The sequence below is a fragment of the Ochotona curzoniae genome, unplaced genomic scaffold (genome assembly GCF_017591425.1).
Source record: "Ochotona curzoniae isolate NIBS_2020 unplaced genomic scaffold, NIBS_Ocur_1.0 contig_430, whole genome shotgun sequence".
Classification (NCBI taxonomy): Eukaryota; Metazoa; Chordata; class Mammalia; order Lagomorpha; family Ochotonidae; genus Ochotona; species Ochotona curzoniae.
In genome coordinates, this window is record NW_024466219.1 from 10,513,827 (window position 1) to 10,802,184 (window position 288,358).

Below are 288,358 nucleotides of genomic sequence, written 5' to 3' on the forward strand. Positions count from 1 at the left end.
CTAAACTACACACAAATGTAGTTGAGTGTCTAAGGTTAAAAATAATTGTGAAGTTCAACAATGCATCTATTTAAACAGGTCCAAGGCATTTCATAAGATTGTGGGGTGATGTTTAGGATTTCATTGAAAATGGATTTCTACAAAGACCTTGTTCAGTTTTGCAAGGTTTAGCTTTTTTTTTTTCATTTTTTTTTTTGGTAATTTTTCAAAAAGATTTAATCACAGAGTCTTATTAACTTACTTTCCTATCATCAGATAGTTATTTTGCAAGAGTTGGATATTTGATAGTGAGTTATCTATTCTGGACCTCTTTCTTTATATGGGGAAATGCATTTTGTATCAAGAGCAAATGGGACACAAATTGCAAGAATATGTTGACTTGGCATGAGACTTCTGGCTCTGAAGTTATAAACAATTTACAATGGTAGTCAAATGCATTCCTACTCTTCATTCTCTCTGCATTAAGTAAGAATTTACACTCACTAACAACTGAAATAAATTCTAGAATAATGAGAAAGTAACAGCAGGGTTGATTCGTTGAGCTACATACAGAAGAACTTCCTCCTTGCTCTAGAACAAGAGGGCAAGAGGAAAGCAGAATCCCCTGGGACTCTTGGGAGCCTGGACAGGCCACGCCATGGACATGGACGCTGGGTGTTCTGGGTGCAAAGCTGTTGGTAGTGGGAGAGTTCATCTTCCCGGGATTTTAAACACAAATGAGAAAGGCGGAGGAAGAGATGGAGGGATATAAGGACACTGTAGGTTCTTGAGAAGTCATGAAGAAAAAAAATGAGGAAAACAATCTGAAATTATTTTTATAAACAAATGTCCATATGTGTAAAGGCACTTAAAACTCTATAGCAAATGAAATTCTAGATAATGCATTTGGTGCAAAAGTTGTTTTGAAAGGCATGGATAGCTGCCGTAGTATGTATTCCATGAACTCCTTGAAGATCTTTTGTGTACATGTTACACATGATCCTAGTAATGCAGTAAATCTAGTAAACAAAAGGTAGGTTACAACAGATGCTGTTTTTTTTTTTTTAAAGAATCTAGTGGTGCCTTCCAAGTAAGCAGTAGCAACCAGATATGTGGGCTGTTTTTTACTTGTTTCCCTGGCACTTTAGCAAGGAGATGGATAAGTGCAGCAGATAGTTCTGTAATGCTGTGGCAATTGCGGTGTAAAATCTCCTTTTGTCAAGGGAATTCAAAACTGCCTTATCTCTTCTGATCCCGTGTTAAGTCAGTATATATATATGTGTATATATATATATATATTTTCTTTTCTGAGATTTTCAGACAGTGAAAATAAGTACTTAAACTCAGAAATAGGCTCTAAAACACATCCAAAAAACTCAGTGAGCACGTGGGGCAGTCCACGTCATTTATTACTTCCTGCCTGGGTACTTGGTTGTGCCTGCTCCTATTCCCTTTTTGTTAGCAAACAGATCAATTTGAGGTGTCTGCTTTATTTCTCACGCACATATGTAAGCATTTATTTATGGGTTTTCTCTTAACGCATTCCACATTAGAAAAGGCCAAGGGTGCAGCATTTCTTCAAAAATTTAAATTTCTGGAGAAGCAGGAAGGTGGTGAGGAGGAGGGAGTGTTAACTCGGCAGACTGTGTTTAAAATATTTTGCAAAGGGGATCCCCCTAAGGAGCCGTCCCTTAGACTCCCACCACTTTGCTGTGAGAAGTGGAGTGCTTACTCTGGCTTTGAATTTATGTAATTCTTAAATGTCCTCCCAGGTTGAAGAAAAAAGGAACTGTTCGAACGTATACTTGACTATCCATGAATGTATTGTGTGTGTTAATTATGGAAAAAAGTGCTCCCTGCTTCAGTTTCAGGCTTGCTTTTATTTTTCATATGATAATCACAGTAGTAATTTAGTTCACCTTAGATATACACCCCCAACTTTTTTTTTTTTGTCTCTCTCGTCTGCATTTGCCTCATTTTGAAGTGGTATTCATGGTGGCAAGCAAGCAGTTGCGTCTGAAAAAATACAAAATAAAGTCTGTTCACTGAGTGGATAATTGCTCAAGGTCATCCATTCGTTGTCACTGTCTTGATTGTTTGAATTAGTAGTTAATAACGGTGTTGAAATGTGCATGAATTATTAGCAGTGGGGCATATTTTGGGGAGTGTCAGGAAATATTACAGGGCAATTAAGATTATCCAATGGCAAAGCTGTGTTCGCAGCAGATGTCTTATAATTACTGTGTTTAAAGAGTGTAAGGCTTAAACTAAGATTATAGCTTTTATATTGTCTGTCTTTGGAAGTCATATTTGGAATTTATTCAGTTTATTCTCCTGCCCTTTCCCTTTTGTTCTCGTTCTGTCACTTACATTTTGATTTAAACACAGTCTTTTTATGAATTAAAATAAGCTTCAGCCAGATGGCATACAGTATAAATGTTTATAAAATATGAAAACGGTTATAGAGATATTTAAAAGGACTATTGATAATTCATATTGATACTATTTATTTGTTAGTCAGCTTTTAATTTCTGTAATTCAAATGCTTTTAAATCTCACATAGTTCACAATCTGGTATTTATGAAACTGTTGGTTCCTATTTATTCATAATTCATAGCATGGTAAAAATTATTTAGGAAATGCTGAGTTACATATAGTTTAGAAGCTCCTAATTTTTACCAGCAGCACTCATAGCACATTTAACTCCTCCAGTCAACATTTTCAGTGTTGGCTCTGTTTCCTTGCATTTTTGCAAGGTTTTAACATGAGTGGATCCACCTCTGCCCTCTGCTTACTGTACATATTTTTAATTTTGCAGACAATGCTGCTAGAAGTAACCCTGCATGCATTGGTTGCATCTGCTGCGAGTTGACTTGACAGAACCCGAGCAGAGAAGCACTTTAAACTTGCACTGGGTTCCCTCCTGTTCACATGTTCAACCTTACAATGCCAGTCAGACTGTACGGAAAAAAGGACTCAGGATAGGTGTTTGGCTGTGTCCCACGGGTGGGGCACCCACTCTGGGTCCTGGAAATGAAAACCCTCAGGGCCCTGCCCCTTATGTGGGACACCTGCATTGGGATCCTTGCCCTGGCTTGGGCTGCAGGAGGCAACAAGTAGATGTGTACTTTCTCTGACTCACTCTCTCAGATAAACAAACAATGCTCATATTTAAACCTAATGGTTACTTTGTTGACCAAATGGTAAATTATCATGAACAAAGAGTAAATGGAAAGAGGAGAAGCTAGCAAGATTTTCCTACTGATAGACCATTATCATTCTAAACAATACGGAAAGCTTAACAGAGCTAAAAAGAAATAGTAACTCAGTAAGCAATGACAGCTGAGAAAATCTGAAGATCGCCAGCTGTCATCATCTAGTACGACTGTTCCCTTTATTGTTCTGCCTAGAATTTCAGAGTATTTTGCTAATGAAAAGGTACTACCAATAACCATGACACCAACCAGATCTTGTATTTTTCATATTATATTTAATTTCTTATTACAACATATTTGGGGAATTATGATTATCAATTTCCCAAATAAATTACTTTAAACATTTTTTTCTAAACTTTTGCACTGATATTATGGGTAATTTAAAGCCATAAGTGATCAAGCTCTGTGTCTTTACTTTTTCCTGACAAATGACAAAGTATCAAAAGCTTTTGCAGCTGCTATCTTTGCTAAATATATCAGTTTATATATATATATATATATTTTCATTTCCATTTCAAAGCTGGAAGACAGAGATATTCCACCTGCTTGCTCACTCCCCAAAAGTCCTCAGCAGCTAAGTCTTGACTAGATGAAAAGCAGGAGCCTGGACCTCAGTCCAGGTGACCCACACAGCTGGCAGACGCCGAGTGCAACGGCACCATTCAGGGTTCAAAAGGAAGCTGGGCTGGAGACTGAACCCAACATGTCCACCGTGAGAGGCAGACATCCCCAGAAGTAGCTTAACTTTTGTGCCCAAACCTGCCCTTCATCACAAATGTGAACCATGACTAAGAGTATGTTATTTCTACCATCTTAAAAAAAGCCTTTATTTAAAGTCAATAAGAAAATTCTTCAGTGTGTGCTGTGGATGCACTGAGATGCAAGTTCACATAATTACATTTCTAGGTAAGAGATGGCTTCTCCACTCAAGAGAAAAAAAGAATGTTTCCCACGGACCAAATAGCGAGGTAACACATACAGCGATCCAAAGGAGAGCATTGCTAATGAAGTGGTATGGTACAGACTCCATGCATGACATGAACATAAAAACAAAATTATAATATGACAATGTTTAGGTGACTGCATGGCTTTCATTTGTGGAAAAACAAGTATCAGGCTGAGGACGACAGAGTGCAAGGATGGCGTTCTGGAGCGAGAAGCTTGTGGGGAAATCAATGAAAGTATGCAATGGCAGCTTCAAGTTTGGGTCACCGATTATAAAACTAAACCTGAGAAGTTAGGTTGGCATTAGACAAGGGCCTGCGATGTCACACAGAGAAGCTCACTGGGGTCACTCAGGAGTTGTTTGGGGCTTTTCAGCATGAGGATGAATGACCAGATCTGCGATTAGGAGATCATTTTGGAAGCTTTGTGAAAGATGGGATTACAGGGAAAGATTGGTGATAGAGACATCAACAGCAACCTTATTGCAATAGTACAGCTGAGTGACAAAGGAATTCTGGAAACCAGTAATTGCGCACTGCACCCTTTCTTTATATTTGTGCCTGTCTTCTCTGCTGGAAAACCCCGTCCCCGTCAGCCCTGCTGCTTGTACTCAAAAAAGAAACTTCAAGATTTTTAATCCCTAAACAAAGTTAACGTGTGTGTGTGTTAAAAATCAATGAATATCTCAAGCTTATAAGCAAACCATTCGTTCTCAGACGCAAAGAAACATGGAACAACACTGAGAGATAATCTGAGGTAGAGTTTTATTGAGAGGAGGAATGGAGCAGAGAAGGGCATTGGCTGGAAGATACACAAGTACTCAAGCTACTCAACAGCAGTCATGGATAGCAACAGCACATTGAATGATAATAAAGGTGAAGAAGGATATCATAGAAATATTTTTTTCTATTTTATTTGAAGAGACTGTTAACTTTCTTCAGCACCCCCTGATATTTAATCCTCAAATACCAGACTACAATAAGCCTCCAATTTCCAAAACCCTTAGCGTTTTGCCGTGTATCAGCAGAAGTCAATGACATCCTATGACAATAAAATCAGTAATTTTGTACCGGAACATCAAATGTTTACATCCTTCTTTGCCTCCTCTCAAAAAAATTATATCAGAATTGTCATTTAAATCATGTATACACTCTCCCTCTCTTCAAAGAGCTTCTATTATCCATTAATTGGCAAAGTATTTTCCTAAGGCATGTATTCTTACCTGGCACTTTATCTTTCAGAAGCTAACAATTTTAGGTTTGTTGGTGTTGTTTCTTGTTGTTGTTGTCTTTATTTTGTTTTATATCTCAAACGTGTCAACACCTGTAAATACAAGTATGTTTATATTTATGTATGGCCAACTCCACTGAGATGTTTATTCTTAGTATACTCACTGTGGATGATTTTACACGGTCCGGAAGCTGCCAAAAAATCCCCTCACTACTGACAGTTCTTTTCATCCCTTTCCTCTGCTGGAACCATTTTATTATTATTTATTTATTTCACTATTTTGTTAAAGTATATTTTTCCAAGGACGGATGTATAATGAATATGTATTTGGAGATCTAGCAATCTTGAAACTGACCTGATTTTTCCTCTGATATTTTAAAATGGAGTATGAAGGTTTTGGTTGGATTTGATTTTCTTTCAGGATATCTGGTCCTGCTATATCTAGACTATTTTGAATATCAAATTTTCATATTTAGTATTACAAACATTTAAAACAGCATGCCTTTGAGTATTTTTTCATTTAATATGTTTGCTCTTTAGCGTGTAGTTTAATTTTTTTAAAAAAATAATTATTTTTAATTTGCTTTAAGTGTGCATTTATGTGTGTATTGGGGGAGGGGTAGAGAGAGATTGACTTGCACTGGTTCACGGCCCAAATGCCTCAGCAGTCAGAGTTGGGCCAGCCTGAAACCTGAAGCCCCAAACCGAGTCCATGTCTCCCACGTGAGTGCAAGCACTTGGGCCAAAGTCTTCGCCTTCAGAGCATGAATGATCAAGGAACTAGGTCAGTGGTGGAGGAAGTAGAACTCCAGCCAGCCACTCAAAACTGGAGTGCATGCTAAGTGACTTCTCAAAAATGGAATCAAATGTCCTGCCGTATATTTTCATTTATATGCCAAAGAAACATTTCTGAGTGTTGTCAATAGACTAAGTTAAATTAATGATTCGTATTTCTAAAAGATGAAGACTACTTTGAAAGCAATGCTAAGTATCTTTTTCAGAAGTCAACAAGAAATGGCAGTTGAGACAATAAGCCTCTTTTTTATTTTTCTGTTCAGTCACAGAACAGAACTCACTCTTCAGTGGCTTATTCTGAACCCGGGCCCTACATTCCGTGGCAACCAGCGGCTCCGACTGCTTCCTTCGTTCAGTTGTGGGTGTCCTGTGACCCAATGGGCAGTGCCTGCAGGTGTGGTCACTAGGTTCTGGAGAGTTCTGTCTGCTCACCTGGAAAGTGTTCAGTTTTCCAACCATCTTGTTGTAGTTAGATGTTTCTGGTAGATTTTCCCGGAGAGATGATGTATAGGTCCAGGTGCTTGGTGTTGTGGGTAGGTCCGCACAGAGGAATCCCAGATTCCATGTTGCGTGGAGCGCCTGACCTTGAAATCCAGCTGTCCTCCCCAGTCGAGCCTCTTACTAAAGTGCTCCTGAGGAGGCACGCAGGAGATGAGGGCTTCAGTTCTTCAGCCTCTGCCACCTGCATGAGACGCTCAGAGTGGTGCTGGCATCCACATGAGCACTGGCTTGAGTCCCAGCTGCTTCACTTTGATCCACTGCCTGCTTCTTGCCTGGGAAAGCACAGAGGATTGGCTAAGTCCTTGGGACCTTGCACCCACATGGGAAACCCAGAAGAAGCTCCTGGCTCCCTGCTTCAGACCAGCCCCGTTCAGGCTGTTGCAGCCATTTAGGGAGAGAACCAGCCTAAGGAAGATCTCTTTCCCTCTGCCTCTATCCCTGCAACACTGACTTTCAAATCAATCAATAAATGAATAACTTTTTTAAAAGCCCACCAATTATAAATACATATAAAAAGTAGCTCCTAAATTGTATTAACCTCAGCTATCTCTAGATATACCATCATCATTTTCTCTACCTATTCCAACTCTGTACATAGTAAATGTATTACTCTGTGATAAGAAAAAAAAATTCATTCCCCTGTAGGCATAAAGAATCACCTGCAGTTACCTTTCATTACTCAATATGATTTAGACTCTTTTTTATCAGGTTGAAACACTTTGTAATAAATGTAGAGATAAATAATCACCAGAAAACATGGACTTTGTTCTGTTTCTAACATAGATTCCCGATCCAAAATTAATTTGTTGATGCTTTAATGTTCATGAACCATAATGACGAGCTATGTTCAGAAATGAGGTAGATGTGCAGTAGAAATGCTAAGTTTCCATCTTTATCATTATATAGAATAAAACGGAGCTTTTCTGTATCAAAGCTTAGTTGGTTTCAACATTTAGTATTGGCTTTTAACTTTTGTGCAAGGTCTTAAATCCTACTGACATCCCGAATCTGAGTTTTTGCTGGCATATTGTAAGAATCCAAAAATGGTACTGATCAGGAATAATCTAAACTGGAAAAGGGCCATAATTTTAAAATTTGGTTCTTATTATTGTTATTTGTTTCAGTGCACTGGTTGCAGGAATTCTAAAATAAAAAACCCTCTTGTTTCAAAAGAGCGTCTTGGGAAAGGTGGGTGGTTGCACTAAATGATAGTGGACAACACGGAGCGAAACCAAAGTAATTCTCTTCAAGGTTAGCTCAGAACATAAAGTAGTTTTAAAAAATGGCAGCTTTCCTCCTCTCAGAAAATACACTACTTTCACCTTTAACCTGATTCTAAATTGACTGGTCATGGTTGTGTCTGTTTAATAAAATCTTGTTCAGCTGTATTTTTTATACCCCATCATTTCACTGTTGCAAAAACTTACTGCATACCACATTCTATATTTCCCCTTGCAATAACACTGAAAATGACATTATACACATTCAATGTGTTTCATTACTTCTTAAATGCATCTCACAAAATTTTTAAGTCCAAGGCTGTTACATTAACTATTCAGCTGACCTTTCATAATTTAACCTGACATTTTTGCCCCTTAAAAAAATATTTCGTAGATTTTCATCAGTATGCTTGATGGCAGTATAACAAACGTTGTAAAGATGTGCTCCAGAACAAGACACAATGATTTGTTCCAAGAAATCAAAGTTTCAAAGAAAATTGAAATAATAGAAAATGGGCAAGTGGTCAAATCAATTTTGCCAATATGTCACAATGTAACATTATGTATTGAAAATGTAGATTTCATGTATAAAACTCCCTGGAAATCCCGTTTTCATAATGACTCATGGTCAACATCAGTTGTCCTTGACAGTTTTGCAAATCAGATTGGAACCACTGTCACAAAGATTACATTTTTGATAGGAACAGATTCCCCCTCAATTTTGTTAGTAACTTTTTATTTTCTATTTTCTGCTGTCAGGAAATAACTAATTTGTTCTAGAAAGTTGGCACATTTTTTCTATGTTTCAACCTCAATATGCTCATCTTTCACTATTGCATAAATATAGAAAAATAGCATCTTGTCCAATGTGTTATCATAATAGAAAAGATAGTTTTATATACAATTTTGGTTACTGTCTAGTTTTCTTTGTCAAATTTAGAACCACTTGAACGTTGTGGCTTCTAAATTTAGTGAAACTCTTTGAGCTTTGAGTTCCGTTTGGCACTGGCTGAACATGAACTGCTGCTTAAAAAAAAAAAAAAAAGAGAGAGAGAAAGAAAGAAATCCCCTGCCATGATCAGAATCTAGATATGTGCACACCCCAGACATCCTCTTATTTAAAAGAAATACACTCACTTTTATTTGGAAGGTGAGTGCTCCAGCAGGATAAATAATAAGTTATGAAACTTTCAAGAAGTGGTTCATATTTTAAGAGTTCTCAAATAGAATTAGACCTTTGGGTTATTCTCTCTCTCCCCCCCCACTTCTCTCATAAAGATAAAAACACAAATTACTTATTTTAAAAATACACTAATTTTCCCTTTGCTAAAAAAGTTAAAGCAAAGTTGATCCATTATACTGCCAGTTGCCTGATTTGACCAAGAAGGACCTTGCTGAACTGTTCTTTTCTATAAGATTAAATTCCTCTCCAACCCATAATATTCAAGTGCACATCCTCAAATTTAGACTTAAGTTTTTACACTTTTGCTATAAATAATAAGCCATAAAAATGACGTTTACGTAGGAAGTACATCAAACAACGCCCTAAGCTATTTGCATAGATTCATTTCATGCAACTGTTCTCCAGGACAAGTGCAGGGGAGGAGACTGAGGTGCCCAATGGTGATCTGACTTTCTAATGGTCACACAGCTGGTGAGCAGTAGAGCCGGCCAGAGCCAGAGCTGTCTTTCTCCACGGTCTGCTTGCGCAACGTCTCAGAGGGCAGACTGAATCAAAAAACCACAGGGTCCAGGGATCTGAGTTTCCCCACAGTCTGTCCACATCAGGGAAATTTGCCTATGTTTATGTAGAAGATTATTTTCCCGTCTTGTACACTCATTCTTTAGATACTTGTGCTGGGAACTTAGGTAAAACTCCTGACACCTAATGTTCAAAGGATAAAGAAGCACCAGGTTTCCCAAATGTGAAACTAAATATTCAGATATTTGGAACTGTCTTCACAGGAACACACACATGCATACATGCTTTATTTATTTATTTTTTTTGCATTTCTGCTCTCAACCATCCTCTCACTTCCTTGACCACTCATATTTTGGTTGAGTGTTCCTACTTTACATATTCATCCTTCTGACAACCTTTATATAATTTCCCAATATATCTTGTTGTCTTTTTCTGTAGGCCTTGTGCAGAGGTAATCTCAAGAAATTTTAAGTAAATGTGTGAATGGATAACAGAACTGCTGTAACGCAGAGAGCTGTGTTGCACCATTCCCAATATGCTACAACTGATATCCCATCGGGCAGCAGGGTCCCAGGTACCTGAGCTGTCGTCTGATACCTCCCTGGATGCCTATTGGCCGGAAGCTGGATTGGAGGTAGAACAGTCAGGTCACAAACAGTTCACCTTGGGTTGCATGGGATTTAACTGTCTGACGTGATGAATTAACCTCTACACAAAATGCCTACATCTTGTCACCCTCCTGGAGGCAGATTAACTCTTTCTTTGGCCTGAAAATGACTGAAAACTTGAGAGCAGGGGAAGGCAGGGTTTTCCTCTATGCTTTCTGGCTCCTTGCAAGAAAAATGTGTATGGCCTCCTTGAAGAATGCAAGGATAGAATGCCTGGGAGAACCCTTTGGAAACACTCTGAATAGAATCCCCACCTGTTATCAACAAACCTCCTCAGTGGCAGCAAATAGAACATTTTGATATATTGGTTTCATCAGGGGCCTTATGAGTAAAAGTTCCTAAAGAGCATTTTCCTTCCTGATTTCAGTCATAGATCAATATCCCTATGTTTTTCTTCTTTTATTAATATGATGGAAAGCTAAGAGATTTGTAAGCTCTATGGAAGGAAATGTCTCAACACCCCCAGTCCTGTCCTGCAAAGGGTCATCACTTCCCAGTCTTCTATTTATAGTTCTTACCAGACCTTCCTGTGGTGTAGCTGTAATACTAGATGCCAAGTGAATGCTTGTTAAGTTTACTTGGCTTGAATATTTAAACACTTACCTTTAATGTCCTTGGAACCTCTTTCTCATGGTAACAAACCTTATGAAAAGTACACAGATTGGCTCCATTTTATGTTGGGTTAGAATAACATTTCTAGGAAGTAACAGACATAGAAAATTGTGAGGACAACAACTTGTTGAATGTAAAAGAGAAATATCAGCAAAGCAATGTGCTCCGGGTACATCTACTGCTTAACTCTAGATAGTTTAATTCTATTTTGTTCTATACTATTGTAAATAGTATTGACCAACACCATGGCTCATCATATTTCTTTACAGTGGAAAGGACAGAGTTACCCATATACCTTATGTAGTTTCCCGTAGAAGGGAAGCATTCCCCTCCCCCAATGAAAACACGAAGTTTTGAATAAGACTAAGGAATGGAAGGGTTTAACATGAGTGTATTTTGCCTTCATGTACTCTAATGTGCAGACCCCACACTTTGCAAGGAGACCATTGGTAGAGACTGTAAAGAATTAGAAATCTGTCTAACAGCCCCAATGCCGGTGTCTGAGAAGAATAAAACTAAAAAGCTAGTACATAACTATAGTTAGGAAATCAAGAAGTCTGTCTATTCATCCTCAAATCAGCTCAAATTCCCTCCCCCTCCTTTTTTTATTTCCTTTTCTGAACTCTAATGTTCCTTTTAAAAAAAATTGAAACCAGGAACAAATTAGTTTTTCCAAAGTATTTATGACTAGTTCAGTTTTAGAGGTTTTGTTTGTTCCTGAAAACATAGGTTTTCATGGAAGTTGCTTGTGTGAGTCAATAGAGTTTAGAACAACATCTTTCTCAATGTAGGTACTCAAAACTTCACCCTCTCTTCAACATCAAAATTAGTCCATGATGTTCCTAAAGTACTTCAATCTCTCCTTAGTAATAAGGAAAACTGTAACTCGGAGAATGTATTGAATTTTATAATAATTGGTATAATAAATACAAAGCTATATAGCATCTACGCGGAGGGTGATACCTGCTGTAGGAGTTTGGGCAGACTTCATTTCTTTCAGTAGATTCAAGATTAATATCCGTTTTATTTGCTCTTATAAACAGGTACATGCTCAAGAAATACTTGCTGGCTAAATGATAATTTATTCATTTTTCTTTTGTATGAATTTCCACAAAAAGCAAACATTATTTTTCTAATAAGAAAATCAGATTAAAAAAATAGAAAAGCCCATGACGCCATATGGCATCCTGTCAGACCTCCACAAATATTTGTTGGGTGACTGAACCTAAGCACAGAGCATAAAATTAGTCATGTAAACTGTGAAACATGAGTCACTGCTCATTGGAAGTATGAAAACCACACGTTTTCTCATCAAGATAAAATTGAAAACCAAATGGGAGCATGCCCAGGTGATATGCGACATGGCCTTCCCAAGGCTCTCTGTGATTCTGTTGGTGCTCAAGAGACCAGGTTCACAGAGTTCACTCATCGCAGTTCTGTTCTACTTCAAATACCGCCCCCCCCTTTGTGCCTCTCCCCCTCTCAATCTAATTACTGATTCACTGCTTAGATGGCTTCAAAGGTCAGACTGGGCCTGTTCAAACCCAGGAACCAGGAACTTCTTTGGGTCTCTCATAGGGTGCAAGGACCCAAAGACTTGACTCATCCTCCATCACTCTCCTATGCCATTAGTAAGGAGCTGGATCAGAACTGGAGTCACCAGGACTCAAACTGACACCCATATGGGATATTCGTGCTGCAGGTGGAGGCTTAACCTGATAAGCCACGCTGCCCACCCCTCAAATACATCTTCTTTTAAATCAAAATATTCACTTGTTTTTCTCTACAAATTTAAAGGAAATGGCTAATTTTCTTTCTCAAAAGCTAATGCCTTCATCTAAGTCCCTGATTCTAAACACCTTTCTTACTCCAAGGCCAAATTCTTTCTTCTTTTAAAAACTATTTTCTAACTTACTTTTTATTTGAAAGTGGAAATGTAGAGATTGAAAGGTAGACAGACAGACTGGCAGACATATTGATCTAACAGCCTCTAGTTCATTCTGCACACACCCACAACACGCGGGCAGAGCCGAACTGAAGCCAGGAGCCTGGAACTAAAGCCATCTCTCTCATGTGCATGCCAGGAACCCAACCCAACTAGTTGAGGCATAACTGTTGCTTCCCATTTCAGAACTGGAATCAGACACAGATCAAGGACTCATGTCTGGATTCTTTAATATGGGATGCCTGCACCTCGGGCTCCATTTTATCTACTGCCCCTTTTATTTCTGGAGTACATCTCAGCAGGGCTGCTGCCATTTGGCTCACAATTATGCATGACTAGTGTCTTCTAAAAATGAAGACCCAAGTACCTAGCACCTGATGGCTGATGAACCTCTTTTTGTAACCCCTGTTCCATCTTCCAAAGGCAATTCCTTCCCTTAAACCGTGTGCCATCTCCAAAGCCTCTGGGCAGTCTTGGCAAGGTGTGGAAGGGAAGGCTGCCTGGAAGTATCCCACAAGCCAGCAAAATGCACTCCAAAAGGCATGGCTGGAGCCGTGTTCCCTAGGTCTCTGCTGCCCATGGCTGCACTTGGCACCTGAGTCTCCTGTTCCTCTCTGACTCGGTTACTGGATATCTAGCCACCCCATTCTGCTGACCAGCTATAGCTTTCCCACAGATTTCAACACAACTGAGATATGTTCTCCAAGCCTTATAGTTTCTAAATCTTAGAAGGTTTTATTTATTTATTTTTTCATTTTTGTTTGTTTCCTAATTTCTCCACTTTCCCTTTAAATTTTATACTTTGGTTTCGGGCTCCACCACTTAATGAACCATCCCTCTCAAATGTTACTGATAACCTCTTATTTGCAAAATCAATGGTTTTCTTTGACTTCCTCTTTGTCCTTTCTGAATCACTTGCTATTATAGACTAGAGATAAACTGGCTTCCTGTGGACAGGACCAAGATTACAATTGTATTTTCTATTTAGAGGTTGGTTTTTAAAATTTTCTTCACTTTAAGATTAATGACTCTATATGGTGTGCATGCATTTCCTTTCGGGTTTTCCCACCTTTACCATGTACTTTGGATGTGGCTGGCTCCGATGATTTTTGCTGCACCACTCAAGGATTTGATTTTATAAACACGGCTTACCTTGTGCTCTCATTTCAGGTGTTACCTGTTTTGAGAACCAGTCTTCACATTTGTAAACCGTCTTCAAGGCCCCTCGTTGTGTTCTTCTCTTCCAACTTCTTTCCATTCTACTTCCTTCTCTACTGCACAGGGCCCTGTTTCTAATACTCTTTAAAGGTCTTTGCTCTCTGCTTACACTAATATTCTAAATATGTGTATTTCTCTCAAACACAAATACTTCATACAGATACATAAGCATCCCATGTGTCATTGCTCACTAGATTTATTTCCTTGGCCATTGCGATACTTGTCAAGATCACCTTTTCCTGGTGACTCCTAGAAGTCTCCTGGTGACTCCTAAGATTCCTGTGGAGTCAATTGCTAAAGTTTTTTAAGTGTCCAGTGTCTATCTCCAACGAGAGTTCTGAGAATCTGTACCAATAGACCTTTTCCAACATGATATGTAGTTCAGGCTATTTTTAAACTTTTAAAAATAAGTTCTTTTTTATTGGAAAGGCAGATTTAACAGAGAGGAGAGACAGAGAGAAAGATCCTTTGTCCACTGCCTCACTCCCCAAGTGGCTTCAAAGGCCAGAGCTGAGCTGATCTGAAACCAGTTACCTGGAGCTTCTTCAAGGTCTCCTAAAAGGGTACAGGATCCCAAGGCTTTGGGTCATCCTCTAACTCCTGCCCAGGCCACAAACAGGAGCCAGACAGGAAGTGCTATGCATGGGACATGAACTGGCACCCACATGGATTCCTGGCAGTTGCAAGGCAAGGACTTTAGCCACTAGACTACTGCACTGGGCCCCACCTCTAATATTCTGAGCACTCAGGACAAATTATTGTTTATTATTATTTGTGACATGCCTTTATTGTCAAGTTCTATCAAATTTTATTTATAATCCTTTCCATCTGCTACTCAACTTTATTCTGATTCCTTGTTCCTTTATATCATGCTCATTACATCACTCTTTCCTTAACTTGATGGTGCTATCTGTTCATGACTACAGGATGAATAATACATCCACAAAAAAATACACAGTAGTCTGTACTTTTCTAGTACAATTACTGTTACTCTTTTAAAGTTCAGAACATTTCAGAAGCCAACTTGTGTTTGCAGTGTCCATCTTCCTTGCCCTTGTTGAGCGTGGCAAGGTTTTCTCTTCCACCCCTTCATGGCTCACATCCCTGCTCATTCTACAAAGAACATCTCACCATGTGTTGACATATAAAGGAAAGTAACTGATTTCAATGTATTAAGGAACTAATGAATCATTTTTTGCAGTTAGTTCAAAAAACAAAAATTGTATCTGAAGTTCTGAATCTGTGGTCATATTTTCCACAATATTCAACTCATTCTTTCAACAAGTTAATAAATTATTCCGTTTTACCCAAAGCCAGTTATTTTTTTCCCCTTATCCATTTTGTAAGCCATTTCCAGGTTAAAATCGCTGAAGCCTTCTCTCTAAAGTTTCCACTGATAGCTAAAATATTCATAATGCTTTCTTTTTGTACATAAAATGGTGTTCTACTCCCGAGTGCTCAGCTTCCTCCATGATCTAAATCGAAACTTCTTTCCTAATCTGCTGGTACTGACTGATATGCAATCTTCCATCCAGGTAACCACAAACTTCGCACATTCTAGGGAGCACCCTTATTAACGCCATCTCCTGGTGTTCCCGGCCATGTCTAGCATTGCACTCGGTAGCATGAGATGACTGGTGACTTGGCTCAGCATACAGCAAATGCCGTCAGAGGTGCAGGATTCAACCTCCCTGTGATTATATATGGGAGATTGTGGAACGCGCTTGTGTATATTTTCCCTGGCTGGTTTGAAACACTGCCCTGTCATGCCATCGGTTGTCTGATGCAAGACTCAGGTGTCCAGAAACTGCCGATGGTCTCCAGGAGATGAGGGTGGTCTCCAGCTGAATTTCACTGAAATCCTCAATGCTTCAACCACAATGAACTGAATTCTCACAAGGAATTGAGTTCTCTCCTCCCTGAGTCGCAAAGGAGGATGGTCCCAGCCGAACTCTCGCTGGATTTCGTGAGACCCTAAAGAGAGGATTCAGTTAAACCAGACTCACAAAACTATTAATGAAAAACTGTTCATTACTTAAACGTGAAGATTAGTGGCAACTTATTACTCAGCAATAGAAAACTAACACGCATACTTTACCTTATGTCTGGAAATCTTTATCTGATCAAGAACTTAAATTTTATCTTTTCGTATGATGCATTTATTGATCTGAAAGGCAGAATGGCAGAGGAGGATAGATGCAGATTTTGCACTTCTTAATTTCTAAATGATCACAGCAATCGAGACTGGCTCGATGCAAGGCGTATTAACAGGTTGCAGGTGCCTGGTCCATCACCCACTGTCTCTGGGGCACACTGACTGAAGGTGGAGTAGAAACAGAGAACTAAGGCCTTAATCAGGTATGTGGAAACAGAACATCAACATCCCAGTGGCAGTGGGACCCCAATGCCCACCCCTCCAGCACATCTTGTAAGTCAGTGTTACTTCGAGTAAAAAAATCCCTTCCTCCCTGAGAAGTAATGTTTGGTTCCCCCATCTCCAACAACACCATCTGCTCCACCCCTTAGATTGTCTTTCTTTAACATTTTTGTTGTAGGTGCTTATCTTCTCTCAACTTTAGTATTATGAGGTCTAGCACATAGCCCTCTATGGGTTTCCTGCAAGTTTTGCGTGTCTTCCTGGGCCCTTCCACCTTTCATCCTATTGAAAACGAACTTTGGCCTGCTCAGCTCCTCTAACAGTTCTGTGTATTAACAGGAAACATACACAGGAGCACAGATGGGTGATTTAACATTTTTTAATTATTAAAAACTGCAAGGCATTTTCCATTAGCATGAAATCAGTCTAGGTCTATGTGTTTACGGTTTAGGTAACATCCACCTAATAAACTATGTTTTCATAAGTCTTGCTAAACATTAAGGAGAATTATAATATTTAATATAATGTATAGTAATCTTTGATGTTAAAGCAATTCAGAAGTGTATTTGGCTAGGAATAAGTCATTGCGTGTTAATTTTGCCTGTATTGAAGTCATGATTATCATATTTATATTCCATATTTATTTCCTAAATAGTAGTGAGTCCTAGCTTATCCTAAAATATGAAATCATTCTGCAAACTATTTAGGTCTAATTGCTATTCAGATCACTCCACCGAATGTTCATTGATTCAAAAATTATTCATTTGCAGTTATGTGATTTAACAAAATACTTTCAGATCTGCAATACACAAACCAGGAAAATTGGTCCAGCAGCAAATGTATTTTACATACAACTCTCCAATGATTTGAAAATTGAATAAAATGATCTTTTATGATCAGCGCTTTAAAAGGTGATCTCTATCTCAAAATCACCGAAAAAAAAAAAAAAGAATAAAAATCAGATGACAAATTGCTGCTTTCATCCCTGCCATACTTTCTTCCGGAATAAGGGATCCCAGTGGCAACCAGAAACTGTCAGCAAATCTGTCTACATCAAAAGCGTGTTATTTGCCTAGAATTTGCATTTGGTTTTGAAATATTAAAGGATTAGTCATACAGCATGTGAAGTGCTATTGTCAAAAAAGTCATACCTTGTTTGAATGAACGCATTAAATTCTACTCTACTATAAATATTAGAATGCTGCTTGCTCAGTGTAGTAAACTACCCAAAAGTTTATTCTCAGCTGTTTTTCAAGGAATGGAAAAATTTTAAAGCATATACTCTAGCTCTGTGCTTTTGTAAAACAGGGCGATAAGTTGAAAAGTATCACTAGAATGATACATTTATTAAAAATATAAGTGATTTAAATTAAAAAATACAAGTAGCTTAAATCCTATCATTTCTCTGATCCTAGACATATGTATCTAACTATAGTTCTTATCAATACAGGTTTTATCTGCTTTTTTTTTTCACTTCATTTTCTTGCATAACAGCTACAACGATGCATTTTAACAAAACCCGCACAAGGTCATTTTGCTGCTTGAAATACTCCAGCAAGGCCCTCATGACACTTATGATAAAGACGGGGTGACTAGTTCGTCACAGTATGTGACTGTTCTCTGCCTGGATACCTCCCATCACTCTCCCTGATGGAGGGTTGCAGAGTTCCTGGTCAAGGTCCCACCTCTACATGATGGCAACAGTCACTCCCCTTATCTTCTTACGATTATTTCCTTCTTGACACGTGTATTTTGGTGTAAACATCACCTCCTCAAATAAAGAGTTACCAGCCCAAAGGAACTGTTGCCATCTCTCCATTGTCCATAATATTAACTTTCCTAATTTCCCCTTTATCTATCACTACGTATGTGTACAGATGTATGTACATTCCCACACAGCACAGAGTACATAGCCAACAGTAGCTTTTCTGAAACAGTGAGTGGAATGTTAAAATAAGCAAGGCTGCTGTGGCCTAATATCCAACTTGTATATGTTGGTTATCTTTTTTATTTCCTATATAACCTTAGGCAACTATCAAACTACCTAAGTGCCTGCTCATCAGCAGCAATGAAATCCCAGCATTTATTTTGTCAAAATTCCTAGAGTAATGAATGAGATGCTGCATACTTGATGTTTAACCTGTTGATTGAGATGTGGAATTTACAAGGGTAGTTTTTAATTGCTATCTATAATATGCATGTGCAAATTAGTATATTATGTATAACATGCACAAACATGTATAAATCAAAGAGAGGTTTGTTAGTGCAAACGTATTTGAAATCATGTGTAATCATTTGAAAATGTAAAGTTTAATGAACTTTTGGAAGGAAACTCATATGCATGAGTTCCAAATATTTCATCGAAACGAGTGTGTTTTAATTCCGTTTGCAGCATTCTTGTGTTTGTGTGCATGAAGAGTGCTCATGAGAGCAGCACTGCTCCCCCGGATGATCCATCCTGCCAGAGCATGCCATAAATCAGCCAGCATGAGCAAGCACTGATTTTTTTAAATCATAAGCGTTGAATATTGCAAGAGATTTTTAGAATAATTTTATCAGCTCAGTTTGTAGTCATTTCCACCTGAAATGTATTACAAGTGAAAAAAAGTAACGTGAAAACTTGTAGAGTTTGAAACTATCTCATTACCAGTTGCGAAGTTTAACAGTTTCCTTTCACACTATGTGTTTTATGTTTTATCAAAGCAAAGAATTCATGTCCAATTGCTTCTGTCATATTCTGTCATAGAGTATTGCAAATTAACACACTTAACAATTATATCAGTGCACAGACAGTAAATGCTATTGAGAAAAATTACTGTATTTTAATACAAAATATTAACTCATGAGAATTTGAACTTTATAAAAATATATTAGATTTCATTTCTCCAGAAAATCTAATTAGTTAACATTATAAGCTGCTATGCTTTCCTAAAATCTTCTGTTTTGCACTGTTCTTGAACATTCTCTTTAAATTTTTATTTAAAAGACCTGTTTTTAAAATGAAAACTGCTTAAAAACTTTGGTTTTCAAAAAATTTCTGAGATTGCTAGAGGAAGAAAATTTGTTAAAATGAATCAATTTACAATGTTCTGAGATAAGGAATGAAAAATTGCCTTCAGCAAGGCACAAACTTCACTCACGTGTGTGGGTCAGTGTGTACACACTGACTTAGGACAGAGACAGAAATAAAGGAAGTTTTGTAGACCAAAAAGTCACATGACTTACCTGACCTGTAAGAGGAGATGGGTGGGGTTCATGCTTACATTCAAATAACAAAGTCATCACAATTTTAGCCAAGCATAAATGGCTTTCTTAGTGAAAATGCATCTTTATCCTAAACGAAAATTTAGACATACAGGCAACTATAAAAAGAAAAGCTCACTACCAATTAACTCAGTTTATTTTTTAATATACATCTCATGCACTTGCTACATTTCTTATTTCAGGAAACTTTGTTTTAGACTCAATAGGGAATCTGCATGGGTGTTTTGCATTTTTTCCTGCTTCTCAAATGAATCCTAAAAGTTTTTACTGGAAGGAAGATCAAATGATGAACAAATAACATTTGTTACATTTTTTGCTAATAACCGAATAGTTCCTTTTCCTATCAGAAAGTTTAAAAGCAAGTGTAAGTCACTCCCTAACTTTGGACTACTGTGACATTTTAAAAATCCACTGAAACAACTGTAGGGAACTCAGCTGCGAAAAAATTGAATTTATACTTTAAAACATCTACCCCATCCATTCTATGCTACAACATCCATTTACAGAATAGACATAAAGAGAGTACTTACTCAATGCCAGGCCAGCTGGTAGTTGCTGGAACATGGAGCTGGTTAAAAGAAAGACCTGCCATTATTACCTTCTCCCGTTTATAACTTGTTCCTTCTATGCCCAGCTGTGAATGTGAGTTTCAAGGAAGCTGCCACCAGAACTTCATCTCTCACATATCAATAAGGGTCTCTACGAGAAGTCTCCACATGTTCACGGAAAAAGCGTATTATGAAAATAGTATGCCTGGATTTCAAAAATCTTCACACCAACATAGACTCATCTTCTAAGTCCACTTGCATGGACATTTTGAAATGTCCTTGTGAAATGCGATTGAGTTTCATTTAACGATAAGTACATTCCTTTTCACTCTCACATGTGCCATGGGCAGAGAGGAAGGAAGTGTGAGTGCCCTTGGTGCCAGCTCACAGCCTGGTGGCATGCCCTGTTGTCTGCTGTCGGTGCACACTGATCGCCTCTTGCACTCGGCTGGCCTTTGCAGGTCAGAGATCATGATATCTACCGTCTGTGTCATGAGCGGAATAAGTTAGCCGGCACTTGTGTGATACTTAGGCTATATCTTGTATCAGGCATGTTCAATGAATATCAATCATTATCATTGCTTAGGTCAAAAGGACAAAGCTATAGCACCAAATTCTTACAGTTACGACATAGGGGAAAGACCTGAAATTAGTAATGCATATTGTGTACATTAATACCTAGAAGATCAGGTGTAAATGAATGACAAATGAAATGATTTTATTTTTATTGTTCATTCTATTATCCTCAAGCAGGTTCAATCAAAGGGAAGAACTGTATGCCTCATAAAGTTTCCACAATCATTTTTCACCTAACTGAAATGTTAAAAATCACAATTCAAGTTTCTAAGAAGAGGCATAATTATAGATATATAATTTCACTCACCAAATCCTAACTCCATTATGAGCTTACTCTTAAGGTAATAATTGGAAAGCACCTTTCTTTGGGCTCTCTTTCTCATTCTAGATCATTCTCTTTACTATTCCTCAGGGATGGAAAGGTATTGCTGATTTACAGCAAATGGTTTTTGGTCCACCTTGCAAACAGATTTGTATAGCTTTATAGCTAGCCTGAGAAATATTTTTGGAGCTTTTTTTTTTTAATGACAGGCTATTGTTCCATTATGGATATGATCATGGCTAAAGAAGTTCTTGACTTACACACTGGTAACACCCGCAATAATTAAAGACTGCCAAAATGTCTTCACACAGCTGCAATACACATAATTACTTCAGGTCTAAGAAGAACTCTAGGCTTCTTCTAATCCAACTCCATCATTTCAGAGTTGAAGAGAAGGAGACTTGGTTTGGTGTACCTGTTCACCTGCAGCTTTGCCTTTCAGCAGAGTTTGCCTGCCCTCACCTCGGAGCCTCTGGGGATGGAGTCAATGACAGACATTGTTGGTAATTTTTTTTTGGCCATGACTTCCCTTTTATTTCATCTACAAATGATACCTAAGAAGAATTATATTGAAAGCATAAACACTGGCAATCTCAACTATTCTTATTTTCGTTGCATGTATGCCAAGACTCCCGGCGAGACAGTTTCTATCTACTCATTCACTCCCCGGATGGCCCCAACAGCTGAGATCTTCCAGGTGGCTGGTAGCGGCCCAAGAACTGGAATCATCATTTGCTGATTTCCTAGTTGCAACCATAGGGAGCCAGACAGAAAGTGGAACTGCTGAGATTTGAACTGGCACCGTCTGAGATGCAGGTACAGGTGCTACCGGCGGAAACTGAACTCTGTACACAAAACACACCTCCACCCAACTTGCAATAATTCTAATCCTCCAAAAATGCGTTGCTCAAAGCACTTGTTACAACAGACGACAATTCAATATTCATAAAACATGTATGGCAATACAATATGTACTGTCCTGTGTTGTGCTGTTTATATCACTTCAAATTTGTAAAGTTAATTTTTTTGTTAAAATCATTTGGGTACTAGTACAACCACTACTTCCAGTTATTCCTCTTAGGAATCTGTCCACTGGAGATATAGCTTAATCTGATTTTAAAATTAACACACAGTCATTTAACCTAATATGTTGTTTTACAGGCTAATTAAAATCCACCCAGCCAATCTGCCAGCCTGCCAGCCATTCCTATTTACCTCAAGTAACTTAGGTTGTCCAAACAAATCATTTTTATTTTCTTCATTGTTGAGTTTTCAGCCATAAGAATAAATGTCTATTCCATATCATACATCAAGAAATTAAACAAATCAGCAGAAATGGTTTTATTTTAGACAAATATACTCTAAACCAGAAAATGAGAATCAACGCTGACTTAGCAGTTTGAATACAATATGTGGGTAAAAATGCGACTGCGGTTGTATTAAATCATTATTTGTAAGAAGTAAGACAAATTAGTGCTACAAATCATGACTCAGTTAATCAGCTTCTTTCCCCTCCAAGTTTTTCAGTAAGTAGAGTTAAGACAGAATTGGCTTCAGTTCAGAATTCAGAAAGTTCTCAGTTGGCCTTTTGAGGAGGTGGTTGGTAGGCATCGGAAGGGAGGCAGGGATAACTAATTCAGAGAAAGCCAAAGTGACAGAAAAAATATACAAATTTGCCAGTTTTACTATTTTGCCTGAAGCTGGCTCTTAGCATGAGTGAATGAACGGTCCCTCTTAGGTTTTTATGACACATTTTCTTTGGGCATGCTTCAACCAGACATGCGTAGGTAAGATTTGTCTAACATGTTTTCATTCCTTGGTTGTATGCAACCCCTGAGCACACTAGTTAAAATAACCTACTTGCAGTCTTGAAACATCTCATCAGCTCAGCTGGGGCTTCCATTCCATCAAGAAAGGGAGTTGGCTCTGTCCATGCCCAGGGCCTGCCATGTCAGGTGTTACTCATTGCTTTTTCATGCTGCTACATGATTTGAGGTTCATTGTTTGACGGAAGTTAAAATGATTCTTCAACTGTAGCTTGCTTTTTAATATCAATCCTTACTTTGTATTTCTTCTAGCCTCAACTGACATTGCCTGCAATGTTGGCAAGTTTATTCTTTTTTGGTTGTTTTTTAAGGACTATTTTGTTCAGTCATTCACTCCTTCTTAACTTTTTGATATGCATTCTGATAAACACTACACATACTGATAAACACTACATGTTTACTCAACATGAAAATATAATAAAACATATTTTAAAAATAGTAAAAAAATAGTAAAACAATTCTGCTCACTTTAGAGAACATAGTATTACATAATTATTACTCAAACATTTCTTCAGTGTTTTCAGAATATATGTGCTGGCTACATGAGACTGGCTAATCTTCTGTACAAAGTTGTGACCCATAGCCTAGAGTCTACAGCTGAGGTCTCAGGGCATTCAAGTTGTAGTAGTCCATTGTTACATAGAAGGATCCAGCTGACTTTAGGTAAATGGTGAATTGAGGAAGCTGGCTTGCAGACTGTCTTCCTTGGGCTCCTTTACAGTGACATTAATTGCTACTGTTTTCCAGGACCAGCAATTTTTAAGATTTAATGTCTTAACTGCAGGATGAAAGGGTGATTACCCAAGTTCCCATTTGGAATTTTTCTTTCAATAGCTCCTATTTGACAAGCAAAGGAACCGATGGGGGATTATTTCTAACTACAAGATGTGTCTATTCTAATTACATTCTCGGGACTAAGAAGACAGCTGTTCATGGGGCCCAGCAAGCTCACTGTGCTGCACCTGGGCCAGCACTTACTGTTGGGCTTCCTTTGTCACCTCTCGAACTCAGGGGACAGCATATTTAACCAGCGACATTATGTACATTTTTCTTTGTCACTTCAGGGCCTACATCTAATGGTCTTTAAAATGTGTGAGTGTTCTCTTGTGAATGATGACCAGGGAAAATGGAGACAGAATCTTTTGATAAAGAATGCATAATTCTTGTCTATATGCTTGCCAGGTCAGGGTGGGATTCTTCTTCAGGATTTAGACTGAAAGCTAGACGTCCTGACCTGTACAGAGAGGGAAAGAGATCAAGTAATTTTTTCAGTGGTGTAGAACAGGGCTGCGAGTAAAAATTTTTGCTCCTGTATATTTTTTGGTCTATATATTACCCTGTGAAACCACGATTTAGTACAACCTAGCATGGAGAAAAAACGTAGCTGACAACTTCTTTTAAGATTATCTTCCAGAGATATGAAAGTACTCATTGAACTCAGTTCTCAGAATATATTTTGGTTTCTAAAAGGCATTGAATCAGTTTTTTTTTTTATAATATTCAGTAGCATTACTGGATGTTCAGTGAAGTTTAGCAAAGTCATCCTGGTGAGTTGGCCTTGACCACACCTAAGAGTTCCATCCTGTGACTCACCCTCAGCCTGGAGTTAAGTTTGTTATGACATGCACTGGACACTCCTGTTCAACACTTAAATCGATGACTTGCATTGAAACAAAATGTATGCTTACAAGATACAGGCAAATAAAAAAAGAAAAAAAGGAATCTTAATACTAAGAAAATTAATTTTAGGTCACCATGCAAAACTAACAGGATGGAATATAGACAAGGCTGTGTCAAAATTGCAGCACAGATAGAAGACCACACAGCTCTAACTACTGTTTAGTGGATGAAAAACCCAGTGCTCAGAGTCCATTCTTCTGGGTCACTTGGCCTACGTCTAACAGAGCCGGCCTTGAACTCTAGCTTGTTCTTGACAGTGCTGTGTGACTATGCTTTGATTTGTTTTTACTCAGTAATATCATTAGGTATCTTCAGTATTATTCCTCAAAATTGATTTTTTACAACATTCTGAATGAATATTAAAAAGCTATGCTTTTCAATGGGGAATTCTATTTTGGTCTGAAAGAAGCAAATAAAAAGCACTTCTATTTGTGCAGGCTGGATACCAGTCATGTGTAAAAGCTAACACTGTGGGGTTTTATTTGTAATAATTAGTCTCTTATTTGCGATTTGACTTCATACAAAGCAAAGCCAGTGTTACAGTGCTTTTTTTAGAGGGAGGGCACTCAGTTTGAGCTTAGGTGTGTGCGGCACTGTTTCCTGTAATGATCAGGCAACTTTTTAAGATTTATTTATTTTTATTAGAAAGTCAGATATGCAGAGAGAAGAAAGATCTTCCATCCACCAATTCACTCTCCAGGTGGCCACAACACCCAGAGCTGAGCTGATCCCGAAGCCAGGAGCTTCTTTCAGGTCTCCCACGCGGGTGCAGGGTCCCAAGGCTTTGGGCCATCCTTGACTGCCTTCTCAGGCCACAAGCAGGGAGCTGGATGGGAAGTGCTGCTGGGATTAGAACCGGCGCCCATATGAGATCCTGGGCACGTGCAAGTTGAGGGATTCAGCTGGGCTCTACCAGTGATAAGCAGAATCTGAAACAATTATATGAGGGAAGATCTGGGAATGTAGACCGAAGTATAGGATCATTAATTCTCTGTGATTTTATTCATCTATGACCCAGGGCCTTTTTACCTACTCAGGTATCTGCCCCCAGTAGAAACCACAAACAGTTGTAATTTTCTGTCGTTGTTGTTTAGAACTTGGATATGTTTCCCACTGAGCCAAAAGACATAAACCTTAGAAGCATTTTGGTTCTCCTGGCTGCCAAGCTATAAGGCAACTGTAGTAAAAATTTTATTGCAAGTTTCTTTGCTAATCACGCCTGGATGGCTGTAAACGTATGAGCTACCCTAATCTAGTCACGGTCTTGCTTTAAATCTCTAAAAGGGTTATGCTTCAAAACATAATTTACTTTACTAATAAGTCAAATCTATTTCCACGTGACATTGGTAAATATCTCAAAAACAAAAAGCTGAAAAATCAAGTGGGCATTTTATCTTGTTCTCTTGAACACTAAAGCCTTTAAGGAAAATATAAGCTAAAAATATTAGTTAAACCATTCAGACACTGAATGAGTTGATATAAAGCAAAGCGTTCGCCTTTCCCAACATGGAAAACTGAAAACATTGTGATGGACCATCCAGGAAGCCATTATGTCTGATGTTAGAAGATTTAAAATATTAAATGTGATAAATCACACAGTCAGTGAACTGCCAGGATAGAAAAATATATATATATATATTATATATATATATATCCTTTTTAAAGTAAAACAAGGCATCAGCCTTGTGCATGGATGCAGAGTTGAAGGGATTGAACTGGAGTCTATGTGGGAGGTGGCTTTGCAGGCAGTGGCTTTGCCCGCTATGCCACAACGATGGCCCCGAGGAAGAACACTTCTTTGCTTGCTCAGAACTAGCAAGGTGCTTGGCACAAAGCAAGCACCGACTACATCAAGGCTGGCTTCATGCCTGAGGAGCCCCACTGCATTACGAGACTCAAAGTGCTCTCATGGTTTGGGTGTGCTTTCCCAGAGCTCCGGAGGAGACTGAAAAATCAAAACAGGACTGAAGCCTCGCTGTTTTAAATGAAGGGCAGGCTGGCTGCTAGATGGTGTTATAGAAATGCTAGCAAGCATCCGGAGCTCATTGGAAGGTGAAATTCTGACAAACATCAGTATGTAACTGCTGTGTGAACGACTAGAGATTACTACTCCGTGTGCCATATTGCCGAATGGAAATGTGAACTGGTCCATGGCGGCCAAGCGTTGCCCTCCTCAGAGCCGCGGCAAGAGCGGCCTTCACCTCCGGCTTCATGAAAATCACCTTTCATTGGGCTCCATGTCATCCAAATTCTTCATCCAAATATGTGAAGCCTGCAGAGCTGAGGCCAATGTGCGCACTGGCCCTCGAGTGCTCTCTAAGTGCTAAATTACCAAGTTTGTAAAGCAAATTAACAGCACATGTAATGATTTGCAAATAGGAGCTATTCAGCAGCGTATGTTGTGGATTTTGCTTTGTCTGTGGAAAGGCTAACACACAGTGATGCTGTAATTGTTGCCTGGAGTTAGGCATCAAGCACCTGCCAACACAGGCAGCAAAGAATTTCTCCCAGTTACAAAATATGAACTATGAAACAAATTGATCAGCTTGATTTTTTTTCCCCAGAAATTGAAGACAGATCTATACATGAGTGCACTGAAGTTTTGGTTTCACATTCAGCTAGAGATATAGAAAAACAAGAATTGAAATTTATTATGAACTGATTTGATCATTGCTTATTCCCTTTTTGGGTAGATTTCAACAGAAGATAGTATGCATACATTTCTTTTGTTTTTCTTATAATGTGCCTGATTCAGAATCCTGGGCAGCAATTTTCTTTAAAAGCCGGAAGGAAGACACGGCTCGACACGGTAGTCTAGTCGCTCAGGTCCTCATCTTGAATGTGCTGGGATCCCATGTGCGTGCCATTCTATCCTAATCCCAGCAGCTCCGCTTCCCATCCAGCTCCCTGCTTGTGGCCTGGGAAAGCAGTCGAGGACGGCCCAAGGCCCTGGGACCCTGCACCCACGTGGGAGACCCAGAAGAAGCTCTTGGCTCCACAGCTCTGGCCATTGCGGCTGCTTAGGGAGTGAATCAGCGGATGGAAGATCTTCCTCTCTGGCTCTTTTCCTCTCTGCATATCTGACTTTCCAATAAAATTAAAGTGCGTATTTTTTAAAAAGCTGGAAAAAATCTCTATTTGGGTTTCTGTTTTGGAAATCAGTACTACTAGGAGTTTATTTGGAAGCAGTATCATCTAGAGATATAAATAAGAAAAAAATTTAGCATGAAAAAAGAAGGCCATTTGATATAAAGTGATTTTGGCCTCCAGAGGCTTTTTTTGGTTATTATCTTTTTCTTTAAACAAGTAACTAGCTGTTTTATAGCAGGGTAGTATAACTGGATCCCATTCCAAAACAAAATGAAGCAAAACTTGGTGTTATCATATGGAGAGGAATTCCACAGAACTCGGATGGAATAAATGGCTTAGTTGTCAATGGGCACACGCCCCTTTGATTGTTTTGGAAGAATCAGGTGTTTTCCAAGCCTTCATTTGGGGTGGCTCTGGGGCTCTGGATGCGTGCAGCAGCTACCACTGGTAGTGACTCATTGTCATCACTCCCCATGCCAAATTATCTGCATCTTTGAAATTTTTAAATTAATTTTTATTTTACATAAAAAATCTCATCCTAGTTTTTGATTTACTGGTCTATCACTGTTCTTGTGCTTGCTTGTCCCAGGAATAAGGTACAGGAATTCGATGATATTTAATTGTTTACAGTTGGCACTCAAGCCTATTAGAACTGTTATAGAGACACAATATTTTCATATGCACTGTTTTCCTTGGATGATACAGAACTTATTTTAGATCCCTGAAGATTACTTATTTTTTTAATTAAATTAGGAATCCATTTTAACCATATTGTTCCCTAGTTTTACCTTCTAATTATTGATCATTCCCAAACCCCTTCAAGACAGCAATAGTTGCAACTATATAAATGAAAAATAAAGGAGTAACATAAAACACGTGGCTCAAGTGTAGGTGAAGGAAAATATGAATTTTGGATAGTGATCCTGACCATTCTTTAGAGAAATGAGCCAAATTACTATTAGAACTCTAATGGCTACCGTTTCCCATTATCCAGTTGTGACCACTAGACCACGTATTCTTCTCTTCACGTTCCTTGATGATCAACTGTTAAAATCAGTAAGTCAGATAATAATAAGTTTGCGGAAAACTTATTCACAAGGTAAGCTCATTTTGCACAAAAATTTTCAAATTATACAGAGTGTTTCTCATACTACATGTTTGCCACAAACTTGTTAAAGGGCCTGTGTATAGATGGATTTGAAAATTTTTGCAACGAATAGACATATCTTTAAACAGCATTTTTCATAGCTCTTTGAAATACTCCCGCAGTGTTAGTAAAATGAAGAAAGGAATCCTGCCTCGTTCTGAGCAAGGGTCTCCCCTAGTTAAAGAACTGAAAACAAATGAGACAGTATGTGATTACAACCTCGCAGTTTTTTGCTTTTAGAACTTAAACTATCATGAAATAAAATGCTTTAAAACATAAAATACCCTTTGCAATCAAAAGAAGAATTTTTACACAACATAGATATGTACATTTCAATAAAGGTACAAGAGGATAAAATAATAAAAGCTGTTTTAGGGGTTTTCATGGTGCAGTAGGTTAAACCACTCTCTTCATTACCAGCATTCCATATGATAGTATCTTTGAGTCTGACCAGCTCTATTGTTGATCTAGCCCTATTAAAGAATGACCAAGGAATTTGGGCCTATTTTACCTACATGGGGGGTGAGCACACACGTCCTAGATCTTGCCTTCAGCCTAGCCCAGCCCCAAATGTTTCAGTCATTTGGGAAGAAAAGCCGTAGGCAGATGATATCCAATCATTCATTCATTCTGTCTCTCTCACCCTCTTCCTCTCTTTCCCTCTTCCTCCCTGTCCTTCTCCCATTCCCTCTCCCTGTAATCTTTTATACATAAATAGATCTTTGGAAAAACTCACAGCTGTTAGCAGGCGTTTAGCAGGTGTTCTTTTGGAGCAATGAGTGAAGCATCTTCTCATTTTGGTCACTGAGGGCTTCACTGTAGCAATCAACTCTTACCATGAAACGGCCTTGCACAGATTGAACTTACCAAGAAGTCTCCTCTCTCCAACAGTATTTCCTCTAATCTAAAGCATGCTGTAGTTTAGACAGACAAATGAGGCAACTGCACAAAAATGCACGGTTGACCTGAGAAAGTTTGCATGGCTTTCATGGAGCTATAGATGAGGGAATGCCTGTATCGGAGGTTGGAAGGATTGGATAATTCTATGTTACAGATTTCACTTAAATTAAAACCAAGGGACATGCCGGATTTCAGAAATGAGAGGCTGAGCATGCTCCAGACACTGGGCTAAGGTAGCCAAAAGATCAAATACACTTCTGACTTGCTTGTTATCAGTTCCTCAGGCCATGAAATGATGTCATATGAAAAAAAATGCACGGTTGTCTGGGATCGCATTATCTATGTCTTTAAACACCAGATTACACTTTTAAAACTCTACTGTGCACTGTTCATAGAGGCAATAGTCAAACATTCAGAGAAATTTTTGAGTTAAATAGATTTGTGCTGGGAATATGAATATGATTAAACTCTTGGGATAAAAAAATCCAAGTTTGGGTGATGACATTGAGAAAGGAAAGGAGGTGATATATTGTGAAAGAAAAAAAAATACAATTTGAGATTATTTAATTCTATGCAAATCTAAATCCACTTAATTTTTGATTATAATTTGCTGATAGTTTTGTATTTTAATAGAGCCAAAAGGATATGTCATAATTTTAGGATGTGCTTCCAAGATTCTGTGTCGCATCCTGCCCTGGGATGCTAGAGTTGTGTGTTGTAACAAATCAAAGTCCAGATGAATACCTGTGTCAAAGAAATTTACTTAATTTCATTTCAAGAAGAAGTAGAAATTGGTGTTATATAGGTTCCTATAGAATCTCTATTAATATTCTAAAAAGATAACATTCTTTAGTACACACTGTTTGACACTAAAAGCAGCAATTAACATTAACTTGCAATTCTGATTTTTATTGTAGCATACCTGTATTTGATACTCATTTGTATTATACAGGATTCATTGCTTGACAGTATTTGCAATATTATGGCACCAGGCAACTTGAAACAATATATTTTTGAAGCATCTCATATTTTAGCTAAGTAAAATTCCTCAGTATAGGACATCACTCTGTTGAGATTCTTTTTTAAAAAATATTGGAAGCAGAATGAAAACAGTAAAAGCAATGATTCTAAAACAGGCATAAAATGCCACAGGGAAATTATAATATGTACATTACTTTAGAGTTTTTATTATTACTTCACCAATGAGAGTAATTTAACAACACTTAGTGTTTGAAACATAAACAAATAAAGCAAAGCTATGATTTCTCAAGACTATATTGAAATATTCTTTCATTTTAATATGTGTATACATACATGTAACACCTGGTACTTGGTTTTCCCTGTAACAATTAACATGGAGAATATTTATTTTAGATGAAAAATTTGAGCATATAAATTGTCCTGATATTACTTATTTTATCAGAAAAGAAAGGCACCATCATGTTCTCATTTCTTGTAAAAAAGCAAAGTCACATCACCATATTTGTCAAGCTTATTTGAGTTTCTATTCTTGGATTTACAGTTGCAGCTATATTGAAAACTTCTAAGAATTACCAAAACAGGCAAATAATAGTGTCTTCCCTGTGGGTTTTTATCAAAATGTCAAGAATTCTATTCTCCGAAACATCAAAACAAACCAACTGTCTTGTTTTGACTTTGAGACACAAAGGGACTTGTTTTGGGTGTTATCTGCTGGTGTTTGGCAGTTGCGTTTTTGTTTCAAATGAGAATTGTGCATCATACTTTAGGTCCCAAGAGATGGTATCAGTCTGAACAGCCCAGTGAACAAATATTTGTGAACCCCCTTCCAAATGCAACGTTTTGTAGAAAGGTGGAAGTGGTGAGAAACCGTTAAAACGGTGGTTAAGAAGGTAGGTCTTTGTGGGTACTGAGGGGAAATAGTCGTTAGGGGAAAGCTGCTTCGCCACACAGGAAGCAGAAAAGCTCTTGAAAGCATCTTGTCCAGCTGGGGCAGAAGAACCGACACAGATAACACGGAAAGCCCGAGTCTGCACTCGATGAGAGGCAAAGGGCTGCAAGGATGGAGCAGAGGAAGGCTGCTTAGTTCCAATACTGATTGTGCAATTTGAAAATCACGCGGCACTGCCTCACTTTCCCCCAAAACATACCTAAAATAGGAACCTACACTTCAATGTATTGAAAATCAAGGCAAAAGAAAGTTAATCAAATCCGAACCCATTTAGCTCCATTTGTAATTTAGCAAGATTTCAGAATACCTTAAAGTGGATACTTTTTTTCTGTTTCAGAGATTTATTACATTTGCCACATTTATTTGAGAAGCTGAGAGACAATGCAAACAGACACACACACACACACACACACACACACAAGCACATGGCCATTCAAATACACACAGCCTTGGGAGCTAAGCCAGGGAAAAGCCAGGTACCTGCAGTCCTGTCTGGTTTTGCCACGTGGGTGCCAGAGACTCGCCGGTTGAGCCTTACTGGTGCTCCCTGAGGGATTTGGAGCAGAAAACCAGAACTGGAAGGAGAGCTGGTATCAGAACCCAAGTGCGTTGATGGGGGACACATGCATTTCTTTGCTTTCTTTCATTGCTGTGGCTGTTTTTTAAAAGATTTATTTATTTATTTATTTATTTATTTATTTATTTATTTATTTATTTATCCATGATGCAGATTTATAAGCACGGGGGATAAGACCTCTTCCTCCTACCTCCCCAGAGTTCCCTCTCCCATCGTTTGTCTCCAAACTGTTTACAGCAGCATAGCATTTATTTCACTGTGACAAGATTAATTTGTATATATAAGAAATCAAAGAAATAAGCGGACTGTGAGTTTTAAGGTACATCAAATGTCTGAAGCTATTTTCTAGGTATAGATATTGACAATTATGATAAAATAATTATTTATAATAAATATATAAATATAATAACAGCCACAAATGTTGCTCCATATTCTTAATAGGAACTGATTTGCTTTCCTGATTTCATCCAATTCCTCTGACGAGTCTATAACTCAGAGCTGACTTCTACATATTACGCATGAACTACTACAAACTCATGGTTAAGGTCACAGCACAAGGCGTGCTGAATTCTAAAGCTTGTTCATATAACTACCGCTTTCACTGTCGTATGTGGGACCGCGGTCACTGCTGACAACCAGTTCTTGTCCATTTCTCTCTTTTGAAAAACTCTAGTCTTCTTCAACCACTTCTTACGTATCCTTCATAGGTTTTATCCTTGGAGAAAACTTTGCAAATGCGCTCTTAAGGAACTCACTGTGGCTTCTGGCTTAACTCAAGGTCACTGCTAACTATTCATTAATATTGCTTTCCATATTGGGACATTTCTCTTGAAACACTTTGAAATTAAGAATGTTCAACCACAGCTGTCACTTAACACCTGTAAAAGCCATCACACAAACTTTCACCACATAAAGTACCTGTGTTTTTTGTTATAATCCATATGCAGTAAGAAAAAATATGAAAAGATAAAAAATTTGAGATACCGGTTTGATATAGTAGTCTTTCATGATATTCTATTTATATGATGTATCTACAATAGTTTAGTTATGTTGCTGGTCACCTTAACAGAACAGCCACTATACCTTGGGGGAAAACCTCAGAATCGAACACCTGATCATCAGTCAGTACCTCATACAGGTACCCGGTATACACACCAGTTCCATCATGTTTTGGAAGTCTCCTCTTTCTAAGTGCTCTGATCTAGCTGGAGACTCAGCTCAGTTAACTTTTCATCCTGTAGCCGAAATCTAAGTGACAACCCTGCACACGTTTGTTTTCTAGCTCTTCTGCATGGCGTAAGCACTTGAGGGGGTAGCTCAGCCTCAGGAAATACAACCGTTTGCCTTCCTTACCTGTCGCCCCAGTGTTCACTTGCACAGTGCCAAGTTTGCCCCTTCTTCAGGTCCTATCACTCCCCAATTTCTTCTTGAATATAATAAATTCAATGTGTAGAAACCTTAGCGCTTTCAACAGTGTCCAGCATATTTTCATGTCATGTTTTGCTTAAATTTGCAACAGTATTGAATATTATTAAATATCATATTTTATCACTGATTTTCTATTTCCTATACATACTGTTTTTTAAAATAATCTAGCTTTCTGTGTTTTATATGCATGAGTAACCTGTATCATAGCCCCATTTGGGTTATCCTCAGCACATATTCTCCAGGGGATGTTGGCCATTTTACATTGGAGAAAGGTTGTAATTGTAAAAGCTAAGCTTGTCAAAAAGCCTCTGTAGGATCCATACACAAATCGTCATGTTTTCCTGATGCAGCTCTTTGGGATACTGAATCTTGTAGGATCCCAGAGCTAACAGGTTTAGAGCAGGAAGGACTACTTGCAGGAATGAAGTCTAATGTCCCTCTTCATAAAGCTGATGAGGGAGGGACCCAGATCAGTGAGTGCTTGAAGGTGTGATGAAGGGTCCAGTTGCTTTCTAGTGCCCAGTGCTGTGCGCACAGTTTATTATTATCACTAGATTGGTTCATTCAGTACGTTATCAAGGTCATGGGCCAAGGCAAGATTAAAAAGAAATGACTAACATAGAATGGATGCTTTTCACATGCTCATTTGTTCGTATTTTAGTGGAAGATGTGGTATCAGGGAATTCTTCAGGTCAAGGATGCAGTATTGGATCATTCTCTTGACCACTGACTCACACTATCAGAGTTTGAAGGTAGAACTCCTTAGACATTTGAAGATGAACATAACTCTTTTGATCCGTTTGAATGCTCACAGTGTTTTGTTCTGAAGTGAATCTTATTAAATCACTAGGAGGAGAGAACCAAGCATATATGATCACGAATGAGTAAATACAGATTCTATGACCAATGAGTTTCAGGACCTGGCATGCGACCTCAGTGGCAGCATTTCACGACTCCTTGTAACAGAATCATTTCTCATGCCGTATCCTAGCTGGGGTTTTTTGGTCTAGAAGAGTGGGCAAAGAGCCCTTCATCCTGCATTTCAAACCGCTCAAGGATCTGTAATGATGTGCATGCAGATTGGATTCAGTCTTTCAACTCTCAATGCTGTCTGCTCTCTAACCCTTGCCCCACAGTGCTTTTTTTTTCTTGCTATGCCTTTTGTTAAATTCATTTAAAAAAAAAGACCCTCAAAACTTACAAGTGGGATGGTACCGGCTATAATTGTAAAGAAAGCTCATTTTGCCACTTGTATTTTCACATCATTTTTCTGCATGCTTATATCGCAGATAAATGGTCTGCCTTTCTTTTTTTTCGAACTATTTTATTTTTATTTTTGATGATGTTTACTTAGTTGATCAGGATGTGAAGAATCAAGGGTTAGGGAAGAGTAGGTGTCATCAATGTTCCTAAATTTTCTATTTTTTTAAAGAAAAGATTTATTTATTTTAATTGGAAAGTCAGATCCACAGAAGAGAGAGACAGAGTAGAAGATCTTCCATCAGCTGATTCACTATCCAAGTGGTCACAATGGCTGGAGCTGAGATGATTCAAAGCCGGTAGCCAGGAGCCTCCTCTGGGTCTCCCATGGGGCTGCAGGGTCTCAAGGCCTTGTGTAATCCTCAACTGCTTTCTCAGGCCACGTGCAGGGAGCTGGATGGGAAGTTGGACTTCAGGAATTAGAACTGGTGCCCATATGGGATTCTGGCATATCATGCTGAGGACTTCAGTCTCTAGGCTAACGTTCCAGGCCCAGATTTTCAATTTTTTCTTCCTGTATTGGGGGAATGGGTACTATAAGGGAATAAGTCATACAGAGCCTTCCAACAGCCCCAGTACCCAGTGTTGGGGAATGGCAACTCAGTATCAATCCAGGGTGCCTGATATGGCACGTGCTCCAAGGGTTCTGCCCAAGTAGTTTCACAAGTCTTGAAATGCTGTTGATCTCCTCAATCCAAGGGGCGAAGCCCTTTACAATGGCCATTGGTTGACATAGTAGAACTTAGAGTCTCCATTTGTCCAGATATTTGTTGTCATGTTTTGGCTGGGGTAGTTGTCCTGTTTGTATTTTCCTCCTTCCTCTGCTATGATACCAGATGTCCTCTGCAGGCCCCAGTGGGCTGCCATATCTTCTGGGCCAACTGTACACTGCTGTCTTTCCTACTGAGGAGGCCCAGCTCTGACACATGAACTCCACTGTCAGATCATGAACCCTGGAGGTGAAAAACCAGGCCTCACGTTCCCCCAGCTGTGCCATTGCCAGATCCCTGCAAGTCCACACTTCAAACCTCCACAAGTGTGCCCTTGGGCAGCCAGTGAGCTTCCCCAGACACATTGGTGCCCCAGGTCACCTGACCAGAGCACCCAAAGGACCCCCCACATGAGGGGTCATGAACCTGGCGCCCACTGCACAAGCAGGTCCAAGGACTCAATCCAGATGACCTGACCTCACCAGATTCCACCCTCCGACCTCTGACCCTGGGGCTCACAGACCCAGGACCCACCTACAGATGAGCACAAGGACCTAGGTCATGTGACCCTGGACCCCACTGGACTCCAGTTCCTGGCGCTCACCGACTTGGAACCCACCACACCGGTGTGTGTAAGGACCTGGTCCTGCCGGACCTGATGGGTTACTTTTATTTAGCTGTACCTTGATAACCTCTGAACAAGTGGCCTTCCCATAAAAATTTCAAAGAATTTCTTGCACTTCAAACACAAATAGAACATAAAAATCTGTGATCATTGGTTGTATTCAATATCGATTCGAATCCTACATGCAAGTAATAATATTTTACTATATATTTTAAGATATACATAGTAAATATCCTGTAAGATATACATAATAAAGATTCTGTACAATTGATGCACACATATATGTATTATATATATATATACAATTTTGTATATATATATATATATACAATTTTGTATATATATATATAATTAAAAACTGTGTATTTTGGAATTATACCCTGAATTTGCAATTGCTTTTTATTTAGACACCTTGACTGAGATCAAGGACGCTGGAGTGAAAAGCTGAAATAAGATGGAAATGGGTAGTTCTTCTCAAATAGCAGAAGATGGAGAGAATTTTATTAGGTATTTTTTAAGAAAGTTTTCAAACTTGGAAAACAAATTGAGTATGTTAGAAAATATAAGAGGAACTGTTTGACAATTTGAGGAAGCACTAAAAATAAGAGGCAGAAATGCTAAAAAAAAAAAAGTGCAAATTAGTAGGCAAAATCCAAAACTACAGAAAAAAATGTGGACAGTTTTTGAGGCACAAAAAAACTTTATTTATCTGTACATTGATATCAATAAAACAGAAGAAAGACCCAAGCCTGAAATATTACACTTAGAAATGATTGTTGCTGCTTTACCTTGCCTGTAATAAACATTGCCAAAGGTAGTTCCTGTATCATTCTTACTTTAATAAAATACTTATATCGCATTAGTGTTCAACTGACTTTGATATAAGGCTAGTCATTAGCGTCGGTCCTGCTAAGATTTTAAACTTTTGGTTAAGACTAAACTTTGGAAATCAAGCTTCTGTTTTGGAAAACTTTTGCCCCTGAATTCTAGTCTGGACTAAAGAGTCTGAAATCCATCAAGTTGTCTCAAAGAAGGATATCCTCTGTAACCAGGTTTTACTTTCTAATTGTTATTTTCTATGAGCATTTTTTGGACGGACTGTTCTATATGCCAAGTGAGCCACAAGATTTGTTCTCAAAAGGATTATTGAGCTTCCTATCAAATGGACATTTCGCAATTTGAATACGAAATTTGACTTTAAAAAGCGAAGTTTAACAATCGTTCAGTTGTTTGATTTTAACTTTTATCACTGAGAAAGGTTAGTGGAAACATCGTAGTCTTCAGCTTTCAGAAACAGTATTACTGAGATTCTGCATTTCGAATTTTGAAAGAACCTGCTTTAAAATATTGCAGCCAGCTGAATATATGTGTTTTTAATATATAATATATAACATGTTTAATATATGATATATAATATATGGTATATAATATATTATATTTACACAACAGCCATTACAATCCTGTGATCTTTGCTATAATTAGAAAACAAAAATTTGTTTGTCTGATATTATTTGACTTAGTCTGATAAAAATTTACTCAATATTGATTTATTTTTAAAATACTGTTTTTAAATTTTAAATCTTTCCCATTTTTAGATTGAGTTAGCTTTGCTTACTACTTTAAGGACTTAAAAATTTACATTTCGAATGACGACAAGTATAAACATGAGGTAGCACATTCATTACAAAAAGAAAACTTGCAATATTTGTCCAAAGTATTTTTTATAAAGCTGCTATTTTAAGGAAGAATCCTTCTACTTCGTAGTTTGAGTTGGATTGAGTCATGACAGCTTTCAGCTTGCTCTGAGATTAATGAACTTTCACGACTGAAAGAGATAAGGAGACACAAACATAATTTCGTGAGGAAATAAGCCATATGGCACGCGATTGCATTAACTGATTTTGAATCTATTTTATCACAGATAAAGGAAATAACGGTAAGCACATCTATATCAAAAATCCATACATTTTAATTCCGACTGACTCAAAGTACAACATGAAATATGTGACTGAATGTACTTAGGCAGCTTTGTGCAGACTGCAGTCAAGCCACTGGTGGTTTCCATGATTATAGTGATGATATTATTCAAATATTCCAGACTGTTAAATTACAGGAGCGAGGAGAAATACATGATGAGCTTTCTTGAAAGAGCTAGTCCGTTTGTTGGTCTAAGAATTTCACATTTAAAAGTTTTGGTAGCACAGGATGAGTGTACAAAAGCAAAAGAAAACCATTGCTTAGAGAGAGTTTACTTACAGAAAGTGTGCCACTGGAAGTCTGTAAGTAGAAAAGAGAATTCACGGGGCATCTCCCCAGTTGAAGTCATTGTTACGAGGAAGTCCTGTGGATTTTGCTAAATTCACTGGCATACATCACTGTGATTAAAAGCATTGATACTTGAGAAAAATCATACCAGCATTTTTGATATGGACAGCGTAACGTTTGATATTCTGGTGACATAGAAAAAGATGAAAGCGGAGATAGAGAAAACAATGACTTTTGAGAAGACACTCGAGTGCTAATATACTTTAAAATGAATTACACGCAATTATGACCCACTTTTTCAGAATACCAAATCACAGCATGTGGAATGTTTTCCGAATGCTCAATTCCACACTTGACAAACACATGGGAAGGGGTCCATCACTCCTGGGATAGGATTCAGGCTCACTAGAGGAACATGAGAGGTAAGACCGTGCCCTACTTCATCCTGTGGCCAACTGCTGACTGCCCAGCTGTCGCTGCAGCCAGTTCCCATGGAGTGTGGTCAGCATGCCTCGAGCTACCGCAACAAGCGCAGCATGCACAGAAAACAAAAGAACACAAGCGCTTCACAATTTTCCTTTTAAGTAATAGCCATTGGAATAATTTGAGTAACTCCTAGACTTAGCCATTTATTACTTTTAATGACATTTTAATCAATTTGCAATGACCAAAAAAAAAAATGTATGAAGGAGTATTAAACTCACCACAATTAAATCACTCAGTTCAGTGTCTGGTGAATGCTCCATCTTTTCCAATCAGTTTTCCTACAGAGCTGGCCCAGGAGCTTACTGATGTCTAAAAGACTCTTGAAGGTTACTTTCAATTCTCACTGTTGAAGGAAACTGCTTTTCGTAATGAGAGATTTGCTACAGATAAAGAGCAAAAAGCAGTCGGGAGATTCAACAATGCTCCATGGCAGTAATCACACATAATACTGAGCATCTGTGTGCCAGGAAATTGCAAAAAAAATCACAGAAAATATAATTAAAAATAAAAATATTTTAATTCAAAAACATAGAAACCTATGCCTATAATGGTTCTTCAAGTGATTCTTGAAAAAGTACATTCAGGACAATCTGTGCAAAGATATCAAACATTTTGCAACAGAATATGTTTAATTCCATGTTTCTATGAACTTCTTGAAGTCCCCTTATATTTATGGAGACATATTGTCAAAGGTTAGGATTGCCATTGCATAAATATGCCTAATTCAATATTTTCCATAGTTGGCTTTATTGCTGCGTACATTCTATACTATTTGATGTAGGGAATAGTATAAACTGCCTCAGATTATTTTGCAGAGACAAAAGAAAGCCATTCAAATCAATTAAATTATAAACACTATACTCAAAGTTCATACTGTGATTTTTCTGTATATTTATATCAACAAATATATGTATACAAACATGCATATATGTTAAAGGAAAACACCCAAATATGTTTATGTCTTAGCCAGAATTCCCATCAAAGTTTTTTTGAATAAGTATTCTGAACTTATACTGTTCAAAATAAAAATTTGTACTAAGAATTGATTGTTTTAGAAGGTTAAAACAAGGCATTTAAATCCTCCTGTTAGAAAAGTATAGCAAGGGCTGTTGCTCTGGCTTACTGGGTCAAGTGCCCGTGGAGTCAGCATCTCATGCGGAAGCCAGTGCTGCACCTCCAGCCCAGTTCCCTGCCTATGTGCCTGGGAATACAGCAGACCTACGATTTGAACCCAGACACTCTAAAGTGTGTCATGGCAACCCGAGCAGGACTTGGTGGAGTCCTCTACATGTGACTGGCTGTGTAGTAAAAGAGGGTTTCTCTGTGTTACTCAAACTGTTGGCCCAGAGCTCCACTTGTCTACTAAACTCTTACAATTGAATCCCATATAGCTGGTAGGGACTTTCACATTCTCAGTTGCAATTGCAACATGCTACAGTAGAAGCATGCATTCGGGAGCAAGCGCCATGGTGCAGTGGTTGGTAACCATGTGGGTGCCAATGGAGTCCCAGTTACTCCACTTTCAGTCCAGTTCTTCACTAACACAACTGGGAAAGCAACTGAAGATGGCCCAAGTGCTTCGGCCATGCAACTCACATGAGAGATCTGGAAGAAGTCCCTGAGTCCTAGATTGGGGTGCATTCTGCTCCAGCCATTACAACCAGTGGATGGTTCTATCTCTCCCTCCTATTCCCCTGCTCTTTATATAACTCTGCTTTTCAAACAAATAAAGTCTGTAAGAGAAACTTTAAAAAGAGTATGCATTCAGTATCGTCACCAAACCTCAGGGGTTTGTTTTTATATGCATTTGTCACTATCAAGTTTAGAAAGAGAAGCTTCAGTAGATAAATTGGTAAAAACTATTTATTGGTAAAGCATTGCTGAATTTTCTCTGGGCTTATACAATAAGCATTGACCCTATGTCTTTAGGAAACAAATAGAAGCTAAATATATACATTTTTGCAGGAAAGCTCAACATTAAAGTAGCCCTGAAAATGCACGAATATTTCTCTGGGTGGACAGATTTGTGTATGAACATGCACACAGACCTGGGGCTTCCAAATGTTCATAGTGAAATATGAAATTTAAAATAATGCAAAATTCACACAAACATTTGGAAAGCCCCACTCATGTGCACATGTATCTGTTCTTCTCTGGAGCTGCATACTTCTAAAACTCTAAAAGCATAACGGGCTTTATTTTTTTCCCAGGTTACAAAGCATCAGTTAGAATGAGAGCTTCAATTCCCACTGAAACAGTTCCTTATTCCCTTGCATTCTGGCACAAACCCTCCCCCAAAGTCTAACATTTCTCTTTGAATTCCTTTTCCCTCTCTTCTGTGGAAGGAGAGCTGTGCCCTGGAGGCTTTCTCACAGGGTTAGAGTAACAGCCAGAATTTCTCACCACTGCCTTCAGTAGGCTCCCAAAACCTCAAAGGCCAACAAAGTCAATAGCGAGGTTTTGTTGCTTGTGGTTCAGTGATCTCCTCCTTGCCTGGGACAGACCAGGATGATGTGATGGCTTTTAAAAGAGCAGGTCGTGTTGAAAGGTTCCTAGGCATCCGGACAGCCACGTGAGAATTCAGTGACTGGCCACCTGTGAGTGAATCAACTGAACACGTGTCTAATACACTCCTCTCTTTCTCAAAGCTCTCTTACACCTTGCACAGCTTCGTTCTAAAATGGCATAGATCATTTGCAGAAATTTTATCTGATAGCTTAACATTTTCATTCTGTACAAGATTCCCAGAATTTTCATTTATTAGAAGTTGACTGCTAAAAGCAATGAAACATTTTAATATCAAAAGATGATTCAGTCATTTAATTTGAAATGTTTAAGAATTATTTGTTTCAGCTACACCAAATTGCAACATTTAAGCAGACTACACTAACAAATGTTCATCTGTACAAGGATGTTCAGACAGTTGAAGTTAAGAAAGGCTATTCTCACTTCATACTGGGTACTTTCATAGCACCTCCAGACACCTCAGTCACATGAGGGCAATAGTGTTCAATTATTAATGCAAACTTATCTTGATATAAAATGTGACAGAAAATTACAGATACATATTACATATATTATAAAAACTTAAAATTTATAAATATATTCATTGAAATGAAAGTAGCCTATTTGGGCTGGTATGGTGACTCAACAATCTAATCCACATTCTATTTGAATGTCCCAGCTAGTCCACTTTTTGATTGAGCTCCGTGGTAACAGTCTGTGAAAGCAGTGGAGGAAGGAATTTCTTGGAATCCTGCACCCACGGGGAGACCTCGAGGAAGCACCTGGTTCTCAGCTTTGGAATGGCTCAACTCTGAACGTGGCAGCAAATGGGGGAGTGCATCAGTGAATGGAAGGCTTTGTCTTTCTCTCCTTCTCTCTCTGTAAAATAGCCCTTGCAAATAAAAGAAAGTCTTAAAAAAAAAAAAAGAAAATAGTCTATTATACAACACATGAAGACGAATGTATAGTTTAATATAGAACAAATACAGGTTATTTATTAGATTTTCTAAAGAAACCAGTTTATCATCTTCTTTTTAAAGTTTGGGTAATTTTTTTGTATATAATATTAAATGTAATAACTTAAAGAGCTGTTATGCATTCATCAAATTAACCAATTTACGAAATATTTATTACTAGATTGTTGCATAGCAAGAACCATATAGTTGTAGCTTGGAGAACAGCATGTTAAGGATTATAATTTACTATACTTGAGCTCTTCAAGTTTAGAAAATGTTCATGTGCGGTATCTTATGTAAGTCTCAAAACAAATAAAGCCCTAAAACATCAAAGGCCACGATTAAGATTTTTTTCTTTGGTAAATTACGTTGTGCTCTATGGAAAACATTTAAACTTTTTTAAGATTTTATTTTAATTGGAAAGTCAGATATACAGAGAAGAGAGGCAGAGAAGAAGATCTTTCATACATGGATTCACTCCCCAAGAGGCCACAACTGCCAGAGCTGCACCAATCCAAAGCCAGAAGCCCAGAGCCTCTTCTGAGTCTCCCACGCAGGTGCAGGGTCCCAAGGCTTTAGGCCATCCTTGACTGCTTTCCCAGGCCACAGGCAGGGAGCTGAATGGGTAGTGGAGCTGCCAGGATTAGAACCTGTGCCCATGTGGGATCACGGTATATGTAAGCAGAGGACTTTATACACTAGGTCACCATACTGGGCCCAACATTTAAAATCTTAAAATATTTCACACAAGCAATATACTAAATCGACATTACTTAGGCCATACAATATCTTTCTTTGATTTTTCTAAAGAAGTTTTATACATTTGAGAAAGGATGGGGATAAATATCACCCTGAGCTGGTAGGTTTCACTTAATTCCAAAGATTTTTTCTATCATTTTCTATGCATCATCAGATGAACAAATGACTTCAGATTGCTTACTGCCCAACACACAAGGTTTCAATGGTAGGAAGAACACTGGATGTAAAATCAGGGAGCCTTCTACGCATCCCAGCCAGAACACCAGGCAGAGTTTGCACTTGTGTGGGAAGTCTTCCCTGTTGCTAATGATAATGTGGGTGACAGTGATGACAGGTTGATAATTTTTGAAAATTTCCTGTCTGAAGATATTCATCTTTAATATATATATACCATCTAATGAACATGGGAGGGAAAGAGTAGTTCAGATTCAAAAAATAGGGAAAGATGCAAAAAGTGGGGTGTACAATATATGTGGATTTTTTGTTACTGCTTCATAATTTTTGTTTCACAATTCTAGAACTATTCTGACCTAAAAGGTTAAAGATCCCTACTTTACAGTGATTTTGTGGGCTATATGGTATATCCATAAATGAATGTTTTGTGACATGCCTATGTGCATCTGCAACCCAGTGTTAGTGGTGCTAAAGGTATAGTAGATAAAAAAATATGTTCAGTTTCTATGGAAAGATTAAGACCAAGCAATGCCAGAACACCATCAAGACAGAACAAAATGGAAGGACGGATTCTGTTCAAGACTTCCATTGGAATCATGGTAGTACGGTCTTGGTGTTAGGAGAGATTAATAGATAAACAGGACAGAGTGGAAAATCAGGAAATACAAACAATGAGCAAAATCAACACTACCGAGCAAAAATAGTCTTTTCTGGAATGCCCACTGCAAAAGCACATGGATTTGAACAAAAATGTTACACACAAGAATGAACTTAGAGACCTAAAAGTAAAACTCAAAACGACAAGACTACTACAAGAAAATATCCAGATGACCTTAAATATAATAACTTTTACATACAACATCTAGGGACTAATCTCTGTAAAAAAAAAAAAAAGAAGTGTAACCTGAGCATCAATAACATTAGGAATTATTCTGCAAAAGACACTGTCCACAAAATGAGAGACTGGCTTACTGATGAGAAAAACAACTCAAATTACCTGCCCCAAAGAAATACTGACTCCAAAGTATAGAAAGAACTCTGAAAATTCAGTAAGAATGTAGGAAACATGTTTAAAGCATGGGCAGATGGGTTGAACAGAACTTAACCAAACACACATACAAATGGCACTAAAATATAGCAAAAGGCGCTCACTATCGTATGTCCTCAGGAATTACAAAATAAAAAAATAATCAGAGATCATACGCATCTGTAAGAATTAGAGTGGCAATTTTTTAATGTACTGATGACACAGAACATCAATGAAGATATGCAAGGCATATTAGGTACTCTCTGTCATTGATTGCTTGGTATGAGTGCAAAATAGTTCAAATACAACTGGAGATAGTTTGACAGTACCCTTCAAAAGTAAATGCATTTTAATGATCAAGCAATCACACTCCTTGGTATTTAATGTTTTGAAAACATAGGATGACATAAACCTATAATTGGGTGTTAAAGAAGTTTTATCCTAATTTTGCAGTATAGAATGCAAAAACTTGGAAGCCATTGAAGCATTCTTCAGTAGGCGAATGGGTAAGTGAGCTGTGGTACATGCATGCAGTGGGATAGTATCCAGTGTGCAAAAAAATGAGCTATCACGCCAGAAGAAAACACGAAGGGACCTTTCCAAGTCACTAAGTGGCAAAGCTCCGCCTGGAAATGGCTACATCCTGTGTGATTCCAACTATATACCAATGCAAAACAACAATTACTACAGAGAGCATCAGAAAGATCCATGGTTGTCAGAGGTTACGGGTGTCCTGTCAAGAGAGACAGTTCTGGTACTGACACTCATGTTATAAGCATGAACACAACAGGGAGAAAGATGTGGTAAGAGGCATTTTTGGAAAAGAAGGACTCCTTGCAGATTACATGTAGGTGGTATGAAAAGGAATTCATCAAAGATGTCTGTCTTTGATGCTGCCAGTTACCTGTCACAAGGGCAGCCAGTTCGAGCACAAGGTTGTCAGCACATGGATGTGTGGCTCACTGCAAGTGTATTGCCATCGCAGAGTGTTTGGACATTTTATGTGGGGGTTCTTGGATGTAGCAGTGATTGACGGGAGTTGCTAACATTTATCTGTCAGTATCTGGGAAAATTAAATGATCTGTTGTGATGTATTACAGTTTGGAAAGGCAAACCACATTCCCATATCTTGCACAATTCTCCAAATTTCTTTCACGTGATCACCCTTTAAAGATGAATCACTAATAATTAAATACTTGTTAATTTTGGATATTGCTGTAAGCAGTACTAAGGAAAGCTCTGTAACTCATGAGAGGTTGTTAGGATGAAGAAAAGCTAAAATAAACATTTTGTCCAAAAATCATGGCATGCCCTTGCTCTGTTTAACTGGTCTACCCTTGTGTGATTGTGTCTTCAGCCACATAGAGCTGAGAGTCCCCGTGCTGTAACAGAGCCGTGTAGAACCAGTGAGACCCAGTTACACCTATGCTGAGAGATGGAAATCAAGACAGACTTAGAACTGAATATTCTTCAAGGTAGGACAGTTAAGGAATTTCATCAATAAGTCTTTAAAAAAGATATAGTATTGCCAAAACAAGACAGCTACCTGAGAGATATTTCCTGTGGAAATGTTCTATTTTTAGGATGGGAGTGTATAAGGGTTATCTTTTTGTTTGTCACTTTTGCTCTACTTCTGTGCCTAGATATCTGACATACAATTTCTCTGCATTTAAATTACTGCTTCTTTTTGTAATCTACACTGTAATCCAGGTTGCCTGTTGAAGTAGAGTCCCGGATCTTTTGAAGAAATAAAGTTTATAATTGCATGCCTCAGTTAGTGAAGAAATTTAAGCTAGGAAACATATTGAGATACAGTGCCATTCCCTGATACCACCTCATAACAGGAATTATTCTGATAATGTACCTTAGACAAGCCCCACATCCTTTATAAAATATGATAGTTTGCTATTTTTTCTCTATTTAAGCAAATTTTATTTGGTGGCAAATTTTATTTCTTCAACTGGGACTATCATCCCCCTGGATCATATATAAATGAATTACACTCTTCGAAGCTAACTTTTTACATTCTTACAGTGTTGGGCCTTTATTTTCTCCCCATCTGTACTGAACTCTAATTCCGTCATTCCTCACATCTCCAAATGCATTTGCTACAAATAAGCACAGACACAACCCATGTTACATAGCAGATAAAGGCATTGCTAAATATTTATGGGATAAGTCATATTTTCTACCATAAATAACTTTCCCTTAAATTCCTTTATCCCTAAGTTAGAGTGCCACTTTTTCCCTTCCCTAATCATGCTTGTAGGTCGGTTAGAGTAGCTGTAAATTTTATTTGTGAATGATAGAGAAGGTCCAGTGAAGATGAGACCACTGATATAAATGCAACTTTTACCAAATTACTAGTTAGTATATTCAAAGAAATGACATAACCCGAGGGAAAAAGGGCCTGCGAATAAGAGATTCAGCAAAAATGATGAGGAAAAGTTGGTGATGTGGTGGTGAGAAAACAGAATTCTGCTTCCCGGGAAAACAGGATCTTAGAAAGTACTGATTTGTTCTGCTGGGGATACAGAGAAGATGGAGCCGGGGAAGCCTCTGCATTTGGCCAAAATACCAAAGTGATTTAAGAATAAGTGCTCAGAATATATTTTTAAAATAAATAATTAGGCTATTTGTAAAAGTTCCTGGACTACTTTTCCCTAGAAAGGAGTGTAGCTAAAAAGAAACAAATAAAGAAATCTTGTCCATGACAGATGAGAGAAGACTTTTTTTTGGTGAAATTATATTCATCTTTACCACTTAAGTAAAAAGAAAGTTATTCCCCTTTTTTCTTGATAGAACAAGTACACACTTGATAGCTATTTAGTTAATAATAAAAAAATAAATACTATTATAGCTTAAATATTAAATATTACACAGATAAGGATCTATCTAAAACTCAAAGAAAAATATCCAGTGACATTTATTTTGTTTGGAAAAACTCCACAAACATGTTATGTAAAATATTTAAAGTTCATGTCATAATAATATAAAGTACAGAATTTTAGCGCTGCGTGATTTTCTCTTTGGGCAGGATGAGTCAATAGATAATAATGAAATGTCTTTCCAGGTAAAGCTGTCTGTTGATTGTTAGTTATGGTGCATCTTCAGGGAGGATGGCATTTGGAGACGGGTTCTGGGAGTCATTTTAAAATGTGAAATCAGATGGGCTTGGAGCAAAGTGTAGAGGTGGGGGTTTCTCCAGCAGCTTTTGTCCTATTTTAGGGGACCACAGTCCCAACGTGGTATAGTAGAGATAAACAGTTTAGTCCATGAGAACAAAGGTTGGGTGATGGATGTGTTTCTGAATGATAATTCACAAGTCACTTTTCACAAGAAAGAAGTAGTCAGGTCACACTGAGTCAGTTATGTCTTCTCTCAATTTGTGTCACGCCTGAATTCATCACAGTCATCACTGGCCCATGGTCAACAAGGAGAGGAGTTGATGAGCATTGGAGCTGAGAACTGAATAGGATTCAGGACGCTGGTGAAATGGTTGAACTTTCTCATTAGAAGTATGTCAGCATGTATTGCATTAAGAGTCTTTCAGTTAAAATGATACAATCTGTTTACTGTTTGTCATGCACCTTCTGGAATTCCATGAAAATCACCTGTTCTTTTTTTTTCAGTGAAAAATTTGACTTAGCCTGAATTTGTACAACTCTAATAAACATGCTAAAAATGATTATTTTTGTAGGAAAAAAAACTAAATTAAAAAGAGTAAAATTATTTCTTCAAATAAAGAATTAAATATTCATTGGCATAAAAGTAATACTTGTAGTTTTATGATGTGATATTCTATACTAATTTACTCTTACTTTTTGCTTATCTTGCTTCATTTGCAAGTGTTCTTTAGGGCCTGGCACAAACTCAGTTGCAAGTACTGGGATCCTGTATGGGCACTAGTTCATGTCCCAGCTGTTCCACTTCCCACACAATTCCCTGCTTGTGGCCTGGGAAAGCAGTAGAGGATGGCCGAAAGCCTTGGGACCCTGCACCTGTGTGGATGCCTGGAAGAAGTTCCTAACTTCTGTCTTTGAATCGGCACAGCTCCAGCCATGCAGCCATGTCGGGAGTGAACTAATGAATGGAAGATCTTTCTCTGTCTCTCCTTTCTGTGAAATTTTCTAATAAAAATAAATAAACCTCTAACACAAAGAAGGTGTTCTTTAAAATATATGCTGTTCATCCTAACACCAGCATTTCAGATCTTTTCCCCCATTGCTAGGATAACAGACGTGTCATCCATCATCACGCCATTATTACAGACACTGTTCTGCACTGGGATTCGAACGGCTGATCATTTCATGAGGGAGCATGATGATCCAACGTGTAATACGGCATAACTGAAAAGATGTGCATCGCTTAAAGCAAACTGTATCCCTTCCTCTTTCAGGAATTATAAGACTCGGTTTTTGTTTCAGTTCAGGTCTGTTTATATAGTGATAGCCATATTTACAAACACTCTGGAGCGTATGATACATTATATTTAAAAAGTTAAATTATTTATAGTTCTACTCTGCTGAGTATATTGATTTTCTCTGTAAATAATCCATTTTTTTTCTGGCATGGAAAGCATTACCCCCGTTCGTTATGCTGTTGTATGCCGTTTTGCTTTAGATGTTCACGTTTAGCTCTCAGGAGTTATTTTGGGGTTTGTCATGCATGAAAAGTTGGTGATTTTATTTCATTCCTATCAGCATCTCCTCCCACGTACTCTTCTTAATACTTCTACCTCCCCATGTAGACGCCGTAAACTGAAATCAAATAATCATCAATATGATTTTTCCAAGAAAGTCCTGCCTTTAAGTAAAATATCACTCCTATACAGTTTGTGAAATAGTTCTACATAATATGGAGAAAGATTTAGAAACCATTGGTTCAATCTCTCCCATGGGTAAGTGAAAAAAAAATCAAGACTCTGACAGGTAAAATGATTTCTTCAAGAAAATAAGACTGGTTCATTCAGTATTTCTCAAAATTAATTTCCCAAAAGTTTGTTTCCTCACCTGAAGAAAATTCTAAGCATTTATTAATTGTGTAAATTTAATCAAACCAGGTCATTTCCTTGGAGATGCGTAAACCATTTAGAGTAGCATTATTATTTGAAACATATATAAATGATACATATTTTTGAAGTAATATGTATTATATACATATATAATTGCTAAATTTTGTTATATAGATGTACATATATATAAGGCTTTGAAATCAAATAAATTCCAATTAGTTTATTCATTTCCTTCTAAGTTTTCACAGGAGCCATGGGCCAGCTCTCCTCTTAAATGTGCCTTGGGTACCTCAGCAACACATCATGACATAACCACCCCTACATTAACATTCCTACTCAGTCTGGATCAGTAAGATGCTCTTTGTGCATCAAATCAACGCGACATATCACAATACATTGCTGATGTGTCTAGACGAAATTTACCACAGCACTTAAATGCATGCTCCTCTGGCTATGAAAAAAGTAGTCTTGAATTAAAATATGTTTCTTGTCTTACTGTGAACCCAAAGAAAAAAAATCGTGTTTGAGTGCTCACTGATTATCTGTTCTGAAAAAGAATAAAGTTTCAGGCACGGTCTGTGTGATAAATTCCTGTTGCCGCCTCTTTATTTTTGTTGCAACTTGTAAATCATTTTGTCTGGTGGCTGAAATAGCTGCTTTAGTGCATAAATATTTTAAGTCATGCTTGAGTATTTCAGAAATTCTCTCGCATGTAGAATTTCATAGAACACTAACAAAGCTGTGATTTAATCTTCAGTAATGGTGTGACATAAATTTAATTTCTCTGGTTGCTGCGTGGCTCAAATGCATGCTTATATAGTCTTAGTGTTTCACGAGAGGCAATGTGAATTTTATTAAGCAAATGATCTGTGGGATACAGAGTGATCTCCAAAACGGATGCAGCATAAGTCTGGTAGCTGCGTGGAACAAGGGCAGAATCAGCAACGGAAAGCGTGTATTAAGCACTGAATTACTTTTTGAAATTAAATGCTACAGGTTTTCAGATTTATTCATGACTCAGAATCTTTAATACAATATGTTCAACAAATAGTGAATGCAGTAATGGAACAAATATGTTTTTGGCTGTCAACAGTTTGAAAGAAAAACAAGAAAGTCTAATTCTGCTCTATATTTATAATGTCATTTTTTTTTTGCATTTTTAAAATTTTATTTTGGATGGTGTTTGCATAGTTGAGAAGGATGTATGCCAATGTGAACCACTGATTAGGGTGGGAGTGACCAAAGCATAGGGGAAAGTGTATAAGAGCATTGTTTCCAATTTTAATCTTCTTCTTCCTGTATCCGGGAGACGTGGGGAGAGTGGTAAGAAGCTGTACCAAAATTCCTAAGCGCATCAGTACTCAGGGATGGGAAATGAACACCTGATTTCATCCCAGAGTCCTCAATGTGGAGCATATTACAAGGAAACTGCTCCAGTGGTTTTGAAAGTTCTGAAATGCTATTGATTATGTTGATCCAATGAAGAAGAAATTCTTCCAAGGTCCATTGGCTGACATTGTCCATAAGAGAGTCTCTACTGGCCCAGATACTTGCTGTCAATGCTTGGCTGGCAGAGCTGTACAATTTGCTAAGATACTAGATGTCCTTTACAGGCGCCAGTGGAATGCCATATCCTCCATGTGCATCTGGGCATGCTGTCCACTTCATTGTCTTCAACCAATTAGGAGGCCCAGTTCTGGCACATGCACCCCACAGTCAGACCATAGATTCTGTGATTTCCCCCGTGGTTGTAGTTCTGAGTCCAGTGATTCAGTTGGAAGGGGCTCCAAAGAAATTTCATATGAGGTGACCCTAGACCTGACCCTCTGTGTTGTGGCCAGGACAGGGTCTACTAGTCCATCACCCAAATTAGCCTATGCACACCAGGGTGGTGGCAGTTGCTGAGTCAGTTCTGTCTCCAAGCCCCATCTCTTACACACACCAGTGGATGCTGTGGCTCAGCCCAACCCTGCCCATCACATATTCGACTCTTATGTATACTAGTAGGAACTTCTGCCAAGTCAGAGTGATTCCCAATAACCCCAACCAGGCCTGCCCCCAAGCACACCAGTAAGTGTAGCAGACTGGTGCAGTCTATGCTGCATCCCATTCGGCTTTTGTGCACATCAATGGGTGCTGCCACCCAGCTCAGCCCAACATACCCCACTCTCCAGCGCACTCTTATGCTGGTGGGTGCTACCACCTGCCCAACCATGTCCACCCCCAACCCTGGTTCTCATGTTCACTGGTGGCAACTATAGCCCATAAGAGAGGTGCCAAGATTTTCCCTACTAGGCCCACTCACAGATGGGAATCTTGCACATTCCAGGTGAATCTATGATCTAGCTTGACAGGACTTGCTCCTGTTCCCAGCACTTTGCCATCTGCTGCTGCGGCAAAGCATGCCCCGCTTGCACCAGTGGATATGGTAGCATAGCCAGCCTGGCTCTCCCCTTAACTCAGCTCCCAAGCAGGCCAACAAGTGTGTAGCCCTGCTAGTCTGGTCTAACCTGTTGCCATACAGGAACAGTGTCTTAACAGGGGAGTCCTGCCTGGTAGCTTCCCTGCTACCACGCCCACCTCTTATTGCAAGCCAGATCTTACAATGCGCTGGTGGGTGCTGCAGCCCAGTCTGGAATGGCCTGCCTCACCTTGGCATTTGCCAAGAGGTACTGTGTCTAGCCCAGCCTGCTCCCAGTTCCAGATCATGCTGCTTGGTGCTACAGCCTAGTCCAGCCCAGCAAGCCTCCAGGCCTGGTCCTAACGTGAACTGGTCTGGACTTGTGGCCCAGTCTGGCTTATACAGCACCCTATCCTGGTTCTCAACTCTGCCAGTGGGTATTATGAACTGGCCCAACTGGCCTACCCCCAGGCCTGACCCACTGTAAACTGGTCTGGTCTTGGCTGCTCCCAATCTTAATGCTTTCACTCACCTTCAGCGAATGTGCCATGACAGAGGTGTTCCCCAAGCTCCTCTTCAAGTCTTCTCCCAGTGGCAGGTCTCATGCATACTGGTGGGTTCTTGGTTGGCCAAGCCTGTTTTGGCTCACCTTCTGTGCCAACAGGCACAGTGGCTTCAATTGGCCCATCCCAATTCCAGCTCGTACTGTTTGGTACTAGAGCCCAATCATGCTTGGTGCACCCCCAGACCCAGTTCACACATGGTTCACCAGTTACCCAGACCTAGCCCAGTCCATCCTACAACCACTCTTGCTCTTGCAAGCACTAGCGAGTGCTGGAACCCAGCCCACCCTGGTATACAACAGACCCAGTCCACACCTATGCCAAGGTGTACTGCAGCCATGTCAAACCCTGTTTGCCACCCATATTCCAGCTCCCGATAGGAACCACAATCCAGCTGTAGCATCCCCTTAGTTCCCCGACTCAGCTGCTCCCAGCCACCGATCCTGCACATGCTGCTGAGTGCTCTGATCCAGACCAGCATAGCCCATCCCCTACCTTGACTTTTGAATTCAGATGTTGCACTCTGGCCTGGCCCAAACTGCTCCCAGTCTCAACTCTTGCTGGTGAGTGCTACAGCTTAGCCATGCCCCGTCTGCCTCCATTCCTAGCTTTCACTGGGGGCCTAACATCACCCCCCCACACCTGGCTGCCCACACCCCCACAACCCAAACACGTGGAGGTGCTCTGAAGCCCACTCAGTTGTGCTGACCCCCAGCTTGAGTCCATACTGCCCACAAGGCTGCCTAGGTGCAGTGCCTTGACAGAAGGATGACCTTGATATGTCATCTTTAAGTTTAAATTTTTTAAAATTTATTTTAGAAAGAGAGGAAAAGAAAAGGAGAAAGAGAGAGAATTAAACACCCATCCAAGTCATTTTCCCATAATTAAGGAATATGGCTGCTTCTTTAATGAAGAGCCTGATGAAAAGTTGCATTTCTAAATTAAAACCCTTGCTCCTACAACATTTGAATTCTCAGTGTGACAAACTACAATGTGATCCTCACATCACCTAATGGCATAATGGCAAATGTCTTTCATGTAACTCATTCAAGGGAATACACTGAAAACATTTACAAGATCATTCAACTTATGTATGTATTTATATCTTTAAATATGTTTCTTTCTTTGCATCCATTTGAAAGGAAGAGAGAAAGAAAAGGGAACAGAAAGAAGAAAAATGTCAGCAAGACAGATCAGTCTTCCATGTGCTATTTGGTTTCCTAAATGCCCGAGATGGCCAAGGCTCAGTTACCCACAGCCAGGAACATGGGACTCCATGTGGGTCTCCCATTCAGGTAACAAGGCCCCAGTCACTTAGACTGTCATGTGCTTTTCCGCCACGATGTGCTCTGGATTGCACACAGAGAAACAGGCTTCCAATCAGCCCTCTGATATGGATGCAGTGAAAACCCACAAGGTCAGAAAACCTACCCCCTTTGAGGCTTTTTAAAGTTTATTTTTCCATCAAGCAAATAAATGTAAATATTATCAAATGTGACACTTCGGAAAGGCATCACTGCAACAATGCACTCCACATTTAGGACAAGTCAAAATGCATTCATGTGCAGGTGGGACCTCTTCGATTCGCTGAGACAGCTACATCTCTCAACCATAAACTTACCCTCCTTTATTTCATCCAAATCTTGAACAATCACACATTTTAACTCCTATTGCTCCTCCAAGTACCCACCAAAATATCATATCATCATTAACAGTACATCTACAGTTAAAATTTCTTTAAAACATGTGCTTATTTATTTATTTTAAATGTGGTTGAGAGTGATGAAGGGAAAGAGGGAGAGAGAAACAGAGAGAGAGATAGATGGAGATTTTAAAAAATTATTTATTTTTATTGGGGAGGCAGATTTACAAGAGAAGGATAAAAAGAAAAAAGATCTTACATCCACTGGTTCATTCTCCAAGTAGTTGCAATGGCCAGAGCTGGGCTGACCCAAAGCCTTGAGCCAGAAACCTTTTCCAGGTCTCCCAAAAAGGGTGCAGGGTCCCAAGGCCTTGGACCATCCTCTACTGCTTTCCCAGTCCACAACCAATGAACTGGATGGGAAGCAGGGCCGCCGGAATTAGAACCGGCACCTATATGGGATCCTAGAGCACACAAGGCAAGGACTTTAGCTACTAATCTTCCACAGTGGGTCCAATGGCGAGAGATCTTAACATCCACTAATTAACTTCCTGAATGCCCACAACAGATAGGGATGGACTAGACCAAAGCCAGGAACCCAGAATATAATCTGGGTCTCCTGCATGGGTTTTTAGAACCTACTGAACTCAATCATTCCCTCCTGCATTTCAGGGTACTCATTAGCAAGAATCTGAAATCAAAGGTGGAGCCAAGTCTGAGGCACAGACACTCCTAGAAGGGATGCTGGCACCTGTGGGGTCTTCATGGCCGTGCCTAATGCCTGCTGCTACCTACCTTATACAATGATTGCTTTCATTAGCTATTGAGCATTTTCCACAGCACCTAATGATTTTGCCTTCTATGCTGTCTTTGCTAAAACTGATGTTAACTAGTAAACATATACACTAAGTATTTTACTAAGAAGTGATAATGGGGAATGAAATATAATCTGTCACATATTCCCTCTAAAAATCTGACAATATAAAATGAAAGGGATTTTTAAAATAGAAACTTGCAAGAAAATTTGAGTAGAGAAAATTGGAAGACAGAATTTAGACAGAGAGTAACTTCTTTAGCAATCTGCAAAAATTAAATATCCATGGCAGAAACCTCAAGAAACAAACTGATTCCTACTACAAAATTGCTTTTAAGGTTATAAATGCATAGTTCCAGTTTGATGCTGGAAATAACAGCAAAGCAGACCAAAAATATATTTATTTGAAAATATTAGGTAATGTTAAAACTACATTCTCATTAGAGGATCTAAAATTAGAAATACAGATAATAACAAGGATGTGGCAAAACCAAGACACAAGAACTTAATTTCTTAGGAGAGTGAGCAAATACCTAGGTATTTATGCACAAATAAGTAATTTTAAATTCATTATGCCAAAAAAACAAGGTATCAAATAACATACACGATGCCCATGTATGTAAATTGCCAAGTTACGTGTAATGACAGGCTGAGTAAGGCCTGAAGGAAAAACCAACTACAAAAGGAATCGTTCGTGTGCAAAAGACGTCTTTTCCTCAGTTAATGACAAAGTGTACAGTGAAGATCACACGTACAGATGCAGAGAAAGAATCGTGTAGGATCTGGTGACTAAAAAGCCAACATGTAACTAACAATGCATGAAGCAGAAATGTTGCACAGAAAGCACAGCATCTTTCAGTTGCAATACCCTGGCGCTCCTCAGGACGCTGGCTCTGGATCCCTCGCAATCAGGAGGAAGGAAGGCAGTGACCGACGACAGCTCTTTTTGTATGAGATTGGGTAAATGTAGGAGGCAGCACAGACTAAGAGAATATGATGTGAAAATGATCTGATTGATTTCACCAGCTTGTTTTTAAATATACCAAAATGTGAATTAAATGAAAAACTGGAAAGGAATTCAGGAAGAAAAAAATTGGTCTTGGCTATTATTCTGTGGGGCCAGCTGTTGAAGCAAGTGGCAGAAACAAATGGAGGGAATGGGATTTTACAGAGTTAGTTTTCTATTGCTGTGCAAAAGGTTGCCACAAATTCTGCAGTTACAAATAATCCTCATCTGTTAGCTCACTGTTTTGTGGGGCGGCAGTCTGTCATGAAGCAATGAGGCTCTCAGCTCAGGGTGCACAAAGCAGAAATCAAACTTTCAGCTAGATTGGTTACTCATCTTCAGAGCCTAGGGAACATGAGTGTGAAACTCATTTTTCAGTATGGGACAAATTCAGCCACTTCTGGATGAGGGTCTCTTTTCCTTGCGAATTGTATTCCAGGAACTGCTCCAAGTAAAAGGCCACTACATTCCTGGCCATCTTTAAATGAAGAAGCATCAGTGATTTGGAAGTCTGACTTCTTTTGCCATCATTTAGGGGAGACGTTTGACTCTTACAGCAGTCATGCGATTAGTTCAGACCTACATGGATAATTTTCTTATCTTTAGCTTAACTAATTAAAAATGGCTACCCTTAAATGAACCAGCAAAAACACCCTTCAGGGGTGAGTACCAGGAGTGGTTTTTATCAAGAATTGGAGGAATGGCATGCACTGCAGCATTTTCTTGGCTAAAAATGGAGAGGAGTGGGTACTGTTGTAGAAAGGGTTAAGCCCACGGTTGGGACGCCCACATCCCTCATCCCATTTTGGAGTCCTGCTCCACTTTCTATCCAGCTGCCTGCTAATGCCCCTGGGGTCATTAGGTACATTTTACATTCAATTGGCAGAAGCTATCATAACGGATTGAAAATAAAATCACTAAGACACAAACATATCCTGTTGGAATCCCATTTTAACTATCAATAATTGTGTGGAGGTAAAGAACATAATGTATGAATTGCTAGTACTAATTTTAAGACATGTGAGGTCCTTACTTTAATGCCCACCCAATAAGACGTTATATTGAGGAACAAAATATGACCAAGGAGAAATAATTATACACATTGCACATCAGGAAACAATCAAGCTAATGAGCAGATATAATCATCTTGAAGGTATATGTAAACAGTGGCCTCAAAACAATCACAGGAAAAAATGGCAAATCTGAAAGAGAAACATCATTGGGGTTTTAAACTGTGCCCTTTTCTGATATTCGTATAACTAGGAAAAAAGAGAGCAAATATAATGAAGATATCTACATTATCATCAGCTGGACCTGAAATTTATGTAACACTCTGCCTACAGTGAGTAGAACACGCATGTTTTCAAGTACATGTTGAAGGAAAACCAATATGAATCATATTCAGACCCACAAAACAAATGTAAAAGATTTGAATTCATACATGATGTGATCCTTGGTCACAAAATTTAAGAATTAGAAGAAGGAATTTCTAAATCTCTTGTTTAAAAAAAACACAAAAAATTAAAAGGCATTTGGTACTGAATAAACATGTAAAACTTACAGGCAACTTAAATGTCATATATCAAAAAATTACAAAAATTTAAAAAATGCTAGCAAGAACTTAGAGCAACTATATTGGAAATATTCTTGACAGTTTATTGCCAATTAAAACATTCGCTGACCTAAATGGTTCTAATCCCAGATGTTTACCAGAACCACGATCACACAAACAGCAGTGCCACTTCTGAGATATATAACGCCAACAGAAACACAGTGATTCAATTCCTAGTGACTTATCAAGACAATTTTACATTTAACAAAGTGAAACAGAAATATACGCCTGAACAAAAAATCTGCAAACAAATCTTTGCAGCAACTTCATTTGTATTATCCTCAAACTGGAAACACGAATGTGCCCCAGTCAGCAAATACACAAATGTTGGTGCATTCATATCACAGAGCACCAGTCAGCGATAAGGTATGAACTGCAGTTGCATGTAACAACGTGGGTGGGTCTCAGAAGCTTTATAGGAGGTAAAAAGAGCCTAAGTTATCAGGACAATAAGGTGCTGGACTCAATGCTGGGTATGTGCTTGCAATGAAGGAATCTCAACTGAACTTGAACTGTGGTTACACACCATGGGGGGAGGGTTGTGGGAGGAGCGGGGGAAATCCAAGCACCTATAAAATTGTATCACATAATACAATGTTATTAACAATAATAAAAAAAAGAGCCTAATCTAAATCACTAAGCAACTTGATTCAATCTCTGTGGTTTTCTGGGAAAGCCTGATGGGAAAGTCTGAAAACAGAGAAAGAGTGTGAAGAGGTGGATAGATGGAGCCTTTGGCTACAAAGGAATATGAAATGTTGCGAATAATATAAATGTTCCATAGTTGGACTGAACTCACCAGCGTCTTGACAATTGCTTTTCAAAACAATGGATCGGATTATATGCAGATTACCTCTCAGTAAGCTTAACTTTGAAAATTGAGACATTTGGGACATACAGTATACTTGTGTAGACTAAATTCTTGTGACAATATCAGAATATTACTGTCCTTTGTATAAGTATTTTCCTAAAATTTCATTCTGGGATATGATTCCTGTGTTTAGCCCTTGTTATACTCCTATGCAATTGGAGTCATCCTATCTTTTACTTGTTCAAAGTTAACATTCCTGGTGAATTAAGTGCTTAAATATAGAGGAGATTAAAAATCTGTCAGCAAACACTAATGCAGAGTAGAGATGGAGAGTAAAGTTGGGAAGCTGGGATGGGATGGGATGCCAGAAAGTGACAGAAAAGGGCTTGTCTCTTTGGAAATGTATCTATGGAATGTATAAAATTCATTCTCTTTATATTCAAAACTGTTTAGAAAATAAAATTAAATGCAGAAATTTGAAAAACAATCAGAAAATGTTTTCTCTTCTCTGAAGAGTGTTAACAATGCTTGTTAATGCTGTTACATGCTAGCATTATCACTAATCTTGGACAAGGCGTCACATGAACCTGATTTTTGTTCTTAGATTTCTGTTTTCTTACATGATAGTTTGGGACCTCAAGTATGTAGGATGCTTCAGTTTTTTCTTTTTCCAAAGTGAAGCTGATATTTCTATGACTAACTCAGTTCAACTTCCAAATCTGGAAGAATCTCACTCTATTTGGAGAATCTGAGTTTTTTACTATGAAGATGGAAGCGACAGGGTTAAAGCAGAGAAGATGGATGTGAAATCATTCCATTGGGGTATGAGTGCTGGTAACCCCAAAGAATGACACAGGACCTTAGTTTTACATAAGCAGATAAGAACCACCTATCTTCCTCTTGTTCCCCATCCCCAAAAAGAAGAGCAAATTCAAATTTTAGCTCCATGGTATCCTATAGCCAAAAATATAAAATATTTAGTGATTTTTCAAGGTTTATTTATTTTTATTGCAAAGTCAGATATATAGAGAGAGGAGGAAAGTCAGAGAGGAAGATCTTCCATTGGATGATTCACTCTCCAAGTGAGCGCAACAGCTGGAGCTGCAACGATCCAAAGCCAGGAATCAGGACCCTCCTCCAGGTCTCCCACATGGGTGCAGGGTCCCAAGGCTTTGGGCTGTCCTCGACTGCTTTCCCAGGCCACAAGCAGGGAGCTGGATGGGGATTAGTGCCACAGGGATTAGAACTGGCACCCATATGGAATCAAGGCTTGTGGAAGACAAGAACTTTAGCTACTAGACCACCGTGCCAGGCCCTGTTCAGTGATTTTGAAAGACCAATTTCTCATCTAAAAATATGTCTAGGAACACTGCATGTTCACTTGATATTACTAATGTTGATCACACAGCGGAGTCTTTTAAAACTAATTGTTAATAAAACAAGACTCAGTCATCTCACTTAAATTATAACTTAAGCCACATACTCTTGGACATATAACCATGTCACAATTTCAGAGTACTTTAAAACTGTGTTTCACTTACTGATTTTATTCTACTTCAGTCAGATATTTCAACAACAACAAAAAAAAAGATTCTAGCTTTATTTGATTTAGGTAGTCTGATTGAAAAATTCTAATTTTTAACAGGCATTTCCAATGATCTAGTGATACATTTTGTATATATAGTGTTAACCATTCTGGTTTTAAAAATCATTGTTAGCTAGACAGGATGGCCTACAGATAAAAGACATTTCACATTCTTTACTTTCAAAATAAGTAAAACTAAAAAAAAACATTCTTATAAACAATATTTCCATTAGTGTTTTCCTTTCAAATTTCCATCTAGTTTCCAATACAATTGAATTCTTGTCTTGTTCAAACCATTGGTATACGCAAAGGCCTCATTATTTTCTCTTTAATAGTAGTCATACATTTTCTCCATTGCATTGCTGAAATCTGAAAATAACGTGATCCCTGCATGTTGCCAAAGTTTTCAGACCAATTGCCTCCTAGCTTTGAATATTCAGCTTATGGCTAAAGTGCTGCATTTCAACAGCTCGTGCAGATGGCCATTTCATCAACATTTAAAAACCCCAGGGGCCTGACTTTCATATCACTCTCCATCACTTCACTGCAAGTGAATACTTGGGTGTATGCAAACCTGCAGTATTAACTTCAAGCACTACACCATGAAGGTTTAAACACCATGTTTATCTAAAGTACAGTAAAAAGATCAATTAAAGATGTCTTTTCTTTCCTCGGAGCAACAGAACACAGCATCCTCCTGCTTCTTTATAATGTCCATATTTTTGTTCTCCAGATTGGGTAGATTTGAATTCTTCTGAAGATCCTTGAGAGTGAAGAGTGGTTCTGAACTGGCATGCCTACTCTTAGTGGTTACTTGTTCCTTCAAATTAAAATGGCCCGGAATCTCCAAATCCTGTGTAGTCTCTACAGGTGGTGCCATTCTTCTGTCCAACTCTATTGCCCTCATTTCCAAATGTGGGATATTGCTGGAATAGATCAGATGTTGTCTTCTACATACCAAATAAGGTTTGGCACACTTTGCCATCAGATTGGCATTAAAGCAAATGGACAAGCAATTAAAGAACCCAAGGCATGAATGGGCATTAATTAAAGGAGTCAAGACAGGTTCAGAATGTCCACATACCATATTATAAAGCTGGTTCAATAACAGGTTGGACTCCTTCTTTTGGCTTCTTTCCAATATGCACAATTGGAAGTAGCAGATGACGGCTCAAAAGCCAAAGCCTTGAAATATCCATGGGAGATCCGCACTGAGTTCCCAGCTCCTGCACTCACCTCTCTCATTGTGAATATTCAGACAGCAAACCTTTAGAAGGGAGCTCTCTTTTTGGATCTCACACAAATCAGTAATGTTTTAAGAAATGACTGCAAGGCAGCTTAAATCAGTGGTAGCTTTTTTGTCTATTGCAACCATTACATTGTGTCTAGTTTTCCTTTTCCTTGCGTTCATTTTAAGTTTATTCTCAGTAGATATTTTCTAGGATATCTCTGAGAATAAGTTGCTTTTTAAAATCACTGTCGGCATATGTAGAATCACAATTCGTAACACTTTCTAAAATGAAGCTATAAATTTGCTGGGGATTTTAAATCTTTATGAATATAACATCTTATTTCACAGGCTTTAAGTTTTATAATCTGATTTTTTTGAAATAGTCTCTAATTTTGACTTTGCATATCACACTGAAATATAGTTCACTATTCCCTTTTAAAATAAATCATTCTTACCCTCTCCTCCAGGTTTGCAGGTTTTTTTTTTAAAAAAAATGCATTGATAATATAACTACGGAGCAAGCAATGTGTAGTCTACATATAATTTTAAGAAGCATCAGACTAATTTGAAAGTAAAGTGTACACAATAAAAGGATGGGAAAGTATGGGACAATTTTATGGTGGCAAAATGACTGTGTTGACCAGTGCTAGACGGGGCTGCTGAATTCTTGCTGTAGCTGTTGCTTCCTCAACCTTACTGAAACTTTGAAAATTTAAATTGACTCAGACTTTGATTTTCTTTTTTAAAAAAGTAATTCTATGCAATTTATGCAAAATAGCTACATTTTGGTAAAGAAACAGCCACATGACTGAAACTGCCTCTTTTAATTGAGATTCGTAAGTCTCCCATCTCAGAGGGAAAATATGGATATAACGCATACCTTTTCCACCGGCCACATGTCTATAATAAAAGCCCAGGCCAATTAGTGGCGCCAAATTAGTAGGAGGGATAACCAGAGAGGAGTCTGCAAGGCATACCTAACAATTTTATATTCATTCCTAAACTATTTTTAGAACGTTTACTAGTAATTAAGCTCCTAGTTTCACCACAACTTTTTCAACAAAACTAAGGACTAAATGTCTCAATTTCCATTTACAGCAAGTATTAACAGATAACGGTAATTTTGTTAAAGTATAAAATTTCTCCCACATTATTTAATAAAGGTCCTGGATAATTTAACTTCAAAATAACCATCATTTTGAGTCCATCTCATGCTTTAAGGGATACCATATGTGGCATCCATATATGCAGGGCTGGGGAGTGGACTTTGCTGAGGGCATAATTAGTTACATTTTCCTTCTTTCTCTTTTTTTAATTGCTTGAAATGAGACAAAAGACAGTGAGAGGAGAAGGGGACCGGACAGAAGGGAGAGGACTAGGGAGAGGGGATAGAAACTGCCCATCCATTGATCTGTTCTCCCCAAGGGCTCATGAGGTTAGAGTGTTAGGCCAGGGCAAAGTCAGGAGACAAGAATTCAACTCTGGGCTTCGGTGTGGGTGGCGGGCATTGAACTACGTGAGCTATGACATGCTGCCTCACAAGGTGTACACTTAGTAGGAAGCTGGAGCGCGGAGCAGACACCAACCCAGACACTCCGGGTTGGGATGTGGTGTCCCAAGAACAAACTCAGGCACTAGGCATGACACCGGCCCCAGTCACTTCTGAACAATACTGGTGAGGATTTCTAAAGAATCTTTGCTTGTGCTTGTAAGGGGGTCAAATTGGAGTTTTGACTTTTGAAATTCAAACCTCTTAGGAAATTTACGCTACTCTTCTCTCAGCCATAATTCGAGGTGTCTTTAATAATCTCCGTATCAGTTCTAACATCACTGATTTTCAAATACAATTGAAATGCATTGAAGCTGGCTTTTTCATTTATTAAACGAGACGTTGTACTTTATATGTTTCATAGTTATGTATGTGCTTATGATTGTAGGAAAATTATTTAATTGTTTCAGGTTTCTTTTTTCATTTGCTGAAAAATTAGTAATAGCTATCATTATGCATGATGAAGACTAATGGATTCGTGTACTAAAAAGAAAAGCAAAAATCGGGAAATTTTATGTTGCAAGTCAGGCCACACTTTCTTGGTTTCTTTGTTGTTTTCTTGCTTTCTTTTAGTTTTGTTTGTTTTGTTTTGTGTGTTTTTTGTCAATTAAGATATCTTGTTTTGTTGTACATAATTAAAGTTTACATTTTTCATTGTCAAAATATCATTTTTATTTATGTTTTTCCTATTTTTATATGTTTGTATGATCCTATTGTTTCCCCTCTAACCAACAGAAATTGGAGCAGATCATTTAAAAGCTATTTAAAATAGGTCTGGTCATGGCCGGGGCTGGTTAGGGCCCACACTCAGCTCCACCTGTTCCAGAAGGTCTTCAGGAGAGCTGGGGGAAGGAGTACGTGGGGTGAGATCTGTACGCAGGGCACATCATGGTCAATAGCATTTTCCATGGTGCTCCTCTCTGTAACTTTGATTGCCAAGTCATCCCACAAAGCCTAACCCCTCTTCCTCCCTCAGCAAAACTTATCTAGCTACCAATTACGATTTCAGATGTCCTGGTAGAAACTGTGATCCCTGTCTTAAATCTCTGATGGACACCAATCACACTTTGGTTGTGCAGTATCCATGGCTTTTACTTTTGTACAAAATAACAGATCAAATGGTGTGTTCATATAACTCTGAGGTATCCGAACATTCCTTGTACATAGATGAGAATGAAAGCTGAAGTATTGTTTCACACTCTAAAGAGACATCATTCTGTTCCAAAAGAAGATATTTAGTTTCATAGATGACATCTAAAAATACGGACACTTGCAAAAACATAGAGCTTACAAGTGTTTATCCTGTAAAACGATGGAGAGCTGGTGACACTGAAGTGGTACTGTGTGCAGCGTTTTGCAGGGTGCCTGTTTATTTTACGTTGCACGCAGCTTTTGAGCAGTTTGAACAGTAGCCGTCTGTGATGTAGCAGCCACTCCTTCCAACAATGCTAAGACCCGGTCTTTGTCCACAGACATGGAACGCAGTGCCCACTCTGTTCCAGCACACACTGGCGCTGCTGCTGTTTTCAGCTGGGTTGGTGACTGCATTCTGGATTCACAAAAACCAAACACGGCTGTTAGGGGACAAACTCTGGGTTTTCCTCTCCGCTGACACTAAAAATAACCAACCAAATTTGTGGTGTTCATGATAATTTTGACTTTGGCTTTTGTAAATGATGGCATGTTTCTGGATTATGTCTTCTTGTTTTAAAGGTTGTGTCTGAACATACCTTCTCTTAGCTTAGACAAAATACATTCACATTCAATTTTTTTGGTGTAGTAGCTATGTGGAAAAAAAAACATAAGCACAAATCTTTTGAAATCGGTTCTAAGTTTGTGTTAGGAGGAATTCATTTAATTAAAAAATAATGTCTATAGAGATAGAGTACTTAAGTGTTAAACCATTTAATGCAATAGTTTTTATTAACAGTTACTTTCTTTAGAATTCAGAAGGAAATGAAGCAAAGCTAAAGTGCAACTTCCGACATTTTTAGGGTCTGCCAAGTCTTCAAGCGTTCAGTCTTGTGGGGGGTGATGGTTACACGCACAGAAGCGTGGAAAATGCAAATATTATTATGTCACCCTCAGTATGCTGTGACAACCAGGGAAACTGATTTTCAGTCTTCCTGTGACCTCCACAACGGCATGATAACACATCATTGTGTAACTTTTCTGTGAGAAGCAGGATACGGCTGATGCAACTGTAAACGGTGTCTGTCTGTTTTGTGACTAGTCTACACAGAGATGTCCCCCCAGGTCATGTATTTAGATTCTGTGGTCATATATTTAGACTGTGTTATTAGAACTGCCAGGCAAAGAAGTCAGGGCTAGACAGTGACGGTCTCTCATTCAGATTCTTACAAAAAGAACATTCCAGCTCTAGTCTGTCTGTGGTTTATCCAGAACCTTTCAAGCTATAATTTAATATAATAGACCCTTGGCATGACCTTATACAGGAAGGTCAAACTACATACAACTGATTTTGGAATTTCAAGTTGGTAAGATTTCATCATGCAATACACAATGAATGTTGTGCTCTGACAAATAAATTACTGTTTTTAGAAAAATTTTCAGCAAAATTTTCAACTTTCATAACTGTTGTCTCCTTTAGCTGATATAAAAGGATCTTTCACCATTTTCAAAGACTTAAGCAATACTATCGTTATTAATATGTGGTGGGAAAATATACAGTTATTAGCCTGTTTGTTATTGGGATTATTTTCCAAGTCACACAGTAATACATAAAAGCAACCAGGAGAAGGGGCTGAAAGCCCAAATCAGCAACACACCCCCTCACGAAGTCAATTAGAACAGCTCACTAATAAGATGTGAAAGGGAAGTGGGGGCAAGAGGGAGACTAGAAAAGGAAATAATAACACATGCAATGTGGAAAGGCCCTTGCAGTAGAAATTCCGCTGCATAGACTGATTTATATTTATTGAAGTACTCACTTCACCTTTCACTGACTCCTGGAAAAAACAGCACACTTGGTAAGACTCTGCTGCTTTTGTAAGATGACAAGAAAGACATTTTTATCCTGCTCTTACATACTGTATGTTTTAAGGTTAATGAGCAGTATAAACTTACTCGTGTTGAGAGAAAGAGCATCCCTCAGACTCCTGGGGACCAAGCAAGATGCTCAGGAGAAAGGCAGCAGGTGTCTTAGCACCAGCGGCAGACACTTCAACGCAACAATTGTACAGCAGATAGCCAATGGATGAAACAGAAGGGTGCCTCTCTCCAAAGGCCTTCATAAGCCCTAAGATAAAATGCTGTTGCCAATTTAACACAAAATTTCTGAAATTAAAACAAAAAAAACAGGCAATCTTAGGGCATATGCAGACGCTTCAAGCAGGTTCATGTGTGTTCCCTCAGTTCTTTCTCTAACACTATGGAATGAACACATACAAACAACACCCAGCCGAGGGGAGTCTGAGCTGGCATAGGACAGGTTTTCTGCTTTAAAAGGAGAGACATGGGAGTAAGAAGAAAGGAAAGTGAGTAAAGAAAGGTAATGAGTAACCAGAAATTTAAAAAGTCAATATATACCATCTCTTCTATTAAAAAAAATGATGGGGACAAGGGACTTTCAACTCTTTCATATTTTTCTTGAATTGATATTTCTCCAATGAATATGGCCCAGTATGATAGAAAAGTCCATTTGGTAGATCCTTTTAAAAAACAAAAGATATTTATTTGACACAGAGAGATGGTACAGAGACAGAAATAGACCTTTCACCTGCTGGTTGACTCAACCACATCACAGTCAGAGCTGCTTCTGGTCTTCCATGTGGATGCAGGCTGCTAATTATTTGGAGGCAGAGCAAGGGTTCATGCTTCGCTCTTTCTGGAGTCAAGAAAGGGTGATATGCTACCCTGAATGACTTTCAGAATTGGAACTCTGGCTGCTTCACTTCCAAACCCACTTCCTGTTAATGCTTCCTAGAGGTCATCAGTAGAGCTTAGGTCCCGACCACTCACGTGGGAGACCTGGAAGAAGGTCTTGGCTTCTGGATTGAAACTGAACCAGTCAGATTCATATGGGCTTCTCTTTCTCCCACTCTTTCTTCTTCTCCCTGCTTTTCTCCCTCTTCCCACATCTCTTTCCACCCGAGAGAAAAAAAAAAATTTTAATGAGTGGATTATGCTGAGAATCAATGCTAAGTATGAACTAGTCTCTCTTAAAAATCTTAGTCAACTTGTAAGAGATGTAAGATTTACAAATAAGAAAATATTCATAAAGCAAGATTTCACTAGAATGAGATCATTTTAGGCACTGGCCTCGACAGAATCTATGAATCTTCTCTGAACCTCAATGTCTTTTCCCAATTCCTTCCCCATATGTCACTTACAACAGAATGGAAACATCATTTCTTTGATGCCATTTGTTTCCCCAAAAGCAAGATCGTTCCCATTTCATATGTCAATCTCAAAACTTTGTAGTGGAACCATTACGACAAGATCTCTTTATTTATTTTTTTCTTTTTTATTTTTCATGCTACAATTCCATAGGCTCCGGGATTTCCCTTCCGCCCTCTGCAAACCCTCTCACCCTCCAACTCTTTCCCCCCATATTACTATGATAGTATAGTTCCTCAGCAATAACCACAATCCCAGCATTCAACTATTTAACTGTATGATGATATTATAGACACAGACACTGGTAGAAAGTCCAGCATTCTATTGTCAAGATATATTTCACACGATCTCTTGTTTCAGAAATTTTCTGAGGCAGGGCTGAAACCTTGTTATCTTTTAAAGTTATTTGTTTTGCTTAGACATTCATAATTTTATTAACAATAATGTGGATGAGCTATTATAGGAGCATAGGGCTGCTAAAGGGAAAATACCAAGAGATTTTAATGTATTACCAGAGAAAATCTGGTTTTAACAGAAAGGAAGAGAGAGACATAAATTAGCAGAAATGAAGAGGGAGTATATTTGGGAATGGAAGGGTAGGAGTGCAGTTAAATGAAGCAGAAACAGGGAGGTTCAACGTGGGAATACAGATACTGTGTGAAGAGCTGTGCCAGAAGAAAGTTGCAACCTGAAACTCTGGGAACTGAGTTAGCGGGACAGTTGTTCATCCTGCATGAAGTTGAAAAACTTAATGGAAAAATATTGATATGTACACATGATTGATTTGAAATGAAAGGGTCAATTCTAATGCACCTAGAAAAACATTGATGAAAATGGCAAGGCAATAGAAACAGATATAAGAACCAAAAATGTGTAGCATTTTCACTCGGATTCTGTCCAGAGCGATCTTAGTGTATATGCCTGTGGTTGGAGAAAGGGGGTTGCAGCATCTGCTTTCCATAATGGCAGACAGTTATCAGTAATCTTAAGTCATGGATAAAGACATTGCCCTTGTTCTCGATGCACTTACAACAGACCAACGCAATACTAGAAAGGATGAAGGGCAGGGGATGAGTGGCAGTCAGATTGTCTGTGTTGTTCCCGGCTGCAGAAAGGCGCTGTAGTTGAAATCGTAGAATGCCCTGAAAACCACATGATATTCCCTCACGACAAGCACCAGACAGCCCCAAATGTCAACAGTGACATGGTCGAAAATCAAAGATTTTTGTTTTAAAAAAATTCTTCTAAAATATATACCTTTGCTACAAGCATTACCTATTAGGAGTAAAAAAAAAATTCAGCTCATACTTTTCAGGTGATATTCATTTGTTGCTTTATGTCATCACCTAGAGAGATCAATAAATTTAATGAAATTTTTCTATCATAAGAAACAATCACCATTTAAATATCCAAAATCCTGGGACACTCTACTACAAAGAATCAGTTTCCTTAACATACAGAACTTCAAGCAGAACTTCAAGCAGCATAGAAACTGTAAAATTTATGGAGTAGAAGTGACTGAGGAAATGTATCAACTAATTTGATGTGTAAATCTAAACTCTAATTTGATAAAAGCCTTAAAATATAGTGAGATAATCACTAGTGAAATACGAAGCAGAAATGCTACAATGTTAAAGAATTATCAGCTTTTGATTCTGATAACATTATCACAATTGCATGAAAGATGGACTAAATCACAAATAGATAAAATTCCACCTGGAATTTGGAGAAAGAGCTGAATTCTTGCATAAGAAAAATGTAAGGGAATGAACAAATAGTTCTCAAAACCTGATGGCATGTAAAATGATTTTATTGCTCTACTTTACTTATTCTAGATACATATTTTATATATTTATTAAATGTTTTTGAAAGCATTTTAGGGTCCTGCACAGTAGCCTAGCAACTAAAGTCCTCTCCTAGCACATGCCAGGATCCCATATGGGCACTAGTTCATGCCCCAGTGACACTTCCCATCCAGCTCCCTGTTTGTGCCCTGGGAAAGCAGTCGAGGATGGCCCAAGACACTGGGACCCTGCACATACATGGAAAACCCAGAAAAAGTAGCTCCTGGCCGCTGCCTTCAGATCAGCTCAGCTCCAGCCATTGCAGCTACTTGGGAAGTGAATCAGCAGTCGGAAGATCTTCCTCTCTGTCGCTCCTCCTCTCTGTATATCTAACAAAAATAGATACATTTTTTTAAAAAAGCACTTTGACTCAGATTTAATGTCAAACTAATCTATATGCAATAGAGTGGGCATCACAGGATCATCCAGCAGTTGGGGCCGCATCAGTCATCTGAGGAATAAAAGTGTCTAAATTTCAACCCAGAACACAAAAATATCTAAATTTCATTCAATCTAAGTGTGAAAATTAAAAATATAAATGGCTTTAGATAAAAGGTGATCACCTCCATGACTGGAACGATTCAAAAATTTTCCAAAAGAAGCACAAATGCTTTCAAAGTAAAACACAAAGTCATTGTTTGTGCTCTTGAAATTTGGAAATTATTAGAATTACAAGGAAGACGCGTGTAGGATATTTGCTCTGCAATTGGCAACACCAAAAGCCACCCAATCGCAGATGTTGGTGGAGAGTTTGACCAGCAGGAGTCTTGTGCTGGACGGCCTGCCTCTGAACCAGACCGGCCTTGTACAGTGTCCCCTGCAGCTAAATATACACGTTGTTTAGGTCTTGGCAAAGGAAACTCCAAGGAGGGACCAGCAGAACTACTCATGCACATAATGCTACTGAAATCTTCAATATCAGAGTGAACTCATACAACTTACTTACAAAAATAGTTACGAATTTCCAGATTTGAAGAGGAATTTAAAGACAATTAATAACTCAATGTTTATAGAGTGCCAAAAAGGAAACAAGCAAACCTAAAGTATTTCACAAGTTTAGACGGTGTCAACCTTAGTATGAGGGTGGTCATGTGAAGGAGCTTAAGTGGAGGTTTTATAATTCATAATGAACCCTGTTTCTTGCTTGTAATAATCATTAGACACATGTGCTTGGTTTTCTGAAAATTGCATAGCACTTTAAGCACATATTTTAGTTTGTGTAACTATCTTAGAACTCAATTATAAAACTTTCATCTTAAAAATACTAACAGGACCTGTGCCATGCATATTGGGCTACGTCACCATCTGTGGTGTACTGGTATCCCATGTGGATTGGTTCACGCCCCAGCTGCTCCAATCTTGATCCAGCTCCCCACTTTTGACCTGGGCGGGTAGTGGAGGATGACCCACATCCATGGGCTGCTGCACTCATGTGGGTGACCCAGAGGAGGCTTGAGGCTCTTCGCTGCTGGCTTCAGATCTACCCAGCTGCAGCCTTTGCAGCCATTTGGATAGTGAGCAGTAAGTGAAGATGTGTGTGTGTGTGTGTGTGTGTGTGTGTGTGTGTGTGTATGCGTGTGCCCTTCTCTCTGTGACTCTGTCTTTCCAATAAGAATAACATAAATCATTAAAAATATGACTAACTATGTAATACAATAACTGTGTTAACATGCAGAGCTTGCTATAGAGGAATCAAATAACAAGATCAGACAGTGACATTTTAAATGACGCTTCTTGACAACTTGATATGACAGAATAAATATGTCACTAGAAAAAGAAAACTAAACCACGATAAAAATTGATTACTGCAACAAATTGATGACAAAGATTGGTCTTGATAAAATAGTAAAGAAAGCAGAGTGAGATTGATTAATGTATTTTCATAATTTTAGAAAAATCTTTGAAAAGGAATGAATCACTGAAGATATACTAATACGTGCTTCAATTCAACCGTGTAATTTCCTATGTAACTTAAGATAGTAGAACTAGGAATACCCTGTATCAATTCCATCTAAAAACACATGCAGAATGTATAATAATTAAAGTAACATCTTCCATAAACGCCCCACTATTTATCAACCATGAATCGCTTGTTTGGAGGAATTAATGATCTGGTATTTATTGGTTGCCCCTCAATTAGCATGAGCTGTCATGGTGAGAAAAGAGAGAGGTGTCTTAGAAATCCATCATCAAGAAACAATTTCTCTCTGGAGAAAGACTGACCCTGACAGAGCTTTGTAAGAGACATTATTTGAGCAATGGAACAGAGAAGTTTAAAACATATTGAGTGCTTATACTATAGATTTAACTCTTGCTCCAATCATAAAATAATCCAGTGATTTTTGATAACATTGTCTACTTTGGGGGCAGAGAAACTCAGTAAGTTGTCCAAATTTACAAAGTTAGTAAATGATTGGAATTTTAATTAGCAATTGTGTCATGATGGAGGAGTGATTAGTGTGGAACAGGATAAACTAAGATAGTTTCAAAGCTCAAAATTCTGAACTGAATCTTATAGCAGTTCTGGATAAAACTTCAGAATACAAATAAGAGTCATAATATTTATATAAGCCTTATTTGCCACACTTTTGTGGTTTATGACAAGGTAAACATGGTTCCCCCCAAACAACCCAGTCTTAGTCTTCAGGACTTGTAAATGTTACTTTGCTTGGACAAAAGGTCTATGCAGATATGTTTAAAATAGAGTTTGTGAAGAGCAGGTGATCTTTGCTAATGGGGGTATGCTCTACATGTGATAACAAATATCCTCCTAAGAAGGGGACAGAGGAAGGTTACACAGGAAACAGGAGATGGCCATTAGATCAAAGACATGGCCTTATGTCGAGGAATGCTCCGGTCACCAGTAACTGTGCAGGCAGGCCATGTGTGCTGTGCTAGACACTGCCTTGCCAGCATGGATCCCAGCTAAATGATTTTGAAATTTTGGCTATAAGAGGACAAATTTTCATTGTTGTACATCAGCCTCAAGATTTTGCTTAGGTTATACTGAACAGCATTTTTGCAATTTTCACATGGTTTGTAACATCAAGTTCAAAGAAGGGTTTGGTGGAAGTTTTCCTATATTAAGATGGTATCAAAGAAGCCACACACTTCTTTAATAAACCAAAACTCCAATCATAGTTAACACCTAGAAATGGTTTCCTTATTTTCTCTCAAAAATCACTTGTGTTAGGCAGTTCTGAGCGCAGTTCAGCTGAGCAAGCAGTACACACACACACCAGATGACAAGTCACCATCACGTGACACTCTTCCAGCCTGACTGTGGGTGCAGAAGGAGGTGCGGCAGAAGACTTTTGCAACGGATGGTAAAGATGTACACCCTGGTTCACACCCACACAGCTCACCGACCCTCAGGCCTCTGGGCATTCAAAGACGGGCAAATGTTCAGCCAGTTCATCTTCCACAATGATCTTTCTGAGATCTCAAAGTCTCTGCATGTCCACGCAATTCACCTAGATTTTCATGTTGGAGTGAAAGACAACTTATTAAGAGGTCATGGAGAAAATGATTAAAGTTTGCTATGTTCACACATACTCAGTGGACAGATCTCCCCAAATTATTAGTCTTTTATGCCTCACTTGATGTACACCACACTGAGTTTAAAAAGTTAACAAAGTTAAATAAATCAAAGTTCATAAGACAAGGGGAAAAAATGAGAAGGGCTACCATATGCTTCCTGAAGTCCTTCTGCTCTCTGTTAAGCAAAATCCTAAGTGCATTAAATGCAGTATCTTACTGAATATTCACTAGATCCAAAAAGGTAGACATTTTCCTCCAAGCCTCAGGTGAAGAAATTGCCATAAAGCAACTTTGAAACTGCAATGTTATAGAGAAAGTATTGAACTCCACATCTACTTAATTTCAAATATGGCATTTCTGCTGAACTAGAACGTGCAGTACAATGCTGATACCGGTTGTCGATGGCTGCACTGACTGGGTTCATAGGAAGCCAATATCAGGCTAGAAAACTCTAACTGGGGAAGAGTTTGCTTCGTGGTCCTGACAAATACAAGTGAAGCGTCGCCAACTATTTCCCTGACTGTAAAAAGGGAAACAACTTTAGTCAGAAAGTTAAAAATCTCATGCTCCCTTTTAAAAGTGTGTATATTTATTTAAAAGGCAGAATTATATAAAGGGGAAGCAGAGCGAGAGAGAGAGAGAGAGGCAGAGAGAGGAAAGATAGTCACTTATCTGCTGGTTCACTCCTCAAATGGCAACAAGGGCTGGGCCAAGCCAAAGCCAGCAGCAGGAAGTTTCTTCTAGGTCCAAGCATCTAGATGATCCTCTGCTGCTTCCCAATGGACATTAATAAGAAACTGGGTTGGACCACGAAACAGCACCAACGTGAGTTAGCCCCTTCATGCTCCTTGCGGAGGTTCTGGTGCTGCTAAAATGTAACTCCATGATTTAGTTCACAGATAAATGAGGTAGCTTACGCTGCTGCTCCAGCTGCAGAAATCTGACAGAATTTGAGTGACGCATTCTGGATAAATCACCCCTCCCCTCCTGCATCGATGCAAATGAGGAGCATCCTGTGTGCTGTTTCCAAGCCTGTGGTCCTTGTTGAGTTGGATGTCACTTACGTGCAGCAAAGCTGGGCTCCAGCTTTTCTCGACTCCCACATGGGTGATGTTCAAAGCAGCAGGCAGTGAAGTCCTTGGAGGAACCACACCATATGAACTACACAAGTTACTTTCCATGTGGACACAAAATGCACAAAACTGCCTGAGTGTTTTTTCTCACAGTATTGGGAGCAATGGGAATTCTAAGAGGGGAGAGATTTCTTACAACAGAGGGACTGCACTGCAAAGGAAGTAAAGTCTTCTAGAAATGCTATGAGATACTCATCTATTTTTATGATCCAACAACATTGCAACAAATGCGCCTAAGATAGCTCAGTGTGGAATAAATCTACCAGACGGGATCAGCAGATAATTTTACTGCCTTGTTTTTGCCACTTCTTAGTTGGATGATTTTGAGCAAATAGCTTCTGTTTTCTGAGTTTTAATCTTAATCAGACAATTAATAAAATGCTACCTATTTCCTGTAACCATTTCCTGTAATCACCAACAATGCTCAGACACGTTGTATTCTTCAGTGATGATGTGGCTGTCAGATGGAGATGCCACCTCATTCTGCAGAAGGCTGCTTTGATAATTCCCAATGTGTGCGAAGAAAAAAGTGAACGTGACAGGATGACGGAAAAGACAAATCTGAGATGCCTCAGAGGAATGTGGGTTCTGCAGGGTGTGATCACACCTGGGGTGATTACAAGTTGGCCCGCTAACTACCAAATTCTGTTGACAGCAGTCACGGCCAAGGCTGGTTTCCTTTCTCCACAGTTACACTGCATTTTTTAAAAAGAGGAAAGGAAGGAGAATGGTTTAACACAGGAAATTGTTTATGTGCATATTAGAGAGTCCAGAGAGAATCAAGGGGATGTTGAGGTTACTCAAATATTAATAACCACAGGAAGAAACGAGGGCCTCCAGGACTGGGGAGAAAGAAGGGAAGGGCGGGTTTGCCAGAACAAACGCTCTCAGAGGATGGATTCTGTAGAAGCAGTGGGTGGAGCTACCAGGAGAGGCTCGGTGCAGGGTACCATGTGTTTGACATTCAGATCTCTGAAGATGAGGCAACCTCTACTACAAAACCAACGGCCGAAGCTATGCTCGTGCTGACACAAGGGCTGTTGAAGCACCTGTCAAAAAAACTCCCAAAAGTATATGGGCAACTGGATCCAGAGGCAGCTGCTTTGATGAGGGACACTATAAGCCAATGTGGAAGGGTGCCTCTGGCTCCTTTATCTGGCTTCTAACTGTTCTCTCTGACTTCCATGGACAGACATGAAAGTAGCTGACAAAGCCATTTAGGAAACAGACTCCAGAATTCTCAATCCAACATCTCTTCACAAAACATTCACAGCTAAAATTGAAAACTGGGCACAGAGTAGATGGTCGACTCAGTGAAAGAAAAATGAAGAAGATTCAGAGGTACCTAAGGACAAAATGGAAAGACAGAACATGTCTATAGAACATCGCTGTCGTAGTCAACAACCATGCAAAGGTATGGTTCAGAGCACTCACACTGTCGCTACGCCTCCAAATCCGATCAATGTCCTCAGACATAGTTTCTAATATATAATTTTTTGAAAAATTAGCTGGCTAGGTTTGCTTATTGTTAGAAAGATAGTCCACGCTTCAATGGACAGAGCTAGGATAATTGTAACAAATAAGCCCTATATATATGTTTTTACTGTGGTTGAAAAGGCAGGGCAGCAGGGTGGCCAGGGTTTTGCTACCTGTTGGCATTTGGTACTCGGTTCTGGTCCACACTGCAGTTATTTGCTAATGCAGAGACATTAGGAGGCAGTGGTGACGGATCAAATGAATTGGGTGCTTCCCACTCATGTCAGAAAACTGCATGGAGTTTCCGGTTGCCAGGCTTGGCCTAGCCTCATCCCAGCCGCTGCAGGCATTTGTGCTTCAACTAGGGATGGGAGCTCACCCACTCTTTTGCTCTTTCTTCTCTCTTTTCCCTCTCTCTTCTTCCTTTTTTTTTTCCTTCCAACTTTTCCCTATCTTTGCTAACAATCTTGTGACTTCTCATTTTTGACAGGGGCCATCCTAGCAGCTGTGCTATCATATTTCATTGCATAGTCATGTTGAGCATATTTTTATCTGTTTTGTTTGGCCACTTTTATGTCTTCTTCAGAGGAAATCTATTCATGTTCCTTGCTTATTTTTAAAATCGCATTGTTCTGTGCTTTAAGCTACAACAAGTACATATCATAGAGAACTAAATTCTTCAGATACACAGTTTATACTATGTTCTAGTGTTTCATGCATTTGCTTTTCACTCTGTTGAGCATCTCTAGCCACTGGAAGTGTGACCCCATTCCACTCACCTGGTGTTGCCTTTGGAGCCAGTGCTTTCAGCATCATACGTAAGAAACCTTCACCAAGACTAACGGCATCATCTCCTGCATGTTTTCTTTGAGGGGCTTTATGCATTTGGATCTTAAGTCTTCACTTGTTATCTGTTCGATATAAGCTAAAGGTCAAATTTCACTCTTTAGTATATGGACATCCAGCTTTCTCAGCACTATGATTGAATAGACAATCTTTTTTTTCTAATGTGTGACCTTGGTACCCTTGTTGAAAGTACTGACCCTCTGTGTATGTGTGTGTGTATGTGTGTGTGTGTGTGTGTGTGTGTGTGTGTGTGTGTGTGTGTGTATGAGAGAGACAGTGATCGTTTGGGGAGGCACTAACATGTTCCACTGGTTTATGTGTCTTTCAATAGGCCAGTGCTGTACATTTTATTACTGTATTCATGTAACATTTTGAGATCATTTCCACTTCTGTAAAAAAAATGACACACTGACATCAGCCTCAAGGAGTCCTCCCTAAAGCTGCACTGCAGGATGCATGTTCTCCTTCCCCTCTCCCCTTTTTTCATGCATCATCACCTCCCTGCGTCTTTTTCCTCCTCTTACCCTCTCTGTATCACATTCTGAGTATTGAGGGGAATCAAAAGCAAGCTGCTTGGCTGCGCTGATAAAAAGGAGGAAGTTTGAGGTTTATTCCATTTGTCTTTTTCCCAACTTGGGGATAAATCTCAGAGCGAGCCTCATCTCCTGGTCGAGCAAAGCCGTGACAGTAGCTGCGCTAAACCCTGAGCTGCATTCCATTGTTCTCTGCTGCTCCAGACCTCCAAGTGACCAGTGAGCGGTACCACAAACAAGTCCCTTAGAAGCTCCTAGAAAAGCTAGGAACTTGTAATCACGCTCCCGTTTTCTACCCACTTCCCAGGAGAGAAATCTCAGACTGAGTACCTTCTCCCAATTATACCAGGCTGTACTAGCCACTCTAAGTTGCAAAGGAGGCTCTCCCACTTGTAGCTGCTCCCAGGCCTCCAATCTGTATCAATATGTGCTGGTGCTCTGAGTGGAGATTGAGTGAAGTGGAAATTAATCCCTGGTGTGGAATTCCATTGCAGTCATTCTGTGGATATATGCTGTACATTGACTTCAGAAAAGAAGTTCACAGGTTGGAACTTTCTCTGCTGGGAAAGAACTAACCCAGGTATGGTGAAACTATTTTTCCTGCGTCTTTAAATGCAGCCATCTCCAGCTTTGTGCTTACCTGGGGTACTACAATTTCTTAACTGGCTTCCAGAAAATGTATGAAAGTATTTTTTCATTATATCATTGCTAATTCAGTAATTCCTTGGAGGAATGAGAGCTGAGACTTCCTATATTGTTGACATATTTCCCAATACCACTTTTTAAACTAGCAATTGCTACATCTTTGCAAGATTTTCCTCCCATATGTTATAACATCTGAAACTGTTTGGATACAGATGATTCTTACCCAAACTCCTGTGGAAATTTAATTGCAACTTTAATAGTATTGAGAAGTGATGGGATCTCTAAGAGGTAATTAAACCATGGGGCCTCAACCCTCATAAAAGAATGGATGCAGTTTCTGAGAGTGGGATAATTGCCGTGAGAGTGCTTGTCCTAAAATGAACCCGGAGCCTCCCTTTCTCGCAAGTGTGCCCTGCTCTGCCCCTGTACGCAGAACCTTCCACCTTTCAATGCCAACTGGAGTTGTATGAAGCCAGGCAGGTGACATTGTCATGCTCTAAGTCCTTCAGAGCTCTGAACTAAACCAACAGCATTTTCTTTATTAATGACCTGGTCTGCGGCATTCTGTTATAGTAACAGAACTTGGACTAAGACCAACTCAGTGCTAGATTATTAAACTTCAAGGCTATGTAGCCTAATAAATTTTGCTGTTCCTACTATGCGCTTATTGCTGTGCTGAGCACAACGTACAATATTATGCCACAGTTACTAAGAAACAAGTTTAAAGAAGCAGCGTAGTAAGAGGGAAATAGCCTAAGTTTTTAAATCAGAACAAAATCTGAGTTTAAGTATGCTTCTCTACTGCAGGTAAAATTTATAGTTCCCAAAAGTTTTTCATTAGAAAAATGGGATAATACTGTTATCTAACTGTTATTATTAGAGTGAGGACTAAGCAAGGCAATGCGTGACACCTTGTTGGTTAAGTGTATGCCATAGATATAGTTAAATTTCCATTTGATTTTGGATATTATTTTCAGGGTTAACACATTTTTCAAGGAAAAGCAGAATGGGCATGCAAGACAGGAAAGGTTTCTACAAGTAGCGTCAATGAATCACACCTTCTTGCATTTATTCCGATTTTATTTTAAACTATTGCTTAATTATTTTTATCACCTGCCTCATGTTGTCTTTCAGAATACACAGGATCCAAATAAGTCTCATTAAGGAAAATACAAGGGACGGTTATCAAAGAATTGGCTAACTGTGGGTACAAGCATATTCACATTCATCTTGTAAAAAAAATGCTTATCTTGTGATTCAGAAGTAATTAATTACTAGTGTTAAATGGATCACTTTAAAAAAATATATAGACCTACCTTTTCTTCACTGGTTCTCTCCTCAAAAACCTTTAACGGCTGGGAGTAAAGTGGGCTGAAGCTAAAGGCCAGGAATTAAATTCAAGTCTCTACATGATTCTATTAATAGGAACCCAATTGCTTGAGCCCTCACTCCTAGGATCAGCATTAGCTGATGTAAGATGAATACAATTACTGAACCCAAGTTTTCCAAAGTGGAATGCAGGCATCTTAACGGGCAGTTTAACAGCTAAACTAAATGTTTGCCTCACATTTTTGATCCTATTAACAAAGTCATCAACATTTCTGACAGATGAGCAATATACAGACAGATAAATTTGTAGCTAAATGTCAGTTTATGCAAGTGGGTGATGATGATAATTTCGCATGTTTGTTTTATTAATATTGTCCATTCTTCCATATCCTGTGCATATTTTCTTAATGCACCCTTTTCTGATATTCAGGACAGTATAAAAACACCAGTAGGACCCTGGACACATGTTAGCTTTCAGTTAAACTAGTATTTTTGAGCTCCCAATATATAGAGAAGCTCTTATATAGGAAAAAAGAGGTGGTAACAAGTTACTTGTTGTCACTTAAATTCGACAAGACTCCTTGTCAAAAAAACTGCCTTTTAAATGTCAAATTTTCAGAATTTTATTACTAAAGAGTTATTAACTAGAATTTCTGGGGTGAGTACTGTAAAGATGAAGCAAAACACAGGAAGTGTTGAGAAATACTATTTAAAGTTTGTTATTAAAAATGGAAGCTGGGGTAGAGGAAATAAACGCCGTCCAGTTTGTGGTCACTGCCCTTACCCTTGTCCATCTCTGCTCTGGAAAAGCAATGATTGGAGACAAGAATCACGCTTTGCTCCTCATGCCAGCCACAGCTCTTAGTACTCAGGATCAAACAAAACACTGTTAGATGAGAGTTTAATATTTACGAGGAATCTGTTATATGCAAGTACAGTACTCTGCATTTTTCAGGATGTCATCTTCTCTACATTTATCAATAGTTGAGGTAGTGGCCACTGTCATTTTTCCCATTTTATAGGTAAGAAATTGAACATACTAGATATCTTGCCTAGAGTCACATAACTGAAAAATGAAGGAGATAAAAATTTAACCCTGTTCCTTCCCGGGAGGTTCTTTGCCTGGACCAGGAAAGGACACAGCCCCCAGAATCACTATCAGAACCTGAAAATTGTGGAAAATGCTCAAAATCTATTCATATTGTGGTTTAAGTCATTCTTTTTCACTCCATGGCTACTTGCTTTAAAAATTCATGTAACTGAATAAATAAAAACTTTCCCTTTCTCATTATTAGTTAAATGCACATGCAACAATAATTTTGATGGCAAAGAAGAAAGGGAAAATGTGAGGAATAGGTTACCATACTGAATGTACTATGTATGAATTTATTCTATCACTACCAAAACTGTAAGTGATGAAAATAATTCTTATCTTTTAGTTGACACACAAAGAAGCACAAGCTTGAAGATATTATGGAACTTTTGTAATTATGTAATAAGAAATTTGGCCTTCCAAAAATAAGTAAGTAAATAAAAGGCCACATCCTTGGAATTCCCCAAGACACAGGAATGCCTTGTTTACTCATAATGGATTTCCAAACACAACTACAATAAATTATGCAAATGTGACCACTGACAATGCAAAGATGTGATTGAACTCTATGTGCAATTATAACATTAACGTCTGTCCAGTGAAGCCCCAATAGGAACTCTGAAAATAGTGATACAGCTGTGCATACCACCACACATTGATATTAGCAATTGTTCTTTTTTTAATTTTGAATCGTATGGTACAAATATGTAGGGTCTGGAATTCCCCCCCAAAATTCCTTACCCCAGTCTGATTTTTCCCATTTTGTTGCAATAGTATAGTTCTTCATAACAAGTTATAATTCCATCAGTCTGTTACTAAAGTGTGCCACAACATTGCTGGAACAGACAATGTCAGACAGTCCAGCATCCCATTGTCTAGACATGTCCAACAGTTTCACTGGGAGTCCATTTGTGATTTGGAAGTAGGGATGCATACTGCATTTCACACCTGCGTATGGTATTCTCTATTACTCCATCACTATACATTCCCTTAAATGAGAAGCCACCAAATAAGGTCAACAATAGATATGAAATTAAATCAAAGATAAAATACAAAAAGAAAAAACATACATCATCATAGAGTAGAAAAAATGCACCACTAAATGGTCAATACATGGGAGACAAAAAGAAAACCCAAAAGCCTAATTTGCATGATGGTTTCCTTATAGTGGAGAGAATATATGGTATTGTCATTTTTGGTTTGGCTTATTTCACTAGTTGCAAGCAGTATAATCATGGTGCAGATGTACCACAGTTTCTTTAATCCTCTTTGATCGGGCATCTGGATCATTTCCATGCCTTGGCTGTTGTAGATTATGCTGCTATAAATATAGGATTACAGATACCTTTCTCATTCGCAGTTTTTATTTCCTTTGGGTATATTCCTAGGAGTGGAATCGCTGGGTCATATGGCAGGTTTGTTTGCAATTCTTTAAGTATTCTCCATACTAATTTCCATAGTGGCTGTACTAGCCTGCACACCCATCAGCAGTGAAGGAGGGTACCTTTTTCCAGACATCCATGCCAGCAGGTGTTGTTAGTAGAGTTCTGAATGAAACCCAGTCACACTGGAGTCAGGTGGTACCTCACTGTGGTTTTCATTTGTATGTCCTTGGCAGCCATGGAGCCTGAGCATCTTTCCATAGATCTGTTAGCTATTTGGATCTCTTCTTTTGAAAAATGTCTGTTTATTTCCTTTGCCCTTTTTTTTCCCACAGGTTTTTTTGTTTGTTTTGTTTTGTTTTGTTTGTGTGGGCGTGTGTAGGTTTTCTGTCCCTGGGTTTCTGAAGCTCTTTGTAAATCCTGGATACTAGTGCAGAAATTTTCTCCCATTCTGTTGGCTACTTTTTCACTGTGTTAATTGTTTGCTTTGCAGTACAGAAGCTTTTTAGTTTGATGTAGCCCCACTTGCTTATTTTCTCTTTAACTACCTGTGTTTCGGGGGTCTTTTCCAAGAAGTCTTTCCCTGTTCCTATTTCTTGGAGAGCACTTCTTATATTTTTCCCTTAAAAGTTGATTGTTTCTTGGTGTAGATTTAGGTCCTTGACCATTTAGAGCTAATTTTCATATAATGTCATAGGTGCGGGTTTTGCTTCTTAAATCTGCAAGCTGTTATCCAGTTGTCCCAACAGCATCTGTAGAATAGACCAGACTTTTTCCCTGGATTGTTTTCCATTGCCTTGTCTAAGATTAATTGGCTATACGTGTGTGGGTTCCCTTGTGACATTTCTATTCTGTTCCATTGATCTTCCCTGTTTGTGACCCAGTACCAAACTCTGTTGATGACCACTGCTCTGTAGAATGTCTTGAGGTGTGGAATTGTGATTCGCCCAGCTTGATTTTTATTCTTCAGGATAGCTTTGGCTGTTCGTGATCTCTTGTGTTTCTAGTTGAACTCTTTTAACTTCTCTATCTCTGAGAAGAATGTTGTAGGAATTTTGATTGGGATTGAATTGAATCTGTATGTTGCTTTTGATAATATGGACATTTTGATGATGTTGAGCTTGCCAATCCAGGAACATGGCAAGTTTCTCCATTTTTCAATGTCTTCTTCTATTTCCTTTGTTAATGTTTTATAGTTTTCATCATAGAGGTCTTTCACATATTTAGTGAGCTTAATTTCTAGGTATTTAAGATTTCTGCTATTTTTAAGAGGTCTGTACTTACAATTGCATTCTCAGCCATGGAATCATTTGTGTACACTGTGTTAACATTGAGTGTGTATCCTGCTACCCTGCCAAATTCTCTCATAAGATCCAGTCATCTCTTGACTGAGTCTTTTGATTCTCCTATATAGAAAATCATGTCGTCTGCAATAGAGATTCTTTCAGTTCCTCATTTCCAATTTGGATTACTTTGATTCATTTTTTCTTGCTGAATATCTCTGGCAAGGATTTCCAATACTATCTTGAAGAGTAGTGTTGAGAGTGGACATCCCTGTCCAGTTCCACATTTTAGTGGAAAGGCTTCCAATTTTTCCTCATCAAGAGTGACGCTGGGGCCAGGCGGCGTGGCCTAGTGGCTAAAGTCCTTGCCTTGAATGCGCCGGGATCTCATATGGGCTTTGGTTCTAATCCCAGCAGCTCCACTTCTCATCCAGCTCCCTACTTGTGACCTGGGAAAGCAGTTGAGGACGGCCTAAAGCTTTGGGACCCTGCACCCATGTGGGAGACCCAGAAGAAGTTCCTGGCTCCTGGCTTTGGATTGGCATAGCATCGGCTGTTGCGCTTACTTGGGGAGTGAATCATTGAATGGAAGATCTTCCTCTCTGTCTCTCCTCCTCTCTGTATACCGCACTTTCCAATAAATAAATAAATCTTAAAAAAAATGAGTGATGCTGGAATTGGGTTTTTCATAAATTCCTTTGATTGTGTTGTAGAATGAAGTGGTGTTGGATTTTATCAAATGCTCTCTCTGCATCTATTGAGATGATCACATGGTTTTTATTTTTCGTTGTGTTGATGTGATGTTCTCATTTACTGATTTGCAAATGTTGAACCATCCCTGCATACCTGGGATGAATCCCACCTGGTTTGGGTAAATGATCTGTCTGGTGTGAAATTAGATCCTGTTAGCTATTATTTTGTTGAGGATCTTTGCATCTGTGTTCATCAAGGATATCGGTCTGTTGTTCTCTTTTTCTTTTGTTTATCTGACTTTGGTATAAGGTGATATTGGCTTCATAGAAAGAGCTTGGAAGAATTGCCTTTTTATTGTTTGGAAAAGCTTGTGAAGAATTGGAGCAAGTTCCTCTTGTAAAGTTTAGTACAGTTCAGCAGTGAAGCCATCTGGTCCAGGACTTTTCTTGGTTGGGAGGACTTTTAAGTATGAATTCAATCTCAGTCCATGTTATAGATATATCTAGGTTGTTGATTGCTTCTTGATTTAGATTTAGGGGATTGCATGTGTCCAAAAATCTGTCCATCTCTTCTAGGTCTTCTGATTTGTTTGTGTACAATTGCTTGTAATAATTCCTACTGCATTACAGTCTGTCTAGTGAAGCCCAAATAAAAGTTTTGAAATAGTGATGCAACCATGTGTACCATCGCACATTAATATCAGGAATTGTTCTTTAAGCTTGTCTTTTAAATAATAACATTCCAATAGGAATCACCCTAGAATACAATCTATGTGTCTTTCATGATCTAGCTATAATTTACATCTGCCACTTATTGCAAAAACCAACGTGAATATAACTGTCTTCAATGATGCCTGTGAAGGTTTTGAGCGTTCTTGCCTTATAATTGGCCGCAGGTTTGAATACTCCAAATGACTTATACCTTTCTCAGCTTATGCTGTTGTAATAGAACATCGCAGACTGGGTAGCTTAAACAACACATACTCTTTTTGTGCCTTTTACCATGACAAACAGCTTACCAGCATGCCAAGAGCCTCATACTCAACACTCAGAACCTGAAAGCAGTGATAAAGCCACCGGTCATCCTCTGCAAAATGGAACCAGATTTCTCACAAACATATCGGTCTATCCTGGAGAGGAAGATCACCACTATTGACAGGGCCATCTGGAATCACCAGGAGTTTAATAAAAACCCAAAGGGTAAAAACAGTCATAAACATACAGGAAGCTTAAGCAAGAGAGCAGGGCAGGGCTAGCACTGCAGTGTAGGGGTGAGGCTGCCACTTTGAGGCCAGCATTCCATGTTGGAGTTCTGATTCAAGATCCAGCTCTTCAACTTCCCATATGGATTCCTGAAAATGTGCCTGGAGGGCAGTAGAATCTGGGCTCCTGTCACACATGGGGGAGACTCAGAGGGTACTTGGGATCCTGGATTTGGATTGACCCAAACTCACATTACAGCCATTTGTTCAGTGAACCAGAGAATGAAAGATCTATTTCTTTCTCTCACTTTTCCCTCCCTTCTTCCATCTTCGCCTTTTTTCTCTTTTCTCCTTCCCTCTCCTCTCTCCTTCCCTCCTCTCCTTTCTCACTCTCCCTTTCTCTCTAACTCTGTTACTGTGCCTTTCAAATAAATACTCTCAAAAATAGAAAATATAGAATGAAAAAATGTATTAAAAGAATATTAAAATACTCCTTCCAATGCAACCGCATACCTTAGCTGTGATCTCATTATTTGGTCTGGGTGGTTTAACTAGTTTCTAATTGAAGTATTAAATCCATCCACTAAGCCATTATTTCAACCAAACCACAAATGTTGAACTTCATGATATAAACCCAAACCACTGAGCTTCATAACGTAAACCCATAATGCAAGAACCTTGTCAGATCACCCCTCACCAACTAAACCAACAACTGAATAAAGGACCTATAATCATTGGCCAAATTACAGGGCCTTCCTATAGAGTAATGCTGAAGAACCAAATTTAGATACATGCTTTAATAAGCAAATAGTTTTGCCTTATTAGACCATATCGAAAACCTAATCCTAAACGTCCCTCGCATCACTTGTCTGAGACCTTAAACTACTGGGAATGTTTGGAGTTGCCCAGCCATAAAGAGTTCTATCAATGTTTTCTATTAGCAACACCTAATGTGAGTTGTGTACACACAAGCCTCTTTTATTCCAAGTTACTTGCAAGTCAAACTCCCAGGCCCAGTGTTCTCTGAAAATGACTCTAAAGGTTCAGCCTCAAAAACCACAGAGTCCCATACAATAAAGGAATCAAATTACCCCAAATGGTTACCCACTGTAAAAGGATTCTCAGTCACACATTGCAGATGACATCACCCCAGGCCAAGATTTTGCTACCAGAGTCAAATTATCCACCCCCCCCCCCAGCAAAAGAGATAACTTTATCCAAGTCCCTAAAACATATCCTTAGACCCTGAAGAACTGAACACAGGACATTTTGTGTTTTCCTTCCTGTGGCATTAGGAATTCTACTTTGGTCCCGAGGTATCTTTGTAGCCCGTGATCCTGATATACCCAATTCTCCATGCTGAACGTGTGGAGTATTTAGGCAGGTGAACTTTGTTATTTTTATTAAGTGCTCAGAGCTCTTTCACAAGCATTATTAGTTCATAAATCATAAAGCAACATGACAAGAAAACAAGGCTGAGTTCTGTTACTGCTAAAGGTGCACATTTCTCAGCTATTACAGATATACTGGTTTTTAAAACCAGTAACTTGATAGCATGTATTTTCTTTAAGACTGTAATCAAGTTTTATTTGATCAGATACTCAGCTAGATTTTTAAAATATTCAAACACATAAGTAGGGATAAGAAAAAATGTAGTAATCAACCCAAGATAGCCAAGGCGTGTAGACTACAATTGGCATCTCCGCATGGGTAACTATAAAAGCTAAGAATCTAATAGCCGGCTCATTAATTTGCCTCTTTGAATGAGCTATCACATATATCTCACACAAATTAAGGCTAAATCAAGTGCCTTTTTAAAATTCTTCTGAAGCAACATGATTTAGGCATGAAGTTACAGGTTACTTCGAAGATTACTTTATACAGCTCCTAAAATGAGAGTTTCATGCCTCCCATCAAGCCATGTACCTTTTCCATGCGTTACTGCCAATCGTAGGAGCATTTCCAGTCTACAAATGTTCTCAGAGAAGAAAGAGTGTTCTCCAATTCTACCTAAGCTTATCAAGTTTCTTATAAATCATACATGTGGAATCTTTACATGGATTATTTGCATACAAAAATGAATGTGGATTTTTCCTTTGTTTAAACAAGTCATATAGCTTTATAACCGTAGATGATCAAAGGCAATATGCTACTAATATTGACGTGGAAAGGAATTAAATCATGGGTTCTAAGTGCAGGAAATTAGAGGGGCAGGCACAGCTTTGCAGGTTAATTGGTACCTAAGTTGTGTGGACTTTTAATGATGATGTTGCTAAAATTTTGCAAATGAGTTCCAAATTTAAGATGTTGAAATGAAACTGTATGAATTCCATTCCTAAATTGCCTGCTCCAGCTCTCAATACAGAAGCTAATAAAAGTTAAGTGGGACATCTGATACCTAGTGGGACACCTATACCTGCTCATTTTTCTTTTCCTTTTTCCCTCAATTTTTTCTTTTGTCCTAAATCTATTCAACATAAGATCAGAACAAAACATCCATTTCACTCAACATTAAAATAGTATGAATATTAGTTTTTAAGCACTTCCATAGTTCAAATGTTAAAAGATGCTACAAAGCAGTAACTGTGATGAAATACAGTTGAAGGGTACAATTGTTCCCCATAATGTCATACAGTATTCAAAGCTGTTACTGTTTAATCTGTTAAATGATCTTGTTAGTAACATTTAACAGAAATCTACAGTAAAGCACCAACCTGTTAGTAAAATCTTAGCACAGTATAGCTGCAAATTGGCCCTCACAGATAAATTATTCATGTTGATAGTTTGAAATTAGTGTTTCTATACTTTCACGTGGATTTTATGATTAACAATGATATTGACATAGCAGATGAACAATTCCAAAAAGTCCTTAAGAATCAAAATGCATATGAGCAAATCTTATATTTCAAATTGAAAACTACTTTTTTTTTTGCCGTTTATTTCTATTGCTATTTGAAAGACAAAGTTACAGGGAGAAGGCATGCAAAGGATCAACTAGTTCATTTCCCAAGTAGTTGCAATGGCCAGCGCTGAGTCAAGCCAGAGCCCATATCCAGAAGTTTCATCCATGTGCCCTAGCTGGGCTGAAGGAGCCCGAACCCGTGGGCCATCTTCCATTGTTTTCAAAGGCTATTAGCAAGGAGCTCCATCGGGAGCAGAACAGCTGGGACCTAAACTAGCACCCAAATGGGATAATGACATGGTGGGTGTGGCCTTAATTGCTATGCCACAACCCAGACCCCTTTCAATTTCACATTTTCAATTAAACATTAGATTAGAATGTTATTTTATGATTCATTTTCTTTAATGTTTATGACTTTTTCTAGCACATATTTGACAAGATGAATCTGCCCATTAACAGTGATAACTATGGGCAAGCAGTAACCTCAGAAAAGTTTGAAGTAAATTTAATAAATAATTGTACTTTGTTTACAGTGTGTCACTTAGTTGCTTTTACTTCTACTTCTTAAAACTTGATTTTTAATCTGTGTTAGGTCCAAGTGATTTTGAGAGAGCAAACATAATGCTTGGAAAATCAGCCAACCGCTTAAGTTGCCATGTTCTCAAATGACCAGCAGTCTTCGTTCTCTGCAGAACCTTGAAGCCAAGCTTAAATGATAGGAGTTACTTTTAACTCAGTGTTCCTAAAAGAATGTTTAAGCAAACCCTCCATATGAAAATCCAGAAGAGGGCCTGACACAGTAGCCTAGCTACTGAAGTCCTCATTTTGAACACGCTTAGGATTATACATGGGCACCAGTTCTAATTCAATGGCCCTGCTTCCTACCCAGCTCCCTGCTTGTGTCCTGGGAGAACAGTTGAGGATGGTCCAAAGCCTTGGGACCCTGTACCCAAGTGGAAGATCCAGAAGAGGATCCTGGCTCCTGGCTTCAGATCAGTGCAGCTCCGACTGTTGTGGCCACTAGGGGAGTGAATCAGTAGGTGGAAGATCTTCATCTTTGTCTCTCCTCCTCTCTGTATAACTGACTTTTCAATAAAAAATAAATCTTAGGGCCCAGCTCGGTGGCCTAGTGGCTAAAGTCCTCGCTTGGAACGTGCAGGGATCCCATATGGGTGCCAGTTCTAATCCTAGCAGCTCCATTCCCATCCAGCTCCCTGCCTGTGGCCTGGGAAATGAGTCAAGGACAGCCTTGGGACCCTGCACCCATGTGGGAGACCCCAAAGAAGTTCCTGGCTTCTGGTTCCAGATTGACACAGCAGTGGCCATTGTGTTCACTTGGGGAGTGAATCATCGGACAGAAGATCTTCCTCTCTGTCTCTTCTTCTCTCTGTATATCCGACTTTATGATAAAAATAAATACATTTTTAAAAAGTCTTTAAAAATAAAATAAAATAAATAATACAAAATATAAGATAAAACAAAAATAAAGCAAAACATGATTTTAGATTTTCAGAAAAACTGTGTGTGCAGTCCCATATACTCCATTTCTCCTTCTTGCCCGGTTTCCTCGACGACATTTGGTTAAAGATCTCAGTGAAGCTGTAAGATTCAGAGACTGAGGGAGTGATTCTCATCCCAGTGCTGCCGGGCCTGTGTGCAACAGTGACAGACTATTCCCTAAGTCCCAACATGCTTTTGGTGTGTGTGTGTGTGTCACTAAACCTCATTTCTTCATATGTCCATCTCCAAGTTTATCACTCTGGCCAGTGAAATGTCACAGGTAGATGGGTGCGTTCCATGTTCCATGCTGGATTCTCTGTCGATTGGCCATTATGGAAACTACAGATGAGAGGAGAGTTTTTCCAGCTGGAGGCCAGGCTAGGGCGATGCTGATGTGTGATGACAGATGTCCAAGACATATGACTAAGTTTATATTAAAAACAGTCAATGATATGCTTCTGTCGCAGAAGTTATCAATTCAATTGTACACACTAAGACCTCCGGTAAGTTCTACATCTACGAAGCTTTAGTTCATTTTCCAAATTTGTTTGGCCACAGAATAAACTCACTAACTAGTATTTATCCATATCCCTTGGACTAGCATTCTATATAACATTGATTGGGAATGTCGTAAAGACCCAGTCCAGCATTTAGACAAAACAAATACATAAACAGGTAAAAAAAAAAAATAAAGCCATTGTTTCATGATTCTTGTCGTACTTACATTCTCTGATTTACACATATCTGCTTTACATTAGTATTTTGCCAGAAACCTTAGTTAAAACACAATATTTTTAACACTGAGAAATAAAACATCTGATAGAAAGAGGCATTTCAAGTTTATACAAAGAGTCTTTTCTTCTGTTAGCATTTGCAAATCTTTATATTTGACATAACTTTGTGGGCTGGCTAGATAGTTCCGGATTCTGTCAGACAGGCTTGGGCTGGCGAGATGGCGTCCTCAGGATCCAGGTAGCCTGGCTGGTCCACAATCTCTTCTCTTCATTCCCTGCAGCCTCTGCGGCCCAAGGAGACAGGCCAGGGCCTGGTAACGCTGTTCCATGCGTCAACTGTAGAGTTAGGGCAGACTCCACTGTGAACACTTTGAAACTTCTGTTTTCTGTCACTTTCGTCTATTTTCCAGTTGCTAAAGAAAGAAAAATGACCAACTCCATTTCTGTATGGAAGAAACCACAGTGGTGCAGTTAAGTGTGTGCAGAGCCTATATACAAAACCTGGAAAAACCAGTGACCGTTAATAGAGCTAGTCACAAAATTCTGATTATTTTCTTCCCAAATCATGGATTTATTGACATAATGGGTTAACTGCTTAAATGAGTTGCAACATGATACCATACATTAAATGTATGTGTGCATGGAAAATGACAAAAAAATGCTCACTGATTTCTCTGAATATTTAGGTCATGCTGAGCGATCAGACCTGTTCAGCAGACCACAGGCTGTAACCTGAGATGCATGCTTGCACGAAAGTTTCATTGGAATGTATGAGTGGCAGAGCACCTGTAAGAAGCAAAGAAAGCAAAATGAAACTTTGTTCATTCCATCTTGATCCCAAAGCTCTAATAAGCATTCTGGAAATAAGGTAAAGGGATGCTGGCTTACACCATCATTCCCTCAACCACACACACCCCAGTGAAACATTCATTGGATGAGGGCATGCCCTGGAGAAGACAAGCATGCGTAAAGAAATCTCTTCAGCTGTGAGGAATTTCCAGGGAAAGATTCAGCTGCGGGCCACCAGCAGCCAACACTAAGCACAGTACCTGAATTAATTTTAGCTAAAGAACTTTAAGGAGACTTATTACAACTTGATTTAAAGAAAACAGTTTTTAATGGCAGTGTTCCCCCACTTTGGAGAAATGTAAACGTGTATTACACAAGACTTTATTTTATAGGATCAAATGATATGACTTTTGAGTAGCAGATCTTAAGTATAATTCCCTAGTTCTCAGATTTTGCTGACTTCTTATTTTCTAAAATGTGAGGTTAAGAATAATATCAGAACCATGTTTTTTTAAAAAAATTTTTGCCTTGTCTTGTCCCAATCAACTTTGATTGCTTGTCAATGAGACAATCAAGTAATATATGGACATCCAAACTTTTACTCTGAATAAAAATTTTAAAAACAATCACAACACATACTCAAATAGTTGGTTTATAATTTAATAATAAAAGCAAATCAAATAAAATTTATGTGATAACAATGAGCCAAGTTTCTATTTCATATTCTGGGGACATCTTACATCTCATTTTTTGAACATGAACACAGAAAAAAACAAAACCAAAAAGTCCTCCGTTAGCTGAGTTCGTGCTGAAGGAGACCAGGAGCAATTTTGATGCAGTGACATTGACGACTCATTTCCACGTTACCCAAAGGCTCACCTTGGGCCAGGCTCTGTTTTACCAAAACCACAGCCCTTTCAATGCGACCCCAGACTTTGGGGCAATTTTGTCCAATGCCAATCAGGGATTATCCTGTTGGCGCTGCTCTAATAAACTAGCATCTACTAGGTTTTTAGATGGACATCAGTACTAACTACAGTGTACTGATTCTGCAAACCGTAAAACATTTTCTTGATTAATAATAAACATTTATGCTTTGGGCCCGGTGTGGTGGCCTAGCAGCTAAAGCCCTTGCCTTGAGTGCAGCAGGATCACATATAGATGCTGGTTCTAATCCCGGCAGCTCCACTTCCCACCCAGCTCCCTGCTTGTGGCTTGGGAAATGAGTCGAGGACAGCCCAAAGCCTTGGAGCCCTGCACCTGTGTGGGAGATCCAGAAGAACTCCAGGCTCCTGGCTTCAGCCTGACTCAGCTCTGGTTGTTGTGGCCACTTGAGGAGTAAATCATCGGATGGAAGAGAGATCTTCCTCTCTGTCTCTCCTCCAATCTCTATATATCAAACTTTGCAATAAAAACAAGTAAATCTTTAAACAATAATAATAATAATTCATGTTCTTCCTGATCAATGGCTTGACATGCCAAATAAGCAAAAAACTACAATACAAACAACTGGACTTTTGCTTTCTTCTTTTAATAACTAAATTGTAAGAAAACAAAAGCAATTGAATCCCATAATACTTATTTTCTCACTCTTTTCAAATGTATAATTAAAATAATGTATATTTTTAATATTTACAGACCATGTTCCATCAAATTATTGATTTGACTAATAATATCGAATCTTTTGTTACTCTGGAAATATGAAAGCAGTCACGTATTTTGATAGCACAGATTATTAAACCCAATAAAACATGATCATTCAATTCTGAGAAGTCTTTTATTTAAAATGATCTGTTTTGCACATTTTTTCCTTCTTAAGTTGATTTTTACGCAGAGAACTACAATAACTAGGCTTTTCTCACTGCTGTGTGTTTACAAACGGTCGTTGTGGAGGGCGGCAGGTTCAGTCTATCGTAGCCAAGCGCTGATTCCGAGCCCTGTCATTGCTAAGTGCTTAGCTATCAATACAGAGTTGAAGAGTTCACCTTACAGTGTGTCTTAATGACCAAAATGTCTCTGACCAATTCAATTAGACTATTCATAATCAATTGTCCTAGTCATTGATCCGTAAATGGCATCCAGAAAATCACATAAACCCAGTTTCAGGCTTTTTAGAATATGATTCAAATATGGTTTATGCCTCTGATTCATACTGGACCACTGCAGGTATGGCTCTCCTTTGGAAATAATATAATAAAAAAGGAACATTATGATTTGAATGTGAAGATTGAAAGTAAAATTGAAAGCAGCTTTATGTTTTGCTTATTTGTTCACCTTTAACTGGTTATAAAAATCTGAACCAAACATTTATGAGCAGAAAATGTTTTTTTGGGGGTTTGGCTAGGAAATTCAAAATTAATTTCAAAATTGATTGATTTCCTGTATCCTTGCCTATGTGCAGCTTGTGGCATTTCAGGTATCCAGCTACATTTATTCACCTATTTAAAAATATCCAGCATGTTAGACTAAATAAGATCAAATTTTTTCTTAAGGATTTGTTTATTTTTATTGGAAAGTCACATATGTAGAGACGAGGAGAGACAAAGATCTTTCATCCGATGATTCACTCCTCAAGTGACTGCAACAGCCAGAGCTGAGCCAATCCGAAGCCAGGAGCCTGGAGTTCTTCTGGGTCTCCCACACAGGTGCAGGGTCCCAAGGCTTTGGGCCGTCCTCAACTCATTTCCCAGGCCACAAGCAGGGAGCTGGATGGGAAGTGGAGCTGCCGGGATTAGAACTGGCACCCATGTGGGATCCCAGTGCATTCAAGGCGAGGACTTTAACCTGTAGGCCACTGCAGCAGGCCCAAGATCAAATTTTATGTTTATATTTAATAAATTAAATTTTGTCTATATCGGGAAGAAACATATCTTAAGGATATGGAAGACTGCAAAAACAACAAGGCTAAAAAGTCCATACATTAGTTTTGTTACATAAAAATAAAATTTCCTTAAAAAAAATCCTTCCCTCCTGCCTAAAGAAGTAAATTGAAACTCCTTGGCTAGTGCTGCAATAAATGCATTCTCTGTGTTAAAACAGAGACGGACATAAGCTCTCTGGATATATACACACTAAAGTTTTCTAAGAATAAGACTGAAATTTCTTTATGTATTACCTGCATTTTTTTTATTCTTTTGCAGCAAACAGGAACCGATATAAACTATCAAGGTATGAGTAAGAATTGGATGATGATACTTTTGAACACATATTTACATCTTTGTAAGAGTCGCTTGCATTCTTTTCGTAAGATCACTTGATATTTTCCTTTGCAATATTCTCCTACACTGGGAAACCGAGTGTAAATATTACTAGTACCCTTTAATTTGTCCAGACACAGGTCTATTAGTTCTTTATTGGGAGTAGGACTTTGATTCAGCAAATCAGGTTAGAATAAAGTATTCAGGATTTAAACTCTGCACGTACATTATATTAAAATGACACTAACAGCAGCCGTAGCTTAGTGAGTTCAATGCCTTCATTCACGTCATCTCTATTTTAATGTAGTATTTGTTTGTTTTCCTTTTTGGTGACTTGAGGAAATTCAATTTTAAAAAAATGGAAAGGTATTTGAGAATCCATTAAACCCTGGCATACCAAATCCACATAGCTGAAGCATTGGGAAGACCTACTTCGACGTGCTTTCACTCTTGCTTCTGTTTACAACTTCCAGAATGCTGTACCTTTAAGGCCACATAATTCACTTAATACAATCTGGATTACTTTTTGAGAAAGTATAATTAGTACGACATTAAAAATTTCTATAGTGCCTAAGAGAAAATTCCATCACCATTTTGATGTATTGGCAGCAGTAGACGATATTCAATAGTTTAAATGATATTTATTTTAATTTAATTTACAGAACACAAGAATGGTACCACATACTAACTTCTATATTCCATGTCTTAGCAGATATAATGCTCTACCATTATCCTAATTGATTAAGCCTCCCAGTCTTATGCTGGGATCGCTGTTTTTAATAATTCTTAAATTTATTATGATCAAGACTCAAAATATCATGGAAAAATAATTATTTTAACTTATTCTAAGCTGAGATCACATTTCTAGCTGTTTATGTATTTTTTATGAATACAAGTATAGAATTTGTGATCAACTGAAATGTTTTCCAGAAATAACTAGGCTATCAATCTATCCACAGTACTATGTTTCCAGAAATTAACATACTGTTATGAGAACAGAAACATCACAAACATAACTCATTTTGTTCCCAATGATTTATATTCACTACATGCATTAAATACTACTTCATAACTGGAATACATGCACTAAACTCCTAATTTTTCACACAACACAACTAATGAAGGAGAATCGAATGAGTTTGTGCTAAGTCTTGTCGTAATACTTGTGGTGTATGGGTGTGAGGACATGTTTGACATACCAGCATTTTTCAACAAGAAAAAATTCTGCATAAGAATTACTAGGAAACTTATTAAATTACAAAATGTTATGCATCAGCTTAAAATAATTGAATAAGTCTATGGGCATGAGCTCCAGAAAATTCTAGTTGAAAGAATCACTCCACTGATGCTTATACCAGCACTGACACATGTGTCTAACTATCATAGTCCATAGTTTCCCTAAAGTCATAATAAAAACACAGCTCTCAATAGATAATATTATTTCTGAGAATTTTCTCACTTGGAAAGGCAGAGAGAGAGAGAGAGAGAGAGACAGAAATCTTCCATCCACCAGTTCACTTAATGTATGGACGATATAGTTGAGGACAGGCCAGGAAGAAGCCATGAGCGTAGAATCCCATTAGTTCTCTGATGAGGATGGCAGCAGCCCAAGTACTTGTGTCATCTTTTGATGATTTCTCGGGCACATTAGCAGAGAGCTGGATTGAAAGTGGAGTATCCCAAACTCTTAATAGAATTCCAATATGAGATGGTGATACTGCAGGTGGTAGATTAACCTGACCTCTCAATTTCTTTCTTAACAAAGGGTATCAAGCATTTTCCAGTAAAAGAAACACTGGAATTTTATCAATGACTGGATAAAGACATAGACAGCACACTGATCAGGCCATCGCTGCCTTAAGCTGTGAGAGGTGATCAAGGCACAAAATGAAAGTTAGTTACAAAACCAAAATATTCCAGACACGAATAATCAAGCATCAGGGAAATGCAAAGAATTAAATTCTATGTAGCTTAACGAAAGACTAAAAGCAGACCACAATTGAGGAACAGAAAAATAAATAAATAAAGAGGATGGAGGAGTCCTCATGCATAAACAAAGAATGTAAACAGATCTACGTATTGGGGCCAGAACCAGGGGAAAATGGGTAAAGCCACTGCCTGTGATGTCCACATTTCATATAAATGTCATTTCATGTCTGTCTGCTCCAGTTCTGATCCAGCTGCCTGATAATGGCCTGGGAAAAGCAGAAGATGATCCTTGCCATCCAGATGGGACACCAGGACTCAGCTCCTTGCTTTTGACTTCAGCCTGGCCCACCCTAGTCTGTTGCAGCCATCAGCTTAGTGAGCCTGTGGGTAGAAGGACTCTGTCTCTCCTTTTCTAGCTCTTACTTTGAAATAAATCAAGCACAAGTCCAATATCCTGCTATGCAAGTGTAACATGACATATAGACATATAGGAATAGATAATGGAAGAAAGACTAGCCTCCTATCACCAATATATATTTAACAGTTTCATTGGGAGTCCTTGTTTTTATTCAGAAGTAGAGATGTGTTTCTACAATGGACCCCTACAGTGTATCTTCACTACTCAGTACACGTGCCTCCATTATACAATTTCTCTTGATAAATAAACCTGTATACATTTTACACATGTATTTATTGATCTTGTGTTTTGCATGAAGTTTGCCTTACGTCAGAGAGAACACATGGTATTTGTCCTTTTGTGATTGGCTTATTTAACTGAGCATAATGGTCTCTAGTTGTGACCATTTTGTTACAAATTGTAGAATTTCATTCTTCTTAATCATTGTGTTTGAAGGATTACATTATTGTTACAATGTAGGGCAAAACAATGGGGGAGGTGTTATGAGAGGATACAAAGGGAAATTCCTGAGCCTGTGGAACTGTATTATGAAAAATAAAAATTAAAAAATGAAATCAATCACTGTTAAGTAGATGTAAGACCTCTCTCTATCTGTCTCTCTCTCTCTCTCTCTCTGAAATAAAGCAATCGAGGTTCAAAAGAAAAATCCCACTATTCTTTTCCTCACCAATACAGAAATGGCAATGTGCTCTTTCAGACAGTTCTGCTGCCACAGTTGCATGGTGGCATTGAAAGATTGTGTTATAAGCTGAGAAGATTGCCCCCGCAAGTCAGGAATGCGCTCCTGTGTCATGTGAGGAAGAGCTGAAGAAAGGGCGTTTATAATCTGAGGAAGAGAGATTGGAGATTATCAAAGAGGACTTCAGAGAAGATCATCGAAAACAGAATGAAAAGATCATTTGGTGCTGATGCAAAGTTTAAATCCAGGCAGGGTTTTTCACGGTATGCACTTTGTCTGAAGTCCTTGAAGAACCCCCATATGCTGACTAACATTAGATTGCAGAAGGAGCCCTACATAAAAGGTATAAATTTATTATAGCTGGCAACAGAGTTTGGATTCATAACAAGGACATCAGCAGTTATGGGATGTCAATTAAAGGAAGCAATGTCTTTGAATAATTAAGAAAGAAATTTTTAAATAACATAAACAATGGTATCAGCGTATGCCTATTTATTTACAGTATTGTAGAGTGTTTGCCAAGCCTCCAACAGAAACTTTTTCCCTCTGTCAAGGTCCTGATTTTCCTTATTTTCATTGTCATTTTATCTCCAGTATTTGAGACAGTTATCGCTGATGAAACATTTATCAAGGAATCAATTCACAAAACTTCATGATCCTGAATTTTACATATCTGTAATTCACCTATTCATTTTAACTTTAGAATGCAATTCATTTTCCTGCCTGATTGTGTGAAATTCTCATCCACTTCTATCCAAATACAGATAAAAATCTGCTTGTTTCGATGACTGAGGCAGACAATGGAGAATTTGCTTCTATCATGAGCAATCCATCACCTAGAAATCTTGAGTGGTGATGATTTTATCGTACAAACCACACTTTAACAGTCCAAGTCAGCTGTCCCTTGACTAAGTATCACTAATTTACTGTTGAGCACAATGTAAGGGAAAGTAACATCTCAAAAGGAGCAAAAATTATGTGATTGCAAATAACTTCGACAGAATTGTGATAAGAAAATTGAGATACTGTAAAGTCATCTGTGAGTCCCATTCAAGGCCCCTGGAAAATGAAGCACATGTGGAAAAATCAATATTTCTCAGCCAGTGGTGTGTAAAGTCCTTTTATTAGAGTTCAGTTTTCTTTAATCACTGGTGTTATTCTTTTTGATCCATTTTAACATTTGGAGCAGAATAAAGTTCATGATTTCAATCTATATAAAATATCTACCTTATTTTTAGAATTCTCACTGCCTTAAGTCAAAACAAAGTAAAAGATGATTTAAATCAGCAGTATTGTAACACCTCTCCAATAAACACGCGTTCAGTCTAACCAACAGATAATGATTTGGGAACACATACTATTGATTCAGTTAAGTATTTATTCACTTTTTAATTAGATACCATGTTTTTAATTTTTTTATGATACAGTTTAATAGGCTCAGGGATTTCCACTCCCACCTTCCCATTCTCCTCTCCTCTCCTACACTGATTTTCCCTATTTTATTACAATAACAATCCTTCAACAACAGTCCCAACTACAACATTCTGCTATCTATTGTATCCTGACATTGAATGCTGTGATTTTCTCCACCATTGGTATACACTGCTTGAAGATACAGAAACATTGAAGTAATTGTTAACAATTAGACCTAGCTCTTCCCCTGCCTGCCTCTCTTATCTTAAAACAAATCACAGATTAGCATTTTTCTAAAACATGTCTCAGTTTTCTCCCATATTTATGCTTGGCTTAACTTTTCTCGAGCATAGGGCAGTATAATCACACACAAAATACCCTGCATGTTTTATTCTGGTGATGTACTTCCTGTAATATGGCTCTAGTTGAAAAGTAATAATGGAACCTAGATAGCAGACTGTAAATCTCCTATGAACATGTACACATCATAACTCACAAGACATTTCCAAATACAATATACACCGAGCACAGGTAAATTATCCAAAAATAATTTGATATTCACTTATAAAGAAAAGCTTATTACAATGGCTTTATAATGCAAAATTTGTCATTTGTTAAAAAATATTTAATACCTATTGCATTTTTATTTAAATACTGGAGAAAATAGAGAAATAAACATTTCATCTTTGGATACATTTCATCTTGAGACTTTACCTTCAATATTAACAATATATTTCCTATATCACAAAAATGGTACATAACTCTAATGTATATGGGTACATTATTTGGTCAGTCTATGCGTGATTAGTTGGTTTCACAATTTAAATATTCGTACTGCCTGACTCCAATGGCATGCAACTGAGGCTCGTAGAGATACTCTGTGCTGGGTCCCATGCAGTATGAGAACTTAGGAAAATGAAGTGAAGACTCTAGACTCAAGTACTTGGAAGAGTTCCTTAGTTTAATTGCATCAACCTTCTCACTAGAACTGGATGTACAATCTCAGGAAGCGTCCCGCCATTGCATGTGTATGCACACACACACACACACACACACACACACACACACACACACACACACCACACACACACCACACACCACACACCACGCCACAACACACACACACACACACCACACACACACACACACACACCACACCACTCACCACACACACACCACACACACACACACCTCACACCACCCACACACCACACACACCACACACCACACACACCACACACACCACACTCACACACACACACACCACACACCCACCACACACCACACCACACCACACACACACCCCCACACCCCACACACCACACACACACACACACACACACACACACACACCACACACCCACACACACTCCACCCCACACACACACCACACACACACCACACACACCACCACACACCACACACACCCACACACACCCACACACACACCCACACACACACCACACACACCACACACACCACACACACCACACACACACCACCACACACACACACACACACCACACACACCACCACACACACACACTCACACACACCACACACACCACACACCACACACATACACTCACACATAGATAGTTAAGCAGCTATGACATCAGATTCAAAACCCAGTGTTTTGACTGCACATCAACCTACAAACATTGATGGCACACACACATGGGGACAGAATAAGACTATGGGATAGACAGATGAAGGGACTTACCTGGTGGGGTCAATGTGAAATGACAGGAATGTAACCAGAGCATTATCACACGGCATATGGGGCAAGTTGACACAGCTTGGTGAATAACTGCGTGCGGGAGGTTACAGCCCATTCTTTCCAACTTAAACTACGCTTTTCCTGATTGTTCTCTAATATTTTTGTCCATTTTTAATATATTCATTTTCGTTGTAATGCTATCCTTGTCCTTCCAATACTGATAGATTTCATGGAATTTTCCCCTCAGTCTGTTTTACTCACTAGTGAATTCATTATTTTTTTCGTTAAGTCATTTTTCATTGTTACTGAATATATCCAGCGTAGTTTCCAAGATACTTGCACTGTAAGAGTTCCAATTGTTAGCCTATGCCCGAAAAAGAAGTATCGGGTGAAAAAACATCAAGCAAGCATTAGTTATTTGATAAACGTGACCTTGCAATCTAGATACATCTGTGTCCGCGCTTCTCCTGAGAGAACCTGTGCTGAGAACAAGGCTTACATATTGTTATCTTTTGCAGACTAAACATTATGTCTCAGAATAAAAGGTAACTTTTCTGTTAAATTCTTTATCATTTAAAATTCTTGTCTAACTGAATATCTAATTTTAATTTCTCATCTCAAATAGTCTATGAGTTACCAGTAAAGAGAAAGTCTCTTTTAAAAATATATTTATTCATTTTTTAATTTAATTGGAAAGTCAGATTTACAGAGAGGAGGATAGATAGAGAGGAAGATCTTTCATCCTCTGATTCATCCCCAAGTGAGCGCAACGGCCGGAGCTGAGGCAATCCAAAACCAGGAGCCTGGGGCTTCTTCCGAGTCTCCCACATGGGTGCATGGTCCCAAGTCTTTGGGCTGTCCTTGAGTGCTGTCCCAGGCCACAGGAAGTGAGCTGGATCGGAAACAGGAGTAGAACCAGACCCCACATGGGATCCTGGCACCCGTATGGTGAGGACTTTAGCCACTGGGTTACCATGCTGGACCCAGGAAAGTAATCTTCTCTAACGTTCATGTTTCCTAGGCTTCTTTATCAATACCACTATGACAAAAAATACAATATATTTTTGAACATCCTAATGTTAAAATATGGATTGTTATTGTTTTGTACTTTCAAGTAAAATAACAATTCTTGTAGTTACTAGTGGAGTAATTTACATGATCTGTCACTACATCATCTTGAGTTTGTTTTTCTTAAAATAGTCACTTGATTTACTGAAGATGTTCAAAGAGTCTGTTGAATCATTATGCGTCCAACTTGCCTATTGCCTTCTGATTCGTTGGTGCTCAATGCATTAAAATTTTAAAAAAGGATCCTTTACTGTATGATTGATGATTGATATACTTTTTAAATGGCTTTCCTTATTATTAAGAGATTAAACACGAACACCAATGAGCAATGTTCTTTGTCAAAGGTACAAGGAATTATAATGTCTGAAAAAGGAAAAATTTCTTTTAACAACTATCATGACTGATACATTGTGTTGGCTATTTCAAATTTCTTTCAAAACACAGATGCAAATTTGTCTTTTAAAACACATTGAGGACACAGCAAAATGGTGCAATGCCTAAGTCATTACCTGCAACCACTAGCATCCCATATAGGAACTGGTTCATGTCCCAAGTGCTGCACTTCCATTCTAGCTCCCTGCCTGTGACCTGGGAAGGCAGAAGAGGACGACCCAAAGCCTTAGGACCCTACCCCTATGCGGAAGACCTGGTAGATGCTCCCGGCTCCTGGCTTTGGATCAGTAAGACAACAGGCGTTAGGTCTTTATGTTTTTCCTTCTCTCTGTAAATCTGATCTGACTTTCCACTAAAAATGAATAGTTTTAAGAAAAAACCCACATATGCAAAGAAGAAATAGAATTGCCACTTGCTCCTCTACAGCAAATGGTGGAGATGAAATGGTTGAAAGCAGCAACAACAATATAGACATTAGTGCTCCAAAGCCTAGATTTATTTATGAAAAAGAATATTTCAGAAATTTCAAAAGCTAAAACAATGTTACCAAGATCAGATCAGAGGTGACCCAACAAGAGTGCCAAGTTAGGCAGATGGGAAATGATCAGAAGCTGATAATTACAGAGAAGATATATATGTGCATAATGCATGCATATACAGTTACCGGCTTTTTGCTAGGTAACAGACACTGTGAAAACTTCTTTCACCACTCATCTCAATTTTTATAAATCTTTGAAACACCGCTGCCCGATACTGACAAGCTGTCCTGACACGGAGTCCTTTCGGTGTCATCCAGTGGCATGAGGGCCTAAGGTGAAGAATCCACTGGGAATGGTACCTATCACCGCCTTCTTCCTCCTCAGAGCTCCTAATTCACCGTTCCCTGACCTGTCCCTGGGCACTAGAGGAAAGGGCTGGCGTTAAAAAAAAGTAACGCAGAAACAAATAGTTATGGTGGAATAAGAGATCTCACACAGCAGAACAATAAATATAATAAATAAAAATCAATATGTATATATTTATACATAATATACAAAGAAGGAATAAGGAGGGCATTGCTTCTTGCTTGTGTTTCATGAAAGCTCTGATAAAGGAGTCCAATAAAAGTGACCATTTGAAAATGATCATTTGAGCATCTGTACTTGCCTCCTAGCAGACAGCTCCTTCAAGCCTTGGAATCCTCAAAGTTCTCCTTGGTATGCTCATGCATTGGCTGGTGGTTGGTAACTCAGATGAGTTCAGGATGGGATTTGATCAGCAGAAAGTCCAACGTGTGATTAGAGGAATGAGATTTTCAGCCCATCGCCTAATTTCTGGAGAAAAGAGAGGAGCTGAGCAATAAGTGAATCACCCATAGCCAATGAACTGGTCAGCCACATCTATTTAACAAAGCCTTCATACTAGGCTAAGAATCAAAGATTTGGAGAAGCTTCAGAGTCAGGTGCAGGCTTCTCTGGAAGACAGGATGCGTGTTGATGCTGCAGGAATCCTGTCCCCTTTCTCACGTGCTTTTGCGTCTTTTGTAAAACCCTTCATCATGTGAAAAGGAACATTGTGGTGAATACAGCACTGGGAGAGCTTTGCAAAACGCAGTTCAGAGACTTTTAGGAAGCAAAACTTACACACGTCTCCACCTGGCTGCTTGAAATGTAAACTAATGGCCAAACACATTGTGTTCAGAGACCCAAGATGCAAATCAGAGCTCATAAAACATCGTTCTAGGATGCTTTCTTTTTCTATACTGTTTCTGTATTCTTTCATCAGTCTCAGAGTCCTCTTTCTTCCCATTGTCCAACTGTTCATATAAACTCCCACTTTTTACTGTCTTCCTCAGAACACTGACTCAACTCTTTCACCTGCTTCTTCTGAATTCAAAATTAACTGGTTTGAAGTTATAAACAGCAATAAACCAGTAAATTCTGTTTCCTTGAGAAGAACTCATATACAAGTATCTTAACATGCTAACATTATGTAGAGACATAATCTTAAATATCTTGAGATTTCTGTGGCATATTATAGCCTCAACATTGATTTTCATCTTGTTCTAAGGCCTTTCCTTAACCTTGAAAACCTCTAAGACTAATAATAAGTCTATTTTTCTTAGAAGCCTTGAAGTCCTGACTCTTCTCTATTTAAAAGTACTTATCGGGGACAGCACTGCGGGGAAGTGGGTCAAGCCAGTACCCACGATGTCAGGACACACACTGGAATGCTGGCTCTGCCTGCCATGCTGCCGCCTTCTATGCACCAGGGGAGGCAGCGGAGGTTAGCCCAGGTACTTATGCCCTGTCACCCCCACTGGAGATGTGGATGCAATTCCAGGCTCCAAATTTGGGTTCTCCCACCCCTCACGGCTGTAAGCATGTATGGAGTAAACCAGCTTCCTAACATTCTGCCTTTCAAATGCATAAATAAATATGGTTTTTCCTTTAGCTTACCTTTATTTTCTTCCACATTTTACTCCAAGCAGCAAGACAAGCTAAGGTGGCAGCTTACGTATGCCACTTCAAAATCTCCCTGACTGAAGCAGTCGCTGCATGCAGTTTAGTGTTCACTTTGTTTTAGCAAATGTGCTTCTAAACTTTTCATTGTTTTGTGAGAAAGATTCTCTTCCCCTCTGCTTCCAACGACACTTTTCTACATTCCTGCAAGACCTCACTAGCACTTCCTTTGATCAGACATTGCATAGCACTTATCCTTAGCTGCTTTCTGTTCTTAAAGCGATATTTCAGGTTAGGTTCCGTAATGGCAGAATCTTTTACCTGATTAAAAAAAAAAAACACCCAGGAACTATCACTGACTCACAAATCACCACAAAATTCGGTAGCATAATTCAACCTTATTGCCCAATCCTGGCTTGGCTGGGTCTGGATTTCAGAAAGGGAAACACACAGGAAAGCCTCATCTCTCCCCCACCTGGCTTAGCTAGAGCTATTCAACGTTTAGGACGCAGGCGCATATCAGGCAAGTGACAGGATAATTCAAATAGCTAGATGCTAAGACAGCTGGACTACCAAGGAATTTTTGTTGATCTGTCTTCTTAGTGTAAGGTCATCAGCCCAATGGCTTCAAGGTATTCAAGCTTATATGTTGGCTCAGTGATCCTAAAACAGCAGTCCTGACAAAGGGAAAAAGGTGCAGTTGTTTTTCTGACCTCGCCCCAGAGGTCACACAGCAGTACTTCCACTGCATTCAACAAACAACATGTAAGTTACTGCGACTGGACTTCATTCACAGGAAGGAGAATTAAACCCCTAGGTTGCAGGAGACTGGCAAAGAATAGACAGATGTGCTTAATCGCACAAGGATGTAATATATAAAGAAAGACAAAAGAAGGGAAGACAAGGAGAGTGAAAGAAGGAAACATCATTGTAGGCATGGCTAGAAAAAAATCACTGCCCGTTGTTGCAGGTTATGGTATTATGGTGTGTCTGCACTGAGCATGCGCATATAATGGGAGATGTGGTCATAAATGCTGGTGGGAGCTGTGATGCCTCTCATTCTAACGTTTCCATCCCTCATCCCTCAACACTTGATATATTTATCTATCTGTCTATCTATCTATCTATCATCTATTTGTTTTATGTACATAGGCTCTTTCCTATTTTTTTTCCAAACGTCAAATCTAACTTATGGAAGGAAGCACATAGCTTGTAGTCTCATTATGTAACTTGTCCTATTGTTTTATTTTTGAGTCAAAAACAGTTGAGCAAAGTCCCCAGCCCTTAGCTGAGAGTCAGTTCTTAGTCATTAACACCTAAGTTTATTTCTCCTTCATTATTTTCTGGTATAGGCCTCATTCTGAATTATCCCACCTGTTTGCATGCTGCATCCTCAAATCAGACCCCTTTTGTCCAGAGAGCAAATGTTTATACTTCAGTATAATAAGAGTATGTTATTTGGTTCTATACATGTATGTGCCCCACAGCTGCAGTGCAGAAGGATTGTTGTTCAAGGCTGTAACCGAGATATATAACACCCTGTTTACTGCCACCTAGTTGAGGAAACCTAGGCATGCATTATTGGATAAATATAGTTTTAATAAGGTATATGCCATAAGCAGCAGCTTAACCCACTGTTCCGTGGGCACCTTACAAATAGGATTTTTTGTTTGAGACTATTAGAACTCTAACATGGGACATATTCTTGCACTGTTGGTTCATACCCATCAGCCCGCTTGATGTTAGCACCTGACACATCCCTAGTAGCTCTTCCAGAACCACGATCTTCACCACGAAGACCAAACAAACTTTCAGAGAGATAGCAACTTCAACGGATGACACAGGAAGAAGTGCAACTAATGTTTGTGGAATTTGATCTGTGAAGCAGGCACTCTATTAGCTCTCACTCAGTAGGTCTCCCAACGTAATCTGACAGATATACTGAGTCTTTCCCTGAGTAAATCTTGACAACATTGAGATACTAAAGAGGCAAGCTGCATTAACAGCAAAGAAGTCAGCACCTGTAATGGATCACAGGAAAAGCTGTAACGAGTAGAGGTGCAGTCACAAACACCGGATGTCAGTGGGACATGTGTGGCATTGTGCATGTATGTACAAAGGAGGGAGGAGTGAATGCGTGTGTGAGTATGCACACTCAGGTCTGCATACAGAGATGCAGCTTACTAAACTTTGGATACCATAAACACTTCTGGGCTGAAATCACATCCCTAATGCCTACCTATTCCCTCAATCAATGTTTGCTGACCTGGAAAAAAAATAATTGAATTATCAGACATATGGATGCCAATTCAGAGAAAGAAAGAAAGAAAGAAAGAAAGAAAGAAAGAAAGAAAGAAAGAAAGAAAGAAAGAAAGAAAGAAAGAAAGAAAGAAAGAGAGAAAGAAAGAGAAAGAAAGAAAGGAAGAAAGAAAAAGAAAGGAAGGAAGAAAGAAAGAAAGAGGGGGGATGGAGGGAGAAAGGGAAGAAGGGAAGGTGAGAGGGAGGAAGGGAGGGAGGAAGAAGGAAGGAAGGAAATCTATAGGATAGCCAAACATGGGACAACGCTGCACCATAAATCTTCATTGCTAGAAGAATCAGCCCCTTCTGTACTGTTAGGGTTGCTTCTGCTTTAGAAAGATGCGGGATTGTGGTTTTCATTTCCTTGGCTTCAATTCCTGTAGAACAGTAGGCAGTGAACTGCTTCAGGAGAAGTCAAACTCCCCATACTTTTCTTATTATTGTCCTTGAAAGTTTTCTGAGATGCTGAGATCCGTTCTGTAGAGAAACAGGTGGATCTCCGTAGAGCAGACCTCTCACACATTCCTCTTTCTGACCTCCTGCTGTCAATGATGTGGCTCAAAGTTGAGATCCCTTTGCAAGTCAGTGGGATTGCTTTATTCCACTGTGGATGTGGCCTGCAATTAGATATTGCAGGCATTGTTAAGCACATGAAAAGGCCTCAGCTTTTTTCCAAGTTTTAAAAATTGAAACAAAAAAGTGTTCTTTTGGAAGCATAACGCAAAAGACAAAGGAGCAGTCATATTACAGCAATGCAGCACAAATGGCCAACTTCAACAGCAGTTTCCTTTCTCCAGAACACCTGGCTGGGTTCCATTCCGCAGCCTCCCTGTACACTACACCCATGTGACTAAGCCTCGTCAACAGAATGCGAACTGTGTTTTCTAGTAACCCCCTGGCAGCCTGATGTTGTCCGACTTAGTGGCAGTGGAAAGTCAGTGTTCAGACAACAGCCAGGCCACAAGTGAAGGGCAACTCAGCGTTCGGATGGTCATTTGGGGGACAGATTGAAAGGACTCTAATCTCTGCTTGTGATCTTCCTTTTGTTATATGAAGCACCTGAGATTTGGGGTACATGTTTCTCATCAATTTCTCTAGCATTACACGTTAAAAGTATCCTTGGATTAGTAAAGATAAACACATACATTGCTTACTTTGGCATTTCAATATATTCTTGAAGCACAATCATGACTATTTTGCAATAGTACATCAAATATGTTCAAACATTAAATCCATGTGAGTGTTGTTGAGAACTACTATTTTAAGTTTAATAGTTACTTATAGAGATAGGATATTCCTGTATTTTGAAAAACTGGGCATTTTATAGAATAGAAGAAGCATGAGCATTTTATGATATGACTCTAATGGGAAGAGATGTGTGGCTCCAAGCAGATCAGGCTGATTATTGTAACATGTGCAAAAAAGATTAGAGATTATTTGTGCATAAAGGTGTGTTGAGAACAGACTTTAGTCATAACTCAACACAAAACAAAATGGACATCATTTACCCTACATGCCATAAAGAACTGTTTCAGGATAAAATTTAAATAATGAAAGTAACATTGTGAAAAAGGCAAACACGGGATAGGTGATGTTTGAAATAGCAGTGAAGAAACATTGAAAAATTTTAACGAGGGACGGTAGGGTGTGAGCAACATGGTGCCAGTAAGAACAAATGCACAGGACACTTCTCCTTTATTCTGGCACGGGGTGACCTGTGTAAGACAAATCTCCATAACCAAGTATAAAAATGGGGTTGGGGGAGGAGGACATGGGAGGCTAATACTTTGGGCAGAATCTAACCAACAGGGTCAAAGTTCCTCCAGCAAGAGACACTCACGCTGCGGGATTGCTAACACACTCCGCTCGGAGGTGTTTCACCAACTAGGACACAGCCGACTGGAATCTGAGCAGAGGACAGTGGTACAGCCAAGGCACCATAGACAGAAACCTGAGAATGGAGTTTCCAATGTTGATGGAAATTGGACACATGAGAGAACAGATGAGGCAGCTGAGAGGAGGATAGGACTAAGAAGTTTGTACAAAATTTCTTTATTAAAAAACTACCACCATTAGTTCAAGAAAACAGTTTTAAAACTCTGAATGTTTTTCAATTCATAGATAAGGAAATACGACTCGTTATCAATAATTCCCAAAGAAATAATCACAGGTCCAGATGACAGAAATGATGAATCATACCAACACTGCATTCCAAACACTGGCTGTCCATCAGCTTTCCCAGATGCCTGACACCAGCAGATGCTTTCAGAATAATTTAGGACTGGGCATAATCATCACAACAAAACTAAGGCAATAATCTTATGAAAACTGAAGAATCATTCCCATCCAGAACATAGATTTTTTTATCAAGACCGTCAATAAAATTTAGTAAAACAAAAAAATATAGCAACATAGAAACTGATAACCAAGGAAGGTATATGAAAAAATACCACATAGGGTCAAGATTTGGAAATCAATATAATTCACACTAAGACCAAAAAATCCATGTAGGTCAATAAAAAAAAGTCCCAAGAAAACCTACACAATAGATAGTCAATCAACCTTCAGCAAGTTTCAATGCATTCAACACCAAAGACATATTTTCAATAGCAATGATGGCACAATTAAATATTCTTATGAAAAATGAACTTTGACACCCATCTTCCAACATATGAGAAATTAATTTGAAATGAATCATATAGCATACTTGAAAAGTAAAAACGATGCTTCCAGGAGTAGATACAGTAAGCAAGCGTTGATCCAGGAGTCCAGAAATATCTCCCTGATAACAAATACATGAATAAAATGTGATTATGTAAAGCAGTCCCACCTGCCAGCCGTGGGTCAAGGGCAGAGTTGTGGCAGTGACTGCCCTGGAATTTGGAGGGTGCTTTATTTCTAGAGAATCTACAAAAAGAAAGAACTATTTATCCCTTTTTATCACTGTGTATTCATAACTCTAATAAGTATATGTGAGGACATGAGGACATGCTCATCCTTTATGATTTACCCAACTCTCACAATTACCTTGAACTTTAACAAAACATGCAAGCCTCATATTAGCCATTGTAATTGTGCATTGTTAACAAACACTGTATTGTACACAGAAATTAACTCCTGTGCCTCACAGTTATCCAGTCAACTCCAACAAATGCAGAGTCTGTTGTCTATTTTCATCTCAGGAATAAGTTAGTTTCAGAACTATTGAAGATAGTTTTGGGCAACCTTCAACTCTTTTGAAACTGCATATTCTTACACTGAAGCAGTGGCTTTGAACTTTAAACATGGTAGCCAAATTATTGTAAGGCCAAGAAGTAATCTGGCCTTAGGTAATTCTGACATTATAGGAACATCTGGATTTTTGTGATTAAAATTTATATCAGTAAAATATGGTGTGAGCTGTGGAGTATAATGTTTTTGCTCTAAGCCAAAATTTTCACAAGTAAGATATATATTCAGAATTTGAAAAATCAAACATTTGAAAATGCTCTTACTTTATTTAACAACTATTTGTATTAAAAAGAAAAAGAATCTCTTTAAGAGTTACCTTTGCTGTGGTTTACATACATTATCCTACACTCCACCCTTTTTACCTAATGGAATTCAAGTTCAGAAGAAAGTTGTTATTCAAATTAACAATAAAGGGTTTTCAGAAGGCCTAAAACTCATGGTTACAAGACCACATCTGAATATTCCATAAAGTTTTAAAACTTTGTTAAAACAAATGCATTAAAATATTTGTTCTGGTGGCCAGTGTTCTGACAGTGTAGGTGGGCCATGGGCTGCGATGCCAGCACTCAGTTCGCTTTGGCCTCCTGCTGTCATGACTTGAAAGGCAGTGGAATTGGGCCCGAGGTCTTGGGTCCCTGAAGCCCAGCTTTGCAGGGTCCAGCCTGAGTCCGAGTGGACATTCTGGGAGTGAACCATCACCTTCTCTCTATTCCTTCCTCTTTCCCTTTCTCTCTCCCACCCCGCCCTCTTTCTGTCTGCCTCTTCCCCCCTCTCTGTAACAGTTTCTTTAAAAAAGGAAATGAATATTTTTAAAATTTATCCTTGATTCTTCATATCCAAAAGTATGTCAAACATGTCTCAGTGACAACAAGCTGTGCGTATCAGCCTTCTGATGGCTCTTCACACATCTTCACTATAGAAATGGAGTATATAAACACGAGCCAGACTTTGGAGGCAGGCCCTGGTAACTCTGCTACGATGCATTTGTTATGTAGCTGCTCAGAAGAGTTCCAACAGGAACTGGACACCAATTGTGTAGACAGTGAACTATCGCACAACATTAAAGAAGGCATACTCCCATTGATTCTCACCCTGTCTCTGTTCCCGGCGCTTTTTTCTTGCTGCTCTGGTTACAAAAGTAAATAAAATAAATAAATAGCCCACTTGCACAGTTCTTACATCAGGCTTCACCTGTTTGGAATACTCAAACCAAAAAGTGGTATTTGTTTGTTTCTTTATATTTTTGTCTCTCCTCCTGGCTACTAAGTTTGCCTTTTGTGTGTGCAAATATGTGCATGCCTGCTGCTGCTGCTGCTGCAAAAAAAATTGCGTTTGTTACACTAGCATTAAAGTCCCTGTATATTTTGGTTCCGTTTCCCTGTCCAGATGTTTAGTGTTTATTAAATATGGCATTTTATTATTTATAGAACAAGAAGAATGCTTCACAAATAAGTAGGAATTTTCCTTGGAGGCAAAGAATAAAGAGAATAAAAATATTATAGGCAGAGAATTTGCTTACTTAAGGGCACAAATGAAAGGCATACTCAAAAGAATTTCAATTTCGTTAACGTATTTAAGGAATAAGGACTCAAGAATGTCTATGGAGATACATTTAAATATTTTTACTGTAACCTGTAGCAAGAAATACATTATACGTTGCAACTAAATATGAGGGTAAACTTAACTTGAGATCTGTGCTCGGGCATCAACAAATGGGAGAGGGACGGTGACAGATGTCTGGGGAGAAACCAGCATAAATGAGGCTTGTGTACCCCAACAAGTGCGTGTGTAAACGCGCTCAGCCTCCCAGGGGCGGATTCCCTCCGAAAAGTCTTATTCTGTTGTGACCCATTTTGTTGATGTAGCAATCATTAAGGAGAAGAAAATACTGTCCCAGCAGGAGACAAATATGATCTGAAGGCCCCTTATGTAGCTTTTCATCATCCAAGGTTTTGCTTTCACTTACTCATGCTCAAAAAAATGTCACATGTAATAAGACAATTCTGAGAGAAAGACCACATTCATATCATTGTTCATTTTTACTATAAATTGCATGTGTATTATATATTATACATATTATATATCATTAGCATCCTACTTTATTGTTCATTACTGTGGTTAATGTCTTACAATACCTTATGGAGAAACTAAATTTCATCAAAGGTACACGTGGAAAGACATGTGGAATGCGAGGGTCAGTCTTATCTGTAGTTTGAGTTATAAAGTGAAGGTTTTGGGATGTATCGGCTGCAACTAAAGGGGGGCCACTGGACCGCTCTTCCCTACCAAAGCCTGCACAGGTGAATGTGGGAGACGGTTTAAGCAGAGGATGGCACGACTTTCTAAATTAGAAATGATGTTCTCAGAAGGAGGTAGTGGTACCTAAGTTAACCAGGGATGTCGGTGAAAACCATCTTCCCACTTAATTCTCTCTCCAATCAGGCAACCAAGAAAGCACTGCAGGAGGAATATTCACCTGACTCATCACAGGCAAATGAGACTTTTACATAAACATAACATTGTGTAATAAATAAAAACTTTCAATAAAAGAAAATGGATTTCTCGTGTTTAACCGAAGTCTCTAAAATATCTGTATAAACAGTCTATTTTCTTCATTCGGTCGTAAATGGAATACACATTCTTGGTTTCTCAAGATGCCTCAAGTGCAACATTCCTGTACTTCCCTGTTTGGCATTCTTTCTTTAGCTTCCAAACCCAATTTAACCTTGTGGAACAAGTCTCAACAGTGTCTGACATGAGCAAACCCGGGAATCAGCAAGATTCTTCAAACTGTATTCTCTGCGTTCCCAACAACAACGACAAATTTCATTTGAAAGACTTTGAAACCTTATTTGTACATCTAACACAACAGCAAATAAAATGCAGTGCAGTCTATAATAACGTTCTCAGTTGTGTGACCCACTGTGAGACTTCTACGGGATGAACTAAACAGCCAAAGTGCTCCACTGCATTTTAATGAACTTTTGTGATTGTAATTACAGGAGTCTAACCCTTACAGAGCAGGAATTGGATACAATGGTGTTAAACTTACAGTGGCTCATGGTCAGAGTGGAGAAGACTTTTTCAAAACAAACAAAAAAGTCATGGAGGAAATGACTGATCTTTTCTGACAACGTGCACCATCCGCTTTAGTGCACAGGACAGCGCTTATGCTCTTCATTTCGTGTTGAAAGGGCAGGCCTTTGGACCATGCACCTGCTGTGCGAACAGAGCGTGCCTTATAACACCAGCAACTCCACGCTCTGCTTTTGCTTGCGTGCTTTAACATGGAGGATGTCTCCAAAAGCACACTTCTTCCCACCTTTGCAGAGGACAAATTTCCACGATTACTCTAGGTCAAACCTGCTAGACTACAACAAGGGCCATTAGCATCTGATTTTCTCTTTTCCTATATGCATTAGGTTGCAAAATGTTACTCTACGCTGGTATTCAATTTGAGTCCAATCGCACCTAATTGAGATGGCTGCATCTGTCGCCCTAGGACACACCTGGATAATGGCGGATCAGATCTGTGATATCAGCATTGCTTCTCAAGGCGCTGCAGTGCAGTGTGCTAAGCCACCAGCACACACCAGTGTGAGATTGAGTCCTGCCTCTGCCTCCGATCCAGGTTCTGCAGATATATTCCAGAAAGCAGGAGGTGCCAGTTCCAGTAACTAGATCCCTAATATCCATGTGGGAGACTAGATGGAATTCCAGACCCCTGACTTTGAATGGCCCAATCCCGGTGATCATGGGCATTGGAGGAGTGGACGGTTGACTGAACTTCCCTGTGTGTGTGTGTGTGTGTTTGCGCGCCTGTTCGTGGGTGTATGGGTAAGTGTCCCTTTCAAATAGCTGTGAATAAATAGAGATTTTTAAGTAATCACATTTTTTCCCCTAAAAACAAAGTAATTTTGTCTTTTGTTAACTGTGGCAACTATTTACAGAATTTCAGACAGGGCATTTTAAAGAAAAGACTCCAAAAGCCATCTGTTAGGAGAGAGTTCATTATTTTAACTCCGAAAATCAAAGTCAGCTTCCCTCTCCCGTGGCCCCACTCTAGTTTTAAGGCCATGCAGCATGCTGTGATCATTCCTCCAGTATTTTTCTCTCAGACGTCGATGCTTCCTCCTTCAAATCCATTGCTCAGACGAGCCCTCTCCTTTGAATGTTACAATGACAGACACTGAGGTTGGCCAGTGCTCCCACCATCCTTTCTTGTTAAGAACCCTGCCTTCCTGGTCGCCGGCTTTATACATGATTCAAATGTTGCTTTTCAGAGAAGTAACTTTTAACCTACAATGAAAACACCCTCATTATCAGAGGGATGAGAATAAATGACAGCGTGATATGGCTCTCTTCTGAACTGCGCTCTTATTGACCTATTTACCAACCATAGCTTCCTCATTTGGACATTGTGCACGATGGATATTCATCAAGCACAGGGGAGAACTCTTTGGAAAGCACAGTGCATATTAGTATGAAATGGAGGTTACTTTTTTTTTCCTATAAAATTATCTAAAGGGTAAGCATTAAAAACACAGATATGAACATCTGAGCTTTCAGGTCACTAACCCATAAACATCCCGAGAATACTATGGATGTGGTTCACTTGGTAAACTAGCATTTCAACAAGCACCTGATGTGTATTTACAACGTTAATATTGTAGAAGAATGCCACCGTTGTAAAGTGTGCTTTTTCCCCAAAGGCAAATGGAACAGAACTCCCAAACCGTCAGATTCATTTCTGACCTGGTTCGAAGGGCCATTTACCACAGCACACACGCGCTTAGCAATATGAGTAATAAGAAAATCATGTAAATCTAGTCACATTTTTGCCATTTCAAATAGGACAGGCACAAATAGTCACGCATGCATTTGCGTGTATAATGTGCGTGTGACAAGATGGAGTCAAAGCACTTTGGTCAATTAGGTTTGCAGGATTCAGCAGATGTTCTCAAGAAAGATTACAAAGAAAACCCCGTAACTCTGAAAATTTAAGACTGCATTCATTGTAGCCAAACATATCTCAACTTTCCAACGTAAAACGCTACTAAAACTTAAAACTAGGGTAGGATTTGTGAAATATTTTGGAGATATTTGACTGATAAAATTCTCTTCACTTTAGCTCCTTTCAGCGGTACAGACTGAATTGAAATAACTTGTGAAATATACAAGAAAATGCACATCATTTTAAATTCCACTTTTCCATTAAACTTTTGCAGCAATTCCATGTGTCCCAACAATTAGAAATATGGACAAGTCATTATTTGATTATGGATATATGACACTCCAATAAAAGCATGATAAATGATGACTAGATTGTTAATATCTCAGGCAAGAAAAGAAAAGAAAACAGCCCTAGGAAAAAAATAAATGTTTGAATTCTGCTGGGGAACGTTAGTAGTCATTGAAAAAGTAGGTCGGTGTAATTCCTGGATTACTGAATGTAATCAGAACTGACAGGCCGACTGGTAGACCCCCAAAGGCTAGAGATTTTCAGTGTGTTTTTGTAAATCTGGGATTTATGAAGAGACAGATGAAAATGAATGAGATTATGTTAATTAAAAGCATACATTAAAATAATTTATAGGAATAATACCATAGAAATCGTACTATTCCTGATAAAGAGTGAAAAGCAATCATTCTAACTGTGTTTGCCGGCTGTACTTTTCAAGATTAGAAATTCTCCAAAATTCAGATACATTAAGGCAGCCGTTATCAAGTGTAAATATAACTGGGATAACTGGGGTGAATTTTTCAGAATGCTTAACCTCAAAATGGTGGAACTATTGTAACGACATTACGTCTTAACTTTCTACAATAGGAATGATTTGAGTGATACAAGTAATATGTTTAAACAAGTGTAATTTTCACATTTCTTTAGTTAACCCTATGAAGGTGAAGATTTTATGCTTTATAAATTTAACACATTAATAGAAAGCTAGAAATTTAAAGATAGAATGGGCTTTTATGCAATCCAAGTGTTTAAATCCTGTGTCTTCTGAAATGGCTTGCTGCGCCCCTGGACGTGCTACGAGATGACGTGTGCTCTGCATCGCAAACCGACGGTAGATGTTTTCACCCCCAGTTGAAGATTCCATGCCCAAAACGCAGTCCGCAAGGAAACCCTTCACTCTGAAGCATATTTTAAATCTATTAGGAAAGGCACTCTCCACCCTGGTGATTTGCATAGGACACAGTGAAGCAAAGCAGCATGCAATGCCTTCCAGCAAGATGCTAACAAGGACACAGAGTGGAAACAAAAATAAAAAAATGTTATTTGACATTTGTCTGCATAACTCCTCATGCCTCTCTCTAAAATAGGCTGAGGATCCTCTCATGCTCATACAGCAAATATTTAGGATACTTTCCAATAAAATAGAGTTGCATCAAGTTTAAGGCCGATTATTGCGTGTTGCTCCTCACTGATGTGTTTTTAGGTGCCAAGAGCAGTGGGGTATGTCAGAAAGGGCTGCTTCATGAATTATTCATGTGTCCTTTCTCTTCTTGGCTATATTCCCTTTATTTTATACATCCTTGAAACCCTGAAAATAGCAGGTTTTGAGCTGAAATATTCACGCTTTCCTGGCCGCAAGATGGACTAGTTATATCTTTCTACTAGCCATTAGAGAATCCCATTCTAGAACATTCTTCTTCAGAAAGTCTACTATATAACAGTAACAATAATAACGTTTTTTTTTTTTTAATTTCACTGAAGGTGTTGGGCTTTTTGAGTTGCTTTTTGTTTACTTCACAGTTACCACAATCATTCTCACTTTCCTAAAGTTAGAGTTAAGGGTTCCTAGGTTATTGACTTAAAATAAAATGGTTGAATTAGATGAGACAGCACACGCTTTGTGACCGACTGGCTTACTGCTTTACCAGAATATGATAGTAAACCGGCTGCACAAATACTACCAATCCTGTTCATTGGGTTTTTCTAGCTACAAAATTATAAACTCCATGCACACGATTCTTCCAGAGAGCTTGGAGTAACAAAAATAATTGTGCTAACATCTGTGACTAATACTCCAGAAATAAGAGCGCTCCGCCAGCCCTGAGCTGAATATTGAACATACCAGTATCGATCTGTTGCTAATTCTCACAAGAACATTGACTTCAGATGTGAACAGGAGGGTCTTCCTTCCCGAGAGCCGCTCTCCTCCGTGCCCCGGCTCCCTTTTGTCTTCATCTAATTCCATCCTCTCACATGCCAAAGACCCCCCTTCACAATGCTTGGCGGTGATTTGTCATGCGTGACCTTCTGCGTTTCGCCTGTTGCTTTCTTTGCCCATGAAAAGCCGCGGGGGCAGGAGGAGGGGAAGGCAAGACCGGGATGGCTGTTACTGCCTTCCCTCAAAACTGTTCCTGCTCCTGGCTCTCCCTGAAGCAGCTCAGGGAAGGTGAAACGTCTTCGCCACGGACTGTTTCCTTAACCTTGGACGTCCCCATGGTACTTCAGTCGTACAACAAATGCAGTTTTCACCTTTTAACCACGATTCCAAACCACAACAACTAAAATGGGTGAGGTTTGTGTACATCTACTGTGTAGCATTTTTAAGGAAGCTACGATAAAGTTAATGTGGTAGCAAGGCTTTTTTCAATTGCTCTATTAAAGATAACTTACTTAAAATAGGCGACACATAAAGAACTATACTTAGTAATGATACAGGGGAATTGGGGGGGGGTGGAAATTGGGGAGGGGATAAGGGAAATCCCAGGAGCCTATGGAACTGTATCATGAAATGATAATAATAAAAATAAATTTAAAAAATAATAAAATAGGCGATATTAGACACGATTTTTCCTAATAAAAATAGGCTACTTAAAATCAAATACTTCTTGTAAATGACATTTTTCCTGTCAAAAGTCATTTAATTTTAAATATACATGCATTATGGTTCCAAAGGTGTTATTTTTGGAAATGATTTCCCATAAAGGTAAAATTGGTATTACATGTTTATCTCAGTTCAAAATGCAAGAACTTTAGCAATTTCTGGTGACATTAAAATACAGCAATAGCATGCCAAAGTACATACTGAAAGTGAGCAAAATTAAATGATATAAAAAATGTACCCAGGCTGTAGAAAAGGAAGTTAACAAATCCATGCACTTCTATACTCTGGAATTTATCATTAGAGAAGATAGAACAGCATGTCCGCTGACTACTATGCATTACATTCAGAATGTATCTCGAATTTCTCGCTGTCCCCCTTCCCTACACAGCTCTTTGAAACTCTCCACCTGTTTGCCTTCCTAAAAGATAAACCATGTCCAGGCTGTTTCCCAGACTCCACGGGCCGGTGATTCGCTCAAGCTTTGTGCTTCCTTTATTTGGTTGAGACCAGTGTTCACAGCCGCTACTCAACTTGAAAGTGTTTCTGTTAGCCCCAGTGTGTTCTTAGGATGGCAAGATCTAACCTTCAAGTGCTCATAGGAAACCAAAGATAAAGTTCATTTTGGCATAAAATTTTCAAAATCCGTACATAGTGTTTTTTTAAAGATTTATTTATTTATTTTTATGGCAACATCAGATATGCAGAGAGGAGGAGAGACAGAAATATATTCCATCCGATGATTCACTCCCCAAGTGGCCACAGCGCCAGAGCTGAGCCAATCTGAAGCCAGGAGCCAGGAACTTCCTCCAGGTCTCCCACTCAGGTCTAGAATCCCAAGGTTTTGGGCCATCCTCAACTGCTTCCCCAGGTCTCAAGCAGGGAGCTGGATAGGAAGAGGGGGCTTCCAGGGTTAGGATAGGTGCCCATACAGGACTATTGGCTAAAGCCAGACACTGCACAGGCCCCATACATAGCATTTTAATCTCATGAGGTTCCCATAAATTTTTTTTAAGAACTCTTGTACTTGATAAAGTTAGATGATGTTTACGTAAGATTCATTGTCCAGTGCATATTATGAAATATGTATCCAATTGACACATATTGCAACGGGATTTCAACCTTTCACAAGATAAAGTATGAGAGATGCTATACCAGCAGTGTTATTAGTGTTAAATATTCATATCTATAGGTAAGCATTTTTCAAATTATTATGTTGATTATATTACTCCTAAATATTTTGTTTTTTAAGGCTTTATTTTTTATTCTGTAACTTTACGGAGTTGGTTGATCAGTTCTAAAACTATTTAGACTTTTTCAAAATAAATTTGAAAGTACACATTATTATTTGATTTGACACATCTTGTCCGTAAAAGGATAAAAACACATTTGCTTCATTACATTACTAAGAATTCTTTAGTTACTGATAATATGTACCTCCTTTTCTATCCTTCCTGCTGCCAAAATGAAACAACTCAGAAAAAGAAAGTGAGCAGAGAGCTACAAAAATGCATCCTTAACAAAAAGTCAGTGTAACTAGAGAAAGCATGATTTTCAAGCAGTTTGGTGTTTTTCCATGTCTTACCTATCACTATGACGGAGGTTTTACAGGATGTATACACGATCGAGGGAAACGAGCTTGCAGGATCATTTCCCATAAGAACACTGAGAATCCTATTTCTATTTACTTTTTTTGTAGGATTTATTTTTTTTTATTGGAAAGGCAGATGTACAGAGAGGAGGAGAGACAGAGAGGAAAAATCTTCCTTCCGATGATTCACACCCCAAGCAGCTGCAACGGCTGGTGCTGCGCCAATCTGAAGCCAGGAGCCAGGAACTTCCTCAGGTCTCCCACACAGGTGCAGGGTCCCAAGGCTTTGGGCCGTCCTCCTTGACTGCTTTCCCAGGCCTCAAGCAGGGAGCTGGATGGGAAGTGGAGCTGCTGGGATTAGAACCGGCACCCATCTGGGATCGTGTCGCATTCAAGGTGAGGACCTCAACCACTACACTATTACGCTCGGCCCTCCATTTACTTTTAATTACATGATTTTTTAACATGAATCTTCAATTATGAGGTGACATTTTCTGGATACACTCTGCAAGGTTATAGTTTCTTTACGCTATCTTATACAATCAAGCCTTGCATACTGCACATCTTACTGTGGTTTCTATTAGAGAAAAATAAAGTTGAGAGTTATGCCACAATGTTGCTTAAGAGGGTATTCAGATTGTTATTTAAAGTCTACGAAGAAAGTGGAACAGACTCTAAGATTGAAAGCTAATTCTCTGTTATTTTTATCATTATTTATAATACAGAGAAATTGTGCATGTATAAATAAGAACCTATAAACTATCTAAAAGCAAAAGATCAACTATAAGGTTGAATTCCTCAATCTGTTCCCACTAAACAATTAAAGAAACAGCACCAAACAGGTTAAACAAATGATGGAATTATCAGTTAGGTATTCAAGTGACTAATTTCTACATCAAAGGTCTTCAACAATGGTAGCAATGGTCATGACCACAATGCTTTAACCAAAAGGAAACAAGAAAAGAATGATTTCTACAAAGTATCCAGAGTATACCAACAAAAAACCAAAACAATTAACAAAGAAACTGCAGAGCTAATCCATATTGTTGGCCAATCGTATCTAACTGATATCTGCAGATAGGCATATTTCATTCACTAGTGCAATGAACACTTCTTCTGATACACCTTATTGCAGAATATGGAGAATACGACACAACTCCCAAGAAAATTAAAAATGAAAATGTGGCATGCATCTTTTCAGATCACACTGGAAATAAGCTAGAAATTAGCAACATAAACTCTAGAAAATACATAACCAAAAGAACACTGAGCAGTTACTCACAGAAAAATTAAAAGGGAAATAAAAAAGTTTCTTTGGACAAAAGTCCTCAGACAAAGTTTCTTTGGAGATCTCCCCGATCAAAATGCTGGACTCAGAACCCTAACCAAGAAAAGAGAGAAGACAGAACAGGTCAACCAACCATCTCAGCTATATCTTGGCAGCGAAATACGGGGCAAATGGAGACTCTATGATGGACTATATCAACCAGTGGATTCTTCAAAGACCTCAGACTGCTTGGAGTCGCAAGATTGGCAGCGATTCATAACTGTTGAAATATTAAAACCACTTGAGCAAGAACCTCGGAGCATACCCTACATGCGGGACCTGGGGTGGGTGGGAAATTGGATGGGCCTTCTCCCTTAATACCCCCCTTTAAACATGAAGGAAACAATATGGAAAAAATAATAGTCTTCCCCACTTTCCTGTAGCCCTTGAGCCTTTTTACCGTGATTGACTATGTAAAGATTATCAAAATATAATAATAATAATAATAATAACGTAGTAGGTATCAACAGAAAAAAAAAGTTCCTAGAAACAAATGAATATGACAACACAGCAAAACTTAGGGGATAAAATAAAAGCATGTGAGACGTATGTAGCAATTATTGACTGTTTCAAGAAATTGGAAAGGCACCAAATAAATTCCCTAACAATAAGATTTTTTTTAAATATAGAGAAATACACAAAATTGAAATTAAGGAAACTATACCAAATGTCAGCAGAAAAAGGATGGATTTAAAAAAAAATATTATTGATCAACCACTGGTACTATTAACCAAAAATTGGGGATATCCAATTTATATAATCAGAGATGAAAAAAGTGATGTTAAAACGATACTACATTAGAAAAAGAATCAGCAGGAATTACCACATTCCTACAAAGAGCTATAAAATAACAAACTGGAAATTCTAGAAGAAATGGATAGCTATGCAGACACAATCTACTGAAACTCAGTCACAGAGACACAGAATTAGAACTAACCCGATCATCAAGATGGAGGCTGATGATGATTATGATCCTCCCAATAGTGGAAAGCCTGGGACCAGGTGCTCAGTGCTGAATTCTACCAAATTTTAAAGAAGAAATTATTCCCAATTCTTCTCAAACTATTCAAAGAAATAAATGGAGGAAATAAGTTCCTCCCAGGTCCCTTCCATGAGACCAGCATCAGTTTAATTTCAACACCAAGAGCAGCACAGCAATGAAAGTGTGCTATGCATCAATCTCTCCGATTCAGGAAGATGCAGAAATCCTCAACAAAATCATAGCAAATCAAATCCAACAACACATCAAAAACATCCAGCAGAACAAAGTGGGAATTCTCCCTGGGATGCAGGGATAGCTCAACATGTTTAGATCAGTATTTGCGATACTTCCAATGAACAAATGTAACAATAAAAACTAGATGATTATGTAAGTGGATGATGAGAAAACAATTGCTAGAATACAATGCTCTTTCATGACAAAAAAAAAAAAAACTTAAGCAAACTGGGTGTAAAAGCAACATACATCAACATAAACAAGGCAATATATGACAAAGCCACAGCCAGTACCATTTAAATAGGGAAAACCTGGAAACATTTCCACTGAGATCCTGAATCCACCAAGGATGCAAGGATGCCTGCTCTCCCTAGTATTATTAGTGGAAGTTTCAACCAGGGCTATCGGGGGAAAAAAATCAAAAGGATACAGAATGGACAGGAAGAAATCAAGCCATCCTTGATTGTAAAGAATAATCCTATAATCATGAGGAACCGAAAGACCCTGCTAACAGATTATTGTGACTCATACGAGTTTGACAAATTTAAATGACATAAAACATGAAAATATTTGCAAATTATGTATCTGGTAGAGGATTAACATCCAGATTGCATAAGTAGTTCAAGGAACAAAACAATGTAATTGAGAAATGAGTTGAGAATACAAACAGGATTTTTTAATGGATGAAATACAAATAGCCGGTACACTTGTTGAGGCTCATTTGCCATCAGAGAAAAACAATAAAAATCAGAATGCAATTTCCCCCTACCCCAATTAGAATTATTACCATCCAAAAATTAAAATAACAATTGATGGTGAGGATATAGAGAAAAAAAGTTACTCTAATCCAATGTTCATACAAACTAGTACGACCATGATGGAAGATAGTACACATATTCCTCACAATTGTGAAACTAGCTATTCTCTATGGTCCAGCCATCCTACTCCTGGGAACTCACCCTGTTAATTAAATCACCTTCTGAAAGGGTGATCTGTATCTTCGTGTTCATAGATACCTTCAATTCATGGCAGCTCAAATACAGAATCTACCAAGATGATTCATCAACTAAGGAATGAATCTATACACCAATGGCCATGAACAAAATGCAATCCGGTCATTTCTAACAAAGTGGATGCAATCATCAACCGTTAAACTCAGTGAGATAAGCAAACTTCCAAAAGACAAATACCGCATTTTCTCTGAATTTTGGTGTCTAATACAGAGATTACTGGAAAAGTAACCTATATGGGTGAGATTGATTGATTTGATGTGATTTTTAAAGCCTTTTTCCAAGTACCTAAGGAACGCTGGCGTTCCTACTTGCAACTTGATTGTGACTTTAAAGTAAAATGCAAAAATTAAAAAATGGGACTGGAAGGAGGCAGGGGTAAGGTGATATCCCTATGTTCTTAAATCTAAATACAAGAATTACGATCCTTTTATATAAATAAAATAATGCAAATGGTATGTTTTCTGTGATTTTTTTCCAGTTTCCACATTCCAAGTCAATCACCCCCTCTTCTGATCATACACAGCCATTTGTATGCAGGTGCCCTCAAATAACTGCTGGATTATAACAGAAAGAGGCAGAAATCAGTGTTCTGTGTTCTTGAGCCTGTAGCACGGCAGTTCTCACAAATGCACACCATGTAGGGCCAATTTAAAAACCGTTATTTAATGTGGCCATTAATTTTATATAATACTTTAGACCACAGCGTGCCTAGTGTCTTCGATCAAGCACTATTCTAGGTAGATCTCTCTATGAGAATATTCTGGATAAGATTAAATTTTGAATAAACTTAACAAAACATACAGCTGTCTCCTTTATTGTGGTTCCCTGCAATCAACTGAAGACTCAAATAGAATAAAATGCTGACGAAGAAAGCAGTCATTTCTTCTTCCTGAACTCCCACCAGGAAGTTCAATGTTATCCTGTCTGTGTACTTCAGCTCAGATTGTAACTTATGTCATGGTTCTCCTGCTTATCATAGCCTTACCCTCTCTCTCTCTCTCTCTCTCTCTCTCTCTCTCTCTCTCCCTTTCTCTCTCTCACTCTCTCTCTCTTTCCCTTTCTCTCTCTTTCCCTCCCCCTCCTTAACACACATACACACACACAAGAGAACTACATTAAGTTTGCAAAAGTCAGTAGAAAATAAAATTAAAAGCAGTTTAGGGTTGGTTATTTGACAACCGTAAAGAAAGCATCTCATGTCCGAGCAGCTGGCTTGCCTCTCCCGATTCTGTCTCCAGTCTACGTGCACCAAGGGAGTTAGCAGCAGGTGAGTGCTTAGACACGTGGGGTCTTGCCACCTGGGTTGAGTTTCAGGGATCCTGGCTTTTGCCTAGTCCACTTCTATTTGTTTGGGGGAAGTAAACTGGTTGATAAGGTATTTATCTCCTGCAGTCTCTTTTATTTTCAAATAAAAATACAAGTTTATTTTTTGGTGCAAAATAATTTAAAAGAAACTCATGCAGGTATTCAGATTGTGCATTTGCCATGAACTTTGTGAAAAGTATCTAAGTGTGTGTATGTGTTTGTATGTGTGTGCATGTATGTGTATGTGTGTATGTGTATTGTGTATTGTGTACATGTGTGTATATGTGTATGTGTGTGTTTGTATGTGTGTATATGTAAGTGTGTGTGTGTCTAATTTTCAGTTCTTCTGGAGAACACAAATCAAGCGTTATTAATCATGCATTTTAGCAGGGAAAATGTATTATTGAATTCTGTAGAAAGTCTTGCATTAAAATTAATGTTTTCTTCACATTAAGAACCTACAATTAAGCATTATTTTTAAAAAGGAAATGAGGACTGCAGTAGCAATAATTTAATTATTGCAAATTCTTTTAGTTAGGAAAGCATTAGCATTCAAATTTAATTTTCAGACTATAAGAAAAATTTAGTTTGTCTACACTGTGGTACCATTTTATGTAAGGATAACTTAGAGGTACCGAGAGGAGCTGTTGTCAAAACATTCTACATCAAAGTGGTAAGATTACCCTTTCACTTGTATGCCAATGTCCTGGGTGTTCTTAAACAGAGAGTAAGAACACAGTTATCTCTATGTCTCATTCATTTGTGTCATTTAAAGCATTAAGTTGTTTTTAGCTAGGCTCTTTTGTTACTATGCAAAAACACTTCTCACAGTTCTTTCTCTGTGGACAATTTAGACTACTTGTAAATCCTCAACACTAAGGAAGTTTCAAATATGAAATGAGGAAATGTCTGAGAGAATGGCAAGACAAGATGCAGTAAGCCCGCTGGTTCTTACCAAAGAACATGCATGTAAGTATAGATTATAGAATCCCTGCCAGTTCAAACATGCACATTTTGAAAAGCATCTCTCCCTAAAGCCTCTCCTTTTTTGTCTTCCACAAATCCAACAACATATTATTGTTACTCGCTGGTAGGACAGAGAAGAAGGACAGGTATCTGCTTTCTGCCATGACTTAGGGTGTTCATGATGTATCCATCACAATGAATCCGTCACTCTGGTGGGATGTTTGCGGTAGGGGAAGCTATGCATGTCCCTAGGCAGGAGTTACACAGGGACTCTGTTTTTTGCTCCATCTTCCTGTGAACCTAAATGTGCTCTAAAATATAAAGGGTATGCTGTATTTTACAAGCAGGAGCAATAACCTAAGCATGAGATATTGAGGGAGAATCAGCGTGCATTGTTGTCAGCTGCATCCATCTGCTATCCCTAACCAGGTGCGCTCCGAGGCGTCAGGGCCACATACAGGACAAGCTGATGTTCCTCAGAGAGACACGTCATGAATTATGGGCAAAAGACATACACAACTGAACTTCTGGACTCATGCAGAACCTCTCATCAGAGTATCACCTTTATGTCCTTTAATATTTTTCTTTGCATGCTTCTCTCAAATTTTGCAACACAGAAAGGAAGACGATAAGGGCCCAAAAGTGCAAAAGGGAGAGAGGGAGAGAGCTATTAAAAACGATGATGGATGAAGCCGGAATGTGGAGTGCTGTTAATTTTTAACTCTCTCTCCTAATTATAGCCCTCCTGACACTTTCTGTTTCTGAGCTTCATCAATGTATAGTGGAAATGACCTCAATGCATTTTGTTAACTAAATCTCTGGTTTCTTTTCCTCCGTCTTGAGTCACTTAGAGACATCTCTTAAACCTAACTGCTGGGTAAAAGGTGAGGGCTCTGTCCTGGAGAAGAAAAGTTCTCTGGGGGCTTGAGGATCCTACCCTGTGCTTAGTCCAGCACCTGCCAAGTTGCAGCTCTGGCTCAGGTCTCCTGGCTCGGTGCCCTGGGCTGTGAAGACAGTGGCTAAACACAGAAGGTGGTTACACATTTTACCCTGTACCACTTTCCCCTGCCACTTAGCTGTTTGAGAAAGCTGTAAACTGCCACTGCTGTTATTCAAATGTAAGCATAAAATCCTAGATCAGATTCATAACTAAGAAGTGATTCCAACATGAGATGATGGCTCTTTCATTTTCTGCACCTTAGAAACAACAGATCAGCTGAAAGAAATAAGGGAAAGAAAGACTGTTCCTGGTAAAGGAGTGCATTTGTTTTGCTTTCATTTTAGTTACAAGAGAGCATTGATCCTAAAACCTTTATGTTTATCCAATAACAGAACAATCCATTGAGAGAATAATATGATACATGCTTCACAAATTATCAAAATTAGCTGTGGTAAGACTGCAATTAATTGGCTGCTTGTTTTGTGTTGTGGCTGGAGCTTGGCTGTACTTTTGCTGTATTTCTCTCAGTAAATCCACTGTAATATTCTCTTCTGGACAACTGAAAAACTGTATATATGAAAAGTGAACCCAAGTTTACATAGTTGGTAAATAACAAAACTGGGATGTGAATTCAGGTGCTGTTTCTTATTACTGCTTTGTTTACGGGAAAAAATGTAACATGACAGAATTTGAAACCAAAATCTTTTGTCTCTGGGTCTATTGTCTTCAACTCTGATTCACAATTTCCTTTTAGTGTCTGAGAGGTTTCTCCTAGAGTCAGGACCAAAATGAAAATGAAAAGCAAAAAAACAAGAAAAATTAAAATAAATAGAAGAAAAACCCAGGGAACTAGGACTTGAGTATAAGACTTAATAAGCCATTTGATAAGTGTCTGTCTTCATGCACTCCAATTCTTTAATTCCATCTTTTGTATGTCACATAAACCAATTTTGCACATTTTTACACTCTTAAAAAGTAACATCTGGTAGCAGATACTGACAGGCAGAGAGCTCCTGGCCTGCAGTTCACTCCTCAAGCAGCAGTGGGGCTGGCCTGGGTTGAACCTTGGAGCCAGGAATTCAAATCCAGGTCTTCCCCTTCAGTGACAGGATCTTCATCAGTTGAACCACTACTTGATTATTCCCAGGTATGCGTTAGTAAGAAGCTGGAATGCAGAGATGAGAATTGAACACACAAACTCTGACATGAGATGTTTCTTCATTGATGCTTTAACTACTAAGTCGAATACGTCCTTATTCATTTTGCATTTTAATATGTTTTAAAAATTGATCACACATAGCATTTTGAAAAGTATTAGATGATGATGTGAAATAATTAGACTTGTGGGCTGATTATAATGGGTTTTCTGAAGGTACATTCATTCTTTCACTCATTCGTTTAAAAGAAAGATTATAGAGAAAAGGAAAGAGACGCAGAAATAAATAGATTTTCCTTAGGTTAGTTCATTCCTTAAGTGGCACGCAGGTCAGAGCTGGGCTAGGCCAAAGGCAGGAGGATGAAGCGCCAACCAGATACCTCATATGGGTGGCAATAGCGAAACCAGAATGTGAGCCATCAGCAACTGCTTCCCAGGGTCATTAGCAGGCAGATCGAGCAGAAATGGAAAAGCTGGGACATCACTCACGTGGGCTCTGCTGTGCCGCAATTTCAACGATTTAAAACAGTTAAATTTGTTTCCTCCTTGATTTCGTTCTCTATTTTTCATGTACTCGACTCTGTTCAATGACAAGGGAGAACAAAAGTTGTAACAGTTTTGTCCATTGTTCAAATTAATTAACTTTATCTCTTCGCTACATGAAACTATACTCTCACACATCATTCCTCCTGAAAAAATGAGAAAAGTTCTAGATACTGAGAACTTGTCCTCACACCAGTTATTCAATAAACAAACTTTCTATGTGTATGTTCCTAGCGCAGGCTCAAGTGTCCCAGGTTCTGTGCACCAAAGACCAATGGCAGGGACACAGAAACAAAGGGAATAAGAAAACGACATATGATAAAAAAAAAAGGCATATGAAGTAAGGAATCATATTGATGAATGTCCTTTTCCAAAATCAAACCCTGCAGAAGAGACACAAATATACAAAACCAAAAATATCTCAATGCCCTGATCAGTTGCATAGTGCTTATCCACCAACACACCACATGCACTCCACTTGTATGTTGACCGGATGCCAAATATGACAAAAGTTAAAAGAGAAAAACTACTTCTTAGAATGATCTACTCTCAGGCTACTCATGCTCAAACATAGCAGTTATATCAACAGGAAATAAAGTCTGAAGCAGGAACTGTTAACATCAGTTTCCTTTCCTGCTTAGGAGAATTGTGCAAGATTTCTTCCAGTTGTCCTTTAGAATAAGTCTACAGACATAACGTGCTGGAGCATGGCATGCAGTAGGAACTCAGGAAGATTCCGCTACCATTTGTGTTACATCCCAACTGTATTCTATCAACCTTAAGTATTATAAATTAAATCAATCATCTATAATCCATGAATTATACATACAGTGTGTAAGAATTTTACATTTGTACATGTGAACAAACAAGTGGATACAGGTATATATGTGTGAGGAAGTTAAAATACTTTACAGGAAATGAATCCATCAGCTCATGAAAACACTATGAGAGTGTTAAGGCTGTAGGTGTTTCCATGTCTTTGTTTTTAATGAAAGTTTAGTAATTTTCTAGACTATGTGCTAAAAAGTGGTATCTAGGCCTGAAATTGTGATCTTTTTGGTTATTTGTTAATTATTTAAATCATATTTGGCTGTTTTTGATGACTTGTACTTTAACTTGCTATTCTATGACAGTTGCTCTATTGGACTGAAAATTGATACGATTTTGGAATATAATTATTTAAATGATGAAAGAACAATCTATTTTTTAATTCACTCAATAGCGAATAACTTTAATATATAGCGGATGTTTGTTCACACACAGAAGAAGTAAATTGATACCATAGTCCTATGGAAGCCTTGTGATTTTGAACAAATCATTTTGGCTTTCACTTGACTGAGACAAAATCTGAAAATAGTACCATTTAAACTGCTATATACACCATTGGCTTAGAGCATTACTGAATAAGTCAGTATTTTAGATTATCAAATTGGTGTTATGGGGAAACTTTTTATGAGGTTTTTTCCTATGTAAATACCTCATTAAGTTTTAGAATAAATGTTCCCATGTTTGAATGTTTTTGCATCTGATTATTTATCAACCATACTGAAATCACTGAAAGAAATTGACACAGTAGTAAAATGTGGTTATGTTTACAGAAGTCAGAGAAGTTTCCATGACTCTAGATTCCTCCAAACTTTCATTAATATTTCATCCATTTGACCTTTGGTCCTCAGACTGTGGAGCTTGGAGCAGAGTGTGATGAGAGGGGGCAGGGAGGATGAAGGAAAATGATGAATAAGGTTTAATTTTAGCAATTAAATATCCAGTATCATGTTTGTATGTGAGCCAGGTTTGTAGACTTATTTATATCAGGAAGCAAATACATACTTTTAGAGTCAGTGCCAATAGAAAATTCTTTTTAAAAAATGTGAAAAAGAAATATATCCAAAGGGTAGGAAATTTTTCACATTTGCTCCAGAAGACCACAGTTCCATTGGGGATTTACTGAAGTCTTCAAATACTATTTTTATTTGCATTTCTTTTAACTACAGCTGTATATTGTCAGTATTTTTTATTCTGTTTTAAAAAACAAAAAACTTTCAAAATTTGGAATCACTTTGCGTCTCTTCCCATCTTAAAAAAAAATTACAAAAAGGATTTGCTTAAAAGCAAATATTCTAAAAGTTTACGGCAAAGAAAGAACAAAAGTAATAGATGCCACTTCATTTGGCTACTGTCTTTTATCTCAGGTATCCATTTTTAATTTTGCGGTCAGCTCAAAAGATCACAGACTCTCTTTAAGGCATCAACAGTCTTTTGTTGTTTCACATTGACTCATCGAATTCTGGGTGGAGAAAAGATCTGAATCGGACAGGACTCCTCCTGTCACTGAGGCACTTGGTGCCCTGAAAAAAGGGAAACATTCGCTCAGAGGAAAGAACCTGTACGTCAGACTCAGCACTTTGCCCACCAGTGTGGGAGGTGACGGCCTAACACAGCTGAAAGAATTTCCTGTCCAGAGCACCATGCCTTACCTTGTGTGCTTGCCTTAAGTTTCCATCAGAAAAAGTTTCATTTCTGCAAAAATTGAGATGAAACTGTAGGGCTCATCCTCCCCTCCCCCAACACCACCCCCCAACCTCACCCGAGAAGAAAACGACTCGAGTTCAACAAAGCTTAAATAACTTGGACCAGATTACGTCATTAATCAACCAGCACGTGTTTGTTGATCACATAGTTTGGCCATGTGCTTGATGGTCATTTGTTCCCTCTCTGAGGTCTTACTGAAAGTTTCCAAGATGGACTGACCATTTCCTTCTCTGGGCTATCACTGTGGTACCACATACTTATGCAATCCCATAAGAATATTATTTTATTATTGCCAAGCTCTCTCTGCTCACAACAGGATTACAAACTTCATACACGAGCTGGGACTGGTAGGTATCGTTCACAATATATCAGAGAATCGGCACATAGTTAGCATTCAATGCATGCTTAGACTGAATTAGATATTAATAGTATTCTTAGGATTCTTGACAACCAGGAAGGGAATTCACACTTAACCATGGAACAGATTTATTGAGAGATTCGTTGCTTTAAGTTTATCATGTGGAGTAGTGAGTTAGAGAGAAGATACAGAATAAGTGAGATCAATAAGCTACCAAATGAATGAATATTTCCCTCTCAATTTCACCATATCAGTTTTATATTCAGGTTATAAAGCAGCAAACTAGCCATCACGCTGCCTTCAGATGTTTGGGAGCAATTATTTTGTGTTACTCATTTTTTTTCTTTGAATAGACTTGAATTTAAATTATTTACTTGGAACACATCAAAAGGAGTGAATTGTTGAAGAAATATCGCATCCATTTCCAGTTTTTCTGAAAGTGCAGCTTGAATTTATATTTAAAATTAGAAATGAGTTGAAATGAGTTACAATTTCTGGTCTTTCTGAAAAACGCTGTTGCTTTTAATGATAATCTTTGAATCAAAGACTGACAAATTCAATCCTGTCTCCGCAATTTAATGTACTGGAGGTCTTAGAACACAATGCTTAATCTCATTCAACTTCAGTCATCTTGTCCAAAACCTGGAGGCAACAATGCCAACCCTGTTTATCTGTTTCAACTGCAATATGCAGAAAATGCTACGTACACCATGAGATGCTGTGTGGGTACAAGAAGTGTTAATATTATTGCGATTACAATTATCCCAGTAATCATGGCATGACTAACCTGGAGCTGAAGGTCTTTGTGCATACGAGACAATCTCTTCCTTGCAGAATAGTTCTGACACTCCCATCTGTAAGCAGTATCAGGCAAGTCCTAAAGTTCATCCAAGTATACAATGATGGTACCTAAAGAATCCCTGACACATAGTGAAAATCCCTGAAATTTTCTAACCTGGATTCTCTAAAATTAGATTCTTTTTTAAAAAAAGATTTACTTATTTTTATTGGAAAGGCAGATTTACAGAGAGAAGGAGAGACAGAAAGATCTTGCATGTGCTGATCATTCCCCAAATGGCTGCAACAGCCAGAGCTGAGCTGATCTAAAGCCAGGAGCCAGGAGCTTCCTCTGGGTCTCCGTGGGTGCAGGGTTCCAAGGCTTTCAGCCATCCCCCACTACTTTCCTAGGCCACAAGCAGGGAGCTGGATGGGAAGCAGAACAGCATGGACATGAATCACATACGGGATCTTGGCACATGCAAGGCAAGGATTTAGTCAGGCCCGAAAGTTGGATTATTGATGAAAGGTACATTGAAGACTTGCCACATTTCTCTGTAGGTAAATCTATTTACTTCAACAAACATGAATTGAATGCCTGCAATAGTTTAGGAATTGGCTCAGGTAATGGCAAGGAGATGCCACTAGTCCCTGTCCTCAAAGAATGGGCAGTTAGTGAGCAGATTCACATATGCAATTAGATGTCTATGCAATGGAACAAGGACCTTTGGCAATTATTACATAAATTACAAGGACATAACAAGAGGTAGGCTAAAGTACAATCTGGTTCTTTTGAGTGAGAAGTTTGTCTGAGATGTTTTAAAAAACAAATAGAGACACAAAAGCCAAGTAGATGTGAAGTGAGGATAATTCAAGTGAGGAGGACAAAGGAGCTGAAATGAGGAAAACATCAGTTATGGCACTTCTAGGAACATATTCAAAGGAAATGGCATCTGCACATGAGAAAGGAGTGTGTGCTTCCATATTCACAACAGCACAATCTGCAATAGCAAAAACATGGAAACACCCCAGACACCAGTCTAAAGAGGATTGTATAAAAAACCATGGTACATCTAATCAATGGAATATTGCTCAGCCATGAAAAAGAATGAGATTCTACCATTTGCAGTAAAATGGTCCCAACTAGAGACCACTATGCTTAGTGAAACAAGTCAGTCCCAAGGACTAATATCATATATTCTCTCTGATATAAGGTAAACTTCATGCAGACACAAGGTTCATAGCCCTTTCAATATTTATGCTACATCTCAAGGGTTTTGATATTTTGCTTTTATTTTCATTTATTCAAAAACTTTTTGTTTGTTTTTCTTATTAATTTTGTCACTAACTCCTAGGTCACACAACAGCTTTGCTTGCTTCAGGAAGATCTTTGATTTTCTTTTTCATTTCCTCAGTGACACATTGGTCATTCAGCAGCACGTTATTTAACTTCAAGTTGTTGCTAATTTTCTAGTTTTTCTTCCTGTTGGTGACTTCATTTTATGGCTTTTCATGTAAACGGATGTATAGTAACTATGTAATAGAGGCCATCATATTCAGAGGTGAAGATGTAATGCAATGTGCATATCTACTTCCAAACCAAAGATGGACTCCCAATGAAACTGTTGAATGTATCTTGAGAGTAAGGTGTTGGACTCTTTGCCATTGTTTCATAATAATGGATTTATGACTGCTTATAAAGGACTGCAGTATTGTAATGATATACAGGAAATCAATGAAGGGGTGGGTTTGTGGAGGGGTAAAAAAAAATCCCAGAGCCAATTAATTATATCATCAAATAATAAAGTATTTTTTATAAGAAGATATATTGGGCCCAGCATTGTAGACCAGTGGCTAAATTCTCATCTTGGAAGCACTGGGATCCCATATAGGTACCGGTTCCTGTGTCCTGGCTACTTTACGTCCCATCTAATTGACTGCTTATGACCTTGGAAAGCAGGGAAGGATAGTACAAAGTCTTCGGACCCTGCACCTGCATGGAAGATCTGGAAGAAGCTCCAGGTTCCTGGCTTTGGATCCAGCCATTGTGGCCATTTGGGGAATGAACCAGTGGATGGAAGATATTCTATTTCTCCATCTCTCTGTAAATGTGCCTTTCCAGAAAATAAATAAATATTCAAAACATTAAACTTAAAAATAAGATAAATTAAAATATTTATGTACATAGCCATTTAATATTATTGAAGAAAGTGAAATGAAGAATTTAGAGAGATAAGTCTGATGAAGAGTGACAAAGAACAGCTCAGTCCATGGAGGGCTTGGGTCATTCCCCTGATTCTGTGGCCAAAAGGAATTACAGAATGAAGTGAAGTGGGGAAATGACATTGTAAAATAAGGCTTGTAAATAGAACACATTGGGACCTAAGGTCATCGTTTTGCATGTGTCAGGATTCCACATATGCATGTTCACTCGTTCTAATCCCAGCAGCTCCACTTCCCATCCAGCTCCCTGCTGGTGGCCTGGAAAAGCAGTCGAGGACGGCCCAAGGCCTGGGACCCTGCACCCACGTGGGAGACCCAGAAGGAGCTCTTCGCTCCTGGCTTTGGATCAGCTCAGCTCTGGCAGTTGCAGCCACTTGGGGAGTGAATCAGTGGACGGAAGATTTTCCTCTCTGTCTCTCCTTCTTTGTGTATTTCTGAGTTTAATAAAAAAGAAGAAAACAATAGAACGCCTGGTGCGGAGTATTGACTAAAGGAAAGCCTGGAAGCAAAAATCATGGGGGGTGGGGATTAGTGTAATTCAGAGAAATGAATCAAGTAAAAAATAAAAACAAACAAACAAACAAAAATGCATTGGGGAGAGAGCTGGTAGAGACAGCAATGACATGAGACCTGAGGTTTCAGTTGCCTCCTCTCTACCTGAGTTTCCTCAGGAAAGCACAGGCAGAGATAACTGCTTTGCCCTGGTTCCAGACACAGGAAACAATAGCTCATGAACATTTTTAAAGACCCCTTCATAGGCAGATATAGTCCAGAAGTAAACTAAATAAAATAACAGGTTGTGACAGGAATCCATTTGCCTGGAGATTACTAAGAAAGACCTAAATATTAACATGTGAAGAACAGAATCTATCACTCGTGCAGTGGTATAGTGGGAATGGCCTCTGCCTGTACTGCCAGCATCCCATCTGGGCACCAGCTTGTGTCCTGGCTACTCTGCTTCAGATTCAGTGATCTGCTTATTGCCTGGGAAAGTATCAAAGGATGGCTCAAGATAAGCTCACCAGAAAAAGAAGACAGGAAAAATTAGGCAAGAATTCATTGATAGAATTTTAAGGGAAACTAACATTTGATCCAGTTATCCAACAAGTACTTCAATCTAATGCGCAATAAACAGATGAGAAGAGAGTAAAGGTGACAAAAAGAAGAATATTAAAAGAAGAAACCATGAAACCAGATGGGGAGAGATGTTCTGAAGTGTTAGGCACGCCCTAACCCCTGTTCTATGTCTCCAGCATAGCCAAGGCTTAGGTAAGGCTGGCGGTGCTAAAGAGCAAATGGGACTAGGCACAATAACTTAAGAAAAATGATGCTCTTCTTTAAATTGGTTATAAGGCATGTCACTGGATACAGGCAGAATGCTACAGACTTGGCCCAATTTTCATTAGAAAGAAAGAAAACTTGAGTAAGCACTTGATGGAAAATGGGAGAAAAGCATAACGCCGAATCAGTTCACATCTCAGCAGTTCTTGGTTCCCTCTGTGAGGATACACTCTAATCTCAGGTGGCACTCAAACTCCCACTCAGAACTTGAGTACTATGGCCTTCCACAACTCTCCAGTCCAGCTTTATGTTTCCTGTTTGTTTTTGCTGCCATTCAAGCCCTTCAATGCAAAATTCAAAGACCTAAGTTTTCTTCATACCTCGCTGCAACGCAGGAGAACTCACAGAAACTTGGTCTCTCCTGTTGGAGAGACAAGTTGTCTCAACCAATCTTCTTCTGCTAATGGTGGAACACCTGAGATTAGGCACTTTAGGGAGAACAGAAATGTACTGCCTCATTGTACCGGAGGCTGGGACACTCAGGATCAAGCCTCTGACATTTGGGAAGGCCTTCTTGCTGCGTCCTTACCTGGTGAAAGGCAGCAGGGCACGAGAGACCAGTCTCCTATGGCAGAAGACTGGCATAGTAGGAAAGGCTACTCCCAGAACCTAAATGCCTCTCATCAGACTGAACCTCAAATTCTGTTGGCTGGGAAATGTAGTTTAGAACATATTTAGTTCCAGGGCACACATTCAGCCCACGGGTCACTGAAGTGCTCAGAACAAAAATTCTTTTTTTTAGTATGAATCATGGATTGGAGTAAAATACACAGTAAGAAGAAGGATTCGGAGCATGTAAGTTTTTATTGACTGTGTTTTCCACATGAGGCAACATATTAGGATCAGGATAAACAAGATAATAACAAAATGACAAGGACCTAGCTGAGGCTTAATTGACATTACCTGGAAGGTTGTTAGGTCCAGGACACAGGAGAATCACATTAGTCACAGAGACAAGGGTCACAGCATTCATGCAAACACAAAATTAGGGCAGCACGCATGTTTGATTTTTGTTTTGGAAGTACAGAACAGAAAATCAAAGGGAGAGCCAGCAGGCGCTGCACATCAGGCCTTGCCCTTGAGAGCAAGGTCAAGACTCGAGATACGCGTTTGGTAATTATTCCTGGGGCAGTGGCGCTGGAAGCTGTGGAAGCAGATTTGGTCACCAAGGCAAGAAATGGTTGAAAGAGAAGCCAACATAAGAACATTTAGGAGTCCCTGCACTGTAGGTGACTCAGAGATAACAGAGTGCAAATGGGGCAGCAGTAGAAAGGCTGAATCAGAACGGGAGATTGACTAGCACCCCCCCATACCCCAGGAGCCCTTCTCCTACCCTGTACAAGTCAGAGCCCATTCTGCAATCCAATTTCTAGATCATTCAAATTCTATGAGCCTCCATTGGAACACCTTGTTATTATTAAACAATGTATCTACCACATTGAATACAACATCTTTACTTAGGGTCTTTCTACAAATACATATATTTTTCTAATTTTTATTGGAAAGGCACATATACAGAGAGAAAGATATATTCACTCCCCCAAGTGACCGCAACACCAGGAGCTGAGCCGATCCGAAACCAGGAGCCAGGAGTTTCTTCTGGCTCTCCCACGTGGGTGCAGGTTCTCAAGGCTTTAAGCATCCTTGGATGATTTCCCAGGCCACAACTATGGAGCTGGATGCTCAGTGGAGCAGCCGGGATACAAACCAGCACCCATATGGGATCCCGGCCTGTACAAGGCAAGGGCCTTAGCTGCTAGGCTACCATGCTGGGTTCTCAACACTTTTCTTATTGTGTATTTTCCTCTTCTTTTCCTAGGAATATGCAACCTACTCATTTCACTGGTAAACGTGAGAAAGCAAGAAAGCATTTTAAATTTTCTGTATAAAAATTTTTGATACTCTGTACTAGATTATAGTTCTACTATATATTCTAGCTATCCTAGACACTGTAGAAAGGCAATCTAATAACTAAAATGGTTCAAATATGAACTAACTTTAAACAGGTTAATGAACTCTTAACCCTCTGTGTCTATACTTATACATAATAATCAAAATAAATATCAAGGAATAGAACTTAAATTGTTATATTTAGAGCAGTCTTACCACTAATTTTTCTCAGTCATTGAGTAAAATATTAGAAGATATTAGAAAAATTGAAAAAAGAAAAAATGGGGCCCTGTACCATGGCCCAGTGACTAAGTCCTCTCCTTACATGTGCCAGGATCCCATATGGGTGCTGGTTTGTGTCCCAGTTGCTCTGCTTCCCATCCTGGTCCCTGCCTGTGGCCTAGACAATCAATGCAGTATGGTTCAAAACCTTGGGACACTGTACCCAAGTCAGACACCTGGCAGAAGCTCCTGGCTCCTGGCTCCTGGCTTCTAGTTTTGGATCACATAAGCTCCAGGCATTGTGGTCACTTGGAATGTGAACCAGTAGTTGGAGAATCTTTCTCTCTGTAAATCTACCTTTCCTATAAATACATACAAATGTATTTATTGAAATGATCAAGAAATTTAAAAATACAAATTTGAACAAAACCGCTATGTATATTTAAGAGCCATAACAGAAGATCTTAAAACTTTTTACTTTCATTAAATAAAATAATCATTGCACATATTTAAAAATTGTGCTTTTTAGACTTTGCTGTAGGAGTCAGATTGTAATAGTTAGGCAGTGGTGGGGCTCAAAGTGCAGGCAGATTGGCCAGACATTTATTTTATTAGGTAAAATATTGTAGGAAAGAAATACCTAGGGATTTTAACTTAATGAGGTGACAAGTATTGTCGTAAGTTTTGAAATATTCTTGATTGTTGTATTGAATTGATCGAACCAGCAATTATGTGATGAGACAATCGTGTCCGAGAGAAATGTCATGCACTCCTATTTCTCCTAGTTTCCAGTGAGGCTGTGTTCTGCCCCCGAACCCAGTTCAATGAAATACAGGTGGAAATGGTCTACTTCAGTTCAGAAGTGCACTCCTCATCCCTCTTCTCTGTGGAGTCTCTTTTTGAAAAGTTTCTTACTGCTATGAATATATCACAAAAGGAAGAGTTCCATTGTCCCCGAGCTTCCAGTATATTAGCTATTACTGCAAAACAAATTATTGCAAAGCAAATACTTATCATCTCACAGTTTCCATGCATGAAAATCCCATCATAGCTCAGCTGGGATCCCTGGCTCAAGTTCTCACTTAGTCTAATGCTGAACTGTTCGCCGAAGCCATGCCTCCGCTAAAGGCTCGACAGTGCTGGAGAGGATCCTGTTCCGATCTTACCTACACCTGTGGCTAGCCCTCCAGCCTTCGCTCATATGCATCTCCACAACTTTCCCTAAAGTAATTCAAGAGAAAATCGGAGAGAGTTGCCAAGATAAAAAACTACAGTCATTTCATCATTTAACCTTAAAAGTGACGCTCTATTATATCTGCAGTATTTATTCAGTATTAGTGAGCCAGCAAATGCAGTGTAAACACAGGAATAATGTATAATCCAAGAAGGGGGATACCCAGTCTGCCACACCCATGCCACATGAAGGAAGATGATTGTTAACACACCCATTTGCAAGAGTAAGAAGGTAAAGCCACATTTCATGCTGGTTGGACTTCTAAAGCTATTATTTCAGTACCTGTGGCCTCCGATGCCACAATTGATAAAAAAATATATCTAGCGTGATAGCTTAGTTTTAAGTTATTTTTAGGACTTGTATTTTAATTAAGCTATTCAAAGGTAAACTATGCGTGTGAATGGCAATCAGAAGGTATGGTAACATTATAAACACAGGACACTCCATAGAATGAACTTGGTACACAACTTCAGATATGACAAAGTGCTGTGTACTTCAGTGCTTCTCAACTGTGTGGTGCGGTAGAAGCCCGGGGACCATCTCCGGCTGCCTGTATGTTCGACTGCTAGAACACATCCAGAGACTTGACAAACCAGATGGTGCCTGTGGCTTCCTACAGAATGTCAGCAGGAACGTACACGTTACAGCTTGCTGGGATTCTATACCTCTTTTTCTCCTTTTAGCTACTAACATTGATTTTAATTTTTTTCTCACACCTCAAGTTTTGATCCTCTAAAGTAGGTCATTCTGCAGCATCTAAAGCACCCACAGTAGCTCCGTTCAGAGGGTGTGAAGTCAGACACTTTTAAAGCATCCGAAGTGAAAGCCAGCACTGGAAAAGAAACATAAAATGTGTTCAAGAGGTTTTCTAACAAAACAAGATCCAACACCACTCCCTTAGTATAGTAGAACATCAAAGTCCTCAATGTATTTCCGCATGACTTAACATTAGGTTTAGTCACCGTAAAAACTCTTAGCACGGTGCTCTTCCTGGGTATCTGAGGCTCGGATTCTGTCATATTTCCAGATGTTTGCACTTGAGCTCAAGTTCCAAAAGACACAAAAAAGAGGCATCATAAGCTGAACAACACCCCCGGATCATTTCTACCTACTTGATAATTCCTGTGAAATTCGCCACTATTTAGAAATAGTCTCTGAGAACAATGTGATCAGGTTGTAAGATCATGTTGGGTTAGGATGCCCAAATTCCGATATAATTGGAATCCTGTCAGAAGAGAAAAATTTGGACATAGACATACAGAACAAGCGAAAGGACCTGTCTGAAGGAACAGATGAGAGTGATAATACCCCTAGGCTAACAGATGGTAAGGAATGTAAGGAGAGAGGGATGGAGCAGATGTTCCCTTAGAAACTTCAGGATGAATCACCTGCTAAAACTTTCACTCTGGACTTTTTAGGCTACAGTCTATGAAAGAACACATTGAAGTTATTTTAATCCACCTGTTTGGTGGCAGGTAATATGAGACGTCCCAGGAGAGCTTGGCCACCATCGCAACACGCAGGACTAAACTGACCTCCGCCCCAGCCCTGGCCTCAGTCTCCCATAACTCACATCCTAGCTCCATTTTCCCTCTCTAGCCTAGCTCTGTATCCAACTTGGCTCCTGGATTCAAATGCCAGGCAACAAGGACAGAGAGAGCCAAGCTACAGGCCACTCCCTCCACTCTAACAGCTCCTGGGACTTTGAAGGTGAGTTGGTTTTTCCCATTAGTGAAAAAGCTTGAAATATCCTAAGGAAAACGACTTCCCTCCTTTCATCTATAGTGTTATTATCTATTCCCTTTTGCTTGTTTGTTTTTTTTTTCTTTCCTCTCCATTCAAATAATTCCCTTTTTTAAATTCCATCTTTTATTTTAAAGTAAAAATCAACAAACTGAAACTCTTAGAAGAAAACATAACTGCAAATGTTTGTGGTTGTGGAGAAGACAACAGTTTGTTAAATAGAACACCAAAAGTACAACTGACAAAAAGCAAATAAATGAAGCATGATAAAAATGAAACACTTCTGTTCTGTAAACTATATCAAGAAGGCCGTCTACCTACTTGAATAGATACATTTAATGTGATAAAAAAAAAAACAGAATTTTTCAACTGAAAATAATCTTTATAATTACCTTTGCTTAGTTTGCACTTTGGGTCAAACTTTCCTTTGTACTTCTCTGTGGGGCGTAATTTATCTAATTGCCAGTTTGTAAACCAGCAGATTTCTGCACAAGAAACTTCTCAGTTTCATAGTCACCTGCATGTGAAAGCTGTGGTCCTGGTTTTACCATTCTTGCCATTCTTTGTTTGGGAAGAACTCATGTCGAACAGCACTGGGACAGCAGCAACTTTGTCACATGAGTCAATAACATTTCATTTCAGGGATGCCATATTTTTGCAGGGACTTCTGCAATTTTATGCTTTATAACGGGGATCTGGAAATTGGAGAGACCTCTGCCACATTTCCAGTTTTTCTTTAATATATTCTAATGTAATACAACTTTATTTCAGTATATTAGCATATCTGATTTATCTAAAGGATTTGTACATTTGTCAAGTTCTGTAACATGCCCCTCAAATTTAAAATACTTTTGGCCTGTAGTTAGTGAAATCTCGCAAATAGGTAAAGGTGAATTGAGAAACATTATTTTTTATGAAAACAAAGACCGTCCATTGTGTTGTGTGACTTTTACATGGATGGATAGCTAACAGTGCCCAGAGAGCTACATTCGTGCACTATGACACGGGCCATAGAGAGTTTTGCCATGGTGGAGGGAGGCAGAGAATATTTTTCATGCAATGAAATGAGAAAAGAACAAACTAACGTTGCCTTTAATAAAGATAGAAAAAGAGATGACCGTTACTGGCATTATGAACTCTCAAATTTACTAAAAACAAAAACAACAAAAACAAAATGCTTTTCCTTTCCCTGTGAACCATTTCCCCCTCAGTGCTTTTAAAGCACTGTTGTGGAATTTTCCTTTTGAGGATTAAATGTCTGAGTTTACCAGCAAGAGAATCCCTTTGAAGTCACTCCGAAACAGTGTCAAAGTGCATGGCAAACAGCAAAAAATATTAAAAAGTCCTTCTGTAGAAGGTGCAGAAGAACCTCTCTTAAAAACAATGGGTTGCAGGTAGGAAGGGATCTAAGCTGTAATATTATTTAGTTGTTTTGTTTTGTTTTGTTTTGTTTTGTTTTGTTTTGTTTTGTTTTGGAGAGCAGGAAAAGCTTGCAACCTGAACCTCTGTTCTTCTTAGCTAAGACCAAAGTACTTCATCCAGCTTTGCTCCATTTTTTACACAAGTTTTGGTTTTTTTCAAGGTTTACTTGTTATATGCTTCTTATTTCAGAGCTTTTGTTCTAAAGACAGATGACAAAAGGCATTTAATTTTTATTCACATTTATATATTTCATAGTTGATTCCACAATGTTTTTATATACTATGCCTCCAGATAGCATAGAAACTTAAAAGAGAACAACAAAGATTAAGTATCTGTCAAACTTAACTACAGGCTATATGTAGTCTATCGGTATATGAAGAATAACCTGAGTTGGCTGAGAACAGGTGCCTGGGATTTGGTGATGATCACACACTGTGTGGCGTATGAGGAAAAGCTTCCCTTATACATTGCTATAACAATCTCCAGGTGATTATTTTGAACGCAATCATTCTGTAATTCTTGTTTTCTAGATTGGAGAGAACTGAACGAAACATGCAGAAGACTACAGACAGCTCTATAAATTATATTACCACAGGCATTTAGAAGCCCTGCTGAACTTTCCAGCTCTGTATATCACTGGTAACTAAAATCCAATATATCCCAAAGCTACTTTTATAAATGTTATTTGCTTCTTATCTCAGCCTATAATCTCTCCATTTTAGTCATACACATATATATATAACTTTTTATATATTTAGATATATGTAATTTATATATATATATATATCCTTCATATATGTGTGTAAGGAAATATATATACTTCTTTGCACACATCTATGCATTCCTGCTGCCATAATTACATCCCTCTCAATGTTTCCCCAGTCTCTCTTTAGCAAATTCATCACTGACATCTGTTTTGTTTCCAAATATGTCAAAAGAGTCCTGTTTGAAAAAAAAAAAACTCAAACATTGTTTAATTTGGAAAATTGTACCTTCTCAATCTGGGCCGGCTGTATTATTCTACCTTTATATTGATTTAAATTCTATCATATTCTCTGCTTTCACTTCTGAATTCAGGCTGCTTTGAGGCAACTGAGGATTCCATTTCTGGTCAACTACCCATGGTGGTTTCTGAGCCTAAAAATACTTGCCTCAAAGTGCTGCCATACTTTGACATTCATGTTAGATAACAGGTTTTCATTTTCAAATGACGGAATATCAACTACACATGGGTTAAAACTAGGAACATCCACGACCTAGATGTTAAGAAGTGTGGCAGAAGAGTAATTTCAGAAGTTGGTCAATGATGTAACCCAAAGTGCTGAAATATTCAATTAGCTCTCATTGTCACATCTCAGCACAATCATTTGTAAAAGACGGGAAACACCATGCTGCCAGCTCATGCCCCTTTTCCTCTATTAGCTCACCGAAGAAGGTTGCATCATATAGACTGCCTAAGGAAAGGGAAATATCCCCCAAAGGGTCATAACTGGTAATTGAGTAATTGTGGGAATGGAAAATTCTTAGTCTTTCTACGTTTGGAAAATTGCATGCACTATAAAATGATATACAGTGTTTATGATATTAAGTTTTTATTTGGGGAGATAGGAATAAAACAACTATCTGGAAAGGATCCTGAGGGGAAAGAAAAGGAGAAAAGTGTTTATTGAGTTCTTATCTAAATTAATCAGAACTGGGCCAGGACTTCTCAAGTGCCTGGTACCCTAACACTGCCAATAGTAAGTATGTCACTAAGAAACAGAACTCAACGATGACTGGCAACCGTTGCCACAGCACCCGGCTGCAATGGCACATCCTTTAGAAAGGCCTTGTTTGCATCTACGATATTCTATCATGGAACCTGTTGTGGATCCCTGATACAATCTCATGCTGTTCTGTGTAGTGGGTACTGTACAAGACTGCCAGACTGTATAACAGTCTTACACATTCACCGCACGTATGCCTCAAATGAATAGTAAGCTTCTTAATCATTCTTAGATCTCCAGATCCTTAGAATTGTAAGAGGCATTCAAATGCTTAGGAAATTGAAGTAGCATTACTCCACGCAGTTATGAACTGCATGTTTGTGTCATCCCGCCCCCTCCCCCATTCTTAGGCTGAAGCCTTTCAAAGATGATGGAACTTAGATCAGGCATTGAGTGTGGGTGCCCCATGATGGAACTCATGGCTTTTTAATTTTTTTTTATTTTTATTTATTTCATTTTATGACACGGTTTCATAGACTCTGAGATTCCCCTGACCGCTCCCCATGTCCTCCCCTCATGGTGGATTCCTCCACATTGTTGCAGTATTATAGTTCATATCCAGTCATGATTCCTTCATTGCGGGCATGGAGCATGCAGAGAGTCCAGCCTCTTATTGTCCAGATAAATTCAACAGTTTCCTTGGGAGACCATCCCTGGTATAAAAGTAGAGCTGGCAGAATATCATCCCATCCAACGTAAGCCACAACACAACATCAACAACAATTTACAACATTATGGAATTAATTGACATGGTATTGAGTGACCAGTGTGTTAGAAAATGCAAGTTCTTAACCACATCCTGTGACTACTTCATTGACATTTCGGTTTTAGTTTATACGCAACCGGCTGCTATCCACCTTAAAATGGTTATAGGGTTCTATTCAGCTGTCTCGTGTCTATTTTCATTTTTATATTTAGCAGTTTATAGTATTGAAGCATGTTTTTTACTGAACCTTTCAAATTTTAGGTTGTCCAAGCCAATAAGGAAAGTTTAGGACAGGAGACAGTCAGCTTGGACTCACATATACCTTACTAGGTAGGACACAAAGACTGATGGCTTTTTAAGAAACCAACCCTTTAACCAAGGAAAATGTTAAGGCACAGAGTTTGCAAGCCAGGAAGTGAGGCTGTCACTAAAAACCAAATCAGCCAACATGTCGACCTTGTACACTTCAGTCTGTGAAAACGTGAGAAACAAATTTGTGTTGTTTAAATCGCCTACACTGCGGCATTGTATTCTGATAACCTGAGCGGACTGAAACATACACACCTGTGTACATCTATTGATAATAATGTATATGGCTACATTCCGTGATAAACGTATTAATTTATATCATAATGCAATTATTTAAAATAAGCACGATGGGTCTGACATTGTAGCATTCCGTAGTTTTGTTATTTCTACAATCCTCCAATGCTGAAGTAATTATAGCCAAGGTACAGGGTGTCATGTCAGCGACAGCATATGCTTACCTCTTATCACTTGTTGCTTCACTTACCAGGTGCTCACAAAAGATCTGACAGAGTAAAAGCATTCACACTAAAAAATTATGATGCTGATTTTTGAAGGTATATGGTAAATGAGACTTTTGTTTAACAAGATAAGGTGCTGAACAAACCTTAAAAGAAAGCATTACCTGAATTTTAAATCATCCATTGATACCCTAAATAATTTGTTTTCTTTATATCTTCTTAAAAATACTTTATTATGGTGATTTTCAAAAATAAAAAGAAAAGTAAAATAAGCAAAAACAATAATATTTGCTAATAATTTGCCAGTTATTTTTATTATGATCATATATCTTTATTAAACAACTCATTAAAAATTATCTAATATTGGGTCCAGTGCGACGGCGCAGTGGTTAAGGTCCTCGCCTTACATGCCCGGGATCCCATATGGGCGCCACTTCTAATCCCAGCAGCCCCGCTTCCCATCCTGCTCCCGCCAATGGCCTGGGAAAGCAGTCGAGGACGGCCCAAAGCTTTGGGACCCTGCACCCGTGTGGGAGACCCGGAAGAGGCTCCTGGCTTCGGATCGGCATAGTATCGGTCCCATTGCGCTCACTTGGGGAGTGAATCATCGGACGGAAGATCTTCCTCTCTGTCTCTCCTCTCTGTATATCCGCCTTTCCAATGAAAAAATAATAAAAATAAATCTTAAAAAAAAATAAAAAAACAAACAAAAAAATTATCTGATATTTTGATTCCAAATAATGACTGGATGAGTCTCAGTTTGTGAAGCTCGTACTTGAAGTGATGACTAAAAGGTTTTATTTTCTTCATTTTTGTCACATCTTTATGTTCTCCCTCTTTTTAATAACTTGACTCCTGTCAATACAGACATCTGCATATTTATCATTTGTCAATACAAACAGTTGTGCATTTGTAATCTGTATATGGAGTCACAGGGGCTCATTTTTTGCATGAAGGTATCCTATTGTGCAAACAGGTTAGCGGTACTGTTCTAGAACACAGTTGGTCCATATAAAATACCCTCTTTGCCCGTGTCATAATGCAAGCAAACATAATGTTAAGGTGCAAGTTCCCCAAGTAGGTGGACAAAATTCAACTTATACTTCAAAAATTAAGATTTGAAACATTAATGCTAAAGAACAGGAAATCCAAAATATTGCTTCAAGTATTAAACCCGGCACGTGAATTGACCTGCTGCTTTTAATTCTAAAAAGTTTTATATGCCTTGCTTATAAATAATATTCAACATATAGGGTCTTTTTTTTTCTTTTAACCTACAAAGTAAAGAATATTTGAAAATGTATGGAAAAAATGGGAACGTTTCAATGACTATAGAGTAGTAGCAAAGAAAAAGAGGAAAAATTAGCTTGGGGAATTTATTTAATTCAAGTGTGCAATTGGGGAGTACATTGCCCAAGATCTCAGTTGTCAGGAGAGAACCTACTGTGAACTTTGTAAGTTAGGTTACAGTGAGAGTAAGTGGATGAGAAAGCAAAATCTTTTTCCTCTCACTTACCTGTTACTAAAGAACTATTTGGAAGAAATTGAGAAATTCTATCAGGTATTTTGTTGCCTATTTATTTTAATACTACAGATAGAAAAAAAAAAGAATTTTTTGGAAGGATTTACCAAATTGATTCTTGATCAAGGGCTTTTCTGAATACAATTTGTGAGAAGCAGAAAATGCCAGCAATCTAGCAGCTTCCAAGATTGAATGTTCTTCGGGATCTGACCAAACCAACCAAACATAGGAAACTTGAACCTGTAAAGAAAACAAGAAGGGGCCATTGTTGACCTGTATGAGAAAGTGCTCTTATTGATAGTCAAATGATAAGGTAGATTAAACAGATGACAGAGAAGCACAGATTTTGCAGAATGCACATCTGTTTTGCTGGAAATGAGGTCAGAGTTTCAGAGGAGATTTGGCTTTGAGTGCCTGATCACGCTTCAGCTGTCTGTCATAAGCCTGCAGGAGAGCTCTCCTGTAACGAGTTCATAAGTCTCATCAGTACGGTTTATCTCACAACAAACTATGTAAATGAGCACATAAATATCTTCTTAGAAAGCAAAAAACAATACCATGGCCTTACTAGAATCTAAAACTAACCTTGTGAATGGCGATGGTGGCCTAACCGGACATGCTCATTGGTGTTTTCAGATGAATATAACATCGTTGCAACGCTTGAGGAGGAATCTGCTTAATCTTACCACAGAACACAGCATTCTTTCAGGAATGTTCTCCAAAATGCCTTTAGACTGAATAAGAGAATAAATAACTACCAAATATATATTTTCCTAACTAAACCAAAATAATTCAGTGGCTAACTTTACCTCCTTAACTGGGTATTAAAATGTAAACCTAGTTTATTTACCTATTTTAGCCATATTTGGAAAACTGGAAGACTACATCTCACTGTTACCATAAACAAAGCACACATTTAGAAGAAATTATATGTATACATATTTTATATTACTCAGTAAAACCCATGGTCTACTCTAAAAGAATCCACTGACAGCCGTTGGTTATAACACAGGAAATCATATGGATATTTTTAATTTTAAGCTTTGCTTTTCAAAAATGATTTAAATAAATTACCAGTGCTTCCTATACTCTCCAAACCAATAAAAAGGAATTTATAGAAAAAATCTCCCACAAAAAGCCAAAACACATTATATTTTTAAAAAAATCAAAATCATAAAGGTAATATAGCCATTTTTTCCTATTCTGATTCATATTTTACCATTCCTATAATCCTGGATTTCTGAAATGAAACACTTTGTGCTTCTCCATTTTAATTATCATTCAGTAATATTTACATAGTGTACGGATTTGTGTGTCTTTGGGTTCGTGCTTATTGTTACAGGTATGTGTTGTGTGTACGTAACTATTTACTCAAATATACTACACAAGAAACCAAATTCTAAGGATTCAGAGAGGAGCTATGACACCAGACCGGAACAACTAAGACAGTGGGAAGAGAATATTTTTTTTAAATGCTCAGAATTTTAAAGACAATTCAGCAGCTGCCATACACAATAAAATTGCAAACAGTGCGCCTAATGCAGAGAACGAAGCTGCTTCCGGTGCCATGAACAGATGCTATTACGGCATTCCCCACCCCAGATCTAAAAAGAGATTCTATTTATCACCATAGCTTCTGTCCCACCTGAACCTTAAAATAGCTAGATTCTGACTTGGAAACACTTTTTCTTTGTTAAGATGCAACTGAGGAAAAAAAAAAATCTTAAGCGCCTCTGAGTGCTAAGTTATTTCCAGTAGGGATCGGTATGGATATTTAAGAAGTTTGAAATATTGTAGGGATCAGAACCAAAGATTTCTTAGCAGGAACAAATTGTCTCAACTTTGTCCAAAGATAAACTCTGCTATGTCATACTTCTATCTGCAAACACAACACTTCCTGTGTGTCACGTGTTAAGTAAGACCACCCTGGAAGAACATGAATTAAGCTCATCCTTAAACTAAGACAAGAGAACCAGTTCCTCATTTCTCATTTAACTAACTTGCTTAGGAATGTTTCCTGTAAAACACGCACCAGTACCTCTTCCACATTCCAAAATATGAGCTTAAAGGCATTTACTATCAGGAGTCCTTACTGCGGTGAAAACAGCCAAAAGAACCTCTCCAAGAATCCTTGTCTAGAGTAATGCAATTGGAGTGATTGTGACATTTCCAATGACTTCTCTTTCTCTTAGTTTTTACCATAATAATTTTGAAAATCCACAATATAGGGTTGTTGAGAAAAATCAAATGAAGTGATACATAAAGTAAATTTATAATACTTCTCACCTCATACTAAGGTCCCCATCATTAGCTCACATTCATGCACTGCAATTGAGGTCACATGGGTTTAAACTTGAAGGACCAGAAGCTGACAAAATCAGAGAGACACTTTACAAAGAAACGCTAGAAAGGACTCCAGCAAACATTTGAGTTACAATTACATTTGTGGGGGAGAAAAAAAATCCTTAAATGACTTTTAGGTGACAATGAAATGGCTAGAATCAGAATTAAACTGAACAGCAAGCGTGCTTCTCTCTTACTTCTGATTGTCCTCCTCCAGATTGGAGGCAGGATTCCAAGGAACAGGCCCGCGTGCTGCTTCTCACATCAAGGAATGAGACTCCAGTGTCTTCCAAGAAAATAAGGGAAAAGGCAGGAATGATTTCACAGGCTCAGGTAACATTAAACAGCTGAATTATTTTCACTCTCCTTTTCACCAGTTACCTGCATGCAAGTGAAAAATGAGTTTAAATTTAGGTGTGTCCCATTTCATTCTTTTTGTGTCAGAATGCTAGGAAGCAATGCAAGAACCAAGCTAGTCTTAAAACGCTAAGGCGTTATTTCTGCAACTGAGCACAAATAATTTGGAATGAACCACATGTGTTGCTTTATTATGCTTATTTATTTTTTATTTGCACTACTAAAGTTCAAAAACACATGAAGACCTATTTTTGGTACCAGTAACAGGATACACTCAGATACTATGTGTTTTCTAGAATGTTATGAAACAAAACTACCAATATTTAAATCAGCCATATTTCTGCAACATGGATATTTATGCAGCTTTGTGCTGTGTTCTTTTAGGAAAAGGAATTGAAAGTTCAAAATAAGCTAGAGCTGTAAGTGTGTAAGCTACTTAGGACAAAAAAAAATCTTCATGGTGTACTTGCTCTTTGTTTTACTTTTTGAGGAAAATGCATATTTTCACAACATCGCATTTCAGTTCCATAAAGAGAAACAGAGTACTCTATGGTGAAATATTTAAAAGAGAACATTGAACATTAGCCCAAAAAATGTCCTTAAGCTCTCTTGAAACAACTCAGTTTCAACATTTTATTTGCTCAATAGGCTTCTTAGGAACTCAGGCCAACTTCCATAAAGTAGGGGCAATTCCTTCCCAGGTTATGACTCCAATGCTTTGTGGACCTATTTTAAAACAAAAGGGAGAGTTACAGGAGAAGCTCATCATTTCGAAGCTGACTCTAGAAAAACAGGAAACCAAGAAAACTAAGCAAGAGTGTCGTCAGGACCTTAAATAAAACATACTGAATAAAGGAATTTCCCTTTTATAATACAGTAAATTAAAAATAAACAGAAACTCTCTTCATGATCATGGCGGATCTGATACTTCAGAATTAGGACAGAAACAGTCAACTTCCTGACCTTGGCTACCATGAATCTTGACCAGCCCTTAAGATCCACGTGCTGTTCCATGAACACAAATGAACTTGATAATCACTCTGAAATGAAGAAGATGCTATAGGCTAAATGCAGTGTTAAGACTTTGTTCTCCGGCCTGGCAGCGTGGTCTAGTGGCTAAAGTCCTCGCCTTGAGTGCGCAGGAATCCCATATGGGTGCCGGTTCTTATTCTGGCAGCCCCATTCCCATCCAGCTCCCTGCTTGTGGCCTGGGAAAGCAGTCAATTATGGCCCATGTGGGAGACCTGGAGGAAGTTCCTGGCTCCTGGCTTCAGATCGGCGCAGCACCAGCTGTTGCGCTCACTTGGGGAGTGAATCATCGGACGGAAGATCTTCCTCTCTATCTCTCCTCCTCTCTGTATGTCCGACTTTGTAATAAAAATAAATAAATCTTTAAAAAAAAAAAAAGGCTTTGTTCTCTGTTGATCCCAAGCCCAAACTCTATCCACTCAGATCATTCTTCAAGGCTAACTCAAACGTTGCTTCTCACAAGAACATTTTACTTTTCTCCCTACAAATCATTGTCCTATGAAGCATTCCATGTGCTTTTATGCAGTGTAGGTGCTTCAGTAATTTTAGCGATCTGGGCCTATTGTTTCACATTTTGTCGTCCTCTGCCTACCAAAATTCCAACACAATAACATAAATAATGTAAGTGCACAGCAAGTTTTGATATACTCAAGTCAACAGAACTCATCATAAATTCAAAATAGAACAGAATGTCACATGATGAAAGATTTGAATGGAAGTTCCATGAAGACAAAAGCCTCTTTCTGTGTCTTCAATTTTGCCTCTTCAGTTGTCAAAACTATGCACAGCCTATATGTTCTGTCCATGTTATTAATGACATAAATATTTACTCTTCTTGTATGTAGTTGAAACTTAGTCTGCAGTCAGACTCTGTAGAAAAGGACCATGACACTTAGTGTGAGACCTTTAAAAGCCATCCAAAAAGGTGATCCCTCACAAACACACACACAAATATGTTGTTAAAAAAAAAAAAGAATGAACATGGGTAAGACAGATTATAAATAATGGGAATCAAGTGGCAAAGCAATTGTCATGAATAGGAACAGTGGGTGCTGGAGAAAAGAAAATGAAGGGAATCTTACTATCCCTTAACAATCCACCCAAAACTTAAAAAGAAAGATAAAATTGAATGAGAGAAAGAAATAAAGTATGAGAAATCAATGTTCCCATACCTACAGACAAACTACCTAGAAGAACAAGGGGAAGCAGGACGCACGGAGAACCTGCGTCTTCGTCAAGTCAGCACGGTACTTTGATGGAAACGCAGAAGTAGCTTTGTGTTGCATAACTTAAAGACTAAGGCAAAGATAAAAGCAACATCTAAGAATGATTAGTTCAAAGGTCTTGCAGAAGTGGACTCTAAAAACAATCAAAATGACACCTTTGGAGAGAATATGCTAATCATTTCTTCATGATCAGTGCTAAAATTAATGAAAGACCGGGTCATCTCTCTAGAGAAACAGAAACAAACAAACAAAAAACACCACTGACAACAGGACAAACTCTGAAAGAAAATAGAGAATGAAACCGTCAGCGAGGAAAGCACGCATGCGTACTGAATACATCCTTTGCCAGTTGCACAAATAAGGATGGCAACACTGGAATGCCTGCCCAGTAACAAAAGTAAATTGAAACCAACTGAAAGTATCAAATCAACACGGTGATAAGGACACAGATTTGTAGGTGAGCAACACTCTCTAGGTGATGAATAGAAATCCGTTATAAAAATTTTCCTTGTGAATAACAGACCAAAGCTCCTAAACTTTTCTAGAGGAAAAGAGCAAATTCAGAAAGGTCATCTTCCAAGGATCAAAGATCTACTGGAATGAGCTTCTTAACCAACAGGATGACAAGCAAAACAACAGCAAACAGACAACAAACACTATGAAGAGTAATAAATGGGTGAGCAGTTGTGAGTATAATAACATTTAGACTAATGGCTAAAGTCCTCCCTTTGCATGCGCTGGGATCTCATATGGGCACTGGTTCAAAATCCCAGCAGCCCCGCTTCCCATCCAGCTCTCTGCTTGTGGCCTAGGAAAGCAGTCCAGAATGGCCCAAAGCCTTGGGACCCTGCACCCACGTGGGAGACCCGGAGAATTCTGGCTCCTGGCTTCGGATCAGCGCAGGACCGGCTGTTGCAGTCACTTGGGGAGTGGATGATCGGACGGAAGATCTTCATCTGTCCCTCCTCCTTTCTGTATATATGATTTTGCAATCAAAATAAATATTTTAAAAAATGAAAAAGAAAAAGGAACAGGTACTCTAGAAAATAGGGAAAATAACCAAGATTCTGAATAAATTTAGCATAGGGAGGAAAGCATAGCAAAATGGAACATCAGGAAGGAAGCACTCAAAAACCCAAGAGGGCAAGAAAAACAACCAGCAAGAAACCAAACTGTGGAACTAACTGGAAGAAGAAAATGCAATCCCTTGTGCTAGACACTAGGAAAATAATCTTCCAACTGGTGGAGAATGGTGACGTTAGATAGACAAGGCATTTTATTATCACAGTATCTGACTTAGAGCAATATTGTGTTCTAAGCAGCTAGGTGCTCACTCTATTTATACACATAAAAGCATATTATAATAGGGTACATGTTTCCAATTAAACAGACATAATGAAAGACAATTTTATTTAAGTGTTTCAGTTTACCTTCTAGAATTAGCACATAACTGCAAATTGAAAAGTCTGTGTGGCTTCAGAACAAAATAAATCATGTGGGAACTTTTGTAGCTATCTAAAAACAGAAAGTGGAAGGCAGCCTGACCAACAGACTCCATAATGACATAGCCATGATTTAATTGCCAGAACCTCATGATAGTAGCCAAAAGGTATAATGATCAAAGATCCCAAAAGGAGAAGTCTGTCCTGGGTTGTAGGTTGGGCCCTAAATCTTTCCCTTGCAAGAGAGAGGCAGAGCATCAAAGAGAGAGGAAGAAGATCGTGAGGCAGAGACTACATTAGGCCAATGGGAACACATCCAGTGGGAGCAGAGGGACGACTCGCGTTCCCTGGATTGACATGTCAGTGTAATCAAATGCCAGTCAAAATTGGAACTGTTCATAGGACTTCAAAACTTTATCCCCGAGTTCATCTGGACGGTGTGACATAATTACATGAAAAAAATAAAGAACTTGTCTCACTGTGTCTATCAAAATATGCAAAACATAGTAATTAGAACAGAATGATTCCGGAATTAATAAAGTATGCAGATATGCATCGTTTTCTATAAAAGTAAATAAGCTTAGGCTAATAGTACTTTACATCAGTGGAAAAAGATAAAATAGTCATTAGATAATGTTGATGGGTGGCTATCTTCATAAAAATAGTAAAGTTTTTCTGCATGTTATATAAATTCAAAGAATGAAAATATGAAATTTATAAATTACTGGAGTGAAAGTTAAGGGAATTTTTTTTTTGTAAGGAGAATAAAAGTTTCTGTTTGTGGAGAAATGTAATTCAAACAAATAAGGATGAACTTTTAAATGAGTGAAAGTACTCAAGATCCTTTTGATGACCTGTTACCTGATATCATTTCATCCAGGAAAAAAAAAAAAGCAACTATGCGTCTCTTGTTTCCAAGCATTCCTCCTTAGGAGGCTGTCAAGCCATTGTGCGAAAACACCGAGGCACGCAGAAGGATAACATGCGCCAGAAAGTTCATTTCAGCCTTGCTTTTACCATTGTAAAACTGACTCAGTGTGGGGGTACTCTAACAAGTACTGGTTCATTCATACTGCGGGACAGTCGGAGGCATTAGACGTATCCGTTGATGGTGTCATCACTCTCATGGGGCTGTATGTTGTGACTTCCCTCCAATAATAAAGGATGGAGAAGTGCAGCTTTCCAGTGAAGAAACGTAACATAGATCCTGGATATTTTTCTTCAAATAATTCCCTGCTAATGAGCCAAAGAAAGCAGCAAAAGATGACACGAGGGCCCGGCACTGTGGCGCAGTGGTTAAGGTCCTCGCCTTGCATGCCCGGGATCCCATATGGGAGCTGGTTCTATCCCAGCAGCCCCACTTCCCTTCCAGCTCCCTGCCTGTGGCCCGGGAAGGCAGTCGTGGACGGCCCAAAGCTTTGGGACCCTGCACCCGCGTGGGAAACCCGGAAGAGGCTCCTGGCTTCGGATCGGCATAGCATCGGCCGTTGCGCTCACTTGGGGAGTGAATCATGGGACGGAAGATCTTCCTCTCTGTCTCTCCTCTCTGTATATCCGCCTTTCCAATAAAATAATAATAATAATAATAATTTAAAAAAATGACCCAAATACCTGGGCCCTTGTTGCCCTGTGGGAAATCTGCATGGAGTTCAGGGCTGCTCACTTCAGCCTGGCTCAGCCATGGACGTTGCTACAATTTGGGGAGTAAGACAGTGAATAGAAGACGTCTCCATCTTCTTTCTCTTAGTAACTCCACATTTCAAGTAAATAAAATCAACCTTACACAAAGTAACGTGACCAAAAAGGTCCTCAGGGTTAACACGGTCTGTGACAGGTCACATGCACAGCGTGTGCTAACAGGAATGAGAATGGCAGTGGTTCAGTTCAGAGCAGTCTTTGAAAAGCCTCTCGCTGCAGGCAAAGCACCAGCAGGACCACCGAAGGGCACGCCACAGCACTAAACACACTCTGCACACGACAGGAATTTAGCAAAGTGCTACAACATAAGGGATATTAGAGAGACCAGGTAAGTGAATGTCCTGTTGTATTCCAGTCAGGACCTTGGAAAAAAGAAAAGGCCATGAATCAAAGGCTAAGAAAATCCATGCAAAGTGTGGGATTAACAATGTCACTATTAGTTATTAGCTGTGATAACGGCATCATTGTATTATAATACATTCACAACGAAATAACCTGGAAATAGGATACACCAGAGTTGTTTTGTACTATTCTCACTGTTTTCTGCTTCATTAAATCATTCTATATTAAGTATAGTTTATAACACATAACAAATACACAGGTTTATATGTATTTGAAAAATCAGTTCACAGAAACCCATACAATAAGGTTGATTTATGGAAAAACAGTAAAACAGATACTATTATTATGAATATTTGTGATGCCCAAATAAAGTTAAATATGCACATGAGAAAGAGATCTGTACCCCTGTATTCACAGCGGCACAATCTATAATAGCGCAGACATGGAAAGTGCCCAAATGACAGTAAAATGGTGATGGATAAAGAAACTCCATGGAATACTATGCAGCCATTAAAAGAATGAAATTCTGCCATTTGCAACAAAATGGTTCCAACTGGAGTCCATTATGCTCAGCGACAAGTCAATCCTAAAACAAATATCATATCTTCTCTCTATTATTGGGCAAACTTCATGCAAAAGACAAGGTCAACAGATATATAGATAAATACGTATATACATACATTCACGTGGAGGAAGTGTACAATGGAGACGAGCATATCAAGGAATGAAGTGTTTGCACGAAGGTTGCCTTAGAGACAACATACGATATTAGTCTTTGGGACTGACTTTTCACTGAGCATAGTGGTCTCTAGTTGGGACCATTTTGTTGGAAATGGTGGAATCTCATTTTTTAATGGCTGAGTAATATTCCATTGAATAGATGTACCACATTTTTTTATTTGCTCTTCTTTTGACGGGCATCTGGGTTGCTTCCAACTTCAAAATTCACCTAGAAACACAAGAAATTGTGACTAGTCAAAGCTATCCTGAGGAATAAAAATCATGCAGGAGGAATCATAACTCCAGACTTACTGCAGAGCACTGGTTGTCAAAACAGTCTGGTGTTGGCACAAAAACAGAGAAGATCAATGGCACAGGGCAGAAACGCCAGAAGGGAGCCCGCACATGGAAAGCCAAGCAATCTTTGACAAGAAAACTGAAGACAATCCAAGGGAAAAGTCCGCTCTCTGCAACAGATGCTGTTGAGACAACTGGATAGCAGCCTGCAGAGAGAAGCAGTAAGACCCCCAACTGTCACCTTATATAAAATCTAAATGGGTCGTGAACCTAAATCCACACCCAAAAATCGTCAAACTACTGGAGGAAAGCAAAGAAGCACTCTCCGAGATACAGGAATTGGGAAAGACTTCTTAGAAAAGTCACCAAAGTACTGCCAGTCAAAGTCAAAATAAACAAATATGACTACATCAAACTAAAAAGCTTCTGCACAGCAAAGGAAACAATTAACAAAGTGAAAAAGCAACCGAAAGAATGGGAGAAAATTTTTGCACACTATGCAGATGACTGGGGACTAAGGTTCAGGATTTACAAAGAGCTTCAGAAACCCAGGGACAGCAAATCAACAATCCTGTGAAGAAATCAGTGAAGGAAATAAACAGACATTTGTTTTTTCAAAAGAATAAGTTCAAATGACTAATAGACACATGAAAAAAATGCTCAGGTTCCCTAGTTGTCAGAGAAATACAAATTAAAACCACAATGAGGTTCCACCTAACTCTAGTAAGATTGGCCTGCATACAGATCTTGACCAGCAACACCTGCTGGCATGAATGCGGAGAGAAGGGCCCCGTCCCGCACTGAAGGGACTGTAGGTTAGCACAACCACTGTGGAAATCAGTGTGGAGAGTGGTAAAAGAACTGAAAACTGACCTAGCGTATGACCCAGCTATCCCACTTCTGGTAATATATCCAAAAGAAATGAAATCTGCATATGAAAAAGGGATCTGTAATCCTATATTTACAGCAGCACAATCTATAATAGTTCATACAACTTGTCAGAACAAGTATTAATGCCAGATCTTCATTTATTGCTTTAAACGTGACTACAAAACAAAATCATCATTTAGAGGAACAATATATGAGACTCAGTGTTTATTTCCAAAAATCTTCCTTTCAAAAATGTACCCATTGACTGAAATGACAATGCTGCTGAAACCACAGTAACGAGATATAAAGTATTAAGAAGTGGATTAAGGATTCATTATTTTCTAGAACTCAGGATGTTTTCTAAAGTCTTACATGTAACACATAAAAGTTATTTTCCATTCTTTAATGATTTATTTATTTTTATTGGAAAGCCATTTATGGAGGAGAAAAGACAGAGAGAAAGATCTTCCGTATGCAGATGCACTCCCCAAGTGGCTACAATGGTGAGTGCTGAGCCATTCTGAACTCAGGAGCCAGGAGCTTCTTCTGGGTCTCCTGCACAGGTGTAGGTTCCCAAAGCTTTGGGCCATCTGTGACTGATTTCCCAGGCCACAAGCAGGGAGCTGGATGGCAGGTGGGCCAGCTGTGATGTGAGCTGGCGCCTGCATGGGATCCCAGCATGTGTAAGGCGAGGACATCAGTGACTAGGCTTCCGTACTAGACCCTGTTTCCTATGTTTTTGATTGATCAATAGTTTGGGTGGTAGTGCTTTATTTTGATTAATAATACTCAAGAAGTTCATATCTTACATATATATCATGGTCAAAAATGTTTACTATTATCATTGTTACTATTGCTATCGACATAGGTAACTCCAAAAGCAGAGTACACAGAACATCCACTGAGAACGCAGCTGCTCGAACCCTGGAGACAGCGTAATTACAATGAATCTTCATATGAATTTGTTCACTTTAGTTTACGTTGCTCCACAGTTGATCAGGCTATTTTCCACAAAACCCTCGCAGATCACTACAATCAATGGGTAACCTGATTTTAAATCTTCCCAATGGTGACCTATTTAGCGTCACTTCAGCTTTCTCTTACGCTGATGTGAATCTCGGCGACCATCCACGTCTTTATCACCTACGTTTCTCAGATCTCCAATGCTAAACCTCTAGGAGGCAAATTTCTCTGTAAGCCATGCTCAGTGATTCCTTCGATTTGCATGAACAAACTCGCGTTTGCAGTTCTAATCGTCTTGACATCTCTGGATACTGCTAATAGCAGGATTCTCATAATAAAACTGTTAGGAAACACAGGGCGGATATCAGGAGAACTTTCACTAATCACTTGTCAAAGCATGGAAAAGAGGCCATCGTGGTTAAGCTGCTTCAGGTGAAGCCACTGCCTGCAGTGTGTGCATACAATCCCCGTGTGGATTCGAGGTCCTGCTGCACCATTTTCTGCACAGCTCCCTACCTAGGGTCTGGGAAAGCCGCACAAGCACTTAAAGCCCCTTCGTCTACACGGGAAACCTGGCTGAAGCTCCCAGTTGGTTCCTGGTCAGAATGGTCAGCCCTGGTTGTTGCAGCCACTTGAGGATTGAACCAGCACAGAAAATAACTCTTTCTCTCTGTGTTTCTCTCTCTCCTTCTCTCTCTCTGCAACTTTGCCTTTCAAATCAATAAAGCTTATTTGAAAGTATATAAAATATATTGTGAAAAATGCAGTGAATAGGAAAAATATTACAAATATGAAGAGTAGCAAATTGGGAACTTTGCATTTCAACATATCACTAAAGACTCGGGTACAATAAAGCACTATTTAAAAGATAACATTTATTCATAATCCCCCATGTACATCAGAATTTAAATGTAGTACAGAAACTATGAAAAAAGTAAAAACAGATTGTATGTTACACCTAATTTAGATCAGTAGCGATAATTAGCTCTCCAAAGTGCATAGAATAAAACAAAAGTATCATGGATTTCAATTTGAACAAAATTAGATCCTTGGGATCTTTCTGAACTTACCTACACAGGAAGCTCTCACTCTCCAGGGGAGCAGGGTAGGCTGCCTGCATCTTATTGCCAAATGTAATACAGCGGGTGAAGAGGAAGCATTTGTGGGTCAGTGTTTTCCTACCAGGTGGGAAAAGAGACTCCTCTGAAATGGCCTCAAATGGAAGTTTTGATTTTTAAATATGGTTCTATTGCTGTTTAAATTAGCTTCAACTAGATTAACACACCAAATTGTAGTTGGCTGGAAAAGTCACCGGGACTTTGAAGACCGATATGCAGGGTTTTCAAAATGCATAGCTTGGAGAAAGAAATAACTTATTGCAACTCAGTTTTTTCACAAGGCTTTTCGAGTACCCTGCTAAGTGTACCCTGAGGGTCTGCAGACACAATCCCAGTGGCCTCTCCCATGACTAGAGACGTCTTTCCTGTAGCGAACTCGGGCAGGAGGAGACTCAACAGACTCTCTGCAGAGTGCATATTCAGGAAAATAGTGAAACATGGCACGCATTCCTGGGGGGCCGACATGCATTTACACACCAAATGAGTTTCAGAAATGCCAACTTTCAAGGAGCAAAAATCATCTACTTTGTATCTGAAGAAATAAAAGGACATTTAAAATAAAGCAAAACTTGAACATTTTTCAGACTTTGCAAGAGAAGAGGTCCCACTCTAGGGTGTGTTTAATTAAAGATAAGAAAGTCTTATGAAGGCTTTAAAAGTTAAGTTCTCAGGAAATATAAATGTTTCTTTGCTGCTTCTCTAAACTCCTGTGAACTTGTTACTTGATATCATTTTAAAATGTTGAAAGAAGAAATTATGTATTCCTTCTAGAAAGTTCTAGACTTTAGTTAAGACTCACAAATTTTAAAAATAGAATTGGACCAAGAATCTGTGGTTAAATCTAAGTAGCATAGTATCTTAAAGAATCCACCCAATTTTACACAACGGAGACACTGTTAACTGCCCCCAGCAAGCTGCGAAGATGCTTCTACCGGATTCCATAGTGGGTCAAGGTAACAGGAAGTTCAATGTGAATGAAACCCCACAGCAAATACAATGAGGTCTGAGTCATCTCAGCATCTAGGAAACAGTCTGTTCCTTCAATCTAAGGATCTGCCGAGATTCTCCATTTTCTCCAAAGACACAATGTGTGCCATTCTGCCAGGCAAGGACATTGCAATACTCACGTTTTTAACCTCACTGTTTTAGTAAAGTATTCATTCTATAGAAAATCACTAGGGTATATATGAAAAAAATCTAAATATACTTGAAAAAATGTTCTGCGAAACAAAGTTCAGCAGGTTTATTTTATCATAGAACTTTCAAACCTCTGAATAAACTAACTTATACCAGTTTACATCTTTGATGACTCACAGTGCACAGAGCTGGATTTGCAGCTATTTGTCTATGGAATCCAACTTCAGAGTCTCGCCAAAGAAACATGTCTTATAGTTGCCTTGTTAGCACACAGCAGATACTAAGGGACAACTGCTGGCTACTTAAATCATTTTTAGACTATAAGCTATTTACTGTACTATAGGGTTTTTCTACCAAAACAACACTCCGTGGTGGTTCAGCTGGAAGTCACAGATACTGTTTCTGTGGACGAAGGGGCATCTGACAAATCACACCACTTGTCCATATCTCCATTTTCCTATTGTGAAGCAGAGAATAATCACCTTAGTGGCACTTGGGCATAGTTTTGAAGTACTCTGTTTAGCTGAAGCACAAATTAAACATCTATGGTTATTGACTGAGACCATTATCAAAAATAACAGTGTGCCTTGGTATGCAGAAAAAGACCAGGTCTGTGTCATTTTGTCAGAGATATAATCAGTGTTTTTAGCCATAGTGAATGAGCCTCTCATTTTGGTTTAGTGGTAGTTCTTATATAGAGCAAATCATGTGTTTGTTAAAAAAAAAAAAATCTTTCGTACTCTAAGCTGTCTGCCATAACTAATTCCTTCAAATCTCTGGGGGAAAAAAAAGACATTTTCTGACTTTGGTTTCTGGCTCAAGATCTCTCTAAGTTCCCTGAATATATTTAATTAAACCCTTCATATAAAAATCACACAAGACAGATTTCTGAAGGGCAGTAATCTGTGCTATTTGTAGGAGCTGTCACCTTGCTATAGACAGACATCTCTTGAAAAAAAACGGCCCTCTGACCCAGTCCTCAGGAGAAGGTCACTTAGCAGTGTCCCCAGGCCTGGCTTTGCAGCAATTCTCAGCACACTGCAGGTGGTTCCCATACTTTTATTTTAGTCATTAGACTCAACTTGAAAAGTTTTTCAAACAAGAAAAGACAAACCATTCCCTTGAATGTTTTCATATTTACCAATCTTTTACAAATGAAAAGCATATTTCTCACGAGAAAAATTAGAACAAGTAGGACTACTTCCTACAGAGGGAACTTGTTGGCAAGTGTCTGAGGCCGGGATGCTTCAATTCTCCACCTGAGTCTAAGCTTCCAAACTGTTTATACGGCATCATGACTTTTGCTGTTTGTATTTCCTGGAAAATGGTTTCTATGGAGAATAATTGTTACAGTACAATAACGCAGTTCCACTGTACTCAGTGAACTTGAAGGAAACACATGTGAAACAACACATTCCAGCAATATTTATGAAGCGAACTATTTTTACATTTGGTTCAAATGATTCATTCAGCAAGTATTTACTGTGGGCTTTTTTTTTTTTCTTTTACTCTTATTTTTCCTTTTACAATTTTGCAGGCATAGGATCTCCTGTCTCGGCTCTTCCCTAAACCCTTTCTCAAATATAGCAATAGTACCATGCAATTTCTGCCATGATGAATCATGTATTACATTTGTGTAGCTTCAACAAAACAGGCATTTTGGAAGATGGTTCATTGGCTCAACTGGTCAATCCTCCACTTCCAAGTGAAGGCATCCCACATGGGTGCTGGTTAATGCCCCAGCTGCTGTACTTCCCATCCAGTTCCCGGCTTGTGCTGTGGGAAAGCAGCAGATGTTCAAGGCTTTTGGACCCTGTATCCACATGGGAGTCCTCGAAGAAGCTCATGGCCCCAGGTTTCAGATCTGCTCAGCTACAGTCGCTGAGGCTATCTGGGGAGTGAACCAACAAATGGAAGATACTTATTTATTTATTTATTTATTTATTTATTTATTTATTTATTTATTCTGGTCTCTCCTCTCCCAGTAAATTTGCCTTTGCAATGAAAGTAAATAAATTTCAACAACAGCAATAGCAAGAAGGAACAACAAACTCCTTCTCTAGGTTTGCAAGCATTCCTTTGTATCATTGTAGTTACTTTCCCCTTAGTACAGTTCTTCAATTTTCTGAGCATTTTGGGCAACTTTGAAGTAGTAATAAAAATGATAAACACACAACATGCAATTGAGCAGACTCAGGTAATAATTAATGAGGCTAAATAAAATTATTTCATTTTCATTTACTCGGCACAAAGTTGACATGTGCATACAGTAAACTCATATGTCCAACCACAATGATTAAAGATACTTTATCTTCAGTTTTCCTACACACCTAACTATTTCTTTAACAAATCACCCTTAGTCATATTCTTTAAAGCTGTATGATGCTTGGATTATCTAATCTCTGTTTTTTTTAAAAAAAGATTTATTTTACTTATTTTTTACGTAAAAGTCAGACATACAGAGAGGAGGAGAGACAGAGAGGAAAAGCTTTCGTCTGTTGATTCACTCCTCAAGCAGCCATGAGGGCCGGAGCTAAACCAATCTGAAGCCAGGAGCCCAGAGCCTCCTCTGGGTCTCCCACAGGGGTGCAGGGTCCCAATGCCTTGGGCATCCTGGAGTGCTTTCCTGGGCCACAAGCAGGGAACTGCATGAGAAGCAGGATATGAACTGCCAGGATATGAACCAGCTCCCAAATTGGATTCTGGTGCATGCAAAGTGAGGCCTTTAGTTGCTAGGCTACAGTGCTGGGCCAAATTTATCTAATCTCTTATGTACAACATTCTGAACAAGATTGGGCATTCAAAGTATACAAGTTCCCCTCAAACAAATACAGCAAACTCTGGCTCTGAACCTTGCCACCCAATGATACAAATGGGAGTCAGAACTTTGGAACAGTAAGAGACAGCAGGGACCTCTGTTGTCTGGTTCAGTTCTCTGCTCACACATGAGCAAGTTGGATTCGTTTTACTCTGAAGTACTCTCTGTGAAAAAGAACAATGTCACTAAAAAATACAAATACTTAGCTTTTCTGAAAATATTCTCAGCATATCATTATGATAAACCACTGAATCACCTGTATTTATAAAAGTAGTGATTTGAGCATATAGTTTTTGAAAAATATATGGAAGTTTTAATTACACAGAAAGATGATAAAGTTAATTTCCCCTCATATCTGTACCTGTTCAGATTCTTAAAATTATATTCTAGGACTGGATGGAAGCTTTTCATTTTCTTCTTGTTTTTTTTTTTTTGAGACCCTCTTCTCGATTTAATTTTTTTCCAAATCCTCTGTTTCTCTCCAATCTCATTGTACAGTTTAATTTGCTTTTCTGTCAAAGTTGCTTTCTAACCTCCCTCTCTAATCCCAGATGATCTAACCCTTTCATTTTCCATTTCTTAATAATGATAACTAAAAGCTACATTATATCTCTTCCTATATTTGGTAGGAATGTGCCCATACTTCCATTAAAAAGCAGGAGGGCATGTTCTGGTTGTAAGAAAAAGTTACAACGAGGTAAAGGATGTAGGGATGTTCCATAGTGTCTGATCAGTAAAGTACTGGATTGATGACAAGGGTGTGTGTGTGTGTGTGTGTGTGTGTGTGTGTGTGTGTTAGTGGTATGAAATTTTAGCACATTACAAATTACACAGACATTCAATTACACATTGTTGAGAAGGTGAACAGACTTGGTAGATCTATGACAAAAGATTGTCAATAAGTTCATAGAAAGCAAATATGCAAAAAAAAAAAAACTGTGCATGGATTTCAAGGAACTTTTGCACCAACATAAGATTATCTATTTATGTCATGTTTTAATCCAAAAATTGCATGAAGTACTCTTCTAAATGTGCCCCTTAACCCTACTGACAACAGCTCAGCACTGTAGATTTTCTTCTCAGAGCTATCTCTAAACAAAGACAGCTGTGATAGAAGTTTCTAAATTTGGGATTGAGTTTGTGCCAGCGGAAATACGGATGTGAGGTTTCCAATGTTGATTATCCCTTCCTGTCATCTCTTACGGTGGTTCAGATATCACAGGTTGGACTCTGTGGAAATAGATGCTGACGTCGTTAGCAGAGAAGTAGAGGCTCATGATAAACACAGCCAGCTGACTAAGCCCTAAAGCAGGCTCCTGAAAGCCTTTCCAAACACAGAGGGCGCTCTGGGGCAAGTTCTGGGCTTTATGGCTTCCTCTTCGCAGTGCCCTCAATCATCCCCAGGAAGGGCGTGGCCCTTGAGGAGGGCAGTCCTGTGCAGCAGGGGCAGGCTTCGAAAGAACAGCCAAGCAGAGTCTGTCTGCTGGCCAGAACTGGGCAGCAAGTCGTTTGCTGAGGGAAAGCCGGAATGGTGCAGCACCATGGTTTCTACAACAGTTAAGAAAAACTGAGGATAAATCTAGACTTTACACAAGAATAATTTCAAATCAAGAATGCATCTCTACCCTCCTGAACACAACAGGATGCAGGGATCACTTCCTAATTACGGTCTCCTGTCCTACAGAGTGAGCCAAACGGGCTGTGAGATCAGTCACATGCTAGGACCGGAGGCATGGGGCATCTGCCCTGATTATCTCCAACACTTGAGGCTCTTTGACTGATGTTTGCATCTGTCTTGATGCGGAAGCACAATAGTCACTTTGTTTCAAAACAAATTTGAAGCTCATGGGTTTTTTTTTTTTTAACATTGTGGGTTTTCCAGATATTTGAAGAATTGACAAATGGATTTCATCCATTTATGTAATCATTTATCTTTTCATTTTTTTAAAATTTATAATTTGGTCTTTCTTTTGCTTTACCTCAAGAATGTATCTGAGAAATCTGGAATTAGGGAATTTTTCTGAGAAAGTTACTTTCTTATCTTATAGATGCCATAGCTAAAACTCATAAACAATTATTCCTGAGTTTATATTTAATCATAGTAATTCAAATTACTAACAGACGTCTTTGTGTTCTGACCCTTAATCCATTGTTACCACAGAGAATTCTTGCCAGAGTCCAAACACTGTTAAGCTATAATAACCCAAATTGAGGATGTTATCTAAGTCTATTTATTATTGTTTTCCAAAAATTCTATGATAAACATGGATTTGAACCCAAGCTAAAATTAAGCTCCGTATTGAAATATTCACTAGGATGTAGCAAATATTTAGCATATACACACACATAGAGGTTTGCTCAGTGTCTATCATGTATAATTGTTATGTGTGTTATTAAATTATTTCCTCAAATACACTGCAGTGAAATACCTACTTCAAACATTTTGATTCTCCACACAGACTGCCATAGTTGGTTCTTGGGCAGTGCCCTGCAGGAGCATGAATCGTACCAACCTGATTGTGTTGGCTGTTTATCAATATTTTCCCTTTTGGCATAAAAAGCTCCATGTATAGGAGGAAGATTATATTGGTGATACTGTAGAAGATGTACTGAATATGGAGGAGACAGGAAATTAAAACAGATCGGAAATATGGGGCTGGGTGTCAGAAACGTGTAGCTAGTTCTCTTATGTGAGTTGGCAGATAAGGATGTAAGTTTTCTCTCTCTCACAGATACACTGGCTTATCTAAGTATTAATCTTCAGACATGTAAATTATTATTGCTTCTATTATTGGCTGTCAGGCAGGGATATTTTGCAAAACATGGAGAAATTCTATTTTCTTATGTCAAAAGCTACTACTGATATCTAGTGGATAGATTCAAGAAAACACTAAAAACACTAAATATCATGCAATTAACAGGACAATTCCCAACAAGAAAGAATTATCAGTTTCAAAATCTCAGTATTTTTGACAGGTGGAAAACTGTGCCATAGAAGGGAACGCCTTCACAGCTGACCTTTAGAGTTCAATCATTCTCCTGTGCTTTTTATCCCCCAAAAGGTTACTCTTATAGCAGAAGCCTAAATCCATCTTGCTCATTGGTGAAAATGTATTTTATGATAAATACTCATGGAGAAGCATTCTTTCACACATATTTATAAGGAATTAGTGATACGAGGAAAGACTTTTTTTGTATGATCCCCTTCTTAAAATGTACATTTCTTATACTAAAACATCTCGTTGATCTTACGCATGAAAAAAGGCAACTCAGAACAAAATGCAGGCAGGGCTGGGGTAGGGAGGGAACCACAGCAATGTTCAATTCTGGAGGAAACTCATCCATCCTCTCTTACAACGCTCTTCAGAGCCATTTCCAACGTCTCCAGGAGTTCCCCCCTTGACGTTACCTCAAGGCTTGACTAGACAACCCACACATGATGAGCACAGGAAAGGTCTTCAGTCCAAGCTGAAGCAAAATGACACTGAAACAAATTTTGATTTCCCTCAGGTCCATCCGAATCCCCAGCACTGCTCTGTTGTCGCATCTTCTCTTGCCACTTTGCAACAAACATTTCCCAGGCAAAGTTCAGGGAAGAACTTGGGAAATACCCATTCTGGTGCAGGCACAGGAGGACCTAGATTCTAAATTCTGAAATTTTTTGCTACATTAAGAAAACTAAGAACCGCTAAATGAGCCCAATGCAAAAATAATACTCCAATGAACACAAAAAACAACTCCACTGTATATGCAAATTATGTAATACTATTCACAGGTTTACAAACCATCGATTTTACATGTGTTACTTCAGATGAATGATATTATAATAGGATGCCAGAATCCATGTTTAAAATTGTGTTTTCAACTTGCCGCCACTGTGCCATAGTAACTTAAAGTGATGTCTGAAATTCAGAAATTCTACTCTGGCTCGAGTCCATTGGTTTCTAAAACACCCGAGAAAGCCCTGGAAGACTGTCCAGTTACTAGGACCCCTGCCTGACTCACATGAGAGACTCAGATGGAATCCCTGACTTGGTCCTGACATGAGTCCTGGTTGCTGTGGCCATCTGTGCAGTGAACTAGGAGATCTCTTCTCTCTGTGTGTCTGTGTCTCTCTCTGTGTAACTTTACTTTTCAAATTAAATATATATGTGTAGATATATTTAAAAACAGCAAAGTTGTACCATGAACATGTACCATTTATTCTTCCAACCTGATGGTGGGTCTTTGGAATGTAGATGGAGACATGGAGATAATGCCAAAATGACACTGAGACTGAAGTCCTCCTGGGGTCTGAAGGAAAGAAGAAAGGAGAACTGACAAACGGCAAGCGTGGAGAATGGTCTGGTGCTTCTACTCTAGACCTGTAGCATGTACTGAATGTACAAGCTAATGCTGAAACAAGGTGGGCGTTTTCATTCACTTGAGTGCAGAAGGTTTGATGGCACAGGAAAGCAAAATCCCCATGGAAAAAAGAATGTATTCTCAGGGGTTCATTCCCCGGCAGTTCCCCGAAACCACCAAGGAGGTGAGGAGATGGCAGTGTTCCTCAGTGAGAACCACCACTGGAAACAGTCTGGTTGAGCTCGTCTGTTTATTATAATGCAAGCACAAACTTATATAGACTAAGAAAGGGGAAGTCCGGGGTGCATTTCCTGGCACTCCTCCCACCCAACAATGGAATTGTAATGGACTTGAAGGCAAGTCTATCTCTCTAGATCCTACAATCATGTCACAGGTCAAGTACAACACTCACAGCTGGCAGGTAGGCTGTGGCTCACATATACCAACCAGGTAGGCTGGCAGGAGGCATAGACTGCACCTGACTTCTCAGAGTTGCTTGTCAAGGAAGTCCCAGCAGGACAGAGAGGAGACACTGGGGTGCAAATCACTGCCTTCACCTGTATGACCAGTGAACAGGTCATGTGGAGGTCTCCGTTAGCCGAGACCATTGTCAGGGGGTTGCCCTGGGGACACCGTGTTCCCTTTTGGTCTCCCACACAGGCCAAGCAGGCAGAGATCCAGGGACCATCTCCCATAATATGTTAGATTAAAAAGTAATCTCATTCTTTTATCTATTTAAATTATTTTAATTTCTTGAATTACTGTTTATAATAGTTTTGTGAGTTTTCACATACTTGTTGTCTTACTAATGCTGCAAAGACCAACTTCCTATCCTGGGCACCTGGACCATACAGGAAAATTTATATTGGTACTGGAAGAGCTTCTTCACAGCAATTTCTATTTGCAGTGTGGCTCCATTAACCCTCAAATGCAACTAACTCTAATTTAAACAAGCTGGACTACTCCCCGCCCACAAATAGAGCACCTGACAAAAACTGCACATCCACTGCTTTCACCCAAGTTTTCAGTTAATGATGGATTGGTTGATTCACTTGTTAGTCAGTACTGAAAAGAAAACAAGTATTCATTAATCCCTTGCTTTATGTATCAGGCAATAAACTGCCATGATACAAAAATAAATAAATTATACTCCCTACATACCAAAATGTTACTCTTGTGAGTGTAGACCTGAGCAGGCATGAGTGGTATCAGTAGGCCTCCACACATCAGCTTTCAGTCTTGCTCATCTGTACTTCACTTTCAAAGGACCACAGCAAAGAGCAGCGAGCTTCTCATAAGACTCTGCTTATTAAAGTGAAAACAAGAAGGGTCTTTGATCTGAGATCGTGCCCACTGTTTCTCTTGGAGACTTCAATTTATTCCTTTTTTGAAACTAAATAATGGTAGCAAAAGAGATGATAGCACTTGGGGGTTGGTTTTAAGTTTGGAAAATTTATACTTATCAAAATAGAAGTTGACATTTCCTGTTGAATGACTTTTTCTTTTTAGTTGAGTGGACCATGAAATCTCTTGTCCTGAAAGCACTGATTTACGCCTTGAGGTCAGGCCCTGAGACTCACACCAACTCTGGGGTCTCGTCCTGTATACACAGTTAATAAAGACCCACCCGAGTGTCGGCACACTATGCCCAGTCCACTAGACGGCTTGGGTCTCCCTCATTCTCACAAAGTTAGCCCAACTTTGTCATTTTAATTTAATTTCTACATCTCTATGCCTAATCCTGCGGCTAGAGTCTATGATTCTATTTATCAAGCACCCTAATCAGGAAAATTTCCTGTTATTTATCATGTGGGAAGCTGTTATGCATTTAGAATTAGCTAGTTAAAAGTAAAACACAAGACATTAAGTTCCTGCAGTGCCCAATCGAGCTACAGAGCCAACAGACATTCACTACAGTAAGAGTCAGATAATTAAATAATTGTCCTGGGATTTGGGATCTAATCACTGGAAATTTCTTTAAGAACTTGAATACTATAGCTATTTTTTCTTCGCACCTGGTCAGGTAGGAAGCCCAGGAACTGACTTGGATGATCTTCCTGGCCCACCTGCCTTACTCTGCCCTGTGGTCACTCACCCCATACAAGAGCCTCAAGCTGTAGAGTGTCTCTCCCGTTTGCCACCGGACGTGTCCATAGATCCTTTCTCCAACTATCTCTCAGATAACTGTGAACACATCACTTGCCTGTTCAAAGGTTTTAAAGCACTTTTCACTATTACCCACACACTGCTTAATCGCCAGTGCGCCTCATTTAAAGTCACCATCAAGCTAACCCTAAACACATTTCTGATTTCATATTAAAATAAATAAATCTTTAAAAAAAATTTTCTAGATGTACACTAAAAATAAAGTCGTCTTATTTGAAAAAACACAGAAAGGAACGTAATAACTGCTGACTGTGCACTGTGTCCTGTCGATCAGTAGGGCCTTTCTAATAAATGGCCAAAAACTGGGTGGCTTAAACTACCCCACTCACTTCTCACAGCTTTAGTGGCTGGAGAGTCCCACACTCCAGAAGACAGCTCCGGCATCTGGAGAGAATTGAACTGCTGGCTTGCAGTCGATGGACTTGTCTTTCTATCCTCACATGCTCAATGGAAATTATTTTTATCACTTCTCCTATTATAAAGGTACTAACCTCAGTCATGAGGTCCACATCTCATTACTTAGCTCTTTCCCCATAGTCCCACTGTCTAATAGTAGCCCAACAGAATTTTAACATGTGAATTCTCAAGAAACGCAAGCATTTAGTCCATACCAGCACTGACTACTTGCCATGCCCTGCCACATTTATGCCTTACCAGAAGTCCGCGAGATGGCTTTTAATGTTACTGCTTCATGTCTGAGGAAGCTGGGCCTCAGGGGAACTCACAGGAACATAGGAAAGTTTGTAAAAAGAATGAATACTGGAGCTGAGATTCAGACTTATCCACTCCTCAAAATTCTGCACTTTCTACTATGTAACACTTTTCCTTCAATTTCAGGAATGACATCTTTGTTCAAACCCAAAGTAATTCCCAGTACCAGCTGATGGACAGGAACTAATCATACAACGTCTCAGAAGCTTCCCCTGCAGCCACTACAATGATGTCAAATAGGAGACAGCAGCTCAGAAACGCAATCCCTTGATGGGGATTTCTTCCCACGAGGCTGAGATCCACATGACCTGGGTTGTCAGAATTTCTCAGTTGTGTCACCCCAGCATTTCATTATCGGAGGAAGCAAACTCACTGATCACACTTTCAGCTTCTGGAATTCAGAACTCAAGACAGGGGAAGCAGAGGCACCTGCTTACATAACTTCATCTAGCAGAGGAAATCAGTGGGAAGCAGCCAGGTCAACGGAAGCTTACTAAAATCACACACGTAGGAAGGGGCAGGCATGGAACTCAAAAGGTCGGCAACATCAGTACATATGATGATCTACAATTACTTGCTACATGATAGAGCAGAAAAATCACAACCCAATGGATTGTTCTATACAGAAAGGACATAAGCATATTTTAAAATCCATCATTCTTTCAACAAAGTGTTAAAAATATTGTGTTGATAAAGATCAAAGACTGTCGTACTGAAAAATTAATTAAATATATTTGAAAACTCAAGGATGGGACCTTATCAAGATATCGTAGAAGTACACAACAGGTTTCTGAAAGAACCCGTGTGTGATCTGTCTCTCATTTGTCCGTAGTGACAGCTCTAACTAGGACCTGTTTGTACTGATGAAGCAGCTTCTGAACTTTCCTCAACACAGCACTGCATGCACCCATTAAGGAGAGAAACGATTCGAGTTGCCAAACGACGGAATTCACTTCCATCCCTACATTGCCAGTGAGAGAAAAGTTGCCAACAGGACATTAACAAGGGCATACGGGAGCCATTCTGGAAGGTGTAAATAAATACCTCGCTTTCATACAGTTCACTAACAATATGGCATGAAATTAACAAAAAGGGAGGCTTTGTCAAAAACCTTCATAGAGCTTTCCCCTTCAGTAATGTAATCTCCATATTCCAACTCACCTCTCTCGCAGTACAGGGACAAATCTTGAGAAATATGTCAACGCCTTGGCCATTTCCCTCTTCAGAGAAGAGTTGATTTCAGTTCTCCTTCCCTTGCTCGCTTGGAGGCAATGACTTGAACACGTGCTGAGCAAGCTGCACATCTCTCTGAATCCCTCACAAATTGAAGCACAATTTCACATCAATGTATTCCTCAGTGTCGGCACATGTGCAAATGTGTGAAAACAAATGAAGGGCTCCTTTTTTAAGAAAAAGAAAACAAAGCAATAAAAGGCATATTCAGCAACCTCACGTTTCTATGCTTCATACATTCTTGGGACACCGATAGTGCCCGAATGGAAGTAGTCTGTGAAAGCTGAAGAGGTTGAGTAACTGCAAATCGCCCTATCCACGGCGCAGAGCTTAGGTACTTCATGAACTGGAGGGCCCTCTCAATTACGAAGCACTTTAATAATTTTAAATTGGAGTGTGTGCATCTAGATTTAATTTCTCATTTGCATTTTGACTTAGAATCACTCCACGTGGGTCAACTGAAAAATACAGTCTTCATTCTGAGACATATTTAGAAACTCACTTTCATTTCTGTAGGTATTTTAGTGTCTTTTTCTTTTCTATTTGGATTAAATCAACATAGCAGAAACATCACAGATTAAAGAGTTGTGTTTGCACAATAAACAACTTAACCTTGACTGCGTTTGCTTAAATTTGAAAATATCACTATAACCATGACGCCTGCTCTAGAAAGCTGAAGTGATATCACCATTAAATCTGACATTTGTCTGTTGCACTATAAACATCACAACTGGCAAGACTGGATAATCACAAATATAGATATATACATATATGCACATGTATATATATATATAAATGGTTTTCTTCAGCTACACCAGCCGATACAATCAGAGATGGAGAGTGGAACAACTCAGAGTATGAGACTAAACAATTGTTCATCTTCAAGTTGCAAATGATTGAATGTAGAGTAAGAAGGAGCTTTAAAATGACCCATCAATTCTACAGTTGCCCTACGGGGCTACATAAGTAAATAAAATCTCTGTACATTATACTTTGGAATGCACCAAATTAGCTGACTTCCCACACCCACGCAGTCCCCAAAGTAAAGATGTTTAAACTAGAAGCAAAAGAGTCTGCCATCCAATCTCACAGAATAACTCCATGGGAATTCTCCGCATGGAAGATTCCAGGATATGACCTGCAGGATACAGCGCCCTACACAGTCATAAATTAAATTTACTGTAACAACCATACTAACCGAGCAGAAAGGATCACAAAGCTAAACAATAAAAGCAAGACTACAATTAAGGGTATTGATAATTGGTCTCTAAAGTGAGGGCACAAAACCAGAAAGTGATTAATCATATGATTATAAGAAAAGCTCACTCAGGCCCTTATATTTCTAACAGAACATTGGCATTGTTTTCAATGTTCCACCAACTGTAATTTTTAATTACGTCTGCCGAGTGATCTGTCTCTTCTAATTGCTGAAGCCTAGTCTAACATAATTTTGAATTCAACATAAGAATTTACTTGAAATAAGTAAATGTTTAAGTTCCATGTGCACTGAAGGGAAAAAGCTACAATTCATCCACTTTCACATTTTTTTTTTTGGTTCCAATATTCCTTTTATGAAATTCCTAGCCAATCTAGTGGAGTGTTTCCTAAGCAAACACAATTAAATCAAGCCTAGACTGTAGCCTCCAAACTGGGAAAATTGGAAAATGTCCTTTCCCACCGTGAGCCTTCAGATGAACAGCTATGGGTGCTTTAGTGCAGCTGGGACAGGAGGGGGAGAGATACATGGAAAATATACCTCTGTTTTAAAATAAAAGTAGCAACTTGATTTTGAAGTAGAGGTTAGGGTCAGGCCAGGTCAGACATTCGATTCCCTGGGTCAGGTCTCTTCAGTCTGTGACCTACCAAGAAAAGCCTCATGTTCTAACTCTTCTCTGACAAAAGCAGCAAAAACAAAGCATTTTAATACAAGCTGGACTAATTAGGCTTCCAAGTTAGAAAAAAAGGACATGGGGGAAAAAAGACAGAGCCTTTCTTTACTTAATGGCAAAATTAAAAAGTGCCTTGTGATGAAATTACAGCATATGCAAAAAGTGCCATGTAGCAAATTATCCTGTTTTCCAAATTTCAGGAAAATCATTTTTTTTTTTCCAAACTAATAGGATTATCTATCACAAAGAGTGTTTGAAACTGCTATTTTATATGCCAACAAATCCAACCATGGAGAAAAAAAAAAAAGGAATTGAACAGCCTCAAGAAAGAAGCCTAATGGAAAAGGCTCCTGGGGGAGCGTATTTGGCCCATTATTTACAAGTGAAAAATTCCTTTGTAAGCTGTGTGCCTTGAGCAGACTTTATAGCAGAACCCGACTGACCAGTCTCCCCACCAAACTAAATACTCCTATATTTGTAGAAATCTGCCTGGGTACATTGGGCAGGTCTTGGTCTCAAGACTCACTTGTTGTAAACAGGAAAGCTTTCATGGACATTGTGAATAAGAATTACACATAATTGACTATCCAATGAGCATTCTGTTGTAACATTCATGGATCCCAATTACTTTTCATTTGGAAATTTGAGAATTTCATGCTGTGGAATCTGTTGTGGCTTTGAGGCATATTTAGGACATATAACTTCAATAAATATGTTTTCTTTCTACAGTAAAATTCCTATTATGCCAATTCCCTGATTTTTAGTAAATGAAATTAGCCATAGTATCATGTAATAATATAATATGAGGAAACAAACACTTGAGAAGATACAAAAGCATTGAAAGAATTATTTACGTCTTACATCTATATGCAGGTTAGTACGTGATACTATTGCAACTGCTTTCAAGAAGCATCAAAAAGAAAGGCGAATAGCATCTTCTGTTTGCAGGTCATTACTTTTCCGCATTCAAGAACACAATAGAAAATAATTGGTTGCTTTACTTCTCCTGCCTGAGCTGAACTGCAAATTTAGTTAAACTTCCCGCAAAAACCCGGAGCCTTACTCGATATGTTAGAGTGTCCAACAAAAGTGTCAGAGTGCCAAGTTGTCATATTTACCCATCACATGGTTCCATTAACAATTCAGAACTAACACAGACCTTCCCTATGCCCCGCACAATACAGAACTGTTTGTAAACAGAATTGACACCACAGAGAGGACCACACAGCAGTGGTTCCCTTTCTGTAAACCGTGTATCCGCTCACACATGTCTATGACAGACATAGACAAGGGCATTGCCAGTCAGTGTAGAAAAGGAAAGACGGTAAAGAAACACGTGCAAGTCCAAAAGATAAGTCATGTGAGAAACAGAAAATGAATTCTAAATTTGAAGCGCAGAAGGTTGACATTAAAACAACACAAAATATTGCAAGCGTACTCTGACGTGTAAGCAGCAAATACAAAGCGTTAGGCACATGTGTGGGCTTATGTAAGATGCACATGGGTGGGCTTTATTTTTAAGATGGAGAAATTGAGGCACCTTTGAAAACCAAGAAGCAAGAGCTGCGTAAGACCATGCAAAAATCTAAAGCGATGTCGATACACACAACGATCAAGGCGCACGTCCACACAGCGGTGCTTTGGAATAGGTGAGCCACTGAGTTCTAACACCGGTCTGTGTCAGTCGTAAGGGAGAAGGGCTTCCGCGAGGAGACAGGCAAATACGTGACATATTTTTGGAGAGCTTCTCTAGTGAAATTTCCTCAGGGTCATCCTTGGGGCCCACCTGTATTGTCATAGTATGCTCAGTAAAATATTAGCGTGACACAAACTGCTCCTTGTGCAGTCCTTTTTGAGAAGTCATGCAAGCATCAGGTTAAGAAGAAACGTTTTTAACATTTCCGAGACAATGTGCAGGTCAGTTTTCATCTTACTACAAATGAGATGAAGATCACTGAGTCTGTTACATGCTATGGTTAGCAGGGAAAAACCTTCCAACTTGAATACCATTGACTCATTGGTGCTGTAGAAATTCATAGTTTAAAATTTCAGCTTAGCAAATTTTGACAGATTAACATTTTTATTAGCATATATATGTGCATTAGCATTTTAACGTAACTAAGCCTACAGAGTCCATTTCAAACTCATCATGTGGAGGCTTACCTAACGGTACTAATATCTTGAAATTATTAGGCTGCCATTTTAATGCTATTAATTCAGAATATTTTCCACATATTAAGACCATTAATTATATTTTCATATGCACAATCGATGGCAAAATGATATGCCGTCATGTCAATTATTTCAGTGGCTCAGGGATAAAGAATGGGCCACAGGAAGGGACAATGCAGTATGTTTTTTTTCCCTCAGACATTGAACATATTGCAGTATTCTACACCTCCTCCTTCAGCTCTTAAAAATATTTCTCTCAAAAGATCTAAAGCTTGAAACAATCAATCTACTTCAAATGGCAATTTCGATTAGATTAAAATATACCTAAATGCATCTCTAGAAATATAAATGCATTAAAACATCAGTAACCAGTATTTAAATTAGTTTATTAGATTACTTAGGTAATTATGTGAATTCCAGAAAGATCAATCCAGTTTTGCACATGTGAAGCAGACTAGGCCTAGCTCAGGACAAGAATTGCTTCAGAGCCCAAACTGCATGAAGGACAAAGAATCGCTCTTCTATTAGAAGAGAATTGTTCCAAAATTAAAAAAAAAATGGAAGTGGAACAAGCGAAGCATCTGAGCAGACCTCATTCTGCTACTCTATTGTTGCATAATAAAGCACTCCAAAACACAGTGACTTACATCAACCACACTCATTTTTTCATGCCCTGCATTACCTAGGCTCAAAAGTTCGGGACGGATTGGGTACTATGCTGTGGCTTACTGTTTTCGTGGGACTAGCCAGGCAGCATATAGAACAGAACAATGGAAGCTGCACATCCAAATGACAGACTCCTGTGACCATTAACTCAATTCATTGTCTCCCGGGTGACAGGGGAGACGATCAATAGTAGACACCATCCCCATAAATACGAACCAGAGTAAAGAACTGTTGAGCCATGGAAGGGGTGACTCAAGGACACTGGGGTGCTAGTTCCTGGAGCAGGTCTGTAACAGAGGAAGGTGAGATGGGCCGCTTTGAGCATTGTTTGCAGCCTTGCATGCCATCTGCCTAATGAGGGGGGAGCTATCCAAAGGACGTCTAGAAAACAGCCCTTCAAGTCAAGGACCTCGGCTGGCTAAATCCACATTAACACAATGGTATTGGTCTTCCACCTCCATTCTTGCACTCCTCTGATGCTTCGTTACACTCCATCTATGACACAGATGAAGCACCACGACATAAGGACAGTCAGAATGACCACCTAGATAATCATTTAAAATGACAACACAAATTAACAATAAATACAACCACCAACATATTTTAAGACTGTTAGCACATAAAGTATCAGGATACTTCTAAAAGTAAAATGAAAAGCAAATGTTAATTTTGCTGCAAAGAAAATTGAAATCTCCATTTTTTTAATAATATGCTCTTCTGTGGAGTTTTTGATCACTCACATATTTCTGAAATAAGCAACAGAAAGGGAGTAGTGCTATAGTTCCAAAATCCCCACGACTGGAAATTAAATTGCACATTCTTTCCAAAGCAATGAGTAAAGAGGCTATCAACGTGAAAATCAGAAAATATTTGACCCGAATAATAAGAAAATCATGCCTAACAAGACACGGAAGAGGCCCCTGAGTCCTCACAGGGCCCTTCTCTGTGTTGCTGCATACTCAGAAAAAGATTGCCAGTCATTTCAAGAAGGTGGAGCAGCAACAGCACAAACACAGAGGAAAGGAAACAAGGCTGGTAAGATGCATACCTGGAAAATCCATGAGCTTCTAGAAGGCTAGACACTTCCTTGGCAAAAGCTATGAAATATTACTGAAGTGTTAAAATACCCACATAAACAGATAACTATGCCCACGAGTGGGAAAAGGTAGTGTTATTGAAATTCAAGTTTCCTGCAGTCGTCTTGATGGGTGTGGGAGGTGGGCACAGGGGATGCGGTGCGGTTAAGCTGCACATTGGTGTCTTATGCCTTCTGTAGTTATCGCCCTGTGAGTGGCTTGACAACAGAATTTCTTCTCACAGTCCAAACCCATAAATGGCCAGCCTTCTTTTGAGTTTTCTGATCTTTAATGACTGATTTTTAGTTGGTGTCCACAGGACTTCTTGGCTTGCCGCCCATTACTCCCATTTCTGCCTCTCTCCTCACACAGCTTCTCCTATCTACACTGACTCTCTTAGGAAGATATCTGTTGTGTTTAAGGCTCTTTAGGATGATCTAAGATGTTAGTTTCCTCTCAACGTTAAATAACTCAGTCACATCCTCAAAGAACTTTCTCTCAAATACGGTAACATTTACAAGTCTAAGGATTTATATATAGATCATGCACCACAAACTTCAATAGGATATTTTCTTGAAAATTAATAACCTGATTCTAAAATTATATAGATATAGCCAGAACAGCAAAGTCAATCTTGAAGAAGAAAAGCAAATTTGGAAGGCTTACACTCTGGCAGCCTTGGCAATGGAAATGGCAACAGCCAAGCTTGGCCTTCCAAAAGATTCTGACATGTCCGTAACTTGACCCTTGCCGTGACCTCAAGTTTTAGGGGAGTCCTTTACAAGGGCGAGAGTGTGTATGTCAAAAAAATGGGATCTTAACTTTTCTTACTCTGAAGCTCACATCCTATTTGACACAGGCCTGGTGTGGGGGAAAAAGGGAGAGGTCACAGAGACACAGTAACATAATTAACACATTCTTATTGTTTCTCCTAGTGATGCCTGGCACTTGGGTATCAGATGGTTGGCCTTCCCCTTATGTTCAAATTAGAACTCAGCTACAAAGTTACCCGGGACAGCCCAGGCCAAAACATGCTGTCTTTTCTTGCATTTATCAGAGCCAGAGTGGCCAGTTCAGAGCTTGGGTGTTCCCATGCATCCAGAGGATTCCAGGAGTAATTATGGCAAGGAAGAGTGCCCATGCCCGACCTTGAGGAAACAGGAATTACCAACAGTTCCCCTTTCATTACATTGTTTCAGTGTTAGCCTAGTTGATTGGATAGCCGTTTGTGCCCATGCCAATGTTAACTTAGTTGATTTGACAGTTTTTCATGCCAGTGTGAGCTTTATAACCCCTGAGAGCAGCCATCGGAGGTTGCTTCCCTCTTCTACGTGCAGTGGTTTGGTCTGCTCCTCTGTGAACAAAGATTCCCGAGTTTCAAAGACTCAGCCTTTAATCCATTTTTGGGATAGAATCAGATACTGTGATCACGACCTTGTAAAGCTTTAGTAGCTAAGATAGCAAATGGTACAAACATAGGAAAAAGATTTGTGACGTTTCTGACCATTTCTGGAGTCCAGCAGCTTGGCATTCTACATGCCGGAAGTGATGGCTATCACTACTGTTTCAGGAAAAGGGACAACTTCCTGATGAGTCTGCACGATTAGCAGCTCACACTCAGAGCAGCTTAAGACAGGTGGCTTAACACCACAAGGTTTGCTAAGCGGACAGTAATGTGCATTACAAGACAAGCAATGCAAGTCAAGCAAGAAAACTTGTATAACAAAGCTCACAAAAGTATCTTTAGGAACTTGAAGTTACAAGAGCCAATTATAAGAGAATAAGTTGTTAATCATACTGTGTTAAGATTAAGGACTGAAACAGATAGCCTCAATAATCCATGCGTATAGCAATAATCTATAGTCAGAATACATTAAAGACTTCAAATTTAAAGACAATCAACTTAAAAATGAATACAGTGTTTGAGTTAACAAATTGCCTGTCAATGTAGGAAAAGCTGCTCAATGTAACTGCTCAAAGTAATCAAATATTGAAATCACTTTAATTATCCACTGACCAAATGACTCAGCATCGGCAAGGATACAGGGTAGATAAACACACTGAAATCTGGCAACATGCGATAAGTTTTCAATTGCATAAAAACTGAACATTTCCACTTATGGGAATTTAGCTTCAGAGGTTAATATGTAACTATGGGGCAATACAAATAATGTATATTGCAGCGTTAAAAATTCAATATTCCTAAGAACTGGTTAATAAAATCTACAAAACAGAATATTATGCCTTTACATAGAACATACTATATGGAAATTGCATCTATGAATATATACGAATTATATAAGAAAATACAAAACACATTTTTTACATAAAAGTGTGCCAGTGTTTCAAAAAAATAGGGAAATCTGAAAAGTTTTCATGAGACAGAACGATTGATATTGTTAGGTAGTGAAATTTGAAATGTTTTTCACTTTCTTCATATTTTTATGTTACTTAATAATGCTATATTGAATTTTCCTATCCAGGAAAACAACTTAAAAACAATATCAATTTCTTGTTCAATATAACACTGCCGAAGACAAACAGTATCTTCACCATGTAAAGGGAGTGTGTGCATAAACTAAAAATAATGTACAATATAAGATGGTTCTGAGTAAATGCATTCATCTTCAAAACACCACTTGAAGATATCATCTCATTAGTAAGCGTACAAATATGGGACACTGAAATCAGTAAGGCCTGAAAGAACCAGTAACTGCTAAAATCTAGTTAGAAAGGAGAATTTGAGAGTGAGCTATTAATAAAAAGACTCGGGCTATATTACTAAAGACCAATGTACCCATAAGCAACAGAGAAAATTAAAGTGTGTGATACATCTAGTTTCATGCAAAGTGACCACAAGGACATACATGGCATTAAGATTTTAGATAAGGGCCTCTGTGCGGGCATACAGCTGTGCTTTGCAACTGTGGCTTTGCAAAAGTGGCTTATTACTCTTAAGAGTTTTCCTTTGGTTGTGTGAAAATTCTGCTGCTGTCCAGGTCTCACATGACAATGGCCTAGTGTCAATCCATCTTTCCCTTCTCACTGCTGCGGGCCTTTCAGGCGTCCTGCTACCAGTGTCCATGAGGACTCTGACACAGGACAGCGCCAGGAGAGAGCGCAGGTGCAGAGCAAGATGCGAGTGTCTCCTGCAGGATGGACACGGCCCCCTCCGTCCTCTGGGTGTCCTCCTCTCTCAGCTTCCCACCCAGTGCCTTCCTTGGGGAAGCCAACAGCTGTGTGCTGTGCAGGTGTCTGCTGGCCTTGCCTGGTTTTCCTGAGCCAACCCACATCTCCACCCACATGCCTTCTACTGATGACTTCTCATATTAATCATCTGGGGTAAAAATCGTTTTTCCTACTGAAATCCTAATGAATTAAACATACAAAACGAGGATCGTTGTGAGGTTTACATCACAGGATTTAGATAAAGTACTGATAATACAGGGCTTTGCACAGGAAACAATTCAAAACGTTAATTTTAAATATTTTCATTAACTCAAAAAACATCTCAATGCTTTAAGATGGGGAAAACCTCTTATATTGGTTTTTAAAAGCACTGCTGTTATATATTATTTTGATAGCATTATGCCATTTTATTGCTATAAATATCTTTATCCTAATTCTATATTCATGAAGAACTCACCTTGGGGTTGTCGTTTACACCTATTAATATAAAATGTTACGAAAGCAAATATGTCATTATGGTCTCTTCTCTTTGGTGGCTATTGTTTCACTGCAGATTAGCAAGCTAACATCATTACTCTACCTTGATTCCTAAGCTAACCTGATTAGTGGAAACAAAAATATTAATAATAATGTTCCAAATATTCTGCTCCCCTTTATAATGTTATTATGTTAAATAATTAAATTGTCAATTATACATAAATTTATGAAGTCTGGTATTTGTACTTATAACTAAAAATTATTTAATACTACGTACTTTCACAGTTCTATGACCCAGGGATATGCCAACACATTAAAACAGATGAGTATCTATGCACAGGAATATTTTGAACAGGAAAATCAATGTGAACAGATGCTTAATGGGTAAAAAAATATGTCCTGATGACAATAATAAGTGCATAGAAAATTAAAACATGGTGACCTAAAAAATAATAAGTGGCTAACACAAGATTTTTAAGAACGTCGTCACTGGGAATATTACCTTAACAGTGGTCCCAGATACAAAGACAAAAGAGCACAAACAAGATTAGGAGAAAGAACAAGCAGGTGGAATAACTAAGCGTGAATACTCTAAGGTGGGAATGAGCTAGCAGATCCAAAGCAGAGGAACAGGACAAATTACAGTGTGGCATAGGCAATGATGGAGAAAACGAGTTAACCCGAGGTAGAACAGGTAGGTTGTTTCTCATTACGTTAGTGAATACCTGAGGCAACTAACTTTATCAATACAAAAGGGTTATTGAATACACAGCTTTAGAGTTTCAAATCATCGATCAGGGAGCAACATTAGTTTGGCCTCTGTGGGCATAGCAGATGTCACTGGAAGAACACCTGCAAAGCACAGATTACCTGATGAACAAGGAAGGAGAGAGGAGAGAGAAGGGAGAAGAAGAGAGAGAGGAAGAGAGAAGAAAAGAGTAAGAGAGGGAGAGGAATAGAGGGAGAGAAATAGAGGGAAAGAGGAAGAGGGAAAGAAAGAGAGGGTGAGAGGGAGAGAAAGTGGGGGGAGAGAGATAGAGAGAGGAAGAGAGGGACGGAGATGGGGAGTGAGAGAGAATGGGTCCAAAAGCAGTCTCTCATAGCTATTATCTCTTATCAGCTACCTTCCCCTGCACCCAGCGACCTAAAAAGCTCATCTTCTAGATTCCACCGCTTTCCAGTAGTGTCATTCTGGAGACAAAGCTTTTAACACATGGGCATTAGAATAATATTCAAAATATAAACTAGCATGAAGTCATACAAGTAAATGATGACAACTTTATAGGACTGGATAGACCAGAATTTTTCTGAAATGAATGGCTTTATGGTACAATCTGATTTATGTTTTAAAAATTATTCAACTTATTGGAAAATAGGTTATAGAAGTTTAAGGGGCATAAGGAGACCAGAAAGGACACTTTTCCAAGTAAGAAATAATGTAGAGGGTCTAATACTATAGCATAGTGTGTTAGGCTGCTGCCTGTGATGTTGGCATCCCATGTGGGCAGCAGTGCTGCTCCACTTCTGATCCAGCTTCATGATAATGGCCTGGGAAAAGCAGCAAAGGTTGGTGTTTGGGCCTCAGCCACCCACACTGTATCTGCGAATAAGTTCTTGCCTTCTGGTTTTGGTCCAGCCCAGCCAGCCCTGGTCATTGCATCCATCTTGGGAGTAAATAAACAGAAGAAGATCTCATTCTCTCTCTCTTCTCACCTTTGCATAATTCTAAATTCCAACTAAGTAAGCTAATATTCAGGGAAAAAAAAGAAATGCTGTGCTGTAGGAGATGATAGAGAGTGGTATTGAATGCTTTGATCATATATTCAGTAGGATTGGAGAATGCAGTGGATCTAGGAAGAAAGAAATCAAGGAGGAATCAAGGAAGACTCCTAGATTCTTTCCTTCACTTGGGTGGGTGGTAGTTTCATTCATGAAGACAAGGCAAAGCAGAGAGGCGCATTTCTGATACAATGGTGAGCAAAAAGGAGGATGCTCCTTGGGGTGTTGGATTTTAAATGATTAGTACATGTTAAAAATAGACATTTCAAATTAATAGCCAAATAACTGGAATTTCCCAGAGGCCCAATTTCAAAAATACATCACAGAAACCTAAAAGCTGCAGGGCAGGTTGTGACTGAGGCTGCACCATTTGCTCCTTGGGACAGGGAAGCTGGAGGTGTCTTTGCGCAGATTATTTGGCAATTATGAGTTAGAAAAATAATAGAGTTTCTAACTTTTCAGTTACTTAGTCACGTCAAAGCCTGGGTCTCAGCTACTTGCATAAATCAAGATCAGAGAGCTGGCATAATCACGTAAAGACAAAGCTATGAAATCATCATTTTGAAAAATGTAAGATTGCAGGACTGTGGTGAAGGTGCGTTTGTGACGTGAGCAGTACTGATTAGGTGTCAACCTGGTTTTCTTTGACTCTTCAGCTGCTCTGTTAGGGACACAAAAGCACCCAGCATATGCGGGCTTTGATGGTGCGGTACATTCTTTGCGGGGACTAACAACCCCCGCTGTCCTGCAGCACAGGTTTCTCTTTGTCCTTACTGGAGATTGAATCCATCTCCCTGATATCTACCAGTCCTTAAACCCAATTGCTCTAGACAGTTGGTGGCATGGAATTTATATTCTAGAAGATGCCTCAAAAACAGTTTATCAGAACAATATTCGCTTTAGTTCTTGCACGTTCTTAACAGATTGTGAGGAGCCTACATATTTTAAGTTTAGTTTGACTAGAAATAAAATCTTTGGCTCACATTTTCTTTCCAGACCTTCTTGAAAATTTTCTTCATTTTCCTCTGTCATAAAATTTCACATTGTTAGAGTTGGCTTTTATTTATACATTAACAGATCTTTTTGTTTAAATACCAAATGTTTAATTTTTTGTTTCAAAGTCCAACAATTTTATGTAAAAAAAAAAAAAAAAAAAACTCCTAGACCTAGATGGAATTTTTGTCAGCTTAATATAGTCAAGTCTCCAGTCCCACCATCTTCCACTTGCACTCAGCTAAGGCTGCAAACCTTTCTGCCACTCAGCTGCCGTGCTTTTGGCAGTTCCCCAGAGTTACTGGAAGCACTGGCTACATCCCCAGGATGCTCTGGTACTCAGGGCATCTCAACGCCCTCTGCTGCATCCTGCACACAGGGCCCGATGCACAAGACACTTAACACTCGCTTCTGTATTTGAAGGTCTGTAGGAATACCCCAGTGTTATCTTAGCTTTACTATAAGCTTGTTGTAAATTTTCCAAAAGATTTTTTTTGTTGTTTTTCTTTTGCTGTTCTAATTGTAGTAATTGAATTTATTTTCGTGGGGTGAAGGAGTTTGAAAGGATACAAACACTTTTTTTTGTCATCTTATTCTATGCTGCAATTATTTTTTAAAAAATTATTTGTTGGGCCCGGCGCGGTGGCGCAAGTGGTTAAAGGTCCTCGCCTTGCACGCCCGGGATCCCATATGGGCGCCGGTTCTAATCCCGGCAGCCCCGCTTCCCTTCCAGCTCCCTGCCTGTGGCCTGGGAAAGCAGTCGAGGATGGCCCAACGCTTTGGGAACCTGCACCCGCGTGGGAGACCCGGAAGAGGCTCCTGGCTTCGGATCGGCATAGTATCGGCCCGTTGCGCTCACTTGGGGAGTGAATCATCGGACGGAAGATCTTCCTCTCTGTCTCTCCTCTCTGTATATCCGCCTTTCCAATGAAAAAATAATAAAAATAAATCTTTAAAAAAAAAATTATTTGTTAAAGAAACATTTTAACCTTCTTGTATTTAGTTATGCCAATGAAAGATATTTAAGACTTAAAAATCTTCTAAACGCCAGTAGCTGTTATGTAGTGAAACCTAGTGTTACACTGCTCATTTTCCCTTTCTTTCTTTCTTTTCTCTTTCTTTCTCTCTTTAAAATTTATTTTGAAAATCAGTTACAGAGATGGAGAGACAAAGAATAAACAAACAGAGGTCTTCTGTGCCCTGTGCCATGCCAGGGCGAGGCTCAAGCCAAGAGACAGAGCCTTCATCACAGTCTTCCATATGTGCAGCAAGGTTCAAAACATGTGGGTTATCCTGCTTTTCCAGGATGTAGCAGGAAGCTGGAGGGAAGTGAGGCAGACTCCCACACAGGATGCTGGAGTCACAGGCAGTGGTTTTACCCACATACCACAATGCTCATGCCTGTTCTTTTTCTTTTTTAAAAATTTAATGTGCAAAAGTTGCATAAATAGAGACACAGGCAAAAAGAGATCTTTCATCTGCTGGTTCACTCCCAAAGTGGCCACAAGGGCCAGGTTTAGGCCAGGCTACAGCCAGGAGCCCTAGGGTATCAGGAGCCCAAGCATGAAGACCATCTTCCATTGCTTCCTCAGATTCATTAGCAGGGAGCTGAATTAGCAGTGGAACGACTGGGACTGGAACCAGTGCTTACCTGGAATGCATAACTTACTACACCATGTCAGCTGCATGCCCTTTATATTTAATTATTTGTATTATAAAATAAGGGAGCAATATATTCAAAAATGTGTAATCATTATAGGTACGCATGCATGTGTTCATGAATATGCTCAACATAGAACATCAGATCCCCCCACCGTATTTTTCTGTAAAATATTTGAGGGAAATAATCCTGTTGTATGTTTCACAGTGTTACTAAGACTAAAAAACAAAAATACAAATAGTTCTAATGGCGAGGTTGCCATATAAATGCTGGTTAAGCAGCTTGACTGAGTCATCCCTTGGGATTGGATGGGAGTGCACCTGACTATTCAGCTTTTAGGGAGGATTGCAGGCTTTTCACATGGAGCATCTTGGCTTCTTTTTTTAAAGATTTTTTAAGAGAGGATCAATGGAGCAGAATAGAAACATCACAAGGGAGCCCACACGTGTATAGTCAATTAATCTTTGACAAGAAAACGGAAAATAATCCAGGGAAAAAGTCTGATCTATTCTACAGATACTGTTGGGACAACTGGATAACAGCTTTCAGAATTAAGAAGCAAGACCCACACCTATCACATTATACAAAAATCAGCTCTTAATGGTTCAAGGACCTAAGTCCACACCAAGAAACAAACTATTAAAGGAAAATATAGGAAGTACTCTCCAAACAGGAAAGGGAAAGACTTCTTCAAAAAGACCCCCGAAACACAGGTAGTCAAAGAGAAAATAAACAAATGGGATTACATCAAATTAAAAAGCTTCTGTACAGCAATGGAAACAATTAACAGAATGAAGAAGCAACCAACAGAATGGGAGAAAATTTCTGCACACTACACAAGTGACAGTGGACTGATACCCAGGATTTACAAAGAGTTTCAGAAACCCAGGGACAACAACAACAAGCAAGCAAACAAACAAACAAACCTATAACAAAATGGGCAAAGAAAATGAACAGACATTTTTCAAAAGAACAGATTGAAATGGCTAACAGACATATGAAAAGATGCTCAGGCTCCTCAGCCATAAGAGAGATACAAATGAAAACCACGTTGAGGTACCACCTAACTCCAGTGAGACTGGCCTACATTCAGAACTCAACTAACCACACCTGCTGGCATGGATGTAGGGAGAAAGACACCCTCCTTCACTGCTGGTGGGAGTGTAGCTAGTACAACCACTGTGGAAATCAGTATGGAGAGTGCTTGGAAAATTGCAAATGAACCTGCCGTATGACCCAGCCATCCCGCTTCTAGCAATATACCCAATAGAAATGAAATCCACATATAAGAAGGGGACCTGTAACCCTACATTTGCAGCAGCACAATCTACGATAGCAAAGACATGGAAACACTCCAGATGTGTGTGCAAAGAAGAGTGGTTAAAGGAACTGTGGTACATCTACTCCATGGAATATTATTCAGCTATTAAGAATTAAATTATGCTATTTACAACCAGGTGGTCCCAACTAGAGACCATTATGCTCTGCGAAATGAGTCAATCACAAAAGAACAAATACCATATGTTCTCTCTTTTATAAGAAAATCAATATGGAAAGTGCAACTTCAATTATCTGATCCATACTGTTTTTTGTTTATTTCCTTTTTTTGGCTGTATCTCATGTGTTTTGCTGGTTTTATTTTTTTTTTATTTCAGTTTTGTTTATTTCAAATGATTTCTTTTCTCTTGTCGAATTCATCCTGGTTCATGGATTACACTTTGGCATCATTTTTCGCAAGAGACTTTTGTGTTTCCTTCTTGTCACTCATGTGCTGGTTACTGAGTGGTGTGTTTTTCGTGGTGCTGTAATTTATTGTTGATGTTGTGGCTGTTCTAACCCATACCAGTTGTTCATCTTGTTTCTTGGCTTCTCAATTATGGTAATGTATAGTGATGGAGTACTGGGGTCTATCATACACGGACATGGTGGAACAATGGAACATGCATCCCTGCTTTCAGACGAAAGATTCCCAATGAAACTGTTGGACATGTGTAGACAGTGGGATGCTGGACTGTCTGACGTTGTCTGTACCAACAATGTCGGGGTACACTTCAATAAGAGCCTGACAGAATTATGATTCCTTATGAAGGACTACACCATTGTAGTATAATGTGGAAAACCTGCCGGGGTGGGAGTTTGGAGGGGAATCCCAGCCTATACGAAACCGTACCACATAATTCAAAATTCAAAATAAAAATATATTAAAAAAAGATTTATTTTTATTGCAAAGTTAGATATGCAGAGAGGAGGAGTGACAGAGAGGAAGATCTTCCATCTATTGATTCACCCCAAAGCTATCACGCCGGGCCCCATCTTGACTTTTCTTATCTCACCGGCGAGGCAGGCAGGCGGTGCCCTGCTCTCACTACGGAAACAGCTCACGAGCACACGTTCTCCTTGAGATCTGGTTTGTTCACTGGCACAGCTCACTTACAGTGAACGTAAGGTAACCATATCCCAGATGTTAAAGATTTATATTAATTACATTTTCAGGGTTGATACATAAAATAGTTATTTCCTCAGTAAGTACTAAAAACAAATGAAGGGGAAAAACACAGCCCTTGAAGGGCAGTCATGGGCATTATTTATATCTGCCATGAAATGTAAAATTAGGACAAGCATGGCAATTTGATAAAAAGAAGAAAAAGATTTCGATACCTAGTTGATAGGCTCCCTTCAATTACCAAGCTGTTTAGATAACAAGCTACTTATCAAGTTGCTGTACGAATTAGTGATTTCTTTGACAGTGCATTATCTCAGACAACACACAGGATATTCCCAGGGTCCTATAACGTGGGTAATTAATATTCAAATACTTGCTATTTTTGATGGGAATATACAAATGAGATTAAGACAGGACCCGTCTCTTCCTCTGGAAGTTGAATGAAAGGAGAGGGTTGCGTCTGTTCTTTACCCACTAAAGGATATTTCTAGATGCAGTTTGGGACTTTGGTCAGAACATGGAACTGGAAGGGCATGTTGCCTCCTGAAGGAAAGCGAGGCATTCTTTGTGTGACATTGGTGGACCCGGAAGCCAGGAGCCTGGCAACTCAGGGGCAGCAGTTGGGAGTCACAGATGAAGGTCTCTGTCCTCTCTCTCTGCAAATCTGCCTTGTAGATATAGAAAATAAATCTTTTCTTTAAAGGACTAGAATTTAACATGATACACAACTTAGTGTTAAAGAAAAGTTAAAAATAACCATCATCACTCAGATATAAAATTATCATTTCTCAGATCTATGTTTTCCACTTTACAACACTGTAACGATGGCTTACCATATCTAAACTTAATTTTCCTCATCTTTAGAGGAGTTCCATCAATAACTGAATACTTGCTAGGAATATTAATCTATCATGAATTTGCATATCTAGCAAGGTTAGAATACAAAGTCATAAAATGTTAAAAAAAAATGTTCCCAATGTAGTTGTGACTTAGCTTTCTTTTTATTGCTATACCAATAAGGTTACACAGCCTGGCTTTGAAATTCATAGCTGAAAATAAATTCTTTGTCATCCATCATCCCCAAACTTCCCGATACATATCCTCTCTGCTCTTTCTTTTGTTCTCCTAAAATAAACACAGGGTTTTATTTCTGTTCACAATCCCCACAGGCCCAGCTCCTGCCCTCCCTCACCCCGGGCAGGCCCCTTCATCCATCGCCTTCGCAGTGCTCGCATTTCCTCCAGAGCAAAAAGACTGCCCATGGCTTCCATCTGGGGCCATCCCACAGCCTGCCCTGCCGCCCCGCTCTGCGAATCCCCCAGTCCTAGGAACCTGACTGCCTTCCTCAACGCTAGCCCCTGGACGGCAGCTGGCTGGCTCTTCTGGATAGGATATGGACCCACTTCTTCCCCCTCAGCAAGCCAAGGCTGAAGAAAAGGCCGAGAAGGAGATCAACTCCCCTTACTGGACCTCCCAGTCCGGTGCGAGGCCTGCTTCTCCCTGAGTTTGCAATCTGCCCTTGACCTTGGGCTCCTCCAGAGCCCCTGAGCTGCCTCTTTCTTGCCTCTCTCAGTAGTGGGTCCCTCGGGTTGTGTCAGCACTGGAGTCCGAGTCAGGCTAAGGGCTTGGAGGAGGAAACGCAGCAGGAATGCACTGCGGCCTGAGGCACGATCAGGTGTCCACAGGCACAGGTACACATCCCAGGACGTCTCTCACCTGGTCCCACTCCTTCTGGAGGTAGGCGGCCCCAACTTCCAGGTCCGGCGGGGGTCATGCAGGGCATGTCACATGGGGCTCCATCACTGGGGCTCAGAAGCTGTTTCATCCAGGGTGGCCCTGGACCCTAGCAGGTGCCAGCTGCAGTTCTGCGAGCAGGCCCTGGGCTGTCAACCATGCGGGTGTTGAGCATGGATGGCAGAGGAATTGCAAAGGTTTCTCAGGTGGGCCCAGAGGCGGCCAGAGAGAGAGGTGGAGGAGCCATGAGGTGATGTACCTGCAGTCTGGGCGAAAGAGAGAGGCCAGGAGAACAAGGCTGGGCCAGAGAGCGCAGAGCAGGTGAGCACTGGCAGGGACCCATGGCGGTGCTGACCGGAGAACAGACACTCAGTGGCTCTGGGCATTTGGAGTTCGCCTCGGCAGTCCGAGCCTCCGTGAGAGTCTACTCGGTGTCCAGCTCAGGATGAAGGGCCCCCCTAGTCTACTGGCGCCAGCCCTGTTCTCCCAGGACATGAAGCATGTCCGTAAAAGCCACCAGCCTCCTCCTCCGCTTCTGCCCAGCACACATCAAGTTCCTTCAGGTCCACCAGACAGTATCTCCCAAATCCTAAATCACCTTAATCCCCATGATGAGGGTCACATATCATCACATGGAATGAAATAGACCTAAAGGATCAATGCCAAGCACAGCGTTGCACCTGTGTCTCCTGACCTAGTTAGCAACAGGCTGAAGTCTGAGGTCAGAGGGTGTCTCACCCTCACTGCAGTAGCTTCCGCACTGGCAGCTTCTCTGCTCCCCGAGTCAGCTCCCACCCTGTTGTCTGCTCCAAACTTGCAAAACTACTGCAAAGAAAGCAAAAAGATTCGATTGATGATTCTTTAGTACCAACTCAGGCATTTCATTTGCAACAATGCGGTTATAATGAATACGCTAATGGGAGACAGTTTCATAAGTGTTCACCAAAAAATCTAAGATTTATGTCTAAACTTGCAGAGTAGAACTTTCCTGGAAGGAATATGTATATCCATGTATCTATAGATTTATATACTTTTAGATGATTAAAGGAAGAAATAAGTGCAATCATGTCAAACGTAAATGTGGCCGGTTTCAGACAAAACAGCAAATTCAATAACGTCTTATCTCCAGTGCCTTGGTTTTCTCTTATTTATTGTCACTTTGGTGTCCCCCAAATTAACCAGTCCAAACCTTGTTATTCTTCTATAACCTTATTTCAAGGTATATTTTCATGTACTTTGGATGCACTGAGGAATTAGTACATGATACTAGCTCAAAATAAGAAAGATCTTCCCAGCAGAGTTTGTAAGTCATTGTGTGTATGCATATGTGATGTATTTATAATGCACACTGTAGATACACATCTATCCAAGTAACTTCACTATTGATATCTTTGTATTTCTAGCAAATTCTTGGCTTTCACTGAATAAATAGGAGGAACAAAAGAATGCATTAAAGTATATGTAAAGAGAAAGAATGGAAATACAGACAGACTTAAGTGGGGGAGATAAGAATAGAGTGGGAATGAGATTTCTGGTATGAATCACTGGGTGCTACTTGTGGCCTGGACAGCTGCAGAGGACGGTGCACGTCTCTGGGCTCCTGTACTCATGTGGGACACTGGGAGAAGCTCCTGGATACTGGCTTTGGCATGGTCCAGCTCTAGACATTGGAGCCATTCGGGAAGTGAACCAGCAACTGGAAGGTTTCTCTCTCTCTCTCTCTCTCTCTCTCTCTCTCTCCTCTTCTCTCCGTAGCCCTGCCTGTCAGGGGAAACCGAAGGATACGTAGATGTCTGTTTCCTGCCAAGAGTGAGTCAGTCATGTGTGTAGTGTGTCTGAGCTCACAGGTGAAGACATCATGACATGACACCCGTGAATGGCTCTCGTGCCCCAGCAACACCTGCCACGTGGTCACACCTGCCTTGAAGTCACAGCACATCACTTCAGTTATTCCACCTGTAAAGAGGGAGAACTGATGTGCTTTGAAAAAATCCCTAGGAGAATGTTGGTCAGTGAGAAGTCTGTTTTTACTTGCAAATATCAGGCAGTATAGAGGAAACTACTAATTCATTATTTAATGGCAAACAGAAAAAAAAAACCTACAAAGGGAAAAAAAATGTGATGTTCTATGGGTATCTGAATCAGAGGTTAGAATTTAAGTTTTTTGTTGTTGTCAATATTTAATAAGAAAGTCGTGATTTTTGTTAAGTAATATAAAAATAATTAAAATAAAATGCAATGAAATTGTTTTTAGAAAGATTTTTAGCAACTAGATCTTCTTCATTTTTTACCATTTTGTCATTTTCTTTTACCTCTTTCCTACCATATGCATCTTTGACCACTCTGCTTTCAATGTTTCTAATTTTTGTAATACAAATCCAGTATTCCCTGTCCTACCTTCATCTGTCTCCTTCAAACTGTGTTCCTTTCAATGCACAAATTTATTTGGGCCTCCCACATGGGTGCAGGGTCCCAAGGCTTTGGGCTGTCCTCGACTGCTTTCCCAGGCCACAAGCAGGGAGCTGGATGGGAAGCAGGGCTGCAGGGATTAGAACCGGCACCCATATGGGATCCCGGCATGTTCAAGGTAAGGACTTTAACCACTACACTGTTGCGCCAGGCCCTCAATGCTCTCATTTCTAAGCCAGGTGTTAGTTCGCTAACCTGTGTCCGGGATTTCTTCATGCTCATTTAGATCTTAACTGCTGGACTTGTGATGAGAAAAAAAAAATGAAAAAAAAAAAAACCTCATTTCAGTAGAACTCTTGGCAGGGCCACATCAGATTGCCACAAAGGTTTACCAAAATCTCTTGCCATTGAGAACTTCAGTCATACTGCAGAGATAAAGCATGGGAGACACGCAAATATCCAGGGAGTAAAACATTGAAGGTTCTAGTGCAGTTAAGTCATCTGTTCGTTATTTTTTTTCCCAGTGTTCCTACCAGAATCAATCATACGTGTATTCACAACAGAAGCAAGAGAATGCATTAGTAATGGGAAAACTCTAATTGATGTTCCTTTGTTGTGGTTCTTGAGCATAAAATAATTCTCTTAGCGCTTATGGTGACTGCTGGATACATGAAAGAACAGGACTTGCAGAGAAAGAGAAACCCTTTGGATCATGAAGTAGATCTGGAACTTGGGTGAACAATGATTTCAGGCTGTCTGAAAGCTTCATCTTGCCTGCTGAGGAGTCAGTCATTTACCATACCAGCCCACTAAATATTGTACAGTCATTTTCCAGTGTGTTTCCTAAGACATGCCTTGTATTGAATAAACACAACATACAAGGCACATGTATCATTGACAGGGTTGCAACTCCACTTCTATTTCATTGCCATATCAGACACGCTTTGATTGAGCTCCACCCATTCAGAATAACACTCCTTAGTGGCAAAACCCATCAACTATTGAAGCAAGTCTCACTATCCCCACTGAAACTGAGTCATGGTAAGTTAGTTACTGAGAGAACAGATGTCATAACTAGATGGACATCCCTCCCAGAGAAGCTGCCTTAACTTTGGTGGCTGCCCTGCCAAGGTGCTTCCAACACACTAAGGACTACTCGCTTCTGCTGTTTCACATAGCCAGTGAACAGTAGGCACATCTGAAACGTATGTGATTCCACTTTCAGTCCATATTTTTTTGGCTTGACTTAGCTTCAGTGGTTGCTGTTTCTTTGCATCTCCAACACAGAGATCTCTGTCTCCATATTCTTTTACTGTGAAGATTTATTTATTTAGTTCAAAGGCAGAATTACAGTGAATGTGAAGGCAAGAGAGATCATTCATCTTCTGGTTCACTCCCTAAATGCCACAACAGCTGGGACTGAGCCAAGCCAAAGATGAGAGCCAGGAGCTTTTTCTGTGTCCCTCATGTGGGTGCAGGGGCCCAAGGACTTGGTCCATCTTTTATAGCTTTCTCGGACATATTAGCAAGACGACAAATTGGAAGTGGAATACCTGGAACTTGAATCAGCACTCATAAGGGGTGCCAACAATATTGGCAGTGACTTAATCTACTGTGCCATGACAGGGACCCAATAACTCGTTTTTTAAAAGGAGATATTTAAAATAAATTTACATGTGGTGCTATAAGAACCAGATAAATATGCAAATGCTGGCAATAGAAATAGACATAACAATACATCATTTTGTAAAAAAGTATTTAAAGGATATTTCACAAGAGTTAAAACAATAAAAGATGGGAAACAACATTATATGTCAACAGATGAATATACCTAGTCAGATAAAGTGCAAAGTAAGCAGCATAGGAACAGAAATGAATTCTATTAGATGACACTGAAGCGGTATGTATGATTTGAACTGATTGCAACAGATTCAACTGAAACCATCACTAAGGGAATATACAATGTTTAAAACTCTAAACAGGTTTGATTAAAAAGAAAAACCTTTAATATGTAAATAGCTATGCAGAAAACTGAACATGAGATATCTGTATCTGTGTCTCTACATATATTTATGCATATTAATACAAGACAATTGAGAAAGGTAGTTGATGCTGATAATGGGAGTATGCAGAGCAGGGGAGAAGTCAGACCGGCAAACTCTGGCTTGCAGAAGCACTCAGAAAGTGTGAAGATGGAGGAAGTCTACAGCGTGGTTACCTCCGCTCTCCGGAGCCTAGCATGAGCAAATGCAAGAAGAAGTTGCGGCTGTGACAAAAACCTCATGCTGTAAAAATAACTCGTAATCAAAAGCTAAGGATTGTTACAAGAGACTTCTAACATAATGGGAAAAAAGATAGCAATATACAGAAAAGAAATGATTATGAATAATAAACGAGGTATAACAAATAGAAAAAGTCTTTCATGAAATGTACTTGGAACAAAACGACAAGAGTTCAGAGATTTCAGAATAACACAGAATGAAGGCCACATTGCAAGCAACACCGTGGAGTATAAACCTAGCTGAAAACACACTACATACAAGCAGTAGTGATGGAGATGAACAGGTTAAACAGAAAAACAAGCTACTGAGGAGCTGGCATTGTCTCAGAGTAAGTAAAACCACTGTGTGAGATGCCAGCAGCTCAAATGGGCACCACACTGAGACCCAGCTGCTCCAGTCCCAATATTGCTCCCTGCTAGTGCACCTGGGAAAAGTAGTAAAAGATGGACAAAGTTCTTGGACTTCCTGCCCCTCATAGAAGACCTGGAAGAAGCTGCTGGCCAGGCTCTGACCTGGCCCATCCCCGGCTCACTGCGGCCCTCTGTGGAGTGACACAGCAGATGGAAGATCTCTCTGTGTCTCTTATCCTTTCTGAAACTCTTTCAAGTCAATGAAATCTTTTTCTTTTGTTCCATTTGCTTATCTTTATTGAAAAGGCAGATTTGCAGAGAGAAGGAAGGACAGACTGTATGTCTCCACAGTTCGCCTTCCTACCAACTGGCACCTGCCATAAAATGAAGTATGCTTATATAGGTCCATTATATATCATTTTTTGCCTGAATACCTTATTTTTGATCATGCACATACCACAAATTAAACACATATTATAAAATCTCAAAACTCATTAAGAAAATCTCCACTTCCAGAAGTGGATGTTGTAGAGACATAATGTGATAATGATTTAAAAAATAAAAAAAAATTGGGTCCAGACAGTAGCTCAGTGGCCAAAGTCCTCATCTTGCACGTGCCAGGATCCCATGTGGGTGCTAGCTCATATCCCGGCAGCCCTGCTTCCCATCCAATTCCCTGCTTGTGACCTGAGAAGCAGTAGAGGGTGGCCCAAGGCCTTGGGACCCTGCACCCACATGTGAGACCAGAAAGAAGCTCCTGGCTCCTGGCTTCAGATCAGCACAGCTCTGGTCATTGCGGCCGCTCGGGGAAGGAATCTTTGGACAGAAGATCTTCCTCTCTCCTCTTCTCTTTTTATCTGACTGTTCAATGAAAATAAATACATCTTTAAAAATAATCAAAATTTTGCTAAACTTCTAAAAAGAAAATCAAACAAAAAAAAAAATCAAAGGTCCTCATCCTGACATTATAATCCAGCTCTGAAAAGTACAACACAGTAAGAGAATTCTAAATTCTGAAGAAGGGTAACAAATGGACCATTCTCTAGGAGAGATCATGTAATAGTCTATGAAAAACATCACAGTAATTTTTTCAAAGAATCAAAATAAAGTAACTTTTCTGATTTCAATGGAATAAAATGGAAAATTAACAACAAAATAACTTCAGAAATTACAACACCACAGAGGCCGAAGAATATGCTTCTGAATGAAAAATTATTCGTTGAGGAAATCAGAGGCAAACTTTTAATTCCTTGTCACAAAAAAAACTGGAAGCACAACATAGCCAAAGCAATACTTAGAGGAAAGTGCGTAGCAATAAGCAGCTACATTTGAAAAAAAAAGTATCAGCTGAATAGTCTATTGATGCTACTCAAGCACCTAGAAAAGCAAGAATAAATTGAGTCCAAATTAAAGTTCGTGTGTAAGGGAAACAACAAAATCAGAGCAGAAATAAAAGACACCAAAGAAAACACAGATCAGTTAACTGCATTAGTCGCCACAGTTCAGATACATTGCGTTTTTACAGTGATGATAACTAAAACATCCATTCGCGTGTTGTATGGTACCAAGGACAGGACAGGCTGAAAGCTTAGCATCTTCTTCCCTCTTGAACAGTGTTTTTTCTGACCTCAGTTTGGATTCTATGACTCTTTCCTCCGCGCATCCTGAGTCTGACCAAGCTTTCAAGTCGGCGCATTTCTCAGCTATACTAACTTATTCAATTGAGTCATAATGCAGCATGGCATATCTGGGACTTGTTACATCTTTCAAAAATGACTGCACATTTTTCTGCTCCAATTCCATGTAGTTAACCCTAAACTGTATCAGAATTATGTTCCCACTATTTCCAAATTACTGAGAAATTGGTTATGGTTCTAGTATATCCACCAAAATCCATGTATTGGAAACTTAGTCCACAATGCAAAAGTGTTGGATAGTGGTTTGCTGTAGAAGTGATTAGTTCATTAGGGGTTTCTATAGGAATTCATGGATTTACCATGGAAGTGGATGAGTTATCTTGAGAGTGACCTTAATAATAGACCAGACGTACTAGACAAGGATGTTGGCAATTCAGATTTGCCAAAGAGAAGCTGTGAAACAACTCCTTTAAGAGAAAAGGAGAAAGAAAAAGCAAAATCTTGTGAGGTAATTAAGATTGCAGTTAATAATTGTTGCTAATCTCTGCTTGTGCTAGCCTATAAATGAAGTTTTATCAAAGTAGAACTGTTCTGTCAATTTAAAATAACACCAAAGGTGTGATTGAGAAATCTACAAAAAAGTTCATAAACTTTGCCAAAACTAGACTTATCTTTTAATTGCATTTGCCATTAACTTTTCAAGTACTTCTGTACATTTAGGGAAAAAATGCATACAGGATTTTAAGTATAAACTTAAAGCTACAGTTTTAACTATATGCTTGGAACAAATCTCTTATGGATAATGGAATACTATAAACAATTACTATCTTTTATCTTAAGCAATATAGACAAAGATTATCATGTCAGGTTACACGCATTTCATTTTCAGAACTTTATGCTGCAGTTATGGCAATTAGACAACCAATGTATGTGTTCATTAAGATAGTTTTTGATAATGTAATTAAAAAAGGATATATTGGGCTCATGGGTGACTGAGAGTGATTATGTTAAATAGTCAAGAAAAGACTCTTAGCATGTAACATTTGTGCTAAGACCTAAAGAAAGAGCAGAGTCATTACACAGAGAATGGAATTACACAGGAAGAAAGAATAGCAAGTATAAAGGTACCAAGTATAAAGCACTAAGTTGCATGGTGCTCACTGTGTGTAAGAAGCTACAACAAGCCACTCTGGCTATCGACAAATGGTTTAGGGGAAAAGCTGCTGACTAAAGACCTTTACTGTCCCCCAGTCTGCCCAGCCTCAGTGGCAGCTAGGAAAATCACTGCCCTACTGAGTCACCTCATTGACTTCTTGATGGAGCTGTGTAACCAGCCTCTGACATAATATGATTGCTCATTCCATATTAACTGGAGAAGCTTCTTCTTGAAGCATATCCTACTCTCCATGTAATTATAATGGAATGGAACAAAACTATCCTGCAACCATCTACCTTGTTGCTTGATTCAGATGATGAAGTGGCTAAGGGATAAAACTGCATAGAGCACTAAACCTGCATGATGTTAAGCCTTTGACACATTACAGTTTGTTTGTTATAGCATCTAGCAAGATCATAACCAGCATATAAGGAGAGAAGTCCAAACTGAGATCAGAAAGAGACTTGATTGTCTAAGGATTTGTAGGGCACAGCAAGGAATTCAGAGCTGTATTTTCAGACTCATCTGTGAATGGAAGCCCGTGTCCTCAAGCTCACACAAGGACTTATCATTTCCACTGAATCCTGCATGCCTTCCCTAGTATTTCCTCTTTGCATGAATACAAAATTGAGGAAACATACTGATTCCTGATAGTAAAGGGTTAAGAGGATAACTGCCCCCCGCAAAAAAATTCGCAGAAGAAGCCTCTGAATACCCCATATTCCCAGTGTCACACTTAAAATTACATATAGACTTTACCTTTGTTCTCAGATGATCCTGGATCCCAGCCCTGGCTTTACCATTGGCTGGAGAACAGTAAGCTGTTATTCAATCTCAGAGTCGGTTCTGTGGTACATGTACTGGGACAAGCTCTAACCAGTGGCTTCCAAATACATATAGTCCAGTTATGAGCAACAGATGAGACGTAATGAGCAAGCTGATCCAACGTAGACTAGTCACAGCTACCATCTATTAAATGAAAACATTCAAAAACATTAAAACATGCAATATTTTTGATGTGTCAAAACTTTATTCCTTTAGATGAAAAAATACAGATGATTCTGGAAATCCTGTAAATGTAACTCTGATTAAGCCATCTTATTGCATATTAAAAAGTTAAGTTCATCCACTCCAGTTTTCAAATTGTGAATGACGTCGGTCACCTCAGAGATAAGGGTTGCCAAGGCCTTGAAGAAAGACTTCAGTGCAAACGTGGGAGATGCAGTCTTAGGACACTGTTTAAACGCCTTCTACATATGGGGACCATCAGGCCCATGCAGTGTCAGGAAAGCTCTCAGGCGTGCCAGGCTGACTGGGCATGGGGGCAGAGGAGCTTTCCAACAACCCTGAGCTTCAAGTACCAGGTTTGGATTTAGGGGAACTATGTTAATGCACCTAGAGTTTAAATTTATAGCCACTTGTGGAATCCTAGTCTGGTGGACTTATCTGGGTGAGGACCACTTAAACAATGGCTCTTGATAAATAACTTGTCTTAAGGTTAACTAGGTCAGGAGATAATCTCACTACGTAGTTGACCTGAACGATAAGCATAAACTCATGAATGATAACATTCTGACTTGATGATCTGTATGTCATTTTCCTACTGACATTGATGTAATTAGGTACACACTCCTGGGCGTGGATTTCTTGTATTCCTGTTCTCCTTCGCCCTCCTACTCTGCACTGACCCTTATTTGTGTTAATAGAAAGAAATCTGGACTTTTTTGTGCTTTTACAGTTAGATAACTATTCAAATGTCACAAAATAAGTTTCTGGGCCCTGAGTTTTTCAACTATTGAAATTAAGATATCTCTAAGGCATATTTGATTTCATTTTATTTTGACAATATTCATAATGCATAAATGGACAAGTAGAAAATAGAACAAGAATATTTAACAGCATATTCTCTTAATCTGATTGCTGTCAAAAACAACTTTGTGTCCTTGATTAGATTGTGCAACCGCCTTAATTCTCATCTCCTTCAGCTGCACAACGTGCATAAAGACATCCAACTCATAGGGTTGTGTTCATCAAGTAGTTCACTAACTCCAGGGCCTGAATGTTTATTCAAATACTAGCATTAAATGTCATTTCTACAATTGGATGACTTAAAAAAGTGAAGGCCCCACCATGGGCAAGGTCTGTCCCGGAACACAGCCTGGCCAGCGGTGGCATTTGTGTGCCAAGGAAGTGGCATGCTCTCTGTAGGCACACAATCCCAGAACAGCCCCAATTACCAGGAGCACAGGTGAATCAAACAGGCTCAATGGAACCGTGGAATCGACGTTGCTGTCAGTGAAGAAATTTAGGGACGTGTGTTGCCTTGTGTAGATGACTGACAATAGATCCTTTGCCGTTTGCACCACTACATCTTAGAATTATCTTAGAAGCTAGAAAGAAAAGACAATTTGTTTATATTGTTTTCTCATATCATTAAATTAGTCTGTGTTCTCGCAACTGAGCGGGAGTTTAAAGACAAAAATGATTATAAAAGTAATCTATGGTTGATCGATGTAATGAACTAGACATCTTGCCTGCGTACATGATGCCAATTACTATTAATTTTAACTCGTAAGTAATCTGTTAATTTTATAATTTTCTTAAGAAAAATGATATATAAGGCATAAATTGTCTATACTTAATATCCTCATGAAATACAAGTAATGCCAAAATATCTCATTCCTTTTCTCTGTTATAAAAATGACTATTAATTTTTTCTGTTTTTAATAGATTCTGTGGTAAGCAGAATTTCTAAAATGTTCCCCAACAATGTCTCAGAAAACTGGAAATACAAGAAAATCTATTTTCCAGGACGGTACTACATTATACAATAGAGCCCAACTAAAAATATGGGGGTTATCTCCCTACACTTGACATAATCCCATGAGCACTTGAAAAGTCTTATTTCCCAGTTATGCCCAAAATTGAAGGAATCAGTGGAGTTAAATTCAACTTTATCATGCTGAGTTTTTCTTTCAACTAATAGCAGCAGACAATTCCACTAAGCTCCTTGCTTGTATATAACAAAAACATCCCAACCTTCAGTTTTGTATAGCATGTTCCTCCTGATTTCTGATCACACTCAGTATTCTTAGTAACCCTTTCAAGGAAACTTTGGTTCCCATTGCTTGCTCCTCCATCGCTTTCCGGCTCACCCACTGAGCTGTTGCAAAGCCAGTGTTTCAGCTTAGTTATTTGTTGCAGCATCACTTCCCTTTCAGAGCCTGAAATTCATAGGTTGCTTGTTTTCTATTGTCGAATAACAAAGTACAAGTTCTTCAACCTAAGACTTATCTTGGAGCTGAGCCAATCCAAAGCCAGGAGCTCTTCTGGGTGTGCCATGTGGGTGCAGGGTCCCAAAGCTTTGTGCCATCCTCAACTGCTTTCCCAGGCCATAAGCAGGGAGCTGGCTGAGAAGCAGGGCTGCTGGGATTAGAACCGGCGCCCATATAGGATCCCGGAGCGTTCAAGGCGAGGACTTTAACCACTACACTATTGCATCAGGTCCCCTAAGACTGATCTTACAGAGTCCAGGGATCAGAAGTCTGGGTAGGGCTTAGCTAACTGCCTCAGTGACAGGCTGCAACTGGGGTGTTGGCAGTCTTCTTATTCAGATCACCTATGGAAAAGATTGCTTATTCACATTGCAAAAATCCATTTCCTTGAAGTCACGTGACTGAGTGTCTGACCTTTACCTATCAGATTCAGACGCTAGAGTCTGCCTCTGCCATGTAAGCTTTTTTTTTTTTTAAAGATCTATTTATCTATTGCTTTAGTTGGAATAGCAGATATACAGAGAAGGAGAAACAAAGAGAAAGATCTTCCATCTGCTGGTTCACTCCCCAACTGGCAGAACGGCCAGAGCTGAGTTGATCCGAAGCCAGGAGCCAGGAGCTGCCTCCAGGACTCGCACATGAGTACAGGGTCCTAGAGCTTCGGGCCGTCCTCTACTGCATCCCCAGGCCACAAGCAGGGCGCTGCATGGGAAATGAAGCAGCTGGGATATGAACCAGAACCCATATGGGGTCCGAGTAGATGCAAAGCAGGGATTCATCCACTAGGCTGCCACACTGGGTCCTGCCGTGTGAAGTTCTTAAGATGGGTGCTCATTCCATCAGTCTAGCAAGAAGAATTTCCCTCACCAGGCTGCTAAGACAGAATCTTCCACAACTTCATACAGTCTCAGAAAAGACAACCTTTGCTGTGTTCCACTGAGGAGAGGCGATTCAGCAGTGCATAGTGTACCTAAGGGGAGGAACTTAACACAGGGCAGGGGAAGGGAAACGCTCTGGGGGCTGTCTGCTACATCACGCTTTACTTTCTTGCTGCTGTCGCCTGTGCTGTGTCATTAGGAAATAATTAATTTGGCACATAAAGAAGCAAATTGACATTTGTTGACTCTTGAATTTTTTTTTGGCTTCAAACCTCTGGAGAGGAAGTCAAAACCACAAGAAAAAATATATCCATTTCCTGAAGTTCGGCTGTGTTGTTCCCACGCACCATTCCCTCAGCTGAGTCAGCCCTGTTCAGTTTGACGTTTTCCAAAAGCCATCACACTGAGAGCACGCGGTAAGTCTCCTCCCCCACGGTACACTAGGGCACTGCACTCATCTTTCATACGAAAGGGAAACGATTCTTTCCAGCTAAGGCTTTCCGCTGTGCATGCTCATCATAAAAAGATGTACAAATAAGTAAGCATCCTTTCCAAGCAAACTGGTGTGATTCCAGGAAAGCAAATGCACCGGGACCAGGTTATGTTCCTAAAATCCACTACACGTAGTAAAATGCATATTAAACACAAAGAAAATAGGTTTGAGTTCATCATCTACCTTAATTTTTAAGCATCTCTTTGAAAGGTTAGGGTCAAGAAGGGGTGCAAAGCCTCAGCATGCTAGAATAGTTGTGCGAGGGAGCAGGCATCTCCTGCTGAATTTACATGGCCAGCGTCCTGCCTGGAACCAAGGGAGGGGCTGGATGAGGCGGCCACAACAGGGAAACTCCACTTGCCCCTCATTGCCCTTGCCCTTTCTCCATTCATCTAACAGTTATGTATGTTCTGCTTCTCATAACACAGCACAATGTTTTGCACAAAGTATCTGTATGAAAGAAGATATTCCAGGCTGCAGGCTGTTCAGTGAGCCTTCATGTGGCAATTTTTGTGCTGTTCTCATTTTTTTTTTAATTTAGCAGTAAAGTTTCTTATCACTAAAATGTTCTCCTTAGCATTTCATTGTTTTGAGATCAGGTTAAGTGGCTTTTGGCAGAAACACCTGCAATCCTAGGTCTCAAGTGGAACATTTGAAATGAAGGCTAAAAGTTCTTAAATACCATTGCCAATTGCCTAACTATATTTAAGTATCTTATCTAAGCTCAGATAACTTTATTTGCCATGCAGCTTATTTTTTAACATTAGTTCTGTTTATGTAAATATGGCAAGATCAGTGTTATTTCTTCCATTGTTTTATTCTTAGTCATTCTGTCTTGCTACCAAGATTATAAATGCCAACTGTCCGTAAACTCAAGCCATGTATCTTTCAGGAGACAGGTATGTGCAAGGGAGGCCTTCAGTAAGTCCATCCATTGATAAGTTCAGTCTCCTAACACCCAGCCGCAATTACCAATTCTACCTATTTCTACTCTAAGCTGTAGAACTAGATCTATACCTATTAGGAAATGTGTGATACAATATTTGATCTAACAAAGTGATCACTTTAGTGGCAGGCTTCAAAGTAGAATAATGAAGCTCCTAATCCAGAGTTGTAATTATGGCATTTCATGTGGCATGAATACTCTACCACTAGCAAACCCTCAGGCCGGATTATGAAGAAGGAAGGCATTTCCTAGCAACTGGTGATCAGCACAGGGGAGCTTGCACTTGACACAAAGCCAGCAGACCTCAGCCCAGCTGGCTATTGCCTAAACTGGACATGCCAGGCCTAACTCAGGTTACTGCATGTTTTTTATAAAGTGTTAATATGGTAACACGAAATGCAAAATGAAGTCATTTTAAGTACTGTCTACTTGAATGTAGCTGTAACACTTTCTTAGCTGTTGGACTTAGAGGTCCAGATTATTGGTCTGTCTGGTAACATCTCTCTCTCACACACACACACACACTCAATACTTTGGTCTTTGAACATTAAATGAAATCATGCAGGTGATGTAAGGAGATAGCAACACCAGTCACATTAATAATAACAGCATTTATTGAGCATTCATAAGATTCCAGATGCTATGATGGGCATACTATATGCATAAATTGACTTAATCCTCATAGTGGACCTGCACAATAGATGTTGTTTTGCAAAGGAAAAAATCAAGTCACAGATAGGATAGAAATGTTGCAAATGCATAAGTAGCAAGAAACATTGATCGGGCGTAGAAATTGCAGTTCAACTTCCATGTCTTTGGTGCTACTACTTTGTGTTATTTCTATTCTAATAACAGCGACAAAGAGCAAAGCATCTAAATCCTTCTTAAGGACTTCTAAAGGGTTAAAAACAGTGTACCCATTAGAGTATGTTATTTACATATAAGAATGTTTCATAGGTTGGAATGGAGATTATTTAGAAAGTTTGAAATGTTCTTCAGTTTCATGTCACCTGGTTCACATATATGTCCCTCAAAGTTCTTTTGTCAGAAATTTGGTTCCCAGTGCAACAATATTAGGAAAAGTGGCCTAATAGAGTTATTAAGAGGTTTTTGTTTGTTTTTATCTAACCTGAAAGAGGCTAAAACATGTTTGAAAACCTGTGTGCCTCTGAATTGGTTGGTATATTTTAGCAAAAGGAATGTCCTCATGAATGGATGACTTCCGTTAGCATGGAAGTGGGTTAGTTACAGTGAGAGTGGTTTGCTGTGAGAGCTGATCTGAGTTCTTTCCCTTCCCCTTTCATTTACCCCCCCTTCCTCCATGGAGTCATGCAAGAAGGCCTTCACTAGATAGTGAGCAGGTGTTAGCACCATATCCTTGATCTTGAAGCTTTCAGATCTGTGAGGCAGATGAATTTTGTTTCTTCATCAATTACCCACTCTGTGTTATTCTGCCTCAGCAACACAAACAGACCCAGGCAGAAAATTAGCACTCAGAAGTGGGGTTATTTTTGAAATACTACAGAAAACATGCGAGCAGCTTGGAACTGGGTAATGGCTAAAAGCTGGACGAGTTTGAAGGAGCATACCAGACATGTAGATGGACAGGGATGGGTCATCAAAGGCATTTCTGGTGAAGAAGAAGCAATCCTGGACAAATCTGGAATCTTTTAGTTGTTGGAATCTAAATGCTGATAAAAGGATGGGTGGTTACCACCATTCGGACGAGTTATGCAGTGAAACTGAGAACATGGTAGGGGATACTAACATCCAAATTTGTGATGAAACAGTTGCAAAGAGCTTGATGACACTCTGCTCATTGGCTAAGATGCTACAGAAAACAGAGTTTGAGAATGATGAATCAGGGGCCCACATTGTAGCGTAGTGTGCAAAGTCACCTCTGTGACACCCCAGTGTATCCATGTTGGGTCCCGGTTGGAGTCATGAACGCACCACTTTTGACCCAGCTCTCCACCAATGAATATAGGAAGGTAGTGGAGGATGGCTTATGCCCTTGAGATCTGCACCCACTTGGGAGACCCAAAACAAATCCCTGGCCCCAGGCACGTGCCTGACCATTGTGACAATCCATCTCTGTTGCTATCCTTGCCTTTCAAACAAAGAAAATAAATCTTTAACAAAGAATGTTGAACTAAAATGTCTGGCAGAAGAAATTTCTAAGGAAATTCTGAAGAAGCTTCAAAGTCTACTTTTAATATGAGAGAGGAAAGACATAATTTCAACACAAAACCGAAAGAACAGAAAGATTTGGAAAATTCTGCTTAGAGAGATTGGCAGAAAATACCAGTAAGAAGTAATACAGGATATATACATCAAGGCAATGGAAATATGTTCCAAAGTGGCTTAAGAAATCTTTCCATCAGAGTTCTAGGAGGGCAGACGGATTGACCTGGCAGGCTGAGGCTACCCTCTATAGGCTCTCTGCCCCCAAAGTCCCTTGAAACTCAGGTATATTTCTCCTTGGCTCCCATGTGTGGTTCAAATGAGATGCAATTCATACCATCGCACCAGAAGATGCACATGATAAGCCTTGGCAGCAACCATGTGGTGCTAATTCTACAGGCACACAGAAGCAAGAGCTGTGAGGGACAGGTCTCCTCCATATGGATTTCAAAGGGCATCATGGACACCTGGAGACCGAGGAAGAGGCTTGTTGCAAGGACAGTACCACTGGCGTTAGCCCCTCACGTAGCCTTGCTGAGTAGAAACGTGAGATCAAAGCTAGCACAAGGACTTGGTTGTTGGGTGAGTTCGATTTTTACAACAATGAAAGTGGAATAAATGAGGACATGAATTTAGTTACCACGGTAAAATCCTGTAGCTTCAATGTGTTATACTCCAAGTTGGATGTACTGAAAATGTGGTCCCCAGTGCAATAATATTGAAATATGCTGGGGTGGAAGGGTGAGACTCATCCGAGGAAGAAAACTGGATCATGAGAATCAGAGGACAACTGTGTTAAGTTGACATAAATGTAATAATTAGCTGAAATGTGGTGATGATTTTACACTATATACACAAAAGATAAATTTGTTTCATACTTTAAATGTATGCTATTTATATATGCCATGAGTATTGAAATAAATCTGTTAAAAAGAAAACAAAGCAAGCACTTTTATATTAGGGGTAAATTATAATGACTGCAACGATTATTGATACCTCAGTACTGGAAGGCATTCAACGGTGGCAGTGTTGTAGAGAACAGTTGCAGCCCGTGAGCAACTCCTTTGGGCCCTATTTTATCACTGTGTTTTTCTTTTAATGAGTGAGTTGCAGAATGAATGTCAAACCCACTATAAACTTATGCTATCTTGTTTTAAAGTTTTTATTTATTTGTTTGTTTGAAAGGCATAGAGGTACCGGAAGACTTCCCTCCAGCTAGTTCACTACCCAAATGACAATTAGGGTTGTGGCTGAACCTGGGAGCAAGGAACCAGTCCAGGTCTTCATGTGGGTGTCATGTACCCTATGTCTCCCTAGGGTGTGCATTAGCAGAAAGCTGGAGTCACCGTGGAGCCAGGATTAAACCCCAAGCACTTAGGGCAACGTGGAGGTCCAAGCAAAAGCCAAGCTGCTTTACCAAATATTGACCGTTAGATTTTGTTACATGTCTCTAAAACCAAATTTTAAAATAATAAGCTCGTCATGCAAATGCTGCTCAAGCTAGTAAAACATCGTTCTCAATACCTCTCACATGAAGTTACCACTCACCCAGCTTGCATATTTCTCCATTTGTAATTGCCAACACCATATCTGGCATGGATTACTTCTCTGTTTCACACAATATAAACTTATCCAGAATTAGTGAATCTTGACACATCATCGAATTGGATTGAACCATGTCCTCCCCAAATCATGTATGGGAGTCCTAACCATCAGAATCTGCCTATATTCAGAAATTGCACTTTTAGACCGTACATGTGTTCTAACCTTATGTAACCTGCTCTGATATGAAATCATTAGGATACTGATAGTCCCAAAGGAAAGATCATGTGAACGTATAGGATGAAAGTGGTTCTCCACAAATGAGGAAGAGAATGGCCCAGCACAAACAGCCTAGTGTCTAAAGTCCTCACCCTACATGTGACACCAGGATCCCACATGCATGCCATTTTGTATCCCAGCTGCTCTGCTGACCTTCCAGCTCCCTGCTTGGGGCGTGCAAAATCAGTTGAGGACAGCGCAAGGCCTTGGGACCCTTATGGGAACCCCAGAGGAGACTCCTGGCTCCTGCCTTCGGTTCATCTCGGCTCCACTAATTGAGGCCTTTTGGAGAATGAAACAGTGGATAGAAGATATTCCTCTGTCTCTCCTTGTCTCTGTAAATACGGCATTTCAATAATAAATACATAAATAAATATTTTTTTAATAAATCAGGAGGAGAGGTCTCAGAAGAAAGCCACTTCTATCAGAACAGTCACAGAAATTGAGTCTCAATGGCTTGTTTTCCATTATCTAATTTTTTTTCATATTCATCATAATTTACACAAAGATGTCTAAAATGGGTAATTCCACTTGTAGTTTTTTTGTTACATTTGATAAACTATAAATTTCTGCTTCCTAAATTGCCTCTTCCGCAAAATTTGAGTAGGTTTAATCTCTTTCTTGCTTCACCAAGACAGGTCTACTTTTATGAATATTTTATAGTATCGTCTTATGTAAGATTCTATTTGAAAACAAGGGCTTCAATAGCTAAAGACATTTTTGAAAAGCACTGAACTAAAACATCATTAAGACCAGGGCTGGATTCTATAGTCCTGTGTGCCAACCATCTACTCTGATTTTATTTGGTAACAGTCAATATCCTATTCTGAAACATTCCGCATATATTTTGTGAGTCTATGGTAGTACTAATTTAAAGTTACTGCACCAATTATCTGAGTCCCTTCTAGCCACATGGGGTTATACTTCCGAACGGGTCAGTAGGTGATTTATACATAGTAAGTAAATGAATAAGAAAGTCTGTAGAAGTCCTTCTCTCGTCGCAGCTACTTCAAGATAAATCTGTAGAGCTCCCCATCTTCTGCTTCATGCTTTTTTATGTTTTCAAAGAGAGAGAGACAGAGAGAGAGAGAGAGATTGCTATTGTAGCTACTGCTTTACTCTCCAAGTGTCCATAACAACTGGGGCTAGGCTAGGCCAAATCCAGAGTCCAGGAACTCTACCTGGATTCCCCCACGTGAGTGACAGGAGCCCTAGCACATGGGCCGTCATCTGTTGCTTCCTAGGTACATTAGCAGAAGGCTGGAACTTGAACTGCTTCTGCTCCTAGCAATGGGAGTCAGAAGCAGCAGCTTAGCTCTCTGTTTGGCAACTCCTGCCCCTAATCAATTTTAAGATCCATGTCAACATTGTCACGGTTAGACATACCAGTTCAACTAAACCATGAGAGTGGTATTACATATTTCAAAGTTTTTGCAACTCCTTGCTGGGTCATAGTGTGTCAAAAAGTGAGGATCCTGAATGGTTCTCAAGGAACCCACACTAGAACAAGCCAAAGGATGAATGGACTGTAATTCATTATTTCCTAGATACAAGATTTCAAATTTCAGTAAGTCAAACTCTAAATATGTGTGTGCTCTTTTTAATTTAGTGTTTAGTCTAGTGCTTCTCTTTCTAATCCTCATCTGTTAACAGGCATATCTGAGTAAATACTAGTTGATCATGTGGTGTCTTAGCCAAACCCTACCAGTTGTCAGAGATCACCTTTATTTAGAATAAAATCATCATGTGTTTCTTCATCAAATTATTTCATTACGAAATTCACTTTTCAATACATTGAATTTGACCTCTCAGTTTTCAAAATGAGACACTTTGCGGTTTTGAACAACTATTTTAATGCATTTATCCATTTTACCAACTCACCACACTTCAATCTTAAACTAATCTACACTTTATTCATGTTTTAGAAATATTGCTAGTATTACATATTAGGGTTATTTTTAAGATTTATTTTTATTGGAAAGTCAGAGATACAGAGAAGAAGAGAGACAGAGAGGAAGATCTTCTGTCTGACAATTGACTCCACAAGTGACCGCAACAGCCGAAGCTAAGCCGATTCGAAGCCAGGAGCCAAGAGCTTCCTCTGGGTCTCCCATGTGGGTGCAGGGTCCCAAGGCTTTGGGCCGTCCTCAACTGCTTTCCCAGGCCACAAGTAGGGAGCTGAATGGGAAGTAGAGCTACCAGTATTAGAGCCGGTGCCCATCTGGGATACAAGATGGGGGATTGGTGTGGTGGGTGAAGAGTTGGAAATATAATAATGGAAAGAATGTGTGGGGTTTTAGGTGTTTGGTATTGTGGTGGGTTTGGGTGGGTGGGAGAGTGTTTGATGTTTTCTGATGATTTGAGTTGTGGAATTGGTAAGTGAGGTGATGGAGGTGGATGTATTATATGATTAGTGGGGGTTATGTTGTTTTGTATGAGTGAGTGTGATGGGTGTGTGTGGATGTGATGTGTTGGATTTTTTTTAATGAGGTGAGGTGGATAGTGTTGGTTAGTTGGGAATTATTGTGTTGTTGGTTGGGTTGATTTTTTGGAGAGAATGGTGGGTGGGGTGGGTTAGGGTATTATGTTGGGGTGGTTAGTGGGATGGGGAAGTGGATATGGGGGGGTGTGGTTGTTTTGGTTAATGGGATGTTTTTTGTTGGTTGTGGGTTTTTGGGTAGAAATGGGATTTGGTAGTAGGAATTAAGGGTTTGAGTGGGGTGGGTGGTGTGTAGGTTTAGGTTGTATGGGGATAAGAGGTGTGTGTTAAGGTGGGAGTGGGGGGGTGATTGGTTTGAGGAATTATTGAGATGGGTGAGGGGGGGTTTGGGTTTGGGAGGTGGGAGATGGAATTGTGGGGGAGATGAATTATGGGTGGGTGGAGAGTGGTGTGATTTTATAAGGGAGTGGGGGGTGTTATGTTTATTTTTTGTTGTTTGTGAGAGGGTGGGTATTGGGGTGGGGGGGTGAGGGTGAATATAGTATATTTTTTTTGGATTGTTAGGAGGATGGTTGTGGGGGGTGGTTGGGTTATTTGGGGGATTTGGTATTATATGGGTTTTGTTGTTGTTTTGAAGGTGTTTTGGTGTGGGGTGGGGTTTTGGGTAGGAATTGGTAATATTATGTTTTGTTTGTGTTGTTTTAAAGGGGGGTTTGGGGGGTTGTTTGGGTTTTTTTTTTGTGTTTTGGGTATGATGTAAGTTATTGTTGTGGGTTGGGTGGGGGATAGGTTTTTGTGAATGTGTTATTTTTGTTTTGTCAGGGTTTAGATGGTAGGAATCTTGCACGCCAACTAGATATGTGACATCCGCCGTCTATAAGTGGCCATTACTGTAAATAACGTCTCTATGCTTGGCTTCCAATGGGCTACAACGTGAAACCTCGACCAGATTTCACAACAGTGGCTCTTGATGCCCACTGTGCTTTCCCACATTCTCTCCAACATCTATGATCATTTAACCTCCTTAAACAGCCTGACATCCCTAGCTCTAGCTTTTTTATCTTCTTTCCTTATCCATTTCTTAACATGCTTTTTTCCCATTATCCTCCATGGTTCATTCTAGACTCCACAAGTAGAAACAAACACAATCCTTTTTGTATTGTTTGTAATTTTTATGTATAACGTGTCATATTTTGCAGCATGTCATAATCATTTAAATATTTGTTTAATGTTCCTATAAAACAATAAATCCTTCGAAGAGTAGAAGGGGCAAGCCACTGTTCCATTGACTTCAAATGAAATTTCACCATACTCATCAATTTAGCAGCTGAGAATATGAAAAGACTTGGGATGCATCTGATACAAAATGAATAAGACCAGACATTCAGAGACCACTCAAATATCAGACACATGAGCGCTTCCCGACGTGTTTTAAGGCCACTAGAGAAATTAAATCCTGCACTCGGGAAGCATAGGGGTTTAATAACAGAATCTCAAAACAACTTCTTGCCCCTACTTTCAGGAGCAGTAATCACATAAATAAAATGAGTGCATTCTCCAGTTTAAACTGATCTACAGCTGATGAGTGAATAGTCATTTGCAAGTGTGCTCTCTGAAATGTGTCTTTCCAGACATGTTTTTCACTGCTTGTGCCAGGCATCTGGGAAGATGTTTAACTTACTGCAAGGGATTGATCCAAAAGTGTGGCAGTGATCCCACCATCCAAAAATACCAGGTGAACCAGCACGCTGCCAGATACGCACAGCTGGATGTATTTCACTTCTTTTGGGTTGTCCAGGGATACCACATGCCAGTTCAGCAATAGAAGGTAAATTGGAGATAATCCAGTAGAAAGTAAGAGAAAGTTGTACAAGTTGCCATCTGCAGAAGTCCTCTTTGTGCTCTCAAATTATCTCTTCCTCAGATGTTGTGGTTTGTTTGTCTTTTCAGCTGTGGCGGTGGTTAATACTGCTGATGAGAAAATAATTTATCTAACCTGGGCAGATCTTTTAAAGTTGCAAGTTTACCGAGTGTTAATCTGCAGGTGACCAAACATTCGCTATTTGGAAATCTGTGTCATCATTGCATAAACTCTTAACATTTGCATTCATCAATGAGATTTGCCAGGTTTGGTATTCCTTCCCTTATTAATGACTTAGAGTGTCTAAATTTAGATGATGTGTTCCACTGCCTGCTTTTTCATTTCGATCGCTGCAATTACAAGTTGCCCTACAAAATAAAGACGCGTATTAAGATGCTTTCTTCATTCAAGCTATCTTAAACATTGTAACAAATCTGAGTGTGCGAAGGGTCCTTTCTAAACAAGGGCCAGGCCAGCCTTGAGAGAAACCATGTGAAGCTGTTCTGCGTGCTGCTTCCTCTCATCTGGATAAGGAGAGGGGAATTCTGTGTTTTTACTCCTCTAGTGTATGATTAAGCTATTTCCCCAAGTATTTATTTTATTTTTCGAGTTGAAACTAGACATTATTTTGATGCATTGCTTTTCAGTATTTAGTTGCCCTCTCCTGCCCAGTATACACACAGATGCTTTGACTCTCTGTTCTCTCCATTGGAGAATAACTGTGGCTGGAACTTAAAGAAGCTCAGGGCTGTCAAGTTAGGGCACAGGTGGTGAGAAGAGCACTGAGCTAGGAGTCCATTTTTGTTACTGCCTCGTCATGAACCAATTGGACAAAGTTTAAGTGAAACATCTCTCTTGTACAGGGTTTAAAAAAAAAAAAAAACTCTTCTGTCTCCCAATTTTCATTATCTTTAACAACAGTGACAAAGAGTTACAATCCTCTTGCATTTCTTAAGCATTCTTCACATGTAAGGATGCTTCAGAAAGTCCATGGGTAAAGGAATCAAAGAGGAAGCTTGATTTTGCTACAAAAATTTTTGAAATACATGCATATTTTTTTCAAGATGTGTATTCTCACAAAAGCTTAAAGACCTGTCTTAAAAACTAAAGAATAATCCAAGACAGGTATTAAGATATAATATAATACAGGTTAATTTATACTTAAATTTAACACTGATAAAAAAATGTACCAACTCCACATAACCTCATGTGAAAATAACACCAAGTCTATCAATGTAAGCTGTCTCAGAGTGTGAGACTTGAGTCACCACCCTTTTCGTTCCTCTGCTTTGATCCTGCCTCCCACTGACTCACTTGTTTTCCTCTGGATTACTGGTTTATAATAGCATTGTCTGATTCTCATCTTGTCTTCACACGCTGGCTGTCTTTGAGGTCACCCCAAGCACTACATTGATCTAATTGCCATGCTCCAATTTTTGCCATACAACCACAATGAACTACACCCTGTAGTTTTCATATTATCTTTTCCTGTCATACAATTCTCCGAATAGGTGACTTCCTCTTTATACACATACCTCCCCCCGCCCCACCATTGGCTATGTCGTGTTTCCGATGAAGAATTCGAAGAGTACGGTAGACTTTCACCTTTCCTGATCCACCACATTCACCAATGCCAGCCAGCTATCCTCTTGACGTGGCACAAAGGCCCCAATGGAAGCAAATAACACAATATTTACTGCCTAAAACTGGTCACTTGCTTATCTTCATGTTATTCTGTAAACTGTGTCAGGAGAGGGGCTTCTGTTATTGACCTCCCTAACCTTACAAGTTTGCTGCAACAGTCATGAATAGAGGTTATGAATGAATGTCTGTCACTTCAGTAATCTTAATACACTCCAAGTATGTACTTGACGTAGTCCTATCAGCCCTGAAACGTTTCTGAGCTAATGGGAAGGATTTTCGAAGGTTTGTTATAAAGAGAACAGCTACGGGATAAAATGCTTGCATATAACATTAAATCTCATATTCACCTTATTATGTAAATTCTGCTTAAACCTCTCTAACAATAAAAGCTTTCCAAAGCCTGACTTTACCTACCCCATGTAATTACATGTTTCCAATTAGCATATATGTCTTATGTTCCAAAAAAAAAAGTGCCTTTGATACATATGTAAGTAACTAATGGGCTTAACAAATGCAAACAATAAGTATTTATAACTTCAATAACCAATTTCTTCACTACTTACCATGTTTCACTGATAACCAGCATGCTTTTTCTGATTGACATTAATTAAAAAGATGTGGTGGCTAAGAGAAAAATGGAATTAGGTTAACAGTATGAGCATGAGACAGGTGACTTTTCATAAATTAAATTATACAGCGATAAGAACCTGGCCAAATCATCTCAGCTTTCCAGATGTGTCTCGTGGGATGGGCATGGCGAGAAGTTAACAACAGTGAATTTCATACGCAGCTGGGCAGATTCTTATCGAAGATAATAAGTTTGTTCCAGGGGCAAGCAAATCAATGGCATTATGCACTGTCTCTGCTCAGGTAATCCACAAAGTTAGCATTTTAAGAATTAGAAAACTCAGTAGGAATGGGTGTGTGTATGCCATTCTCAGCCTACTGGGTGATGTATTTCTTTTGTGGGGCTTTTAGTAATTCTGTTTTTAATCTGGCTTGTAAAATGCTGCATAGATAGGCATTCTCACATTAGAAATAAGAATTGAATCTCTAAGAGCCTGAGCTAAGTCTGGTATTTCTCCTTCAATTCTCTCATGCTGTTTGATACATTGCAATCAGTACCACAATCCATATGTTGTCTCAAACCCTGGCTGCTCTGCTTGGGATCTGACTCCCTGGTAATGCATCCTGGGAGGCACAAGCTGATGACTCAAGAACATAAGCTCTTGCCATCCCCGTGGGAGACCAGGATGGGGCTAGAGTTTCCTGGATCTCGTGATGACCAGCCCTGGTTATTGCAGGTATTTAGTAATGAACCAACAGATTCAAGATCAATCTTTTTCTTTATCTTTTGATTAGATGAAAATAAACATATTGTATAAATTCTCAAAGTTAATTTTCAGCTTTCCTATCATCACACACACTGTAAGCTGAAGTAATGAGTTGCTGCAGTTTGACCATGACCCTCAGCACTAGCTGGTCTCAGGATCAGCATGGCTGATATATACAAACCACAGGATCCACTGCACACACAGTGTTCCCCCAGTTGAATGCAAAACAGATCGACTCCCTTAAAGACCCACGTTTTGATTTCAAGAGTCATGAAATTGTTTCTGGATCCAATTTCAAGGAAACCCAGAAAGCTACGGGGGGCGGGGGGCAGAAGAGGGGGTTGATAGAATACAAATATTTTAAAAATACATTTATTAGCTATAAGGTTGCATTTGGCAAGACAAACTTTCCTTTTACAATAGCAGGAGATGTTTTGTAGCATTCCAAACTGGCTGTGTAATGATATATTCTCAGTATTAATGTGTCAGTTGGGAATGTCTGAGTTGATGTTCCCCACATTGGTTCTTGTGTCATTTGCCCACAAAACAATCTCACATGCCCAGGGAAATGGGCAAAGGAACAAAAGTTTCAATACCATGACCAAAAAGAGAAAGTCTCCCCGGCCTTGTGTAAAAAAACAGCAGCAGCCTGGCACTTTTCTAGAATAACTCTGGCAGTCACCAAAAGAGAGGAGGATGTTGTGAGCGACAGTAGCCAATGGTGTGCAAAGATTTGATAGATGGAGGCAAATGCCAGGAAAAACACAAGCTCTGGATACTACTTTGTACTTTATGGAGTCATAAAAGCTTCATTCTGGAAAGTTCAAAGCCCTTGACAGACGTTTCATTCGTCCTCCCTTTCTCCTTTGAGGTACACAGGTGGCAAATGTAATTATTGTCATTTTTATGAATGGGGAAAAATGAGGCATAGAAGGTTAAATAACACATTGAAAGTTACATAAAATTGCATATGCAGAAGACTACACCAACCCTGTCTCTGGAGATGCCCTAAATGCCTTCCAACCTTTTCCAATGCATTCATCTTATATCATGCTTCCCCTAAAAGCAACTGCCTTAAAAGACCTCTTCTGCTGATTTGTATCTGCTGTTTCCAAAATTCAAAAAGGCTATCGGGGGAGCTAACGAAAATTAGGGTCTTGGCTTAAGTTCCACACAAACCAATCATTCTTTCAGTGCTACTGATATCTAATGCATCAAATTTGTTGAATTTTCAACAAAACTTCACTGAATCTTGTGTCATGACTTCATGAAAAGCCTTTATAAAAATCCGCATTCCCTGATTCCAAGATCTATATGTTAAATGAGCTCCTTTGACAACACTGCTAAGCATCTCTGAAAAGATGAGTCACATGACTGTGTGTGAGGGCCAAGAAAAGAGAATGAACTCCCCTTCTTCTCCTCAGCTGGCAGGGAACCACCAAGTGGCGATGTTGGAACCGTGCACTGGCACTCCCTCTGTCCTGAAAAGACATCTTTGTTTGGCAGCTCTTCCAGTTGAAACATAAGAAAAATAAATGGTAATAGCAACCAAATGGAAAAAAGCTGGAAATTGCTAGAGAAGGGGAAAATTTTAACTTCTAAGAAGATGTTAAAAAGTGGAAACTTTACAAAAAATTATTTTGCCAGTGAGGTTGTCCAAAAATTAACCAAGTTTATATTGTAGAGTCATAATAACCAACTCTGTGCAGGAGTCGGTGATGATGTAAAGCAGTACCATGTAAGCGTTACTGAAGGTTTTTTTCTGTTTAATTTATCTTCAAAGCAAGGCTTCAAGATGAGGCTTTCTGCTGCACTTCATTATGTAATGCTATATTGCCTGGGTCTATTACCTCAGATGTGACTGTAATAGGGTTTGATTTGTTATGATGGGACTAAAATGAAGCACACCATTTTTTCCATGTTTCTTTCTTATAAGCACAACATGCAATAAGTAACTGATTTGGAAATAAGTGTTGAGCTCAAGAAAGATAGTTTTGAATAGATGGTATCTATCTACCACTGGCAGATTTGGAGAAGTAATATTGTAAAGCTAACCTGTTTTTATTAATGCTAAAATACCAGATTAGAAAAGTCAATACTTCATTTCCTCATGAGGGTTAATTCAATGGATGGTGCCCTGCCTAGTATTATAGAGTGCTTTTTTTCTCATCTGCCTTTATAAATGTGCAAAATGGAAACTATTACACCAAAAGATTGGCTTAGCTTTATCCCATAGGTTACTAATTGCTCTCATATCAACATATGAGCAGATTGTATGTATAAATACCACATTTCTCCCTTTTCATTTGATATACTAAAATAAGTACAGATTTCCAAATAATCTTACTTTGAAGTTGGTTTAGGTTATTAGAATGGCTGTCAAATATTACATTGATCTATTAATAACTCCCATATGGTTAAAAAATTCTTTCCAGACCTTTAACATTTTTTAACTCTTGCAACTAATTGTTGCGTCGAAATATTTTGGTTTTTTTAGAATTCTTACCTAATTCATCTGTAAGAGATTGTACTTACTGCTTAAGAATTCTCTTTGCTTTGGAGTTCATTGTTTTCTGCAGAAAATACTCTATTCCTGTGGGATGGAAATGCAGTACTTACACATAATGCAGCTGTAAAATAGCTGTAATACCTAACAATCCATTGTAAAGATACCTCGTAATCTCTAGATTTTCTGGGCTGATAGTTAATAATACCTATTTCTATGCATACAGTGATTGTTCGTTAACTCATTTTTTCTAATGAGAATGCCCCATCTGTATTGCCATGTATTTTAGCATACGACAGGTTTCAGACGAGATCAGGCATGCTCAGGGCGGTATGGCCTAGACTACTACTGCTTTCAGTACACGCGTCACTATAGCACAAAAGATGCTCACATTTATGCTCCCACAACAACAGCAACTGCTACTATTATTTATAATCAAATTTTTTTTCTGCAAACAATACAACCCCAAAATTTAAGTTTCATAAGATAGGTGAAAATAATGAATCATTTTTCTCTTTTTATCTTATGCCTTCTTTTTCATATAACATTCCTGAGTATTCACCACTGGAACCCATTACTCCCCTGGTGCCCCATTGCAACCTCTCTTTATAGAAGATATTACTTTTTTTTTGTAAAAGATATCTCTACCACAAAATTTGTCAGAGTATACTGGTTTAACATACCTCTGAATCCCACTACCAGCACATTTTTGCTTTGTTTCTTAAGTCTCAGGTTATCTTTCATCCAGAAATAAGTGATCTGTTGCAAATATGGAAAATAGATTTCATTTTAATGGTACTTTCCTGACAGAGGATGCCTGCAAAGCTTTGCTCATGAGAGTTCTGCGTTCAAATCGAAGATCTGTGGAAAGTATACCAGGGTATAGCACAGGCAAGAAGTAACGGAATAGTTTGGTTTTTAAAAAAAAAAATTCCAAATCTCCAGCTTCAGTGGAAGCTAAACATCAATATATGTTGAATTACAGTCCCATTGGCAATATACAGCTAGTGGTGCACTACCGTCTACTAAACAGAATCTCTGTATTTCCCAGGATAAATGCTTTAGTTGCAGAAGAGCCATATGAAATTATGTAGATCACCTATCCTAATAATAGAAATTAACAGTGTACAATTTTAATTCAGTTTATGATCTTTAATTTTTCAGGAATGTGGATTGCATGCTTGCCCTTGGAGAATTTGGTTTCAAAATTTACCTCTTGCTCCTGACTTAAGCATTCCAAAATAATGGATCTCTAGGAAGCAAAAGTGATGACTCAAGGATCTTGGTCCCTGCCACTCCCATGAGAGGCCTGGACTGGGCTCCTGGCTCCTGGCTCCTGGCTCCTGGCCCTGGCTCCTGGACCTGGCTCCTGGACCTGGCTCTTGGCTCCTGGCTCCTGGCTCCTGGCTCCTGGACCTGGCTCCTGGCTGCAGCCTGTCTATTCTAGCCATTGTGGGCACTTCATGAGTGAACCAACAAGTAGGAGTGAAGGCTCTGTCCTCTCTCTCTGTTTCTTGAATTAGAAAGAAAAGAAAGACACAAAATACAAAACAAAAACAACCTTGCAGGAACATACGTATTTTTATATTCATAGTAGACAACGGGAGTATCAGTGTGGATATGGAATATTGACATTTTCTATTATAACTCAAAGCAAATGTGATTGATAATCTTTATTGGAAATATTTTAGAGTTTTAAATGAGTAAACAGTGGCATTTCCAGTATATTAAACATAATTCATTCTCTGAGAAGTGCTCCATGACTTCACAGTGCCATCTGGACATGTTTGTGAATACTAACTGTAAAACACATTCTGAATAGGCCCAACGCAGGAGCTCAGTTAGCTAATCCTGTCTTTACAAGGGCTGGGATCCTGTACTAGTGCTGGTTCCTGTCCTGGCTGCTCCACTTATCATTCAACTTCCTGCTGGTGGCCTGGGAAAGCAGTGAAGGATGACCCAAAGCCTTGGGATCCTGCACTCACATGGGTGACCCAGATGAGGCTCCTGGCCCATGGCTCCTGGCTTTCAGATCAGCTCAGTTTTAGTTGTCATTGTGACCATTTAGTGATTGGACTAGCAGAAGGAAGATCAGTCTGCCTCTCCTTTCTCTCTCTCCTCTCTCTCTAAAATCTGCCTCTGCCCCCCCCCAAAAAAGAATAAATATTTTAAAAAAAATATATATATATATGTACATTGCGGAAACTGGACAAAGGCTCTGGAAAAAGTGTTGGAGCCAGACATTCTGTTTTAGTCTATGGTCCGTTGCAGTCATCAATGCTGTGCATCCGTTTCCTCATCTATCAGGTGGGAATTGAAACAATCAACACTTACATTTTTGTCAGCACTATCTGCATGTAGCAAGTATCTCTTAAGTGTTAGTCAATGTTGCTGTTTTTATGTTACAAATTATGGGAAATTATCTTGAATTTCTTTGTAATTATGTGTGTGTGTGGTGTGTGTGTGTGTGTGTGTGTGTAGGGCGATGTTTTGCACCAAAATTAATAAAATAAACAACTTTTTAAAAAGATTTTATTTATTTTTGTTGCAAAGATATACAAAGTAAAGCAGAAACAGAGAAAAACTTCCATATGCTGATTCACTCCCCAGGATACTACAAAAGCCAGGAGCCCAGAGCTTCCTCCTGGTCTCCCAAATGGGTGCAGAGTCCCAATGCTTTGGACTGTCCTCAACTGCTTTCCCAGGCCATAAGCAGAGAGCTGGATGGGAAGCAGGGCTTCACGGGTTAGAACCGGTGCCCATATGGGATCCCTGTGCATGCAAGGTGAAGATTTCAGCCGCACCAGGACTTAAACTCAACCTTTAACTGTTTTTTCTTTTTATTTCTGCTCCTTTGGTTTGCTTTCATATGTTTTTGAGAGAAGGATAAAGGAATAATGTGTTTACCATTCTGCATTTTGTTATTATTTTCAGTGGATAAACATTTTAATGATTTATCCATTGAAAGAGTTACAGAGAATGAGGGTGAGAGAGACAGAGCTTCCATCTACTGCTTCATTCTGCAGTTGACCACATTAGCCAGGTTTGGGTCAAGCTGAAGCCAGTAGTAGGAGCTCCACTCAGCTCTCCCATGCTGCTGTCACGGGTCCCAGTCACGTGGACCATTTTCTGATGCTTTTTCTGGACAATTTTCAGGGAGCAGTATCAGAAGTAGAATAGCCACCTCCAGCGTGGGATGCGGGTATCTGGTAGCAGCTTCACCTGCTCAGTCATAACATTGGCCCCCAATTAATATATCATGAACAGAGTTCCATAAAAATGCTTTGGTAACTTGATGTGATAGTCTGCATTACACAGTTACTATACATCCCCTTAAATCAAAAGCCACAAAACAAAGTCAACAACAGGAAAAAATAAAAAACGAAATTAACAACACCATGAAGTTAAATAACAATTAAGACTATCAAGCAACATGTTATGACTGTATGGAGCACTATACTCAGTAATGTTATAGGAGAACTCAGTAAGCGGGGAGGGAATTGGGGGCGAATAGGGAAATCCCAGAGCCTATGGAACTGTATCATAAAATAATAACAAAAAGAAATAGAATTTTTTAAAAAGCTTTGGTAACTTGTATAAAAGTCACATGGTATTTCATTTTAAATCATCTTTAAATAAAACATGCGATTCAGTATTTATTTTGTTTTATTTTTCTTATTTTCTGTACTCAGAGGGAGAGGTCCCTGCTCAGTCCCTTTCCTGCTTGGGAAAGAGCAAATCTCACCCCTCCAGTAGGAACTGGAGCAGCCGTGGGTGCGGAGTGGAACACAGGCTTTTCCGTGACCATCGGGACGCCGTCCACCGCAGGGGACTGCCATCATCCGGGGCACTCCCAAAATGTGGGGAGTGAAGTCAGACGCTGGGAACTGGGTCCAGGTCCCCTGTTGGAGTACAGGAACTCAGTACCTTGATTCATCACTGCAGCCTCCCAGAGACTCTGTGTACAATCAGCCACAGTCAGGAGTTGGAGGTGGGAAGGCAACCTGAGATCTTCAGCGAAGTTTATATTATCAGCTGGGCTAAATGCTGGCACCCTAAATCCATTTCCCATGAGCTTGTTGAATTTTTGGTGTATATGTTTACTTCACTAAGTCTGTATTTCTTATGACCAAAAATGGTACGGCCCCTGATCAGAGAGATATTTCCTGATATTTGAGCCATTCTGGGCAGTATGCTGCTTCTCTGGGTCCACCCTGTCTCCCTGTGTACCATTTGATGGAGACATTATCAAATGATCCCAGACCTTTAGTGTCAGCTTTTCACCAAGAAGGAAAAGAGGAGCAGTCAGTTTTGGAATAATATCTACTGACTTTCATAAATAAATGATGTTAGCAATTTAAATCCATCTTGCTTCTCATATAAACTCTTCTAAACAAGCAACCACCCCTAGAAGAAGAAAAGTCAGTGTTGCTCCTGGGCTGAATATCCCAACCAGCATGTTGGACACGATCAAGGTCTTGTCAAAAGCTGTCCCAGGACTCTGTATCTGAGACTTGGTTTTTATATTTCAGAAAGAATACACTCTGCCCTTCCTTGAAAAAAAAAAACAAACACACACATAAAGGCTGTTCTGTTGTGCAATTGGATGAGACACAACGTCTTGTGCCCTGTCTCACCAGGAGCGGAGCTTCGCTGAGCGGGCTGTGGCCAGCAGCTCCTGTGTGAACTGGACAACAGGCAACTGCCGGCTGCTGAGCACAAGATCGGCACTGGGGCCCATGTGCCTAATGAGGAACAGACTTTTATATAAAAACCAGATCTCCGTGCTTTGATACCTTTGATCTAAGACTACTAAACGGATACTAATTGTGCTTGTAGGCAAGTGTCTTTTGAAGACAGGCAAATAAGAATTTAAAATGCAATCACATCAGATTATAGAAACCAATTTTTGAAAAGAAATACTTTATTTAAGGGTAAAAATATTGACTTTTTTTCTCTTGCCAGATTTTTTTTTCTTGTATCTGTCAGCACTAAAAATGTTGGCATGCTATTCAAAGTCTCTTGTCAATCTGCAATCCCACAGGAAAGAATGCATGGGACCCTATGGGTACTAAATTTATAACCCTAGATATGTAGGTTTTGATAAGCAGTTTAACATTTTGCTAATTAACCACATCAAATTGAAGCTGAGAATTTAGCCAATAATGAATGATTCCAAGGAACTTGGATGAGAACATTGCATGAAAATCTCCAAGGGCTTGGGCCTTACCCCAGGACCCTTGAAAAGAAAAGACAAGCCTCCTCTTGGCTGGATCCTATTATTGGTTTTGTGTAATTTTCAGAGAGGCGCTGGGAATCTTTCCAGCAGCCATATCTAAAGAGAAACATACACATTTCAGCTTCAGTTAGTATGGCAGCTACTTTGGGATAGAAGAAAGTCAGCAGGTTCGTGTTTATATAAAATGCTTTGGGATGTTAACTCTCAAACAGCCCAGTGACCTTTGGTGTTGGAAACACAGAAACCTCTCAGAGCACTCCTCCTCCAAGTGCTAGTTTGGGGAATGGCAGAGTAAGTTAGTTGACGCGACAGTGAAACTTTTGGAAGCACTTTTCTTGAATCCTGCATTGATGGGAGTGGGAACCAAGCATTTATCGGAAAGTGGGAAATGTCTTTCTGTTGGTAGTGATGCTATAACTCAGCTGGGAGCAATTAGAAGTCTTTCAAACCAAACACATTCAGAATCGCACAATTCCAGGCACGGGGAGCTGATAACTGTGCACTAGTGCCATGCATCACATGTGTACATCCTTGTAATGAGATCACAGGATATATTTGCAGGAAAAATACTGCATCAAAAGTGTGAACTTCTGTTCTGTATTTTAAGTGACTCAGAGCATAAAGGTAATTTCTCAAGATTTTAATCCTATCATGAGCCTGTAAGGATTGAATGGTGACAAATGGGCATAAGTATCTGAACAAAACAGAAAACAGATCTTGGGATCATTAGCCTTGCTTAGTGAAGCAAGTTTGAAACCAACTACTAATATTTAAATATGACTTCTTATGATAAAACAATACATCTGATTTTGAAATCACTTGCTTTATAACTTTTAAAAGAAAAAATTCACTGCCATCTCTCAGAACAATTGCTTTCTTTCTTTTCTTTTGTAGATTTATTTATTTTTATTGCAAAATCAGATATACAGAGAGGAGGAGAGACAGAGGAAGATCTTCCATCTGATGATTCATTCCCCAAGTGACCACAACAGCCAGTGCTGCGCCGATCTGGAGCCAGGAGCCAGGAACTTCCTATGGGTCTCCCATGCGGGTGCAGGGTCCCAAGGCCTTGGGCCATCCTCGACTGCCTTCCCAGGCCACAAGCAGGGAGCTGGATGGGAAGCGGGACTGCAGGGATTAGAACTGGCGCCCACATGAGATCCCGACTCATTCAAGGTGAGAACAGTAGCCACAAGGCACAGCACTTGGCCCCAGGACAATTGTTTTCAAAAAGAAAGATAAGAAGCAAATGTTGAAAAGGATGTGGAGAAAGAGGGGATTTCTATACTGTTGATGGGAGGGTGAATTGGTATAGCCAAAGTGATTTCTTTAAAAGCTAGAAACAGGACTGCCATATGATCCAACAATCCTGCTACTGGTTATCACCAAGAGATCAGACTAATTGTATCAACAAGACACCTGCTATTCTGTATTTATGGCATTACTGTTCACAATAACCAAAATACAGACTGGCTCAAGGTGTTTGTCATCATATATATATATAGCATATATTCATTCAATGGAACACTACTTAACTATTAAAAGAATGAAATCCTGTCATTTGCAGCAAAATGGTTAATACTGGAGAACACCGTGTTGAGGGAAATAAGCAAGACACAGAAAGGCAGGTTTTCCCCAATAAGTGGGAATTAAATTTAAATGTAAAAAGGACCCGTTATAAATACAGAATGTTGATCACCAGAGACTGAGGGGGTGGGAAGAATAAGAATAACAGGAATTTGTGTTAAATAATAGCTGAAGCAAGGTGTGGCTCATTAATTCTGACAAAGATACTAACAGGGGATGATAACAGAAGTGCAGAGAAGGGTATATGAGAACTTTTATATTAGTGTCTAGCAACATTTTTTAATGAATTTAAGCCATTCTGAAATGTTAAAAGCATTCTAACATGATGGAAGACGTTGACAATTGGGAACAGAAAGTGCATGCGTCTTACTGATGTGTGTGTCAATGGAGTGGACAATTCATTTTTAATGAGTTAGAGATCAAAAACACGGGAAGCGTATGTTCATGACTTTGGATATGCACTGACTCCCAGAAGAAAACACCAGAAAGGCTACGACTTTGGACAACCACCGATCTGTTTTAATCCACCGGTTTTCAAAAGTCCTGGTTTTCTTTAGGTAAAGCAGTAGCTACTGTAACCTTTATCTCTCACTTTTTAACAAGAAATGCCATGCTCTCCCCCTCGGTGATCATTAATCCTGTGTGTGCAGGCTTCCAGATACGAGGCTTCTCCCAAAACTATCTGAAAGACATGAATGTTTCAGAAATGTTTCAGGAGAAATAAACCCTTGACTGTCAAAGACATCGGGAGCTCAGCCAAGCCAAGACCAATAACAACTGCCTCGGGACAGACAGGTTAATCAAAACCATGAACCCTTCTGCCCACGCTTCCAGGAGCAAGCACCTTCCATTTCCATTGAATTTAAACAATGTGCCTATAATATGAGGACATCTAAATGGAACATTTCTAACATTTAAAGATTATTTATTTTGCTCTGTTCAAACAACTTTTAGCTTCTTGGTTAAACATTAGTTTAATATACCTATTATCTTTCTATGTTTCAACTCAGTTATTTAGTAGGCAGGTCAATCTGAAACTTTGTGCTCTACTGCTTTTGTGAAAGGCTTACCTGAAAATCTGCTTAAAAAAAAAAAAAGGTACATCTTTGTTCACCTTTTACAAACAGCCCCTGGTAGACCAGATGCAACTCTGACTGGAGCCAGCTGGCCATGTTTGCTGTCTTTGCTGACAGGATGGGCTTCCGTGGGAACTCTCTGTTTTTCCTGCCACTGGCCAGTCGCTTGGGGACATGTGACAATGACCATGATGCTGACCTTAGTGGTTCTTTTTCCTGCTCTGCTTGATTGCCTTGATTCCAGGTTGCTTTGGATGAGACAATTTTTTACTGGCTGCATAATTCAGAGCTTTACATAGTTCTTCCAGCCTTTCAGATTATTGTCTGTTAAAAGCCACCATCTTCTTGCAGCCACTGTAGATACAGTTATCAAGTAAAACAGCTATTGAGATAAGAATGTCTACTCCTAGGCTTTCATTATATATTACACAGTGCCTTTAAAAAGTTCTGAAAAATTCACATTGAGAAGAAAATTTTATGTAGATTTAAGTTTGTTTTGTTGGCTTTTTTGCATCAAAATAAACGCATCTCTTAATTATCTTTTCCAAGGGGAAAGTTTCTGAATCAAAAAGTCAGTCCTGGAAATGACTCTCTGGTTGCTTTTATCCGAGTCGCCCTAGAATGCATCGTAGACTCCTCCAATCAGAGATGCTCTCGGCCCTTGTCACTGTTAGGAAGCTGCTGTGTGTTTGCCTGGGACGGCCCATGTTTTCTTCTCGTCTTGATGATACTGAATGCAGGCTTTCTGCGCCTCTGAATCTGCTAGTGGCCTTCCTTTGTAATTACTCATTGTGTTTCTCTCTTGAGATGAGTTCTAAAATGCTATCTACACATTTCTTGATTTCTAAGTGCTTTGCTTCTTTAATTTTGCCATGTTAGCCCTTTAAATTGACTGCCCTGTTCCCTGGAATTTAACCTTTCAGATTTATCCCCACATGGTTCTGTCCCCCATTAGTTTTTCTAACCCTTTCAGTTTCTTTCTTTCTTGGTCCCTGCCTGTCACCACTGCCTCTCCTCTGATGACTCCAGATCATGCGCTTGAGGGCATTCAGGCTTTTATTCTAGACACGCGATTCATGATCTTATCTTAGAAGTTCCTCTGTAGGAAATCCAAGCATGTACTAATATCCCTTAATGTCCTGGAATGGTGGACTGTTGCCAATGGGACACAAGCCTCTAGTGTATGTTTGACAGGGAAGCTTCCTGAAGTTAGGAATCACCTTGAAGGTCTTCTCACCTCTATCACCATGATGCTCTCTGGCTTTTCCCGGAGTATAACTCCACCCCTCTGGCTTTGTCCATTTGATTGCACAGTGACTTGATTCCTCAAACTCCCCCATCGCTCTGCAGGCTTTGATTGTAATCACTGCTTCCTAGCTACTGCTGAAAGGCAATGACTTTGGTCATTTGCTGAAAGGTCTTTTGTGCGTCTTTTTAGGCTAGAGTGGGATATTATTTTCCTGCTTAAAGACACACCTGTTTGTCTTTTAGGCCCTGCTCACACATGTGCTTTGGCAGAACTGAATTGGTAGCAGTATTAAAGCAGGTTGGTGAGCTGGCAGCATTCCAAGTCTTTGTTGTGGGTGGTCCTGTCTTGACATTAGCTGTTGAACATGATGTTAGGATCATACTTGGAAAATGTACTCAAGAAGCACTGAGTGTTGCATAGAATGAAGGTAAACCTCAACAGCTCTTCAGTAGGCCATGAGATAGAAAACCAACCAATGCTATTATCCAGTTCTGCATGCTGGTCTTTATTGTATAATTTTCAAATTCTCTGATTTGTTTTTTTTTTTTAGTGTTATCCTATGTGATTTTATGTTTTGGTCAGTGCTTGTCATAAACTATGTTACATTTTTTGAGATTTGTTTTTATTTATTTGAAAGACACAAAGAGATAGAGAGACAGAGAGAGATAGAGAGAGTATTCCAACTTCTGTTTAAAGAGAGAAGTCTTCCACCTCTTGATCACTCCTAAAATACCACAGCAGCTAGAGTTGGTCCAGGTTGAAGCAAAGAAACAGGAGCATCGTCCACATCTCCCACATGTGTGGGTATAGAGGCCAAAGATGATGAGCCATCCTCTGTTGCTTTCCCAGGCGCATTAGCAAGGAGCTGGGTTGGACATGGAGCAGCCAGGACTAGAACTGGAGTCCACATGGGATGCTGGCACTGCAAACAGCAGCTTATTCCTCTATCCCACAGCACTGGCCCCAAGCAATGTTTATTTTTTTAAAATAATAACCAGGGCTGAACAATTTTTGTAGTGGTTAAGTTTGTGGTTCAGATAACTTACATCCCATGTCAGAGCACCTGAATCCAAGTGCCAGATCCACTCTCAAGTCCAACTTTCTCCTCATGCAGACCCTCGTGATGAGGTAATGAGGCAACAGGAAGTGACTCAAGTACACGCACCCCTGATACCATAATCTGATTCCTGTGTTGAACTCCCGGCTCCTGGTTTTGACCTGGCCCGAGTGTTGCTCTTGTGACCATTCAAAGAGTAACCGACCACCTCGTGCTTTCTCTCTCTTCCTTGCTCTCTCTTTCCCTGGATTTCAAATAGAAGTTTACTAAATGTCTGTGAAGTCCATGTTCATTTTCCTATATAACACTATGCTTCTGTCAAGTCACATTCACTTGATCTTAGCCAAAAGGCCGAGAAGCAATGTCAGTTCACATGAATAACTCATCTAGGTGAATGACCCCTGTCGCGTCTGGTCCACCTACTCGCCAACGTCCACAGCTTCCTATAAAACGGTAAAATCTGAAAAACAAGGTTAAAAGATTGTAGTGACATCAAAGAAAGCACAATATGTAGACAATAGTGATTTAAAAACACTTAGGGACACACTATTTCCTCTCTTGGGAATTCAGTCTAAGCATATCCTTCATACAGAAAGAGGGTAATAATACCTATTAGTTATGGGATTAAAATACTATGCATAAAATATTTTAAATAATTCGTGCAATTTAAAATAAATGTCAAATATTCCTGAATAGAGTGGCAAATAAACCATGTTGATCTTCTTCTACAACTTTCCCTCTTCTAGAATTTATTAATACAGCTCTTTTTTTTTAAAGACTTAGTTATTGTTATTGGAAGGCAGATTTTACAGAGAAGGAGAGGCAGAAAGGGGTCCTGCACGCTCTAGTTCACTCCCCAAATGGCCCCACTGGCCAAGGCTGAGTTGATCTAACGCTGGGAGTCAGGAGCTACTTCCAGGCTTCCCATAGGAGTGCAGGGGTCCAAAGACTTGAATCATACTCTGCTTTCCCAAAACACGAAAGAGAGTTGGTCCACAAGTGCAGCAGCTAGGACATGAACCGACACTCACACTGGATGCTGACGCTTGCAAGTGGAGGATTCACCTGTGGAGCCAGCTCCTGCTAGCACTGTTTCTTTGCGCGCTTCCATACATGACACTTGATGATAACACAAAGTGCACCTTTCCTTTCCAGGGTGCTACTGGACTGTTTGTTATTGAAGCGTGACACCCACAGAGATGGCTTTGTGTGACTCACATACAGTCTCTTAAATGCTCACATCCTGCTAAAGCATGTGCTGACTGCAACATTTGTCCGTATGTGAATGCAAGAAGCAGAAGTGGGTTAACTGAACAGTCGGTCAATAATTTATTTAGTATATCTAAGTCAGCCCTAGGATTCCAGCATTCTCTCACGTCTCCACCTCTGTGATCAGCCTTGCACAAAACACTCACGGGTGGCTTGTATCAAATCCTGCTCCCAAACATTCAGTGATGCCAACGCATGAGTAAATCTGACATCCTTATTATATGTTCCCGGCCCCAGGCCCAAGCATTTGTCCTCGTGTGTGTGTGTGTGTGTGTGTGTGTGTGTGTGTGTGTGTGTGTGTGTGTGATTGATTCACAATCCTTCAGCTGACATGCTGGTTTCTCCAATGATTACATCTCAGGGCTTCTGCTTTTCCTCTTCCACCCACCCTATGTTCTCCTTCAAGAGGTTTCCACAACTTCACTCAACCCTCCTCCATGCTTGTTTTTAAGCGTTTTCACCTCAGAGCGATCTTTAGTTTAATTTTTTTCTAAAGCAAAACCCTTCCCGTTGGAGTTCTATGTATTCGCCTACCTTCTGTGTCTCCCATTAGAATGTTAGATCCATGAGAACAAATTTTGAGCCTTGCATTCTCTGTTGTCTCCGCACTGCCTGGAACAGAACATGGGTTGTGTGTGTACCCAAATGAATTTGTTGAGTGAATGAGTGAATGAATGATGAGTTTAACCAGGTAACAGTATTTCACAGCCATTAGAAAGTCTGAAGATGAAGTGAAAATATGTTTACCAGTTGTTTCATCTTCAGTGAAGACCGAATAAAATGTGTAAATTTATATTACAAGTAATGTAAACGTCCTATGTATGAAAAAAAAGTAAGGAAAAATTAAAATTGAAACTTAAGAATAGGAGAAGGAAACTGATTCCATTCTCTTTCTTGAAGCTTTCATTACCAGAGATTTTATTTTCTGCTAAGATCTTCATAAAATCTTTGCATAATGGCTTAAAAAGGATAAAATATCCATATGATAGCCCTGCATTCCCAGGTTTTCCTGCCATGTTTTTCCCTTTGTTTCTGGCGGGTCTTGATACCTTAGATCAGTACTTAATATTTACCCTTGCAAAATTCTAAATCACAGTAATTTTTTTTTCATCTGCCTTCTGTCTCTTTTCCATCCTTGGTCTTCTCTTGATCATTCTGTGCTTTCTGATTGATCTTTCAAGAAAATAAAATGAATTATTTCAGATTCCATTATTTAAGAATAATGGAAGTGTGACGATTTTAAAGTCTCTGTAAGAACTGAGTACCAACAACACCAGACAGTTCATGGCATTTCCTAGTGATATTCCTACTTAAATGGAAAATTCAAATATTAAAATCTTACTCTCAGAACTTGAACTTCTTCATTAGAGAGCTTGCTCTTCAGGTTATGTTTCAAGGTCACAGTCCTAGCATCTGCCATCGAGTAGAAACGTTCCCTTCAACTAGAAGTTAATCATAGTGGCTGCCGTTTGGAACACAAGCATGCAACCAAATTGCTCTGTCAGTCTCCAGGACAGCTGAGAAGGAGCAAGATGAACACATTTAGTAGCCACAGCTAGTCTTCCAATTTGTGATTCACATGGAGCTTACACTTCAGGCATGCAAGCATGTCAAAATATTTTATCTTTGACAAGCCGTGCTTTCCAGAGAGAAGCCTTCTTCTAGTCAGTGAGTGTGGTCTTGAGCGGTAGTGTCATTTCTGGCAAGAATGTTCAAGACTGTTTAATGTTAGCATCAATTGCCGTAATGAGCTCTGACAATATTTTGGAGACCACACCAGATAATCAAACTTCTCTCATAATCGGACTTCTCTCTCACGTTAAAAGCGAAACAGCCAAGAATACCTGAGAAATTCAAAGTTCGAGTGTAATCTTACTCTACTGAGTCTATACTTTGGCATTGTATATGCTACAGTAAGGATTGTTAAAAAAAAAATTGTGGGGGCTGGCAGAGTGGCATAGCAAGCTGTTCCTCCCCCTGCAGTGCCAGCATATTGGTTCAAGTCCGGTTGCTCCTCTTCTGATCCACCTTCTTGCTTTTGGCCAGGGAAAGCAGCAGGAGGAGGGCACGAGTCCTTGGGCCCATGCATTCATATGGATGACCTGGAAGAAACTCCTGGCTCCCGTGTTCAGGCCACCTCCTCTCTGGCTTTCGGGAGTGAACCAGTGGATGGAAGATCTCTCTTTTTTCTGTTTTTCTTTTCTGTAACCATGCCTCTCAAATTATATAAAAAAAAAAATTAGTTGTGGTTTACATATCTTCAGGCCTAAAACATTTGGGTTGATTTTTTTTTTTCATTTTCAGTTATTTATGTCAATTGAATTGCCTTTTGTAATTTCTCTTGCACTCTTTTTGGAACAAAGTACCCTTATTCAAAAATCATACACAAACAATGTCCACATTGATATATGTTTTCCCATGAAACTGTTACTGTTTCTAAGTACACCTCTTATAAAGGTGGTAGCATATTTCCATAAATAGTCAAGATCATTAAAATGCTGTCTCTACATGAAAGTCGTTCGTTCCAATAAAACGGTCGTGGAGGGAGAGAGAAAGATTGTGAGTGGAATTGAACAGATCTGTTTCTTGACTGATTTTTTTTATGCCTTTAATTTTGTCAAAATGTCTCCATAGAGACAGCCTAAAAGAAATTGAAACAGGCCAACTGTGTTTCATGCTAGTCCAGCTCTCACAAATGCAGGAAGAAAAAAAATCTTACATTTTAATGTAATTTCTGTGTCTATAAATAAAAAAATTACTGATAAGTGATTATAAGATATAATGAATACTTCTTCACATCATTGAATTCAACAAGATGCAGACACTTTTACATTAAACACCTGACTGCATACAAACTGTACACAACGTGGATGTCCAATCCCTCCCCCAGTGAATCAAGTCCCATCCGCGTCCTTTCCTCTGCTTTTGTTCTGTGACTGCAGATTTCCAAGCCTGTGTGATGGAGAGAAACTGCAGAAGAATAATTCTGATGCCTCTCCACCTCCCGCTTGCTGTCCCACACCCGGACTAAGTCCTGCACATACAATTGCACATCATGAATGGTGTACAGTTTTCCTTCATGTGCATCTGTTCCCATGTCATATGAAATTAAATTTTACTTTGCATAGAATCAAGAAACAAAATTATATATCTTGAAGAGTCTCTCTAAAATAAGCGATTGCCTCTGGGGAAATTGGATCACATCTCCCAGGGGGTATATACCAGAGTTTTCTCAAGAAGCGGTCCTTTTCATTTATGATTAAGCTGAGTTGTATTATTTATTAGTTGTGAGGTGCGGGTAACAACCCAGAGCACAGAAATGTGTTAAAGAATCTTACAAAGCTGTTGCGTGCCAGGGCCCCTAGTCACACGTTGCACAGAAGGGAAACATTTGTATCGTTGCACATCAGCCAGGTTACTTTTGTTTTATTTTGTCAGGATGCATCATTGCTACAACTGGAATTCTAGTTAAGTGCTAAAAACCTGCGGCATGAGCTATTGAGGGTGGGGATCTACATTCAACTTTTTTTTTTCAAAATTAAGTTAAATTTGATGAAAAGAAAGAAGAAGCCATGATGACAATAGCTGGAAAGGCGTGAATTACAGAATTGGTGGCACAGACCACTCCCTCCACGGAAATGACAAAACAGGATCTAATTAAAGCTCACACTGAATCCCAAGTATAGGTGATTGCTGTCATCTCAGCTTCTACAACACAAAAAAACCTTTAATGAGAGTGAATGGAAAAATAAAGTCAGCACAGATCCAAAACAATGCTGTTTCATTTGGCAAGAATGAACGTTTGGGATGGCCTGTGCAGCGGCCCTCCAGGTGAAGGACACTTGGTTCATTCAATAACTGTCATCTCTCTGTAGTGCTTTCTAACTGGCTGAATTGTAACTTTTTTTAAAAAAAATTTTCATGTTGTGACTGTTTTTAAATTACTAATTTTGGCCCATAATTATACTCAACCTACACAAATGCTGTTCTCAAAAACTAATTTGGCACAAATGCCTGGAAATAGAGGGAATTAAAAATGATGCTTTAAGTCAAATCTATTTGTCAAACCTCATTTACAAGAATGATTACTAGTCAATAACGCTAAACACAATTAGAAGAATTTCATGTGTGTTAACTTTTCATCACAAAACCAATGGCTTCAGCCTGGCGTGGTGGTGCAGTGCTTAAGGTCCTCACCTTGCACGCTCAGAATCCCATATGGGCGCTGGTTCTAATCCCGGCGGCCCTGCTTCCCTTCCAGCTCCCTGCTTGTGACTCGGGAAAGCAGTCGAGGATGGCCCAAAGCTTTGGGACCCTGCAGCCGCGTGGGAGACCCGGAAGAGGCTCCTGGCTTCGGACTGGCATAGTATCAGCCATTGCGCTCACTTGGGGAGTGAATCATCGGACGGAAGATCTTCCTCTCTGTCTCTCCTCTCTGTATATCCGCCTTTCCAATAAAAAAGTAAAATAAATCTTTAAAAAAAAACAATGGCTTGAACATACCTTTTTGACCTTGGGGGATTTTTTTTTGCTTGCATTGATGTGAAATTAGATAGATAGATAGATTGATAGATGCAATAGAAAACTATGGTTGTCTACAATTACATATTAATATATGTAAAATGTATGCACAGTCCAATAAGCACAAGCTGTTGAATCATCGATGGAGAAGGAACTAATGAAACCCTACAGGTGGAACGTCTCCTCAGGACGTATGTCGCCCTGTTGTGGAATCCCCTCCCCTCTCACACAGATGCAGAAACACGTGCACATGCTAGAACTGTGGGGTCCAACTTGGGCAGTACTTACTTTCTGGTTGAAAAGCAAAGCAGAAAATTTGTCATTCACTATATAGCTGTATGTATAAATTTCCCATATATATAGTAATACAAAGTGTTTGCCAACAAAGACTTGATGATAAACATTTTATCTTTATTTTAGATTTACTTATTTGTTTATTTGGAAAGCAGAGTTACAGAGAGAGAAGAGAGAGAAATCTAGAGATACCTAACTTCAACTGGCTCACTTCACAAATACCTACAACATCTGGCAGGACCAGGTAGCAGCTGGGAGTTTCTTTCATGTTTCCCATGTTGATGGCGCTTGGGCCATGTTTCACTGCTTTCACATATTTTCTGCTACTAGCAGGAAGCTGGTTCGGCAGTGCAGCATCCAGGACATAAATAGGCACCAAAAGCGATGCTGGTGTCACAGGTGGTGACTTAACCCACTTCACCACGGTGCTGGCCTTAAATATGATCTCTTGATTTCATTTGTTTCAGGTAAGTTCTTCCAGATCTAGGTAGCAAAGACTTCATCTATTTATTCTTCTTTCTTTCCATGGATGTTTAACGAACATTGCCAAGCTAGATAAGATGGGACATAAAGCCATTCAAAATTGTCACTGAGCTTTAGAAGTTCACTTGACAAAACACATAAGCAGGGCAGTAAACATAACTAAGAATGGTGGTATGGCATGATGAATAGTAAAATAAATCTAGACCTGTTGTTAAGGAAGCACCAAAAAGGGGCAAAACAAATAACATTAGGAGTTCCGGAAAGAATCCATAGCAGAGTCGTCTCAAGAGGCAAGAAAAAGTTGAGTAAACTGGAATAGCAGCCAAGAACATTGGAAGCAGAAAGAACAATGTGTGAAAGAAACAATTTGGTGTATTTGGCAAATGATTAGTCATTCAGAACTGCAGGTGCAAAGATTGGATAGGATACTGCCAAGAGACTCATCTAGAGACTCCTAAAAGTCTAGCAACGCAGTGCCTAACTTGGTAGTCTTTCATTTTTAAAAAAATTTATTATTCATCTAAAGGGTATAGATTTCATGTATTTTGTGAGACAGATTTAGAAGCACTGTGATGCATCCCAGCCTACCGTCCCTCCCGCTCTCATTCCTCACCCATCTCCTTTCCTCTTTCTTCTCCTTTTGCAATGGCAGATTTTCATTGTACTTTGCCATCATTGGCTCAGCACTCCATTAGGTAAACATATTAACACACAGCAAGAATCAACCCATGATTCTTTAGGACTATAAACAAAGGTCAGCAACAATAATCAAATATTTTCATCTTTTTAAAAATTTTTCCTTTTTATGATGCCATTCTATAGGCTCAGGTATGTCCCCTGCCATCGTCCCCATTTCTCCTTCCTCCCCATCCCAACTGTTTTCTCATATGTTACAATAGTATAATCCTTCAACAATAGTCCTTCATTGCGCTATGTAAGCATATTCTGGCATTGCAGGCTTAGACAATGGTAGAAAGTCCAGCATCCTATTGTAAAAAATATTTAGCAGTTTAATTGGGAGCCCATGATTTATTTGGGAACGGAGATGCATCATGCATTGTATCTTCATTTTTCGCATCCTAGCCTCCATTATATAGTTCCTCTAGATGAATATATGTATGCACATGTTTATCTGTATATCTGTCAAACTTGCATTTGCATGAAGGTTGCCTTATATCAGAGAGAACATATGATAGTTCTCTTTTGGGATAGACTTATTTCATTGAACATAATGGTCCCTAGTTGGCGTATTTTGTTGCAAATGATAGAATTATAGAATTTCGTTCTTTTTAATGGCTGAGTAGTATTCCACAGAGTAGATGTACCTCAATTCTTTATCCATTCCTCTTTCAAAGGACATCTGTGTTGTTCCCATAGCTTTGCTATTACAGTTTGTGCTGCTCACAGTCTTCTGTAGTGTGTCTTGCAGTCTGGATTCTGGGTCCTCCTGCTTGGTTTTACTCTACAGGATAGCTTTTGCTATCAATGGTCTCCTGTGTTTTCAGAAGAACTTTCCTATCAACTTTCTATCTATGAGAATGTTGTTGCAATTTTGATTGTGATTGTAGTGTATTTGTATATTGCTTTTGACATGTTAATCTTGCCAATCCAGGAACACAATAAAGTTCTCCATCTTTTAATGTCTTCTTTTATGTTTTTTTAGTGTTTTGCAATTTTTTTCATCACAGAACTCTAATATGTCTTTGGCTCAGTTTCTTTCTAGTATTTAAGATTCCTCTCTGATATTTTAAAGGGGACTGCATCCATAAGTTCTTTCTCAGCCATGATGTTAATTTAACAAGTTATCCTAGGATTATATAGATCTATGTTCATTAATTGTGTATCCTGCTACCATGTCAAACTGTCTTATGAGTTCCAGTAGTCTCCTGATTGAGTCTTTTGGTTTTTTCTATGTATAGAATCAGCAAACTGGATTTTAATTTTAAATCTTCATTTCTGAGTTGAATTGCTTTAGCTCCATTTTCTTGTCTAGTAGCTGTAGCAAAGACTTCCTATGTTATGTCAAATAGCAATGGTGAAAGTAGACATCTTGTCTAGTTCCAGATCTTAGCGTAAAAGCTTCCAGTCATTTCCTGTTTAGTATGATGTTGGCATTGAGTTCTTCATATATTGCTTTGATTATGTTATAGAATGCTCCTTCTATGTCTATCTTGCTTTTAGCATGGAATCTTGTTGAATTTTTCAAATTCCTTCTCTGCATATACTGAGATGACCATATGACTGTTACTTTTCAATTTTCATGTGGTGTGTCATATTTATTGATCTGCCAGAGATAAATCCGACCTCGTCCAGGTGAATGAATGATAGGAAGTATTGTTAGATCCTGCTGATTAGTATTCTGTAGAGGATTTTTGCATCTATGTTCATCAGTTGGTTGTTCTATTTCTTTGTTTTGTCTTTATCAGGCTTTGGTATTAAGGTGATGTTGGCTTAACTTCATCAATCCAATGTCATGTATAAGCAGACTGGACCAAAAAACAAAACCCATTTACCTATTGCTTACAGGAGATACAGCTCACCAATAGGTATATGTAGAAACCTAAAGTGAAAGGATGGAAAAGCACATTCCAGGCTAACGGAAAGGAAAAATGAACTGATATAGCCATTCTTATATCAAGTAATATAGACTTTGACATGAAAAGCATAAAAGAGATGAAGAAGGGATTCAGGTAAGGATCAAGGGACCCATTCAGCACAAAGAAATCACCATAATTATATATGCACCAATGCCAGGGCACCTACTCTGTGAAGCAAAATGAATTTAAAGGAAGAAATAGAATCCAATATAATAAAAATGGGAGACTCACTAACTTCAATGAACAGATCAAAGAGACAGAAACTCAGCAAGGAAACAAAAGAGCTCACCTAGACAATAAAACAAATGGACTTGGTATATACAGAACCTTCCATCCTACAGACACAGAAGACACTTCTTTTTTTCATCAATATCTGGAAACGTCTCCAGGATTGATCATATCGTAGCTCACAAAACAAGCCTTGGCACATTTTTTAAAACATTGAAATCATACCATGCATCTTCTGAGATCATCATGGAGTGAAACTGGAGACCACCAAGTCAAAATACCCCAGAAGACATGCAGATACTTGAAGAGGAATAATAAGCTGCTAAAGGAGCAATGGGCTATGGAGGGAAACAAAGAGGAAATTTAAAGAAATTGCTTGAAGCGAATGAAGGCGTCACATGTACATGAACACTTATGGGACACAATGAAGGCAGTGTGAAGAGGAAAGTTCATTTTAATCAGTACTTATGTCAAGAAATTAGGAAAGCACCAAGTAAGTGGGCTAACCATATGTTTGAAGGAGCTAGCAAAGCACTCCCAAAATAAGCAGGAAAAAAGAAATAACTAAAATAATGGAACAAATAAACCAACTAGAGACCAAAAGAACCATACATCATGCTTTTATGTCTTCTATTTCTTTCTTTAGTGGTTTGTAGTTTTCATCATACAGATCCTTTGGTTAAATGTATTCCAAGGTGGGCCCTGTGTGATAGCCTAGCGGCCAAAATCTTCACCTTGCAATCCAAGTTCATGTATCAGCAGCCCCACTTCCCATCTAGTGCCCTGCGTGTGACCTGGGAAAGCAGTAGATGATGGCCCAAAGTCTTAGGAACCCGCATTCTGCTTCCCCCACTTCCCCTCCTGTGGAAGACCCGGAAGAAGCTCCTGGTTCCTGGCTCCTGGCTTCGGATCAGTTCAGCTCTGGTTATTGCAGCCCTTGAGAAGTGAATGAGCCAACAGAAGATCTTCTCTGTCTCTCCTCCTTTCAATATATCTGACTTTGCAATAAAAATAAGTTAAGTCTTACAAAAATGTATTCCAAGATATTTAAAGTTTTGCAGCTATTGTAAATAGGATTGATTATGCAAGATCTTTCTCAACAATGGAATTGTTTCTGTATACAAAGGCTAATAATGCTTGTTTGTTGGTTTTAAATCCTACACCTTTAGGACACTTTCTTGTGAGTTTCAATAGTCTCTGAGTATTTATTTCTGCTACAAAGAGAATCATGTTACCTGCCTCACAGATAGCTTGGACCCTCCGCCCCTCCATTTAAGATTTGCAACCCTTTGCTTTCTTTTTCTTGACTGATGGCTCTGCCTGCAACTTCCAGGATAAACTGAATAGTAACGTTGACAGTGGGCATCCTTGCCTGGCTCCAGTCCTTGATGCAAATGCTTCCAAGTTGACCCCATTCAATGGGATGCTGGCTGTGGCTTGTTCCTATGTTGCTTTGATTGTGTTGAGGAATGTTCCCTCTATACTCGGCATGCTTAAGCATTGTACCCATGAAGGGATGTTGTATTTTATCAAATGCTTTCTCTGCATCTATTGGGATAATCACATGTTTTTTTTTTCTTCTGCTTGTTAATGTAGCATTCGTTCTTTTTAGCAGCATTTATCCTCATTACGTAAGGAGTGTTGCAGCACATAAAGCATGCGCAGATTTGAATGTGTGAGGCACAGTGATCAGATTAGAGGGATGTTAGCCTGACTTGAAAAGTTGTATCTGCAAGTGATAACATTGTAGTGATCATTCTGAAGGATGGGCGTCGCACTGGGAACAGATGGAAGACTATTTAAGAGCTACCCCGGGGTTACCGTGTATAAAACCTACTGATTGACCGATAATGTGGAATTATGTAAGGGTGGGTGATCTGACAGCTCTCAGTCGTCTTAGATGAAAAATACAGCAAAGTAACAAGCCTGGTGGAAAGAATTATTGATCTCCTGTTTGATTAAGTGATTTTGGGCATATCCAGATGAATATGACCAGTGAGTGAGCTAAATAAATGTGAAGCTTACAAAAGGTTTGGAATTCAAAATCAGTGAACACCGTGGCTTTGAAGAGAACATATAAAATGAGGCAGACCAAGTGTGAACAAAATGGCTGTGGTTGACATAACAATGTGTCAGTATGGTTTACTATCTCTGAATAGTAAAATATTCTCACACAAGTTCATCTCAAAACTCAAGCAAATAATTATCATAGGTGTGTTCCTAGTGTCTCTTGTTAGCACACGCCAATGTGTTCTAAAATGACACACTTTACAAATGGATTCTGATTTAACCTTCTCAGAATCACTGCACTGGAAAATGTCTCTGACGTGTCTAAGATGAATAGAACATTCTTCATTGAGCTATGGCAATACTGGAACTGTTTCTAACTAGATAGAAACAACCCACACAGCCCTTACGAGAGAGACGAGAGAGATATCTTTCAGTGTGCTTTTGGAGGGTTAAGGATGCTCACTGCATGTAACGGTTTTCTTTTCTATGGAATGTAACCCTCTCAAGGTGAAGTTCAAGACTTGGGTTGCCTATTGTATGCTATCTTTTGTTGATTCTCCTTTTACTTATTCATTAATTCTGCAAATATTTATTGAGCATTTTTTTTTTACTGCCAGGCTCTGTTGTCAGTGCTGGCAATATGGCAATGACAACCAACCACACTGCCCTTGATCTCGTGTAATTCACATTCCAGGAAAGGGTGTAAGGAGAGATGGCAGATTTGAGGAGAGAGGAGCAGCTTCTTTCATCAACAATACTTTCCCTAGAAAAGCAACTTTTTTTAGTGATACAATTCCAAAGGCTCTGGGATTTCTTTTGCCACCTCCCCAAATTCCCTCCCCCACACTGATTTCCCCTGAACAGTCATAAGTCCACCATTCTGTTATTTAGGTATATGCTGACATTGCAGGCATGGACAAGGACAGAGAGTCCAGTATCCTATTGTCAAGACATATTTAACAGTTTCAGTGGGACTCCATCTTTGATTTGGAATCACAGATGCAGACTGCATTGTATCTTCACAGCTGGATGTGACTCTATGACACAGTTACCACACATTCCCATAAATGAAAAGCCACAATGCAAAATCAACAACAGGAAATATATGTATATGTATACATATATATATTGTCATAATATTAAATTAAATAACATGCGACTGATGTGAGAAAGCAACTTTTTAATAGAAGCTCCTTCAAGTTGAGTCTAAGATAGAAGACATGAGCGTGTGACTGCATAGAACATGTGCTTTCCATGCTGGGGGACTAGCCAGCACACAAACTCTGAGTGCAGCATCTGTGAGACACTTTGGAAATATCCCAAAAGCCTGTGATACAAAATGCAGTGGCCACTGAGGAAGGTAGCATGAGAGGATGGTCAGTCTATGCGACATGCAGGTGTCTAAGATATGTGAGGGAGACCTTGGAATCCTCAAGTGCACAAGAACTCGTGGGAGGGCAAGGTTCAGAAGTTACTGATTTATATCCCTCAGGTTTGTGAACAGACTGCAAGTGGCCATGGGTAGAAGCAAGAGAACTACAGAAATCCACACTAGCCATGCAGGAAAGAGACGTGGTTTTAGCAAGAATCAATAGGGTTCAGAAAATGTGACTGGCTAGCTTATGGATTCATCATGCCGCACAAGCAAAAACAACTCACAAATATTTTATTGATTTAAAATTTTAAATTTATATAGTTACCTTGGAACCTGGAGGACAGGAAATGGACCCTACTCTAAATTGTTATCCACATCACCAGATACAAACAATTCATTGTAGTGATCAAAGAGAGTCAATGCTGACATGCATTAGAAACAGGGAAAAAATGTTAGATACAGAACAAACCATAAAATTTTAAAATATTGGGCTTGAATAGGAAAGGGTAAGTAGCTTGGAGATTGGAGAGGCAGTGACGATTGGGAAGTTTTTCACTGTAGATTGTTCAGTGATAGCTGATTTTAAAATTCATTTGTGTACATGTATTAATACATAAAGTGATTATATGCATATAAGGGGAACATAATTTATTATCTAAAATAATGTATGTTCAGTAGTAGCAGATGTAGAAGACACATATTGAAGAAATTTGATATGAATGAGTAGAAAGGGCTATATAGACAAAATAATGTCCAGAGCGTATTTGCTTGTATTGCGTATGAAGTGGGTGGTTCTACATTCCTGCTCCATCTCATTTTGAGCTTAGTATGAGCTAAGAAATTAATACACACACAATATCAGAATAAATAGAGTTCAAACTCCCACATGATTAGTGGGTAACCTGGTATATCAGCCATGCTTTGGCTTGTATTGACAACTCACTCATGTCTAAACCGTCAGAAAACGCAACCATCATCCCAGGCCTATTGAGCATCAGTAGAGAACATGGAAACTGATCAGCCTGTCAGTGCAGGATCCTGGAACAGTCCCACTCATTCTGTGGGCAGGCGACTCAGACCGTAGACAGCTCAGGAAGAATGAGGCTGTACGTCACCATTTCCTGTTCACGCTCCCAACAAACTGTGTAAGCAGAGCATCTGAGGACAGAACAGACCTTGATAAAAAAGTGAAAGAACAAACGCTCTCCCCATTGCCCAGAAACCCAGAAATTAGGTGCCAAAGAGATCAGTTGGAGTTAAGAGTATCTGGAGAGCTGCATCATTGAGAATACTGAAGTTCATGATATCCACTCCAAGAAGTATTGCTGAAAGACAGGCTTCTCTTCATTGAGCTCGAAGGAAGGTTCAACTCAGGGGTAATGCGGCGCTAAGCTGAATCCCTATTATAAGCTTCTCTATGGTGTTTCCAGGCTTCTCCCCAGCAATGGAGAAGCAGCCCTATGTGGAACTCATGAGGCAAGTCTGGTAACACTAGAGGAAAGATAAAGATGTTTAAATCACACCCCTAGAGTGTCTTAGCTGCAGGGGTTAGATATCATCAGCTCTTCATTTCCGTGGTCTCCCACTCTCTTGCTCTAGCTTAAAGATTCCTATTCCAGGTTTTTATTATTGTAATTCCAACCAGTTAAGAAAATTAACTACTGAACTGAGGGAGTAGATAACATCTTGATGTTTGATCTCATCTTAAGGGGTCTTTTTCTAAGACTCCCAGGCCCCACAACTGAAAGTGCCCCCTATACTGACTAGCGAATACTTGGCCATCAAATGTACTAAAGAACACACCATCGTTGACCAGTCAAAAGAGGACCACAAGCACGCTGCACCAACCAGACAAAAGATGAAACAGCTCTACCTCAATTGCAGCTTCAAACTACAATGATCTTTACCCCTCACCTTTAAGGAGCTTAGAAATTGAGCAATAGCTGCCTGAGTTGGTGTTCTGCATTTTACAGTAAATAGCTACTTTATTCCCTGGTGTCAGTCATTGCCTTGCTTCGTATCAGGCTCATCAACTCAGTTTTGAGACTTCTATAGCAGTTCTTTCAATTAGCTGTTTGGGTATCCTAAAAACAATAAGAAATTTGCAAACAAATTACACTTCAGTTACTTTTATCATTGAATAAAAATAGTAGTGACATAGTATAGATCATAAGAAAATGAAAATAACATGCACATCTAAAAACCCACTTAACATTTCCTTTAAAGAATGAGTGTACACCTGCTATATTTAATTCTCTCACAGGAACCAGGAAAGAGAGTTGCTCATACAGAAAACCCTATCCTTCAGACACGTGCATGTTTATGAACAGTGTACACTTCTAAAGCATGTCAAAGGATCTCTTCCTGTCTCAATGAGTGGGCTTATGAGTTCCATGAGTTAATTAGTCAGATTGTTCCTGACACTCAATTGTTGAGCAAATTTCATAGCTACAAGAATCGAAAGGTTGTCTTGTTTTGCTCAGCATTTAGCTCTACCGCTCCTCTAGAACCATCTGTACTCATTATCTTTTTTTAGAGCTTAATTTATTTTTGTAGGAAAGGCAGATTTACAGAAACAAGGAGTGACAGTGAGAAAGATCTTTCACTTGCTGGTTCCCTCCCCAAGTGGCTGCAATGTCCGCAGCTGAGGTGATCCAAAGCCAGGAGCCACGAGCTTTTCCCAGGTCTTCCACGTGGATGCAAGGTAGCAAAGCTTTCCCAGGTCCTAAGAAGAGAGCTAGATTGGAAGTGGAAGTGGAGCAGCTGGGACATATGGGATGCAGGTATAGGATTAGTCATTTGAGCCGACGTGCCAGCCCCTGCACTCATTGTCTTATGAACTGTTTTAAAGTGAACACTTCAAGTAAAGGCAGAAAATCCTTTACTTCACACTGAACTCATCTTACCTTATTCAAGTATTTATCAGAGGCTTGCATAGCTGATAATTTGCAAGAACTAATTGTCTAAAAGTAAAGTTCTGAAACATCTTAAAACCCTAGAATTTGTGGTGTCTCTTCCATGTTTTGCTTTGATATATTACATGATGAGCTCATGTGTGCTATTCTGATATATTAACTAAGTGACGCATTTAGTAGATGAAAAGGAAAGATAAAGGAAAAGAAAATGCTATGACCAATCTATACACATTGAAATTAAATCTGATCTAAGCAGCAAACATAGAAAAACCTTTGGAATGCAATCAGTTAGAGAAGGGGAATGTTGAGAAGAAATGGAAAAGGACAAAACTGTATCATCAGCAAGAAAGACGAAAGCTAAGTCAGGCAGCAAATTGTGGAAAGAAGTGGATGTTAATATTTGTGTGAATTTTTAGCTCATGTAGAATTTGATGAAAGAATTTAAGCATCCTTCAGAGAAGAAAAAAATGCATACAACCATCTATTTGTAAAGGTTTGCACATATAGTGCAAACCCAGAAGTTAAGAATGTCTTTTCTAGGACGCTGCCATCAAAGTGTGCATTCTCAAGACAGAGCAGGGACCAAAGTGCTTGGGAAACGTGGCAGTGTTATAAATGGCATTCTCAGGGATGCAGAGATTAGGCTGTGGTTTGTCACAAGGGCAAAAGGTGGTGCAAAGCACAGCCTTACTCCCCAAAAAGCAAAGAAGCTGAGTGTGCCTACAGGCAAGGCAGATTCCCCACTATTTCTGCAACATGATTTAGAATGCTCTGCCAAACCCAACCCCATTTACTTCACTTTCTCCCCTGCTGAACAGAAGTTCCCGGGGTTATCAGATCCTCTGGAAAAGCCAGCTTCGGAAAACATCCCATGAGCATGTGGAGTCATCCTGAACAATTTGGAATTATTCCTGATGATTGCCCAAGTAATTGTCATGATTGCCCAAGCTAGTGATCACTTTCTTAATACTTCTGATTTTAGATAAGTATCAATATAACCCTAGAATGACCCTTTTCTCGTTAATGAACAAGCAAGCATAAATAGATAAGTACACAGAGAAGACATTGTTCTTAATTTAAGTAATGAGTAGAAATTTAAAATCCTTTTATGGCTCAAACACCTCGGCATTTACTGTCTCTTTTACTTACCTAGCATCTTCGCTGTGCCGTCTAGTGAAGATCATATACAGATTGTACAGTCACTCCTAAGGACGAGTATCACACCTTGACTGTTACGGCAAGCCGTACAACACTAAGGCATAGGCAGTCTGTTCAGACAGCTGGTCGTCAAGGAAACTGCATCTCCAACCAATAAAATAAGGGAATCTTTCAGTCTATTCTTGGGGAAGGAATATTGAAACATGTCATGCCCCCATGCATGCCATCCTTTGATCTATAGATTGTGATAGCAATGTTTTCATTACTGACTTCATAAATCAATAAAAAGCTCTTCTCCAATTAATCATGAACATGACACAAGACTGGTGTAATTTCAAGTGTTCTTACTCACTTTACATTTCAGAGCATCCCTTGCTTATGTTAGGAAAAGGCTGCACGAGTTAGGAAGGAAAAAAAAAAAAGGACTGTAACTATCTTTTGTCTTACATGATATGCATGATTACTACTTGAGTTTCTAAGTATGAAGACATAAGCCCACAGATTACTGTTCCCTATGACTTTGGTCTTGACTACCTCTTGCTGTTCAAATGTGAACAGAGACTAGAAAATGCAAGCAACACCAGAGTCATCCAAGATCAAGTTCCTGCGACAGAATCCTTAACTTTCCTTTTGTGCATGTCAGCTTCCTTGTTCTGATCTGTAAAAGGAAACTGCCCATCCTGCTTGTCTGTTTGATTTAACCAGGAGCAGAGACAGAGGAGCAGGTCCCAGATGGGCAGTGCAGGAACAGGGTAGATTTTGTAGTCCAGTCCACTATCTAGAACCAAACTGGGCACCATTTTATTGCCTTTCCAAGGACAGCAGTGAGCAGTGCATGTGCTGATGCAGGAGTAAAATCACTGAGCTCAGTGCATTACACTGGTCCTATAGGAAAAATAATACTGACTTTGGCATCATACTGGTCAAAATATATCCATGTGGCCCTCAGATCTACAAGACAACAGGTTCAGGCAAGATTGGCACCACCAACAACCTAATTATATAGGGGACATGGTGTCTCCCTAATCATGGGAGCTGCTCTAACAGGAAGGGGCAGAAAGGTCGTAGAGATGCAGTGCAGCCTCAGCATGGTATCACAGGAGGTGGAGACTGGTGAGCCAGGAGCTGGGACTAAGCAGACATTGAACCCCCTGGAGGGAGTGGCAAAAGAGGCTGTAAAGAAAGAGCCATGTACCAACCATAATAAGAAAAAATGAACTGTAGGCCTGTGGGTGACACAGCTTAGAAACCTGCCCCAAGGAGACGAATCTGACAACTAGAAGTACAATGACCAAGAGCAAAAAAGGAGACAAAGACACAATGAGTATTAATGAAGACTCCCCTGCAAAAGAGCAAAAGCCTTTGCCCACCTCAGATTTAACAGAGGAAGACATTGAGAAAATGACAGAAACAGAATTCAAAAAACTTGCTATAAAGCCTCTTATTAACAATGAGAAGCACATAATATAAGAGTTTGAGAAATTTAAGGAACATGTCACACAGGAAATGAATCAAATGAAAGCTGATATATCAGAAATTAAGAATAGAAACGGAGTAAATTAAAAATATAGTGGAGAGTCTCCAAAATAGAATGGAGCAAGCAGAAGAGAGACTCTCAGAATTGGACGGTATTTTCTGTTACCAGGAGGAAACAAACAAAAAGCTGGAAGCAGAGCTGGGTCAAATTTAAAACAGTATTCAATAATTGAAAGATACTATTAAAAGACCAAATATAAGAGTTATGGGAGTCCCAGAAGGTGCATAAAAAGAAGCTGGGATTAAAGAGGTATTCAAGAGAAATAATGGGCAAACAACATCCTGGAGGGGCACAGAACGCCCAACAGGGTTGAACAAAAGCTATATTCACCACGACACATGATAATCAAGCTCTCTTCAATCCAATGCAAGGAAAAGATCCTTAAATGTGCACATGAAAAAGAATCAATTGACATATAAAGGAATGCAAATCAAACTCACAGGAGACTTTTCACAGGAAACTCTACAGGCCAGAAGAGAATGGAGCAACACATTCTAGATTTTAAAAGCAAAAGATCATCAGCCCTGAATAATGTGCTCTTTGTCTTTAAAAATGAAATAAAATTCTTCCACAGTAAAGAAAAGTTATAAGAATATGCCTCTTCCAAACTTGCCCTACAAATGATACTTAAAGATATTTTCTTGACAAAGAGGGATATCACCAAACAAAACCAAAGGCAAATGTGAAGAACATCCCAGTAAAATGACAATAGAAGACTAAATCAATGAACAACCCATTGCTAAATGAAAGGACCAAATTACCACCCATTTATATTAACCCTGAATGTAAATGGCTTAAACTCATCAATCAAATGTCATAAATTAGAAGATTGGATTTAAAACCAAAGCCCATCAATTTCTTGTCTACGAAATTGAGGAGAAATATGAGGAGACATATCTCATCAACAAAGGTCAGCGGAAACTATATCCCATGGGTTTTGATTTTTTTTTTAACTTCATCTCTTCAAAAACTCTTTCTCATTAAGTTCTTCACTGACCCAGAGATCATATAGCACCATTATTTTCCCCAAGGAGATTCTTGATTTTCTTTTTCATTTCTTCAGTGACATATTTTTCTACCAGGAGCACATTATTTAACTTCATGGCATTGTAAATTTCTATTTTTCTTCCTGTTGTTGATTTTGTGCTTTGGTTTTTCATTTAAGGGATGTACAGTAACTGTGTAATGGAGACTATCATATCCAGATCTGAGGATACAATGCAGTATGCATCTCTACTTCCAAAGATGGACTCCCAATGAAACTGTTTACTATATCTTGATAATAGGATGATGGACTCTTTGCCATTGTCCATGCCCTCAATGATAGACATGACTATGTCTGAAAAATTATACTATAGCAATAATATAGAGGAACTCAGTGAGTTTGGGAGGGAACTTATGGAGTGTGTAAGGGAAATCCCAGGGCCTATAGAACTATATCCTAAAGTGATGATAATAATTTTAAAAGTATATATAAAATAAATAAATAATTCACTGTTTTCCCCTATAGCTGTTAGATGAATTCTAAATGGAATCAATATGGAGATTATATGCTTTTTAGAAAATTAGATTAAAAGCAAAAGTTGCTTGGAATTCTGACACAATACCAAATGTGGGCCCTGAAGGAACTATCAATCTCAAAGAGACATAAGTTCACTGAGATAAAAAAATCTGTTAAAGTTAGAGCCAACTGAAAGCAAGTTTGGTTGGTTTAAAACTCTCAACACTGGGGCTTACATAGTGGCTCAACAGGCTAATTTCCTACTTGAAGGTGCCGGCATCCCATAGGAGTGCTCCATCTAGCACCCTGCTTGTGGCCTGGAAAAGCAACAGAGGATGACACAAGTCCTTAGAACCCTGAATCCGTGTGGGAAACTCCTGGCTTTAGATCTGCTCAGCTAACACCATTGCAGCCATCTGGGGAGTGAACCAGCAGATGGAAGTTCTTTCTCTCTGTCTCTCGTCTGTTTAAATCTACCTTTTCAATAAAAATAAAAAAACTGTAAGAAAGAATCCATTATTAATCTCATAAGCTATTTGCATAAATATTATGAACTTGCATAAATATTATGAACTTCAACCTTCAACTTCCCTATGAATTCGACAAAATGTTTTATTCATTTCTAGACATTTCAATAGCAATAAGAGAAGGCAGAATTTTTACAGCAGCGAGATTGGAAGAGCCTTTTTATAATTCCCTGCTGTAGACCAAGGAGACACAGACCCTTCCACCTTCCTTGACTTCCTCTCTTATGTTTCCAGCGCAGTAGTAACACAAAACACTGGGGCTGGAGAGGAGTGTTGTAGCTCGGTGAGTAAAGTCACCTCCTGCAATGCTGGCATCCAACAGGGGCACTGGCTCACGTCCTGACTGCTCCTCCTATGAAACAGTTTCCTGCTGGTGGCCTATGAAAAGCAGAGGAAGATGACCCAAATGCTTGGGCCCTGGCACCTACATGGTAGAGCTGGATAAATCTGGCTCCTGGGATTAGTTTGGACCAGGGTTAGCCATTGCAGCCACCTGGAAAGTGAATTATTAGATGGCAATTCTCCTTTTTTTCTTCCCTCTCACCCTTTCTCTGTCTCTAACCCTGTGTTCTGAAATTAATGTTAAACAAAAATAAAGACTGCCAGGATCCAACAGGACCTGGACAGAGAAATTTCACTTAAAAGAGAAAGGGATCGTGGAATGACATGTAGCCACCAGAAGCTTCATAAAACTAAATCAACCATTGAAAACCATATATGGATACATCTTGGTAGCATTGAAGAATTAATTTACAAGCCTTTTTCTTGCATGGAATTGATTTAAATTGCTAGTGGAAGTCACCACTTACAAAAAATAGAAAGAGAAAAAGAGAAAGCGAGAAAGAGAGAGAAAGAAAGGAAGACACTATTAGAAATCCCTCTGTAATAGGTAATAAGACATATTATTAGCATAATAATGTGAAGGTGGATTTTTAAGAAGAGGTGTTTGTCTTCTGTCTTCCATCTACTCTCACTGAGCCGCTGAGTTCACTACAGTCGGGATTCCGTTGCAGCCATGGTAAGCAAATGACCAGTTGCTAATCTGAATGATAAACATGTCAGAGTCCCAGGCACAACTTTCCTTCTAAGATTTTGGGTCATTCATTCTTTTGAGCAACTAGAGCAGAACTTGTTAGTGGTAAATACAGAATCTCAATTCGGGCAGTTATCTCCAAAAACCATACCTTCCAACTCATCAGCTATGTTTTTATATTCTCTGTATTTTTCTCTCTCTTGCTTTCTCTATCTCTCTGAACATTTTGTTGAGATTGCAGATCACAGAAAATGAGGAAATATATAGAATCCTTAGGGAAAAAATTCCATGGATGATTTCAGCCCAGTTCTTCAACACACACTGAAAACAGGGAAGAATCCTGGTGAGGAATTGAAATGATGACTTCAAAAACATTCTCAGTTCCGGAACTGTCATGTCAGTGGGCTTACTGAAGGAGTGAAAGTGAATAAGGTCTTCCCACACAATCTTTCGTTTTTGCTTTTCATGGTAAAAAGAGAGGCAGAAAAGTAGGATGATGTTCAATTTTCTATACCAAACCATATTTTCTTATGCATCCCATAAGACAACTTTATTGAAATCCTCTACATTGTCTATTAAATAAAAGCCTGCAGTTCTAATAGAAAGGAAATAAATACGAAGAAATTCTGGATTGCAGTTAGTATTTGGAAATGACATTTGTGACATAAGTACTCAAAATCACTAATTTGCGCTGTGTTGTGCAATGAACCTGAAAACTCTCATTTACAAGAGCATTTCCTGAACTGTCAGCAGGATGGATTAGCTGTCAGAGTGGCACTTCCTGATTATCTACTGAAGTTTCAAAAAGATATTTATCACGCTGTTACATTCAAGCCTTTTTTCCCACCGAATAATGGAATACATTTGTCTGCAGTAGCAGCCTTGATACTTCCCCATTATGTTTGTTCATATAATCACTGACCTGCCAAATGTACCAGTTTCTTAGCCACTATAAATGTGTATTCTGGAGACACTGTGTACAGCTTAATGGTTTAGATGAAACCCACATCTGATTGCATAGGTTCAATGTACAGTTCCAACTCTTGACTCGCTTCCTACAGATGTAATCTCCAGCAGTCCCCAGTGGTGACTCCAGTCATTGGGTTCCTGCTACACACAAGGAAGATGGCATTGAGTTCTCAGCTCCTGGCTTTAGCCCTGGACCAGCCCTAGCTGTCATAGTTGTTGAGTACATTTTGTAATTGAACCAGCATATAGGAAATAATCTCTCTCTCTCTCTTTCTCCCTGCTATTTCCCCTCCATCTTTCTCATGGGGATAAACTGATGCTATATGCCTCAAGTAAATATATATACAAATTTCAAGAACAATCTTGTGATGTTTATTCACTTTTTTCTTTGATGTAAGAACATCACATTTCCAATATCATACGATTTAAAATAAAATGACTTGTACTAGCAAGTTGCAGGTACCAGACACTATTTTAAGTGACTTGCATGTGTTAACTCATTTAATTTCCTTACTCTTATAGATGCAATACTACAAGTGTTACTTTCATTTTCCAGACAGATACAAACTGATGGCTATCCAGTAAGTGGTGCAGCTGAAATTCAAAATCTAACAGTATCTCATTTTAGTGAAATTTGTCAATCAAGTTGTCAAAATTTGGGACCAGATAGTTCCTTGTTGTTGGGACTACCCAATATAAAGTTTGACAGTAATGCTGGCCTCTGTCTTCTAAGTGTAGGTAGCACCATTCCTCCCATCTCCCTACAGTTATGATACTCATGACTACCTCTGGAATTACCACATTACTTGTGCACGGTAAAAATGCTCCTGAGTGAAAACCTCTGCTGCAGGAGTCTTCAAGCAGCCCAGAACATCCTACTCTTTAATTATGAGCCACTTAACTAGATACAAGTGTATTTGTACAATAAGACTTCATGGAGCAGAAATGGGGGGAAATGAATTGAAAAATCCTTAGTATAAAAATAATGCAGATACAGTTTGGAAACAAAGATGCAGCCCATATCCTTAATCGGGATGCTGTTTATACTGCATACCAGCAAGCCGATAGCTCCACCTGCACTCTGGGGTGAACTCCTACCCTACTGACTCCTCGTCAGGGAAGCCAGAAGATCATCTCTTTGCTGTTTGGGCAGTCTCCACTTTCTTCACCTTTCTGAGGAGTCATCACCAGTGCCTTAGGCCTCTAGGTTGGGAACTCGGTACCTGGAGATGAAGAGTCATCAAAATTTTCAGACTATTTTTCAAACATTCTCATTTCAGCAAGAAGTACAAAACTATATTGCCAAGAGCAATTTTTCTTAAATTTTTTTTAATCCTGGGTATATATCAAAGGGAAGGTTTCCATATGGTTCTCATTCATTTACTCTTAATTCATCAAGATGGTGTTTTGTAAAAACTAGTTGACAACCAAGGAGTTGTATGCATGTTTTTTTTTTTTAACTTGAACCAGGATGTTGAGTTTTGCTTGGGCTAAATATTATTTAAAACTCTTTAAAATGTTCAATACTTGGCTGAATGTAACCTTTACTTTGTTACTAATCATTCATTTGGAGTCTGTGTTGTTGTCAAGGATAGAGACAAGAGAATGAAAAATGCAGTTTACTGAGACAGAAACTTTGAAAACCGGAACCTAAGAGCCAGGATGTGGCCAGAAAACAGCATGTTTGCAGAATACTTTGCTTCTGTAATCTGACTTGCACTAGGTAGTACTTAGTAGTACAAGGATTGCATATCTCTCTGAGAAGGTGGGGTTGTAATTTGCAAGTATTTCTCAGTCTGAGGCAATAACGTGTCTTTATAGGAGGCTCGTTAGTTGCTTCTTCTACATTTTCTTCCACCCTTACCTCTGCAACTCCCCAACCATCCTTTAATTTTGCACTGTATATCTTTTCCTTGACCTTGAATAAACAGGGAGACTCATTAAGGTTGTGAATAAAGGAAAAAAGCAAGCATGTGCCTCTAAATATACTCTATGTCTCAAAAGAAATAAATTCTTCAACATTTCGACTCTCAAAAGTAAATTTTACATTCTTAGACATGTTGCTAAAATAAAACAATCACATGATTTGGAAAAAGTCTTCCAAAATTCTAAATAAATTCTCCACAAAATTTCTTATGAAGAATTATTAACTGTTTCTATATTACGGAAGACAATGGGATTATTTTCCCTTTAGTATTTCCAATATTAATCTATCTTCCAGTTATTAGTCAACTGCATTAGAAATTAAGCAAAAGCAGCAAATCCATGGAGTAAATGATAGCATACCAAATATCTTCTCAATGCAAAGATGCAGAATTGTCCCAACATAAGATTGACTTAGTCAAAACATAGGTATCACATCACAAGACAAACCTCTTGAATTCGAATCTCTGTGAAAGGCCCAGGATTCATTCCATAGATGGTGACTTTAGTCTTTGACAACCACTGACTTAGGTCACCTTAATAACTGACTGTTAGACTAACATATATTGAGATCACCAATCAAACTTACATGAGAGATCTTACTAAGCCTTACTGAACAGTTACCTGGGTACACAGTGCCTTTGTAAAACCGTCAAAGGACAGAGGGGACTGGCAAGGATGTTGAAGGCAACTCCCATTTCCATCCTGCCCACCTTGGAGATCTCTGCCAGCCGGGGTGGATGAAGTCTCCACATGAGGTCTGGACTTCACACAAGTGTCTCATCTCATAGAAGTATAGAAACTGTTTGGCATTCTCCAAAAGTTGTGTTTGATTTCTACTTACTCTTAAAAAAAAAGTTATTTATTTATGTTGGAAAGGCAGATTTACAGAGAGAAGAGACAGAATTTTCCATCCAGTGGTTCACTCCCCTAATGGCTGCAACAGCTAAAGTTGAACTGATCTGAAACCAGGAGCCAGGAACTTTTTATGGGTGTCCTACATGGGTGCATGATCCCAAGGCTTTGGGCTGTCCTCTGCTTTCCCAGGCCACAAGCAGGGAGCATTCAGGACGTGAACTGCTACATGACTGCTACGTGAACTGGTACCTATCTGGGGTGGCACCCATCCCAGCAGCTACAGGGAGAGGATTAGCCAGGTGAGCCATTGTGTAGACCCCTCTACTTATTCTCAAACATCCTCATCCTGGGACATTTTTCTTTGTGCAGGGCAAAAAAAAAAAAAAAAAAAATTAAAAAAAAATTTACTCAGAATTCAGGGAAAATGGGCTGGGTTTGTCCCATGACTGGAGTAGATCACAAGTTTTAACTCCCTCATGCTAAATATAAACATACCAAGTATTATACAGACCTGTATCACCAGGTTATTGTAATATAGGGACCCTTGAACAGGCTCACATAAACCATTTGATGGGTTCACTCTACTTGACGTATTCTCCCTGGCTCCAGAAATCATGCCTTCTATAGTTTCCATCATCCACCCTCATCCAAAATGATGAGGAACTAAAATAATCACAATGCCACTGAGCTCCTACTTTATTTCTAATATTTAACGATAAGTTAATAAATCTCACCTAATTGATTCTGATCAATGACTTTTCATTTATTGATATTGTGTCCAATCAATAGAAGTACATATAGATAAATTAATCGCCAACTTACAATTTAATGATAAAAAGTAAATATTACTATTGCTAGAATTTATATTAATTCTAGACATGAAACAGAATTCGTTGCAATTGTAAGATAATTAAAAGTAAATAAAAATGTTTAAATAACTTAAAATAGTTTCCTTTGAAAATGACAGAACTTCCCTTTTCTTTGCTAATTACATAAGGTTAGATTCTTTGTGTAAATTTTGATTTTCTTCCCCGTTTGTAAAAAAAGTTTTATGTGTCCAGTTAGGAAAAGTTGCAATTCAGACTTACTATATTTTCAATGGTTTAAAATGATAAAAGAAACTCATGGGAATTTGTTGAAAGCTATCACGATGGTTTTAATCCATTTGCAATAGTAGAAATACTAATCCAATACATTTTCTGTATAGGAAAGCTCATAGGAAATCCTGCATCAATGCAACTATGCAGCCATTTTGGAAAAATAGTAACAGCCATAAGCACAAAGGGAAGTATCTGATCCGTATACAGACTGAATTGTCCACAGTAGGTTTCTGATGAGACATTGCAATGAGAATCGTGGAATGGCTAAGTTACAGCATATAGAATAATTACAACATAGAGTTACATCAATTAGGCCTGAGTTAATAGCCCAAACGAATGTTTAAAGTAGTATTTACAAAAAAAAAATGTGGAAGAAAATGTGTCAAAATTATGATAAAAGTTGCAATGAAAATTGGGAGGAGTGTAAATTCAGGAGAAACGAGGGGGTCCAGTAAAGACAGTGGGACGACACGAAGTGTTCTGGTTGCAGTTCATTGCCGCCAGTGAGGACGAGGCAGAACAGCCGAATACACATCCTGCCACAGGGATGTTTAAACAAATTGAATGAAATGGAAATGGCAGTCGGTGCCTACTTTTCAAACGCTGCTTTTTCCCTAAGAACCAATAAATTTTCTTATAGCCCGAGGAGGCAAAAAGCAACTGTTGTGTTTCTCATCAGACTTTTTTATTTTTCTGCATAAATGTTTATTAGAAGATGCTTTCTGCTGTAGGAACACAGGATCCTCTTCAAGTCAGGTCTCTTCCCATGAGGATCTGTGCAAGCATCAACTACGCAGCAGAAATGGAGCTGATTTCAAAGGGAAACACTGGCTGGAGGTCTCCAGCTCCTGTGAGACCCAATGAAGGAACTTGTAAAGGGTATCATCAAAGAAATGTTTTCTATTTTCAGATCAGAAATATTAAATATTATGTAAAATGGAGATTTATGCTTAAGAAAATGGCATTAACACCGTTTACTGTAGTTCATAGAGGTACATAGCTAAACTCTGCTAGAGTTGCTTCTGTGAAAATCCAAGTCAAGTGTCTCTCATTGAGTTGAGCTGGGTTGAGTTTTGGCATTCTGCTTTGTCTTTCTGCCTAATCAAAAACGGAACTGAGACACAATTCATCATTATTTCTGTAAAAGACACCACACAGGGGCTTTCATTTTAAGGGAATCAAAAGCAATGCCTTGAATGAAACTATACATCTTTGATGTGGAATTATTAAGAGAGAATAAAGGCAAATGAGTTTTCTCCTTAAAAAATGTACAGGCATTAAAGGGAAGTATTTAAGATAATTGAAGAATAGGGAGAGGATGTTTTCTTTTATATTTCTCTTGTACCTAAATATAAAAAGAAAGACTCACTGGGAAGCTCTGGTAAGAAGCCTTGAGAAGTGACGGTGGCTTTGGTCAGGGTGGTACAGTGCCAGGGCTGAGAAGCACTGCTCAGAGTTTGCACGTATTTGGCTCTCATTTCTGCCCTCTACAGTCTCTTCTCAACACAGCAGTCCAAGAGGTTCTGTTAAAAGCGGGATCAGATTGTGCTGCCTCCAGCTTTTTATTTAAGCAAAGCCCAAATCATATCTACAATAAGGATATTTACAAGCCAGAGTCCCCCTCGGAATGTCAGAGGTCATCTATTATTAATTACATCAGAAAAGCAAACTTAGATTTGGGCTATTCTTGATGAAACGGTAGGATCCTTCAACATGCGGCCTTTCTCAGCCCCTCAGTCACAGTGTATTACTTCTTTCAGTGGACACCCAGCAATAACTGTTCTTGCCTTCTGTGAATTTGAGTTGTTCAGCATCCTTCCCAAAGCAATCTCCATAAAAACTTTATTGGCCAGTTTTCCCAAATATTTGTAGTTTTTCCTAGTTTCCAGTATTTTTCTAATATTTTCTGTCTTTGCTAACTCTTTATTTCTTCCTATAACATTTTCCTACTAGTGAATGTATCATATACTTTACTTTGCTTTTGAAAAATTGTGTCACTTTACTATAAATACAACAGCTAAATGAACAGAGATTTTGTTCAGCAGTGTTTGTTCAGCAGTGAATCCCCATAGTCCGGAAAAAATATGTGGCCCATAAAAGGTGTTTAATAAATATTTGTAACAGAAAGGAATTTTAGGGAAATTGTTGGTTTTCTCTGTAGAGATGATACTTTCTGTCTTTCATGAATGGATGGCCATTCTTAGGGCCATGAGACGTAAATTTCTAGCATTTCACCAATCAATTTGGAGTGTTCTTTCCATTTTCATTAATTCTAGAATGCTGAGACTTTGTTCATAGCTTATGGTCAGTTTGGGATGCTATTCAATATGGCTAGGAAATGGTTCGTGTTTCTAAACATCCATTACCTTAAATTTGTTAACTTTATTATTTAAGATTCTATCTGTAGGGCCCGGCGGCATGGCCTAGAAGCTAAAGTCCTCGCCTTGAACACACCAGGATCCCATGTGGGCGCCGGTTCTAATCCCAGAAGCTCCATTTCTCATCCAGCTCCTTGCTTGTGGCCTGGGAAAGCAGTCGAGCATGGTCCAAAGCTTTGGGACCCTGCACCCACGTGGGAGACCTGGAAGAAGTTCCTGGCTCCAGGCTTCAGATCAGCACGGCATCGGCTGTTGCGCTCACTTGGCGAGTGAATCATCGGATGGAAGATCTTCCTCTCTGTCTCTCCTCCTCTCTGTTTATCTGACTTTCCAATAAATAAATCTTTTAAAAAAGATTCTATCTGTAATTGATTTTTGCTTCATCTATCAGTTTTTGACAGGCACATAAATATCTTGGCTTATGGACATGCAATACCTTCTGTCTGTCAATATTTGTGTGAAGTGATTGAGGTGTCCCAGTTAGGCGCCATGGCCATTGCCAGTTGACTCCCTGTTTGTAGGCCCCGGTCTCCCAAGGGTTAACTCCACAGCTCAGCTGTTTCTCAAAGGTGTAACAGGAAGGGCAATCATGGCCTGATACATTTAGCCCGTGGCTTGACTGCAATTTCCCTCCTTCCTGCTTCCCATTTTTGCATGTCCTGACTGCAATTTCCCTCCTTCCTGCTTCCCCTTTTTGCACGTCCTTGGGGGAGCTTAGGTGTTGCTTAACCATTGGGAAGATCCTGGGAGGGGCCAAGCAGACTATATAAGAGAGTTCGACTTTGAATAAAGGCTTCACTTCACAAGAATGAGCATCTGTGTGTTGTGTGTGTTGTCTGTCTTGTCTGTCTCATAACCCTAGTCCCTCCACTCGGCTCGGGGTACGTGGCGATGCAGGCGTTGCCAACACCTGTTAACTCCAAATCTTTGTCGTCATGGTTTGACAACACTTCTCTGCTTGCTCAGGTGTGAGTCACACTCTGCCAGCAGAGAACACTGAGAAGTAGAGTAACATTCTGCCTGGTCTCCAGTGCTCTGTTCTTTTTGTTTCTGTGACACTGGGTTGGTCACAGTATTGTGCAAACCATTCAGTGGCCCTCACGCCCCACTCCTGCAAACTGTAGACCTACTGTTACAGATGGGCTCCCAATAGCAAGTAGTGTCTTTCAGGGAAGTTTCTGGAGCAATCCCAGGGGTGCCCAACAGACTTTCCCAGCAGTCTTCCTTGATAGATTCCTGCTGCTCGAACAGCATCCCCTGCCTTTAAGCTGGCAGTTTCCTGGTGGTTTTCCAGAGAGTAGAGTAGTTTTATCCAGTAGGCTTCCCAGCTCATTTAACCCTACCTCTCCCAAACCATCAAACAGCTTTGGATTTTGGAAGTAAAATAGAAGTGTTGTCTGACATTGGAACAGCTCATGGACGAGCCAGTGAACCTCTCCATCACCCGCTAGCAGCACCAGGCCCTCTTTGGTAAGTCTGAACGGAAGCTCTTGGAGGACTCGCTCTAACCCCCCTTCTAAGATCACTTTCTCTCAAGTTCTAGGGTATTCTTTAAAAAGAATTGTTTTGTATTCCTTTTAGATAATTCATTGGAAGAAGTTGTAAGTTCATATAATGAACCTTCCTTGTTAAAATTCTGCATAATCTCTGATTCTTTATTAAACCTTACGGTGCGTGTGTCTGTGTGTGTGTGTCTGTGTATGTATTAAAATAAAAACACTAGAAGAGGCTATTATTTGTTAGGTCTACCATCTAAGAATTGTGAAATGCCATTCTTTCAAGTGGAATGAAAGAGACAGAAACACCAAGACATGAGAACATTAATCTCTCTAATGGTAAAATATAGGCAAGTACAGATTTCTACAATATTGTAGTAGTTAGTGCCTATATCACGCTTACCTCAGATAAAATGTAAAAACACAAGCTATGCAATTTTTAAATTATGCTAACTGGCAAATTTTATTGAAATTTATTAATTTGTAAGTTTGAAAATTCAAAAAGAGAAACTATACAGAAATAGTTAGCATGTAATTAAAATTGTTAACAACTAATCAACAAAGACTTTGCTAAGAAAAAAATATCTCAAATAAATCAACTAATGCAGCAGAAATAAAAATGGTAAGAAACTAGTGCTGATATTATGCCAACAAATTACCTCATTAGAAGAAATGGATTCCTAGAAAAATGGCATTCAGTATAATCAACAACACCAAGAGAATGAAGAACAAATGTATTGTGATAATTTTAATTTATGTAAGAACAAGCATTTGATGAAATTTTTCACTGTTTCATGATAAATACTAGGGAAAAACCTAGAAATTCACGCAATTGGCTCAACATAATAAAGTACAAAGACAACATCTTTTCAATTGCTGAAAAATCTGAAAGCTTCACCTTTAAAATATAAACAAATGGTCCATGGCTGGGATTCTGTGCCAGCACGGGAGAGCAGTTGGTGCCTGGGGCCTGAAGTATGAATTTTCAGATGGCCATAAGGATGGAGCCAGTAGGAGTGTGAAGGAACCTCGGGGCCCAGGCCCTGGTGGGTTAAGAGAGCATGGGAATTTCCCCACATCCTTGGTCCCAGGCAGTTTGTGAGGATGGAGGATAAGGGAAAGACCTCAGTTAGTACGCTGGCCTAGAATGCTGGTGGACAAGGCTTGGAAAGCTCTGATTGGTCCTGGGTTTTGGTGTGTGGAGGGCTAGGGTCCTGGGATAGCACACTTGTCAGGAGCTTGAGCCCCAGGTGGATGGACAAAGCTCCGGGACAGCACACTTGTCAGGAGCTTGGGACCCTGGTGGATGGACAGAGCTCCAGGACAGCACACTTGTCAGGAGCTTGGGACCCTGGTGGATGGACAGAGCTCCGGGACAGCACCCCACCCCACCAGAAGATTGCACTTAGGAAGGCTGGGCCGGGGAACCCAAGTGTTCCTGGATGCGGGGATCCTAAGATTGATTAAGGGAAGGGGAAAGGGTTTGTGTGGGGAAAGAGGACTCCTGAGGGAATGTGCTGCAGGTGAAGAGTGACTTCTGAGGTACTTCCATCAACAAGGCCACTGTACCTGCAGATAAGCAAGGAAGCTAACACCAAGTGGTTTAGAGCATAGGAAGTTGGAAGACTTCTCTATCTGCAACTGGTTCCTAGCTTTTTAATGCTATATTAAGCTGAGGAAAGAACCAACTAAGTTCTTCTAGTAACAGATATTGGGGTTTGGAACTGGCTGGGCTAGTCCAGGCTGCAGTACTCACAGGCATACTCAGGAATGGGGTGAGGACTGAGCCACATCTACCAGTTCACACAAAGGCCAGAATTGAGTAGGCAGATTATGCTGAGTAATGCTTAGCACCTGCTAAACCTGCCAAGTTGTGAGATAGGGAAACTTGGGAAACTCCCCTGGTGGGCTGTAGCTCCCATTGGTTAGCATATGATTCAGGCCTTGGTGCAGGTCAGTCGGGGTAAGGTAGCCCCACCCATCAGCAAGTGTGTCGGTTGATTCTGGAAGGGGATGGATCAGGTAGAGCTGGACCAATCTTAGCCCACTGGCATGTGTAGAAGCCACACTGGAGTGCAAATTATGCTGGTCTAGGCTATCCTACTGGTTTGCAAATGTCAAGATATATTTAACATATGTCAACATATGTCAAGATATATGTTAAAATGTTTAACATATATTTCAAGATATGTGCTAACTATCTCTTGACAATAGGAGGCTAGAATTTTCTGCCATCATCTATACCTACAATGTCAGGATACACTTAAATAACAGAATGATGGAGTTTTGACTGTTTTTTGGTTGACTATGCTATTGTAATAATATAGGGCAAATCAGTGGAGAGAGGGGAATTGGAGTGAGAGTGGGGGAATATCTGAGCCTATGGAACTGAATCATAAAATAAATTTTTTAAATGCTAAAAAATTTAAAATAAGTAAATAAAAAGTAAAACATACAGACCCAACCTAGATGTCAACTGATTGGATAAATAAAATGTATATAAACACACTGAAATAGTACTGAAGCGGAAAAAAGAATAAATTTTGCCATTTGTAGCAAAATGGTTTTACTGGAGATCATTGAGCTAAGTTAAATAAGGCCAACCCCAAATATCCAATGTCATGTTTTCTCTTGTCAATGGTGCTTGATATAGAGGTCATAAATATCATTTAGATGTCATATCATTTGGCATGTCATTATAAATATTCTTCACTGAATCATGCTTTGCAAAGACAATATCCTTGCCCTACACACATTAAACAAAACAAAGCAAAAAAAAAAAAAAGAAGAAGAAGAAAGAAAAAGAAACAGTAATGGAAAGGGGAAATATCGAGTACAACCAGATACCACTTTGCTCTACATTTGGGTATTGGTTATGAATTGTAATCACAGGACCACAATTATAAGTGCAGTCTAATTTTGAGCCAGTTTACATTGACTGTGAATGCTGAAAGAAAGAAAGAAAGAAAGAAAGAAAGAAAGAAAGAAAGAAAGAAAGAAAGAAAGAAAGAAAGAAAGAAAGAAAAAGAGAGGGAGAGAGAGAAAAGATGAAAGGTCAATTAATTTTTATGCAGCACTAACAAAGGCTATGTCTACTAATATTATATCACACTTGTACTTCCTGGTATACAAACTGGTGGATACTCATTAACATAAGAATGATAAAGAAGAAATCTCTGTGCATAGGATGTAACATAATTAGATTCCAAGATGAGTAGCTCCTTCCAAAAAATACACTAGCCACATACAGTCTATAATTACTTAGGACTATAGATACTAGTTTTATTTATTCAGTCCAAAATCATCAAACTCAGAACATTTGAGCAAAAATAGGGTTTCAATCTGGCTTTTGGTAGAAGAGTTTTATTTAGGTTTTCTAATAGTAGAGCTGGAAAATGAAATCAAATTAAAAAGAGAAAACCTGAAAGTTGTTTGCAACATAACAAAAACATTGACCCAAATCAGCTGATTGATTGGATCATTAATTGAATGTCACTAAACTGAAAGAGCTTTCATAGCAACAAACCTTCACTAGGGCATGCTAGGAACTAGCATTAAGTCAGGATCAATATAAACAATGATCTTTATATAATCCAATCCTCATAAGAACACATTCAGATTTTTTTTTCAAGATCTGAAATTTGTTCTCTGGAAGAGGAGCCATTTTGTATACACTTTCAGCATTATCAGCAGCTCTGGACTCTACTGACTGTCTGTAAGAGACTACAACCATAGTTTGTTCCCAGAATTGCACTGCATGAAACTCAGAATTAGTCAGCTTCTTCAGGCACATACGAATACAGATCTGGAGCCATTGAACATCTACCAATGACTGAAGTAACAATGCCAATGACTTGTATATAACTTTCTCCTTCCTCAGCATGGCAGAACTAACTATGACCCTTGGAAAGGCAACAGGAAGAAATACATATACTTAATATCTTCGAATGTAGGCAGTGCTACAATTATACCATCCTATCAAATTGTGTGCCATTGTTATCAACAATAAATATAGTTAAAATAAAAACACAACATACTAAAAATAGTTAACAGATTAACATGAAAGTATAATCAAAATGAAATATAGCACAGTCTACTATCATTCTCAGATACATGTATAACCTCTCACTGCCAGTGTGTTTATCTGAACAATGGAATAATAACTTGAAGAACTGTTGTGAGAACTTACATGAAGCACTAGAACAGGGCATTGAACAGAAAAGGATTTGAAAATATTCATAGGACCTGGCATGAAGACGCAGTGGCTGGATCCTCATTTTCTGGGTGCTGGAATACCATATAGGTGTTGGTGCATGTCCTGGCTGTTTCACTTCCCATCCAGCACCCTGCTTGTGGCCTGGAAAGGCAGAGGAGGGATAACTTAAAAGCCTTGGGATCCTGCATCCTTCTGGGAGATCTGGAGGAGCAATCTGGAGGAGGCCCCTGGCTCCTGGCTTCATATCTGCTCAGTTCTGGCCATTGCAGCCACTTGGGGAGTGGACCAGCAGATAATCTTTCTCTCTGCCTTACCTCCTTCTCTGTAAATCTGTCTTTATAATAAAAATGCAATAAATCTTAAAATCTACATATAGTTATAAACATTTCCACTATTACAGATCTTTAAATGTTTTGAAAATACCCCAAAGCTTGTAAGGCACAAATGAAATATAAAAATGGATAAGCAAACAGGTAAATAAGTAATAAATAAGTAAACAGCAAATAAATAAACAAGTAAATAAAAGATACAGTAATTAATGCTCAAGGAGTAAGAGAATTTATTACAAATTAGAAAAAATGAATACCAAAATAAAAGAAAAACTGAAGATAATAAAATTGAAAGTAGAAGCAGAAAGTTTTGGTTGAGGTACAATTATGGCAAACCTTTTTAGAGTAAATATAGAGTGAAGATTTGGCCCGTTAGGTACAACACAGCTTAAGTTGCCCATATTCCAGGTGGGAGTACTGCTTCCGGTCCCAGCTCCCCTGCTTCTGACCCATCCTCTTGCTTAGACACGCCCTCAGAAGCAGCACAGGACGGGTCAGGTACCCGGGATTATCAATTATCTGCCCGGGTGGCAGCTTGAGTTTCTGGCTCCTGGTTCTTGGGTTTGGGCTGGCCCATTCGCGGTTCTGATGAGAATTTGGAAAATAAACTAGTGGACAAAGATCTCTTTCTTCTGCTTTTCAAATTAAACAAAAATAAATAATATTTCTTAACAAGTATAAATATGCAGCATTAAAATAGCACCAAACCCAAACATACTGAAATAAGCAGAGGTACCACTCCAGGCTGTTAAATAATTCAGTTCTTTGAGCAGCGTTGTCTCTTACTGGTTTTGATGATAATTTATTTTGTCTGAAACAATAACCTTAATGTTGGACATCCCTCCTATAACAAATAATACCAAGCCACATGTATTAAGCTCTTGCCACATGTCAGGAAATATTCTAAATCTGTATCTATTACCTCCCCTAACTCTGACTACAGGCCCAGGAAGTACACATCATTAGCATCTTCAGTTTATGGATTTGAACACTGAGAAGCAGTGTTCTCTAGTGTGGGGCACAATCGAGACTTCAGCAATCAAGTTCAGGATAAAGGATAAAAATGACACAGATATCTAGAGGCAGTGAAAACTCAAAAAAGAGACATTTATCAAGAAATTTTGAAATGCTGTGATTTTTTCAGCCAACCACCTTGATCACTACAGCAAATCAATGTTGAAGACTACTGTCAGCTTCCAAAGGCTGAGCATCAGGTTTGTGGTTTGATTTGATTTGATGTTTTGATACGGTTTGGAATAAATAAGAATGTTGTGATTGGTCTTTAAATAACAGCAGGGTGACTCCACAAGACCTATTGCATGGGTTCATATACAAAGATTAATAAAGGATGTCAGAGCAGAACCACATATTAAAACCAATATGTTTGCACACATTTTCTACCTCTCCCTCTTTCTTAATTAATCTCTATTTTTGGGTGAGTACAATTATGCAAGTAAACATGACGTCTTCTATGATTTCATAAATAATTTACAGGAAATCCTTCCACCATATGATAAGCTCTAAACAAAGAAAGGAGGAAGGTCAAGCCAAGGAGAAGTTGCAGACTTTCTTTCTTTCTAGACTGAAGTTACGAAGATAGAAAGTCACTGATCAAGGCATTCCAACAGATCTTCACTGCCCTCCACATTCTAGGAGAAGTGAAGAATACCAACAATGTTTGCTTTCAGGTTTGGTAGCCAACTAAGAACACTTAAAAGATTACACAATATTTTCCTTTAGGAAAAAGTTGTGCATCCATAAATTAAGTTTTGTATCATCATGGTACTGATGTTTTAATAAAGTAATTGCAGTATTAAATAAAACCATATTATCCTTTTTAAGCAGTTGACTTTCAGAAAGTACCCTGATTTGCCTATTTCTACATAAATGCATGAAATCAGTGGCTTAAAAAGAAAGACTGCAGTGTTTTCTTATAATCAATAGTTTTTATAGATTGATTGCAGTCAGTATTTAAAACACAAAATGAAAGAGTATAATTCTTAAAGAGATTCTTAAATCTATTATGTAAATGAAACCTTTTGCAAGTTTGCAAAACAGTGTCTACTGTTACAATTAGGGTTTGGAAGCTAATTTGGAGAATTAAATCAAATTTAACCTTTCCCTGAACTGAACTGAACCTTTTGAGATTCATAGGAACTTATTTCAACCTTGAAAAAAACATGCCATTTGTTATAATAATGAGTATCAGAAATAGTTCATTGTCATAATTCTATATTAACCAGGCATGTGTCAAACTAGCACAGCTCAAAGCAATATTTCATGCTTCTTGCCTTCTGACCTCCAAATTTTCTTCATGCTTACTGTCTATAAGTGAAAAATTGATGTGACAATGGGGTTGATGAACACACATAGCAGCACAATTAGGACTTTTTAAAATTTAAGGAAAAGTGAAATTGTGTTACCATAAAGAATCAAAAATCTTCAAAATAATTTGTAAACTTTCCCACCCCTTGGGAAGGGTGGAGAGCTACATGCTTACTCACTGGCTGGCTACAGAATTTGACTACATAATCCCAGTCACTTTCATTTACAGCTTGGGGTTTTATTCATAGGGTCATATGCCTATTATCTTTAAATTCAATAAATTGAGAGTAAGCATGCAGGTTAAACCACCACTTGCATATCAGAGTGCCAGGCCAGGCACCAACGACTCTGCTTGTCATCCAACTTCTTTTTTTTTTTTTATTAACATTGTATTATGTGAAACAGTTTTATAAGCATTGGGGAGTCCCCCTGCCCCTCCCACAGTTCTATTAATGTTGCTGAGAAAGCACCAAATGAAGGTCCCAGGGCTTGAACTCCACATCTCACAGACTGAATGGAGTTCTAGGCTTTCTAGTTTTGGTGTGACTCAGACCTAAGCCATTTAGAATCAATCGCTTTCTTTTCCAAATACATTCATGTTTAAAAGAAACATTTAAAAAATTGCTGCTTCTATCCATTCCAGTTCTTGATGTTGGATGCTTCAGCCCAGACAAGGCTTATCCATACCCAGACACTGCTCACACATGGCTCAGTAGGGACAGAGACCCAGCCTAGTCCGTCCTACATCTACCCAGGTTCTCCAGAGCACCAGATGGTGCTGGAGTCTATCCCAGCTTGGTGCACCAGCTCCAGTTCACACTTGTGCCAAGGGAGCCATATCCAGACCAGAACGCAGCCCCATGCCAGCCCCCACACTCTCCTGTGGAAACCTCAACCCAACAAAGGTACTATCACAGCTCCCCAACCAAGTCTATTCCTAGCCCTAGATTACACATGTGCCAGTGGTTATTCTGTCCCAACTGGCTAAGACCCCCACCTGTTTCAACCTTTGCCTTTGATGCTGTGGCCTAGTATCCCTACCTCATGCAGACCAGTTGGTATAAGAACCTGGTTCGGTATGATATGTGCTCCATCCTGATTTCTATTCTTTCTTCTGAGTTGGGGTTTGCTTGGTCCTGCCCGGTCCACCCCCTTCCAGTTGCAGCCCGGCCCGTCCCACATCCTATTTTAGGATGCACCTTTGGGTGCTGCTACCTTGACCTGCCCAGACTGCTCTCAGTTCCTTTATCCATAAGTGATGGCAGGTTCCATGGTCACGCCTAGCTCAGCCCATCACCACCCCAGCTCATGAGCTAACCTGCGGGACTTGTATTTCCACAGAGTTGGGCCCACACTTCCCCCACAGAGTTTACCCCCGGTCTTCACATGCTGGTTAGTGTCTTGACTATTCTACCACCCAGTTAGTATTGGTGCCTAGCCTGCCAGACAGGCCCCCCACCCATAGCATTGGTGTGGACTGGTATATGGCAGTTAGTGATGCTATATACTAACAGCCCATCTCAGGATTGCTAATTGGGCTGGTGAATCAGTCCGGCCCTAACAGATTTTATAGACACTCCCCTCCAAACCATCAGGTCTCAGTCCCCAGTCTTACCCGAAAGTTTCATGACCCCATTACTGGGAATCACCTGAATTCATCTCTCACCTACACTTAACACTGTCCTTATTCACGGGTGTCCCTATGCAGCAATTACATATCTTAAAAACCCCAGAGTTCACTGCCAAAAGCCAAGGACTCGGTCACTGCCTTTCAGCAGTGGCTTTGGCCTGAGTTCCCAGCATTGGGTCTGGCCTGGCAGGGGTACCCCCACAGCCGCCACACTGTTAAAGGCCAGCAATGAGAGCTGACCCATGGAACCACCAGTATGCACAAGTTCTGGCATAGGAAGAGGTTCTGATGGAGGAGCTTAGGGAGCATCCCAGACCAGGCCAGAGGAAGATACCCACCAGCATACTTTTGGCATAGGTAGAGGACAGGCCAGGCTGAACCCATTCATATTACCCGCTGGTGAATCTGAGCACCAGAATAGAGTATGGGTCAGGCTGGATTCGAACACGACACAAACCAGTGCACATTACGGAATGCCAAGGAGGGGTGAGCCATACCAGACGTAGTTGCAGCACCTGAACAGCACACGTGAGAACCGGCGGGAGGGGCAGAGCCAGCAGGGAGAATGTGGGCTCCCCTGCTGGACAACCACACCCACTGGAGAGTGTGTGTTGGGATGGGGGCGGACCAGACCAGGCAGGGCTACAACACCTGTGGGCTTCAGGCGAGCTAGATCAGTGAAGGGCAGGGTTGGGTTGACTGTTCTGACTGGTACACGCAAAAATTAGAGTGGGTGAGGGTTGGTTGGGCTTTGCCGCAGCATCAGCTGGCAGAGGCTGTCACTGGGAGCTTAATCTGTCAAATTAAACTCCAGAACCACCTGGAGAGTACATAATCCAGAAATTGGAGTGGCCTAGTAGGGAGAAAATGGGTACCTTCCTCGTGGAAAACCACTCCTACAGGAGAGCATGAAAACCAGCACAGGGGCATGGGTGGCTAGACAGAAAGGCACCATTCAGTATGTGTGCGGACTGGATAGTAGGGTTGGTTGGGTTGATCCAGGCTTCAGTACCCATTGACATGTAGGAGAGATAAATGGGATGTGGGACAGACTGAACAAGTCTGTGGTGCATACTGGCAAGCATGGGAATCAGTGCTATTTCAAATTTCACTTATGCACCTAAAAAAAGGCATGGCAGCATTTTCACAACTTTTCAGCTACCATGCCTTTCTCTCACTTCACTCCAACTATACAAATTTCATACATGACCCTCTTTTGATTCTTTCAAATTCTCCTTACTCGGGTTGATTTTGATTCTTTAAAAAAAAAAATAGAATAATAAATGGGCCCAGCACAATGCAAGTATCAGCATTTCATATGGGTACCTGTTTGTGTCCCAACTGTTCCGCTTTCCATCTAGTTCCCTGCTTCTGGCCTGTGAGAAACAGCTGTGAGTGATCCAAGTCCTTGAGACTCTGCACCAATATGGGAGAGCCAGAAGAAGCTCCTGGCTCCTGACTTTGGATCTGATCAGCTCTGGCTATTGCAGCCATTTTGGGAGTGAACTAGCGGATGGAAGATCTTTCTGTGTCTCTTCTCTCTGTAAATCTACCTTTCAAATTAAAAATAAAGAAATAAAGAAGAATACGTGAGCCCAGTCTTTAAGATCATTCTAGTGCCAACTTTGTGTCTTAAAGACTCTGTTTGGTTCACCTGAGCATCAGGCTGAACCCCATAGACCAGGCCCAGTTCTATCCTATGGGCTGGGATCCAGTAGATTCTCATGTCTGCACAGCCCATATCATTTCAAGAAACAAATTCACTCCAGTTCAATTCGCAATTTGGTCTTCTCCATGTGGACTCTCCAAGTCTTAGACACAACCCCAAAGTTGAACCCTACCAAAATTACCACTTTTTGATCTGTGAAGAGCTGCAGCCAATCTTACCATGGTCCCTGCCTATTCTCCCATCCTCTCTGAATCTCTGACCAGAGAAGCTAGTAAAATACATTCCCTGTACACCTGTTAGACTACAACGTTTGTAAGTAGACTACAATAGGTGACTGTTACATAAAGACTGGAATAATTGGTACACAAATGTGCATAATTCCAACAACAGCCTATACAGATCATGAAGTATCAGAGAAAGATGACAGAAAAATATGAGAATACCAAAAGAACAAAATGAACCACAAATAAAAATAAGCACAAACACAAGGCAAAAGAAATGGAGATCTAAGAGCTACCTGACAACATAATCACCATAAAGAAGGTCAATGAGTTAGAATGCAAATGATAACATTTTAAAATAAAGAAAGCAATACACAAGCTAAAATCACTCCTGAAGACAGGACAGTGGCATCCGCAGTGCTGAGAAAATTGGATTTCTGCATTCAGAAGAGTGAGACAGAATCCCTGACTTACACCTTATCCAAAACCAACTCACAGGGGAACACTGATCTAAGCCTGAGCCCGGACACCATCAAGTTGCTAGACAAAAACACAGGGAAGACACTGCAGAGACAGTGGCACAGGCAAGGACTTCTCGGATAACACCTCGGAACCACAGGCAATGAAAACACATCTTATCAGTTAGAATGGCTGCCATCAAGTAATCACAGCTAACACATGTTGGTGAGCACGTGAAGGCAAACATGTCACAATAAACTGTTGGTGGGAATGAAAACTGGCCCAACCATGAAGGAAGACCACAGGGAGATCCTTCAGAAATTCACAAACACCATCTGAATTCGGTAGTACCAACTTTGCAAAAAAGTCAAAGATACTCGATGGAAGTTTTCCCTGTATTTAGAAAACTGGAGGTTTGTGTTGACCTTAGAAGTAATAAGATTAAAAATGTGAAACGGAAGAGATGGAGGGGAAAGTGTGAACACAGGAATATCTTTTTAAAAAACTCAAGTATGGAAAAAGAAACCAAATGATAGCTGAAGGAGCATGGTGGGAAGATTAGGATTTTGATGAGTTTTATGAATTAGAAAGATAATAATAAATGAGGCATTTTAATAAAATGATTTAGTTGCCTTGTGAGTATAATAAACCATCTCCCATCCACCCTGTTCTTTTTTTTTTTAAGATTTATTTATTTTTATTGGAAAGTTAGATATACAGAGAGGAGGAGACAGAGAGAGGAAGATCCTCCGTCCAATGATTCACTCCCCAAGTGATCACAACAGCCAGTGCCTAGCCAATCCGAAGCCAGGAGCCAGGAACTTCCTCCAGGTCTCCATGTGGGTGCAGAGTCCCAAGACTTTGGGCCATCCTCAAGTGCTTTCTCAGGCCGTAAGGGGGAACTGGATAGGAAGCAGGGCCGGGATTAGAACCAGTGCCCATATGGGATCCCAGCATGGTCAAGGTGAGGACTGTAGATGCTAGACCACCATGCTGGGCCCCATCCACCCTGTTCTTAAACATATTTATATATATTTATTTATGTGTGTATCATAGGTTTGATTATTATTATTATTTATATATTAGATATGTAATATATTTTGTATAATGTATGAATACATATATACTTATACAAATTGATACCAAAACATTGTGAAAAATGTGTCAAATAAAATCTATGTATAGATTTCCAAGCCTTTTCCTTCAAATAAACTTAGGATTCAATCCTATTTTATGATGTCTTTTTAACTACTCTAATATACGAGGCCATTTCCTATATTGACGCTCAATAAAGTTTTGTTTGTAACTTTTCATAATGAGATAGAAATAAAATAATAAAATAGAAAAATAGAACAATATGCTATAATAGAAGTTATGTGAATAACACCTTTCCCTTTCAAGTTATCTTAGGGTACTGCGTCACATTTTTTAGAACACACCTTGAATGCAAGCAAATTAAACTGTGGATAAAAGGTAATCCTGCCTCGTTGGGTGACATATATTTCTTTGAATCTGGCGAATGAAATTCATACATACACACACATATAACGCAAATATATGCCAATAGGACCATGTTATTCAAATATGTATGTTTGAGTGTAGATGGCATTCAAATTGTGTGTGAGTGTGTGTGTGTAATAGAGAGAGAGGAAGGAAGGGGGAGATAGAGAACAGGAAACAGGAAGGAAGGAAGGAAAGAAAGGAAAGGAGTATGGAGGCAGAGAATATAGAAGGACAGGAGTTAGGGGTGCATGAAGATAGAGAAAAGAAAGAAAAAAGGAAGGAAAGGAAAGGAAAAGGAGGAAGGAAGGGAGAAAATGAGAGAGAGAGAAGCAAGCCTAGTGTACTAATGCAAGCACCATCATATGTCTACTATTCGTGGAATGTTCTAATCTATCAGGACAGTACAGGAAATATAGCTGAACAGGAAATTTATATCAAATAACTTTAAAATAGCAAGTAGGCAAGAAATGCTACTAAGTTCAGAATGGGAAAGAGCTAAGGGGGTCAGAGAAGCCTTGCTGAGGTAAGTGATCCTGGCATTTGCATTTGATGCAGAACTGTCATTTAGAAATGTAAGCTGTGGACTTCATTCATTCCAGGTAAAGGGGAAGAACTTCATAGAACTTGGGAGGTGGAAAAGACTGTAAAAAAAATAAAATTTAAGAATTATATGAGCATGTTTTCTTATTTCACAGTAATTCCATGAAAAGGATATTCTGAATGGGAGCTCATTGCATGTTAAAACAAAACTACACCAGATAAGAGCAAGTGGGCCACGGCTTCATGCTTGTTCACTCTCTGTTTTCACAGCTCGAGAAAGTAATGCTAACTCTGCACCACATGGTGGGCAAACCCACGGCCCCCCAGGCGAACAAGGTTCTCTCAGACACTTAACAGTCACGGCCCGGCGTGATAGCCTAGTGGTTAAAGCCCTCACCTTCCACGTGCCGGGATCTCATATGGGCGCCAATTCTAATCCTGGCAGCCCTGCTTCCCATCCAACTCCCTGCTTGTGGCCTGGGAATGCAGTCAAGGATGGCCCAAAGCCTTGGGACCCTGCACCTGCATGGGAGACCTGGAAGACCTCCTGGCTCCCGGCTTTGGACTGACTCATCTCCAGCCATTACGGCCGCTTGGGGAGTGAATCAATGGACAGAAGATCTTCCTCTGTGTCTCTCCTCCTCTCTGTATATACGCCTTTCTAATAAAAATAAATAAATCTGAAAAAAAAATCACAGCAACAGAAATTCTAGGGATTAACACTGTTAACAATAGTAAAGATGAATATCAAAAATAACAGTATTCACATGGATAGAATTAGTATTGATAGCATTAATAATGGCAGAATCAATCGGCTGTCACATTATTATTGCTGATAATAACAGCTTCAGGCATTACCCAGCAGAAGCCTTTTCCTGTTTCTGAAGGTGCACCTAAAGGCTGTGGGTGGGGGGCACCTAACATGGGAAATGAGGCAGCTGCTAATTATCCAGGTGCATCTGACAGTAGAACCAGACGAGAACGTGAACGTCTTGGGTCAGGCGTTTATTGCAGCAGTTAAAGTGATGCTTGGAACATCCAAATCTGTGTTAAGGCACGTGAGTTTGAGATTGGCTATTTGGGATTCCAGTTTTTTGCTAACGCAGACCAGGGGAGAAATCAGGTGTTGGCTCTCGTCGTTGTGCCATTTCATGGAGACCCAGATTGAACAGCTGCCTCCTGCCTTCAACCTTGACTAACCTCAGTTGCTGTGGAATTCAAGCAGTAAACAGTGGGGATTGGGGGAGGCATGCAGGGTGCCCAGCTGTTCTCTCTCTCTTCTGATGCCTCCTGACACTCCCTGTCTCTATGCCTCCCCTCCTCCTCCCTCTTTTACTATTGAAAATAACATGAAAATAAGCCTTAAATAAAAAGACATTCAATTCTTCTATGCCTCCAAAGGCTCACCTTATAGAAACCATCCAAATGTAGTTCATGTACATTAATTGGAGTGGTGAAAGCAAAGCGGGACTAGGGAAGAGGGAACTGCCCAACTCTCCTTTATGCATATGCTGAACCAAAGAATCACTGCGCTTTATAACACTAAATCTAGAATCTCCTGATTCTTTAGCTGTGCATGGAGCTAATGATGTATTCAAAAGATAACTGAGAATCTTTAAAACTGCTTTCCTGAATTAATTCACACACGTTTGTTGGAACATCTAGAACAACTGGAAGCTGTGTGTTTGCTGGTGTTGCGCAGCTGCTGCAGAGCTCTCAGCTTCTAAGCAGCACTTGCTTCTGTTTTCAGGTTTCACGAGAAGCCTGTCTCAGGGTGAGTTCTGATGGTAGATCCATCAAAAAACGTCCTCCCAGCTCCTCCATGGAAGACTTTCTGGAGAACAGCTTACAGAAGAAGGAAGCAAGAAGGTGGGGGCGGGCAGGGGCAGAGGTGGCGCGGTGCTAGTACAGCTGTGGGTCATTAACAATAATCACAGCCCGGCAGCACGAAGGAAGCAGAGCGTAAGCATCCCCTTTCCCCCTTTCCCTGTAAGAAGCCATCTGGACAAGGCAGTCTGGAATAAAAGCGAGAAAATTTTACCGTTTGACTTTAAAGTCCTTATGCAAACCACGCCTTTGCTTTGGCTATGAAACTTTCGGACTGCGAAGGTCCGACATAAAAGCACACTTCTGCATCGCGACCTGGTGGTGTTGTCCTAAGTGAAAGTTCACAGCAGAGAGCTAACTAACCCCCAAGGCCCACAGTCCACCTCCAGAAGGTGGAGGAAGGGAGTGACTCCCTACGGTGGCCCAGGAGCTGGCGCCAAGCTGCATTCTGTTTGGGGGTGATGGGCCAGCACTATCTTTGCTGTCTGGTAGAAATGTTAATGTGCTATAATTACCTCTTTCCTTAAAAATGCAACCCTAACATTTACTTAAGAATAGAAGAAATTGAAGGAAATATTTTCAAGGAACAAAAAAAGAACAAACACCTAAATTTTGGAGTATGAAACCTGCCTATGGTTTTTCTTTTCTCCTTTGTCTACAAAGCTTTCATTATTTCATTGATTCATGAAGGTCGTTCTATGTGAAATTTTAAATCACAAAATGCAAGTTATTGTCATTATTCACTTAATGGATTGAACAGGAGTTCACTACTTCTAATTCATTTCCCATCTTTGAAATCCTTTCTGCACTTCGAGAACACTGTTAGAATCATCTTCAGTTAAAACAATCTGAAGACACTCCTTTTCTTCTTATGAGAAGCAGCATATTCCTCTTGGAAATTAAACAAAATAATGCTATATTATGATTCATAGAAGGGCTTCAGTAGTCTCTAGTTAAGGCTTAAGTTGTTCTCTTATTGTCATATTTCAGGGTGAAGTCGTATTGTGAGTTTATGCCTACTTTAAAAATAGTGCAAACCTAGAAGGGTGTGGAGAATACTCAAATAATATAAATAAGAACACTCAGACCTTAAACTTCCCATAAATGATCATATAAAACCAAAAAGGTTGACCAGGAGGAACCAGATCTTGCACCGTGTGGCATTGCCCAATATGGAAAGCCCATGTAGCGGACTTATACCGATAGCCCCATGTAGAGCATTCTCACCAAAACTAAATAATTTCATCCTGCTGAGATTCCAAAAGCTTTCATGTTGAAAATACAATGAATGATTCGAGGTTGGAGTTGAGATTCTGACACGCTGATTGAAAACAGATAGTTTATGCATTAAGATTTGCATGATCAGTGTATACAATTTTAATTGGTTTAAGTTTATTAAAAAGATGTACTTCTCACATATATTTGCAAGGGAAAAAAGGAAATATAATTTAATTCTGGCTATTTTATTGTTAATTACAGGAGAATAGTTTGTTGCTGCTGTTTGAGCTTCAGTAATAAGGAACACATGAGATTTTCTTTTCTCTACTCTTCTTTGGTGGTTACATGCAGGTATGTATCCTTCTGTTTGACTTGATCAATGAAGACATGAGGCTAGAAAACCGCTAACACTGCCTTGAGGTTCCAACCCTTTTTATGTGAAGGTTGACTCAGAAAATTATGTCAAGTTTTTTTCTTCAAGCTCTCCAACTGGAGCTTGGTTTACAAAACTCAAAATGAATCCAACAAAAATATGCTGAAAAAAAAAAAAGACTAGCTGTCCTCATTTGTCCTGCTGTCCTCTTTCTAAGCTATTTTTTTTTCCCTTTGGTGGTTTCCAAAATGCCATAGCTAGCTCTGTTTACATTTTGAATACCTAGTCATGTGGAAGCTTTCATTCTCTATTGACTCAGCTTTGAATGACGTGTTTCTTTGAGAGGGATCCAAATAGAATGTTCTGGATTTACAAGTCACCGATGCCATCCCGATGGGTACAATGGAAAGGAAAACAAAGTCCTCAGAGTCACAGAGTCAGCCCTTTGCTGCTAGAGTAATTTGTACAACTTAAAGAAAAAGGACAAAATCATTTTGAAGACAATGTTATTGGAATCATGTGTTTGGGTCCTGTTGTAGTAGATCTTCTACTAGAGGGAGGATGCTAGCAGAAATAAATGACCAATATTAAGAGAAGTTACAGCAATCAGACAAAATAAATGGAAACGGAAGTCACCATAGAATCCCCCTAGAGAAGCTTGCCTTGGAAGGAAAGGCCACCTTGCAATAATCTATGGAGCTTCAGCCACAGGGGTAAGTGGATTGGAAGCTCTGTTTAAAAAAACAGCACCTAGGAACCAGGTGATAGCAGTGAGTTAAAAGGAAGACCTTCCTGACTGCATGCAGAGAGGAGACCAACCACTCCTGTCGCTGCTTCCTGGCCCAATCTCTCACCTGAGGAACAGCTAGACTGTCATGAACTAGCTAACTGCCATATTTGAAGACTTTCTGCTCAAGTCTGTATTAACTCCAAGGTAGGGGGATTCACTTTTTTTGTGAAGAACTATTGTGAACAGCTGCAACCCCAGGCAGATCAAATGTGCAGCTTGCAGTGACTCCTCACCTGTTCTGCCCTTCACTCCTGCTGGCCCTAACTCCTACTCCATCCACTGTGCCTGTGACTGCCTTCCAGGGAGTCCCAGAAACCTGGCTTCCATGTATTGAACACATAACATTTCTCCATTAGAAATGTTTTGATAGATAAATAGATAGATAGATAGATAAGATATAAATAGAGATAGAGATAGGTAAATTAATCTAAAAATAACCAAGACAGGTTTGATCTTTCTCTGAGCTTCTATCTTCATGCTCCAGTCTTCCTTCCCAACTTATCAAATGGCACCTCCAGTTTCCAATGCCATCACAGGGGTCACTCTTGATTATGGCTTTTCCCTCATACCTTCAGTTCTGTTCACCAAAAATTCTTACTCATCATGACAGATGCCAATGTGATAACCTCCCACAGGTGTCTCTAATAATTCAACCATCAGATATACAAAGTGACTGCTTAAAAATGTGTGTAACATCTTCACCTTTATATGCTTAAAATCCCCCAGGGTAATCCTGCTCTTAGAACATGTGCAGCCCTGTCACGGTGGCCTCTAGGTTCCACCTGAAATTTCTTTGAACTCAATCTCTGCAGGATTGCTCTGTGTTGTTCATTTTCTTACAGCCACTCTAGTGTACGTAACACAATTTACTTGAACGTATGCATTTGAAGACCTGGAAAATAACCATACATGGGACTAGACGTTCAGCAATCACACCTCCGTCCCTTTATGTGCAATTTCAGAGCAGACTGTCCCTGTGCACAGCTCTCTCCAATGTGACATGTCATGCAGTATCACCAAATTTAAGTGCTCTTTTCTCATTTTTATCCCACATCCGCCTTGCTGAAGCAATAAACATTTTATATACTTCCATCCCTCAGGAATTATTTCCATGAGTTTTGAGTGAACTCGGTGTTTATGGATATGAGAGAAAACTTTCCACATTAAAAACTATGCAGCCAGTGATGCTAGGTCTTATTTGTTCTGTCATTTGTGAAATATGTGACCTTGACAAAGGTATTTAATCTCTCTAGGACTCAATTCTATCACATAAAAAATGAAGCAAAAATTTTTGTGTACTATACATTAACTACTTAGCACAGTGTGTGGTGTAAACACTGAAGAAATATAACCTATAATTTTTACATGATTCAGTAGGCAAGTTATTGAAAAAAATACTGGGTATAGTCACAATAAACCCTGAAATTAGTATTTTATATGAGACAATTATTTAAAAACCATTCCAATGCAGTAAAAACCCTTGTTTTCAGTCATTTTGCTTTATTGTCTCTGCATTTGAACTCCAGGTTGAGAACAACTTGCTTTCAAAATAATGGCTTACATGATTGAAGGCCAAAAAGCTGAATTATCCCCAGGCTATAATTGTGATAAATTTAAAATGTGTTCTAGGAGAGCAGTACACTGACCCAAAATCACTGAAGTAGTTATAATTATGCTGTTGTTTATTACTGTGACAAATGTTTTGACCACAGGATTGATACTAGAAACAAACAGAGGTTTGGTTAACTTGCTCTAAATTTTAAAAGTATGTGTGTTGTATTTTCAACCAAATATGTAGCTCTAATAATAATAGCATCATTTTAAACCCCCCCCCCAAATATGTGGGTAAATGATCTTTTTCATCTTTGTATATTTTTGAAGGTATAATTGGAAAATAAGTTTTTAATTATGAGCTGAGTTTAATTGTACAAGAATCTGAGACAGACAGTATGCTACAGGCTTTCTCAACCCCAGGAGAATGCAAACAACCTCCAGAAAACAGATCGAAGAGCACTAATGCATCAAAATGGTGTAAGAAATTCAAAGAGGGAAACTTTAAAAAAAAATAGGGGCCAGCAAGTAAAGACCACCTTACTTACAGCCTTTTCAAGAGTTTTTGGAGCATTTGGGATACAAAGAAGTCATCTTTCGGGGCTTAGCCCCATCATCTGTTTTTAAAGCACTTATTTAGGTTCCTAAAAGATAGGTGGGACATAGACTGATAGGGCACTTTACCATCCTCAAAGGTATAGAGAGAACTGGCTACGTTTCAACAAGAACTAAAAGATGCCTGATACCCACCGTAGCATGCTCTTACCCACTGGTCCATTCAGTGTTCCATCTTGGAATCTAGACCTCGCCCTTTCATTCAAATTTCATTAAATGTACTTTTAAAAAAATTGATTTAAATTAGTAACAGAAGCACAAATTTGATATCAATCTTCTGTGTTTTCCCCTGGCGATTTCTTCCCTCCCACAGTCTACTTTTTACCTATAAATCATCTGCAATAGTGACAAGGAAATGTTTCTCAAGGTCAGATCCAATAATCAATGGGCAATGCCAGGATGGCTGGCAAAACATGCAATTTCTGGGCTCCATCCTAGGTCTGTTGATTCCACTGAGTACCCTCTCCAATTTGCTCCATTTTTTAAATAAAGATTCTTAAAAACCTAAAATCTCAGAAAAATAGGATCTAGGCCTTGTTCACTTTTCATCCCTCAAAATGCTGAGCAGGTAAAAGACAACTAGGACATCTTTGTTAAATAAAATGAATAAACCACAGTTTAGGGTATCAGTTGAGCTTGCACTTCTCCCAGTGTCTCACAAGTGCTCTCCAGCAAGCCGTTCCGCAGAGCAGTGTTAGGGACACGGGAACAGCCATTTCACAATAACACTTCAAGGTCCCAGTTAGACACTTACTGTGAGGCTGTGTTTTCTTTTTACTTCCAGCATGAACAGCACAGTAATTCCCCAAAGCATAGTCCTACTTCCCACTTGTAATGGGAAGCGTATTCAATTCCAGTTTGGAACAATTGACTGGAGAGTTCTTACTTGATCTCAGGGGAATAAGCTCAGTACTTGGTTGCACATTTCCATCAACGATTACTTCTTAGGAAAAGATTTCTTTAGAGCTCAGTTTTTTTTAATGATCTAAGGAGTTTTGTCAGCTACGTTTAGCTCCCAGACATACATAGCTCAAACTCTCAGAATAGTTATTACCTAATAGGAAAATGCTTTCATCTGCAGCTGATAATGGGAATGCTAGCACAAACCCAATTGCCAATCTTAATATTCATGTAGCACCTTGAGATTTTTATGGGTGTGTTCATAAATAAGATCAATTCCATTTTCAGGTGAAATTGATGCAAAGCAGTCAGTGCAACTGGTCTATGGGACAAAATCAGTGCCCTTCGTCTTTTCCCTGTTATCCATTGTGTTTCCCCCTTGACATCAGCTATCCCTCAGCTCCTCCCACTGACTTACCTGGTGCTGTGAATCAAATCCTAATTTCTCATGTCATGTGGACCATGCTAAATGTTCCTAGGAATAGAATGTGTTGTTTTATGCACTACACTTCCTTTTTTACAACGATTTGTCTTTTACATTAAAGCTACAAAAAGACACACTCTGCCCACTGAAATCCCAGAAAACTTAACTGCGTTCATAGGCCCAATGATTTCTTGGGTTATTTTCATTCCTCCGGAGCACACGAACCATGACCTTCAGCATACCTTCCTCTCTCTGCTACATCAGCATGATGTTTTTGATTTAATGAGTCAAGATGATCTACACAGTATCCAGATGGTCTAGAACTATTTTGACCATAAAACAGCACAAAATAAGAGAAAACTGATTATGTGAATTCATAGTGCTGTACATTCCCTCTGAATGCAAACCACTTCAGAGCCTCTTTTCTAATTAAGATAGGAAAAAAAGCTTCCTTAGGACTGGCTGCCTACTACAGACCCAAGGCCATATTCATCTGCTCTATCAACCACTTCCCTTGCAGACTCCAACTGAATCTACCCACGTATTAGAATCTATAGTCACAGGGATTTCTCTTCACTGTCAGCAAAAATAATACTAACCTTTACTAATCAGTTATTTGTTCCAGTAGATGCACCTTCACCCCATATTTTTTTCAAGGGCATAATATCAACAATTCTTGGCTTGGCCTCCTAAATCAAAATCTTATATATTTCAAAATTATTACATTAACATATATAACATAAATATACACCCTCATTCCTTGATTTGAGTGATGTTTTTTGACCCAACTTTGTCTGCTACTGAGTCATTTTCTCTTCCTTTCCACAACAAAATTCACAGAGCTTCTCCACCCCAGTTCTCTCCAATAGTTCCTCTGTGAACACATTTCAGATGACCTTAGCCAACACCAGTTCACACAAACTTCTCATTTCCAGGAGGTTCAGTCCTCAGGGCCCCTGGTCAGATTTCTGGCCTCATACAACTGACCTAATTAAACATTTGGAGCAATTCATCATTTGCTCTCTCTGGATGCATCTTACTCACCAATTTACATTTTCTTTCTACCCACTCTGTCCTTGATATGATTGACTAACTCTCTCTTACCCATTGTCTTTTGGCTTCTTTTCTCCACACATAGTCACACCTTGATCATTCCATAGTCTTAGGGTAAAATTACTACTTATTTAATGGCAATCACAAAATCTATATCCTGGGATCTCTCTTACAAGAGACAAAACACAAAGATAAAATTTATAAACATAATTTCATTTCAAACAGCACATTATTTAGACAATAATGCCAAAATGTTCAATGCATCAAAAAGTTATTATTATCATTCTATTGTAAATTATTACAAGTCTGTAATGAAAAGAAACTTCAGGAAGAAAAACATTGAGCATTGGTTTCATAGAAGAATAAAGATCCACACAATCTAGAGGGATGAAAATTACAAAGCAGGAAATAATAAAGCATATTTGTCAAAGCCACATAGTGAAAATATTAAAAATCCTAACATTACAGTGAGCTGGCAATAATGTTAATTGGTTCTAAAATGGGGGGGGGGGCAATATGAAACACATAATGAGAGTAAAAAGGGTGTCCCTGTGACTTAGCAAGGCCCCATGCATATCCCCCTGAGGAATCAACACCCTGTTCTCAGTGAACTACCTAAGAGAATTCCTGGAGAAGTGATTAAAAAATAGAAATTGATGAATGAACAGTACTCTGTAATCGAGGAAGGTAAATTGCTAATTTAAGATATTTAAGCTGAGGATCATTTTGAGATAATATGAAAAAACAATGGTAGATGGTTGCAGTGGACATTGTAACAAGGGATCGAGTAATCATAAAGTCAAAATATGAAAAGCATCCATAGCGAAGCTGCCAGCAGACCATCATCTAGACAACTGAATCTGTATTAAGACACAGAAAGAGTTTGCTTCTGGAAAGGGAGATATTAAAGAGATTCATGTAAGAGGTAAACTTGCACTTCAAAGAAGAAGTCAGGTGCTATTTGCAAAATAATATTATGCAGGCTATGTTGGGAATCAGGGGAATGGTGCACGGATTTGTCAATAGAAAAGTGTGTAAGAAAGATGGGATGATGGGCACTCAGTCCAATTTGGGTTGATGGACATTTTTAAAACATATCATTTCTGTGCAGCTCTCCATTTGTTCATGCATTCTCACTTCTGGTTGTGAAGACAAAGATTTTATGTTAGCTAATGTTCAGAATCGTATTTCCAACATTTCCAATGCTTTAGTTACAAATGTCCATACCAGAATAATTATAGAAGCAAACACTAGACCTGACTCCACCCAGGCGCATACACTCTTCATCACTCACACGCATTCTGATTAGCAAGGTGTAATTTGGTCCGTCGCTTTTGGTCAACTCTGAAGATGATGTAAAATAGATTAAGGCTCACTCACAATAGAAATAACAGTACTACACATTTTTCTACTCATATTTTAGGGTGAAATCTTTGTTGAGCAATAGATGTAGAAAAAAATAAGACAATAATTTAGCCTGAAATGTTGGGATAAAAATAAGGAAAAAGAAGAAAAGAAGGAATAGATTTTAAACGTCCGTGAAATTGGATCATCCACCGAGATTTGCATTTGATGGACTCCAACATTTCAAATGATGTAGTAAAGCTGTTCCATTGTCAACAGACCACTGACAACAGGGAAAAGGAATTATACTGACTAGAAGAAGAAGAAAGTGATAGTTTGTAAGAATCTGTCCTAGCACTCCCAGCCTGGCCCTCTGTCCTTTGAAATGTCATATACTCAAAAAAACGCAACTCTTGCTTTAACCTTTACTTGTTGTTCCCAATCTTAAGTCTAGTTGGACAAACATGATTAAATATATCAACCTTAAAGATATTTGCTTACATATATTAACTATGAGTATATCTTATTAAAATCTCTTGAGAAATTTTTCATAGTTAGCTTGTTTTACATTTATGGAAAGCTCTAAAAATGTTTTTAAGTTTAACTGCCTAGCAGAAAGCAATTGAGCTACAGACTTGGACCTTATTGGGGATCTTTTTTCTGTTTCTGTGGAAAATATGCTAACAACATAAAAGGACAAATCTAGACAGATCGAACATAGACTGTTCATTCCCAGGGGCTCTAGGAAGAATAAAACTTCATTGTTAGTTGATGCAACTGATGCTATTGAAAAAAAAATGAAGATTTTTCTAAAATTCATTAATTTGTTGGTTGTTTTATATGACAAATTATCAAAAATCTTTGACTTGTACATTTGAAATGGATGGTTTTGTCCTAGGTATATATTAAAAGTTGGTAAAATATTAATTGATTGTTTAAATAACGTTTATAACATTTTCATTGTCAAATGTAGGAGGAAAGTATACTGCCACAATCCAAACACTTACCCAGAGAAAATGAAGCTGTGCAGTTGTGAGATTCCTATTCTGTACATGATGTGACTTAATACCTTAGGAAGGCAACTGTGATAAATTATGCACCATGCATCTTAAAACAGCCACCGAGAAGAACAATAGTTAATGGAAAAATTGTTTCCAAAATAGCTAATTCAAAAGAAGACAAAGTGGACACATAGGAATGAGAAGACAGAATGTATAGAAAATAAACAATGCTTGGATAGTTAGACACAAAAATCATGACAATCATGGTAAATGTTAAAAATATAGATACCTCAGTTAAAAGGCAAAAATTGTCAGGTGAATAAAAATCCTCAACTGTATACCTCCTGTAACAATCAGCCTAAACAATAAGCATACCAATTAAACATTAAATAATAAAAATGATATACCATACTACTGTGTTAAAAAAAAAAAGAAACCTAAAGTATCTATATTACTATCAGGGAAAGAGGATGTAAACGTCAAGAATGTATCAGGAATAAAGGGAGGTCAAGTCATAAAGAGGGCATCACAATCCAGAATGCTTTTGCACGTAATAGCAGAAATTCAAAATGTATAAAGAAAGAATTTTATGCAAAATGGGTTATCACTAACAAGGTTAGTCAACAACTGAAAGAGTTAAACCCTTTTGCTTTAAAATTTGAAAGGGTGAAAATCGACAGAGTAGGTAAGTTCCCAAAGACTTGAGTAACACTGTCAATGAACCCTCCTCATAAAAGTAGCAGAACACGCATCCATTTCCAGTGTAGGTGAAACTGCATTGTGGCCCATGTAAAAAGCTTAGCAAACATAGAAGGATCACAAACCATACAGCTATATTATCTGAACATAGTGAAATCAAGTTAGAAATCAATAGCGCCTATCTACCTAGGAAATCCCTAAATATTTGGAAAATAAATATACTTCAAAATAACTAATGACTCCAAGAAGAAAGAAACCTGAAAACTGAGACAGATGAGTGGGATTGTACCAATGTTCAGAAGGAAATCTTGTGATCTAGAGGAACTGTGTAATAGACTATCATCCGGGCAAGCGAGGAGACATTACAGTATGCATTTCTACCTTTGAATAAACCAAGGACTCCCAATGAAACTGCTAAATGTAACTGCACAACAGGATGCTGGGTTTTCTACCATTGTCTGTACCTACAATGTGGCAGAATGATGGACTTGTGACTGTTTTTGAAGGATGATGCCATTATAATATAGGGAAATCAGTGAGAGGAGGGAAGATAGAGAGGATGGGAGGAGAAATCCCTGAGCCTGTATAATAAAAAAAATTAAAAATAAACAGTTAAAAAAAGAAATAAATCTATATCACTACATTTCAATATTCAAAAATAATGGTCAAAATGCATGAGCAAAGATGTGACACAAATCAAATCCAATCTAAACATCAATAAGGAAGTAATTAAGCTAATTAAAATAATTTTATCACAATTGTTATATTGATTTAATTACATTGATGTAGTAATTATGTTAAATCATACTAGTTATATGTTTGTTTTGATAGCTGCATAATAATAATGCAGAGTCAAAAATCTGATGACCAAGAATATGTATTTCATTGTTGAAGAAAAGTCGATTAAAAACTCAAAATCAATTGTTTAACAGGATCAATAACTTTAACACCCACTAGCAGATTTCTCAAAAAACTGTAAGTGGAAAGATATGCCAAATACTAATCCCTTGAAGTAGGCATTGCAATTATAATGACCACAATTATAATTAAGAAAATGTATTTATACATGAAAACTTGCCAAAATAGAAACCCCAGGTTCACATGCTTTGACCAATAAATTTCACCAAATAATGCCATTTTCATGCAAATGCTCTACAAATTTACCAAGAAGACAGTCTTTCTGAAGAATCACTTTATTTTTTTTTTTTCTTGGAAAGGCAAATTTACAGAGTAGAGAGAAAGAGAGAGATCTTCCATCTGCTGGTTCACATCCCATATGGCTGCAATGGCCAGAGCTGAGACAATCTGAAGCCAGGAGTCAGGAGAACTTTCTCCAGGTCTCCCCTGTGGGCACAGGAATCCAAAGACAAACCATCCTTCACTGCTTTCCCAGTCCAAAAGCAAGGAGCTGCAACAGAAGTGGTATAGCCAGGACTTGAACCAGCACCCATATGGGATGTAGACACTGCCGTCAGAAGATTGGCTTGCTATGCCACAGCAATCCCAATAGTGGTTTTCAATCATTCACTGAGAATGAACTGGATACCAAGATGAGATATAATACCTATACTACTTATAGTTGGTATATAAGTAGATATAAGTAATGCTTAAACAAAATACTACTGACCATTAACCTTCATGATGATGGATATAAAATTTCAAACCGAAATTAGCAATTCAGATATAGTAATCTGTGAAAAGCATAACAGAGTCATGATCAAATGTTGTTTGTCTTAGCAATATAAGGACTCCCTCAGCTTGATACATAGTACCAGTATAAATCCTACCAGTAATGTGATATTTAGTCATGAAAGATTGAATTATTTCCCAAATAGATCAGGGGGAAAATGAAACAAAAATATCTTTTTTTCCCATCTTACTAAGTACAGTCCTGGAGACCCTAAACAGTAGAACTGAGTTAAGGGGATAGATATATAAAAGACATATGTATTTTAAATAAGTTGAGAAAATGTTGTTTGCAGAGTAATTGTGTTATTTTAAACCACAAACTGATTAAGTGAGCTTAGAATATGTCCAGGTTACATGATCAAGGAAAACAGCAATAGTGGTTTTCTGTGCCAGCCATGAATATTCATAATCAGAAGTTCAAACAAAAATCGGTAAAAGCAGCAACATATACAATGCACTTAGAAATACACCTAACAAAGTTTGTCATAAATTTGTACACTGAAAACTATGAAATAGTGATAGGAGCTATAAAAAAGGCAGAGAATGCTACATCCATGAACCAGGCAACCCTGCATCATTAACATACCAATTCTTCTGTTATTATCAATAAATTTGATGTAAACCAACAAAATGCTCAGTAATAACTTACTTCATATATTTATGAAAAAAGGCAAATGAACAAACATGGTCAAAAAGGTGGAGCAAGTAAAAATAATACTCACATGACCTAACATTGAGATTGAATATAATGACAAATGTTAAGCACTACGGTACCACCTACCTGTAGCCGTATACACCTATATGAACTGATTGTTTTAAGGCCCATCATTTCATTTTATCATTGTTTATAGCCCTGGGTTGTATTCCTGCCAGAGTCTTGTGACTTTTATTTGTTGAACCATTTCTTTAGTGGAACATTAAACATTCAGCTATAATACAAATTTAAAATGTGCTATGTCAAAATTTTGACTAGGGAAGGAATGAAGAAAAAAGGAAAAAAGAAAGAAAAAATTGTGAGATGGAGGAAGCGAAGGATCATTATATTCTTAGAATTGTATCTGTGAACTACATCAAATCTTATTGTTTGGTTTTTCATCTCATGAGGACTATACTTTAGCAATCATCAGACAATATTTTCAACAAACTGTGACATATCAATATGTTCACATGTAAAAAAAATGAACCTCATTCTCTACCTAATATCATACCTAAACTTTTACACATAGTGGGTAAAAGATCTAAATGGAAAGTAAAATACCATAAAACTGCCAAGAGATGAAAGTAGTTCAGATCTTTGATTATGCAAAAATCTATTAGATAAAACAGTGACAGTACGAGTCGTCAACAAAGCTGCAAGTTTTTCTCCCACAAAGATAAGAGCTTCTGGGTTGCAATATTTGAAAATAAACCAGTATCTGAAATACACACTCTAAAATTTTGTGATAAGTTTTCAAATATGAAATACAAATGTCCAACAGACATGTGGAAAAATGCTCAGAATCATTCAACATCAGAGCCATGCAAGGAGGCTTCCCCTCGCCCCAGTCAGAGTGGTCGTCTCCAGGCATCAAAACCAGCAAATGATGAGGCTGCAGTGACAAAGGTGCCTTAACACACTGCTGACGGGGATATAAACCAACCACCATCAGGGAAGACAGCATGGAGATTCCTCAGACACCTGAAAGTTGATCGACTGTAGGACTCGGTCAGCCCATACACCCAAAGAAATGAAAGCAGCATCGGAAAGAATTGTCAGCACCCCATGTTTACAGCAGCTCAGTCCACAAGAGCAAAGGTAGGGAGTCAGCAAAGATGACCATTACCTAAACAACCAGACATAGACACGAGCAAACATTACTCAGCTATAAACAACGTGGGAAAATCCTTCCCAGTGTAACCAAATGGAGAAACGAAATGAGCCACACTGCAGAAGACAAATGTATTTTACTTTAGATAATAGAGTACCAAAAAGTGCATGTAATGTATGTCAATCTAATTGACATTTTGAGATTTGATTATTGTTTGAAGCCTTTGCCTACGCTTCTGTGGAACGATTATTCTTCCCTGATGAATTGTTAGTGACGAATTAAGCCTCTTACTATAAAGTGAAAACACGTTATTGCAAAAATTTAAAAGAAAAATCAAAAGAAAAGAGAGAGTGGAAAGAATCATTATGTCTTAAAACTGTGTATATGAAATCTATTATTTATATAAATAAATTTTAAAGAAAATAATCACACTGGAGAATTGGTCCAATAACCTATATAGACGGTCCATGAAAGGCGGTAACCCCGAGAGGAGTAAACACTTCACAATGCTCATGTCAGTGTCGTTACAGAAGTGTATATTGAATCCATAGTAAGACACGTTAACACATCCATCTGAATGACAATATTAACAACTAAAAGCTGACATTGTCAAGGGCTGACAAAGATGTTTAGAACAACTGCAATTCTTTATAAATTGCTGCGTAATTACCAAATGGCAAAGCTATTTTGGGAAACAGCTGCCCAGCTTTTGATAAAATTCACATACATTTACCTTATGATCTAGCAATTAGACTCCAAAGTATAATTTCCATTTCTGTCTGTCCTGCAGAAATGAAAACACACATTTACATTATTATCCTAATCACCAAAAAACTAGAAAGAACAAGAATCTCATTTATCTGCAGATTGGATCAACAAATTGTGGTTATTCGTATGATGAGATACTAAGCAAAGCAAGAACAAATGATGAAATGTTTCTGATGTCTAGCATGCTAAGTGGAAGAAGGCAGACATACTGCTTTGCAATTTTATGGCCTCTGGAAAGAGAAAAAGTATGCAGGTAGAAATCAAATCAGATTGGATTTTGTAGATGGGGTGATCGTAAAGGGTTATAGGAAACACTTTGGGGTGTGATTCATTATTCTGTGCTTAGATATCCTATTCTGCTGGCATTTTTCTTGTTGTGTGTGTTTGTCAAACATAACAAAGCTATACAACAGGCACCACATTACATTTTGATAAAGGTTAGCTTCCTTTTTCATACACTAATGCAATATCACTTGTATAAAAATAACACTCAAACAGCAAATGAAAAGTTCTAAAATAAATTCTCAAAACAACTGAGAGGTTATACTGTTATTCCCACATATTAAAACTCCACTTGAAGGGAGGACTACCTACAGTACATCCTCACTGTCTGTGGATTTCGTAAAATGTTCCTACTTATTAAAATAGATGTGTAATCTTAAAATCAGCAGCCCAGTGCTCTCACGTGCATTTGTAAATATGTGAGGCATGGACAGAGTTTGAACCTCCGATGTGTACATTTCTATCTGAAGTTGAGTCAGTCAACTTCTGTCTCCTTGTTCTGCTGTTATTCTGTAAATAAGCATTCTTTTATTGATCCACCCTGGGGCAGATTTTTCACATTTCTGTACATTTCCTTGATTATTTTGGATTTAAAATGCCCCCCACACCGAGAACTATCAAATGTTTTGAACACATGAATGATAATGTTGCCTTTAAAAAAAATAGAACAAATTACCAGTTTACTGATACAGTTATAAAAATATTCTCTGTCAATATTCTTCCATTACTTCCTCTGCCTTCCTTTCCTTGCTGTTTTTTAACTTCTGGGGTAATGGATTTTTGTTTCAAGATTCAATTTATTTTTATTGGAAAAGCAGATTTATAGAGAGAAGGAGAGACCCAGAGAAAAATCGGTCCACTGGTTCACTCCCCAACTGTCTGCAATGACCAGATCTCAACTGATCCAAGACAAGGTGCAGGAGCTTCCTCCAGGTCTCCAACGCAGGTGCAGGGTCCCAAGGCTTTGGATATTCCCCTACTCTTTGCCCAGGCCACAATCAGGGAGCTGGATGGGCACTGGAGGAGCTGGGACACAAACCAGCACCCATATGGGATCCCAGTGAATGTTTAGCCACTGAGCCATTGTACAGCCCCAGTAATGTACTTTATTAGAATTTATTTATTTTTATTGGAAAAACAGATTTACAAAGAGAAGGAGAGACAGAGAGAAAGATCTTCCTTTTTCTAGGTCACTCCCCAAATGCTGGCAATATCTGAAGCTGAGCCGATCCAAACCTAGGAGCCAGGAGCTTCTTCCAGGTCTTCCACACAGATGCAGGGTCCCAAGGCTTTGGGCCATCCTTTCCTGCTTTCCCAGGCCACAAGCATGGTGCTGGATGGGAAGTGGAGCAGCTAGGACATGAACTGGTGCCCATATGGGACCCAGGCACATACAAGGTGAGGATTTAGCCAATGAGCCATCATGCCAGCCTACGGGGATTTACTTTGCAATTTACTTTACTTAATGTTACACTGAATAGGTTAAAATATTAAAAGTAGAGATACCCTGGTTCAACAGGCACATAAGCAAAAGCAAGAAACAAGAATCAATTCCCAATATATTATTTTCTTTAATACACATCATGCTATATATATTAACAACCACAGATCTAAGAAAACATGTGCTGGTTGACTTTTTGGATTTGGCTTATTTCACTAAACATAATGGTCTCCAGTTGCATCCATTTTGTTGCAAAAGACAAAGCTACATTCATTTTATCTGGCTGAGCAGTGTTCCATATGTGAGGCAACACATTTTGTTTATGCAGTCATCTATCAATGTTGCTGAATAGCTGAGTTGATACCATAGCGTAGTGCATTGAGCTTCTGTAAGCACGAAGGTACAAATAGCTCATATGTACTCCAACCTTTGAAAAATATCTATTCATTTCCTTTCCCGGTTCTTAACTGGATTGTTTGTTTCTTTTGCTCTTTTATACAGATTTGAGGACTAACCCTTTATCAGGTACATAGTTTGCAAATATGTCCTCCTGTTCTGTTGGTTGCATCTTCACTTTGTTGAAAGTTCCCCTGGCTGTACAGAAGGAATAATGTGTTATAATTTACTTACATCCAATTTAAAGAGCATCTCTACCTGTAGATTAATTCTTCTGTATACATCTGATATATATGCTGTAAAACAATTACTATAACTTACCTATTTTCACCTGAAATAGTACCTATTCAATATATTTTATTTTTACCTTCAAAATTGCAACGTGTAATGGTAGATAAGTATTTTAGTGAATAAGTAAATAAGTGAATTTAGTGAATAAGTATTTTAATTGAATGTTCTTATGATGCACAATTTTGAAATAATTGAAATGAGTTTTAACAAAAATCTCATTCTTACCATCAGTTTTATGAAGCAGACAACATTGTTATTCTCGTTTCACAAAGGAAGCATTTATTTTCATTGCAAGTATACAAAAACCTTTCAAGGTTACAGAAGTCAGTGCCTGGTTAGGGTATCTGAATCAACAGTCAAAGTGCTGTGCAGGGCTCCAGAATCCTATTGTTGAAGACAAGGAAAGCTGTCTTGGTTCTTATCTCATACTGAATAAGAATGTCCACACAGACAGAAAGAGCAAGGTGAGATTTATTGAAAGCCAGAAATTTCCTGCCATCTCAGGCTTGAGTAGGGCTCAAGGGAAGAATTGCCAAAAATGCTTGCCAGCGCTGGCTCTTTGACATGCAAAGTAGCTCTCTCTTATTAACCCCTTTCAGAGAATCATACTAAGACACAACCCACCAGAAGGAAAAGAATAAGAACTAACCAGAAGTCAGGAATTACAATTCTGTTGAGTTTTGACGAAACAACTTTGGTTGACTGACCCAACCGCCTCTGTGCTCCTGCAGCTTGTTACACTGTGTCATAACACGCTGGTGTTCAAGTCCTGGAGCTGTTACTCACTCCTGACTCCTGACTATGTGGGTCCTGGAGCCATCAGGTGGTGAGCAATGCTTCTGTTTTCCATACCACCCACCTAGGGACCCAGATAAAGTCTCCTGGCTTCAGCCTGGCCCTTGAAGGCGTTTGAGGAGTAAACTAGCAGACAGGAGACTCTCTCTCTCTCTCTCTCTCTTTATCCTCTCTGTTTCTCTGCCTCCATCTTTCTGCCTTTCAAATAAATAAATATATTAGAAAGTAAAACTTTTCCCTAGCACCTGAGGGAATAAGCTGAAGTCTTAGCTCTGTGCTGCTATAAGATTGCTACATTGTCATAGTTTCCACAGTTCTTCACCTTTGGTAAATTAATATTTATTTCAAAATTATTTCAGAATTTTCAAGATCAAACATGTTATTGTAGTTTGCATCAATTTGCCTTTACCACCAACAGATTTACCTGGGGAAGACATATCTATCAGGAAGTTGTTCTCACAATGTAATTATATCAGCAATGATAACATTCACTCTACTAACCTACTCAGTAGTAACCCCTTCTATTGTTTTGGCGATAACAATTCAATGTCCT